The following is a 227,675-nucleotide window of genomic DNA, read 5'->3' as shown; positions in this document are numbered from 1 at the left end:
CGGGTACTCCAGACACGAGGGCGGCAGCACACAGCTGAGTGCTGTAGCAAGCGATAGCTGGCAAAGCGCTTGTCAGGGCAACACTGTGACTCCCTCGAGTGAGCTGGAATTCCCTCCAGCTATTTCTAAGCTTTAGACAATACATTGTTTGTTCCCCCAGAATACGCGCTAAACAGCCAGTGAAGAGCACGGAGACGTTGCCTTCAGTTTGTTGGGTTTTTTTTTTTTTCAAATAGGTGCATGCCTAAGCAGAGCAGCTGCTGGAGGAAGGTTTCTCTTGCACTGTCGTGACAGATCTGCATCTATGAGCCTTCAAGCCCCAGTCACCTAACATGCAAAAAGCAACAGCTCGTAGCACCTTTGTTTTCTCCCCAAGATCAAAATGGCGCAGCTACCTTCTCTTCATTGTCTCCGGTGGCCGTTTTGATAAGGGAAGGCATAAGTACAGTAAGTGTGATAGCTTAATTTATCCAAACAGCAAGTGGCTTTCACAGCTACAGAAAGCTGCTTGCTTTCTGGAAAGTTTTCAATTACTTTCCAGCACAGTGATTTTTTTCCACACCAACTGACGCTTAAAACCAGCCGTGGATTGTTTGTACAGCCGTATCTTTAAATCAAGATACTTTCAGTCACCCTGGCTGTTCAAAAAGGTTAGAAAACAATAAGCGTATGTAAAAGGTCTGATATTAACATCAATCTTGCATTTGGGTGATTGTTCAATTTGTCAGATTCAGGGGGGTTTTAGGTATCACAGGAAACACCCGACTGCCAGGCTCCTGGTAATTATGGCCTGTTTCCTCTGAACCAGGCAAACTCTCCCCCAAAGAAGGTCCATAAATAATCGCCGGGTGTGGGTTACAAGCAGGACGGGCACCGAGCGCTGAAGCCCTGTCCTAAAGACCCTGTGGCCGGGGAACAGAACAAGCTCCTCGATCCGGGACAGCCTGCTTTGGGAAGCGACAGCCTGACTGTTGAACCCGTCAGACTGGACGGTCGTTGTGCTTCCAGTGTTATTTATCTTTTATGTATCCGGTGTGTACTCAGCTGCTGGCCTGCCTTTAAATTACAGGTGTTGAAAGGGAACACGAGCGCAGAACAATCTCGGTGGCCCTGCGAGAGCTTGTGCTGTGGGGTGAGCCTGCACTGGAAGGGCGAGGAGCATCAGCACGCTGACGAGGCAGTAGGTTTCCATAATCCCCAGGCACCTTTCTGAACAGGATGATCCCTTTCCTGGGAAATTCCAGGCCTTGCAGTACACATCTTACTTGGCAGCTCTGGAGATTAGTTGTGCTGTATTTTTCCATATCTGATTAAACAGACCTGACAAAGTGCTGTTATAATCCAGAGTACTTGGGAACAGGGTTGTCTGCAAGCCAAGAAAGCAATAATTTGTTCCAAGTGGCCGTCCTAGGGCTCTGTAATATTTTTATGCCTCTCATTGCCATGACTGACAATACTAAGATTACTTTTCAGGACTCCTGCCTGCTGAACCTAGCTGGCTAGTACAAGCAGACCTCTCTGGAAGTACCAAAAGAAAGTGGGTTACTCCCCAGATTTATCAGAACTCATAAATTACCTTTCACAAGAATTTAGGATGAGTCTTACTGGTTATTTACCAGGAAAACAACAACAACAAAAGGCAGCTTTTATCATATGGAGTCCACAGAGTTTTGAGCTCGGAAGGCAGACACGCAAGAAAACGAAACACTGGATTACGAGTCCCCTGTGAGATCAGGTCCCAAGTAAAGAAGGACTAGCTACTTTTAACAGTCAGCAGGCTGGGAAGGAAAGCCTGAAAAAAAAAAAATAGAGACGTGAAGAACAAATACTTTAGAGGGCAGGGATTTCTGCTTCAGTGAAGAGATCTCTTTTATGGTGTTCTTGTACATTCTCGGTTGTATTTAGCAATAGTGAGGATGGGAAAGGGGCATTCAGTATGAGTCTCTGCTGCATGATGAAGAACACATCTGAAAGAGAGCATCAGCTTTGGACTGGCAGGAAGAAGCCATTGTAGCTGTCATTGGACACCAGGAGATTGACCTGAGCACCTCCCAAATCCTGGAAAAAAGCTCCGAGATCATACCAGATCTCCCACATTGGGAAACTTGAGTCATTGAGTGCATGTGAATTTATTATGGACCTGAAGTCCCAGGAAGGCAGATTTCCAGTAGGAGATTCTGGTGAATCTTGCACTCTCTGGCTCATCCCTGACAGGCTCAAAGGGAAGATAATTCAAATCTAGCACCATGTCAAAGTGCTCATGGATGAGGCAGCTGTAGTAACTCTCATTTTGTGATGTCAGCCCTGTTTCCTTTTAAATGTATGCTGGGGAACCAGGTGAGATTCAGCTAAAATTAGGCTTGACATTCTCTGTCTTGAAATAGGAAAAACCTGGAACCAAAAGCAATGGAGGAAACTGTCCTCCTGCCAGAGATCAGACAAATATTCAGAGACCTCACTGTTGCTGTTGAGTGACCTGTCACTACGGTGGGGTATGACTGAGAAAAAGTCTTACTGATCAGGCAGACAAAGGAAGTTACTGCCTTACTTCTCACAGAAACTGCTGCAGAACATCACTATGACTGGAGACAGGTACAAGCAATAAAAAAAAGTAATCAAGGTTTTGACAATAACACTGCACAGTGCAAAAACTCTGGGCAAGCCCTAAGGGCACTCATTAGAAAAGCAGACATCTCCCTCAGAAAGCTCAAGGTGGTCCCCAAGGGAAACCCTTCTACAACATAGATGGAAAAGTTGAGCCATAGGAACATAGAGGGTCCTCTCCAACAGAGAGCAAAGAACCCTAACAAGGGATTGGAACGCAGGCAGAGCATCCTTCAGCACTGGTCTCTGCCCAGGCTTGACTGGGAGCAGTTGCACAGCTGGAAAAGGTTGAAGTTCCATTAGCAGGGATGAACATTAATGGTAATTTGCAACTCTCCAGCTCAAATCCTGCCCCAGCATGATCTCCACCAGTGCAGGCTTTGCATCCCTGAGAAACAATCTCTGCTGTAGGTGAGAAGACCTGAACTGCAAACAGCCCTCCCAGGGACAGTGCCCTGCATAGAGGCAGGCAAAGGAGCACTTTGTTTCCGTGGCAGTGGAGCCCCAGCTGGTTTTGAACCTTTTCCTCCTAGTGCAGGAGCTTCCCTTGCAGTGCCAGAGTCACATCCTTGGGAGGACCCACATCAGACATCTCTCTGGGTGTTGTGGGAAGGGCCGACAGATGAAAGTGGGGAGCCTGGAGGTCACAAGAAAGTCACAGAGCAGAACCCATGACTGATGCCTGGGGTAACTAAAGCATGTGAAAAGCACATGGCCTTTACAGCCCTGGACTGTTTCACAGGGGCTGAAATCTCAGGCTTTTTCTTCCCTTCAGGCTTTCTGCAGCGCCTGTTGGAGTCTCTAGCAGACTGTGGTGGTCATCAGGTTTCATAGAAGCCTGCGAGAGCTGCACAGGGCTCCAGTGCAGACTCACAGGCAGCCGACAGCTCTCCCGAGCGGGATGGGAGCCGTCGGGCTTCCCGTGGAGCAGGCAGCACCCTTGCAGGGCTCAGGCTCTTACATTTTCCCTGACAGAAGCAGGTTAGGCATTTGTACACCCGTAACATGAACATGCAGATGATCAGGCATTCAGACAAGGAGTGTATTCACCCTTCCTTCAAGAAAGGGCTGGTTTCAGGACAGCCATTCTCCCCTTGAGCAGGGCAGTCCTCCAGCGGCGGCTCACTAGTGCAAGCCAGGAGGGCTGCAGTTTGATGTGACAATAAACGGGCAGAGAAACCTGCAAGGAGATTCATGCCTGACCCACAACACGTGTACAGGAGATACATACTGTAAAGGACTATTCCTTTCAAAATCAAACAGTGGTTTAATGACACTCAATGAATTCAGCCCCTACAGACACTTCAGTACAGTTGCACAACAGCATCCAGCAACAGTCGGTACTTTAATGAGGGAAGATGGACTGCTGATGGGTAACGGGTCAGTATCCACGCACAGACCCCAGGAGTCAGCTGTATTCCCTTCCTGCTCTCCTTAATTGCCTTTGTGTGTAATGACCTTACTGGCTAAAAAATGTGAGTGAGGCTCTGTAACACAGAAATCATTATTTTGCAGTAAAATGAAGGCAAATTATTTACCCAAAGAGAAAATTCCTGGCAATCCTAACAAAATGGGAAGCAGTTAAATTACTGCAAGAAAAATCAGTTTACCACCTAGTCTTACAGCTCAGTGAACGCTTCAAGCTGGCACCGCAGGGAGAGGAAGAAGCCTCCCTCCGCGCACCAGCACGGCATGTGCAGGACTGTGTGGTGAATCAGGCTGGGAGCAAACACTGCTGAAAAATACAGATCGTTTCAGCTGGATCAGCTCCTTGCTCCAGCTCACTGCACAAAGACGTGCGCTGGCACCAGAAAAGGGCAGTCTGGAGGTGATAACCTGTCCTTCAACAAGTGCCAGTTTAAAGAGGTGGCTGGACTCTGGCTGTGGTTAATCAATTCCAGCAGACAGAGCCTGGTTCAACAGCCAGCCCCAAGGTCTGCTCTGCATCCTGTGCCGCGGAGCTCTGCTCACCCCTATTTCCCCAACGGCTTCAGGTCAGCACTTCCATTGATCTGCAGGGGTTGAACAGGCAGTGCTATAAATAAAGAGCAGTCAATCAACTGTTCAAGTGCACTTTTTACTGAAAGAAAACCCGCACAAATGACATCATGATAGGGGAAAAAAAAAACCCGAACCAGTGAGCGAATACAAAGATGATCCAAGAGAGTGCTCAGGCTGAAGTGGCTCAGAGAACAGCTGCGCTGGCTGTTGAGTCACTCTCCAGAGCTCCTGCGCTGACTCACTCCCCTCCCAGCTGCTGGCACACGCTGCACAGTCCATTCAGTACCAACAGGAGTTACTTGTTCAGAGTTCAAGGGCATCTAATTCACCATGAGCCATCAAGCTTCTGCAGTCCTCAGAGCTGTCTCTCACTGCCATTCCCCGCTGGCTAACCTCCTCCCATTACCCCCGTGAAAGGGAAGGGTCAGAGAAGAGAGGCCACCCCCCTACACCTACACCCCCCCCCCCCCTCCCAAGTCCTTCTGGGCTTTCCTTCCTTTCTTCCCTCTGCTCCCAGCTGTGGGACAGAAACACAAGGTATCATTTAGGACCAGAGTAACACGCATTCACAATCAAGGCCACGAGGTCCTGCAGGCTACCTCTGTGCAGAAGCTTCCCTTCCACAGACCTGGCTTGGGCATGCACTAGCTCTTGCAAATGATGCTTTTCCAGAGGAAGATGCTAGGCTCTCCCAAGAGCCAGGAACCAGAAAGAACGAGGTGTCTGCTAAACACCCTCCAGGAACACAACACTGCAGCATCTCTTTCTGAGGCGCTTGCTCTTCACAGAGCCTTGCACAAAAGGACACCACACCCTGCAGACTTTGGAAGCCCCAAGATACTTGCCCTTCCAGTTGTCCCTCCCACAGTATCTGAACCTCTGTGCCTGTGGCACAGCACTGCTGTATCTCCGCCAGCTCTTGGAAACCTCCCAGGATGCAAGAGCTGGCAGATTAGGATCTGCTGAAAAGCCGCATCAGGCACATGGGATCCCACGTCAGGAAGGTCAGGAAGCAGACCTGTTGCATGACCAAAAGCAACCACAGCATCTGGGACTTAAGCCAGTGCAAAGCCTTAGCAAACACCTGCCCTGCAACCAGAAACCTACCCTGCCACGTGGCCTCATGTCCCTGTCCACATGCCAGGAGTCCTCCAACCCGAGACACACCAGACTGCTGCTCAGGAAGCCTTTCTCTAATACCCCGCTCCCAGATTTCCTGCGTGACCTTGGTCTGCACGGCTCTGTCTCGGAGCCTTAGGATGTTGTTTCACCCTAAATATCTGGTTTTGGCAGTAGAACTGGCTTAAGGTCCTTCCTTCCTCCCACCTCCCCAGGGTTAAAGCAAGAAAGCAGCAAACAGTGGCACAGGGCAAGAACAAAGAACTACTTTGAAAGCTGTCATTGCCATGGGGCTCAGAAGTTACACCCTCATTTTCTTCAGTTGTGAAAGAGGAATATTACCATCTACCTATGTTATGTGACGTAAGATACAAAGGGTGAGGACGAACATGAAAGACTGAGATGCTCAGAAGGTGAACCGTGCCACATCTTGGATTTGGTAACAACAAACTCCTCCATACCTCTCCTGTTTTACTTGAAGCTGCTCAAAATTAAAACATAAAATCTGTGGCTTGACTTAGGCTCCACTCACCAGTGAGTGGGTAAGAGCACACCATTGGACAGCGCATAGCCAAAGCGAGGAATTCTGTTATTGTCTGAACTTGAATTCTAGTATTTCAGAGTAGGCTCCCAGGAAGGAAAGCAAGTAACAACACATAACCAGACAACAGGCAGTTAACAAATGGCCAAAATCAAAGAACAGCTTTTATTGGCCAAAATAACAAAGAAACCATTTTCTTCCAATAAAAAAAACCAAACCCTAACTGAAACACTGGTAAATTTTGCTACACAAAAAAAAAAAAAAAAAAAAGAAAAGAAAAAAAAAAAGAAACACTAACAGACCCCACATAACCATGACTATCCGCGTTCATCCTCTGGAAATACTTGTCCTCCTAAAGAAGTCAGTTTTTCTCCTTAACCCTCCCACACCAGCAGAAGGAGAAGAATGGCAAAACTCAGTCATTTAGGACAAGAGACCACACAGACTGGGAGGTATGAGTCTGTCCATTTCCACAAACGAAAGGGGTGGTTGGTGTTTGCAGACATCTTACATGCAAAGTACCTGAAGGTAGTACTTTCCCATTTTCTGAAGATACAAACATTTTACAACATGAGCTATAGTTTTGGTGTGGGTTTTGGTTTTTTTTTTAACCCCAGAGCACAGATGCAGTATGGCTACTCAGGCTCTACCTGCAGTTTATCAGTTAGCACTTCTCTATTTGGAAACCGTGTAGTTAAAAAAAAAAAAACTGGTTACACTGAGTTCTCAAGGCAAATGACTATATTAAAACTCAGCATTTACTTATGTCAGTAAAACAAATACCAGCCAGTGAAAGCAGATGTTTGAGAAAAACTTGCTCCCCCTGGTAACAGAAACCTTGGAGGGAAGGAAAACAACAAGACAGAAAGAGAGAGAGAGATGTGCCCGGGTGCAATACACTAGTTCCAATGGAGACATTCTCAGGAATATTTTCACTAATTTCTCAGTAAAGGGGGGCATATGTTAACAGAAGCCATTTTAAGAAACAAAAAGGCAAAAAAATAACGATCAGTGTCTTAAAAAAATGTATACCTATTTACACACTGTGGTTTTTAAAACATCACATGTATCTGCAGTGAGCACACATCTTTAAAGGTGTGTGAGCAGAGACAGCTGAAGCACATTGCTGCCAGAGCAGTGAAGCAACGCTACAGAACTACAGAGAATTCCACCTCATGGGAGTCAGTGACTACTATTGCTGCTGCGCACTGAATGGCACCATGTGTTTTAACAGAGGAATTCCACTGGAAACAGAGAGCCTCCTCCCCTAATCTAGACATGATTTAACAAAACATTTTGAGATCTAACACCCGTACAACACCTTTTGTAAGAAAATAGAGAGCAGCTTTCAGCTGCAGTTCTTCTAAACTACTGTAGGAAGGTTTCACTAACACGCTTCCTAAATTGGCAACCATCTGAGGTAATCAATGATGCTGTTAAAATGAGCATCCTTCATTTCTCTCCACCCACAGCAACCGTTGCCTCCTTATTGAGTCCTCTGATGGACAAATCGTAAACCACTTCCTCAATTTTCTTGACATCGTATTTCAGGCCATCGTAACGTTTCCTCAGAGAGTCATTCTTCAGGTTGAGGAGACGGAAGCCAGAATCCAGCTCGTTGATAAAAGTGGAGATGCGGAGAGGGCGAGAATAGTCACCAGCTGTGACACTGTTCACTGCCAGTCTGGACTAAAAAGGGAAGAGCGGAAGCGAGAAGGAATGAGAGGAAGCACACAGGAGAGTATCAGCAGAGGAACCCACCCCAATCATGTCACTATTCTCATCAGTTACTTTACCAAATGAAGCCGTTTTGTTCCACGCAGTCAGGCTACTTATACTTAGATCTACCTTTTTGTTGACCATAATCCTGGATTTTTAACCAAGTGATAGTTAAATCTTAAAATATCAGCAAGGAACAACTCTGGCACACAGAGAGGCAGTTTGCTAGAAGTTCAGATTAAGGCATGTATCGTAACTTCCAGGAACAACTTGGGAAAGTCAGAAAACACTTTTTTTTCAGGTCAGTTTTAACCCAAATATATGCACTAATATCTTCCTTACCAGCTCACTGGCGAGTGTTAATACACCAGAAAGATAGTCTTCAATGTCCAGGTGAAAGCCCCGCTCTCGCTCAGCTTCAACTAAGATGAAAAACAGAGTGGTACTCAGGTGGTACTGCACATGAGCAAAATCCAGTGAGTTAAAATTGCATTTGTTTACTGGAGCTAATATGAAATATCAAATTTATGAAATATTATTACAAAATAAAAGTCAGCCTTTTCCTGTATGTGATGTGATTACTGCCTCTTCTCAGCATTTTGATTTAGCATCTTGTGCATCCTCAACTGGATGTGCAACAGGTTACAATTGATCCAACAGCATAACTGAATTTACATCAATATACAGGAGAAGGATTTGTAGTCATCTTTAGAAAAATATTTTCCTAATTTTTTTCAAATTCTTTGCTCTGTGAGGACACAATTCTCTTACAGCATGAGAATTTAATCTGTTTTCCACACTTCTTAAACACCAAAAACAAAAAGTGGGGAAAATAAGCTCTCATTTTTGTATTATTCTTTTGGTAGATTTACGCAATTTGAATGAATAATCTTCACTGATGAAAAACATTAATGAATAAGTACTTTTGTTCACATTAGATTTGCTGATTTCCACCTTCTAAAAGAATTTGTTGTTCATATAATGAAAACAAATACCAGATTTTGTAACCTATTTCTTGGTAAGAAATGAAGTTCTGCTGTTTCTCTATACCTCTGAAAGCTACAGTGTCTGAAACAGTCACATTTCTCTTCAGTTACAATATTAACTTACTCCCAAGTATTTCTGCAACAGCTTCTCGGGTCACTAACGTTTCTGACTCCAAGTAGACTACAAATGCTGCCAGAAACACCAACCGCTGAAGCACAAACCTCCAGTGCTCATGAAATCTGTTGAAGAACACACCAAGGCAAAGTGTAAGTAAGTAACATCTATTACTGGAGAGCCAGGCAACAAGCATACATTATGTATACATTACATTTTCCACCTTTATGCATTGCACTTCACAGTATTTTTTGCTTATCAAAACACCACCAGCTTCAAGTCACCTCTTCGGTACTCCATAACTTCACCCCCCAGGATACTACACTGGACATTAGTATTTGCTTGCACCTCTCACACACCTACTCAAGTTCATGGAGTTTTTCAGGTTGTCCCACCCACAAGACAATCAGGGCTTTCCCTCCCATCTTCCCTCAGCAGATTTGAGCTGACAAGATTCTTATTCTTTGGAATGTTGCTAGACATCGTCCCCTCCTGGCAACAACAAAACACAAAGGTGACAACTTCATTTAGTGTCTGCAATGCCAAACAGCCATTTCATGACAGATTTAGAGCTCTGTTTTCAGAAATGCCCCAAACCTAGCAACTTCACTGAAATTAATGGAGTAGCAAATGCTCTGCTCCCAGAAACAAGGGTGGCTCCAATAGAACGCTGATTTCTTAAACTTTGCTTTCTTTTTTTAAAAAGCTTATTGAAAAAGAATTTAATACTGGATATTTTTAGTGAAAAATTACGCTTTTGCTCAAACGCTCCATTTATTTTTTTTATCTATGCTGGTAAAAACCTCACACCTCTCTACCATGATTTACTTTTCAAACAGAAAGAGGCATTTGGCCCATAAGTCTTTAAATCATTCTTCCTCAGTAATGATGCCAAATATGCCCAGGCAGCTCCCATATCCATGTCTAGCTGTGTGTGATCCTGCACACCTGTAATACTGATCAGCAGGAAACTTGGTCTTCAGAGATTCCAGCTGCGTTCTCACTGTACTGAAGTGTTCACGAGCCTTCTGACATTTCTTTGGTACTGAAAAAGAAACAGTGCAACATTCAGTACTTGACAGAGAACAGGGGTTTATAAACAGTATTCTAGCGTAGACAGCGCTACTTACAACCTTTTCTTGTCCAAGATTGATCCCAAATGTCAGCAGACTATCTAAGAAACACTCATTGCTGCACCACAAGTCACACAGGTAGAGGAGAAATAGTCCCGAGGCCTGGGCTGTCTAATCTGCTCTCGTCCTTAGTTCCAAACTTGGGCCAAAACGCCCCAGTGTTATTTAAGAATCACTGCTAATCATGACTAATTACTGCTGCTGTAAAACTTATGTCATGGATGAAGAACCCATTCTGTAATGGACACTGACAGAAGAAAACACTAGGAACGGACTTGTACAGTCAAAGGAAAAGCAACTTTTCTTTCTCCATTTTAAAATCTTACGGTACTTTCTTCTTATTGATCAGTTAGGTTAGATGAGGCAAAACATCCCTTGAGGAGACTGCATTTCCTGCTTTCAAATGATGTATTTGAAGAAAAGGGATTGCAGCCGGTCCAATGTACGTTACCCTTCTGCGGAGAAACGGTCTCTTGTTTTGCACCACCCACTGCCACCTCCTGTTCACTAACGCGAGTTACAGCCACACTGCGCCCACAGCACCAGCGCCCACAGAACTCATCAAACCAGCATTTCTTAACTGCAGCCTTCTCAGAAATCCTGGTCGTGGCCCAAGGAAGGCAGAAGATCAACCCGACAGGCTCTCCTGCATCTTGAGTACAGAAGTTAGGATTACTTCAACAAGATGCATAGAAGCTAAATCTGAAAGCTGCAATGAATGCTTTTTATCAAAAAAGCCCTACTAGGAGTTACTTCAGTGTGTTACAAAAACTTCTTTCAATTAATAAGACATATTTTCTGTTAAAAAAAAAAAAAGAGGGAGGGTATTTAAAATTAAAAGCTTCAGGAAGCAGAAGGTGAAAGTGCTCCATGTGGCAGCTGGAATGAAAGAAATGTGTGAAGTTCACTGACAACTGCCCTTTGTTCACAACACCACCATCCTCAAACTATGGTGCCTGCCTCAGTTGTGTAATCTGTCGTGTGGCAGTTGGGGACAAAGTAAGGAATAATTTGTATTTTGGTTTCTGTCAAAAGAACCTGTGGCAAAAAAAAAATAAAAATCTTTACTGCAAAGTTTCAGACAACAGCGCCCAACAATACACATATAACCTCCCAACTTCAAACTATCCTTGTCCCTCCTCAGATACCACCAGTGATGTTTTGCTAAACTTGACACAATGTGTTTTGAGAGCAAAGACATACTCAGTTGACTTTCAGCCTCCAAAGACCCTACCTGTCACTCAGACTCACATCAGCTGACAGCAGGCTGCAGCACACACTGCCCTGAAGAGCTTCCCGAGCAGTTCTCAAACTCCACTTTGGACAGGGAGCAGAGGAAGCTGAAAGAGAGATCCTCCAACCCTCTTTGGGAGGCTGCTGGCCTAAGGCTTTGCTGGTTTTCCTTCCTTTCCCTAGAACTGAATAAAGGCTGGGGCTGAAAGTGCTTACCCCACAGCTAAACAGTCTCACGCTCAGCGCAGAGAGAGAACACAGAGGAGCTGGCACTGTGACACGGCTGTTGTCGGTTGTAGGTGGCTGCCCCACAGTAGGAGAGGTTAGATGAAAAACTCAACAGGTTTAACCAAGAGGTACTTTAAGTTCCCAGAGAACAAAGGAAAGACATTGTGCAAGATAAGATTTTAAATACCACTGACTGGCATTCAAGGACAGGAAACAGCCCTCCATCGAACTTCCAGCTGCCTGTAGTTCTAACAGAGCTCGTGGCGCCCCTCAGCCTTTTCTTTGGTAGAATGTATTGCTCAGTCTGGTGCAAATCCCTTCCCTGTTTTCACCAGCCCTCTGTTGTCTCCTCGAGTTTTCATCACTCTGCCTCAATTGATGATGCAAGAATAATTACAAAGGATCAGCCAGCAGGCTGTGGGAGAAAAAGTCATCTTCCACTTATACTGGCATGAGGGCCAGGCCACAAGAAGCAGTACAGCTTCTGGTGGCGGCAGCAGCAGCCTAAACCATCGACAGCAATACAGCTGCAGTCACTAAGTATCATTAATTACTATGTCACCTGTGACCTTGTAATAATTAATAGTATTTTTGCTTTTTTAATTAGTTACTAGTTTATATAGTTTATTTATAATGTAATGTTTTTATAGCTCAATATAGTCTATTAATAGTGTTAATAATTTTACTTACATCTTGGAACAAATAAATATAAGGCTGTCTAGCCAGAACTCTGTTGCAATGAATAATCCTCCCTTTCATAGTTACAAGAGGCATTGTTTATCCATCTACCAAGGAAGAAATATTCTAGTTTCTTAGAAAAAATGTGATACTGACTCAAAGAACAAGATGCGGTAGTAAGCCCAACAGCCATTTAAGCGCACTACACTGGCAGAACCACAACCGTTGCGAAACAAAAATGTAGTCTGAACACAGGACATCTGGTAAGTGCTATTTATCCCCCTAACAATCCTTCTGTTACCCGGCATTGTATTATTTTGCGGTAAACCTTTATTAATCTAAATGTTTATTGACTTTATTATGCTTGTAATCGATGACAAACTGACAGAACTACTATCATGAGTTAATTCCTAACCTATTATACATATATTCATTAGCATAGCAAGAATTATAAGCTGAGGTCTGGGGTTTTTTTTACTGGTGTGGGGGTGTGTGTGTTTTTTTGTTGTGGGTTTTGGGGTTTTTTTTCCCACTTTAACTATTACAAATCTTTTCTCAGACTCTGCAAGTTCCAGGATCAGCTCTCTCCAGGAATTAAAAATCAAGTGAAAATACACTGAGCTGCACAGTGGTCTCTACCATTAAATGCGGGAAAGCAGCCCCTGAAGTTGATATCCAGACAAAACAACTGTCACAACACCCACAGGTTTACTCAGCTTAGAAAAATGAGTGCATGCCGTGTAAATTAACCGATCAGTAGTTTTATTTTTTAGCACTGCCAGATTTCCTACGCAGATGGAAGCTGCACTTGTCCACAAAGGTCAAATCTCAGGTGTTGTACATTGCTTGACCCTCTCAGAGGCCAGAGAATTCCCAGGCCTCCAGCTCTAGCATGAATGTGCTGGCAAACAGCATCAGGCTGGTAACAACCAGTCAGCTCTACAGGTGAATAAAACAGCACCTGATGAAATTTAGTCTTCTATTCACCTTCAGAGGGTGGCCTGCAGATTTCTCCCTTACCCAAATTCCTCTCAAGACCCTTCAGGAAAGTCAGACTGGTTGCTTCTTCTCAGGAGATACTCATTGACTTGAAAAAAATAGCTTTCAAGTTGCACATTTAAGGGAAAAAGCTGTTTATTCCACTAGTTTCCCCAGTAAGTTGAAAAATGGGGACAAGGGATCAGAAGCTGCAGATTTGACATCTAGCTCTATAGTGCTGTTCTCATGGCCCAGAGGAAATTGTTTAGCCCAGACACATCATGTCTGACATCTTAAACAAATTTGGGCTGAAAGCAAGGAACCAGGCTAGCTACAACCCAAACCTCAAAAACAGCCGAACAATGCCAGCTGCTGCTCAAATGTATGAGGACAGGTTCTGCTTTATCAGCCTTTGCAAATTCCCTTTATATTTCGCCACACTAAACAGATTTTTATATATGCGTACATGCACACAGAGTCAGTCTCGTACAAACCAGACGAAAGCTTCCCCCCCTCAACCTGAACACCCCCCCTAAGGCACTGGGGATCACGTCTTTTTGGGAGACGGGGTGATGAGATGCGGAAAGGGCTACAAAGGCCCAGCAGGTAATGGTAAAATTAGCAGAATGTAAAGCTCTACATCGCGTCGCTTAGAGGAAAGCCTGCGGGCCAATTCGACGACCTAGGAAGCGAACACCTGTGGAAAGAACACCCCTGTGCCGGGACAGCGATGTGCCAGGCTGGGGAGGGGAGGGAGGGACCACGCAGCGCGCCCCGGGGATAGCAGCCCCTGCCACCGGCGGCCTGCGAGCGCCCCGGGGATAGCAGCCCCTGCCACCGGCGGCCTGCGAGCGCCCCGGGGATAGCAGCCCCTGCCACCGGCGGCCTGCGAGCGTCCCGCGCCGGGCACCGCGCCCGCCTCCCCCCCGACCCGCGGCAAAGGGGCGCCCGTGAGGGCGCTGAGGGGGGACCCGCCCGCCGCCACCGCCGCCCCCCCGGGAAGCGGAGCGCGGCGCCGCCGGCGGCTGGCGGGCAGCCGTGCGGGACTCACTGGCCTGGAAGCCGTCTCCCTGGTGCACGCCCTGCAGCAGCGTCAGGATCTCCCGGGCCGTCTGCTCCAGCGCCTGCACCACCTTCCGGATCTCCTGCGGGCACAGGCCGCCGTCAGGCGCGGCACTGCCCCGCCCCGCGCCCCCCCGGCCCGGCCCGGCCCCGCGCCCACCTCGCGGATGTCCTGGTCGGCGGTGAGGACGCCCTGCAGCGCGATGAACATGTCGCTCACCGACATGGTGCCACCGCCTCCCGCCCCCGGGGCCTTTCGCGCCCGCAGGTGGCCTTCGCCGCCGCCGGCGCGGGGCTGCCCGTGCCGCGCCTGACCGCGCCGCGCCGCAGCGGCCAGAGGAGCCGGGAGGTTGGCGGCGCCGGCGGGTGCCCGCGGGGAGCTGCTCGCCCCAGCGGGGGGCTCCGCGCCTCAGAGCCCGCCCCGGGGGGCCGCGCTGGCCCCGCTGACGTGGTGGCGGTGCCGGGCCCCGTGGCTGGGCGACCGCGCCCCGCGCCTGCGCGCCCTTACCGCCGCCTGCCGGGGCAGTGACGCGCTTCCGGCGGCGGCGAGCGCGGCATGGAGGGGGCAGCGGGGTCGGGTGCGCCTGCACCGGCATCGTTCCTGGCCTTGGAGCCGCAGCTGCAGCGCGAGTTACAGCAGAAGGTGCAGCGGGCCAGCAAGAACCGGGCAGCCAAGGTGAGCGGGGCCCGGGGCGGCGCGGCCTGGCCTGGCCCAGCCCGGCGCGGCCTGGTCTGATGCGGCTGCTTGTGCCCCGCAGGAGGAGCTGACGCCGGGCGTGGTGTACGTGGGGCACCTCCCGCGGTGGCTCTGCGAGCCGCAGCTCTACCAGTACTTCCAGCAGTTCGGCACCGTGACGCGGCTCCGGCTCTCGAGGAGTAAGAAGGTAAAACGCGCCCAGCCCCCGCGGCGCTCTGGGGGCCCGGACCGGGCCGCCCCCGAACGTGCCGGGCCGCCCCTCCGCTCGCTGGGGGCGCCCGAGGCACGGCGGTGCGCGCTGCGGGCCGCCTTAGGCTGGGCCGTACAGTCCCGTGGAGCCTCTGAGGCCTCCTCCGTGCCCGGGCTGCCGGGGCGGTGAGGTGCCCCCGGCAGCCCCCCGCGGCCTGCCCGCCCCCACCCCCCGCCTGGGCCACGTGGGGAGCTTGGGTGCGGTTTCACGAGTGAGCAGAGGGGCGCACCGTGCTTAACGCCCTGTCTTCAGAATAATGCTTCCAGAAGGAGCGTCGGGCTGCTGGCGTGAGTCCCGAAATTGCAAATAGGCAGTTTCAGCAGCAGTTAGTGTAGCACCTTTTTTTTTTCCACGACTAAATACACTTATGTGAGAAGTGTTGCCAGAATAGACTAATTAAAGGTGGAATGTGAAATGTCATGGAAAACGCTCCGCCCTAGGGTTCGTGTTGCTTTGTGCTCAATAAATTTAACAACTACCATTTCTGGATTTATAAACGCACTATAATGTTGCTATATAAGCTTGGTAACAACAGAACAGCAGTAATGCAGGGCAGCTTTTTTTTTTTTTTTTAAATAAGTATTGGTGCACAGTTTGTTTCATATGCAAATATATATTTATGAATATGCCATACCAATTTAGGACTAAATCTGATGCTTTTCGTGTTTTCACTAAACTTCAAGAAATTATTTGTGTTTAGCTGAGAAAGGGCTCTAACTTTGAAAGCGTAATGTAATTTTCCTGTAGTTCTTCAAGTATCAAAGCATTGTTTCAGATTTCTTTCTGTCGTTGCTCACAGACTGGAAATAGCAAAGGCTATGGATTTATAGAATTTGAGTCCGATGATGTGGCCAAAATTGTTGCAGACACAATGAACAATTACCTGTTTTCTGAAAGATTGCTAAAGTGTAAGTATAAGCTGAAGTGCAAGTCCTCTAGCTTGCAACAGAAATTCATAGTTATATGTGTTATTTTTTTGGACTGTCTGGAGAGTTTTTAATGAAGTCGTGTCCCAAAAGGGCTTTATGTGGGACTGAGCTTTCTATTCCTTTTCTTTATGTGTATGTTTCATGAGAAGGGTAGCTCTGCTATAACTTGGTGTCATGTGTTTGTGATACAGGTCAGTTCATATCTCCTGAAAGGGTCCATGAAAACCTCTTCAAAAACAGTAACAAAATATTTCGGAAGCCTTCTCTGCCAGCAGTCAGGCGGTACAATAAGATACGTTCACTGGTTCAGAAGGCACGGATGACAAAGCGGCTGCTACGGAAGGAGAAACTTTTACGGAAGAGGCTGGCTGAAAAGGGGCTCGATTATGACTTCCCAGGATTTGTAAGTTTGACATTGTTTCAACGAGTGTTTTGTCTAAACACTCGTTTTAGTGTTTAGAACTAAACATGTTCCTGAGATTGTGCTAAATATGTGAAAATCATGTGGGTTTTGTGCAGCTGGTAAAAGAACCTGGAGCACCAGGGAGGCCTACTTGCTTTAAGAACTGTATAGAAGCTCCTGGAAATTAGTGTAGGGCTGTTGCTGGTTTGCCCTGTATGTATATGCGGGTTTACTTTTGGAGCAAAGGGAAGACATTCTTTTTTTTCTGTTAGTATGAACAGTTGGATAGTCTGTGGTTTTAATATTTGACTCTAGGTCACTGAAGATAGAGTTTTTGCCCAAACCCTGTGGGAGGCTTTGGCAGGGTAGATCCCAAGACTAGACCGTCCATCCATAGATCCTGCCTATGCTAACAAAGGACATTGCTCATTTGCAGAGTGCTTGGGTGAAGTACCTGAATTTTAAGCAATGCTGATTAACATGGTATTTTTCTTAAATGCAGAGTAGCAGGTTTTCTTACATCACTTTGGGTGGTTTTGTTCAAACAAGATCACCTCTGTAGTGCTGTAAGTAATCTTACTAATGCAAAGCTTTTGTAGTTATGAGGCAAAGAAACCTCTAGATACAAACAGGGAAGTTTGTAGTGATCCACCTGATCTGTTTTGCTTCCTAGGCTGCACAGGATCTTTCCATAAAGAGAAAAAAAGTTAAAACATCCAAGCAATCAAAACCAAACGTTTCTTTGAGCAGCCAGGTAAGACCCAATGGTCCTAGTGGTGCCAAGCACCACGCTCCACCATTCACACTGGGGCAGATGTTTCAAGTCTGCAACTGGTATCTTTGTATTAATTTCAACACCTGAAAACGTTTATGTTGTTTGATTGAGAGATTTTTGTGCCAGAAGTAGCTTCTTTAAGATGGATTAACATTCTTGAATGGGGGAGGTTGGTTGTATCCTCTCAGTTCTTTCTCTTGCACAAAGTATTTAACAGCAAAGGCTTCCGCTCAGCGTGTTGTAACTAGCAGTGCTTGTCCGGAGGTGTGTCCAGGCAGTGGTGTGTCTGCTGACAGCTATTCAGGACTAACTAGAGGCTGGAGAAACACAGGGTACTGGGGGCAGTCACCTGTACACCACTTACACCTGTGCTTTAAACTGGCACGAGCTGACTTCCTTACTGGCATCCTTCTGTTGGTCTGTGCTACCGTATAATACCAGGCTGTTTTGAAGAAAGGAAGTTGAACCATTAATACAGTCTAGTGCTGTCTGTCCCCGTTTACATGCTATGCTGTCCCTCCTCCCTCGAGCCCTCCAGGCATGGTATTCCAGTATTTTGAAAACTAATGTTGGCTAAAAGTAGCAGTGGGATGAAAGGAAAGCTCAGGTCATCAGGACTGAGATCTGGGATACTGACAATCTGAAAAGTCTGTAAGGTGTTAACATTTCTGTTTTGTTTCATCGCTGATGTGAGTTTGGTTTTGGTTTTTTTAGTGTTGCTGCATTTGCTTGTGTAAACTGGGACAGGGCTGGTTGTGAGGAAGAGAGGATAAGTCATACGTTCAATCAACTGAGTTCTGAGAACTTAAGGAGATAATGAAGCTGGAACGTTTCAGCTCTGCTGTGGGTTGAGTGTGGCATTTCTGTACGCCAGTCTCAGATACACTGTCCCTGCCCCTGATTCTTTTCGTCTTGGCATTACTGGTGCTTTGAGTCAGGAAATACAAAGTTTAGAAAGCAAATTTGCATAATGATATGTTAGGAAACATGAATTAATTACATTTGCCTTTCACTTACACTTTTTTGAAGATGACTTTTTTTTGTCTGAAGAAGTAATGTCTACAAAAATAGCTAGTTATAAAAATAAAACTATTTTCCCTCATGTGTGGAAGTTCTGAAGGAGAGCCGGACTGAGGTGCCCTGTGGTACCACAGAGGCTGTGACAGCTTTCTCTGGCAGATGCTTTGCAATGAATTGTGTTTTTCTGATCTCTTCAGGATCCTACTCCGGTCTGTACTCCAACAGTGCTTGAGCGCCGGAAAGGTTCTCAGATGGATGATGATGCAGAGGACAATGAAGTAACTCTCAGACTGCCCCCTACCAGTGTAAAGAATGCTGTGCAGAGACCAAAGAAGCAGCCAAGAAAAAGATCAAACCTGAAAAAACAAAAATAGACTTAAAATGTTGGTGGCTGTAGCCATGTTTTTTCTCAACTCAAAAACTGTTGACGTGGAGCTTCTTCTAGAGGTTCTGCTGCCCTGGCTTGGTTCGTCTTGACTAGACTGTTTCAGTCTTTCCTAGGCACGGTATCGGTTCACAAATCGTCCCCCTCCTGTTTAGCCGTGAGGGGACCTACAGTCTTTTTTGCCTTTGAAGATTTTCTTGACTTTGTGCTCACAAGTGCCCATGCTATGACACACCTACAGTCATGCCAGAACCTTCAGTTAATTCTGTAACTTGTCTCTAGTCCTCGCTGTTTTGAAAGAAAATGGGAGAGGCTCTTCATTCAGAGCTTGCTGATGCGGGCTGTATCTTACATTTATAATTAATGATGGGTGATAAAAGAATTAACCATTTTTCAGCTGTGTTGGCTCTTGGTAGTGGTTCTTCTGTTTAACTGAATATCTGCGTTTCATGCAACTGCTCACGTATTTATACAAATAGAGGGCGTGGGATTTTTTTTCCCCAATGAGAATTTAATCTCCTGTTTGCGATCAGTCAAGGTCTGCCTCTACTGTCCAGGGCAGAGGCAGAATGCCATAGCTGGATAAAGCCAGTGTCTTTCAACCCTGCTTTCGGCAATACTTGGGAAACAGCCTTTCCCAGGATGTGGGCTTGGAAAGGCCTGGGATTGGGAAGGTGGTCAGAAGAGACAGGAAGATGGCTGAAGTCACTTGCATTCAAGATGCCCATTCCTTTCACTATGCAGGCAAAAGATTTGTCTTTGAGAGTGTACCCTACTGTGGAGAACATAGGGTGACTGTTCTGTTGGCTGGTGGCTTAGCCAGAGTCACTGCTATGCTCTTGTTCCTCACACACTTGTGTAAAAAGCGTTTCACTCTGCAGAGGTCCCAGGTGTGCACGTGCTGACACTGTTTTCTGCTCGGGCTGACCAGGCAAAGGTAACTTGCTAATTCTCTGGGGTTTTGTGTGCCATAAATGTGCTGTTGCCTGGTTCAGAAAATGTTCAAGGAACTGCAAAGTGCAGCTGCTTCTAGAGGGACTTCTTGCTTAACTGTGGAGATGAGCACATGGTGACAGCTAGCTTATGTACAGCTGTTCTCGGAGTGAGCAAGGCTCTTTGAGAAGATACATCAGTAATCAGAGCAGTCTTGGTTGTGTTGGGAATTCTGTTGTTCTTTGAGCCCTGCAGCAGCTGGCACCTGTATCTCAGTTTCACTGCCTCTGTGAAACAAGGGTATCTTCTGCTTCAGGGAGTGCTAAGCACATCGCAATATTGTAATAAGCCTCTGGGAGGGTGAACCAGGAATGGCAAGGCAGGTTTTTGTCACAAGTAGTACAAGTTCAGAGTATGAGTGTAGCTTTTTGTTGTGCATCAAGATTTATTCTTGTTCCTACATAGCCTGTCATAGCTGACTGCAGATAACCACTCCTGTTTGGAAATGCAGTTTGATTGTGCATTTAGAATTTGGATTTTATTGCAAATCTGAGACCTGCAGAAATTAGTACCTAGCCTTGATCTTTTATCATCTGAGATAAAATGCTTTCTGCTGCTGTTGGCTGTAGGTCAGGCTTGGCAGAAGATTTCAGAGGAAAGCCCAGGTGATAATAACCGGCTGCTCAGGTAGGTGGTTGGCACTAATTCCTTGGCTATTTTAAGACTTGGGCTCTTGGCAGAGAAGAAGAAATCTGAACCATTGGCCTGGCTAATTCTGTCCTGTTTGGCCTGATCACTTGAATAATCATGTGATCGTACTGACATTCTCTTGGTGACTCGGATTGCTCTCCTTTGTTACTCTAAATTGTCAGGGAAGCCACTTGGATGAGTGTGTCTTTATCAAATGCTTGTCATTTTGAGCACGCTAGGGAAATCTGTTGATCAGCCCATTGGTCACTGACAGTCCTTGCCTTCTGATACCAGTGTTGCTGCATACGTCTGCAGGCTTTATTCTCTGTGCATTGTTTGATGTGAAACAGGCAGTGTTTACACATCGAACCTGTGGAAAATACATCCTCAGCTAAGATCTGAGATGAATGTGATCAGAGTGGGTGGCAGAAATTGCCTGTCTGCTAGTAACTGACATGCAGCTCTGAAAAAAGTTTTCTACCTTGACCTCATACAGCAGACAAGGAGCAAAATGCATCTGCCCAGAATGGACAGTTTGCTTTAAAAATCTGTATTTCTGACTTTGTGTTGTGCAAGTGAAGTTGGCTGTTTGGTCAAGATGAACAAGAAATGTGGCTGCACCTTCTCGTGTGCAGAGCTGAATCTCTTGGGTACAGTCTGACACGGTGGGGCAGCATGCTTCAGTTAGGTGGACGCACGCCACCCTCCAATGAACGCAGTACAAGATTTCCTGGGAAATTACCTCCCAGATTTGTAAAGAAACCTGTCTAGTCTGGGTAGTTTGGAGTGGCTGGCTGCATTGGTGTGAGTAACGCATCTTTAACACAATTTAAGAATATGAGAGAAGCCTGGTGTGGATCTTAATCAAATATGCCCATCTCTTTGGTGCTGCCACAAATACTTCTTCTGAGGCTGTTGAGTTATCAAGCTGCTTTTAAGAAAACTTAAGTTTATCTAGAGCAAATTATCCAGTGCAGTTCACCAAAGCTGAGCAGCTGCCTTCCTGTGCTTCCCATTCCAACGCCTTGGCCTGCAATAGGAACCTGGAGTTGCTTTCTTCCTACTCTGCTTCTGCTGCTGTGCTCTTTGTGCCCAGTGTTCTGCCCCTGTCTGGAAGGCTGTGTCTGCTTGCTGCTTTCTTCTGTGTTAGATTCTGGTTTCTTTCCACGCTGCTTGCTGTGCCTGCATGAGTTTACAGGGACTTGGGCTTCTCCAGCTCTCTTGAAAAGGTGTGTGCCTTTAAGCTAGCACCCTGGTTGCTGCTCACACTCCATATTCATGTAGCAGTTTGAGCCTCGGGAAGAAGTTCCAGAAAGCTGCACTTACAATAATGTTTGCTTCCTGCTGTATTTTTCCTTTCCCTTCCTTTTGTGTATTGGTCTTCCTTCAATTGAGATCAACTTAGATGGGAAATCTGAAAAGCAAGGAAACAAAATTCTGTGCTGTTTGAGTAAAGCGCAATACCCAGGCTACAGCAAGGAACTCTCAGCAGAAGGGCAGCTTTTCTTGGTGATGGTTTCTGGTTTTAGGCTGCCTGTGTTATTAATATACTGCTGTCCTGGGAGATGTACATAAGCAGAAATACAGACACCTGATACTTGCCAAACATAGTTTCCGTAGCAAGTGGACAGACGTGCTGTGTCATGAGTTATGCCTCAGTCCTCGCACTGATTTTTATTTCTCATCTTTTCAGTCATTTTTCCATCTTGGACAAACACAAACCTCCTGGCCACTGATTTTAGAGCGGTCTGTGAGTTGGTTTTAGTGGATGCTAGAAGTGTTGGAGCTTTGGTTTCAAGACATGACTTGCAAGCTCTCTGCCTTTCTGTCATGAATGACTTCGTGGAGGTTTTTTACTGAACACCTATGTATGTAGTACAATTTTCAAGCTTCAGAAACGCGGAGATGCTAGCAAAGTCTGCTAACTTACACTTGATTATTCCAATTTCTCTGTTTTGCAGGAAGGAGACCTGGGCATAGGGAGTGCACAGCATTTCCCAGCACATGAAGCACTGGAAATAAAAGGAATGGGGTGGGAAGAAAAGCAGAAGTGGCTGTAAAAAAGAGGGGAGAAAGGAATAATGAGGCTAGTGCTCACCTCCAGAGAAAAATGCATTGGTGAATTTGGCAGGGTTACACTGCTTGAAATTAAAGATGCAATTCAATGTTTTTCCTATTTGTTTTGCCTGTTGGATGTGCTGTGGGATGCCCAGGCTGCACAGTGTGTCAGGAATGTGCTGCAAACCATGGTCCAAGTGCTAGTGTTCACTCAGGAGCCCTGAGTGGCGGAGGAGAGCACGCTGGGCAAGAGACACTTGCTCTTGCCAGTAACAAGCCTGTTTGCTTTCATACCTGGCTTCTAAAATGGCTGCAGCCCCGGGGAACAAAGCTAAAACCTGTCTGCAGGTAGTTCGTGGTGCAAGGGGGGGTTTGTGCACGGCTCTGAGGGGTGACATCCTCTCCAATTAAAGTGCCAGTGAGAGAGAGGGTAGTTCTAGCAAATTCCTCCTCTCCCAGATTTCTCTTTGGAATGTTGAGGTGTTTGGTTCTTGCTTTGTGTGTGTGATGCAGCTGGCCAGGGTAGGGCTGTGTTGTGTGAGGTGCTGCACGTGTCCCTGCCCTGGGCAGGGCATTGCAGGTGAAAGCCAGTCAAGCGGGTAACAGGAGTATGGTGGATGTGACCTCCATTAGGTGTTTTGCAGGAATACCCACAAGTCCTCCTCTTGGACCAGACTCCTTCCTTGTCCAAGATGCTCTTTAAATGCATCCTGTTTTCCAGAGTTCACAATCTAACCCACAGTGTCTTGAAATGTCCAACTCCAGGCAGCAATAATCTGCACCTTCTTGGCCAGAGATGTGGGGGGGACCACCTCAGGGTGCTGCTGGAATGGTGGCAACAGGGAGGGCCCTTCTGTGCGTCAGGCTGCTGCCTGCCACCGCTAATCCAGCCACATCCCTCTCTGCCCAAGGCCGGCAGCTGTTAGAGTAAGCCAAGGAGATGGTTAACTGCATGAGTGAGGATCACTAAAGCGAAACATTTTCTCCCATGCAGGGTGCAGCAAGGCCTGTCATTGCTTCTCCCACCTAGCACTAATTAAGCAGATGGCAGGGACTGAGATGCTGGCTGTCCTGGGAGGTTTGGACTGGTTACACACCTGAGTGTCTGTGGACGGTGAAAATGTTTGGTTATAATTGTCTTCAAATGTCGTGTTGAAGGGAGCAGGCAGGATTATAAGGACAAATGCTGCAGGACTTTGAGGCAGCAAGGTGGGTGTCTGCAGTGAGCCGCAGGCACTGGGGCCACCACTTTTCCATGGCTGCACATTTGACCCATCACGTGGACTCTAGGGCCTGGCTTGGATTTGAGACTTGTTTTAAAGAACAGGGAGGAGAAAACCAAAACAGTTTTTTAGGATAGTGATTCTGGAAAGCTTTGGTTTTTTCTATGCCTTTTTCTAGTGATGACGGAGAGGAGGGCTTGGTGAGCAGGTACAGACCTGGAAATCAAGCTGCTTGCTCGGTGGTGTGGCATTGCTGCCAGTTTCCTGCAAGTACTTGCACAAACCCCTAGCTTGCCTATGTTTTGGTTTCTTTAAAATGAACAGGGAAGCTGAGGTACTTCTGTGAGCGTGGCTTTGTATGGCTGGAAGTGTTGCACCATTCCGAGAGTAAAGGCAGTACCTTGCCTCTCTGTCTTCCTTGCTCGGTGTACTCGGAGTTACCATTTCTTGCCAGCACGCCTGCAGAAGGCAGTTGCATGGTTGGGAGTGAGCAGGGGGTCTGTGCCAGTTGTGCAGCAGCAGCAGCACAGCTGCTTTGTTGCCTGCAGCATTTTTATTTCTGTTGACATGCGAGCTAGAAGGCATTCAGGATGACTTTTGGGTGCTGGACTGCATTTGCAGGTCTGCCTGTTAGAAGAGCTCGGTTCATCTGCCTGGAAGCAACAGACAGAGGAAATGCAAGGCAAATCTATAAGGTTTTTCCCTCAGCTGTCCCACACAGAGACATGTTTGTGGTTTATTAGCTGGACAATTGTTAAAGTGCATGCTATTGAACTGTATCCTGAAAATCAGACTCTGGGTTTGGAGCTGCTTGGAGCTGCTGGAGCTTTGTGACTGGACTGGCAGGAGCTGTGCAAGTGCAAAGGACTAGTTTCAGAGGCAGTATGGATTCTCCTGAGGCAAACCTGTCCATTGGTGTAATGTCAGTGCAGCCACATCAGATGATTCACAGCCCAAGTTTTTATCCTGAGAACTACTAGCTCAGCCTTTTTTCCCCATGAGCTCGTAATTTTACAAGATGAAATCCTGGTGTGTTAATATGTAGTATAGATTCAGTCAGTCGGTGGTTAAGAATCATTTGGAGTTGGTGATTTGAACGATTGGTTTTGAGTGGGCTGCCGGTATATGTTTGCTGTGCTGCTGTTCAATGTCAGCCCTCCCGTTGCATTTTGTAAAAGCTTCCATTAATTTCACTAGAAATCTGCATTTGGGGTGAAGGGTGACCTAATCTTTAAAAAGGATCTTAATCCACTTAGCCTGTCTTGCAAAGCTCAGCATTTTTTCCTTGTCAGAGGCAGACTGCATTCCTAACCTTGATGTGTCACTTTCCAGTTGGTTTAATATTTGGGTGAGGATACAAAGGAAATGTTTTTCAAAGACTAAAAGAGTTCATGCTGCTAAGGTATGTGCAATGTGTGATGTGCAAGTACAGAAAAGGAGATATGAGCATAATTTTAAGTGGGTGGTGGAAAAAAGATAAAATAACACCAGCAGATGACTATAGAGAACAAGCACAGGAAGAGGTAAATCCAGTTGAAAGAGTGTAAATAGGGAGTTATGAGGGAAAAGGAAGTGGAACTGTAATGTTAATTAATGTAGTTTAAGTGTAATATAAAAATAGGGTTGCTCTTAGTTTGATCTGTAAATGTGCCTTCGCAGAGGCCTGAGGGCAGCCAGGAAAAATGTGGTCTCCATGCAAATACGAGGCCTAGTGCCTATGCCTTGCTAAAACTACAGATCTAGGCTACTGCGTTAAATCTAGCTCGGGTCGGAAAGGGTGGAAAGCTGTTGCCAGTAGCCTGTTCAGTTTTGGGGGGTTTCAGCTCAGACTCCAGTCACAAAACGAAGAATGCCACAATTAATGCTAATTGGTACCTTCCTTGATGTTTTGGCCAGGGAGAATGAGTTCCCTGCCTCCCTGGAGGCAGTCACTCCAGGTCAGAGGAAGAGGCCCATGGGGATATTGCATGGCTCAGGACATTCAGGCCAATGGGAAATCTCAAATCAAACCCAATTCACGCTGCATGAGGACTACCTGCTTTGTATGTGATGTTTCTCCCTGGGTGGCCAAATTTCTGCAAGGAGCGAACACACGCAGACGTGCCCATGTGCACACGATGAGCCTTGAAGCCATTTGCTCACTTGCCTTGAATCAAAACCTTCTGCTCTCGCGTTTTCTTTTCTGTTTGGTGATTGAAGCGAAGCTTCATGTGCCTTCACGTGGGAGTTAAGTGGGTCAGCGGGCTGCTTTGTTTGTGGCAGCTCTCACGTGGAAAAAGCCTGATGCAAAACGCTGAGGTTTGGCAGGAAAGTGCCAATTAAAGATAGCGGTGCAGGAGCATATTGTCTGAGCTGAAAGTGCTCGAATCTGGGGCTGTGACAACTGTCGTGTGCAGAGGAAAGAATGAGGAATTATTAAATTTAATGTTGATCTGAGGTACCTAGTGCCTTCCCTGTTGCAAGTGTTTGTTCTCACGCAGTGTAGACAAGGCATTTGTTCCCCGTTTCACAGGTAAGGTGAGGGGTAGAGGAGGTGAGTCACACAGGGAGCCTTTGCCAGGGCGGGATCAGGAACACTCAAGCTGGGTGCTTGGGCTTCACCTGGTGTCAGCCTGTGTTATTTATCTTTGTGTCAGCAGCAGTCCAGCCTTCTTATCACTGCACATGTCTGTTCAGGTGACGAGTACAGGAGATGTAAGTGCAGAGAGGTGGCAAAGTGAGAGATGCAGTGTTACATTGAGTCGAGTGAAGTTTTTCTCCCCCTCAGCCATGCAACGGTCAAGTTGGGACAGCATGTAAAGGAAATGTGGCTTTCTAAGTCTGCCTGGCAGCGTGCTCAGCTGCAGGGAAGCAACCCAGGGACCGCCAGGCTTTGATGCTGCTATCTTCTGCTGTCATGGGCAACTACATCATCATACTGTCATCCAGAAGTGAATATATTGCTCCTTGGAGCACTTGGCCCTTAGATTCCCAAGCAGACATTGTGCAAAAGGGCCCTGAAGGAGAAGAGAAGAGCAGATCACTCAGGTATAGGTATAGTCAGTGTTTCTGCTGAAATAGAGCCTCTCTTCCTCCCAGTCCATCCCTTTGCTTCCCACTGGTTCTGTTTTATTGATGTGTTTTTGTTTGAAAGAGCAGCATTGGTAAATGAAAGCTAGGATATCCATAGTTCCTTTATTTTAAATAAGCTTTCAGGCTTTATTTTTCCCTTACTTGGAGCTTTCTGTGCCCTCGCTGCAGATGTCCATTACCTGATCTCCTGTTTTATGTTGCAAATGGACTGTGCTTTATTTTGCACGTGTATAGGCACACACCTCCTACTTATGATGAACCAGACCTTTCTCAACAAGCAGGGAACAGTGTACTTTGCAGGTGGACTGATGACAGAGATAGTGCAGCTTCACTGGAACAGTATCCTGTCAGGAGGCAGATGTTCCTTCCTTTCTGCTGCACTAGTCTGTCTGTGTTGGGAGATCCACATGCAAGACAGGTAAGTTAAGTGCTGATCTTTCAGAAATGAGAGCATAGTGAGATGTACCTTTATTTAGGTATGTTATTTATAAGGGTAATGCCAAATGCCTGTTGTTAAACCACTGGAAGTGAAGTCCTGGTCAAGCAGTCACGTGTGATGGTGGCAGCTGCTCCAGTGGTTACTGTTGTTTCCATCATTTAGAGTTCTTTCTGCACCCCAGGGTGAATCCCTAAGGACTGGTTAAAACCAGCATGGTTGTTACCTAATAGTAACTTTGGAGAAGCTGAGGTATCTATGCAGATTGGATTCCATCCGGAAGGTTAAATCTGGTTGCCCTTGGGGTGTCCCAACATGCCTTCATTGGTGGGTTTCCATTGAGAACTGGCACAGGCAACAGACGCATCTGTTGTAGATGATGCTTGGATTAATGCTGATTGATGTTCCTTTGAAAGTTGATGGACTGCACAGTATAATCAAGAGCCGCTTCTGAGCAGAATTAAAGAAAATTGAGATGCTGTGAGACTCTAAAAGAAAGCAAAAAAAAAAATCTATGAAAGGACTGTTCTATTAGAGAAAGCAGGATGAAGTGTGCAATATAGTATGTGATATATTGCAATACTATATGCAGTAGCAATTACATTTTAAAAACCTAAAGGGCAAGAATCAGAACAGTGCCTTCACTGCCCACTTTTTAAAAGTTTTTAAAAGGTTACAACGTGTTTTAGATTTCTTTTCCTAATGAAAAGTAGGCTTATGTGATCTGTCTGTCTGCTTTCATTCAGCCATCAGGGTAGCCCACTCCTTTTTCCTTCTCAACATTTAGGGAGGAGGAAAGAATCTCGAGTTTCGCAAGAACTGGAGGAGAGAAATAATCGTTGCCAGCCTCAGGGAAAGGCAGGAGGGAGCTCGGGCATGGTGTGATTCCTTTGGCAGCACGTGTGTACAGCCCTGGACTAACCGCACCTCATGCTGCCTGTGTCTCCTCAGAGGGGAGTGCCATAGGACACACAAAGGAAGGTAGGGCTGCTGAGAGAGCAGGGCGGATTAGAGGGACAAAGAACACAGATCTGTAGGAAACCAGGCATCATTAGTGCTGCTGCTCATGGAACAATCCGGTTATTTTAAAAATATGGGCATAAACTGTTCTAAAAAGTCTCTCTGCAGGGAGCCAAGGAAATGGTCGTGTAGTAACAGAAAAAAGTCAAAACATTACAGCTGATTAAATGACAGAAATTTTATTTCTGTGCAGAGACTCCACCTGTTTTATAATGAAAATGTAAAGAAAACACATGGAAAACTGTGTTTACAGTCTACCTGTTAATTTCACAGTGGTGAAACTTCCAGGTTTTGTGCAGTTGTCACCTGAAGTCTTGCAACAAGAGAAAATAAAAATTGTAATTATTGTGCAATTTTTATCTGGGGAAGGGGGGAGTACTTAAAAACCAACCCAACTGCATGTCTCAGCATTTCTTTATGAGGCTTTAGATGGCCAGTGACCCTAACATCACGGGAAGTGAGAATCTGAGAAAAAGCGCAAACACCTAATTATGTCGGAATGCAGTATTAAGAGATTTCCAAGGTAAATGCCTCTTTATTGTAACACTGAAAAGAATGAATTCACAGCAAATACATGATATGCAATTACTGATTTCTTGCTAAAGCTAAATGAAATAGTGATTATCATAATTCAGGTAACTTAGAACTATTTGTTCAATTTTTATCTCATTTTCTTGCTCAGAATGGAATGTGATGGTATTTTAGGTAGTGGAGGGGGAACAGTCTAGAGTCAGAAAACCTTGCCTATAGTTCTAACAGGTTCAGCTGAAGTGGAACTATTGGTGCTTTGTTAATGTACTGATGATTCTACCGTGTCATCAGCTGCTGCTAGGAGGCTGCAAAATGAGAGAAGGGCAAACAGCGGGAGTCCTGGTTGCAGAACTGCCCAACTGGGGAAGGAGAACACTCAGCACAGGGACTGTCCCTCCTCTGAGCACACACAGATGGTAACATGGGGACTGGAAAGCCACAGCAGGTGAAGCAGAGCTGTTGTGTCTCTGCCATGGATAGTACTTAGCCAGTTAGGGCTCTCAGGAGATTAGCTACTGCCTGGGGTGTCAGAACCATGGTAATTTCTAAAACTGGTTTGTAATCACCTGCTTTCAGTTTACACAGAGCTGGCATCCTTTTAAGCACTAATATCCCCAGCTTTCTCTTGACATCTTTGCAGCCCATTCCACTTTTCATGTTGAACCTATGCTGATTCCTTCATGCAAAACAGCAGTTATGTATTGCAGTGATACCTGATGGTGGAAAAGAACAAACTAGCAAATTTAGTATTATTTGGAAGGGGCACGCCAAAAGCCATTGCTGTGCTGAAACCAGGAGCCATGAAGAAAAGCATTATTATTTCAGGAAGTTATGATGAAAAAGGTGCCATTTTTTCCACAGTTCTTCCATATGAGCTGTTTTGATGGCTCGGACTACGTACTTCTTGGAAACTGCCATGTTTCCATGCTGAAACGTGCTGATGGAGGTCAACTGCTTTCTGAAGGACAGAGGATGAAGACAGCTGGGGCTGTTCGAGGTGAAATGAAGGTTCCCTCAAGCAACACGAGCCAAGCAGTCATAAACCCAGGGAAGAAGATGGTCAGACATGGCTTGGTAAGGAGCCTATGCACAGGGAGTTTGCTTCCTACTTTCACCTCAGCCATACAGGAGCGTTGCAACTCATTCTATTTAGGGGGAAGATTTAGTTGCTTTTAAATGTAGATTTGTAACTAAGGCTCGTACAGACGGAACAGCTTCCCTCGGCAGGGAATCGTCAAAAGGAGGGGCTGTACGCTGACCTCAGCGGCAGGCTCCCTCCCCCTCGGCGGCCCCAAGCCCGGCAGTTCCTCCCCAGACACCTCAGCCTCGCACGGGCGGGGCGCACCAACCCAGCACCGCGCTCCCCGCAGCCGCCTGCGGGGGCCCATCAGCCGGGACCCGGTGATGAGCCTCGCGGTGACCCCGCTGCGCCGGGACGGACGCGTGTGCGCCGGGCCGGGCCGCCACCGGCTCCCGCCGCGCTGCGGGCGCCGTCGCCATGGCGACCGGGCCGGGCCGTACCGGTGGGGCGGTGCCGCGCATGCGCAGGGCGCGGTCTGACCTCACCGCCGCCGCGCTGGGCTGCCCCGCCTGCCGCGGGGAGCCGCGCCAGCCGCCCCTCCTCCGGCCCGCGCCGCACGCTCTGTGGTGCGCGCCCTTGCGCGCATGCGCGCTGCCGGCCCGCGAGCCTTCTAGAGGCGCGGGGCGGTGACGCGCCGGCGCGGAGGGGGTGTGGGTGGCGCGTGCGCGCTGGCTCCCATTCTTCCCGTGGCAGCGGGGCGGGCGCAGCCATGCAGGGGAGCGGGCGCCGCCGCCGGCACTGAGCGCCGTCCGGCCCCCGCCCCGCCACCGCCTCCCGCGCCGCGCCCCGCAGGTAACGCCTGCGCCGGCCCTGCGCCGGGCGGTGGGGCCGCTGCGCCGGGGAGGGGGCTGCGTGCGAGGGGAAGGAGGAGCGCGGCCGGGGGCTTTGTGTGGTGCCGCCGCGGGGAGGGGGGGGCGGGGAGGGGCGGCCGCCGCCGGGGCGGCCCCGGGCGGGAGCGCAGACCTGGGCCGCTCGGCGCTGCCGTTTGTGGAGGGGAGGGGCGGGCGGTCCGGCGGCGTGACGGCGGCAGTGGGAGCCGGGGGGTGCGGGGGCTGCCGGGGCCTAACGGCTGGCGCGGGGGCGCCCCTCGGCCTCCCCGCCCCGGGGCTGCGGGGGTCAGTGCGTCGCGGGGGCGGCCGGCCTCAGCTCCCTTTCCGCGGCGTGGTGCGGCGGCGCGGGGACGTGCGCCCGGCGGGAGCGGGCCGCCGAGCACCGGCCGCCCGGTGGGAGTGGCGGGGCAGCCTGCGGCGCCGGGGCCTCCTGCACGGGTCCCCGCTGGTCCCGGCGGTTGCTCGGCGAAGGGAGGCGAAGCGCCGCCGGGCCGCGTTCCCCTGGTCGTGTGGGATCGCGGCAGCGGCTGCCGGATTTTCAAACCGTCCTGTGGTCTGGGTGGGTTCGGCTCCGGCGTGGGGCCCTTTTGTGCACGTGTCGCGCTTTGCTTGGTTTGTTTCTGTCATCGCAATTTTTAATGCAAGTTGGGTGAGGGCTGGAAGTTCGCGCCTGTGCAGAGAGGTCGGTGATCGTTAGACGGATCCTGCAGAAACGTTTCAGAGCGATGCTGGGTCTGAGTAAACCAAATGTAGTTAGTTGTCTCTGTGTTCATGCAGGCCTGCGTCGGCTCCCCTGCGCGTGTTTTCAATGTATGTGTCTTCAGATATCTGTGAGGAAGGGAGAAGCTGCCTCTTTCCTCCCTAGCCTCTTGAGAAAGGACTGGGGAGCTGAGGCAGGGTGATGAGCACAGGGCTGCATGAGAAGCCTATAGTGGAGTAGAGCAGAGACTTCCCGGGTGTGAGGGTTGTTCTGACCAGTAGATCTCTGCATCTTGCAGGCTTATTTCATAAGTCAGTGTTTAGTAAAGGAGACTTGGGTTAAGAAAAGCAGCATGTGCTGAGCCGTTGTCGGCAGGGCAGAGATGTGCTCTCCACCCCACTGCTTGTGCTAGCGCCTTAGGCAGATGCATTGGAGTCCATTTTGCTGGTGAGTAGTGCAGACCTATTTTTCTGCATCTTTAGAGCAGTCTCATCTTCCTTGCACGGTCCTCTTGATGCCACCTGGGTGCCGTTGAGGACAAGCCATGTATTGTTGCTTAATACGTGACGACGCAAATACATAATTTAGATAAGTAGTTCTTAAATTAGAACTTGCAAAGCCATTAGAAGTGCAAGTGTTTGCTTCTCTGTGGGATTCTGAACTGGATTTAAAAGAGGTTTACAGCTGGATATGTTTGAGAACTTCCAGCAATGGTGAGCTTTTGCTAGAGCAAAGGGCTACACCAAGTACAGGATGGATGTGCAGTACTGTCATGTTCAGGGTCTTCCTTGCAATATGGCAGTATAGCTCGCTGTGTGGAACAAACCTTTGTGCTGCAGTCCTGGGCTTGGCAAAGTCCAGCTTCTGCTTGTTTTCTCTGTTGAACCCTATCAGCGGTACTGAAGTCTGGCAGTTGTGAGAGGGACAGAGTAATGACTAACTGTGGCACCATGGGCAATCCTCTCTGTATTTCATAGTCACACTTGTTTAATTTTTAAAAAAAGTTGCTGCAAGCATAAATGGATCTTTTTTTTTTTCCTTTTTCCACACTGGTGCCTGCAACATTCCTGTGAAGTCCTTGAAATCGATCACATAGCTTCAGAAGTTTCTGTTTCAAGAAGGAAGACACTATGAAGTTAAACACTTCGGCCTTGCTTCGCTTGGCCAATAACGTTCAGTGCTAAAAATGAGACAACAGCATGCTTGTGAGATGGAAATGTTTATCTAGTTCATGTGATGTTCTCTAGAGGGACAATTGCAGAGAGTGTCTATGATCAAATGAGCTCGTCCTTCAGTCATCTTTGAAGTTCTGTAGGAATCTTAAATCTGAGCTACCAATTAAGTGTTGCAAAACCCAGTACTTAAACAGCAAAACTCAAACTGAAATGATTTATCACTTTCTCCCATACGTTAGTCAATCCTTCCCTATCCATCAGGCAATTTGATGCAGGCTGTTAGCAAGTCTGGCCACTTTTGTAATGATTTGCAACATGAGGAGCTAGATCTTGCCCTCAACAAGCTTTCTGTTAGGGACAGGTCATGCCTAAGAAGTGCAAAAGAGGCTGGACATGAAATGTTGAGATGGCTAAAGTAATGACCTCCCCTGCGTGTACCTCTCCGCATTTCAACATACATGCAGATTTTTGTGAGAGTGATGTGGCTTTGAAGCTTGTGGACTGCCATTACGGATACCCTTCTAGCCTCAGATGACTTTGGATCAAGCTCATGTGTCACTCTGAGTCTCTCATTATCTTGGGCCTTGCCTAGGCTAGGGCTGGAAATCTTGTTGGCATGCCTCTGGATTGGGCTTGCTGCTGCTAATGCCTCCTTGGCTGGCAGTTGTCATTGAAGCTTCTTCCTGGATTCTGACAGTGCCAGCACACCTTTAAGCAGCACTTGCCAGTGTATTAAAAAGAATACTAGCAATTGTATAAAGCTTTCATCTGAGTGAAGAAAATAGACTGGTTTTGTCTGTTAATTTCTTCAGACTGACCAGTAAATTTAAAGCAGTCTGACTGTGAAGGAAGAGGTTCACTTCTTTCCTCAATGAAGGATTGATGTTTGTGGCAGTCTTGTGCAGAATAGCCTTAGCTTTTACCCTGCTGTTTAATGGTGTACACTTCATGCTGCTCTTTGCTCAGTTTCTTCGTTTTCACCAACCCATACAGTGCTGAAGTTTGTATTGTGTGTTTCTTTAGGGCTCACTCAGTGTTTTGGATATTGTGTATTGGACCAACCTGTTATCAGTCCTCAAAGCTGCCTGAAAGCCTGATGTGAGCTAGTTAAGAACTTTGCACAGCAGGATTCTGAAGAGCTAAACATGTGCAAGTTCCTTGGTATTCTGGACTGCACTAGTGTATGGCTGTCATAAAGAGATCATAAGAGATCACTTTCTCCTCTCTTTGGCAGCACTAGCACTCTTGCACACACACAAGAAAACCAAACCCCGAACGATCTGGATAGAGTTGTAACTGTTCAAGTTATAGGAGGGCAAGAAGTGGGTTTTGTGGTCTGAGAGACTGCAGGTGCTCTCTGAAAGATTTGATCTCAATTCATGGTTAGTGTTTGAGTTCGTCTGGTTTCCTGATCTGTCAATGAAATCTTGGCATGTTTGGCTTCACAAGGAGGGAGATGTCCATTCCACGTCTAGAAACAGTATGCCAAGTAGAAACACCAAAATTAATTGTTAGAATAGCATCATTATTGTTACTTTATTGGAAGTTACTAGGCAGATTTAAAAGTCTCCAATTTGTTTCCTCTGCCAGCAGAATTAGGCTAAACAGCCTAAGCAGGCCAGTCCCTGGTGCAGCGTTTCTGTCTTTTGGGTTTAAGCTGGGCCCGTCTTTACACTTTGCTTGTAGATGCTTTAGATTCCAAGATACTTCATAAAGCAAAATCGAACCAACAATGATTTACTGAGGCAAAGATCTGATCAAAATGGAGTCAGATTCTGACCTGTGTTTCAAAGTGATGCTGAGCAGAAGGGAGGAATCGCAGGTATGTGTCTGCCTGTTACATTGCAGGTGGTTCTTAGCCCAGCAGTCTCTTAACTGCTGCTAGAGTTCAGCCCAATTCATGGTATTGTCAAACAAAACCCTGTTCTGCTGTTCCTCCTCTGCTCCTTCCACCTACTGTTTTATGAATCTTGAGTGCAGTGGTGGCTTTCCATGATCCCTTGCTGCCTGTGTTGGGGGATATCTTTGGCCATCCGCTTATGTGTGATTGTAAATACCAGGCTGAACAGAATCTGATGCCTGAGTGTAGAGAGTAAGCCTCTTTCCCCTCACTGGAGCTGAACTGATCCTAGCTGCTGGTTTCTGCTGACCTCTGTCAGCAGTTGAAATACAGCTGCTGCCGAGAGTTCTCCTGTCCTTGGCTAACAGTTACCATGAGGGCTGGCAGCCCTGGAGAACAGGGGTAGGCAAAGAGCCCTATTCTGTCATGCAGACAAGTTTGTGTTTAGAGTCACGGAGGGAAGAGATGGACATAAGCTGGGAAGCCTGAAAAGAGATGAAGAAAATAAACTTTTTCCAAAACTATTAACTTGCAAAATGCTCCTGTTGATTCCCACAGCCAGGTAGGAGCCTATAACAGACTGAGGTCATGTCTTGTTCAATTTGGGGTGTCTGATTGGTTTTCATATCGGCAGCATCTTGGCATGACTTGTCACAAGTATGCATGTAAGAAATTTTCTTTGAATTGGAGGTGCTTTTGTTTGTGGCTGTAGTATCTACTTGCCTGTCTGAGGTTCTTCTGTGAGTGAACTTACTTGAGGTGTAGACTGCATGGAGTAGGATTTTTATCTTTTGTTACTCCCATATCACACACGTTTTGTTAATGTGGTCTAAAATAAACATGTATGTTTTGAGAATATGGTGTGAGATGCAGAGGGAAGAAATCAGACTGAAAGGTGCTTGTGTCTCTTGAGGGCCTGTACCCAAAGTATGATCTTGTGTATTATTTTTCCATTCCAATCTGTCATTTTACTGCTAGCACTTGTCTCTCAGTTACTTCCTTCCAGGGTAGTTCTGGCTTGGACATGTACACAAAACCTTACCTACTTCTTCTGTGTCACTAGGCAGTTATACATCAGTAAGGATAATGAGGTCCTGGAGCATTTGTTGAGTTATATCAAACCCACTGATCTCTTGAAAAACTAGATTATCCTGATCTTGTACCAGCATGTGGTGGTATAGGTTTTTTCTTTCCCCAAGGTGTTCTCATCCTCAGTTCCCATTGCCGCTGGAGACTTGCTTTGCAGTGGCTCTGGGAAAGGTACTGAATTTCTACCCTATTTCTGCCTGTAAAATAGGAGATTATTGTGTATTTTCCCAACATTTTTCCTCAGCTTTTGTACATTAAGAGATGCTTTCCATCTTCAGGACCGGCTAAATCAGTAATCTTAGCCTAAGAGACTTAATCTATTGCGATACAAATAGAGGTTACAAGATTCAGATGTGTGTTGTGAAGCCATTTGTCCTGCTAGCAACCTGGCAAGTGATGGGCCACTCTGCTCTATCAGTAGTGTTCTACTTCCAAACCTTGCGAAGTATTTTACCCACATGAAGCTACAGGTGAAGGTTTCTTCTTTTCCTTTTTTCCCCACGTTTTTCCAGATGATCCAGTATTGATGCTGGATTGTGGAGGAGAGTGTTAGGGCCCTTGTGACTCTGGAAAGTTTTGCCCTGCACTCATAGTTGCAGTAGGAAGGGGGCTGGATGCCACCTCTGTCCTTCTAGGATGCATCACTGCAGCCCCTTGAGGGACCTTGCACACCCTTGGCTCTGATACCTTGCAGAGCTGGAAGTCAGAGAGAACCAGTGCTGTGTGGTTTGTTGGCCAGGGTCCCACAGGTGTCAGAGGTGGAGTCTGCAGGCTGTGCTCTTAAGGTAAGGTTAGATCTCCAGAATGAGGGAGAGAAGGATGTTTTTGTACACAGAAACCCACAACTCAGGTACTATTCACAGTGGAAGGTGTTATGAGGATAGTTCCGCCTGCATGCCCACCCCCATGATCCAGTAGGCCCCTAATAAATTCCTTGCAGTGTATACCTTGGAACCATGAACTGGGATGTCATAACATAGGATTTTGATGTACATCTTGGTGCTCAAACTGTTAAAAAGGAAAGAGACCTTGAAAGTTCATTCTAGACTTGTCCTTGGTCTCAGACAAAGTTAAAACCAAACTAATTTCAGAGAGGGGCTGTGTTAGGAAAACAAAGGATGTTAAAGCTCATCTAATTTTCTGCCCTGCTCTTGAAGGGTTACTCCCACTCTGCAAAGTGGTTCCATTAGTGTAGGGTGTTGGGGTCACATTGAGGTGACCTGCAAGTTGTCTTGATTTGCTATAGCTTCATTACTGTGGAGATTTTTGGAAGATTGATGCCTTTCTGAAATTGGTATCTCTATGTGAGGTGTTCAGTTACCGAGGCAGTAATGCAAACCTTTAGCGGAGGCATAAGAATTCCTGTTATCTGAGGCTTATCTCTCATCTTACCCAGGGTAGGGTAATGCAACTTTTAACAGCTAGCATCTGTCCTAGAAGGATTGTGTGGGGGGGCTAGAAAACCTTAGTTAGCTTAAGCCCTGGAAATGTTTCAGCCGTCTTTGTTCTAGAAATCTGCCTTTTTTTTTTCTAGATTTCTAGAAATCTAGAAATCAGTTTTCCTCATGACATTGAAGTTGTGCTGTGGTGTGGGTTGGTTACAGTCTGTACTTTAAACACGAACCCCTTAAACACCAAGCAAGTTTGAAGAACAGCTGATACTTAGCAGAGTCCTAGCAAGCCTTCAGCCAGCCGTGGTTCTTCTGAGGGTGGCCTGCCCACAACAGCAGTGAGTTTTGCAAACACTTCCTTAGCGTGGCTGGTGCTGTGGCAGGAGGAACAAACCCTCTGTTGAGGTCCTCATAGCAGCATCCAGCAAGGGAGCTGCATCCACATGGGCAGCAGTTTGCTTATCAGCAAGGCTGTACTGGTGAGTACTAGTAGAGCAGTGGCTGTTCTGTCTGAAGACAGCTAAAGTTACTGTATAGGGGGTGTACGTGGAAGGAGTCTGCGTGAAGTGTGGTCAGTAGGCTGAGGCGAGCGTGGGGCAGTCCCCTCAGCTAATGTGGTGAGCATCAGTTGTCAGGCTGGAAATCTGAGATACCATCTTCGGACTGGGGGAGGCTCAACTACAAGGCGGAGGTAATTACTGACTTAAAACACTCACAGTGATTGTGCAATGTTTCCAGGCACTAAAAGACACATTGCCTACTTACTGAGACAGGTGAAGGAAAGTAAGACCCTCCTGTCAGTTGCTGGGTGGGTGTTTCTTGTGAACTGCCTTTGGTTCCAGAAAAAGGTTGCTGCTTTCTTCAAGTAGGGCATGGTGTTTTACTTGCCACCTCATACTCTCAGAGGGTTTGAACAACGGAGAACACTTAGAGCTTAGAGACTGTCAGTGCAGCTGCCTTGTGCACTGCTACTTCAGCATCGAGCAAAGAGTTGGTTTGACTGAGTGCTTAGTGAGTGCCATACTTTGTAAAGGCCTGACACCAAATCCCCTCCAGGCTGGGGATAGCTGGTACTGGCTGAAGCAAAAATAGAGTGGAGAGAGGGCTGCGAGTTTCCATCCTTTGTGCAGAGCTGCAGTTTGACACTGCCTTGCTGTCGAGATCTCCATTTTGTCTTTGCAGTATGCGATTTCTGGGTGCTATTCTGATTGCTCTGAACTTCTTGCCCAAGGGGCCTTGGCTGGCAAACCCAATAGCTATTTACCCTGCCCACCTTCCAGTACCAGTGAATTACTGCAGGTTGATGCCTGGTAGCTTTTCTACTTGAAAAGTTGCTGTGTTTGACTATGCTGGAAATCTGAAGGAGGAGTTGAGTTCTTTGTTACGGACAAGCAAGGTTCAAAGAAATGTCTGTCTGATGTACCTTGAACTAATTTTAAACTGGCATTTGTATGCAGCTAGGTCCTGAGACTTGTGAAGAAGGAGGCTTGTTGGTACAACTGTGTGCTGTGTTATTTCTACAACTGCTGGGCTACATCTAACCATGTAAAAAAAAAAAAAAAAAAAAAAAAAAAAAAGACCCCAAGAAAGGAATTGTTACGTTTACAAGTTAAGGTTACTGGCTGGAAGTAGGTACAGAGATACTTTCTGGAAGGTGACTGGAAAGGCCTGGTTATTGAGTGTACTGGCTCTTGTCTACAGTGATTGTGAGTGGCAGCAGTATTTTGTCTCTGTGCCAGCCTTGTGCCTTGAGTTAGCTGTGTTGGAGCAGTTGACTAGGGAGGTCGCGGACTGCACTGGTTTGTTAACAACATAAAAAAAGACGATAACCAGATGACTACAGGAGAAGAGTGGAGTGTAATTTTTAAAGTTGAATAGCTATGTTGGAAGAGCTCCCAAGTATAGACAAGCCCCCAGGAGAGTAATATTGCATTCTTTACGTGCTCCAGGTTTCCTTCCTCATTGCAAGAGTAAGATGTAAGATTTCCTGTACAGTTATCATAAGATAACTTGAGAATTGCAAATAATGCAGTTCAGCTTAGTCGGGGGTCAGTGGGGTTCTCCTAAGCACTGAAAAAAGTTCACTGGCTTGTGTACCCAGCTTAATATTGCCACAGCACCTTAGGCAACAAGTATTTCCTTTTTACTGTTTGGTTTGACTTATTCTACGTGCTGAGCCAGTTGCTTTGCTGTGAATTGTACCAGCTTCTATAATGCTACAGTGGTAGTATCTAGGCTGAGTAACTTCGGTCTGTTCAGTCTTTGTCATTTTTCTCCTTTAAATTCATCATTTTGAGCTCCAAGCTGGCACTAAATACAAACCTCTGGTGGCTTTCTGCTGGATAGCTTTTGATAGAAAATTTAGGCATTACTGGCAGAGGCTTTGACTAAGCACATAGTTTTGATGGCTTATTAGTGAAAGGGGGAGCTTTATTTTTGCAGTGACAGAGTTGGGATGGTGAGGAGAACGTTTTTTTTCTCTTGTTGATGTGTTGACGTTATGCCAGATGTAGCCTAGCCTGTCTCCCGTAGTGCAAACTGCAAGCCTAGTAGGAGGATTGGAGAAGAACCTTCTTTTGGAGCCTATATGCACAATCCTCAAAACCTGGAGGAGCTCTTCGTACAGGAACTGTGCCACTGAGATGTCTTGACTTCTGCCTGACTCTGCGCCTGTGGGAAGAGGTGGTACTCAAAATCCCAGTCCTAAATTGTTTGTAACATCGGCTACTGAAAACTATGGCATTTAAATTCTGCAGAAACAGAAGTGAACCGCTGGGGTGAAACTGTGGCTTTGTGATTACCAAAGCTTGTTATGTGGGGAGCATCTGTCCTGTTGATTTCAAACTTGGTGGGATGTAGAAGCCATATGCTTCATTGCCTGGGAGGTTCATTTTTTGTCAGCTTGGGTCTTGGTTTTCTCAGGTGGTGTTTTTTCCACTTCCTCTTGTGAGGAAGAGGGGGAGTCAACAGACTTCCTAACATGTGCAGAAAAGCTTTTTTTTTTCTTGGTTAAAAAAAGTGCAGCTTAAACACCTGTTGCCTGGTAGATGCAAGCCAGCTTGAGCCATTCCTCTTGGCTTTCTGTTACTGTTTTCCCCAGGTTTCAAAGGTATTTCTGGCTCTTCTCCCCTGGTGCCATAATGTATAGTGGATCTTCTTTAGACTACAGTCCTCAAGGTTATGGCATAAATCTGTTCTTCTATAGTGCACCATAATTTTTATCCTATGCCTTACTTTACATGTTTAAAAAATGAGGAAGTCTGAGAGAAATTTGTTTATATCAGTTTGCTTAAAAGATTGTTTCTGTGCCTGTAGGCAGAGGCTTACAAACTTTTAAATGAAAACCACATAGAAGAAAGACTTGAAACTTTGAATGTTCCTTTCTCGTGGCAGCATGGCCAGCTAATGGTTTCTTGGATGTGTTGGGACTTGTTTATGTGTGGAGTTAATAAAAAATGGCTATTCTGTGGTAATTTAAGTCATTCACACCCTCCTGTAATCTGAATTTTCAAGTTTAAGCAAGTTCCACATTTCCATTTTGAAAGCAATTAGGGGACTTCTTCACAGTGTTCTATCCAGTCCAACAGAAGTGTCTCCTTTTGAACATGTGTGCAGCTTCTGGAGTCCAGAAGCAAACCACCCAGCTAACTTGAAAGGTTTCAGCTAGAGCGTGGTAGCTGCTGAGTATCTCTTACCTGCCCCTTCTCCAGTAGTGCTCCACTGGAGAGGTATGCGGTGACGTGCTGCCTTGCTGTGTGAAAACCCTTCTGTTAGATGCTTAGAACCTCCTGTATGTAATACTGTCTCGCATAGCTGGAGTGCCTGCAGCAAGGAGCAAGACCAGCCCATGCTAGAGGGCAGGGCAGGGGCCAATATTCAAAGGTACAGACAGGAAGACTTGGAGGAAAACTTCTGCTGTGCTTTTATGATTGCTTGAAGCCACCCCCTTCTTTTGCCTGTGCTGCCATGGGTAGTTGGAGCCGTGTCATTAACCGTTTTGGTTGAGGATGCGAAAGCTCAGAGCACTGCTTTTGGAGTTGGTGCTAAGCTGAAATGAGTGAGAAACTAGCTTCAGCAATGAGAAAAGGCGTGGCTTTCTTCTAGTTTCAAACCAATGTCTCTTAGAAAGAAAAAAGGTGTTCTAAGAGTATCAGTTGGAGTATTGACAATTCTAGAATTTGAAGTCAAATCGCTCTTGAAGTGACTTGAAGCAAAATGGTGAGACTTTGGTATGTTCTTTAGGTGGTTCAGTTTGGGGTAATGGTCACAAGCAATAAGCTGTCATGGCATTAACTTAAAGCCTGAGGTGCCGTGTGGGCAGTTGCAGCTCATGCTTCCTTGCTGCTGTGGGGGTTAGGTTTTGCTGGTGAGGAGGGAGTTTAGTCTACAAACACAAACAATCCCTTCAGGCTGATGGTAAGATTTGCCAGGCAGTTGGCAGAGGTGAGTCCCTGGATGTACAGAACCAGTTTTGATTGCTGTCAGCCAGTGGGGATTTGAACTGGCTGCCTGGAACGGAGGGACCTGCTCTCCGTAGGTGACACATCCTGCCTGATGAATAAGCAGAGCAGCCTGTGTGGGCAGCTGGGGCATGTCTGCCAACACTTGTAGGGTTAGGGAATCTCGAGACCACAAGCCTCTGTGCTGCATCTCGATGCTGTGCTTGGTGGTGTTAAGATGTGGCAGTTTTTAAGTCTGTCCAAGGAGGATGGAGGTGAGATAATGAACTGAAGTAGTCTGTCGTGTGAGGTGTGCTTTTGTTTCCAGGTTAGGGTTCTTGTGTGCATCTCGTCTGCTGTCAGGTCCACTTTGTTTTATTAAGACTTCTGTGGAGGCCTTATTTGCTCTAACACAAGGTACATGGATTTGCTGCCACAGTGACTCCAATTAGTGAACTTGTGCCTCCAGCTTTCTCCCAGCTGTTTACTGAGCCAGGTGTCTGCTCCACAGCCTCTTCCCTTGCTCTGAGCTTGACCTGCTTTCCTCGTGCTGGCGGAAAAAGTAGGGCAGATTTCTAGCTTTGGGTATTATTAGACAGGAAACAACAAAAAAAACCCACTGTGGATTTTTATCACTGCCTCCTGAAACAGCTAACTGGTGATGAGGGAGTGCTTCAGGATGCAGAACGGGGGTGTTGGGAGCCCTGGTCTGTGGGAGGCTGGAGGGACAGGCCCAGGGTCTGTTCCCTGGTTGCTTGGAGGGATATGTTTAATGGCAGGTGGAGGGACCAGGAAAAAAAAAAAAAGCTGCAGCTAGGTTCCTAATGAAATCTTCAGACAGGAGAGTTTCTAGAGTTGAAGAATGTAACAAATCCCAGCCATATAGACGCTTTTTTACACATAAGCCAAAAACTTACTTCAGAGGTGACGCTGTTCCTCTGAATGGCAGGAAAGTTTGGTCCAGCCTTTCTTATGTATGGCCTTGGTTTTCAGGACACCATGGGCGCTCTTGGTTGAACTGCATCTAGACTGTGCCAGTGCTGTTTCCTGGACATGTGTAGTTGCGATGTAACAGAATTCAGCCTGGAAACAGCTTGAGCACCTAGTTTATGAAAATTGCTCATTTTACATTTCCTGGAGCCTAGTGTTGTGCTCTATCTTGCTGGCCAGCTGATGCCATTGATTGTTGAAGACCAACAGTCAAAACAGGATCCAGGCCTCTTCCTGCTTTCACTTCTTAAAGCAGATGCATTTCCTGGTGACCTGCTTAAGGATTTTGTCTCTACCTTTTTGGGTGGGTGGTGATGGTGGCAGTTGCAATAATATTGATTACTAATCAGCTATTCCTTAAGCGCCTAATTTACTGTCTGTCACTAAAACTTGTAGGGAACTGATGGGTAACGGCTGTTGTGAAGAATAACCAAAGATTTTTGTCCTGACCTACCTTGTCTGATTCCTTAAAATAGAACAATGCTGCTCATATCCAGCTTATCACAGCTTTGCAGCTGTATATGAATAACCTATTTTGTGACATGCTTTCAATCTTTTTTTGCTCCAGTCTTAATTTAACCTATAATACTGTTCTTTTTCATTTCTTTCAGAATGGACTGCTGAATTGGGAATTATTGCAGACTCAACAGTACAGCACTGCTTGTTGCTTCATCTATTACTAGTTATTTAAATTGGACTTTTAATATCCTGCCAGCTGCTGTTCACACACACATGGTGCATTGTTGCCATACTCAGAATTGCATCTTTGAAACCCAGACCCTCAGTAACCTTCATCGAACAAAGAGGCGACCTCCTGCGTACGTTTATAAAGGGATTTTTTGGACCTACTGCCCTCTAGCTTTCTTGCTGGTGCTGTATTTCTAAGACACTATGGAGCCCAGTATGGAGTACTGCCTAGCCCAGGTGTTGCAGAAGGATGTTGGAAAGAGACTTCAAGTTGGCCAGGAATTGATAGATTACTTCTCAGATAAACAGAAGTCAGCTGATCTTGAACATGATCAGACTATGCTGGATAAAATGGTTGATGGACTGGCCACTTCTTGGGTAAATTCCAGCAATTACAAGGTAAGACTTGTCAAATGGAATGTGATTACACTCCGAAGTTTCAGTGTCAAGTGCCACTTGATCTAAGTGAAAGTTGTATAGCAGACTTTCTAATATACTGTTCTGTAAGCTGATAATTATGCTGAATGAACCATTCTTGTCCCATTTCTTGGTAGTTGGTAGCCAACACGATATTGAGGACTCAAGGCAGTAAAAATTCAGTAAATGAGGTTTTGATAAATGGATTTAAGTTTGGTGTTACCCTGGTTTCTTTGTGTACATTGTTAGCTGGTGGCATGCTTTGATCATTCCAGTAGTTAGCAACGTTGATTTCCTGCTATATTAAAAAAGTGAAACTGCAAAAAGTATATATAACCAGCAGGATTTTTCACTGTCATTAAATCTTGCTAGATTTTTTTTTCCTATTTTCTGGGGGCAACTTAACTACAGTTGATCTACTGTACTTAGCTCACAAAAGGTCGTGTGTATGTGTGTGTATGCATGCATGTTCTGTTGAATTTGACAATGTTGCAGTGAGTTGGTAGGACATAGAGCTGCGCTGCCTTGTTACTCCCTTTATGTTGCTTCATCTTTCTACAGGTCTTAGTGAGGAAGTCCTACCACTCGCATGTGCTGTGGGAGTGGGGAGGGGTTCTCAGCTGTGGCTTGGAAAACTCCTCCTGGTTCCCTTCATGAGGCACTCTGACAAGTCTAATAGGGTACTTAAGCTGTTGTATGGGACCTAATAGGAAACTTTGTTCCTTTCTGCTAAGTCCAGAAAAGTCTGAGCGCTCAAGTTCCTATAGAGCTGAGCCTCCAGATAATTAACTGAGTGTCGTAATGGAATTCTTTCCTGTAGAAGTGGAGAGACTAGCAGTGTAGGTTGCAAGTGCTCTGAAGCTCAGCATCCTCGGATTAATTTAAACTATTTTTAACAGAAATTTTCGCTGAGAAATGGTTGTGAGATTGCAGTGTATTTGTCAATGTGTTCTGCACAGCTGCGTTTTTTCCTCTTAATTTTTGTCAGCAAGCAGCTGAGGTAGAAGTGATTTGGCAAGTAGGAACAAAAGAACACCCCCCACCCCCCACCCCCCCAAACCAACAAACCACCAAAGCCAGTATCATTTCAGTAAAAGGTCCATTCTGGTGAAGCTCGTGAAGTCTTAGTTTGTTGTCATGAACAAGCATTGTATGTATAATTTCCTGAGAGCATTGCATGATGTTACTCCCCCTTTTCTTGCTAACTGCCTTTTCCCTACAGACTTCTGTGATTCTCAGTGGAAAGGTAACCCAAGTACAGTAAACTTGAAACGTGCTGTTTGCATGGATTTTATGAAGTGATACGGATCGCAGATCTATGCAGTACTTACTGCATACTTGCAGTATGCAATTCCAGCATCACACTTAGCAGAATTCCTTTCAGGATAAATTGTTCTCTCTCTCTTCCACCCCTCTCCTTCCCAGCCTTTTGTCTGTTGAACTACACATTTTTATTCTGCAGTAACAAACTGGTGGCCCTTCTGTACTGCAGTGACTCTGTTCCAGAACTCATGCTGCTGAGCTGGCTGTTCATTAATGTGCGTGTTCTATAGATAGCATTTGCTGTGTTTAAGTTCTAGTAAGCATAACAGACATCTCAGATGTCTGGAGGGTGTTTTTTCAGTGAATAAGTATAATAGAGGACGTGAAACCTTGGAGTGGGGCAAGCTGGCTATCTGGGGGTTAGCAATGTGGTGGGGTCTGCTTCAGTATCCAGCCAAGGTTTAGTGTATCACTGTGTACCAATCTCTTGTTTTAGTGCCTTCCTCTGTGTTATAGTCACCTTCTGAACTGCTTGTGGGGTGGGGGTTCAGAAGCTCAGATCTGTCTGGCGTGAGGGAGAACAGGGTGGCTGTGTCATCTGACCCCGGTCATGGATTAGTGTAACAACCTTGAGAGTGAAAGGCCGAGCATGGCTGCCCTGGAACAGCCATCTGGACGGCTAAACTGCCCTTGTTCGGTCACCGTTGAAAAAGCCGTTAGCTTTGCACTCTGCTGCTCTGCTCACCTCACTCCCTTCATTTGGAAAAGTATTGGCTTAAAACAAAGATTGAGGTCATCTGCATGGTCTGAAATTTCCTGACACTTCAGTGATAACGTGTGTGCTCGCGGAATTAGACTGAGTGTGGGTAATGGGACACATTGTGTTGGGACAGCACTCAGTTGATTCATTGCTCCTGTCCGTCTAGGACTATTCTAATTCAACATTTGTGCTTACATATTATCACCGAGGAAACATCAGTGAGCCGAAGAGAAGTGACATCTCTGAGTCAATTCAGTTCAGTTTGGTTCAAAGGGAGCCTCAACTGATGATGAAATTCCTGTGCCTCTACAGGGAGGGCTCAAGCTGTCTCCCTCACTGGCTTACAAGTCTGAGCTATGGATGTTACAGCCATCCTTGACATTTTTAGGCTTGGGTGGTTTTCCTGTACATGGTTTCTATTTTAACCTGACACTACTTTGTGAAGTCCTTGACCTCAGTATGAGGACTGGAGACAATTCGATCTTCTTTTTCAAGTGATGCACCAAAAAAGCAATGATGGAGGGGGAAGAGGTGCTTCTCTTTCCTTGGTGCTGTCCAAGTCGTAAAAGCATCATGTGTGGAACAGTGAGACCTAACACTTCTGATAGCACTCAGCACTCTCAGTCTTCTGACAAATGGCCTTGTGACCTGGTCACTGATTCCTGCTGCATATTGGGCAGCTGCCTTAGGTGCAGGAGGCACTTGGATAGTTCAGGATGCTTTTCAAGTCAAGGCAACGTGTGGGTTGTTACCTGAAGCAAGGCTGTGAGATCCAGTGCAAGGCCATTGCGTATGCGTGCTTGCCGGGAGTGTGCTTGAACTGCACCCAACAGGCATTGCCTGGCCTGTGTTTTCCCAGCAGTGCCTTCAGGTGGGTGGAAGACCTGAGACTAGTGCCGTGGGAAAAATGGAGTCTTCTCGAGAGCTCTTACTCTTCTTTGGAGCTCAGTTACTTAGAGCAGGCAGCCTATGTTTGCATGGGCACTAGGAGCTGTGGGGTATGCTAGTGAGGCTGGGCTGGGGAATGTATTTGAGAACGCTGCAGACCAAAGAGGAATCCTGCCTCTGTTCCATTTCTTCACACGCTTTGTTTGCTTGGTCTGTGCCGTGTCAGGATGGTGGTTTGGCTTGAGTCCATTTCTTCCCCTGGCTAAGCAAAAAAGTCAGAGTTATTTTGCAGATCCTTGAATCCCTGAACAATAACTAAGGCCTGCACTGAGCTGTCTGTCTTGAGACATGCAGCAAAACATGCAGCAGCGTCAGGAGCTTCAGCATGTCCTCTCAGCTTCACAATCCTATGGCAAGGTGAGAGAGCTGAAATTGTTAGTAATTTCTTGGTGAACAATCTCACTTTGAGTTGCTCTGTGGCAGTGTTTAGTAGTGCTGCTGTTAAGTACACAGGATCTCCTGACTGGTCTGCGGCCGATGTACCTTTCTCAGTATGTAGACTATCATGTGCCATTGATGTTTCGTTTTGAGATGTAGTGTAAAGGAATATGTCCAGGATCTTAAAGTGGTATTCTACCAGCCTGATATTCCTAGAGGTGAACTGAGAGTGTTTGGCAGTGGCCTTCTCTTTCCTGCTTCTCCACAGCAGGTGAGTATTGTACCATCGCCTCCATCTAGCAATAGGGATGAGGTCTCCTGCACCTTTTTTCTTCCCTGTGACGTGTGCTCTGTGCTGTTGTAGTTGAGGTTTACACGGAAAGTAGCCCTTGCTATTGCTGGTTCATTTTTGACTAGCAGCACCCAAGAGTGAACTCAGCATAGAGATTTGGTGGTGATGGAACCTTTGAGCAGGTCAGGATCCGACAAATAGAGAAGAGGGTTTTACTCCATGTTTTCTTATATTGCAGAGTGGTGGGAGAAACCCCTTTGAAGTAAAACTGGGTGGGGGTGTGGGGGTTTGCAGTAAGGAACTGAATGAAACTGGGGTTTTTTCCTGACCTTTGGCAAGTAGTGATTTTTTTAATTATTATTTTTTCTGGTTGCTGCACTACTCTCACTGCACAGGCTATGTTTGCTAAAGAGAGTATCTTACCCTTGGATGGGATGATCCCTTTGTCCCAGTGCAGCTTGATCTGTGTGAGGCTCTGTGCCCAGCAGCCCACAGGACTGGGCTTTGCTTGTGAGAGGGGAGTTAGGATCTGACTTGTCCCCAGCCACCAGGGTCTGTAACCACTTCCACTTGTGGAGGCCTTCTGGCTGACCAAGCAAGGTTCTGTACTGGTGGACCCAGTCTGCCAGGGTGGGTGTTCTGCAGGGCTGTGTCGTGAGCTTTGTTTGTGTTCATGTGTGTAGGACTTCAGATTTGATTTGTTTAGTTCCTAGTTAATTTTGATACTTAGAGAGGCATCACACTCTTTAAAATAAAATGTGTGGTGGGATGTTACAGAGAATTTTTTTTAGATGGTGAAATATTGCAGGGAAACTTTTATTTCCCCTAACAAAACTCCTAACAGTGTTAGAGAAAGCAGCCTTCCATTTGGATCTGTTTCTGAATATCAAGTATTACAAGAATGTGCTTCACTGAGCTGAAGAGAAATAAAACTTACATAAATTAGCTGGCTTTCTTAAACTGTGTATTGAATTTTTTTTCTTTCTTTGCTAATTGAGGGGTAGAACAGATGGTGCAGGCTTAGTTTAAAGTGGCATCCATTAGAGTTACTTAAGCTGATGAATGGTAGTTCACTATAAGCATACATTTGTTCTCTATACCATGTTTATTTTGGTTGAAATTCAGTGGAAGAAATCCTGATTTAAGAAATAATTATCATGCATGCTTATGGGTTGATATGATAATTTGGTAAGCATGTTTTGTTGAGTATTTAGTGCACAGGGGAAAAAAAAAAAAAGACTTCACCATCTGGGGAAGGAAAAAAGGGACTTGTAAGGGGTTTCCAAGCAGCTGCTGTTAGCTGGTGAGTTTTGGGATGCTGGAAGGATGTGAGGATTAGGAATATATACATTCATTTAGCAATTTCATCCCTGAAAACCTATTTACATGAAGCTGTAATTGCTAATAAAAATGAATTAAATTAGTTGTGATTCCCAAAAGATATGGGAAGTGAACTATGGAGCAAGAGTGATCTTGGACCTGGAGTTGTGAGTAGAGCCTATTCCTTGCCCTATGCCCATGTTACAAAAGCTTTGTTGGCAAAACCTGCTTCTGACAATTCCTATTGTGGGGAGAAGAGCTATTTTCGAATGGGCTAAAGACTCATTGGACTTGAATTGCATTAGGCTCCTATGCTGGCATGCTCCTAATAGGCAGGAAAACCCACCTTAAATTTAAGAAAGACCAGAGTTTTGGCGGCAGGATATCTAGTTTCCTGTAGGCATTGAACATTAATGCTCAGTTCAGCTGATCAGTCCTCTTTTCTTTGGCTGTAGTAGCTGCGCCTGCCTTTCTAACACTTAACTCCTCTGTGTGGTGATTTGATCAGATTATGGAGCAGCTCTTACCTGCTTGCTATCAGCAGTATGGGGAGGTGCCATAGAGGGTGCAGTGCCGAATAGGAGGTTTGTAGCAGCTGGGCTAGATCAAATTTAATACTAGCTTCAGTCCTTCTTATTCAGGACAGGGAAAAAAAACCAAAAAACTAATGTAGCAAGTCGGCATTTAGAGTTTTCCTATGGCTTTTTCTTAACACTTCAAAGGTAATAATGACTGGCTGTAGCAGGAAGGGTTCTTTGGTGGCTGAGGTGGGAAGAACTGTAGTGGAGTAGTAATACTTTCCGGTGGTTTTATACACAGTGCAGATATGGTACTGGTTGCATAAAACAAAGTTTTTGAGCCAGAGTGTACCAGACAGCAGTATCTTTCAGTTGTTTACTGAGGTATTATGAAATCAAATATAAATAGTGAAAACCTGCAGAATCGCAAGGGAGTGTGAATAGTGGAGACTCAGTGTTGAAATAAATAGGACAGAAGTTTGTTTCCATAGTGGCACATGCAAGGTCTGTCTAACTTGGTATCCTGTCTCTGGGTGGCCAGTAGTGAATGGCGAGAGGTGAGTAGAAAAATGGGATACAAACTAAACGTTTCCCTTGCATATCCTTCTGGCTAATAGAGATTTGAGTCCCTGATTTTACTTTCTGGCCAATTTTATATTATGTTTCCACAGATTTTAGTGCTGGGACTGGCTCAGGGGAAGTGTTGTTTATGGGTGTGTGGTTTTTTTCAAATCTTTTAAGATTTTATTTTTTATTTAGAGCTGTTTTCTCTTGGGTGCTTGGTAGTGCAGCTGCCTTGGCTTTGGTAGGGCCAAACAGGCGCTGGTCTGGGACTGAGAGTCCGAACAACACACAAGACTGAACCATTGTGGTTACTAAATTGAGAGGATAAAGTTATTCCTTTAACGCTGGTGTAGTGTTTCAGTTGCAGCGCTTCAGTGCTCCTCACAAGGGGATATTCGGTGGTCTAGCACAGTTCTAGCACTCGGGAAACCTTGGGTGTATTGCTTGGCTGCATGCTGAGTGTCACAGCTGATGCATCGGTGGAAAAGGCAGATTATTGGGGATTTATTTCTGTGAGGATAAGGGCATACTAATGCTATTGTACAGTGCTTGTCGGGTCCTTCTGTGGCATGTGTTGTACAGTTCTAGTTGCCCGTCTGTAAGAAAGGAATTCAAGCTGGAACAGGTGCAGGGAAGGGCTAGCATGGTGTTTAGGGGACTGGAGAGCCTGCCTAACCAGAGACTAGAAGTTTAGCTTGTTTAGTTTACAGTATGAAGGCTGAGAGGGAACATGACTGCTGTCTATAAATACATCAGAGAGGCGAACATCAGGGAAGGGAAAGAACTATTAGATCTAAAGGGCAAGGTTAGCACAAGAACGAACGGGTATAAACTGGCTGTGAGTAAATTTAGGCTGGATGTGAGATGAAAGTTGCTTGCAGTGTGAACATTAGAAAACTCTTGGAGTGGGATAGATAAGGACATCTGCTTGGTTTTAGGATGGATCTTGTGATGGTTCTTGAGTGATGGTTTTGAATAGTTTATATATGATACAGGATTAGGCACAGTGATAGGGGAAGCTAATTTCGCTGCTTTGTCTGTATGGTAGAACAGGTATGATGCTGTGCCCGAAACTGCTCTAACACTTTGAATATACACAGATATTTTAAAAAGTGTACTGGTTTTGGTTCTCAAAAATCCCAAAGTGAATTACAGACACTGCTCATGCCATGCCTGAGGATCACGTGCCTGTTACCTCTCTCTGGATTAAAATTAGCAGTTGCTCATACGCATGTGCGATCCAGCTCTTATCATGTTTAGTAAGTAACGGGGTGAGTAGAGGAGAATCCTCATTTTCCCCTGACATGGTGATTCCTGACTTGGAATTGTTGCCTGAAGTGGAGGTTAGTTGCAGTGGTAGGTTTACAGGCATCTTGATTTGCTAGTTTCTAAATGGCTTAGTGGAGTTCTGTTGTCCCCTTGATGCTGAAAGAAATACTCATCAGCCCACATAGTTCCCTCACCAGCACCAGCCTGTTAGCTTCTTGGCTAAAAGTATGCACACTCTTCTGTGTCATCTTTGTGGGATGTTCCTTGAAGTTGTCTTAAAAGCTGTTCTTGTCTCAGCCTTTGAACTTCACCATGAAAAAACACTTACTGACAAATCCCGCTGGCAGTGGGGTCTAGTTGCCTCTGACGTTGTCTAGCTTTAATGAAGTGATTTTATAAGCAGATAAGTTTTATGAAGTCTTGTTTCTTTGGCTTTTTCTGTGCGGATTTGCTGGTGTCTAATGTTGTGGTTTTCCTTACACTGAAGTCTGTCTTTTAATGGAACCTCTTTTGCTTGGTTGTTATATTTGTAAGAGCATAATGTCTTTGGGATCTCTATTTTCTCTACCATGTTAGGTTGAAGTTTGCTAAAACTGGTTAAAGAATGCAGAAGTTATAGGGAGAGGGCAGAATATATGAATGATAGATGAACAATTTAATGATCTCTTCCTTAAAAGTAAGACTGAGAAATACCTGGTGCATAGTAGTAAAAAACACTTTTTTTTGTTTTGTTTTATTTCTTTAAATCTTCCAGACTGATCTTAGCTTTAAGTGCACCTATGTTAGTTTTTGGAGGAACAGCACACTAGATTAACAAGGCTGGTGCATGGATACTTTTTGTTTCAGATATGTGATTCTGGCTCTGGCAGCCCTTCTTTTGCAGCAGTTGCATTTTGGAACTGATTTCCTGTATTGTCATAGGATCAGCTCATAGGATCACAAAGTAATTCAGGTTGCAAGGGCCCTTGGGCTTGTCTAGTTCCATCCACCGTATCTTTGTTTACAGTCAAGGTCTTAAAACTTGTTTCTTACTTGTTTTCCAGTAAAATTTATTAGCATGTAAGTGGGAAGTGTCCCAGTGTCAGAAGTGCCTGTGTGTATCAGCTCCCATGTAAATGCCTTTGGGACGCTGGTGATGACAGCGTAGCGGTTGGGATTTGTCTTAGTATGTGAGCTGACTCTTACGATGAGCCACCCAAGCTCATCTTACTAGTGACAATCTAGCCGAGGCTCAGGACAGTTGGATTTGTTCTGCTGCTTGGTTCTCTCAGCTTCATGTTTCTGATGGCTGGACTGTGCTGTATGTGAGTTTGTATAAGCAACCTCGTGTATTTGTATCCCATGTGTTGTCTGCTCTGTGGCTGTATCATTACATGCAGGAGGGAAGGTGTGGAACACAGAGTGGAGACACGTAGTTTCTGATTTTTCTCCAAGTGACTGCTACCTCCCACAAATTTGTTCGTTACTTTCTTCCTAGATCCGATCTCTCCCTCTTTTTAAGTTTTATAATTTTTTAAAATTTATTTTAACTAGGCAAAACCTGCTACGTTCCTCATTTGGTATTGCTTTTGTGCCAAATATGAAACCTTAAAACAAAGCAACATTTGAGTATTCAAGAATTGGAGCAAAGAGTCCCAGTTATCAGAGCATGTAAAGCAAGATCATTTTTTTTTATAGTGTGGCTGGGAGTTTAGCCAGAGGAAAGATTGTGTAGGATTGGGCCCTGCATTAAGTGTGAGAAAGAAAACTTTCATGCCTAGTAATGCTTTTTCATCTCCAAAAATAGCTTTCCGGAGAGGTTTGTGGAAACAATGAAAGATTAGGTAGTAGAGCCCCATCCTGGCATACCCTTCTTAAGGCTGGCTTTGCTCATTACGGGGGCAGGACATGCACACAAGTGCAGAGGCTGAAGGGATCTCTTTTGGGATGTGAAATTTTCGGGAGGTTAACTGTGGTGTTACCAGCTCGCCAGGGTAGGAGTGTTTGTGCTGGTCAGCTGGTGGCTGAGAACCTGCTAATAGCAAATGGAAAACCTAAAGTTGCTTCTACCAGTGTACTTTGAAATTATGCTGTTTGAATAATATATAGTGAATCGTGTCTTAGAAATCAGCTCTTTCTGCTAATTGTCATAGTTCTTTGTGTGTCTGTTAGAACTATTTTCAAATACAGTGTTTTTGCCTTGTATTGCTATGACTCTCAATTAGACTAATATCAACTGGCACAGTCATGTTGGGTCTAATTGCAAATCTTCCTGCAAATGGAGGCATCGGTGCTTATGCAGTGATGTGGAGGTGTCTGCTTTTAACAGTTTAGAAGTTTAGAAATACTTTATGTCTCACTATCAGGAACTTAAATAAAGGGGATGCCGCTTGTTCATTGCTGTTTAAAGCTGAATGTTACAGGCTTTTACTGATGTACAGCCATCATCAAAGTTGTCTGATGGGGCCAGACCTTTTAAGAACCCAATTTCTCTAGTAGCTTTATAAATGTAGACAACTCTAGCTTTCACCATGGAGTAAAAAAGTGTACCTGAGTGTTGGAGGGAATCCTGTTTGCTCATAGCTGATGGAGTTGGTCTCGTTGCACCAAATTACTCAAACCAATACTCATCAATAGATGAAGTATCTGTGTGTGTTCTTATCTGTTTAGAGTGCTGTGGACAGAATGATCCTTGGGCAGATGCTGGGGTACACCCCTGGCTTTTTAAGACACTGGGGAAGATGGTTGTGTACCGTATTTAACCCAGAGACATTCAGAGGAGCACTGTGATGCTGGATGCCGAGGAACAAAGGGAGCCATTGATGTGCTGCTGTTACGTGCATGGCTGAACTGCTTGACCTCCAAAAGGAATTTCTCTTGTAATGGTTGGATGTTGTCTGAAAAGGTGAAACTGCGCACAGGTTTTAGAAGTACCTGCTCTTACAGATTGGAGTATTTGTTTGGGGTTTTTTTTGTCTCTTGGGCTAAGGTTCTGTTCCAGGCCTGCATAGGTGGCTTTCCTGGTAGTCTACTGTCTGCCTCTTCTACCTTCTGTCCCTTTGGGTTTTTGGAAAGTTGTTACCTGTAGAATGTTGCTGGGCTGTGAATAAGTAAGTGAGTAAGTCTGCTTGTGAAAGGCTCCAGTCCCCATCAAGATCTGAGCTTTCTTGTTGCCTTTAAAGAGCTCTGTTTCTTTGTGTTGCTTGGGTCCCATTCTCTCCATGCAGTTTCTTCCGTTTCCTTCTGGAATTTCCTGTTCTAGTAAGGTAGCTTACAATTAATGAGAAGCATTTCCCAAGCAGAAAGGCATTATGTGGAGAAAAGTGCAGTGGTTGTTGTTTGATAACTTGCACCTAGAGGTGGTGTGGTGGGAACTGGCACTGCAGACGAATGGGAGGGCAGGAGCTGACATCTCAGGCCAAGTGACAGTTACTGAGGTATCTGGGGCTGATTGCTGCCTTACAGGCATCTTTCAAAGAGTCTCTTGGTGACCATTCCAGGAGGAAGTAGTGTGTAGGAATTGTAGAAGAGTGTGCTCTAGCTGGACAAACACTTCAGAACAAGAATTGGTTATTTTTCTGGGTGTAGCTCTGTTGCAAAACTAACTCACATGAAAGGTGGTGTGAGGGTGGCTTGCTGACTTTTTCTTCTACGGAAAGCAAGTTTCTCGTGGTGTAGTAGTGAAGTCATGTGGGTCTTATGGGTTCCCCAGTCCTTTTAACTAACATAAAGAAGGGAAATGAGACAGAGAGAGGAGAGTCAGGATGAATTGCTGGAATATGTACTAGGTACTCTGTGTGGGTACTCCAGGCTTCCATGTGTTAAGTGTTTTCTGTTTTTAACTAGAATCTAAATTTATCACAATTGTTTTGCAGGAATGCATTTTATGATGATTCCAAGATCGTTGGTCCAACATCAGTGTAATTGTTGGACTAGACTTGAAGGGGTGGCTGGGATGGTCCTGCTGTTTTCATGCTCCCGGCCAAAGGGGCTTATTTGGTGCAGCTGCAGTCCTCAGACACTGCCGAGCAAATGCTAGGCTTTGGATGTATGGGATGTTCACTGAGAAAGCGTGGGGAGCTGCGTAAGTGGCCATGTCTCAAAGAACTAGTCGTGCCGATGGGGTAATGCTGGCAGTTCAAAAGGCCTGGGTGAAGCCCTGTGGGGAATCTGAGCAGGCGTGCATGAGACGGGGCCTTGGAGGAGGGAGCTGCTTGTCTGAGGAAAGGTGGAGCCGCAGGGAAGGACGCGAGTGGGGTAGACTCAGCTTTCCCTGTGGAGGGGTCCCCAGCAGTGACTGTCATGTGGTAGTCTGAGAGGAGCGGAGCAGGAGGGCAGGTTCTGATGTGCCTTTTTAAATCAGGGTGAGGTAAGCACAAAGAGAAGCAGCTGAGGGCAGGACTTTGATGAGATGGTATTCATCAGGATGTGAGGTGAGCCAGGAAAGGCTTCTGGGAGGTCAAGGAGATAACTTGACCCTGTTTATCTGTTTACTTCATGGCTATCAACAGTTGTAGGTGACTGGCATCTTCAAGCTGGGAGAATGGAAATGAAATGCATGATTTGGGTTGCTTTCCAGGGATCAGAAAGGCATTTGTGATAAGTGAAAGCAGCAGTTCTGATAAGTGAATGTATGTAGCCAAACTTGGCTGAGCAGCAACTAAAACAAAAATGCTCTAAAAGCTGGCTGCCTTTAATCAGGAAAGGTGTGGTGGGGTTGGGACAATGGGAAATCTGGTACTTAATTAACAGCCAGATCCTGCTGCCATTAAAGTCAGGCAAACTCAAACTGACCCCACTTGCTGCCGTGTGCTGCTTAAAGCATGCTCATGTGCAGGCTGTTTAGAGATGGAGCATAATGCTGGATGAACACCACAGCTAATGTGGAAAAGATCTGTCTTTATTTTTTTTTTTAGTTTTAGCTCTTGAAATGCCTTTAATTTCTATGCCTGTGTTACTTGTGTGCATGTTAATAAGGATTAATTTACATTTGAATTTTGTTTCTTAAGGGTATTTTTTTTTCTGAGAGACATTTCTTTGAGGCTGAAGTTTAATGTGACTGGGTGGTAACTAATCTTGTTTACTCTTTTGTGCAGAAGTCAGGGTGTGTGACTTAAATTTAAGAATTTCCCACTCCCCCTGTTCGAAGCTTTTGTGTCCGTATTTCCTTGTGATAGTTTTGGCGGTTTAAAAGCAAAACCCCATTGGTAGTCTTTTGTAATCAACTAAATGTGAATTTATATGAGAAATTTTGGCTTCCGTGTCAGTTACTGTGGCATTGTGTGAATGTGGCATCTTTGAAAGATGCTGTTTTGCATAAAGATTTTATGAAATGGAAGATGGAAAGAAAAAATACCTTGGGCTATTAACTGTTTTTTATAGTGCCATAGGAATTGATAGAAGAACAACCCAACCCTCTCTGGTTGTCTGCACTCTGGCTGGAGAGTACCAGCCTGTGACCTCTGGGCTGCATGGAACTCGACTTATTGTTTAGGGAGCTATAAAACACAACTTGAAGCAAGGTTGTTGCCTGTGGGCTTACATTTGCTCCCTAGAGATCCACGTCTTTATTAGAAAGTAGGTAGATCCCTGTACATTTCAGAAGCTTGAAAATTATTGCATGTGAATCTCGGGGTGGGAGGGTCCTTTTTTGACAGAGGAGAAAAAATGTTTATGTCTCTCTGCATATTACTGTAGTGTATGCAGTGTTTGTATCTAACAGAAAATAAATTGTTGGTCAGAATTCTTAGCTCTGATCATCTTTATTTGATTTGAAGATCTTAAATCAGACTAAGCCCTAACGCTGTTTCAGAAGAAATGCCTTATTCATAGGAAATAATTGGTTTCACTGCAGGAGGAAGTGGTTGGGATTTCATGAACTGTATTACACAGGATATCAAATTAACTGACCTAATGAGCCCCTTCTGCCTCTGAAAATTTGTTATTGGTGCAAATAATGTAGGGTAGAGAGATCATGGTCTCTGCTGGCTGTGTTCTTTAAAATAATGTAGCTTGATGATAGATAATGCTGTTTTCGATTAGTTTTTCTCTTCTCTTGTCCTTGCTGTTTCCTTTGCCCTTTCTAGATCAGTGGTGTGAGAAGGATGTTCCCTCTGCTTCCAGACAGTGCTCGTTTTGACATCCTGTATTCTGCTCTTGGTTATTCTGGAGGAAGTTTAGAATCTCATTTGACTTGAATCATTATTTGTATAAATGTCTCTGAGGAGAGCAGCTGACTAATCAACATTACAGGCTGGATTGTGATTTGTAATTAAGGCTTCAGTGATGAAGGGGTGTCCTTGGGCAGAACGTTGTTTGCTGGGGTCCATGCTGGGTGATAGTCAGGGGAGTCGTGTCGCCCTGTTTGAAGGGTTACTGTTCTGTAGCCAGTAGAAGAGCTGAGAATGAGTGGTCCAAAAGCCCATCAGCAGACACTTGGTTGTCCCAAGACCTGCAGTAGGGTCAGGTGCTTGCAAGAACTTGAGGTGCATCCTGTTCCTTTGAATTGAGGGTTGAAGTTTGGCAGGGAGGAAGGTAAGGATTGAACCCAAGTAGGCTGGGAGGGGTCCTTTGCCACAAGGTCATCTTCTCTTTCTTGGTGACAGATTCACTATTTGTGGATGACACACTTAAGCTGCGTATGGATATTGTTTTCATCTTTGTGCCTGTCTGTTTTAAATCTCTGCTGTTCAGTACTTATTTTGGGAACAGTTGCATACCTGTGACATGGATCTTGTTTTTTCCTTTTATCTGGCATCAAAAGATTAAAAGGAAACTTGAAAAGTAGCATACACTCTTCATTTGACTTGCATGGCTAATTTTCTCCTTAATGCAGTGAGCTCCCAACTTTCAGCTGAAAACACGTTTGTGCACATGCACCACCAATCTGAAAGGGAAGAGTTGGAGATAAATGTTCTGTTCCAGGGGAGCTGTAGATGGCCTATTTTTTTTTTTTTTTATGCTCTTCCATTAGTAACGAGCAATCAGTGATCTGTCTGTGCTACGGGCAGTTGAGCCTCACATGTTAGTAGCTTTCTAGGCCTGGTGGGTCTGGACTGTGGTGGCGGCCCATGCCCTGTGTAGTGTCTAGAGTATTTGGGTTGGAGCCTTTAATGGACTCCGTCAATGCAGATAATGCTATTTGATGCCTGATGTCCAAAGCCTTCCCTAGAACTAATCAGTGTATAAAACTTCCTGGAAGTGCTGCTTGTTAGGAGGAACCTCGTGCTTCTCCCCTGATCTTGCAAGATCTGACTTAGAAATATTTAATGCATGTTTTTCCATACATGTACCATAAACAGTTGGCTTGGACATTCACTACTCTTCTGATTGGCATAGTTAATGATACAAGTATCTTGAAAGTCTTTGATGCTAGATCAAAATAAAATAAAACTATTTTAGAAAGATGAGATTAATATAAATTTTTAAATTCTGTAGTGCTTTTCATCTAAAAAGATCTGGAATTACTTTTCAGACCAACAAAATGGCTACACCCATCATTGAAGCATGCTGCTTTAACCTGCTTGAACAATAACTTGGCACAAGTGTGTTGCTTTCTGTCAAGGGAATTGGATTGGTTTAAATATTTATGCTATATTCTTTAGTCACCAGGTGTTAAGGCGGAGGTTGTATTTAGCTCCTAGTTCATGGATAAAGTACCAAGGCAATCCTACAGGAAAAATTTGGCAATAGTCTAGTGAATTTTAGTATTCTGGCTACTGAACTAGTCATTGGGTTCCCAATGAAGTGTGGAGCAGGTCTGGAAGCTCAGCTCACAGCACATTGAACGGAGCTTCCAGAAGAGGAGTGGGAGAATGGCTTTCCTCCCTGACGGCTCTTACCGTGTGGCTGTGCTGAGGGTAGGTCCTGCTGAGCTATGTCCCTGTTTGTTGTGCTGGTCCTGATGGCCATGTGTCCCTGTGGCAGGCAAGTGCCCCAAACCCATGGGAGCTAGGCTCCTCCTGATGTCCTTTTTCCCTTTACAAGCAGGAGCCTGTTCTGATTCCTGCTGGTGTCTAGAACAGTCCTTTGCTCTCAGATACACCGTTCTTCAAACTGAGTTAGCAGAAGGTCTCTTAACTAAAAAAAACCAAAACAAAACAAAAAAAAAACCAACAAAAAAACCCCCAAACAAACAAAAAAAACAAAAGTGAAACAAATTCTGAGGCTAGACAGGAGGCAAGACTACCTTTCTCTCTTGCTTCCCATGACTTGCCTTTGTAAGTTTTCTTTTCCACTTGGTATTTCTGGAGCTACATAAATCAGACTTTGTAGGACTTGGATAGAAAGTGGTGCAGGGTGCTTGCAGTGTACCCTGCCTCCCTTCTGCCCTGTAAATGGAAAAGAAACTGCCCTGAAGATTTAAGAGTATTTGCCAAAGCTGAAGCAGAGAGGTTCTTTATCACTGTCTCTTGCTTCATCTGGAGAAGCTCTTTCTTCTTTCTTTTCCCTATTGGCTTCACCAGCAGTTGCATTAGGAAGCTTGGCTCCTGGGGCACACTGTTGCTCTGCCTGCAGTCTCTGCGCACCACAGCTCTGGTGGCCCAAACCTGTAGCTTACCAGACTGGTTTGGAGCTTCGTTGGCTTGCTGTGATGTGACTGAGCACAAGAGCCTGGTGTGCAGTATTGTCACCTCCATTTGGAGGGAGAGGTACAGAACCAGTGTTAGGAAAACACTTGTACCAGGCATGGTGGGAGGGAGCCCTCCTCTGTCTGCATGACTGAAGTAGGCTGTCAGGCAAGGTGACTCTGTAGTGGAGAGGAAGTCCCTGGTTATTTTTCACACTCTTCATTTTCTGCCTTATGTTTCTATGAAGCTGTAGGTCAATCCCAAGAGAACAGAGGCAGCTCCACAAATTCTGCTTGAGAAGGAATCCTTGCTGTGTGGAAGAGAGGCTGGGTGGGTTGCTTGCTAGCCTTGCCCCTTTAGATATATGAACACGATTAAACTATTGCATATGGGGTTTGTGTGTGTCTGAAGATTACAATTGCAAGTTAGAAACCATCTGTCTGGGATGCTGAACTGTGAGCAACTGAGTGGGAACTGGGTTTCTGCTGGTGTAAAGATTTGCTGGGAAAGCAGGTGCCCTTGCAGGGGTTAGCTCCAGGGGAAAAGGCGTTTTCTCTGTTGCTTGTATATGCAGGTGCTCTAGCTGATGCCACATGCAGATGCTTCTCGTTCCAGGTTAATGATGCCTTGTTCCCCCAGGTCTCCAGGAGGATGTTTAAGGAACGGAGAAGCCTATTGGCAGGATTCAGTTGCTAGGTCTGGTTTGTCCGCCCAGTTTCTAAAACCACCACAGTGAATTCATTCAGGAGCCCTGGGAAGGGCTTAGTCGCTGAGCTGGCGGCCTTAGCAGCAGTTAATTGCAATTATGCCTCCAGTATTTTGGGCTCTTGGGAAATGACTAGAGGGCAGAACTCTGTCGTTTTCCCCTTCCCGAACATATTGCATAGTCTTAAGTTTGAAAGAAGACAACTCCTGCAGATCCTTGTTAGCCAACTAGTACTGCTCCCAGTCTGGCCTATGAAGGAGCTGTGTGGATTTTTTTTCATGTGAGTAAGAGGAGAGTGATAACGAAGAGTGGTTAATACCGAAGAGCTTGCTGTCAACTCTTAGCTTGTGGCAGACCCTTCTCCCTCCTTTGGTTGTAGAGGCTGTAAAACAGAGGTGGTAATGACAAAATCCAGGTTTGCAAACCACAGGTCTGCACCGCAACCAAGCTTTTCTGTGTAGGTAGTCAGAATAGCAGTCCACCCTGTATTTGCAGGGTGGCTCGTGAGATGAAGTTTTAGATACGTTGCAGACACCAGCAGACTTTTTTTCAATTGCTTGTCCTGCTTGTGGTGTTTGCAGGCGACAAGGAGATGCAACCCCTGCCTGTAGGAGATTGTGCTCTGCGTTAAAGGATGCAAGAGGAGACAGTTCCAGCAGCAGTGCAGAATGTCACTCCTGGGAGTGTCTTGCCCATTTTGTTCATCTGTGTTCAAGGGAAAGCTCTGAAGAAAATCTGTTGGAGCATTCAGAGACTCTGCATATGACTTCTTAGGAAACCTTAACCATGAGCTAGACCTATTTTTTCCCATGTGGTTTTAAGATGAATAGACATTGCAATAGTGTGATATGGGTACTACGTCTTAATGTGTATGACTGGCCTGTGGTAACTAGTGTGTTTTGGTGGTTTCTGCCTTTGTAATATCCAGGCTTTCCACAGAAGAAAAATATCTCCTGAGAAAAGGTTTTAAAATCAAGTTTCTCTTTGCAGGTAACTTGGTCTGTTTAATGTCTTCATTTGTATGAGGAGGAGGGATTCTCTTCACAAGTCCTGGGAGCACAGGTTGTGAACCTCACAGCTTGAGTCAGTGGAGATACAAGGCTTGTGCTTCATGCAGGAACTGGGCTGGTAGAGACTCAGGTTCAGCTGGCAGCTCTGCCACTGACTGACGGTATACAGTGTCCAGAGGCATAGTGTCTTTCCCTCCTCCTGAGTCTCTTCTCTATTCTTCTGGGAAAATACTGCGCTTATTAAATTGAGGATACTGGTTGTGTAAGCCCATTGTAGTGGTTTGAAACTTGGGGCTGATGTCAAGACCTCTGTTAGCTGTGGGAAGATAACTCAAGGTCAGCTTGTTTCTTGCCTCCTCCAGAGCCAGCAGCTCAGGGTGATGTGTGAATGCTTCTTAGCATAGACCTCAGTTTGGGTTTTCATTCAGTGGTGGATCTTAACTATGTAGAGGGAAGACACTTTCCATTTTCTAAGGTTTGGGAAATTGTGCAAATTCCTTTTTTCACACACTTCCATACAATTTAGTTTAGGCTTGTAGTATTTTAGGTCATTAGGGACATGTTTAAAGTGAATTTTATATTGATTTGAGCGTCCTGGGGACTTTTTTACAAGGTTTAGCTCCCTTAGTGTTGCATAAGTAGTGTTGATTTAATTGGCAAAGGGCTGCTCTGTGTGTTATTCTGGCTTTAGTAGCAAGTATTGCTGCGGTAAAGCAGCACAGAGTCACACTGAGATGGAAAACCAGGGCAGAGCATGCTGAATATGCTAACACTGATTCCCTTTCATGCAGTGTCCAGCACATGTGGTCTCTGAAGTTAGGTGTATGGGTGATTAGAAAGCGGTTCTGAATAGCCAAAAGCTTATTAAGACCCATTGTTTGCTGTTGAAGAACAAATGGCACAAGTATGAGGAGTTTTAATGGATCTTGGAGCAGCTCAGTGTGATAAAATCCAAATGCCTCCTTGCATTTTGCTTGCAGCAAGGAGGAAGCTCGCTCTTTCATGTTCTCTGTGAGCAAGTGCTTCCCTGGTTTGTTCTTCCAAGAAATCTCATGATATGCATGTTTCATGCTTCTCAAAGCTAGGCCCAGAAGTTTGTTGAGATGACAATTATGTTTGTGTTTAATTTGGGGTTATTGGTGTAGAGTTCGTTACGGATCCTGCAGGGGAAGAAAAGATGGATATGGTTTGAGTTTTGGACATAGGAGAGGAAGTCTAAGGTTCGCTTCAGTCTTCATATATCCTTCATGATTGTACATTAATCTTGAGTAAACCAATATTGGAAAGTTTAGTTCACCGGAGTGTCAGCCTTACCCTGGGGAGTAACTAGTATCTGCCAGTATAATTTGTATCTACAGTGGATTGCTAACAAGCTTCTGTTGTCACTTTGTCTTGTCTTGTTCATAAAGGATGATTACCTACTAGTAACATAATTTATTTTGCTGGTACTGTATTTCTAATGACAGGGAGGAAATCTTAAGGCTTTGTGGGTATTGTAATATAAGGGACTTCAGGAAATAGTCAAATTCAATTTTTTGTTCACAGAAGACAACCAAATGTATCCGGATGTCTTCTGTCAGGTGTTTATTCAACCTATGCTTAAAATAAATCCTTTGAAAATCTCGCAGCCTCCTGAATTAGTCTGTTCCAGTGCCCCTATGCTCTTCATGCTTAATTTCCTTTCTAGCTGATCTAAGAGGATTTCTCTTTGTCCTTCTTCTGGAGCATATGAGGAAAGTTGATCAGCACCCTTGTTCAAGTCCATGCTAGCACGATCTCTTTAATGTAATTTCCACTACAACTGTTTTACCTGTTTGCTAGGTGAGGCTAGTAGTTTGTGCTTTGTTCTACAGTGTATTGGCAGAGCTTCGTCTGTGCTGAGGCATCTTCTGATTGCTAGAGCTGGTGTGATTCCGGGATAAGGGCACACTGCTCTTTTCATCCCGGAAAGGTGGTAAGTAATTGAAGGGTTGAGAACCACCTTACTGGCCTGTAGATGGATCTGCTGAAAGGCAGAGTCCTTGCACCTGCCTCCCTTTGACTGCGGGATCACGTGCCCTTGGAGGTGTGACATTTTCATTATTCAATGAAGTTCTCCTAAAGAAAACTTTAGCTATTTTCTGGTAGGTGGTCTGGTCTCCAGCTCCAGTACTGTAGCAGTGTCGTTAACAAAGAGGAGGTGAGGGGATGTGGGATGAAGCTTTAAAGGCATTGTCGTGGGCAGAGATGCTTTTTGTAATCTCTAGAAAGTCACAGCATGTGGCAGGGAAAAGAGCACACTGGCAGATGGGGTGAGTGCAGCTACAGTCATGCCAAGGAGACAGTGTTGTGAAGCTTTCGTGCTGTGGCAGACAAGTGGGTCACAATGTTGATTTGTCACCCTGGGTAGGAACTTCTGCTGTGATCAAGAATGTGATGATCTGAATTGAAGGCATTTCTGGGGAGGGGACCAGCAGAAGACGGTAGGTTTTGTCAGTGTGCACAGAGAATTTTGCCCATGGAGAGGGCTCAGGTCAGTCTCCTCCGAGTGACCTTCCTGGGTGTACAGCCTGGAAAGCAACAGTGGAGAAGATAAACTCTTTGAGGCTTGTTCTCTTGCCTGCAGCAGATGTGTACTGGACAAGTCAGCTGGCCTGTAGTTTCCCTTGGTAGTCATTGTGCTTCTAAGGTGTCTTACAGGCATCTGAATACATGGCAGTAGAGACTGGTGGTAACTGTGCTGTGGTTTGTGACTGTGTCTGTTTAGTGGTCATAGCCTTCCCTACCCGTTCCTCGGTGTGGCTACCTTTTTGGTGTTCCTGGTTAGCTTCGCAGCCTGAGGAAGAAGTGCACCTTGCATGTGCACTGAGGCTGAACCACAGCATGCTGCTGTATTGAGAGAGGCCAAATGAATACAGCGAGAGCCTGAAAGGAGTGATGTCTTTTAGGCCTGCTTCATAACAAGTTCCTGAACTCCAATTATGTGAGCAGAAAACTGGTTTGACTTGTGCTCTTCTGCTTTGTCCCGGTGGGGAAGGAGAGCTGCAGCATGTCTATCGGCTCCTTCCCGAGCAGGGGGCATGCTGCTGGGCTTGCCTGTTGCTCAGTGTGGTTGTGGGGTCAGCTGTGTCTGGGGAGCAGGGGCTGTGGAGGTTTGAAGTTCAAAATCCTCCAGCTGTGGTCTGTTAGCAAATTGCCGCCAGGCTCTTCTGTGGCACCTTTTATCACAGAAACCTGCCTTTCCTTAGGCTTAACCAAGACACAGAAAACTGAAGATATGGGAGGCACTGTCGTGATAGGATCTCGATGGAGGTGCGAGCGTTGGATCCACTTGAACTGACCTTCAGGCTTTTGGTGGGTGGACACAGTGGTGAAATCATTTACTCAAGGCTGTTTAGGCAGGACATAATTAGCAGGGAAAATGAGCTACTGGTTATATTGTAACAGTTTCTTTCTATCAGTTTTGTGTGGTCTAGGTCATGGGGTGCCCACCCTAGAGGGCTGAACTAGGGTCTCTTCTGATGTTGCTATTTGACCCTTCCCAGGCTTAGTGCAGTTGCTGTCTGCTGTTGACTCAAGTTGCAGGAGCTCTGGGTGGAGGTGGGTCAGACTCACATCTCCTGTGCCAGGGGATGAAGACCGGACCAAAGACTTTGGGAGCATAATCTTGGCTCTGCTGCAGGTCTGTTTTGTGGTGCTCAGAGTCAGCTGGGGGTGCACAGGTTCCTCTCTGTAAAGTCAGAAACAAAAATTCTTCAAGTCCTTGCAGAAACAGTGTAGGCTGAAAGGATGCTGTTTGCCTGCATGCTGCTTTACACAGGTGAAAGGAGCAATAAAACCAGTGCTGGTGTTTAGTGTTATATCCCCTTTCAAACCCTCCTAAGAAGGGATTTCAGACTAAGCTTGGAGGAGGAGGGAGTGATGTTGCTTTCCATGTGTATTTTGCCTGGGATCTTGTGTTTCTTGCTGGGGACAAGTGATATAAGGGAAGTGTTGATGCTGCCATATCCTGACTTTTAGCCCTGATTATCTAGTGACCAAGAAGAATTTTATGGAAAAATAATGCAACTGAATTCATGTGTTTTGCAGAATAAAGTTACCATTATCTTGAATTATTTAATGAGTCACTCAGAAACCATCAAAACATATGTAAGGTCCACACATAACTGGGCAACTCTTCAAAGAGCTCATGTGCTATCTAGTAGCCTGAAGTAGTTTAGTAGCTAAAAGTCTGTTTCTGGAATTGTTTTTCCCTTCCTAATAGAATTTAGGTGATCATTAAGGTCTGAATTGTGTCATCAAAAGCTAAGACATGTGCAGTGATGGCTGATTCCCCTGTTGTATTTCTGGGGAGAATGTGGATGCAAGCAGCTGGCTTCAGATTCTGGGTTTATGCTAGTGTGATGCATCAGAATCGGGCCCATAGCAGCACATCTGAATGCTTTACCTTTTGATTGATTAAAGAAGTCAAGGTACATTAAAAAACAGTGCAGGGTCTGCACATGGCTTGCAGTTCTTTTCTTTTCAAGAAAGGGTTAATGAAGAATCTTTGCTTTGCGTTCTGTTTGTGGTATCTTCTTTGATATATGAATTTGAAGACAAGGAACGGAATGTATATGTGTGCACTCAAAAAAATTGAATTCCTTTGAAGGAGGGAGGAGAAATCTCTTTAAATGGTGATATGAGTGTACTCGTAGCTCTGCATGGATTTTTTTTTTTTTTTTTTTATTCCCCCCTCGTGTATAGATCTTAGGCTGAACTTCATTTGTAACTGGACTGCATGCTGGCACAGTCCCAACACTGCAGGCAGATGTATATGAAGCAGCCAAATAATACTTCTTTCCAACATACGGACAGTACTACTAGACCTCAGTGTGACAAGTTTATGATAGTGGTAATGCTCTGTAGTTACAGATGACGATATGAAAACCCTTGAAAAGCACTAGTTTGTATTTCCTATCTTGCTAGGTTGCAGCAAAGTGCTATTAACTTCCAGGAGGCAAAAGATGAAGGGCAAGAAAAGACATAACCGTAGCTGGATCCCCTTTGTAATCAGTTGGTGGTGTTCATTTTGTGCAAGATTGAGCAACTGATTTGCTTGACTTTTCTTACAGTGTCTGCACTGAAAAAAAAGCAGCCACTTGATCTCTAACCTACACCACAAGTGGTATTATCTGGAAAGTATGTTAAGTTTCTTGGTCTTATCCTTGGGTATTGCCATATCTTAACTCCTTTTTCTCTAAATGATGTTCTCTAGTCTCACATAGTTACTATCTGTGAAACTCGATCTCCAGTTCTTCTGAAATGGTGTCTGTGCTGTAGACTGCAAGAGGCTTGCCAGCATCAATCCCTCCTCCTTCCTGAACAAAGTTGCTGTTGACACAGACTGGTAGAGGAGTAGTAACTGGAGCCTATCACTGTGTGTGGCTCTGAAATTTTTACTTTTATCAGATGATGTCAAGTTAAACAAAACCTCCTAGATAAATAAACCAAAAGCCCAGTGCCATTTCTTTGCTCAAAAGAACGTGCCATTTCCTGCTACGGCTGGCAGTATTTGAACTTGACATGTATGTGCTGATCTTGCTGCCCAATCCATGTTGCAGATGCCTTATACCTGCAGGAAACCTTGTTGGAGTCCAAGATTGTCATGGATCAGATCATGTAGCTGGAGTTTTGGGTGGCTACAAGTAGTTGCCTGGGCTATACTACTATACCTGGAGAAGGATTAAATAAATAAAACCAGTTTTGCTGTTTTACTGTCTGCCAACTAGGTCTTATTGGTGATGACACAGAAGCTTATTAAATCACTTAATGAATCAACAGGGCAGCTTCTAACTAGAACACATAAAACTGTTTCAAGTTTTAATGAACTTTTGAAGTAAATGACAACTGAAGGCCTATATGTTAAGAATCAAGTAAAACAAAGTGTTTTGTAGAAGTGAGACCAACCTGATCTAATTTTAAGCAGTGGGGTGGGGATAGCATTGAACTAGTTGGCCTTTGGATACCCGTTCTAACCTGATTTTATTGGTGAGCCCTGTTCTCGTGCTAGAGGTTAAAGAGCTATTGTGTTGTTTAACTGGGTATAGAATGTGCAGTAGGGCTGGGTGGGATGGGAGGAAACAATCTGTCATCCTTTTCGTGTCAGGTTAACAATGGCATGCGATCATCTCCAGCATTGTGTATGTCTGTCTTCAGAATTCACAAGATGGCAAGTTTTGGTTCTGGGAGTTCTCAGGATGATCATGCTCTCCCTTCTGTGTAAAAGATGCTGCTTTATTTAAGACAAAAGGTAATACTAATGGGGCACTTTAATTTGGAATAGGCGCTCCAAAGTCAAGGAACCACTTTTGAAATTACAGGAGCAGGAGGGCTTGTGCAACTTTGAACCTGTATAAATTAGGAGATGAGACTGCATATAATGAAGAGGTTTCTAAGATGTGAAGGGCACATTTTTAGAGGTATCTGTGCCTGTGGATGCTGCATATTTTAGTTTAAGTTGGCACCTAATTAGTGCTTTAGAAAACTGCACCGAGCCTCCCTTACAATCTTTCAGAACCAAAAATAAATAAATCCACATTTGAATGTGCCTATGATGACAGGGGACAGCTGAGTCTCTTCCTTTGCAAATTACAAATATTTCTGTTTCTTCAACAAAACCTGTTGATTTTAACCAGGAGGAACAATTTGGAAAAATTTGGAAAGTTGCTGTTGCCTTTCTCCTCTGAGGTGAAATGTAAGTTGAATTCAGCAGGCTGCATTTGTTCTTCTTCAAAGTTGCTTTTCAGTGTTGCTTCAAGTTTCTGCAGTGTTGTGTTGAAAAAAACCCTCTCTTCCACCTGAAGCATGACACAGGCTCTTTTACTAAGCTGTGTTCAGATTCGTAAGTTATTGCATTTTCATAAGGGTATGCTGTGCTATTAACTACTCACATAAATACATACTATATCCTGTTCAGCAGAGCGTTCTTGTTAACAAGTGTCCAGTGAGAACAGATCTCTTTAAGAAAATAACAGAATCATGAAACAAGGCATCTGATCTTCTAAAACCACAATCAAGATGGTTATTGAAACACTTGATTCAGCTTACCCTTTGTTATGTTGAATATAATGATGGGAGTTGTGAAGGAGAGAAAAAAACATAGTAAAAATATTGTGAAAGGTGAGTAGAGCCTGTCCAGGAGGTAGGTACCTCGTTTTCTGGGCTGTGCTTCTCCAGAGTGTCAGCTCTCTGTGTACCCTGCGCTGAGCTGAGTGGCTTCTTGTGTTACGTTTATAGCTTCTGTTCCTTTGACGTATTTCAGTTTAAGAGTTCCATTTAAGATACTTAATCCAAGAGCTAATGATTTAGTTGAACATGTAATTAATTCCTTTCTTGTATTAATCCACAAGAATTTGTGGAAGCCTGTAATGTGAGGGATGCTTGTTCGTATAGCTGTAGCACTAGAACATTGATAGGAGCTATTTGCCTGACTTGTTTAAATGTGTTTCTAGAGCTGGATGTAGATGCCAAAATGTATGTCATTTTGTCCCTGTAACTTTCAGATTGGTTTTCCACTTGTGCTGTCAGCTGCTCAGATGGCTTGTTCTTTTCCCTTAAGAAAATGCTGGCTCCTTCAAGCAACACAGGATGAAGAATTCCTGTGTCTTCCCTTGAGGTGCCTGTGTTGGTGTTTTGGTTTTGTGGTTTGTTTGAGGGTTTTTTTTTCTTCTGGACTCCACCCACCACCCAAGTGTCCCAGCAGTTTAACAGCTCTGGAGACTGGAGTGCTTCATCCGCAGGGTCAGGTACACGTAGGTTGGGCTGCGTACTACCCGTGTCAGCCCACCCTTGTGTCTCAAGTTGGATCTTGAACCAGCTGTGGCCAGGCTGCTCACCTGCACAGGTCTGCCTGTGGCTGGGCTTTCCAGGGGTGTCAATTACAGTATTTTTTTTGTAGCAGTGGGTTTCCAACAGGTTGACAATAGCCAGTATGACTTTTTCCAGGCAGATTTTATTGAGCTGCTGTCCTAGGGTGATGACAGTCACCCGTTTCAGACCTGGATCAGGTGAGTAAGATAATGTGGAGTGTAAAACGTATGGAATTGGGTTTTCCAGACAAGCCAGAACTATGCAGCTGAACCGCGGTGCAAGTGCATAGCGCTTGGTGCACGTGTTCTGCTCTGGAGCAGTCCTGCAGACATCTGCAGCCTCTAAGTGTTAAAAGCAAAAATCTACCCTTACTACCTGTGGGTGTCTCGGACCCTAGATACTTGTGGAGGGGTAGCTTGCCAGAGATCACAAAACTTCTTCGGGTTTCTGACCACATGCGTGCTCTGATGTGGCCCGAGGGTGTGCCCTAATTTAGATGCATTGTGCTTCACTATGCTGTCATATAATTGAGTATCTGTTGGAAACAACTAAAAAGGCGTCTGTTTTCAGTCTGAGGGAGGAAAACAGATGTTTTATTCTCTTGTGAGAGCTCAGTAGAGTGATGTTTCAGCTGTTGCTCTAGTTCTCAATAATGACAGCCAAAAAGGCAAAGGGACAGACGCATGGGTCACAAGGAGTTGAGGAAAGGAACATATTTAGGAAGGAGAAGAATGATTATTTCCTGTGTGTTAAACAGCATGTGGGGGTTAGTTCTGGAGTATGTGGAAATCATTAACCTCAAAGTTAGCATTAGCTTTTAAATGGGCAGCAAGAGAATCTTTTTTTATCATTGTGATTGCTGTTTCCTAGACCAGATAGATCAAATTCTTGGAAGATATATCTACTTGCCAGAAGTTAAAGATATTAAAAATGATGCCTGAATTGATCAATAACTGTGCTAAGAGCTGAGTGTAAGAGAGCAATAGTTGTGAGAGGCTTGCATGGGTTACAGACCGGTTGGGACTCTGAGCTGGTTGGAGCTGCTGAGCCAGAAGCTGTGTAGAGAGGTCTCCAGGGTGCAAGACCTGGGCCATTTGTGTCATTTCTCAGTCAAATATCCCTGGCCCCTTGCAGGATAACACAATGGCTCAAGCAGAGTGCACGGTGACGGCTGCCCAGCTTGCAGATGGGCACTGGTGCATATGTGCTGATGCAAGGTCTGGTTCTACCTGCATAGGCACACTCAGGTGAGCAGGTCAGGACTGGGACTGTCCCCTCCTGTGTTCTTGTGGCACTTGGTTTTCTGGGGTCCTGGTTTCAGCTGGAGTTACCGGTATAGCACTGATAGTAAACTTCTGGGAGCTTTTCCTTTTAAGTTGTTTGACATGCATTGAAAAACAGCATTTAACTCTACCTTGGGGGGCAGGACTAAAGGAATGGTAAAAGAAGAAACTGGTATAGTAACAGCTTAAACTAGTAGCTCTCAGTCTTCACTGACTTGTCTTGACAGTACTGAATAGTAAACTGTGGGGAGCATCACACTTGCTGCATGGGCTGTGCTACGTCTTGTGGCTGCTGTAGGTGCTGGGTTAGAACTAGCTCAGGTGCACCGTTCACTGGTGTAGGAAGGATTGAGAAGTATTTTAACCCATGCCTCTACGGATCATCCTCTGGGCTTTCCTGAATGGGTCAGAAAGGTGTTTGGAACGCACTGAATCCTCCCCAAGGCTCATCTGTGAAGGAAGACCTTGCGAAGGATTGCTGAAGACTTGCCTTGAGGGTAGTGCTTGCCAGTAATGCATGGGCCACTGCTGCCTCAGCACCTGGAGGGGATGGGAGCAGGAGGTGAAGGTCCAGCAGAGAAGGGCAGCATGTGTTGAGAGATCCTCTGTACTTAATAATGATGCATAGTCCAGAAGCTGGTTTCTTTGTGCTTCTTAGCACATTTGGCTCTTTACTTCATGTTTCAGGGCCTTGCTTGGTCATGAGATCACTTGAAACCCTGAATTTAGTTTTGTAACTCAAGGTTTTGGAATAATCTCCTCTTGTGATGCTGGGCACAGGAACTGCTGTCCTTGAATTAATGAACGGCACTTGTTGAGCCTGTCATGTGTAAAACTTGCTTGAATATCTGTAGGATGTACTGCAAGAGCATGTTTTGGGGGTTTTTTGGGGGGTGGGGTGTTGGGTGTTTTTTTGTTGTGGTTTTTTTTTTTTGGGGGGGGGGTGTTGTTTGTTGGTTTGGTTTTTAGGAAAGTTTTGCTTGGATTCTGTTGTTTCTGAGTTGTTGTATTTGCGTCTGGGACAGCCAGCTCTGTAGCCTCATGCTTTGGGTTGTGTCTGTCTGCATCGAGAGGTGATTTTCTTTGGCTGCACATTTAAATTGTCTTATGGTTGTAGGTGGGAAGAACGTAAGGTGCCTCTTTCTTTTGCTTTTTGTTGTTAGGTGTAGTCTGACTTTCACCTTTTCTTCCAACTGCACTCTCAGGCATAGTACTTTGTGCTGTTCTTCTAAATAGTTGAACCTTTTGGGCTCTTTGGGAGCTATAAAATCAGTGCATATTTGCTTGGCTATTGGAGTACTGCAGTACTAGTGATACTTTCCAGCAGTTCTTAGTAATGGAAAGTGAAGAAAAGAGTCTTCAGGCAGAAACTGAGGGGGAATTCCAGGTACGGATTTTGTAATTACTGAAGCTGGAATTTAGACAGGATGTAGAAGCCGTTGCCTTTGTGTGAAGCGATTGTTAATTCCCTTGTGGCTAGTTGGTCAGAGCTTCAGCTCTTACAGTCTCTTCTGGGTGAAAAGATTTCAGCGGGCTATAGAAGCAGCTTTGTAGGAATAGGACTCCTGCTGAAGTGATGCCTTCCTCCGTGGAGGAAGCATTCCCTCCTGCCATCTGTGGCCCCTTTCTCTACCTAGCATCCATCTCTTCACTAACTTGGGCTATTGTCTGGCTTCCAGCAGCTAACAAAGGCATCTTGAACCTTTCTTCTTTTCTCAGTGGAGTTCTTTGTTGTTGTACTACTAGCTGTTGTGGATTATGTCGGGAGGCCCTTCTCAAGGGTGTAGGAGCGTGTGGTAGATGCTGAGCAGGCAGGCTGACTGCACAGGGCTGAGAGCTGCTGTGGAAGTTTCAGGTCTTAGGGTGTTTCTAGAGTTTTGCAAAGGCTGTGGCTACTGAAAATGCTATTGCACCCTTAATTGCATGTATCCCTTTTCTTCCCAAACAAGGCAAAGAAAAAAACCTTTGCTAGCTGTGAACTAGCAAGAGATGTTAGCATCTGGTAACTATCCTCTACTTTAGTCAGGTCAGCTTCTGTTGACTTTTCATCACGGTGGCTTCTCAGCCTCCCCGAGAGATCCCCAGGTTTTTTTCACGTTACCAGCAGCTGGTGGGTCTTGGCTGAGTTTGCACCTATTTGGTGCCCTCCTCGTGAGGCTGTCCGTGCAGCCTGTCATCACTGTTTTGCAGGATCGCTGTTCCTCATAAAAGCTTATACTGTATGGTGTAATCTGGAAGTGCAGATGTTCAGAAGTGTGGGAACTAGCAGTCAAGGGGAGTAGCTGGATATTTAAGCATCTTCACAATTCTCACTACTCTTCTTGAGCCCCAAGGGAACAGAGAAGACTGATTATCTGCTAGGTTGTGTTTTTGCCTTGGTTTTTCCAGATGCTGTCTAAGCCCTCAGAAGCACTTCTGTTTCAATTTTGAAATGTGCTGAGCACTTTCTGTTCCTGTATGTGTTAGAGATGGAGTCAGGGTCAGTGCTTCTGTGCTAGGAGCTTTGAGATGCTCTAGCTAATGTGGTTCTGCCTAAAGGCAAATTACCAGTGTGATTTCTCGCTTTCTTTGTGCACTGTAGCAGGCTTTTGCCTCTAATGGAGGGGAAAACACTTCTATTAGGTAAACCAGCCTGGTCTCTTAATAAGGCACATCACTACACTAGCAATTTACTAGTTGCCATAATACAGGCTTTCAGTTTTCCCATGAAAAAGAAAGCAAGGCATTGCAATGGCTTTTTTCATTTCCCTAACGTTTTCTTGTTGCTTTTCTGTAAGGGAGATCCTAGCACTCATTGTATGATGCTTCATTTTGCCTTGAGCTCCTGAGATGCAACTTGTCAGCAAAACTACAAGCGCATTCAAGGATGTGGTGGGCCTGATCCCCAGCTGACGCCCACAGGCATGATCTCATCGGTGCTCACAGAGCTTACATCCATTTTTCCTTACTGGCTGAGGACCTGACTGTAAGTGTAAGTGCTCAGCTGGGAGCAGCAATGGAAATGTACAGAATAGTGGCAGTGTTTGTAACTAAGATATTTAACTGCTTTCTGGTGAGGAACCAAAGGCAATAGCAGTTGGTAGTACAGGTGTTTCATTTTTGATGTTTTCTGTGAAGACACTAAGCACTGAGTACTGCTATGCAGATATCCTACATGTAAGGTGCTGTGAAAACAGGACTGGCGTTCTGAAACAGTGTTTGCTGCTGCTGCTTTTTAGCAGTGTTTGGGGTAATTGAGACAGGAAAGTGTGATTTAAATTGGGACTCTGCCTTCAACTGCAGAGTCTCATAATACATTACCATGAGTACTGCTGCAGCACGGACTGTAGTTTTTGTCAGTAGTGATTTACCTGCTGTGCTTTCTGGAGCTTTGCTTGATCAGGCTATAAACGGCACCTGTGCTCCACAGCAGTGACTGCAACTTGCGATTCCCTTTGTGTCCTTTGGACAGAGCCTGGTGGTTACATGCTGCTCCTTCTCACCATGGTTGTGTGCAATCGCTCAAGGACCAGTGCAAAAGAGGATGAATTTGTTACTCTTTGGTATGTACCCCTTCAATTGCACTGAGCAGAGGCAGGACAGAGAGCAGTGTGGCTGGGGGCTGACTTGCTCCAGCTATTTCACCTAGGACATACTCGTCAGCTCTCCTGGAATCAGATATCCACATTTCAGAGTGATCGTGTTCTTCTAAGCATCCCTCTGTTTTTCTTTGTAGGATTTTCTGTAGTGCTGCCTTCTTGCTCTGTGGTGTTTCCTTGAACTGGTTTGAATTTCTTGTGTGTTCTGTGAAGTCTGTAACTCTTGCATTAGGAGGCAACTGGCTTTTCTGTTGGCTTTTTTTGCTGGATCCAGAACATAGGTCTTGGGGTTTTTTGCTTCTGCATGGGAAATGTGCCCTTGTGTCCTAACAGTAGTTGTCAGAAATGATCACTATGGGGATGTATTTTAACACTCATTCTTAATACCTCCCAACATTTAAATGACCTTAGTCTTTCTGGGATTTATTTCACTCTAGAGCTATGCATTATTTATCAAGTTGCTCCTCTGCTCCCAGGTCTGTAAATGAAGGAGAACCTTCAATAACCAGCTTTTTTCTCATTTTGCAAGGGCTGGAGGTTTCATTGGGTGTTTTGATTCAGCCATTTCCATCAGTCCAGTAGTGATTCCTGGCAGGGTTGTCTCTTGTCACGTGGGCTTTATTGTCCTTAATCACTGTTGCATAGTGCTGCACTATTGTAGGATAGGTGAGTTGCCATCAAATAAGCTGGTCTGCTGGATTCTGGGGTGGGCAGTGGTCCTTAATTCATAGAAGATGCTTGATTTTATTTTTTTTACAAGCAGTAGTTTAAAAGTGCTGAGACATGTGATCCGAGCTCTATGTTATGTGGGAGCAGTGAGGGGATTAAGAAGATGGGCTGATCGCGGCTCTCTCTGCTCTCCACTCCCAGACGACTTGTGGGAAGTTGTGTTGCCCCTTGTGTTGTACAAGTGAGGCATTTGCCAGAGGCTCAGGTGCTTGAGATTGTAGCGTGTGTGCTCTGCAGTAGTACTGGCTGTCATCACAGTGAGGAAAGCAGACTCAATTGACCTGCAAGGGTCAATACGGTCACAGGGGCGCCAGGCAGTGTTGGCATGGAGGTATGGGGAAGATAAACTTGCAGGGTGATGTAGAACAGAGCCAAGGACTGAGGGAGTACCACAAGCACTGAAGATTTGGGAACCTGCTTGGGTGGAGATGTACAGGGCGGTCAGTACCTCCTGGATTTTCCTTTGAGATGGTAACACAGGAGAGACAGCATGAGCAGCCTGGGCTTACAGTGGGCAAAGAAGAGCGAGGCATCTCTTGATGTACTGCCAGGAGAAGTGGAAAGGTCTTCCAGCATGAGGTAGGAGAGACTGGGAAAAGTGATACAGAGATGATGAAAGCTGTTGTGTCGTTTAAGTGTGGTGCTAGTCTGATTTGCTGAACAGTTGCATGCTGTGCTGTAAGGAGAGTTTCAGCGCTGATACTCTCCAGTGTACAGGATCTGGCCTCCCTGCTAGGGAAGGACACGAGTGTCAGGGAAGTTCCTGACCTACTGTGACTGTTCTCAGCCATAGGTACTGTCAGTGTTTGATCTGGTATTGCTTAGTGTAATTCCCTTTTCTGGGTAGAATAATTTCGATCAGCTGTATAGAAGGGCAGAAAAACCCTCTGAAAGTTTTCCGTAGCTCTTTTTCCCATTCTTCTAAATCCGGAACAGACGTCTGGCCTCTCATCAGTGTCTTAAAACAGAAGAAGAGTCACTATAAGGTTGCTCTGTTTGGAAATTTAAATTCCTACATTAATAAGTTAAATCTTCTCAGTCTCACAGATGTAGAAATACGTCTGTAGATGATGAGAAATAAAAGGGGCATTTTTCTTCCAGGAAGCTACTCCAACAGATTGTGGTCCATGTTCCAATGAAAAAGTTATATCCAAATGAAGCAGCTGCTCTCGAGGCATTGCTGTATTGAATGGCAAATCAATGGCCCAGTGTCCAAACTTGTGGATTTTGAAGGTGGTGTCTGTGACAGAATAGGTGGTATTTCATGGATCTAGAGAAAGAACCCAGAAATAACTGTTTGCAGTCTCCCTGCTGTTCAGCTCTGACCACAGGTTGTAGTCGTACCAGGAAAAGCACTTGTGCTACTGTTGCTGCCTTCTTGTTTGCTGCTGTTGGTTTTGCAAATTGCATTGTACAGAATAGCTCCTATAACCTGTGCTTGTACTAGGATTGTTGGGCTAGGGTGATGCACTCATGTTGCCAGTACAGATGTGAATCCTGCCTTGGAATGTGAAATGTTAATTCTAGAACAGTGAAAGGAGATGGATGTCCTGCAGGGTGTATTTGGTTATACTCCTGTGCAGATAGCATACAGCTGTTAGCGTTTCATAAGCTAACTTCATCTTTCTCTGTCTGCTGTTCCTCTGTCTGCCAGGAGTTTTGTTATTGCTGTGGTGACCCAAAATATGTACCTGACTTTAGCTGACATTTGTAAATTCAGTTTTAACTTTAGCTCTTGCTTGGTCTTGTGTGCCCAGTTCAGTTGTGGTGGATATTTCATGTCTTGAGGAATTAAAGTGCTCACTGACTGATTAGCACTAGTCGTCAGGCAGGTGGTGATGTGGGGCATTTGGTGCTTATCTCAGACTTAATGTGTAAGCTGAAGCGTTCTCATTTTTCACAAATACATTGTTTACTTAAGGTATGCAAGTGCTTCTGGATGTCTTTGTTTATGAATCCAAAGGATTATGTAAGCAAGTGTTCAAAAATACCTGGTTGAATTCGCTTGCAAAATTTTTTATGTTGAGATTTAGAAGTTTGTCTTCCACCTCTCTCCCTTCCTTCAAGAAAAACCTAACGGACTGCAATGTGAAATAGCCAAGCTCTGTCACCACAACGTTGGAGATGAAGAAATGAAGCATGAAGCTAGCTGGGATAGGAACTGTATCTCCAGTACTCCCATTTTGGTTCCACGCTGCCAGGTGTGGAAGGTCCAGCAGGGTGAAGCCAGCCTGTGGGGATGTGCTGCTCAGCCCATTGCTGATTCCCTGCAAGAGGCATGGGATAAAGGTTCGCGCGGCAGCCGCCACATCCCTGCCGCATGTGGCATGGTCCGGAGAGTGGAGGAAAGGGCTCGTCTCTTTCCTGCTGCAGTCTGGATCTGCCGTGTTAGGGCAGGCTCTGGTGGCAGCCCGAGGCTGTGATTCACTCTGGTCACTGGTGCTGGACAGTGCAGCTCCCTTTCTCGCCCTTTTCCGGAGGCGCGTTTAGGTGTGTCTTGTCTTAGGCTGTGTTGGATGCATTTATTTGTCTGTCACGCTTGGTGAGCATTTACTGTTAGAGCAGATGATGGTAGGCTGGCTGTTCTCTGATACGTGGAGCTGCCTGCAGGCCTTTCAGCATCACCCGGGTATTAATGGACAGTTACTATTCAGCTACCTGAAGTAAGTTTTTGGTGGTCTATTAAAAAAAAAAAAGGGAGGGGGGGGAGGGGAAGTATTTTCTCTGTTGGGAGAAGGCTTTGTTGCATCCAGGATCCCAGTAAAGAGCCTTCTTTACTGGGAATGTTGGTGCCTTGAGACCTGGCAGTTGGAGGGAGGCAGAAGGGCTTGCTGGCAGCCCTTAGCGCCTATGGAAGGTACTGGGATATAACAAAGCAGCAGCAGATGCCAATTGAGCTGAACACTGGATTGCTCAAATTGCTTTGTTGAGTGTCTTGGGGAGCCTTCAGGAGTCAAACAAGCAAAGTGGCAGAGTTGTAGACCTAGGGCTGTGTCACTGTGTGTTCCTGCAGTGGGTTTGGGAGACCTAGGATGACTCTTTCTGGGACCTGTATAAAGTAGGGGGCTAAGAGCAGTGGCTGCTGACCTGGTATTTTCTCATCTGAGGGCTGGGGGCTTGTGAGTTGAGTCCTGCTTTGCCTGGAGCACAAGCACGACCTGTGCTGATGCAAAGGCCTGGAATAGCTCCGTAGTTATCAGCACTGCAGTGTTATCTGGAATTTTGGATGGAGAGCTATGCTTCCTGTGCCACGGAGTGGAGTGGTGCCTGCCAGCTGGCATCCCCGGGGAGAGGGGTGGCTGCTGGTGGCCGGTCCCTGCTCCGGCCCTGCACTGACAGCCCCCCTGCTCCTGAGGTTCCCCCTGGGCGTTGGTGTGTTCATTCAGGCAGAGCTTGATAACCACTTCAGGGGTAAACAGAGGTGGGCTCTTCAGTGTGGTCAACCCAGTGTAACAAGGGCTGGAAATCAATTAATTCTTCATTCATTTGCCACACATACCTCAGGTTTTGTGTCCTCTCTCTCTCTCATGGACCTGTTGGATTTCTCAGTCTATATGCGGCTTCAACTTTCTACCTCAGACCATCCGAAGTTTGAGGTACGTTGGGCTTGAGAAATGAATCCAGTGTGGTAGGGGGTAACACCTTGTCCCCTCAGTGGTGGTTTGCTCAATAGCTGTGCAAGCCACCGGTGTAATCGTTGTGCTAATGAGCTCTCCGTTTCTGTAAGCGTAAGAGCAAAAAGTCTTGGGAGGCTTCGCTCACCCTCTTCCGCTCCTGGGGGCGAACTGCAGGGTGGCTGGCTGTGTTTGCACACTGCATCTGTTCCCTTTAAAGTCTGAGTGATGAGTTCCCCTCGCTCTTTCTGGCTTGCAGCAGTTTGAAGAAGAGATGGATCCCTTCCTCTCCTGGGATCAGATTTATCCCTGGGGCACACCTCCGTACCTAGGCAGCACACTTACTTCTCGGAGCAGGATGCTGCTGTGCTGGGGCTCGGATCGGCCAGCCGTGAGTGGTGCTGGCGTTCAGAGTCCCCTGATCTTCCTTTAAAAGCGTCTCTTGGCTGATGCGGGGCTCTGCTGCCGTGCCTCAGCCAGGAGGAGCCGAGTGGGCAGCGGTGGGTAGGGCTCAAGGCAGCTGGCTGAGCATTTCTCAAGGGTAGATTAAATCCAGCGCGCAAGATGAACGTGAAAATGAAACGCGGTGTACAAAAGCACGAGGAAGATTCTCCTTTGGCATACGGACAGGTTCTAGGCCTGCCGGCATGCTGCAAGCGGCGTCGAATGGGAGGAATGACGGGGAGCTCTGGGTGTGATGGAGAGCGCCGCGGGGCAGCGCTGTGCTGGGGGGAGCCGCGGGCCCCCGTACCCGGCGGCGTTGGCTGGCCGCGCTGCCGGCGGCCCCCTGGCTGCTGTAGGGCCGGGCTGGGGCGGCCCCGTGTGCCCCGCGGCGGGTCTCGGCCCGGCCGCCCGCTCCGCACGGAGCGCCGCGCGCGGGTGCCCGCCGGTACCGGGGCGGCCGGGGTTGGGGAACGCAGCGGGCGCGCGCGCCCCGATGCGAGGTTCCAAAAATTGCGCCGCGCGCGAGGCGGGCGCCGGTGTGTTGCGTGAGGCGTTAGCAGTGCCGCCCTCACCACGCGTTCATCGGGCGGCCGCGCAACCCCCAGATAAGGACGGTTAGCGGGCGCTGTGCCGCTCCCCCGCTAGGGGAGGGCTAACGGCCGCACCGGTGCGGGCGAGGGGCGGCGCGCACTCGGACCCGCTCCCCCCCGCCGCCCGGCTCGGCGGCGCGCCCCGCTTCGGGGGCGGCGCGGGGAGCGGCGTTTCCGTCTCTGTCTGAGCGCCGGTTTAAGCCTTTTCGTGGGCTGTGGCGGCCGTACCCAGAGTGCACTGCGCCAGCCGGGAGGCTATTTGCATAGGGGGCTGGCCAGGCGAGCCGGGCGGCGACGCAGCGCGCCCCCTGTCGACCGGCCGTGGCGCTGCCCGGCCCGCCTGCAGCCCCGGCCGTGCGTGCCGCGCGGTGTGTGTGTGTCCGTCCGTCCGTCCGGTGGCGACACCGCCTGAGGGGCCTGGCTGTCCGTCACACTTCTAGGGCTGCTAACCTCGGGGCTTTAGTAAAAACCTGCGGAGAGCTGTCCGACACCAGAGCTGGCCTCGTTTATAGGGTCTTGCTAAGTGCGTAGCATGCACACCACACAGTCCATGCGGTACAGTATGTATGGGTTTGTAGCTACTGCGTGGAGTCGGGCAGAGCGGGTTGTCTGATCTGCAGCCTGTCCCGGAGCTTCTCTCAAATCAGGTGCCTTTCCCTGGGTTTCAGTTATGTCTGAAAAGCGCTGGGTTTAATTTCTGCAAGTGAATAATTAAACAGCTGTTAGTGCACAGCATTTTCTAATTATAAGTGTCATAATTAGAATTAATTAGAAAAGCTAGTTACAACAAATACCAACGCTGTTATGCATGTGTATGTGTACACTGCACATACATATGTATGAATTCAGCATTGAGCATCAACAGCAGTTGCTGGCTTTCTCAAGCTCTTGGCACTGGATTTTGGCTTGTACGTGCCACAGGGAGCAATAATTTGGCAAATAGCCTTTTGTGTTTGCAAAGCACTCTGCTTGTCCGGCAGAAGCCACGCAGGGAAGAGCTGTGTGTGTGGGCACAACCCTGCGGCGGGAGGGAGGGAGCCTGTGCCCACGCTGCTGCCCAGGGCGTGTTGGCTGAGGGGGGACAGGGGCTGCAGCTAAAGCACCGTCTGTCCTCTGCTCTGCTCGCAGGTGGTTCTCCTGGGCATTGACATCCTTTCCGCGCTCGTGTCCCGCTTGCAGGATCGCTTCAAGGCCCAGATTGGCACAGGTAAGGTGTGTGTGGGGGGGGTGGGGTGGCTGCTGCACACGAAGCCCTGTTCTGCCCTGGAGGGCACAGGGAGGCTGGTGGTGGTGTCAGGCTCTGCTGAAGGGTGGGAGGGCTGGGCTGGGGGCAGAGCAGAGAGGCTGTGTCACTGAGATAGTTTTCTTTTGAGGGATGAGGGCTTTGGATGTTCCTGTTTTTCTTTCCTCAGTGCTGCCAAGTTTACTCGATAGGCTGGGAGACTCTAAGGATTCGGTGAGGGAGCAGGATCAGACCTTGCTGCTGAAAATCATGGATCAAGCTGCTAACCCTCAGGTATGCTCGACAGCCCTTTGCAGCCTGACTGACTGGCTGCTTAAAAAGGAGAACTTTTTTCTGTCAGAGGGTTTTCTTCTGTGGCTCTGACATGGCTTCAGCTCTTTAATCCCTTGTTATATTTGCTTCACCTGAGAATGCTGTTGCATGTCAGGATACACGTGGGAGTGGGAGTGTCAGCAGGCTTCCTAAGGATGGGATGAGTGAATGTCAGAGTAGTTGTTCTGGGTGGGTTTTGGAAGGTACTTGCTTTCTGTAAGTAAAAGTACTGTTTCAGCTAGTGGGGAGTTCCTGTGAAGCCAGTACAAAGAATTGTGTCTTTCTACTTCTTGTCCTGCTCTGCTTGAGTGGATGTAAAGCTTATATTTAAGCTCCAGTGATGTTACAGTGTATGCCTGTTGGAAGAAAGAATCTGTCTCTTTCCTCGCCTCCTTTTTTCCTGTCTCACCTCTTTTTTGTCTCCCACAGTACGTATGGGACAGGATGCTAGGAGGATTCAAACACAAGAATTTCCGGACAAGAGAAGGGATTTGCCTCTGCCTTATTGCAACACTCAATGCGTAAGTGAGAGAACCTCCTGCAAACCTGCGTTATGTGCACAAGCCTGCTCTGTGATTCACACCAGCGCTCTTCTCTTTGTTCCCAGATCTGGAGCTCAGAGTTTAACACTGAGTAAGATAGTGCCACATATATGTAACTTACTTGGAGATCCAAACAGCCAGGTAAGCTTTTGCCATGAGTCATGTCTAAAGGTTATGCCAGTTGCCTTGTTGGTAAGTGGGGTGCTGCGTTCTGGCTGGTAAATTAGCTAATTGTGCTGCTGGTGGTGAACTCTGAACAATGCTGTTCGTGAAGAGCCCTTGGCTGGTTTTGAAGAGGTATGATTTGAAGTATGCTTAAACCAGCATATCAATTACTCCAAGAATTAAACAGAACATGAAGCTGCAGATGAGATGAACAGAGCAGGAACCCTTTGTTGGGAAGGGAACTCTTGTGCCTTACAGCCTGAGTGCACGGGAGGTTGCAGGGGGGTACCCCTGGGCTCAGTGCAGCACCCGTCACCTTCAGAGAAGAACCAGTTTGGGCAGGGAGGGCAAATGGGACCGGTTGCACAGCTTGGCGATGTGTGCTGCTGGAAGTTGTATAGGGAGATCTTGAATAAGGGGTGGAGGGAAGGTACCTGAAATCAGTGGTAGAAACTAAATGAAAATATGTGCTGGAAAAAATCTGTCACTTGTACATGCATTTTGTCCTGCCCTGGACAGGACCCAACCTGAAATTAGATGCCAATATATGAGGTTAATGAGGAGAGGGAGGTGGGGAAGCAGGGTTCAGACCCATGTCATGTAACATGTGCTACCAGTTTTTGAATATTCTTGTTGCCCTCTGAGCACGGGTGACACGAATGTGACCAGGTCTGGAGCAGGTGTTTAGCTGGAAGGAAGTGTGGGGCAGCCAACTGGGGAACAGGTTTACGTGGGCTGACAGGAGTCTGCCAGATCCCACGGCTGTCAGGGCCTCCCCTTGCTGAAGAGGAGGATGAGTGTGAAGCAGCTTTCCCTCGCTGCTTGTTCCGGTGCAGGAGGATAAACCTGTTACCCCAAGAAGTTTCTGTGGAAGTTTAATGTTCAGGGTCCTTCGTGGTTCTGAGCTGTGACTGAGCAAGTTGTTACTCCTCATGGGGGTACTGGGTTTAGGACCTGGAACTGCTGCACAGACTGACCTTGCTCTTGCCATCGGTGAGCTGTTGAATGAATCGGAAAGTTGGTGAGTGCATTGAAACGGGTTTTCCCTCTGCACTGCCTCTTCCATGTGCCTGGCACAGCTTGTTATCCCGGTGCCCAGCTGCTGGGGGAAATGAAGCCGATCTCTTGTCCCTTCCCCTGGGTCTGGTTCCTCATCCCCAGAAAGCCCATGCCGTAGCCGGTCAGACACAGATTGCTGTCAAAGCAGCTCCTGGTTGAGCAGGGGCTGGTCCTGGGCTCCCCTGGGGCGGCTTCTCAGCTGCTGGTGCCGCCTCTCTGCTGCGGGTGCCTTCTGCCGAGCTCTGGAGGATGCCCGGTCAGTGCTGCCCCTCTCTTGGCGAGAGGCACTGGGAGAGCACAGAGCCGGGCCGAGGTCCCTGGTTTTGCCTTTTGCTGTGGACGTGGAAGCTCTTCCCGTTTCAGGAAGAGTGGTTTTGTTGTTTTCAGCTAACGCAGTTGTGTAACTCGGTGAGCACCCAGTATGCCAACAGTATTTAAACTAGGAGTACTTTCTCAAAAATCAAATTGAGCATTAAAACTTTGTTACTGTTGTGGTAGAGTAAACCAGGTATGATAGCAGGGGCTCCCAGCCTTACCCAGTATGGGTTTGCCCATCCTGCAGCCGTGTCTCTGATGAGCTTTACGTGCATAGGCAGTCCTTCCAGCTCACGCAGTCAGGACCTGTGGCCGGCCGTGCTGTGTGCTGCAGCTGCAGGGGGCATGGTGGCAGGCTGGAGGTACGGCACAGCTTCTCCGTGTGCCCCGGCTGCTGATGCCTGTGCCTGGGGCAGGCGGACTGGCTGCAGGCGAGCGTGAGATGCAGGTGCCACCTCTCCTCCCTGGCTGTCGGAGGCAGTGTGAGGCTGGGTTAGGGTCTGTGTCCCCAGAAACTGGGGACACTAGAGTCCCTCCTGAGTTGTGCCCAGAAGTCCTGCCTGGTGACACATAGGGCTGATGAGCAGAGAGAGGAGAGGCAAGACTGCAGAGTGAGGGCTGGCATGAGTGAAGATGGGAGTTTGGAAACAGGCAGCGACTTGCTGAATGGGAAGCTGTGCAGCAGGAGAAGGGAACAAGATGCACGCGAGTCAAGTGTTAGGATATTTTTTGGCTAAGGAACAGGGTATGTGTGCCAGCCCTTTGACTCTAGCCTCTTTGGTGAGTGGTCTAGACCGCAAGTCTTATGAGCAGCTTATCTTCTCCCGGATAACAAGTGACAGGACAAGAGGAAACAGCTTCAAGTTGTGCTTGGGGGGGTTTAGATTGGAGATTAGGAAAAATTTCTTCCCTGAAAGGATGGTCAAGCATTAGAACAGGCTGCCCAGGGAGGTGGTAGAATCACCGACCCTGGAAGTGTTCAAAAAGCATGTAGATGTGGTGCTTAGAGACGTGGTTTAGTGGTGGACTTGGCAGTCCTGAGTTAATGCCTGGACCTGATGATCTTAAAGGTCTTTTCCAATCTAGATGATTCTGTGATTCTATAGGTGAGTCTAGCTTGTGCCCACAAAAATCCTGTGTCTAGTTGTGATGCGTGTGGGTGCTTGGGTAGCTGCCAGGGCGTCCCATGAGAAGCAGAAGTGCACGGTTCCGTAGGTATTTCTGTAGACAGGGCAGACAGTTTACCTTCTCAGCCTGCTGTGACTGATGGAAGAAGGGGATTCAGTACAGAAAGATGACGCTTTAATCAGATTTGTGGCTTTTCTGTTGGGTAGAGGGAAGGATGTGCTCAGCCATTTCTTGCAAATCAGTTTGGAAAATATGCAAAATTCATGGTGACTTGGCTGATTGATTCCCTCCCTCCATACTTTGTTGTAAACACAGAAATGTGAGTTTGAAAGATGGTGTATTTGGTTTGTGTGGCAATGTTTTTTTTTGTTTGGTGTTTTTTGTTTTGGGTTGTTTTTTTTTTTTTTGGTGGGTGGGGCTCAGGGCCATCTTCAGTGAGAGGCTTCTAGAAGCTTCCCCCATGTCTGGTGGAGCTGATGCCAGCCAGCTCCAAGAAGGACCCACCACTGACAACACCACACTGTTAGTGATGGTGGGTAGCATAGTTAAGAAGGGGTGAGGGTTGGAATCTACACAGCAAATTGCAGTGGAAGAAAGGAGTGAGACTATGTGAGAGCAACAGCCCTGCAGAGACCTAGGTCAGGGCAGATGGAGGGCAGGAGGTGCTCCAGGCACAAGTGCAGGTTCCCCTGCAGCTCATGGTGAAGACCATGTGCCCTCAGCCCATGGAGGTCCGGAGTGGAGCAGGTATCTATTTGCAGCCTGGGAAGGACACCATGCTGGAGCAGGGGGATGCCCGAGGGAGGCTGTGACCTCCTGGAAGCTCACATTAAAACTGCTATTAAACCCCAGGTTTTTATACTAGCAATATAAAGTTTATTTGTGTGTGTCTCCTTGCTTTTTTTAATCCAGTAAATGTACCTGTTGCACACGATGGGTGGAATTTGGCAAAGGTAGCAGAGCTCCCTGCATCTGTCCCTATGTACAAAGCCTTTCATCTTATCTCTTGACTGCTTTTTCAATTAAATTAGACCTGCTGATACTGCTAATATCTGAAACGCAGGGATGGAAGCTCCTTCACGAACTCTGTAGTAATGCCTATAGTGGCAACTGTTGGTGAGAAATACTCAAATTTCTTTATCCAAGGTCAGGCAGGAGTTTATTTAAATTATAAAGGTGATTAATTTCTCTCGTATCTCACATTCAGGTTCGAGATGCAGCAATAAACAGCCTTGTGGAAATTTACAGACATGTTGGTGAACGTGTAAGGGCTGATCTCAGTAAAAAAGGATTACCCCAATCTCGGTAAGTTGAAAATGTCCTTATGTCTCCAATAGTTTTGGGCTGCTTTTTATTCCCTTCCTTCTTTTAGAAGGCTTCAGGAGCTGCATGACTGAACCTTTTCCTGGAATCAATGCTTGTTTTTTCTGGTTTTTTAGGGGGGTATTTTTTTGTTTTCATCCTACAAAAACTTACTCAGGTTTCATTTAATGTGGATCCTGTACCTTTGCCCAAGTATGCCATAGGATCTTTGGAAAACCGGTACAATTATTACAGATGTGTAGTTAATGGATTTAAGATTTACTGTGTTTTTCCTGTATGTTCTGCATGTGTAGAGGACACTTCGGAGTAGCCTGTGTTTATGCAACTTAGTAGGCTGTCATAAAGAAAAAAACCCCTACAGCCAGTATCATCAGTTCCAAGGCTTTATTAAAAGAACAAATAAAACAAATCAAATGAACAAAACAACCCCAAAGCCCTATCCCTCTGCTTCCGCCACTTCAGGAGTGGTAAGAAAGCTGCTCTGCATCTTGCCGCAGCCTCTGGCGCCAGGATGGAGTAGGTCAGACCTGAGGATGGAGTGGCTGGCAGCGTGTCAGTGCACAGAGGGAGGAGGGAAGGGGTTGTTTCAGGGGTGGGCTGCACGCAGTGGGAGGCAGTGCTGTTGCCTTCTCTTATTCTCCAGCAAAAGCATCTTCTGCCACAGTGTGGCTTAAAGTAATAAATTCTCTGGAAAGGAATAATGAGATGTGGTAAGGATCTTCTGCTCTACCAGGTCTGTGCCATGAATGGGAAAGAAGCATCAGGGCTGAAGACAAATTGTGAAGTTTTTTTAGTTGTGGGTTGTTTTTTTTATATTTCTGCAAATAGTATAGCCAGAGTGGTAATGAACTAGAAATGCATCCACAATTAGGCATGCCACATCTTCAGTCATGTAGTGTTTCCAACTGTATCTCTTACACTTCTGTAGTATCAGTTGTTTCTCTGTTTTTCTTATCAAATGTTGCATGTTGTGATTTTACTTCATTTGAAAATAATTTCCCTCCACACTGATGTTTTTTACAGTGCTCCCAATGACCTGAGTAAAGCAAAATTTGTGCTGTAACATCTTAAATTAGAAGATTCCTAAAAATTAAATTCAACTCTTCATTATGTATTTCTTTATCTTTCAAACAGGTTGAATGTAATTTTTACAAAATTTGATGAGGTCCAAAAATCTGGAAACATGATCCAGAGTTCAGGTGGTGAGTAGAAGCACTTGTTTTCTCTTTTTGGTGTTTTTAGCAATTTTCAGTGGGTGAGGCATTCAAATGGACACAGAGCAAGCATTCTGTTAGGGAAAACAAGTGTGGGTGATTGTTCAGAAATAGACACATAGCTTTTACAGCAAATAAAAATGATGTTTAGTTAATCTGCTGTGTCTCCCTAGTAGTATCAGCAGGAGAATGAAGCATAAGTTTCAAGAGTAGAAGGTGTTCTTAGGGCTGTCCTCCTTTTCCTCTTGAGCTTCATTAGGGAAATACATCTTTTGTTGTCAAGTCTGTGTGCATCTTTGTTTAAAATTGTTCATAAGGTAAATTAAATAGTAACTTGAGAGAAGAAGCCTTTTCAGTTTAATGCCCTAAATAGTACAGAAAGGGTACATATCAATGTGTTAGTGTTCCATTTAAAGCTGGTATTTTTTTAGGGATTGTATTTTGCAGTTCCTAAGTTTAGGTTCTTAATGTTTATGGTAGTCAAAAGATGCTTATCAGAGCCTTAATTCTGTCTTCATGTCTGAGACTAGTGTTTTGCTTACTCTAAAAACAAGTGTGTATTACTGCTTTTCCTATAGATAAACTTAGGAGCTAGAAAGTATTTTTAATAAGGAATTGAGAGTATTCATGGTCAGGGAATTCATCTTTCTGCCAAGAGCAGAGTAGAGCAGAGATGAAGAACGTAGGAACCTGCAGTACTGAACCCACTGAGCTCACACCCTCTGCAAGGCCAAGAGCAGGAGAGGTGATGTCCCCAGTCTTTCCCACCATGCTCTCAGAAGCCAAGAGAGCAGACGTCTCTGCTTTTTAAAATTGCAACAAATACCTTTTTCACTTCTCCAGGCACCATTCTTCTTACTTCAGGAAATAATAAAATGGACTTACTTGAGAATTCTGAAGTTAGATTTTGGATTGTTCAAAAATGTGATGTGATACTCCCTTGTGTGCTAGGGAACGATGAAGACCTAGCGCAGGTTCCTCTGATGGAATGGGCTAAAATGATACTTTTTGCATAATGTGGGAAAATACTGGCTGTATAGGTAGATGAGGCTTACAGTGGCAAAAAAGCGCAGTTGAGGAACAAATGTTCTTGTACTTCTTTAAAAGGGGGGAAGTAAGTATTTAATCCCTTAGCAAACATCTTAAGGATTGCAGCCTCCAGGTGTTTGTTCTGAAATCCTAAGTCAAACCGCAACAAGTTTACTGCTGATCCGGCTTCTCTGCTTTCCACTTGGCTAGGCTAAGGTTGATTTTTGTTTTGCTAGTAGTGGAATAGAATGGGCTTTCAAAAAAAAAAAAGAAAAAAGTTAATTTTGCATCACGTAGATTGCTGTTGTGTAGAGTTGCAGGAGGCAGGCTTATGCTCTGGTGAGACGTATTGCTGCATGGTGTTTTTAAACGAATGCTGTGGTGGGAAGATGCTGTGGGTGGGAGTTCCGTTGGGTTTATTCTCTAGAGGGGCAGGGAAAGATTTTGGAGATTAATGTGCCCCTGGCCAAATTTGAGCTAAGTTTACAGCAGGTTTTTCTAATCCACATGAAGGTGATGTTAGAAAAGCAGGTGTATCACACCTGCTTAGGAGGGTATTTAGTATGAAACAGGTGAGACACATGTGAGGTTCTTTGCCAGAACCTTTTCATTTTCTCTAACAATAAATAAGTCTGTAGTTGCTTGTGTTAAAGTAGTTCTAATTTGTGAAGCTAATAATGAGAACATTAGTTATGAATATATTATTATTTTCTTTTGGTGCGTGTGTTTGAGGGGAGGGTTCACTTTCCCATTGTGTTATAGGCTGGTTTGTTGCTTCTTCCTCGCCCTCTGAGCACAGCACAAATACAGCATACGTGCTCACCATATCTAATGTGTCAACAGCTCTCTGCAACTTTCAGTTTATCTTTCTGAGGTTGTCTAAGCCAGTGGAGGAGGCTTATCTTCACCCGTGGTCACAAGTTCATTACAGCCCAAGGACAAGCTAAGTTTGTCAGGTTTCTTGTGTCCCTGACGCCTCCTGCAGCTTTGAACAAAGGTGACAATTTCAGTGGTTGTCAGAGGCACTGGGGAAGGTGATGATAAATATTGCACATCCGAAATATTTGCCTTTCTCAGGAAGTAGCTGTCTCAGTCCCATTAATCCTTTGTGTCTGGCAGAGTGCAGTGTTGATCACGAGGGTCTCTATCTGTTACTGTTAATACCACTTCTTTTAGACTGTGACTCCGCCAGGTGAACACACCACTAATGCCTCAACCTTCACGTTACATGGCCTGGGTCAGATGATTTCGGACAATATGGTACAGTCGTATCTTGTCTTAAAAGCTTGTGTTCGTCCCTCTCGGTAGCTAACGTACTCCTCCTGGCTCTGTGCAGGCTGCCTTAGTGTTTTGGGAGGCAAATGTTTGTGCAGACCGCTGTCTGTAAGCCCTTGTCAGTGTAAAATGACACAGCAGGAGCAGCAGCAGTGCTCTTGTGCTGAGGTTTCTGCCCTGTGCTGCTACCCGTGTTGCCTGTGTACTGGTCGCAAAGGAACATGCTTGGCTCCTTGGAAAGGTCTTTAATGCATGCCTCTGAAAGGGAAGGGTTAACTGAAGCTGTATCAAGACTTCCCAGCTCACTAGCAAAGCTCAAGTCTTAACTAACTTTTTTTTAATGTGGTTTCCCATAGTCACCCATAGCTCTCTGGTGGGTGGCTCAGGTAGGTAACCAAGAGCAAGCTGTTTGCTGAAGTCCCTGTCGCTCACAGCTGAGCTCTGGCCCAGGAGCGCTGGAGGTGTGCTCATCGCAGCAAGACTTGAAAGTGCTTGTCAAACCTGACTTGCTGCAGAACATAGTGGTACTGGGCAGCGGGGGAAGCAACTGCGGCTTCTGAAATGGTGAAATAAGGCAAAAGAACTGGTCGAAGAAGAGCGATGACTAAAACTGGTCTCTTAGCTTTGAGACTGCTGTGTGGCATAACAGCTTCCTCTACCAGCTCACTGGAGATTCATGTAAAAGAAAGAATTGCAGCAGCATTATTTATGTATCAGGAGTAATTTGAGATTAGCGAGTATGCTGTAAGTTATTAAAGACTTCTCAACTAATGGTTCCCAAGGCACAAACAAACAGAAATGTTAGTCTGCTAGAAAAGATGCTTAAAATAATAGGGCATTTTGTGGTCCCATGAATAAATCTAATGAATCAACTCTATAATCAGAATGTGAATTTTAAGTCTATGAAAATAATTAATGTGTTTTATATTTACTTATCTTTTTATACTGTGGTCCATCAGTGCTGCTTTGAGTTGATCTTAAATTGCTTGATTTTGGGGGGGTGGGGGGTTAGGCTTTGTTTTTATCGTTTACTAATACAAGAATCAAATGCATAGTGAGATGGGGGAGGTTTGCATCGTAATCTGAGGTGTTTCATTAAGTCAGAGGGAGGCTTTGGCATGCTGAAGTATGCTGCTTGTTGCTAGGCTACAAGCAGCCCTTATAGCTAGAATATGAAGTTAAAAATCCACGTTGGATTTCTCGATGATTCTCAGTGCATCTCTGTTTTGTTATTTGGCATATAATTAGTCAGCCTCTTGAAGCAAAAATTATAGTTTTTTCCCCTTTTGGGCTTTCAGCAGGCTAATTATTTTTTGTGTAACTGCTTTTGCTAATTATGCAGAAGCCTTATTCCCCTGGAACAAATACATTTTCAGCATGAAAGAGCCGATAATTGCCAGCTAGTCAGCTGCTTTCTTCGTGTGCGTTGTGTGATGATCTTTAGTTGGATGTGATACAGAGAGAGGCTATTGGACAGAAACGGAGACTCCAAGAAATTAATGCTGCGTGGGTTTCCTTGGTATTATGTCTAGAAGACCTGAACATAAAGCATACAGTTATTCCATGGATTTGACTTGACTTTGGATCAGACCTGGACTCCTGAACACTTTATGATCAAGTTTTAGGACAGATTAAAAATTAAATAAGTGATCAGCTGAGAGATATAGGCTGATAGGAAATGGTGACCCAAACCAAAGCTATTCGTAACCAAAATGTTTTGGGATGTTTTTTATGCTCTTGATCATTGTGATACCGTAATATAACATTCTCTGATATAAACCTATCTTCTCTCCCACCCCCCCTGTACGCCTCCATAAGTCTCACAATTTTGGGGAGATGCTTCTACACTGGTGCATGCCAGGATACTGTGGTGGTGTGCCAGCATGGTTCCTGTGGGTAGGGAAGGGATTGAACTTTTTTGTTTACACTGAATTTTGACTTTGCTCAGGAGAGCAAGATTTAGGGATAGCGGAGGTGGCAGCAGTCTTGGGCTGCAAAGAAATCAAAGCAGATCTTAAAGCCAGAAGTCTGGAGCTGAGATCTCTCCCCCACAGGTACTTGCACAGAGTAAGGCGAGGGGAGGATGGGGTTTCGGTAGTTGCCGGTATGGGTTAGCATTCCAAGAGTAAGCAGTAATAATACTCAATTCCAAGAGTATTTTAGGTTAAAACAACACTAAAATAGCAGATGTGATAATTTCAGTTACTGAAAGCCTGAGCTGAAAGAAGGAGCAGTGTTACTCTTGAGTAGAACTACTTCTGTATTTGAGATCCTGTTTAAGGTAAATGTGCTATTTGGTGAATGAATCCTGTTTATGAAGTTGAGAACTTTGAGGCAATTAGATGGAAACTAGAACTATTCTAGATTTCTGTGTTTTGCTGGTAATAGAGCTGAGTCACTGAATGCTATTTTGAATTTTATTATAAGGAGGAAAAATCACCCACGTTTGCCAAGCATTGCCATGCATCTGGGGGTGGGATATTGTTTGTTTGTCAACACACATCCAAGCAGCAGAATTAGGGACTAGAAGGAGGGGCGACTGATAACACAGAGAGGTTCTGGATCAACAAACGCACTGCGCTTCTCTGCATTGATATCTCCTTGTGCAATTTAATTTCCATTGTGGCTTGTTCTCTATGAATGCTGTTTTCAAGCTGAAATAAAAAATTAATTTAATTGACTCTGCATTCCTGTGGCATGAAAAAAGCAAGGAAATATCCCTTCACCTGTATGGGGGCTGAGAGAACAGTAATCATAGAATCATTTAGGTTGGAAAGAACCTTTAAGATCATCAAGTCCAACTGTTTAAAATGTCTGAGTGATACTTGCATGAGTGCTATAAACTGATAGTACATCCTTGTGGAAGGTATAAATAGATGAGCTCTGCTCCCTTTCTATTGCACAACTCTGTAAATAAGCGTATTGCTGCCTCCTGGATTTTAAACTCTCACATTTAGAAGAGAGGGATGCGAGCAAGCAGGCATAGGAGGACACATGGTGCTCAGCTGAGTACTGGGCAGGCTTTTATTTTGGAGGAGAGGTGGCAATCCTCTGCTAGGTCACACAGAGAAGTCTGTTCTGAGGGTGGAGAGTTTGCTGGTGGCGAAGTTGCTGAGAGACAATGTAGCGTAGGGCTGCTCCCGGAGCACAGTGCTCTTCCCCAGCATCTCAGGCACTGCAGAAAATGACTACGGGGAAAGGTAGGTGCTAATGAATGTGCCACAAGGGACGGGTGGATTTGTTTGTTAGTGTCTGAGTATTTGCCTGTTAAGTTTCTTTTTAATGGTATGAAGAGACTGAAGCAGTCTTGCAGTAGCAGTGGAACTTTAAAAAATAGCCTGTAAGCATCTGTAGCCTGGTGCCATCAAGCTCAGTTTAAGCTTCTATAAAATACAATAAATGATCTGTTTGATGGGGTGAAGGAATAGGATGTGTGCATATGTAAGGGAACAGAACAGGTTGCAAGAGGTGAAGGACAGGTATTTTCAGATACCCTTCCTGGTCTGCGTTGTTTTTGAGCAATCACTGAGGCTTTCATTTCCTAACAGTTTCCTTTTGCAGTATCAGTTGGGAAGATTATTTACATTTGTTACAAGTATTAACATGGAAACACAGTTCCAAAAATGTGCCAAATAGAGACATCAATGGCTTTTCTGCATTTTTGTGTTTTACTGTTGTGTTTCTGTAACAAAAAGGTTATTTGTGGATGTCAGAGAGGCTGGAGTCGACTAGGTGAAAAGGAAAGGCAGAGGAGCTCTGTATCTTCTCACCTATGAAGAATTAATTTACAGCATGGAAGCATGTATTGCATTTATTTTTGGTACATCAGAAGCCTGTGCCTTTCATCTTAACTTTCAGAGGAAATTATTTCTGTTAGCCATCTTTGCAAAAGCTGCATCTTTTTTCTTTTTCTTCCCCCTCTTCTCTCCATTCAGCGTACGAAATCCTTATTATGCTGTGGATGTAGTAGACTAAATTTAGGAAGTCTGAGATTGTGGGTATCTGAGTTGTATAGACTTTGGGTTTGAATTGATATTTACTGTTTTAAGGTGCAAGTTAATTGGTAGCTCTTTTTGTAATGGATTGGAAGATGGAAATCACCTGGGCAAACTGAATGCTGTGGACGTGTCACCATCTACAGCTGAGACACCTTTTTACTGTGGCTCCTCCTGTCCAGGTCAAAAGAGGGGTTGAGAATAAGCTATTATTTTTTAAAAAGTTGGAATTGTGTTGAATAATTAATGTACTTAATGGCTTAAGGAAAACAAGCACATGTTTGTTATTGTTAATGAAATTGTCATGCTGGCAATTTCTCAGCTTTGAAAGATCAGCTGGTGGAATGAAGAGCCTGAGGCCACAGTCCAGCTGGTCTTATCTGATGGGAAATGTCTGACCTCCAGGTCACCATCGGTTGTCTGAACCGTGGTAGTTAGTAGCAAATGTCAGAAGAAAAACAGGTGTGTAAATTGTTAGTGCTATTGTGTCTTCTGGGTGGAATGCAAAGTACCTTGGCCCTAGGATTCCCTTGCAAAGAAGGAGCAGACCAGAGTTAGTTTGATTGTGTGTGTATCATCACTTCCCTAACCCCTGATGTATATAAACACAGGCTGCATTTGGTGGTATTTCCAACAGATGTGTATAAAATGTAGGCTAAAGGAGTGGGCAGCTAAATGACAAGATGATACTACTGTTCAGCACGGACCTCATGAACAGAACATTAACGTGCAGGATTCAGTTAACAGTGGTGGAGGTTGAATACATAAATATCCTGCACATTCTTCTTTATGCAGGGCCTATTCTTTTCTTCCCCTTTGGGGTAAAAGTACCATGTGGGTCTGAGGGACCTCAAAGGTTATCTTGGAGAACACCTGCAACATGGAACACATTGCAAGGATGAATCTACAGTCTAGTGTCCATAATGAGATTTAGAACGAATTTGAAAAGATCCTGCACCCTTCCCATGGAAACTGCAGCAATGTCTGGTAAAGCTGTGGAGGCGATCACATTTCAGCAATGCTTAGTAGTGTTGCTGTTTGCTGTGGTCTTTTCCTCCACTTTCTTTCATGTCTCTTGGTGTGAGGTTGGTCAAATCTGTAAAATAACGCCTCAGATCTGCAGTGGTCATTGTCTTTAAAATCTCTGGACCAGTTTGCTGGTATCTTCTGTGCTGTATTGCCCAGCTGTTTCTCTTTTGTAGGTATTTTGTCAGAAAGAGTTTAGGGGTCAAGGCTGGAGCAAATATTAACTCCAGTGACATATTCACATGAGAGGTCTAACTCTAAATCTCATGTTTTTGATCTGTTAGCTTTGTCATTTGTTGTACGCAGCATCTTCCAGGGGCAAATTTATTGATAGGATGGTTCGTACACATGTGTGTGCACACATTTGGATCTTTGTGAACGTAATAGTGATTTTAAGCCAGTCTTCTAAAATCTCAACAGTTCTCTGAGAGATGGGGGGGGGATAAATTACGCAAATATCCCAAATGAAGGCTGGCATGCTAAGGGCAGCCTGTGTAAGTAGTATCCCATAGTTGTATATTCTGCAGATTTGTGAAGCTTATTTGGGTCATGTATTTCACACACTCTGGCTCCAACACTTGTCGGAGAAGCGCACTGAAGTACTTCACTGAGCACAAGTGAAGGTATCACATGCTTTCTGTTGCTATGGAAAGAACTACAAAAGCGTTCTTGACATAGGAAACTTTGCCCGGGGCTCACAAATATTTGTCTCCACAAAAAGCGGTGGCGGGGTGGGGGTCTTCCTGCCCCCCTTTCTGTATGTTGGCTGGGTGCTGGCTCCTTGAGTGTAGTCTCCTGATACTACTTATAAACAAATGTTCTGGGCTGTTTTTATATAGACTTGCTGTCCCAGTTAGAATTAAATTGTTGTCCTTAATCAGCAGCCTCAGCAATAGCCAAAGAATGCTTGGGGGAGAGATGAAGTTTCTTGCAGCCCTTGTGGAACGCTTTGATGAATTCCTGTGCTGCTGCTCTCATTTATTTGGTGACATTTGTTTTCAGGTTGAGCGTGTAACAAGTGAACTGAGTTTAGCTGCTGTAACTAGCAGCCTCTGAGGACAGTAGCCACCCTAAGGTAATTGTGAACTACAGGGTAGGCTTTTAGGGGCGGTAAAAGTGCATGAGACGTGTGTGTTCCTCCTGCAGGGGACATAGCATCCCTGCCCTTGCAGAACAGTGCATGTAGAACATAACCATGGTAGCTGCAGCTTCCATAACCGTGAGGTTTTATTCAAGTGTCTAGACTGAAGAACGCTTGGTTGACTTCTACAGAACCTAAGAGCAAATGCTTGCAGGGTTGAAGGTCTTCTCGTATCTAGTCTCTTTTCATATTAAAATCATTGACCTTAGGCTGGATGAGATTAGACGGTATACCAAGTCCATTTTGGAGAAAGACATACTAATCCAGATGGTGTATCCAGATTTAAAATACAGTGGTAGAACAATAACTGCAGTTACAGCCATGTGAGTCGGGGGCATGAAGAGGACCTTTTTTCTAAACGCAGGAATGGACAAGTGCTGGTCTGTTGCTCCAGTGGGAAGTACAGTTAATGCATTGTCCGGACTTGGCCCTGGCCTGGCCTTACGTTGCCCTCCTTCATTATGTTTGGCTGAAGTATTTTGTTTGGAGCTTGGATATAGTGATGTGAAATAGAGCAAATCCAAGCTATAATAAGTAAAAGCGTTCTATTTTTGTAGTATTAAGACAGCAAATACTGTATAATGACTGGGTTTCTTCTGCCTGCTGGAGGAATTAATTCTGCCCTGTCGCTCTGTCAAAGGAATCCTTTTGTTGCGTTGTACAAAGCAGTTTGAGCCTCGCCTCTTGTTTGTTCCCCTGAAGCCCCAAACTGCAGACAGCCCTGAGTATTCCTGGCTTGGTTTACGCCCCACACACATCTGCAGGGAGCTCCCTGCAGCCGGACCTTCACGAGGAGAGCTGCCGGTGGCTGCGGCTGCTTCTTTGCAGTTGGCCTTCAGAGTCACCCCAGGTGGATTCCAGCACAAGCAGTGCGCTATAGGGCGAGAGGCAAACACTTGCATTCACTGTACAGTGTCACTCGAACTGCTTTTCTCAAGAATGGCAAAACCTACAGCAACCGCATTCCCAGACCTGCTCCTTTTCCTTGGCTCGCCTTCCTTCAGAGCTCCTCAGGGCACCTCGGAAGGTCTTTAGATGCTTGATATGGAAGTTTCTGGTATTAGATGCAGATGCTGATGTTCATTGAGTATGAAACATACCTGGACTTTGCTGGAGACCAGGACAGATAGTGGTTTGATAGAGTTTTGGATGCTTATATGCAGAGGTAGGAAAGATAAATTTACAGTATTTCTTTAGTCCAAATCTGCTCCCTTTGATGTTAATGACCTCTTTCTAATAATTCCAATGGGAAATGAACAGGGCCCTCTGTAAACTGCTGGTTGACTATGTTGTAATAGCCTTTTGTGGGTGTTTTAGGTATGATTGCTCTTAGCCTTTCAGAGGCAAAGGGGAAATGGAAGTTTTATGTATGAAACCATGTTGGCACTGCTTATCCCGGTATTTTCTCTGTGCAGGTGGCAATGGCTCTTGCAGTGCTGGCGCTGCCTCCACCCCCATGTAATGAGGCTGTTCCCTTTGGGTGAGGCGTGGGTAGAGGCAGGAGGTACATCTTTAAGAAAACGACGTATGTCTTCCACACACATCTCTCCTGAGTAATGGGACTCCTACCTAGCGGAGCTCTGGCTCATAATGAGACCTGACATTTCTAATTAAGTCTGCTTTATGAAGAGTGGGTCTAACTTTGCTCTCGAGCATTCATATTTGCCCCCCTGACCCCCCAGTTCCCCTTGTGAGCGGGGGGAGCAGGGGCAGCCCTGGAGCCAGCCGTGGAGCGGCAGGCTGGGCACGCTGCTTCCCCGCTGCAGCTCTGCCAGGGCACTTCAGCTCTGATTTATGCTCCTGCTGTTTGAGCTCTGTGCTGGACGGGAGCTGAATCTGCAGAGACTTCTAATCACATGGAGCTTCTGTGATGTGGAGAGACAATCACGCTCCTTTTCACTGGAGACCTAAATAAGATTTGATCCCAAGCTTCCACAGGCAAAATGTTTATGCACCAGCTCACTGAAACTTATTCTCTGTCCCCTCCCCCTTTAAGAAGCTCCATACTTGTCTCCAGTGCTTACCTCAGATTTTTGTTTATTTTTATTTGTGTGTGTGCATGATGTGCTGGATCTTGGCTCACTACAGCGGGCTTTCTCCAAGCATCTGAGTCTGGGCTGGCTCTTGCATTTGCGCATTGTGCTCTGTGCTTGCTGCTCCCCTCTGTGTTGCTCACTGAAGCCTGTTTATTATCATGGGCTCTAAAGCAGTCGTGACCCTGTTTTTGTGCACACTGTTTCTTGTTTACAGCAGTGTGGTGCAAGCGGCTCTGTGCACTCTGCCTGAGAGTATGGGAGATGCGGGAGGATACTGGGGACTTTTGTATGAGATGGACTGTGCAAGGTACTGTGGAGTAGTTGGAGATAAACGTGAAGCCTTTGCTTTAGCTAGTCAGCATTAAAAATAGGATTAAAACCTTAGTTTTTTGTTTGAAACCCATGATGGGGAAAGGTGATTCCTTGACAACTGTTGGGAGTAATATATTTTTGTATAAACCAGGCAGGGTGCTCCATCAGCTACAGTGGGATGTTCCCTTCTGGGCCTCCAGTGTGTGTGTAAGGAAACTGTTTGGTCCTTTCCACCAGCTTCTTCCTGGGTAGGCTGGGTCACAGAGCTGTCTAAACCAGCATGTTTTACATGCCCTAGAATATGCTTTATGCTACCAGTTTGCTACCTGAGCTATGTTTGATAGTGGTCTGCACCCTTGGCCGGTTTTTTTTGAAAGCAAGTGATCTCTGCTCCCTTACGGCATGGAAGTGATTTCTGCAAAACAATAAACGCTAAATGCCAATAAAAGACTGTGATGAGCAGCTCATCTTTTGATTTTGGGGCTGGAATCTTGACTTTTCTGTATCTATAATGCATACAGCACTAATTCCAGAAAACCTCCACACTGGAAATAAGACCTTTTCAGCTGGTTTTATGTAAGTTCCAGTAGTTCACGTACTACAGGGAATGAAGGGACAGCCCTGTGCTCATTTTTTCCATGAGCTGATAGTGTTTCCACTTTGCGGATGGTGAATGAAACACTGGAATAGGTTGCCCAGAGGATCTCCATTCATGGAGACTTTCAAAGCTTGGCTGGGTGAGGCCCTGAGCAATACAACTTGGTCAGCTCTGCTTTGGGATGAAGATTAGATCACTTGATGTCCAGAGTTCCCTTCCAACCTAAATTATTCTATGTTTTTATTTTCAATAGGATGCAGTAGTTATCCAAGATGTCCAAATTCATCAATTTTATTTTTTTTTTTTACTCAGTACTTTTATAGCTGTGTGCTGGTAAGCTCAAGACAGAGATTGCCAGTGTCATTTGCGATGGTGTGTTTGTTATGGAACACTTCAGTTCATCCAAAGTGCTAACAGGGCTAAAGGTGGAAGAAAATGTGACCTCAGCTAACAACACAACCTGATGCCAGCATGAAGCAGCTGCAAGCCACAACAGAGGCACCTCTATAAATGGCAGCATGTATCATGTAATGTATATTCTCTGCTGATTTGGTGTTATACTAGAATTGATGAGAGTACTTCATTCTAGTTTTATTGGTCTGTCATCAGGGTGACTGGCAGGTTGCACATGGGCATATTTAGTGAAAAATTAAGATGCAGATTACTGCTTGATTTTAATGTTAAGAACTTAAAGCTTGATGCTTAAATGTGGATATATTTTAATTGTCTGAGGAGCAGCTTGCTACAAATTAATAGGTGAGACTGGTTGTTGTTCCATTTAATCTTCATGGCATTCTTCAAAATACTCTTTTTAGAAGACTTCTGAACCTTTATTTGTAATGGTAAGCTTTATTTTGCTGGCTGAGCTCTGTGTTCCAGTTCCCCATGCAGAAAAACCAAATGGTTCTTTTAAGTCATGATGTTTGAATGCATTTTTTTAACCTCTGTGACAATAAATTTTTTGACCCTCTTCTGTCATAATATTTGCAAAAGGAAGCTGAAGAAGCCTTGTTTAAATGTAATCTAGGTGACTGAGAGCCACACCCCACCCCCTCCCCCAACCCACCCATGTTCCAGGCAGTAATTATCAGTGGTTCTTTGTGTCAGTGGGAGGGGGGGTTGAAGATGCTAGCAGGAATTACTAGGATACTGATTCTAATATTTAAAAGGTAAACACCAAACTACTGTAAGGGAAAAAAAAAAAAAAAGGAAAAAGAATGGAAGTTGTCGTGCCCATCTTCTCTGTCCTGCTTTTCAATGAAGGCTTCATCAATTCAGTCTCAAGGTTATAATGCGGAGGGAGTGCAGCAAGTAGGGACCCATTGGCATGGGAAAGAAGGCAAGGCAAGGAGTTCAAAAGGATGCTTATTGGAGCATTGACTTATTATGACATGCCAGTATGTAAAGGTAGCATTTAAATTAATGTTTCCTGGTTAAAACAGCTGATCTTACTTGCTTTCAATCTCTGGAGGGAAGCTGAAAGTGGATCTATAGTTTTCTGTCATGTGCTGTGCTTCACGTGTGCCAGTTCCTCTGTTTGCTAATTCTTCTTTAAGTGAAGGCAAGCACAGATGGCTGCTAAAGAGAACCAGATGATTTGCCAGCATGGTGGTGTGTTTGCAGGAGCGAGACTTGGACAGGCTTGAGGCTGCTTTGTTGTCATTTCTTTTAGTTCAAAATTTTAATGTAGGAAGTTGATATTTCTCAGTTTTATCCCCTTTTTTAGTTTATGGGGAGATTAATTTATGGTGTGGGTTTTTAAAAAATTTTTATTTTATTCTAGCAAGGCGCTTGTTGACCTTTCAGTCATTTATTGTTAAGGATCCATTCTCATTAGGTGTGGAGCATAAACAAGAATGGGACATGCATGGAGAAGTTCAAATGCAGGATATGATTTATGGGTTCCTCTCTCCATAGTGCCAGGAGGCAAAGGTCTGCTCATCCCTTCACAGACCCTTTCCTCCAAACTAAATAATGCCCAGAAGAGACCCTGACCAGAGGGGCAGTGTGAGTGGAGTTTCATCTTTTTAGCTCAATTGAGTTAGCTTTGCTGGGATGAAAGCCCCCTGGGTGCTGGTTAATATACAGGCTAATGGTGCAGACCTTGCTTCCCTGGCTGGTTTGTGGCTCCTAGGCACAAATTTGGGATTTGGCATCATCTAGGGAGCTAGTGGGCTGTGCACAATATCCAGTGAACCAGGATGCTGTTGGCTACTGATCACTTCAGGTTGCCGCAGCAGTACAAATAGTGAATAGCCATTGTACAACTGAGCCATTCAGTTCCAGTCTGCACAGAGTAATAATTATTGCTGCTTGGCAATAAACTAAGTGCTCTGTAATGGTGGTGGGTGATTCAGGGGGCTCGAGTGACCTAAGTGGTTGACTTGTTAGTCTCAGATGAACCAGGATGATCCTGCTTTCACGTTCTGGGAGGTCCCGAGACTTTTCTGTCTATATAGACTGATAGCTGGTAAAGCAGTTTGTCACATACGAAGAATAGGACTTAAGTGGACATGCATGTGAAAGGACAGAGCAGTCCAGCAGATTCCTCAGGCTGTAGGTGGTACTTGCCTTCTCCAGAAATGCTGAAGGTTTATCTATTTGGGCACAGAGTTTGGGTTTAAGGATTTGGTGAGAAATTATTTTCCCACAAAATTTATTCCTATACCTTCTGACATTAGGCTGCTTCTGGAGGCAGGATGCTGCGAACTGCTAGCTTGCCCCCTGTGTTTGGTTTTCAGTAACAGTTGTTGACAGCTGGCGGTGCCCTATGAGCACTCCCTGTTGTTTGTAGTTAAGGTACCAGCAGCCTATATCGCATGCTAAAAATTACTGGATGGGGTGGAGAAAGATTTAGGTGTTTGTTTTTCTTCTGCAACCCAGTCCAGTGACATTTTCTGATATGCTACTGATGATACATTTTTCTGTTTTCCTTCAGTTCACATTTTTATAGTCAATTTTTCATGCTAGTTTTTTTAATGTTAGTGCTTCATGCTGATTCTTCAGACAGTCTAAGCAATGCCTGGAAACAGCTGCTAATAATAAAAACTTGCTAATTCGGTACTCATATCTCCCTCCACTTTCACACCACCTCTGTGCTATTACCACTTCCATACCTGATAGTGTTTGAGTCATGGAGTTTGTGAGCATTTTTTTTAATGTGCCAACAGATAGTAATCCTGCCCGTCAAAGTAAGTGTTAACACTTTGTTACATGTAGAACAACACTGACATGGTCACTTCTGCTTCAGATTTGTGAAAATGTGAAGCAAATGCATAACAGTCTGGAATCTGACTGTTGCTCCTAAGCAGTATTATAATTTAGAAAGAAATTGCTTGTTTGTCAAGCTGATTTTACTCAGTGAATGAGCAAATGGAAATGGTGAGTCTCTCTGCTCTCAACCAGTTTTTACAACTGGTTGAAGTTGCGTGTGCTTTGGGACAAATATACTTGCAGGGTTGTGAGTCACAGTGAAAACCCAGATGAGTAGTAAGCCTGGAAGCTGAAGGTTCAGAATTGAAACTCTCAAGTTTGTAACTAGTTGTCATATAACTTGAAGATTGGCTTCAGTGTCTCTTTCAGCGAGTAGAAGGAAGGTCTTGGTGTCACCTAGATTCTTGATGTTGCTACACCAAGTAGTGCAAATAATAAATGCAAACCACCAAATATTACCTAATCGTATAATACAGGTGTATAGCTTTGCACATCCAACTGAGGCTATTGTGAAAGGAATGAGATACGAGACTGTTACTCTCATCGTTAGATTTTACTCTGTAAAACGTATTTAATTTTGAACAACTTCCATTTTTTTTAATTCTCCCCAACTCATGTATTCCTTTTTGATATGTATAAAAGAAGCAGTCATGTTTCAAAAGGTCTTTCATAGGAACTTTTAAATATTAATGCTAGAAAGCAGACCCAAGCCATCTTAGTCTTGGTGCATCTTTGTAACGTTTGTACTGCTGACTCAAGGCATGCTCCTGTATCTGAAATGAAATGTGTTTAAATTAAAATATTTTAATTCTTTGGCTGTTTTGTTCCTGCTCTGGAATGTACATCCTAGGTGCATCTGGACACCGTACAGCCGGTGAGACGCAAAGTGCCCTAAGCTTAAGCTTTTTTTGCCGTACAGTACACAGGTGTACTACAGAGCGTCGTGTGTGAGTGAGGACCTTCAGGGGCTTCACTGGATTAGCTCACCCTTTTGAAGAAAATAATCCATTTTACCTCTTGTGAAACAGAGACAATGCTGTTCTGCACCCCCTTGGCTCCGAGTCGTACCTCTTCTCCTGTATAAGAATGTGAAGTGAGGGGTAGAAGACAAAAAAATAATCTAAAAAGAAACAGTCAGTGAGAATGGGGCCATAGGAAATGATGCAAACCCAAGGAAGCAGTGTCCTCCTGTCTTTAATTTCAAAGATGCTTGAGAGAGAGCCTTCCTTCCTTCAGATCTTGCCTGTCCTCTCTGTGGCTTGATGGCTGCAAATACTTACCTTGGGGTGATTATCTTTGTGGTGAACTTGGAAAACCAGTCTCTTCTTCCCAGTCATTGCTTATGGTAGACGTGGGATCTGGGAAGGACTTAATCAGTTGGATTTATCAGTGCTGCTGCCCTGAAAAAGACCCGGTAAGTAGTTGAAGACCATTATCTCAACCTGGGGACCTGTTGTGGAGTTTCCAAGATAGAAGTGTCTCAGACTTCAGCCTTATTTATTTCAATCTGCAGAACAGCTTTGTTTTAGGATTAAAGCAATCTATTAGTTTCTGTTGTCACTCCTGATGAGGATTTAGGCTCAGATGTTGGGCTCATAGGTTTTGCAGTTGGTTGCTCATGTGCTCTCTTCTGTTCCTTACTGGTGGGACATTATGGCGTTATGAATCCATTTTATCTGGATTTCTCTGCCTGTTCTCCCATACCCCCGAAATACAAAGGTGTCTCAGTCTTGTAAGTCCCAGAGAGCAGATGGGCTTCATGTTTTGGAGGCCTGTCCAGAAGGTCTTCATGCATTACGGTATGTGCCATAATGTGTCTGAGCAGGAGGAGGCTTTAAACTGATCATACTTTGATTAATCCCAGAGAGTTGTCCTAGGATTGGTACCTGTGTCTAGCAATTTACAAAATACCAACCAAGAAGGCATTCTTAGTGGGATTATTAGACATTTGAATTACCTCTTGAGTATGATATTGTTTTAGCTATTTTTTACTTTTAACATCAAACTGTATGAAGTGGCTTTATAATAGTGGAGGATAAGGAGTCATGACTTCAGCCACTAGGAAGTATATAATTGATTTCCTGGACTGGAAGGGATGCCTGTCTCTTCCTTTTTAAGCATGATGTGAATTGATCTGACAAATAAGGAGTCGCATATGCACCAGTTCCCACGATGGCTCGCAAAGCTCACAACGTCCTGTTATATGTATTTTGCAATGACTTCTGTCTTACCTTCTCTACTTCTATTCCAGCTTCCTCATGTGTTGTAGAAACTTAATCTCTTTACCTCTTCTTGATACTTTCTAGAGCCTATTTCCATTTCCCCAAACTTTTAACTCGGGCAGTGTATATCAGGTATCATATTTAAGCTCTGTGCTGGTTACCTAGTTATGTGCATTGCTTGATGACAGCAAGGCCAAAAATAACTGCTGTGTTGGCAGTAAAAATCACTTAGTTGAGTGTCCTGCCTTTATCTGATCACTGTTTTCCCCCTTTCTGAAAAAAATACCCCACCCCACTCCAAATTAACCAGCAAAATTAGAATATGGGTGGATGGTGCCTGGTGGCAGCCAAATGGATAGAATAACCTCATAAGATTAATTTCTTGGTAGACTCCTCACAGTTGGCAGGATAAGTTGCCAGGGTGTGGGGTCTGCATAGGTGATGCTGGAACAAGTTGGCACTTGAAAGGTATCACTGTGTTGGGTAATCTCTGTGTTTCAGGCAAGTGGTAAAAATCCCTGTAAGTCTTAAGATTTAAGAGTTTAAGCTTTAGGGTGAATTTTATGTCCTAGAACTGAAATAGAAGTTCTAGGACTTTAGGAAAGGAACTGCTCATCTTAACATGGGTATTTATGATTTTCTGTACTATTTGACACAGTATTTAACAAAGCAGAAACACAGTGGTGTCATGGAGTCTGTGGTTTTCCTGGTGACTTCTGCTTACAGCACGAGCAGCCTGCTGAAAAGGGGCCAGCTTGTTTCGAAGAGCTGAGTCTTTGTATGGACTACCCTGTACGACTTGCCATTTAGGAATAAAGTGTAAATGTCGCTTGTGAAAGTAAGTCGCTTCCTACAGGGTGGACAAATCAGTGCAGGGGGGAAGCAGCTGCGCTCTAATTTGAATTATCAATGCAGTGGTCTTTCAGGGTCACAGATGTACAAAATGGCTGTGCTAGCCAGACATGCCTTAAGGAGAGGAGAGACCGCAAGCTCTTTAAAAAATGATTCCTTATATTAATGAATCGTCGTTTTCTTTCTGGTTTTGTTTTGTTGACTTGTTGACTCATCAAGTCTTGCATGAAGGCAAGGTGTGAAACCAGGAATCTGTACAGACAGAAATCAGCTGGTTAACCAGAGACTGGGCTGGAGGCTGTCTTTGCATCTGCATGGATTTGAGGTTCCTTATGGCTGTTCAGATCTGGGGTGTTTAGTTCCATAAATGCCAATGTTTGCTGTTGATGTTGCCTCACTTAATGATTTCAGTGTGTTTTCTGAATGAGGAACAACCGTAGGACTTAAACCAGCAGTGCTCACCACCTTGTCTGAATCTTGTTCTGCATCAGCTGCTCTCAAGCTGGCAGAACCACCTGTGAGAAGGTGTCACCGGTAAGGAAAGATGAGTGATTTTGATCCCCTCACCCCCAGCAGCAGTGAAAATGGCTAAGGCAGGTTTTCTCTGTTTTTCTGTGTTTCCAGCTCTTCCATGGGAAACTATTTGTATTTTACTCTCTCCAATTTCACGTAGGTCAGTATTTGTTTTGTGAGGTCTGTAATGGCTATGTCCAGAGTAAGAAAAACATTTAACTGGGCTGTGATTAATGTTTGTGTTCTTTGTGGGAAATGTGAATGATTCTGCTTGGGTTAACTTTCTTTAGGGCTAAGTTAAATTATATTACCTTGCATTTGCTGTAGCTTAAGAGCAACGCAAGGGCTGTTACTGTGGCTCAGCTGTCTTATAACTTGTTAAGCAGCAATAATTTCATAGTGAGTCTTGAGTCCTGAGGCAAATTCATGCTTTGTTTTTGTTTCACAGAGTTTGTCTTTGATTGAGAGAAGATATTTTGCCTGCTTGTAAACGTTTATTCATAGCTTCCACCACCTCTTACCAAGTTCTGAACTTTAATTTAAACCAAGGGACTAAGATCAAAATTAGCCCACCCTTAGTCCTTCTTGCGGGTAGCGTGGTCTTGGGGTTAGAGTCAAGTGATACAAGAGACACAGTAGAGGAACTGGTAGAATTAAGGTCAGATGAATCAGGGTTTTACTGGTCTGTCATACCACATTTTTCCAATTCTGATTTCCTAATTGATCCTGACTGATCTCTGTATTTGATGCAGTAAGTAGCTTTATGTGGGGAAACTGATTTCTTTCACCATTCTTTCACGGATGTAACCTGTGGAAGTCTTCTACTGTGCACACAATATGTGTAAGGAAAACAGAATGGTTACTAAAGAACTCAAATGACCAGCTGTGGCATCAAAGTCAATTATTGATTCTCATTTGGAACCAGCTTTCAGTCATGGTGGAAAATTTTGGATGGCTGAGCGACAGGCTTAAGTTTTACCTAGGTGCAGGGACCTGAGGATGGTTGAAAAAGGATGCTGCTGAGCCATGGGGACAAAGTGAATAGCACCATTGATTGAAGCCAAATAAGAATGGGTTTGGCAGGATTTTGCTGAACAGACTGATAAGCAAACAAATACTTGCATTTCTTTAACTGCCCCTTTAAAAGGAAGAGAGGAGGATCTTTGTGCTTATTTTTCATATATATAGTCTGAATAGCAGCAATTATTTTTCACTGTGCTCTGACTGCATAATTTAGATTGTAAGCTCTTTGGGAACGATGCTTTTTTCTTTGTAGCATGTTAGTCCCCTGCTTGCTCAAGGTTTCACGTTGCCTCTGAAATATGAATATTGTATTTAGTAGTCTAAAGACATTAATGACAAAAGGAGTGAAAGTTTTAGCAATGTCTTGACTCTCCCTTTGTATTTTCTTTTTTTTTCTGCCCTGAATATGACTGCTTTATTTGCTGTACCTAATGATGTTTGTTTATGGGGAAGGAATGTGGATGAAGGAGCTTAGATCTATCTTTTGTTTTAAAGGAGTTGGGGGATGGGGGAAACAAGCTTTGGGAAAACAGAACCCATGCTGACTGTTAATATTTTATAAGCTATGACACATTTTTGGCTTTGGAGACTTTGCTCTGACTTTTTTTCCTTTAGGCAATAGTTTGCTTAAAATGCAGCTTTGAAGGGTGGGTAAAGGAAGGCCCAAGAAACTGATGTGTCTCAGGAATTAGAGCTTTCCATTTGTAGATCAGGAATTCAGACTGTGCTTATATTTGAAGCCATATTAAATATGAATTTGGTTCTTTTAGATTCTATTATCCAACCACATGGAAACCATATATTGTACTGTAGTGTCTGTCAAATAGGCTACCAAGTGTACTAAAACCTCTTCATGTTTATTTGACATTGCATAGAAGGAAATCTGAGATACTAACATCTAAAAAATAATCAGGTCAAACTCTGCACATTCTTGCTTTCACCTCCATCCTCGGTGTATAGAGCTGGAAGCAGAATTTAGCCTAGTGTGGTGGTTGATTAGCTGATACGTCTTCGGGCATTTGCTGTGATTCTGACTTTTCTGCATGACTTGGAGTCAGCCTCCTTGTGTATTTTGCCTCTGTTTCCACTGTGTCAAAAAAATGGAACTAATCCTATCTAGCTCATAGACAGAACTGTGCAGAGTATTATTAGAAGTAATCATTACTGAAAATCCATTCTAAAAGTTACTGAATAAGCATTTTTTTTTTACTAAAATAAAACATGTTTTAGTGCTTTGAGGTTGGGTGTTTTTTTCAAACCAGTCATTGTAGAGTCCAAAATGTCTTCATAATCTGTTATCTACTAGTTTCTGCTTTTGCTTCAAAAAACCCCAAAACATTTTTGAAGTTTTCCCATTGAAGTCGCTGATCTTGCGTATCGTTTCACTGCTTTTTCTGCATTGATGCTGGGAAATGCAAAATGGTAGTTATTCAGTTATTGGGTTTTTATCCCTAGTGTCACAAAAGAGAATAAGCATAGTGGGCTTGACTTTGGCAAACCATTTCTTTTCTCTGCCAGTATCTACCAAAAGTGTGGTGTCGGTAGGGAATAGATATTTCTTGCTGGCTCTTAATGGGTTGCTGATCTAAGCTCTAGCTGTTGGATATGTTTACGTAGACATTACGAGAGGTGGCATGGGCTGCAAACTTTGGCACAGGTGTAATGGTGCTGAAGTATGGTTTGTAAATCCTGTGTGCATGCTGCTAGTCAAAGCTAGGCTCTGCTTGCTCTCAGAGAGTTGCATTGAGATGGTGGTGGGGCAAGAATCCCCCTCAGAGTGCTTGTTTTATTTAGGAGTAGGCAGAAACTTCTGCATTCTAGTGCACCAGGAGAATGCTGATGCAGCCAGTCAGTACGACTAAATACTCCAGAGCAAGTGTCAGCATCAAATCGGGTTCCCTATCAGTTTCCCTCGCTAACAGCTACAGCAGGTGCTCTGAAGAACATGCACCCAACTCCTTAACCTAGTAGCAATTGTCCCAGGAGCTCCCAAAGCCATTGCCAGACACATTTTCTGTCAGAAGTATCTCAAACCACTGTTTGGTAACCCTTTGTGGATAGAGAACATAGCCTTGTTCATAAAATCCAACTCTGAATTAATTTTAAATAAACAAAACTTGTCTGTACGTTTTTGCTTGTATATATGCCTTCACAATCGGTAGTAATATGTATCTTTATGTATCGATGAAGTATTTCTTTATGGTCAAAATTTGTGGTCATTATGCTGGTCATACATGTTGTGGTAGTTGATAATCTTTCTCAAGATGCACTTAGGCTGTGAAGGTGCTGCACCTTGCTCCCTAGTTTTCTGTTCATGATTGTTCTTTTGTCTCGGCCACCTGCAGTTTTAGACATTCTTACGTCATGGTTATTGCCCCACTGAGCATTTTACAGTATTTTAAATGGTTATCTAATTAAAGCATATTAATTATGCATCAGGCCAGGCATTCTGCGTGGGAGTCGATGTGTAATGTGCATAACACCATACAGTTCTTGCATATGTAGTACCTATGTTCTTGCATTGGCCTGTACCCAGACAGATGAACACCTTGGGACAGAAGCCCTGGCTCCTGTTTTCTGTGGTTGTATAGATGCAGGCTGACAGCCTTGTTTTTTCTTTCATTGTTCAGGAATAACTGTACACGTTGTGTTTCTTGGCTCGGAGGGAGCTGCTTGGAAAGTTTAGGGTGCCCCACCATGTCAGAGGAGGGTTATCCCTTAGCAAATGCAAAGTGCTGGGCAACATGTTGCCCCTGTTACTGATTGTAAATACACAGAAACAAAGGTCTCAGACAGGGCGGGTGCTACAGCTTCCTAAGGTCTCTCCAGCCCATCTTATTGGCTTAACTTCACCAACCCAGCTACCCTCAGAGACCTGTCCGGGAAGGAAACAAGGCCACAGTTTGACATTTTTATCTCCTTGAGGTATTTCTAGAAACCTTTCTGCTGCAAGACTAGTGTGAGGTAGCAGGCCTCGCACTGGGGAGAATGTTCTGTGGAGGTGGGAGCTCCAGCAGCATTTCTGCTTCCCCTCCACACGCTCTGCGTAACTTGAGGCAGTAAGGTGCTTTTAGCCTTTTTTTGTAGAATCATTTAGGTGGTAAAAGACCTTTAAGATCAAGCCGAACCATTAACTCAGGATTGCCAAGTCCATTGCTAAACCATGTCCCTAAGCACTGCGTCTCTGCTCTTTTTGAACACTTCCAGGGACGGCGATGCCACCACCTCCCTGGGCAGCCTGTTCCAATGCTTGACCTCCCTTTTGGTGAAGAAATTTTTCCTGATCTCCAATCTGAACCTCTCCCGGCACAACTTAAGGCTGTTTCCTCTTGTCCTGTTGCTTGGGAGAAGAGACCGACCCCCACCTGCCTACAACCCCCTTTCAGGCAGCTGTAGAGAGCAATAAGGTCCCCCCTGAGCTTCCTCTTCTCCAGGCTAAACCGCCCCAGTTCCCTCAGCTGCTCCTCACAAGACTTGTGCTCCAGACCCTTCCCCAGCTCTGTTGCCCATCTCTGGACACGCTCCAGCACCTCCATGTCCCTGTTGTAGCCAGGGGCCCAAAACTGAACCCAGGATTCGAGGTGGGGCCTCAGCAGTGCCCAGGACAGGGGGACAGTCACTGCCCTGGTCCTGCTGGCCACACTGTTTCAGATACAAGCCAGGATGCTGTTGGCCACCTTGGCCACCTGGGCACACTGCTGGCTCACGTCCAGCCGGCTGTCGACCAGCACCCCCAGGCCCTTTTCCTCCAGGCACTTCCCAGCCCCCTGCCCCCAGCCCGTAGCGCTGCGGGGGGTTGCTGTGACCCATGGGCAGGACCCGGCACTGAGCCCTGTTGAACCTCATACAACTGACCTGGGCCCATCGGTCCAGCCTGTCCCGATCCTCTGCAGAGCCTCCTGCCCTCTGCACATCAACACCCCCCCAGCTTGGCGTCGCCTGCGTTTTTGTGGCATTGCTTTGTCCTAAAAATGTCAGGATGCACTTTCCTTCCTCATACAGCTCTGTGTGCCGGCTGTCAGTGCTTTACACCTCGGTGTGCTGCACGTATATAAAATGAGCAGCCCTTCAGGAAGCAGTAAGTGACAGCAATATCAAATGCAGTTTCCCTTTGACAGCAATGTGTGCTAGGGCAGTCAGCATCTCGGGGAGCGACATGTGCCGTGGTTACCTGGGTGGGCAGAGGGAGCTGTTCAGGTGGTGCCAGGTGGGGACCAGGCTGGAGAGATGCCTCTTCCCGTGATGTCATGGCAACAGATGGTGCTAATAGCTGGGAACCTGACCTTGGGCTGCAGGGCTGGTGGCACCTGATGGCTCTGTGCACCATGCTCCTGCCCTTCGCAGGTGGACAGCATCTGCCCATTTAAAGGCTTTGGATTCCTGATGTGCCCCTTAATTCACTTGATTTATACAGGGTATAGGCACTTCAGGTAAGACAAAACTTCCCCTATTCATGCCCCAGGTACCTTTTTCATACGGGTTTTGGCAAATAAACCCCAAGCTGTTGCCAGCAGCTGTCTCCCTGGGAGCTCACTTTAGCAGCATCTTCAGTGGCTGTTTTCAAGTAGCATTGCTGGGTACCGACCCTGTGAAATACAGAGAACTCAATTTCAAGTGTAGCTAAGCTTCAAGCAACCTGTCAAGAACAACTAAATTGAAATATTTTTTTCTAATGCCATGTGATGTGATATCTGGTTTTTCTATGTCATTTGCAAATGTCTGTTTTTTAATATACATAAACCAGTTTTGAAGATAATACTGAGAAAACAAGAAATATTTGAAACACTGCTCAGACCTTTAGTAGGAGGTGGGGGGAAGCGATTTAGAAAAAACATATGTTTAGGAATGGAGCTTAATCCAAATTCTGGCAATGCTCTGAAGTTTTTATGCCCTTGAGAATGTCCCTCAACAGCTCTGTTTCAGTTTAATCACACGTTAAAATAATAACAAATACTTGTCACTGCTGTTGAACGGCTGTGCCTTTTAATCACGTTTATATCATTTTTAGAGCAAGTACTGTGCAAGGCTGACCATAGGCTCTGGCAAAGGAAGCTTTTGCCTGGGGTAGTGGGTATAGCGTGGGTGACCATAGCTGGATGATGCCTCTGCCCATTTTGCCTGCTGCCTGAATTTCTGACAGAGCAGAGGCTTACTGCAAGCATGTGGAGTCCAGGCTGTTGCCCTGAGTTTTCCGTCAAGTGCAGAGAGCTGTGGAGGTGAGGGCCAGGAGGGGAAAGGTTCAGTGCTTGCACTTCAGTCTGAAGCATCCCTGCCACATCTGCATATGAAGGTGGTGCCTGAAGGGGCTCCTGTGCTTCTGCAGAATTGAATGTTGCTGTCCTGTGAACGAAGGCAGAAGAAATCACTTTCTTTTCTACTATTATTTGCCTAAATATTAGAATTTCAGTAAGGCTGAGGAGAAACATTAACACTGGCGGCACTGTGCAGCACGCAGGATTAATACTACAATGGAAAACAGTGTGCTTTATCTGCTGTTCAGGAACGAAGGAATGCTTTTCCTGCTGTTATACCAGTATTGCAATAAGGCCACTGATTCCTGTAGTTCTGGAAAAAGATACTTGCTGACTCTTGAAGATCCCTCTGGTCCATCCTGTATAAATAGCCTTTCTCGTTGCTTGGTGGTATCTCTAGGGCTCAGGGTATACGATGTACTTTGTATTTTTCTCTGTGAAGATTATGCTAAGGAGAGCACTGTATGGAGGGAGTAACGCCTGTGCTTGGGGCTGCTGCTGGCCTGTTTCTAACCCGTGCAATTTAACAGGTATTTTCAAGAAGTCCAGAACAAAAAAGGTACTGCACCCCCAAGTGCAGTCAGCAGGGAGAGCTGCAGCAGTGAAACAGAGGTAACGCCCTGTTGTGGAGTTTCATAGACTTTGAAATAGTTGGTGTGTTTGTGGAAGGCTGCGTTCTGAGAGCGCCGTGTCTCGGTACAGCCAGCCTGGCTGGGAGCAGGGGCAGGCACCCTGCAGGGCCGCACGATGGACCTCGGGGGGACAGGAGGGGTAAGGGTAGGCTAGGGAAAAAGCTGGTTTTGCTCTTTAAATTGAAATTTTATGTACACGTGTTGGTGGGTGTGTTTTTCCAAGGTGTATGTTGTGGATTTCCTGGTGCTCTTGAGGTCTGGGGGAAAGCTGTGTGGCTTGCTGCAAAGGGCACTTTGGGAATATTGTATTTCCATGGATGACTTTGAGGAAAACAGATGCTTATCTTTCTCCTCACTTTTTTTTTTCCCTTTGTGTGCCTGTGTCTGTGTGCTGGTTTGTTTTTTTTGTCATTATGGGGCAAGGGCTGTGTCTGTACAGCAGCACATGGGTGTTTGATTCTTGTTAAGGTGTCTGTATGAACTGTATTAAAGTAGTTAGTGAAACTAAAATCCTAGCTATTTTTATGGCTTTATCTTGGCTTTTGGTGCTTGTTTGAATTCTTTTGGCTGTTTGAGCTCTTGCTCCTTCACTCAGTGTCACAGCTGTTTTGTTGTCTCCTGTTGCTGCTTAATTTTACAAAGCTTGTAGGAATGTGTAACCTTTGTACTGGCTCTTTTCTAAGTCTACTTAAAGCTAATGGAAAATTTCATATTGCTGAAAACTGCATGAATGACAGTTTCACTAAATTCTAAAAATTCCCATTTGCAGGTGTTAGTTTCATGAACAGAAGCTTCTGAAAAGCACTTTGTCTGCTGTGTTCCTAGCTCATGTGCTACTGGAGTGCTTGCTGTGGCTTCTTAACATGATGACATTAATATTGTCAACCTTATGGTTTTAAAAATCATGTTTTGAAGCAAACAGGCTCACAAATATTGAATCGTTTTTATTTGTCCCTTGTTTTTAAGTCTTTAAGGCTCTTGTTCTCAAGCTTCACCACAGCCATCATGGAAAGAACTTAAACTGGAGCCATCTGATTTCAGGATTGAAAATTATAATATCCCTCAGAAAAATAACTTGGATCAGTCATGAGTTCTGTAATTTCAGATTAGTCTTTTGCAGGAAGATTTTGTCTGACTTACCAGGCCAGTCCTTGAGAGCAGATTTTGAACGTGGCCAGGGCTATTGCTTATTTTCTCAGAAGCTGGAATTTACTTTTCATGTGTGGGTTGTGTCTGCCTAGTTTGGTGTTGGATGTGGTTGGGTCAGGATGTATACATCAATTCCTCAGTTAACTTTATGATAACTGAAATGGATTTAATAATTGTTGGATTCTTCACTGACAGAAATGTGCTTTGTTTATTATTGCTACTGCTGCCAGATTGTTTTTCTGCTTACAGAGGGATGGCAGACATCAGTACTCTGAAACTGCCATAGCAGTGTGCTTGGGACTGAGCAGGACGTGTACCAGAACAACTGCCTGTGTAAATACAATGTATTTGCAGCAGAAAATTCCAAGTGTTACTTCTTTTGGGAATCTTCTTTCCCTTTGTGGTAGCAGTTGAAGACCTGTTAAGTTGTGAGTAGTCTCATTAGCTCGTTGTTAGACAGAATGAGGTAGCAGCCAAGATGATGAGTGCTCCCTTCCCTAGCTAATGAAGGAAAACTGAAACCTTTTGGATTAAAGAAGAGCATGTGGGTTTTGGAAGGATTATTGAAATAAAAAGCATTTGTCCACTTACCTGGCATGACATTGTTGGCTTGGGTCTTTAAGTAACACCTTGCCTGTGGCTAATGGCAGTTGTATCACTGATTGTATTTATTATGGTCATAAATATATTGTCTAGATTTAGACTAGAAACCTTATTCAGAAGATTAACTCCCACCCACAATTATACATATTCTGGTTTAAATAGGGCAATGTATGGGAGATCAGAGAAAGAAGCCAAGATACTGGTGTTGTGCATATCCTTGCACACGCGATCTTTGCTGTGGCTGGCTCAGTCCCGGTGAGCCCTTGCTGAGATCAGGTCAGGTTTTTGGGAATCCCCCTTAAAGCCAGTTGTGAAGGACGATGAGGTGATTCACTGAGTAGTGCCAGGAGGCAGCAGGGGTGGGCTGGCACTGGAGCTGGTGGCTGGGTCAGCCTGGGAGAACTGGTGCCGAGGGAAGAGGGGTGGCAGGTGGCCCCAGGGAGGCTGACCGGGGTCACTGAGCCCACACAGGGGCGTTCTCAAGGCTCAGAACACTGTGCCTGGTGTGGAGGGTGGGGGGGAGGCTGGGCCCAGGAGAGAGCAGCTGGGAAGCTGTGGGAGATGGCCAAGCGAGCAGCCCTAATGTGCCTGCCTGCTTCTGCTTGTGGCTGTGACTCCTTTGTTTTTAAACACTTAATCCTTCTGAGGAGCATACATATGTCCCTTTAGTGGGTTTGTAAACTCATTTTGCTGGAGAAACCTCTACAATGCCTGTGTTGGAGGTGGGAGGCAGGCTTGCAGTGAAGCCATGTGTGGGCTTGGTGTGTGCTAGTGGGAGGAAGCATTTAAGCTTGGCTGAAGCTGGCTTGCGTGGAGGCTGGTGGGACACCCGCAGAGAGGAGGGGACCGTGCCTTGTGAGCTACAGGAGTCACGGCTGGAGTTGGGGGTACCGGCCGCTGGCCTTGGGGCAGGGCATGAGTCGAGGTGTCCAAGCGTCTGTCACAAAACCAATGACCAATGCACGTGGGGTTAAGTCTGGCCAAAAAGGAGTGAGGAGGAACATAGCCTGTTTTCTGTGGCGTTGGTGGGTTTGCCCACCAGCACACAGTATGTGTGCTTGGCTTTTACAGGGGGCTCTCAGATCCTCAGGGAGTTGGGCTTTGCCGGTCTAGTAGGGGTTGAGCACGGGGTTTCGATGTGCTGAAATGTGTGTCAGCTTCTTTTTTTTGTGTGTGTGTCTGCTGCTGCTGCAGGAGGCCATGTGGTGGGTGGGAGGACAGGTTTCTCTGGTGCCATCCACCTTCATCTGCACCTGGAAGGGAGATTTTTGTGGGAGAGATGCAGATCACACTTGCAAGTGATACCCTTCTTGCATGTTTCAGCTGCACTGATGCTTGGAGATGGGACATGGATAAACGGGCAGAGCGGGGCCAGAGCAAGTCCAGCACCTTGCAGAGTCAGATGGTGGCTGGGCATCTCTTTAGGAACAGGCGTGATTGTAAGCTTTTTTCCCCCCAATCTGTAATTGCTACAGAGTAGCTATCTTTCCTAAAGCTTACAGTCAAATAACTTAAAAGATTTGAATCTGATACCTTAAAGTTTTTTTAAAAGCCAGAAAGAATCTCCTTTCATTGGAAAGGAAATTTGAGGCTTCATTTATTTTGCTTTGAACGGTCCCAGGCAGGTGGTTCAGTCAGGGGAAACGCTGGCCCTTGTTTACTGTGGTTCCTGAACAGCTAGTACAGTCTCTTCTCCCCATTTACACCTTGCCCAGAGCTGAAGGGGTTACATTTTAAAATGAATAATGACTAAATTTATTCGTCATGGACAAATGATGACAGCTGTTGAGATGCTCCTGTTAGCGCTTCCCAGGGGATAAAGTCAGGCTGGTTCCTAGTGCAAGCCAGCCCAGCCAGGCAGACTCAGCTTGTCTTCATCCCAGATTATTTGTCCCGGGTTCCCCTTGCTAGCAGGGAATTGCCTCCCTAGAAGTGAACTGAAGTTTCCTGGGCTGAAATGGGTGTTGATGGGAATCTCACAGAGCTGCAGCCAGAGAGAGGTCTGAAGCCATAGCTGTTTAAAGCCACGTGTGAAGACAGCATGCTTAATGAATACGAGGGGCAATGATTGATTATGTGCTGGACTGAAAGCCGCGGCGCTCTGTGAAGCACTCTTACATCTGGGCACGCTATGGAATATATGAAGGAATGTTAAGGAAGCTTATTTGCAGAAGGATATGTACTTGTAAGCAATTTTTTTTCTCTTCTTAAATAATGTAAAGGGATTGAAAAATGTAAAGCAAATAGTGTTCTCTGTTTCTTTGAGACAGCAGAGTGGTGAGCAGACAAAGGCCTCTTTTATAAGGGCATGTCTTTGATGGAGAGTACTGTATGGCCCTTATAACTGAGCACTGGGGGATGTGTGTATGTCTTGGGATGGGAGAACATCAGCAGTTATTTAATATTAGAACCTAGTACCGATTCCGCTTCAGTGCACCTCTGCTGGAGTCATGAGAGTTACACCCATCCTGAATTTACCACCTTGTGATTTGCAGATAGGCTGCAAAAAAATATGATCCTAGTTCAGATGATTAATGTGAACAGGACTCAACAAATAGGAGGGGAAAATAAAAAAAGGCTTTTTAATGATAGTGTTTAGTAGCTTGTTTTTCTTTTCTGTCCTCCCATGTTCAGGTTTCTTTCTGTTCTTTGTTTCTCTTTCTGTCCTGCACACGTGCTGCTGGAAGACTTGATGTGCAGTTCTGAATGTGGCGCTGTCATTCTTGCTGTTCAGATGAGAAAATGCTCTTGGGTTGTTGAAGGGATATTCTGATTTGATAAATATGTAGTGCTTAGTTTGTAGACTTAATGAACACAAAGATGTGATTGTAATCCAAATTCCATGTAGTTCAAAACTGTGGGTTGAATAGTTGGTTTTGGAGTGTTGTGGTTTTTTGCTAATGCTCAGAAAAGCTTGTTTTAAATGAAAATGAGTTTATTTAATTCCTACAATGCTACAAAAGTGTGATCCTTTTAATACATGTTTTTTCTGAATTTTTATTTATTATATGAAATGGAAAACCACACCCTTTTCTCCTTTCACAGGGGTGAGGCTTTAAAAATGCAGATACAAGGGAAAGTTAACTAGAGACTGCATCTACATAGCCTGAAATGCAGCTGATGGAGAATTTTATTATCAGATGAGTGTGGTTTTGAAGTAATCGCGTGTCTTTTGTTTTGAGCGATTTTTCTCTTAGCTGGTAATATGAGGTAAATGATCATTTGCTTAATATCTATATAGGAGCTTTTGAAATAAATGCAATTGGGACAGATTTTGCTCAGAAGTTTTTGTGCCAATCTTTCTGCATCACTTAAACCCCTTCCTAGAGACTTCAGAGATTATATGTTTTAAAGTCAATTTTGATCGGCTGTGACCTTCTGTGCAAGTCTCGCCAGATAATGTTTTTGAAATAATTCCTGTTTGAACTAGACTATCTTCCAGGGAAAAAAAATTTCAATCTTGCTTTTTTAGAACTGCCTGTGGTAGAATTTTCTGGGTGACACACCTCTTAACCTCACAGAGAGTCAGCCCTGTGATTGCAAAAAAATGGAGGGGGGGAGGGGAACGGAGGAAAAAAGGCAATTCAGAATTTAATTTGTTTTTAACCTTGTTGTATATTTTTCTATTAGGTGAAAAACAATATTAATTAATCACAGTTAAAAACTGCATTAACAAATCTTGAGTTGCTGCATTAACACAGAATATAATCAAGCAACTTGTTAAGAATCTGGCCAGGTTAAACAGTCTTCTGCAGTGAATTTTCATTTAATTGAATTAAAAACATATTTTCCAATCCTTTAATAATTTTCATGATTCTTCCCTGAGCTTTTTTCAAATTATTTTTGAATTACATATGTCAGAACAAGACCAGTGTCAGCAGGGAGGTAGCACGGTCTCCATGGCTGCCTTAGGGCACTCTATCAGAGACCCCACATCTGAAGTTTGGCTTATGTTCTTCTCCTTAGCTGTGTGACCTTACACTTCTTGATGTTACAGTTTGTATGTTCACTTTTTTCATGTTCGCTTTTGCCTGAACAACAATCCAAGTACCTGTTGTTCTGTTACCCCTTCCCTTTAGATGGTACTTTTTTTTTCCTAGCCCTTTCACCTATTCCAAGACATCTTGAACATCAAAATTAAGGGGAGAGATGTCCTTGGCCACCTTTCTGAACTTGGTGGATGCTGGTGTCTACCTGCTCTCTCAGTGTTGTGCTGTGATGGGAGTGTGGCATTGCGTGCATGGGTGCATATCGGAAATGTCAGTTTTTAGGGTTTTAGGTGATCTGTGATTGTTCTTATGGGTCCAACTGCGAATAAGTCATTACCACTTCGGATAGGGAAAGCTCTTTAAGGCCGTTAGGCTGAGGACAATACAGGCTTTTCTTTCTATTATTTTGCCTCCCCTAGAATATGTCTATACTGTTATCAGTTTATTTTCTTACCCTCAGGAGGCTCAACCCGTATTGAATTTCACTCGTTAGTGTTTAACTGGGAGCCTGTGTTTGTCACCAGATGTTCCCAGGTGCTTTCCTGAATAGGGATGGGTCAAAGCACCTGCTTGAGTTTTTGCCAAGTGAAATTTGCAAAGGAAAAGATCCTGAACCATTGGAGGGTGGGTGTGTACCTTGGGCTGGTGGAGAGGAATAGACATGAAGCAGATCTCAAATCTTGAATGAAGGGTTAGCGTGGAGAAGCCAAGTGAACGGGCGCTGAGGTGGCTTCCTGGCCTCCATAAATACTATGTCATCTGGCCAAACACTTCGTCACCTTTCAACCTAAGGCCAGTTTTTAAAGTGGATTACTTAATCCGTGTAAAACTGCAATATAAGCATTCCTTTGGAACTGGAATGACCTTCACTGAGAATCAAAATGACTGTAATTTATTTTAAGTTAATTAATGTTCATGTGTGGAGGTAGAGGCTGCAGTTCCCTTTGGATGTACACAGAAGGTTCAGTAAGTTTTAATACATCTTATATTTATGGGGTTTTATGAATTTGAGGTAACTTTTTCTATTTCCTTGCAAGGAATCTCTGGTGATCATTTAAAAAGTTGAAGTGGACTTGTAGCTCTGGATAGGTCTGTGATTAATGGTCTGTGGCTTTATCAAATGCATGGGTCTTGGCATGCAGCCTTTCTTGGGGTACCCTGTTTGTTCTCGGTCTGGTGTAGGCACTTGGTGGGGTGTGACAGGGCAGCCTGTGCTGCCTGATCCTCTCTGCACTTGGATCCTGGATTTGCTTATGGTCTTAGTTTCACTACAGCCCATGGCAAAATAGCTCTTGGAGACATAAGCATCAGAGATACAGACTGTAGAGCCTCCAAGTATTATCTGTGGCTTGCGTCTTTCTGTTGTAAATTTTAAGTTTATTCTTTTTAGCTGAATGCATCCATTGAAAGGGTTTATAACATAGTGGCTGCAATAGCAAAGGATCGGGTTCAGTGGCCTTGTGGTCATTGCGAATAACCAGATTTCTAGCATGAAGGCACTGCTGAGATGAGAGCTGGCTGAGCAGACCTGAACATGCATCATCTTTTGCCACCACGTTGGCATATTCCTTGGGGCATGCTTTTGCTTCATCAGACTTACAGCTGACTGTGGTTTTTTTGGCAGATAAAATTTTTGATGATGAAGACTCAGTGGATGGAAACAGACCTTCCTCAGCTAGCTCCTCTACATCTTCAAAGGCCCCTGCAAACTCGCGCAGAGTTGGGATGGGGAGTACCCGCAGACTTGGGTCTGCAGCTCTGGGCTCCAAGTCTTCAAGTAAGCAGACAGCATATATAATTAACCTTTATGTGACGTATTTATAGTGTTTATGCTTGAGCTTATTGCAAGGACTTCCAGACTGGCCCCCAGATCCAGTAACAGATTTTTTCCCTGTGAAGTCATTATGTGTAAATTGTCTGCATGCTGCAACCGAAATTCAGTAGGATGAATCTCCAAGCAGTCCCCATGTCCCTATAATGTGTTTTGCATTTGTCAGAGGTTGGATCTGTGCAGTTGTGCACTGAGGGCTGTGAGTAAATCATGTCAGTGTTACAGTCTGTACATTTTTGCCTTTATAGCTGCAGCTCTTTGGCTGGACTGAAACAGGATGCTTATAGCTACATGATAAACTCCAGCCCATGCAATCTAAAACTGATGTGTTGGCTTTCTTCTAAGAGCTTTGGCCATTGCTGTTAATGAAGGTGCAGAAAGAAAACTGAGCATTAATTCTGAATGTGAGCAGTAATTCTATATGTGACCTAGAGAAATGGAGAAAGTTCCCTCTATAAGACACTCCAATCTGTATTCCAGAGACTAGTTATCTTCGTTATCATTTGTCTGTTTGTGCACCTGTCAGATCTGCACCTTCATCTATTATAGATAGGATTAAATCCTTTAAAATAAAATCTCTCATATAATTAAATATTCCCTTTCATTTTTCAGACTGTGTCCCCTAACTGTTGAGTGACTACTGTAATGACTTCCCTAATGTGCCCTCTGTGCCTAGGAGTTGAAGGATGCTGTGAATGTCTAGTCTGTGCCTGGCATTGAATTTCCCTGTCTCTGCCTTCATTAAATCTGCAGCACTGAGGCTGCATGGATAGTGAACTTTCTCCTGATTAAGTGCCTTGATAGCTGGTGGTTTCTTAATTGATTCTCTTGCTGATAAGAAGACTGAAAGATTGAAAAGGCTTTTTCATTTGTATGTCAGCAGCCAAAGAGGGAGCAGGTGCTGTGGATGAGGAAGACTTCATTAAGGCATTTGAAGATGTCCCAACAGTTCAGGTAAGTAGAATTACATGTTAAAGCACACAGTACTAAAAAGCAGAAGACGGATATAGGATCATCTGGTTCTATTCACTGGCAAATTGTGCTTTGTTGTGGTGCTGACAAATATTTCTTAGTGGGAAGGCGAGTTAGAGGGAGGCTAGTTTTAAATGTGGTATCTGCCAGCAGTTTGTGTGAATCCCTCAGAGGTGGAGGGAATAGGGGTGGGAGGGTTGTGATGGAACTATCACAGGAACGGACATGGAACTGGAACTGGATGTGCATGCTGCACAGTGTGGTCTGGTTGAAGAAAAACTTAAGTCAGCAGAAGCCTCTCTGCATTTCATCTGTACCATCTGGAAACTGAAAGAGATAAAGGTGACTTTTGTGTTCCAGGACTGCTGCTGTTGTGAGTGTGACAACTGGACAGTGCATGTTTGCTGATAGATATGGCTGGATAGCTGAGTTGTCACATATCCCCTGTCCTTCACCAGAGCTTTATTTTTGGGACAGCTGAACAGCACGTGTATCCACTCATGATCTTCTGTAGGTCTTGGACTAATAAAGCCACTAGTAGCTGCAGGAATGCTGCTTAAAATTGTGAAAATATAGTAAAATAAATAAAGATGATCCTTTAATCATCTTGTGGTCATTTAGTAATTTTTGATTGCAGGAAGTGGGTGTAAATTCTTTGCATTGTGCAGATCTAGCCGTGTTGAAGGCTAGCACGTGATACTTAAGCATTGAGGAGCAAAGGGCATAATGTAGTTAGGAAGTGATCTGATTTTTTTGGAGTAAATCTTGCGTTATGGTGCTACTCTGTATTTAAATTTGCAGATTTATTCCAGCCGGGATCTTGAGGAATCCATAAACAAAATAAGAGAGATACTATCAGATGATAAGCATGACTGGGAACAGAGAGTTTCTGCGGTAAGTGGTGAACTTAGAAAAACCTCGTATTAGAGTTCATATCTGCATTGAGCTTAATCCCATGAAGAGGGTACTGGGAGAACCTCAGAGTAAGGCTAGAATGTAGTTCAAGTGGTGAGCATCTGTTATGTTCCCCCAGGCTTGAGGGAAACACTTTCTTACGAGACTGAATTTAAACCACATCTATGAAAGAAAATGCTGTTTGATATACAAGAATCTGTTGACAGCATCAGGTTGAACTGTGAAAGTCATGCAGCAAAACCAGATGTAAAGCTAGAAATTTGCTAGCAGATGCTGAAATTTAAATGTCAGAGGTGGTATTCAGAATACCTTAAAACTTCCTTATGAGGCAGAAAGTCACTTTGCTTATAGAGAACTTACACTTTTGCAAAAGGAGGTGTAAAATAATTCACAAAGGATTTACAGATTTAGGTTTTGGATAAACAAATGCGACTGTGGGAAATGTGGAAGTAGAAAATCAGAGAAGTTATATGCATGCAAAGACTGAGTTTTATTTACTGAGGTGAGCTGTGTTTTTACGATATAAATAGATACATGATCTTGTCTACGCAGTAGACTTTCATCACTGGTGTAGCAACTTTGACATGTCTGTCAAATCCTGTGTTACAGATCTGAGTGGCAAACTGTGCTGATTCAGCTTACTTCAGGATTTTTTGTTTGCTGTACTGAGTAACAGTGAGCTTAAATCAAGGCACTGTACAGATGCATCAATATACATGAGGGCCTGTGAAAGCGTCCAAAAGAACGTCTATAGGATGAAACAGTGGTCCCTGTAATTAATATTAATAGAAAATTTCTCATTTTATTGGAGTTAGGGTTCCACTTTTAGTAGAGCCAGATAATTATTTTATTGAATTCAATGGACATATTCTAGATATGTCAGTATTACTCAGATTTGAGCCATGCCCTTTAAGCCTAGGAATCTTTTTTTTTTTTTAATGGAGTAGTCAGTTGTGAGAGGACCTAAGCTTTAAAAGCTGTTGTAAATAGGTGGTTTCTAACAGGAATAGAGGAGAACTTTTAAGGTATCTTTTGGTTTAAAAAGTAATGTTTGGGTTATTAACAATATAGTCTAAGTAGTCGTATGCAATGCTTTTGGGTTTCTAAAACAGTTACCTAGTCTGTTTATTGTCATACTTAGTATGTTAACCTGTGAGTTGAATATAAGACCTGAAATAATAAAATTGTTTGGACGTGAACACAGTTCCTTAACGCATGTTGAGGAACAATTGTACAAGGACCCTGGAAACCTTGTATCAGTGCTGAACATAATTGTCCTTGTATCTGTTGCTCATTAACAGTCACTGCTTTCTCTTCTGGTGCTAACAGTTGAAAAAGATCCGCTCCTTGCTTTTGGCTGGAGCTGCAGAATATGATAACTTCTTCCAACACTTAAGACTTTTGGATGGAGCATTTAAATTATCTGCTAAAGACCTGCGGTCTCAAGTAGTACGAGAGGCTTGTATCACATTGGGGTAAGTTTACTTTCTAAATATGTTTGAGATGTGCTGTAGAAAAAAGGAACAGACACTGGGTAAAACACATTTAGGGTGTAACGTGCTGCTAGTAAGTATTACATAGTTATAGGTAGAACATGATTTTGCTACAGCTGTTTAAACCACATTCATGTAGACCAATAATTGTAGTTCTGCCGAAGTGTGTTCCTGAGTTTAAAACAATGCTGGTTTGAGATATGCTGAATGAATGAGCAAGCCATGCGTTCATGCACTGAGTGGGGAAGGATTAAACAATAAAGCTGAAAATGTATTTTTTGTTCTGGTTTGGATTGAGCTAGTTCTTATTTTTGGTGGTTATCCTCTATGAAACGCTTCAAGAAAAAGGGTGCTGCTAACAGTTTTTTGAAATTTATGCATATTAAGGCAAAGTAGACGGTTTCAGAGAAACTGTAATACAAACTAACAACTTCAGAAAAACACGTTCTTTGAGCGTGATCCCATTTGATAATAAATTTTTAGCTGTGCTAGTTACTTCATTTTGTGCTGAACTTACTGTTTCTCAGACTTCAGATGAATATAGAACACAAGTTTGAGATGAAAGCAAAGGAACTGGTTTTTTTGAAACATGGTGCTCTCTGTCCTTTGGAGTTGGAGAGGAGGTGACAGTTGTGAAGATGGAGATGTCAGATGTGCTTATGTCAGATGTTCTGAAGAAGTCTGACATACTTAATCCTCAGCACAATTACCAGCATGACTTCATTCTTTTTTTCAGACATTTGTCATCAGTTCTGGGAAACAAGTTTGACCACGGGGCAGAAGCCATCATGCCAACAATTTTTAATCTAATTCCAAATAGTGCCAAAGTCATGGCCACTTCTGGTGTTGTAGCAGTTAGATTAATAATTCGAGTAAGTATACATCAATAAAGAAGTATGTTACAATTTCCAAATACTGTGGTATTTCTGAGGAAGTATGAATGTTGCTGCAATGATAACCAGTTTTAGTGCCTGATCTACTTTTCTGCTTTGTGTTGGGCTGGGCTGTTTCAGATGTCACTCAACCTTGTGCAGAACATAATAGTTAAGCCCAGCCAAAACAGAAGGAAAAAAGTTTCTTTGCAGAGTAAGATATTTCCATCTCTTAAAGAGCTGAGCAAACTTTTTTCTTTGAATGGGTTTTAAAACTGCCTTGCAGGACAGACTCATCCTCTTAATTATGCTCTAAATTGCCTCACAGACAGTGCACGTTTCCTAAATCCATTAGGTCACAGAAATGTCTTCTGTCCAGTGATTCAGTGGGGAAGCTGTAGATAGCCTGATATCTCTGAAATTGTCACCAGTGACAGTTTAGATCCTCTTGCAGTGACTTCAGCTCCTTGACCCACTGGAGCCTGCTATTATAGAAGAAAATGAAATATCTGTTGAAGATAATTTAACAGATAAAATACAAAATATTTTTAATAATAAAAATATCTGTCCGTATCTGCTAGTGTTCCTTTATTTAGCAGTTCTGTTTTTAAGAATTGAACAAAAATAAGTATCTGCATACTGGGCTTAGGTGGCTGAAAGAGATGGCCTTTCACTCCATGGCACCATGGTGTAAAGATTTCTTCCTGTTTTTGTTGTTTGTTTTCTTCTAGCATACGCACATCCCTCGATTAATACCCATCATAACCAGTAATTGTACATCCAAGTCTGTTGCAGTTAGAAGGTGAGCATCTAGTTTGAATTTACTCTCTTTTACCACTAAGCAGGGTCATGTGTACTTTCTGATAACATTCATGTATTTGTTTTTATTCACGGAGAGGGTTGATGTAACACACTTGCTAAATAGTGCATCTCCCCCATGAGTTGGGATCAAATTCCAAGTCAGCTATCTTGTATAAGCTGCAGCACTGCAGAGAAGAAAAGGCACTTTTCCACGGAGAGAAATGTTTCTTAAACTTATCTTTGTGCTTACATGCCGTTTATATCATATGATTTTGGCTTCTTTACAGACACGTTCTGATTCCCCTCTACTACCTGTTGTAGTGACATGCTTTCTTTGAGCCAGTCAGCAGAAGTAGTGTTCTGTGGTAGTATCACCTGGAAGTTAGACTGGGTGTGCGAATGGTCCTCTCTGCACTTCAAATCTAGTCGTACTTCAGTCCAGTACCTCACTGGGAGGTTCTTGCTTGGTCCATGCAGATCAGCTAGTTCTAGTTAGACAAAAAGAAGGGCTTTGTGGTTGCTGATTTTGCTGACAAGCCTTGAACAAATAACAGCACACTTGTGCTGTAGTTTCTTGAAATGAGGAGGGGAGGTTAAAGTTGAAAAGGTCTCCACATGAAGCTGAATGTGAGGTTTCCATGTGAACCCTGAACTTACAGGTACAAAATATCCTTAGCATGGATCTTCTGGGCTGTATCCTGTTTAATGGAAAAGGGGTCTCCCTGGGTGGTTTTATGTCAGACCCTCTCTTCAGACTTCTCTGTAGTGAGCTGCCTCCAGTTACTACTTCAGGCTGTTTGAGGGTGTTTGTAGAGATGCTGGTGGTTTTATTATTCTGTCATTACTGAATTGAATGTCCCAAAAACCTTTGTAATAAAAGATGGCTGTTGTTTAGAGGCAGGCATGTCAAAGTCACTGTGCCTCTGTTAACTCTGAGAACTCAGAGTTTCTTCTCTTCCTTCTCTCAGGCGCTGTTTTGAATTTTTAGACTTGCTGTTGCAGGAGTGGCAAACACACTCCCTAGAAAGGTAAGTTCTGAAAACAAGTCGCTTATTTCTCTCCTGCTTAAGTCTGGGGAGGTTAATTCTGGAGAAAGGATAATCTAGGAGGTGAGATTATATCAGTTAACTCTAGTAGAGGTATTTCTGCCACAAAAAAAGCCATGTACGTATGTGTGCACACACCATTAGTCTCAGTAGTGTGGCCAGTCAGAGCTCAGTGGGACTGTCCTCCATGCCAGCCTTGGGAAACCTGGCTGAGTGAATTGCTGAGCTCAGTAGTTTCTGGGTTTTTTTTGTTGTTTTTTGTTTGGGGTTTTTTGTGTGTGTCTTTTCTCTTGTTTATTTTTTTCCTTTTGCACCCTCAAGTGCGATGATGAGTTGAAGGCTACTACACATCTGTCGGGAGCTTCTGACGCTTCAGTACTTCAAACTAGTGAACAGCGAAAGTAATTGTGGGAGAAGAGACTGGGACACCATTTCCTTAGCCCTAGACTGTGCAAGACTATTTAAGGGTTAAGAGAGTGTTTTTGCACCCAGGCAGTTTCAATAGCTAACTAAAGACTGACCTACAAAGAATGCTGCTTGTCTTTTCCTAGTCAGCCATGTGTGGGTGAAATAAAACTGACTTGTAAGACTAAATAAATAAAGGCTCCAAAGGATCTTACATGGCAATGGGAGGGTGTAATGAAGTATTTGTTCTTAAGAGACCAAGGCAAAATCAAATTAGTCATTTGTTTATAAGTGTGACGCATCTTTCTGCACTGCTGGATAATGTTTTTGTTCTTATTTCAGACACATATCAGTGTTAGCTGAAACGATAAAGAAGGGAATTCATGATGCAGACTCTGAAGCCAGGATAGAGGCGAGAAAGTAAGTAGAAGCTGTTGTTGGTGTCTTTTCTTCCTCCCCTTCTTTGCCCCTGTTGTGTTGCAAGTCAATGGTATTAGTGTTGGAGACTGAAGTCCAGACAAGTTACATTCTCCTGGTAGCTGATGCCAGCTTTCCCTTGGCTTCAGTCAGAATGTGTACTTCAGCAGGAGATGTCAGATGAGGTGATCACATGGGGCTGACTTATATATGTATCACATCTTCTAATGGTGCTTATTTCACTTTGTTCTTGTAATATTTTATGATCTTTTTGTCTGAGGAGGTAAAATGCTTACCTGAGTTGTTCAAGAGTCTACAGCTGAGAACTAGTTACCTTGTTTGTCTTTTTGATGTTTGAATTGCTTGCAGTTAACTGATGTTTCTTCTGTTCAGTACAAAAATACTGTTATTTTCTACTAAGTTTATCTTTTCTTTTTGGCCTGTACGCAAGACCTAGGATGGAGACTTGCCAGGCACAAGTATAAACTGGGAGAGGAGTGGCTGGAGAGCAGCCTTGCAGAAAGGGGCCTGGGGGTGACGGCTGGCAGGGGGGCAGTCTGAGCTGTCACCGTGCCCCGGCAACCGGCGGCGCATCAAATGCGGCACAGGCAGCTGCTTGCCAGAGGTGGTTACCCCGCTCCTCCCCTGGGTGCTGTATGCGGTGCTGGGCCCCACCGTGTAAGAGGATGTGAAGGTCCCTAAATGCATCGAGACAAGGGCAGCCAAGCCGGTGCCAGGGCTAGAAGACATGTCCTGTGAGGAGCGGCTGAGGGCTCCGGGTCTGTCTCGTTTGGAGAAAAGGCGGCCGAGGGGCGGCCTCACGGCTCTCTGCAGCTCCCTGCGGAGGGGAGGTGGGGAGGGAGACGCTGATCTCTCCTGCCTGGGATCCAGGGACAGGTCACGGGGAAATGGTTCAAAGCTGAGCCAGGGGAGGGTTCATCTGGGCATTAGGAAGGGTGGTCAGACACAGGCACAGGCTTCCCAGAGGGGTGGTCGATGCCCCAAGCTTGTCGGTGTTCGAGGACAATGCCCTGAAAGACAAACTTTAACTGTTGGTTGGGCCTGAAGTGGTCAGGCAGTTGACTAGGGGATAGTTGTAGGTCCCTTTCAACCTACAATAGAAATAATTTATTCTGTTGTTATTGATGACTCTTGAAATAAAAGTTCTCATGCTAGTACGCTGCTAAATGGTGTCCTAAATTAAGAAAATATTTTATGGCACATGAATAATATCTTTGTGTATATCTATAGGAAAATTAAAGGAAAAATATTTGCAATTGATTTTCTTCTGTTGAGCATCTCTTGCATTTCCATTAATGTGATTCTACTTATGGTAGTACACTATTAGGATCATGCTGTTATGAATAGAGCGCTACAGGAACATTTTTCTTCAGAAAAAGGATGTTGTAAAACATGAAATCAATCAACAATAAATTTTATTAATCTAAATGCTGTGTTATAAGCAGAGGTGTTTCACAGTAGGACTGTTTTGAAAGGGAACGTGCCCATCACTGAAATATACGGTAGGCACTGAGGCTTCACGGCAGGTGACTGCTTAAGCTGAAACAGACAGCAAGGAGAATGGCCATGAGACTTAAGAGAGCATGCTTAATTCTGTCTTCCCATGTTTCTTAATTAGCAGCGTGGCTGATTGAGACAGAAAGTTGTTTACCTCTAATGATGTGAGAATGCATGTGACTTCTGAGGCTCTGAGAACTGGCTGTCACATACAAACAATTCCTGATTCATTTGAGCTAACAGTCTTACTCTTAAACTACCCATTAGTTGCCCGCTGAAAAGTGCTGAGAGTCTTCATCGTCTTTGTGATGAGAGTGAATGGTGTTAGCCATCAGCCAGGAGATTTGGGCCAGGGAGGAATTCTTCCGTCATTTTAAAATGCTCTTTTGTTTTCAGTATGGCACCGATCGGAAGTCTAGAGGAGCATCCCTTTCCTTTTCCTTGTTACTTCTTCCCCAAAACAGTCAACAGTCTCAGCTCAGTACGGATTTGTCTCTGCAGCATTGTAGGAGAGCTGTTTGTTAACCTTAAGGAAGAAAACAGCACCACCCGATGCTTTCCTGAATCGGGCCCATGCATGTGTTTTCTGCTTTTGGTATGGTTTTGAAGTAGCTGTTGAGCACCTGGTCTCAAACTAGTGTCAGCTTAGTGGGTCTGCTGTCTCCCGTGTGTGGTAGACAGCCAGAGGGATGAGGGTTTCTTCTGAAATAAAGCTTTGTAAGCTACTTGAGTTTTTACAGCACGCCAAATGGTGCGTTCCTCTCTTATTTTTGGTTTGTCTTTTTTGCGGTTGTTTGAGTAATACAGTGGGTTGAAGAAAGTGATGTACCTTACGTCAGTCATAGGGGCAGTAGATGACTGAAGTGACTGGGCCAACGAGCCCACTAATGCCAGTAGTGAAATGGGCTCTGACTGTACCTGTGCTCTGTTGCCTGCTAAAAAATGACAAGGAAACGTTGACAGTGTTGTGCCTTGTTTCCAGGTGTTACTGGGGTTTCCACAGTCACTTCAGCCGAGAGGCAGAGCATTTGTACCACACCTTAGAGTCTTCTTACCAGAAGGCCCTGCAGTCGCATTTGAAGAACTCTGACAGCATCGTGTCCTTGCCACAGTCGGATCGCTCCTCCTCCAGCTCCCAGGAGAGTCTCAAGTAAGTTCCTCCTGTGTCACTACCTCTCGATTCAAACAACTGCAGGTAGCTCCATTGAACTGGAGGGAGCCATCACACCGTTTTGTCTCATCAGTCGTCGTTTGGCTTAAGTACTTGGTTACTCCAAAATTATTTTTTTGTATTTAGCTAACATTGTATTAAAATAAAAGGGCAGCAAAACCCATTACGGGCTTTTAAAATAATAATAATTATCTTGACTCCATAAATAATTTCCTAGGGAGCTTTTTGCGCTTAGTAGATACTACTAGTCATTCCTTCTAGGTGTGCTTAAAACAATGCTTGGATTGAAATTCTGTGTTTAGCATTAATCTTAGAGGTGTAAGTCTGCCTCTTTCCATACAAGAGGGGAAAAAAAACCCATAAAAACCTAAATTTGAGTTGTAACTGCAAAATCAATATGTAACTCTTCTGTTGAATGTATTTATTTTAGCTTCTCTTAGGGATATAGTCAACTTAAATAACAGAGATTTGAAGCCTAAGTGTAAGATGTATATGAAAAATATCCATAACTTATTGGTGTTACTTTCTAAATCTACAGAAAGCATTCTTAAAAATATCTTCTTACTCAAGTAATGTGCATACCAGTATTTTTTTTTAGTGCTTTTGTAAGTACTTTGATGGCTGTGCTGTATTTATTCTTAAATAATAAGCTTTGTTTGTCTGTTTCTGTATGTAAATAACTTCCTTTTAACTCACATGTATACTGAAGGAATGGAGTAGCACTGTTACTGATGACTATGAAATACTAGTTTTGTTTAATAAATACTTACTTTGATTTCTAGCCGTCCATTGTCTGCCAAAAGAAGTCCTACTGGAAGCACTACATCTAGAGGTGAGAATAGTAGCTGAAAAATGTGCTCAGGTGTTGCTGAGGAAGTGTGATGTATTAGAATTTCAGACACTATGATATCAAAGAACTTTGATCGCTGTTTACTGCTCCTTAACATGGCAACTTTGTAAAATTTTTAATTAGTTTTGAGCTGTATACTACATCCTGTGCATCAACTGCTGATACAACGATGCTTTTGAAAGTTAGTAAATCTGTTACTGCTTGCACCAGAAGGGAAGGCTAAAAAGCCTCAGAAATTGTGGCCAAGGTATGTTAAGCTGTGCAACAGATGGAACAAGCTACTGCTGATGCTAAGGTGTACAGCTACATAGTCTAATGGTGCATTCCGCTTTAAAGTTTTCTGTCATTTATTCTCTGTGGTTTGTCTGCACACAAGTCCTACAGTGCTACATTCCATCTCATTGCTAATGTTTTTACTGTCAGATGGAATATTAAGGTGCAGCTTTCCTGTCCTAAGTAAATGCATACAATAATAATATATTTTAATACAAAATGTAATAGGCAAAACTTTGTTGGTAGAAGATGTGCTGCCTTCTACACCTGACCAAGATCGGATTCTGGCTGGTTTGTGTATACAGTACACCCTACTGAGACCTTGGATTCAAGGAGATATTGTTGTGTAACCTACTTGATTGTGCACACAAATGCATGTTTGCTTGCAGCTGAATAATCAAGCTTCATGCTTAAGAGGGTAAGCATCAACAAGTGATGGGAACAGCAGGCCTCATGAGAAGATGAGGTGTTGGGAAGGAAGTTAGTAGAACCTGGACTGAAGGACCTGCAGGTCTGTTTTGGCCAACGACTCACAAGCTGGTGATGGCTACTGTGGCTGAACTTTCCCATCTAGGTTCTGTTAGAAATTTCTTTATTACTGGCCTGGCAGCCTTTTTGCTTTCAGCATTTAGTCTCTCATAAAGTTCTCGGAGGTAGCATCAGGTCAGCATTGAAATATCTTTGCAGGCAGTGTGGGGAAGCCCACATTGCCCTGATAAAGCATTCTTAGTTGAGGTAATTCAGTGCCAGCAGGGAGCATTAAAAATAGTACATTAAACTGCTTGTCAGGCTCTTTGAAGCACACAGCTCAAAAAATTAATCTTCTTTATTCTGGATCTCCCACTCCCATCTGCAGCATCTACAGTAAGTACAAAATCTGTGTCAACACCAGGATCTCTGCAGCGATCCCGCAGTGACGTCGATGTGAATGCAGCAGCTAGTGCCAAGTCAAAAGTGACGTCTTCTGGAGCATCCACTCCCTTCAGTTCTGCTGCAGCCTTGCCCCCAGGCTCATACGCATCACTAGGTAAATCTACATGTTCTTCTACTCTTGCAGTTAGCTTTCTTTACTAGCAGAAAGTGCCTCGTAGTTTTATTTGGATGTTAAACTCTTAACTAGAAGAACATATCTCCGAGGTAGTTACCAGCTCTCCAGGATCAGTGTGTGATCCTTGCCCTTTGGGATTAAGGAAAAAGTTTGCAACAGAACTTGACTTGAAGCTTCTTAGTTTCTGAATTGTATAATAGTCTGCGTCTCACTCTTCTTTCTGGGGAAAAGCAGATCTTACTGTGATTCTGGGACGTTTTTGAGGAAAATACTGCTCAATTACTTTTGACATGTCCCGCTCTCTCTTTTCCTTCTCTTCCTTCCCTCCTTTCCTGAAACCGGTTTTCCATTAATTGTTTTATACTCTGAATAGTACATCTTAGTTGAGTATGATCACTTTCTGGTTTACAAAAGCGAAAGATGTAGAAGCAAAGAGGAGAAATCGGCAGTCCTGTTTCACCGCAGAGGATATAAGTATCTGTTCCTCATGCTGACTCTTTTTAGATTTTAACTACATATCACATTGTTCTCTCAAAGCGTCTTAACATCAATTTCATGTGTCTCAGGGTTTCTTACAACAAAGTTTGCATTTGATCTTTCTCTCATGGAGATGCTGTTGAAGGAGGCATGGAGGAGGACATGCAAGGCGGTGACTGACACCGTATTTGCAGAGCTTCAAAACACCTCTACTGTTACGAGTAGAGCTGGTCATCTGAGATAGTTTTTCATTCTGGTGGTTTCATACTAATCTGATTCCAGACTTTTCATTGACTTACCTTTAAAAGAGGGAGAAAAATCAGAAATTGGTGATCTTGATTTAAGCTGTGAGAATTGTCTTAGCACTAAGTCACATAAGAAGTTGCTTCTCATTAATGTAGGGCATTTGGTCTTTAATCTGATGAAATATGCTTCGTGAATTAGATAGGGATGGTTTCTATGGATTCCTTTTGTAGGCAGGTTCCTCTCGTACCTGGAACACTTTACCTTGGCTTAAATTTGTTGGTTGTATTTGGTTCAGGAGTCGAATTCTTACTCTGATTTCAATTGTTCATGCTTGGGTTCAAGATTTGGGTACATTGCAGTGAAAATGTAATGCAGAATGTGAAGTTGATCACATAGTAGTGTGCTTCTGAGCTTACAGCTGCAACATTTTTTTTTAGTCGTGCTGTGTGCTGGCTTCAGTTGCAAAACTGCATTTAAACAATCTTGTGTCGTGAGGAAGAACAGAAGAGTGGGGGAAGCATCTACCAAAGCAGGCTTTGTCCTTGAAGTCAGGGAACTGAATACAGTATTACTCTTGCCCTTAAAATGAACTGTAGGAGAGAAGGAGCTAATGCACTCTAAGTGATGCAAACGTGGCTGCTCCTGAAGGAGTATGCGTCCTTCTGAGCTAGTAGGGACATTTGTCGCCGGCACATTCCTGTGAGAGAAATGGTGAGGCAAACAGCAAAAAAGGAGTTTGGCAAAGGTTGGTTATTGCAGGAGGGAAAACCTGCAAGTGTGTTCTTCAGATGTATCGAGCTTTGATTTGCTGCTCAAACTTTTCTTTAATTTCTTTAATTGTGTTAATTTTCTTCACATATTTCTGTAGCTAATATATAGTGCCCACTTCTGTTCATGTTACTGATTTTCCCTATTAACCCTTTCCTTATTTTTTTTTTTAATTCGCCTAAAGATGGTACTACCACTAAAACTGAGGGTAAGCAGTCTCTCTGTGTAACTGAGGTGTGTCCACAGTCGTACTACCCTACCTGGTCTCTGTTCTCAAAGTGTTATCTGGCTCTCATCCATGTTCACTGGTGACCTGCATGAAGTGTTGCATGGTTGTCCTGCTCATTTTGATGCCATGGGGTATTCTTCACTTTCTCTTCAAGATCCTCCCTGCTAATAGGCACTAGTCTGCTTTTATGACTTGACTTCTGATCACAAAGTTATATGTGGATTTCTGTATTTAAAGCACTGCTTTTGGTTGAAAGTGACCTGCACACAGATTAAAAAAACCAAAACCAACCCCCCCCCCCCCCAAACAAACAAACAAAACCAAACCAAACAAAAAAAAACCAACACAGGGCTTGTGTTTTCTTGCTCCATGGTGTGTAAAGGTTTGCTGTGTTTTTCCATCCAAAGCTCAGGTCGCAACTGCCAAATGCTTTCGGGAAGAGACTGGGCAGCAAGAGAATTGAATTGAGATGATCACATGGCAGAAAAATGAGGACAGTAAACAATGATCTCTAGGGAAGGAATATTTAGTCAAGCTCTTTAAACCTGAGCACTCTCTTTTTGTTGTTAACTGTCTGAGTGAGATGGCTTACATCTAAGACAGCTGGAGGAAAGGCTTTTTTTTTCAAGAACACCGAGCCTGCTAGTTTGGGGGGGCCCCCAGTCTGTTCCTCTGGCTTGTTGTCAAATCTTGTTCTTTATTTCTTATTTCTCAAGCAAAACAGATCCCTGGGAAATCACTTTTTCTGAGGTAGACAGGAGTTGAAAACAAGAATGTCTTCTACACAAATGAGGACACCACACACCCCCAACAAACCCATTTTTTCCTGATGCAAGTCTCTTTTCAAGGGATCTATTACTGTCTTGTGGGCCCGTGCTTGTATCCTTGATGGCTGCTTGTATTTGGGTATGGTGGTCTGAGAAGTGGCACTGTGCTCTTGTGCTGTGTGTGGTTTTTCCTTACTATTGTTGATGGATTGATCTATTATTTAGAGGGAAAGGTCTCTACTGTTTTTGGGGTTAGTACTTAATTAGTGTTGAGGGGTGACCTGGCTTTGCATCGTGGGCAAGTGTTTGTGCTTTGTGATCTGTCAGTGATAAGCAATATGAAGTTGGTCTGAACACCTGTATTTCTAATTCAATAATGAATTAGGTGAAAGTTCTAAATTGTTCTAATGCTGATACTTTTTTTATTCATTTTTTCTTTTTTTCCTCTTTTTTTCTTTCTTCTTTTTTCTCCCTTTCTTCCCAGTTCTCAAACCTTTCCATTTTTGGCCTAGCTTTGAAATGTTGAATGCTTATTGTTAATTTATGAAATACCCAATGCAGCTCTCAATCCTCTCGTAGACTGTAATAATATTTGTGGAGGCTTGTTACAACAGCTGTCCTCTGGAATACCTTTATTTTTGGTTTATTCAGTACTTTATTGTCATAACGCAAAAGGGTGAGGGTTTTTATGTGGTTAGGTTTTTTCAATTCAGCTACATTGGAAGCAGATTAGATTTGGTAAAAATCTGTAGTAGAAGCCAGCAAGTTGCTTGAGGGGAAAGATGGTGAGATGAACTTTCAGAAATGGTTTGTCATCCCCTTAGTGTTAAATACCAGATCTCTGTTTTGCTGTAGGATTCTCTTTTTGCGGGGGGAGAGTGAGGATCAGGGAGAATTACAATAACACGACACACTATAGCCAGCGCACTTGAAGGACAAGTTTAATCACTGTTTGAAACTCTTCATTTCCCTTGGAGACAGCTGAGGGAGAACCAGCCTTTGTTCAGGATTGAGTGTGTCCTACAGATGGGGGTTGAGAATGGCAACATCAGAGAGTTGGCAGAAGACCTAAGTTGTCAGGAACTATGGGGAATGCGAAACTTTATATTCTTGACAAAACTGTAAAAATTAAGGGGGCGGGGGCAGAGGAAGACAAAAAATATCCCCTTGCTCTGAAAATACCTGTGTGTGCAAGAGACACTCTTGGAACATAAAGCAGAAATTCCATCCACGCTTGTGCCCGTTTTTTTGTTTGTGTTTTTTTTTCCAGGTCACCAGTAAGTAATTTAAGAGCAAATCACTGTGGTTTTTTTGTGGTTCGGCTTGATGCTAAATCTGCAGTCTGGTTCCCATCAAGGCTTTCTGTAGCTACAGTGTGGAAGTTCTACACCTTCCCCTCAGCTGGGAGCCAGCATTGTGCAAACTTGGCAGTTCCCTTCTGCTTTGCCCTCAGTTCTCCTCAGTGTTTTGTTTTTGAGCCAGATATCTCAAAAGAGGAGCAGGATAGAGCAGGTTATGCCAGTGGCAAGAATACAAGTTAAGAGCCGAGCATCAGTCCTTTGGTTTTAAGTAGCATCATCCCAATTGACAGACGCTGTGGAAATGCACTTCCTTATGGAAAGGTAGGGTGAGTCTATATAGCGTTTAAATCTGTGCAGGTCTTCTGCTGCCTCTGTGCTGCGAGGACATGTCTTCATGCAGTGCACAGTTATGTCTTGATTGCCCAGACCCTTCGTGTAGCTTTGCAGGCAGAAAGTTTGTAAGATCTAAGCTTTATAGTCTTGGTTGGGACTGTACAGCTAGTGCTATACAGGTAGCAGTTGTGCCACGTTTGTTATGCCTGATTAAAAGAAAACGTTAGAAATTTTTCGGCTTGTTTTATCATGAAACAGCTTTTCAAGGAATATTTTAAAAAGGTGCATAATGCTGACTTTCAGTACAGAATAATGGGTCAGAGTGTTTCTGTTAGCTATCTGCCTTTTTTTGAAGTGAGCATAAAGACAAGCCCTTCAGACAAGCCTTTCCCAAAAGGGGAAAGTATAAATGCTGCTCTGCCCTGAAACTGGCAAGTTTAAAACAAAATCGGCAGTTTCCAGAGTCAGTGGCACAATTAAAAAAAAATATTTATTATTCACCAGAAAGGAAATAAAATCTGGTTTGTTGTAGTTTTCAGATAACTTGGGCTCAAAAGGAGTGATCTGCTCAGTTGGACATCTTCAGCGCCTTACCCAAAGGCTTTGGGAGTAACACAAGTTTTAAGAAATCACCCTTCTTGTTTTCTTGTCTGCCTTAAAGCTCTCTCTTGCCTTGAATGGCAAGGTTTGAGTCAAAGGTATGACTGAACATGGTATCTTAAATGGAAATGCTCAGGTAGCAGGTTTCTTTGTTCTCTTGGTCCATCCCTTTGCAAGCGCTGACTTGATTTGCCTGTACTTGTCGGTGCAGGGCAAAGTGGTGCCACTATTGTTCCCTCAGCCCTCTGCTTTGGAGGGAGTTCTTGTGCAAAACCCAGAGGCAGTATATGCTGACGGTTTCCAGTAAGGGTCAAGTGCTTCTCAAGGGAAAGTATGGTGCACAGTTGAGTTGTATACTAGTATAACGTTGGACATGTGCTAAATGTTCATGGAAGCCATTCCACTGGTTGCTGTAAAAAGTTGTTTACAGATTTATGTGTAAAGCATTTTTTAAATTGACGTGTGCATGTCTCTCAGATGTCCACATGTCATTTAGCAGTGACAGAGCTAGAGGGGTCCTAGAGGCTCTTTCAGGAATGTTTTTTCCAGGTAGGGGAAGAATCCAGTGCTGAGTAACCTAAATGCATTAGCCTGGTCTGTGGAGAGACTATTACTGTCCCAGTGCTTCCATATATAACTTATGTGGTTGTAGGTATCATTACTCACAGTATGGAATGTTTAAAACAGAGTTGTGGAACTGTTATATACCATTTCTAGACTCTCTGAAAACTGCTTTCTTCAGTGTAATGTACAGGCTGAGTCTCACAAAACCTATGTCTGTTCGGAGCACTGGGATGGAGATGCTGCAGTATCCACCCAGAGGAGCTCAGAACAACGCTGCTGGATGAAACTTCTTGTAGTGCAAAAGCGTTACCATACAATCTTCCTTCATTTGAACCTTTTTAAAAACAAAACAACCCTCCTAGGTTTAGACATGTGTTAGAGATCTCAGGGTTGATTCTGATCCATTGATTGTTGTAAAAATTACAGTAACTTTAAAAAATAAACCCCAAACCTCCTAAAAACTCCACAAATGGTTTCTTAACACAAAGCATTTATATGGAGTCTTTCAAAATACTTTCTGTACCAACAACGAAGTGTCACATGTCAAATTTAGATCAAGGGTATTTTTTATGGAAATACTTTTATGGGTTTTGGAAACTAGTTGAGGCAGTATTTTTCTGTTCCTTTGTGCTGCTGTTAGGATGCAGTAATTCTTTTAAAAGCAGCAGAAAAATAATGGTTATGAAATATGAGTTGCTACATCTGCAGTTTGAGCTAGGTGTGGAAACAAACCAACCTGAAAGCAAAGACGTTTTGGGAGGGGAGGTGTTTGAGCTTAACAACAAAAGAAAGTCTGAATAACTTATTTGATATGTTATTTCCTGTCCAGCTTGATATTAGTTTTTCTGTCTGGTGTAGAACAACAAGAGATAAAGCCATGTGAATAGTCGTATGTGCAAATAAACTCTTGAATGTGAATGCAGACTCTTGTTTGCACAGGAAATTCTTAAGGGAATGTTTTAGAGACATTTGTATTGTATAGATGAACTTCTGTATATACATGCTGTACTTGGTATAATATATATTAAAAAATATTCCTATCTTCAAGCCAGACAAATATTAATTCATGTTACACTACTATAAAACAAGTAGGTTTTGGATATCAGAAGACTAATTGTTGTACATGTTGTACCTGTATGTGAAGATAGGAAACATGTCACATCTCTTCCCAGGGTTTCTATCTCGTACAGATTTGCCTGAAGCAATTTGGAGTTCCAAGTGGTCATTTTTTGTTTTACAGCTAAAAGCTGTACTTGGCTAGGAAAAACTTCATCTTAACTTTTTTTTTCTTGAAGAGGTGCTTTGAGACACTTATTTTGAGTCATTTGTATGCTGTAAGTAAGATTAATTATCTGTATGATAAAATAAATACATAGTTTTTAAAGTTCAGAAAGTAAAACTTTGGATAGTAATTACAGTAACAATTATGCTTCAGGGAATACGTATAACTGGTATCAGATGGCACCTTGTCCTTGTAACTGTGTGAAGAATTCGGGCTTGAATTTGAGAGGCATTTTTCCCCCCTCATGTTTTACTTTATCCCATGGACTTCAAGAATACAGTACTCCTAGGGTGAGCTGTTACTGTGCTATCACAGTATTTGTACCATTACATCATTTTTGCATCACGAATTTCTAGTTTCTGCTTCTCCTGTTATCATTTGCACAATGCAAGCCCAGTGCAGTGCTAGTTCACACACTTGTCAGCCTCTTTAGAAGGCTGAGAAAACCAGTATCAGTGTTGGGACTGTGTTCCTCCAGTGCAAGAGCAGCTCTCTGTCTCACATCGTTCTCTGATGCCCATTAGGCCAAAATCAGTGTGCAGATCTCCCAGTCCAAAAGGAAGCAGAAATTTTGTTCCTGGGCATTCATTCAGAAACTGCTGAAGTTGGTAGGGGTCTGTCCACTGACTCTGAGGGGTTTCAAAATAGGGCTGAGGTCTGTGTTTCTAATCCTGCTGATAAATGTGTTAATTAAGTTTGACCATTTGGTTCAGTTCTCTTTCTTAAAGCCCCCAGAACTGGTATCAGAAGCTAATCTTGGTTTCTCCTAAGGTGAAAAAGTCACTTATACTGTCCGGCTGTTCTTCTTAGTCACCTGCTGATAAGGTGTGTGTGTGTGAGGAACTTCTAGATGCAGAAAGAACAGAAGATTTTGAGGATCTTGGGTGGCCTGGACATACAAGCACTAAACGTGTTTTCCAATAGTGTTTGTTACCGTAATGCTAGATTTCAGCTAGTTACCCCCCCGGGCTTTCTGCAGTGCCGAGGCCTTCTGTTGGCATTCTGCAAGGACACAATTCCATTACTCGTTCCTAAGACTGGTCAGGTTTAACTTCTTGTATCACTGTTTGGTGCTCCTGCTGCCACCAGTGATGCCCTCCTGATGTGAAAGACGGAAGGAAGCCGTGAGGCTTCTGACAAGAGCGTGAGGTCCTTCTGCCCCCCTCCCCACACACGCCTGCTCTGAAGCCTGCCGTGGGGCCTGAGGGACCTGCCTGGTAGCAAGTTGCAGAGTGACTCTGCCCATCTTTGTTGCTGTGCAGGTGCCAAACCTGCGAGGGATGGGAGAGGGCCAGCAGGAGCTCTCAGCTGCCTTGGGCTGTGTGTCAGGCTGACCATTTGTAAGGGGCAGGTCATGTCCTAGAGCAGAGGGTACCGACAGCTGTGCTGGTGGGAGAAGACTTTGCAGCCGGTTTCATGACTGTTGGACCCATGTGGATGTGCTCCGAGCTTTTTAGTTAAGGCGGTTAAAAAATGGTTTGTTCCTGTTTTCCTGGTTTTATGCTAATGATTTCTTCTGTGTCTCGTCTACAAACAGTTGCCTGAATATAGATACAGGTATCTTGCCTACTGAGCTATTTTAAAACTAGATGCTGGTGGAGAGGTTTGAAGTACAGCTATCTTGTAGGCTTTCCCCTGCAAACAAGTCTAGGCTTTCTTCTCAGAGTTCAGCATCTTGTCGCTTTGTGTCTATCAGAAACTTGCAGACCATGTTGTGAATCTTTTGAGAGCTCAGGGAAGAGCAGAGCTCCCAATCCGTTCAGCCTGGGCTGCTTGCCATTGTCTTGTCCTGCATGTGTACCTTCTGTGGCTTCTTTTTTTTTTGGGGGGGGGGGTGTGGGGTGGGTGGGTAGGTGGGGGAATCAGAGTGTGAAGTGTATATTTCCCTGTTCATATTTCTTTATATGCTTATGGTGGAGACAAAGGGCAGGAGATTAATATCTATAACCAGTGGGTGCAGTTGTCTAGACTCTTCTCTTACCTGTTGTGGTTTTTTTCCTTTTATTATTGTGCCTGAAACTTGAAGTCATCCTCTGAATGCAGTGTAGCACTGGCACGAGTCCTGAGAAAGAGCTTCAAGTTTGGCTGAGAACTGAGTTGTTGAGAAGTACTGATGGAGGCTTTCTTTGTGTTGCTCTTAATTATCATTTCTTTCCCATTAACTAGAGACAGATAATTGAAGCTTAGCACTGGAAAGAACATTCTGTAGGAAACAGTCCTGCCCCAGGAAGGGGATGAACTGATGACCCTGTAAGCTTTTCTAGCTCAGATTTCTGTGGCTTTTTCATGAGGAGAGGACAGAAAAAGGACCAAGAACACTTTGAGACTTTATACCCGTTCTCTGCTTAAATAAAGAGCAGACACGCAGAATCATTTTTCCACAACACTGACTGCATTAAAAGGGACTTTTCATTACAAGTAAAGTTACACTGATCCTGGGATAAATATGAGGGATCTGTAAACAGCAGGGAAAATTCAATGAGCCTGAACTAAAAGCATAGTCGGGCTGCATTGGCGGACTCTTGCAGGAGTGCATGCCAGCTTGCGCACATAGAGCAGGATATAAAGCACCAAACTGCTAATTGGAAATCCCAGCGATGGAATTTGTGGGGGCATCTGTCACACCTGTCTCTGAAAGGGTGATCGCCTTGTCAGCAAGTAATGATTTGATGCAGGAAGCAGCATTTAGGAGACTGAAATTTTTGTTGTTGATCCTTTGTAAAGAAGCTACTATAGAACAGAAACAAAGGCTACAGAGAGGTAATATTTTTTTAATTAAACTGGCTGATAGCATTATAGAAAGCAAAGTAGTTTTCGGACTCGTGGACCGTGACTGTTTCCACTCCCTTCCCTGTGTCTCAGCCAGTCTAGTAAAAGATGTTGCCTCCTTTTGTAAAACTCTTCTGTACCCTGGTTAATTGTGTGTATAGCAACCTTGCAAGCATAGAACAGCATGTTAGACACTGCTGCTGCTTTTGGAAGAAACCTATTGACAGTCTGATTGTCTTTGCATTCCTCCAGGTCGGATTCGTACAAGGAGACAGAGCTCTGGCAGTGCCACAAGCGTCACCTCAACACCTGCTGATACCCGAGGCCGCAGCCGGGCTAAAGTTGTTTCCCAGTCCCAGCGTAAGAAGTGTTTTATCTCTGGGGGAGCAGAACAAATAGTTATTAATGAGTTTCTCTTGACTTGTAGTAGCATCAGCTGAGGATTGGGCTCAGTTCTGCTAATAATGTTTGGACACGTAACAAAGTGAATCCCCCCCAGGCAGTGCCTGCTCTTCCTGACAAATAGGGCCCTGAATCTGAGTGCCTAGTTGCTGCCTTTTTTTTTTTTACCAATACTGCAGCAGATTTTCATGTTTCTGTGATGTACAGGACTAAACTTGCACTGAGTCCCACTGAGACACCCTCTGTGTCTGTAGCTGACTGCTGTCCTGGGTTCTTGCCCTGCCAAGCTTCTCCTGCTTGTGTGACTGTACTTCTGTATGTGTAACACGTGAGCTGTCTAAAGTTAATGGGATTTGGCATCAATTTTAAATAGGACATTACCTATTTTGTGTGGATACGGGGGAGATGGTTCTGCTCGCTGATTCTCATGACACATCTGTGCTCTCTGGCTTCCTGGCAAGGCATGGTTTTCCCTTAGGAGCCATATATACGGTGTTGCTGCATGTGTCATGTGTGTCTGAGGAGAGTTTTATCACTCAGATTTCAAAAAGGAACTAGGGGGAGGGAGAAAGCCACTCATGTTTGAAGGACCTTCAAGCTTGTGGGTAACAGGAGATGGGGTTTGTGGAAAGACCTGTTTGTTTTGAGGACTTGTCTTGCTTTGTACCCTGATTTAAAAGCCCTTCTCTGTTCATTCTCTCATTGCTTTGCTCTGTCATGCTGGAGGGATGGAGAAGCAGTTTATAGCATTGTGTTTGGCTGGGAAAGCTGAAGAAGCAAGTACTGTATTCAGGATGGGGCCAAATGGAAATCTTTATGTTAAGATCATGAAGGAATCTGGGCTTTAGTATGCTGATGTAAACTGATTTTAGGCTTTGGTATTGCTGATCTAAATTTATTTCTTCAGTTTTGAACCTAAAACTGATCCAAAGCCAGAAATGACCTTTTTTCTTAAAACTTAGTTTGCTGAAAAATGGTCAGACGAGATGAGACAAGTCTCAGAAGTATTTAAAGAATAGTTGAATATCCAAAGTTTTCAAAGATTATGGGCTTAGGTTTTTTAATAGAGTGTCTTACGAAGCTTTAGGATGGTCACATCTGAACCTGCTGCCTTGGTCTGGTTTGCTGAATCCTATTTCCAGCTTAGCCCAACCAGATGTGATCTTTATCCTTAAGCCAAACGTTGCATGAAAGAACTTATGAACTCAAATATAATACAGTCACAGGACCAAATCCTCCACACCCACACAGTGGATAACTCTGTTGCAATTTTGCATACTGGGCTGAGGTGTAATTTAGAGCAGAACTTTGGGTCTCGGTGTGTCGGTTGATGTTTAGCTGAGAAGCTGATCAACCTTGTGAAATTGTTGGTCACGTCTGCACATTAACTCACTGCATTCTGCAGAGGCTTTAGGAGTGACATGTTTGTAAATAAATCTGTCTGTATTGTGTATAGCATAAACCGCATGCTGAACGCTGTATTGTCTTGCTGTCTTTTAATCCACTTTTTGCCTGTCCTTTGGTCTGCCCTCATAATCAAGGATCCAGATCAGCTAATCCTGCTGGTGGTAAGAAACGTTTTCCCTTTCTTGCTTTCTCATGTTATTTCCTTCACATTTTTTAACTGCTAAACTTTTAGCTTCCCTCACTTTCTCCTAACTATGAGACTTAAAAAGCATTTTCCTAGGGTCATAAATCCAAATGTGTATGGCAAGTGATTTTTGCTTTCTCATAGTACTGAAGCATGGTGAGCGTACACTCTGCATATTGAAGCTGGCTCATTGCTGCAGCTTAAACCCCAGGTGCTAAATTCTTCCAGTTAGTTCAGTACAGCCCCGCTGACATCAGTGAGATTGCAGCAGCATAACTGAGAGAAGCCTTTGCTTTTAGGCTGTAGGTGCTGTGTGTGACTGGCATCTGTCACGAGTATTCTCACTTGGGGCAGAGCAGGGCCAGCACCACATACAGTAGCAGAGTATATGATTTGATTGATTCAGAATGACTTTGACCAAGAAATTGGATAGGGCAAGAAAGTTAAAATAATGTATGTATTATGATATTGTCCATGAGATCAATAAAATTGCATATCTTCTTAAGGCAGAAGAACAATCATTAACTCTTTCTACTTATAGTATCTGGAACTGAAATTTATGAGATGTGTAGATAATTTACAAGAAGAAACAAACATGGATATTGGTTCAGAATTTGAGCTTTCCCAGTATGTTCTTGCAGCCTTTTCAAATATACTTTCCTGGCTATTTTAGCAAACAGATTGAATGTCAGGAATGGTAATATCAGCAGGAAATTTTCAGTGACTTATGTATCTGAAGAAGCAAAAAAGAGTCTTGAATCTATTACTCGTACAGTTCTTTATGATTACCTTTAAGCTAGCATTAACTTAATTTTTGAACAATTTACCAAATCAAGATCCGCAGGACAAAAAAAATTAAGAAGTTACTCAGTTCATAGAGTTAGTTAGCAAGGCTGTTTCAGATAGAATTACCTACTGCAGCTGGAAAGTAAATATGTAAATAAATCTCGGTTAGTAGACTGTCTTGCTGAGAAGAAATGTAAACCTGCCATGGGCTATTTAAACAGACAAGGAAAAATAGGCTAACTACTAGACTTGCTAAAATTTTTCTCCAGTAGAAAAATAACTAAATAGCTTAGATTTAACCAATCAGATCTAAGCCAGTCAGCATCTCTACAAATGTGGCAGGTCCCCTTGATTTACCCTTTGTCATGCTGATCTGCTGCTGTTGGGATGTTTGATGTAATTTTCCTTGGCTGCATTACTGCAGGAAAGCATTGCCACCACTGCAGCGTGGCATGAAGGTGCCCAAGCTACTTTGCAGCAGGTTACCTGTGCCAGAAGCCAGCATGCTGCAGCATAGCTCTGCACACAGGCTAATTTGTGTTGCCTCATGAGGAGGAGAAGCAGCCTGTGAATTCCATGCTGCTGCAGTAAGGCTGCTCCTGGCACCTCTGTAAGTTTGTATAAAGCCATATTATTCATACGCTGCACTGTCTGCTTTGGTCTTGGATCCCAGCTGGGCAGTCTAGTTCATATAGGCAGAGTTGTTGATATCAGTGTTTGTTGTCCGTGGGCTTTCCTCAGTCTTCCTCAAAAACCCATGGGGAGCACTCCCGTTAGTTTTCTGAGTGATTTGAATCAAATCCTTAGACAGAGCTGATTGTCTTCCAGTTTTACTGTCAGATTATGTAAAATCTTGGGGGGTTTTTAATTGTTTCTTTCCTTATTTCTGGTTCTCTTCTAGCTGGTAGCCGGTCTAGTTCTCCGGGTAAGCTGTTAGGAAGTGCTTATGGTAGCCTGAGCAGTGGAACATCCAGAGTCCAGCCGGTGCCATCATCTTCAGAGAAGCGCAGCAAGATCCCTCGGAGCCAGGGATGCAGTCGAGAGACGAGTCCCAGCAGAATAGGACTAGGTAAGAATAGTCGCTGCAGTGACACCCTGACCAGCATGCTCGAAGGAGGGACTTTCCTGCTGACTAGGAAACTTTATGTGTTAGTGTTACTCTTCTGAGTTTTTTCAGCTGGTAAACTAATGTGATTGTGGTTTGTAGGAGTGTAACTCTAGTTTTCCAGGTTGTGAGCTATAGTTTCAAAGTAGGCCTGAAGATGTCATGAGATGTCTTCTGTTTGAAATTCAACTTGAGTGATGTTATTAGATCAGGCAGCAAAACCAGAATAATCATCACAGCAAAAATACCTCATTTGGCATCAACGGCTTAGTCCTAAAATGAGTTGAGCAGTCTTTACAGTCAGTTGGAATCAAAGGCAAAAAGCACCTCCTTGGATTATTTTTAGAAATTTTGCAGCTTAAATGGTTTGCTTTGTTCATCTTAATACCTTGGAGCCACTTTCTTAGATGGCGTTTTAGACTTATGCTTTAATTATGCTACTTCCATATTCTTGTCTCAGTGACTGTTATGTAAATATTCTATAATAGTTTTTTTCAAATTTATCAGCAGACTCATGTTTTTTAAGTCAGGTGAGTAAGCATCGTTATATATGAACTTTTGTGTATCTGAATTGAGGTGAAAAGGCGTTCAGTGTGTTGTCTGAACAAGTAAATACTGTTTTCATTTTTTAAATGGATTTTTTTTCATAAGTTTGAAGCTTATATAGGGGAAAAACACTTTAATACTGTTACTAAATTATTTTATATCTCCAAAGAATTTACTAGTAGGCTGAAATTGAAATTATAGCCCTTCTGTTGTCAATTAAATTTTTAACTATTGCCTTAGCAATTGTATTTTACATTTAAGCTGCCTTTCTATTTAGAGTATGTTGTTAATAGGGAAGTATCTTATTCATTCTTCAAGTGTATTGAAATTAATTTAAAGCACCTGAGTGCATATACTGTTACAATTCATAAAAAATATTGCATGTTCATTGTGGTTATGTTTTCAAATTCAGTGTTTTTCTCATGTCAGATCTATTTTATGGCCTCAGTATGAATACATTGTGCTTTTCTGTTTGTTGCTTCTAAAATGTAAAGTGCCTCCCAACTATCGGAGGTAATTGTTCTGCTATCACTCTGCAGAACAACACTTTTTTAGAAAGAAACAAAGAATGATGGATAGTACCATCACAAATGCTTAAGCTGATCATCACATTATGTGGTTTGATTTGAAACAGTCTCAAGCATCTGAAAGGAAATTGCCATGTGTAAAATCCTCACTCTTGGGTTGCCTGCTTTCTGGTATATTATGTAAGCCTTGAATTCTTTTGAAAGTGAAATTTGTATCTCCTTGCTCTGATGTGCTCCCTGTGAACACAGTCAGTGGTTGTTCTTTGAGAGTGGGAGAGAGCTGTCAGATCTATTGGATGCATGGCTTCCACCTGCCCTGCTGGGTTGGTGGCCACAGCCTGTTCTTTTGGGCCGTTATGGGAACGGGAGAGTCTGACACTTCTATTTATTGCCTTTACTACTCAGTTGCAGAAATTCTGTCTCTCTATTGGATCTTGAAAATTGTAATATTGCCTTGGATGGAGATAGCTTTTGAGCTGTCATCTTTATACCATTATTCCACTGTATTTATTACTTTATACATAGTAGCTAACAGTATTTTATGCTTTCTTATTGTGTTGCTTCAGTCCCTATGTTTCCTTGACATTTTTTCACTTGTTCATTTCATTAGACTCCCACTCACCTTGGTCCTAAATATGTTGATAGACTTTTCAGAATCTGACTCAAGAAGGTCCTTGAGCACATATTGCATCTACATTTGATGTCATATACTTGAGGCTTTCTGGGATTATGTATTTGATACACATGTGCTTATCCCATGGGCTGCAACAGCTCCTAAGCCTGTGGTCACATTGCAGCGCAGTGGATGTTGGACCATTGCGGAGATTGGGCTGTCAGAAATGGGTAGTTCCTGGATCCTGTTCATAACTCATCCATTGATGTGTAGTTTTTGCAGGGGTGACTGGGACCTGCAGCTGGACCAGTGCTGTGTGCACAGGATTAAGCACACAAGCGCATGGGTCCCTGTGTGCAGTTGGCTTTATATGGGAGTCACCACTGGACTTTCTCAGGCCCTTCTGGGACAGTAACAAGCTAATAGAGCTCTGCATGTGGATACCTGTTAGCATCAGTACTTTGCTGCTAGCTTAGATCTCCATGATGGCTGCAGGTATCTGTGAAGTTAGTTCTTTCTGTATGCTGGAAACCTTGAAGTAGTATGATATTTTCCAAGAGGCAGCACAACAAAACACATTTGGCATGCTGAGGTCCTCTGGCCACCTATATGGCCCTGCTCAGTGATGCTTTTCAGCTTGCCTTTGCTGTCTGCTCAGTGGAGATTTAGTAGTGGTGATACCCTGTCAGGGAAGGAAGAGTACAGTCCACTTAATCTGGAGCTTTTCTTTGGGCCTCTTGGAGGAGATCTCAAAAAAGGTGATGTCCACTTTCCATGGACTGAAAGTTTATCCTCTTGGAGTTAATTCTGTTGGATGCTCAGCAGATTGGGTGGCACAGTGGGATCTGAAAGGAGTGAGAGATTTGAGGCTGTCATTCTCCAAAAAGTGGAGCAGGCACAGCTAACTAGCAATTTCATGCAGCAGCACTCTTTCTGTTGGCCTTTTGCTGTGTGCGCTTCTTGGAAAGCTGAAGGCAGTTCTTGACTTGCCTCTACTGGCTGTACCCCACTGCAGAGCTTTCCTTTGGCTGTTTTGCAGCATTTACAGGCTCTTTAAAATGCTTGTATTGATGTAAAGGAAGTGTCTGCTGGTGTTCAGTCTTTACTTAAGAATCGGTAAAAATCACACCCTAATGAAACACACGTCTTTTTTCCAACTGGTAGTTTGGTAAATAGGAGGCACTACTGAGTTCTGCTGGTGGTGTTTGTATCTGTTGGGTTCCACTGGTTTAAGACAGCCTATTAGTATGTTTTAATAATGGCGTGAACTGTATCCAGCTGCTCTGACTTTACAGATGAATTTGGTGAAACTGAGATGTACCTAGAAAGTTGGGATTTTACTGAAAGCGACCCACCCTTGTCCTGTGCTAAGCTCTCAGTCCAGAGCTGGCTGTGGGCACACTGTCTGCTTTCATCCTATTTACTCCTTTTAATCAGTTTTTCTACTCATTTACTTAATTTCTGTTCAACTCTTGGGGGCTAGGAATTCTGAAATTGAGACTCATGTCTGTCCTCTCTGCCTTTGCTGCCTGCACTGCGAAGACAGGCTGTAACAGTATGAGAGAGTTCTCTAAATGACAACACTGCTGGCTCTCGCTGTTGGCAGTGTCCAAAGAAAATATTCTGAGCAGCGGATACCCAATGCTCCTTACACAACACAGCAGTAAAAATGTAAGGCAGGTGCCTGGGAGTCCACAACAGACTGATCATTCAGTTCTTTTTAATCCATTCTTTTTTTTCCTTGCTTTTGTATTTGTACCCAGTAACATGTAAATCTTCGTTTGACCATTACTCATGAAGTACGCAGTGTTTGGTTTTGGGTGCTGTGTTTGTGGAGTCAGTATTGTGCTTCATCTGTGGCATCGCCCTGCTAGTCTGTTCTCATGCAGTTAAAGTGCATTTTCTTCATATTTCATGTTGCTGCTGTTAGCTGTTATGGAAGGAGAGTGTACTGTGTGCATCCATTAATTTTTTTAGTCATTCACATCTCTCCCTCTCTAAAGAGCCTTTGCTGGTTTTAATAGGGTTGTGTTATAGAAAAGACTGACAGATCTTCTCTACTTAAGAGAAATGACTGCTTGTGCAAGCCTGATGTGAGACTGCCATTATTTACATATAAGCATGAGACCCAAGAATGAGGTTTGCTTCTAGAGAGTCCTCAATTTCGAGCAAGTATTTGTGTGGAAGATTTTAGAGTGTTACTTTCACCTGTCAGTTTTTTTCTTTGTACGTCTGAGATAGGATTATTGTACTCATGGACCATAATTTCATCCAGTTCATGTAATTTAGTCTGTCTTACTTAAGACAATACTAACTCCCTCAGAAGTTTTAGACATTATGGTGATCTAATCAACTTGGTCAATATGTCATCTTGCATTGTCTGACATCAAAGGTCAACAGTCAGAACCATTAATTCATCTGAGAGATATGAGCTGGGTTTTGCAAAACTGGGAGGGATTTGACAAACCAAGAATTGGGCAATAGTCTGTATTTGAATTTTAAAGCCTAAATGTGAAGGTTTCTATTTTGTTCTGTACTGTTTTGCTTGAAAGGGTACTAATATACCCAGTGTATATGAGCCCACAAAAGCGCAGTAGGGGAAGTTCATTAGCTCGAGTCTAGGCATTTAAGTTCTGTGTACAAACCAATAGAAATTTATAAGAATACGTATATTTTGAAGTGTGCAAATGGCACTGTTTTTATAAATACAAGGTTACTGTTAAAGTATTAGCATAAAGCAGGTTCATGTTATGCGTGTGCCTCTGCTACGTTGTCATCAAAGCTGGTAGGTTACATTTTAGTCTACGCATGAGAAAATTCCTTAAAGGCTTTTCTTTAACAGTCAAAATACGCTACTGCCTTTTCAAAACAGCAAAGGAAATCCCCCTTTGGTTATTAAATCCTTCAAGGTAAACTCATGATAATTAACTGCTATTGCTTTAGTTAAGAACACATATCCCCTCTACCGGGCATAAAGCTTATTAAATAACTTTCTGCAAATGTCTTTCATCAAAATGGCACAGAATTTTCAGAGAAATAACCTGGTTCTAAATACCTACAATTTTTTTATAAAATCCTAAAAATCAATTCCTTGATGTTAAGCAATCTTCTAAGGGCCTAGCTCTGTCTTTCCTACTTGGACAGAACTTCAGCTAAAGTCAGGTTGCTTTTTACCATGAAAGCAGCTTAATCTTCTGTCTTCTGCTTTGTATTTGGCCAAATGAAGAATGTGCATATGATGCATTCCTGTGATGCAGCTGATAGGCAGGAGCCTTATTAGGTTGTGGGAAGTTGAACACTTGATAGCTGCCAGACTAAAGATAAGTCCTGTTGATGTAAGATTTTGTTGAAGAATATAGTTTAAAGCTTCCCTTAAGTGCATATAAGTTTCAGCCTGTGTGCATATAAAACCATAAATACAAGGTTTTAGAAACGTTTGAGGAGCAGAAATGAGATAACTTCTGTTAAAGATCTGAAGCTGCTTCTGTCTTAAAATTCAAACCACTGTTTAACCTGTCTTTCAGGTATTCAGGTTCTAAATGCTTTTTCCCAGTATCTTCCATTGGAGAAAAATATCTCTACAAGTCTGTACAATACACCTTTTTTTCCTTAGGATATTTGTTCATGGCAGAACTAGCCTTATGAAAGGCAAATTGATGTAAAAATAGTATATTGGTATTATGAGTACTTTAAAATTTTTTGACCTGCTGTTTTGTTCCCAAAGGGTGTTTATCTTAACGATTAAGGAAAATATATTCCAGAAGGGTTTCTTTCAGCCTCATCTGTTTTGCATGTTTTATAACAGTAGAGCTCCCCTAAATGATTGAAGATTCCTGCTCTACCTGAATAACAGAACTTGGATTGCTTAAGGAAAAAAAAAAAGACTGTCAACCAGACATTTAATGCTGCTGAAATTTCACATCACAAACGCAGTTCAGCATGTAAGGTAGTTGGTTTGTAAAGAGCCTGAGCAGGCTGCTGCAAATTATAATTACTAATGTAATAATTACCGTAACTAACAGAAATGTAACTTGACTTTGAGCTTTCTGTCCTCATTAAACTTGTTCACCTTCTCTGAAACTCTCCATGCTGCATGCTAGCACGGAGCAGTCGTATCCCCCGACCCAGCATGAGTCAGGGGTGCAGTCGTGATACCAGCCGTGAGAGCAGTCGAGATACAAGCCCTGCTCGGGGCTTTCCTCCACTTGGTGAGTACATGTAGGCATTGGAGCTTTAAGGGTCAATATTTTTTTTTCCTTTTCCCCTTGTTGTGATTGCCCTTTCAAGACACTGCCAGGTGGAATGAGCTGTTTCCTGTCCTCTGTTGGATTCCTGACACACTCCCCATTTCCAACCCTGTTTCCCTTCTGTTTTCTTCTGCATGCTTCAATTCTGGTTCTCAGCATTTCACTGTTAGAGGAAAATAGTTTAGTTAAAACTCTTGTAATTTGTAGTTTTGTTAAATCAGCTTGTATGGGGCTGCTGTGCTTCAGTTTACAGCACTGATGGAAATCTGTGGGAGAGCAAGCCTCCGTTTTCTAGGTCACAGTGAAGTAGTCAGTAGCATCGTAGCTTGTGGTTGAGTGACTAACTATTCATTGTCTGATTTTCTTACAGCCAGGTACTGTAACAGTATATAATTTCTATACTAAATCCTCCAATACTTAGCTCTTTTTTAGAGTTTTTACATGACAGCGTCAATCATCAACTAACAAGTTGCACATGCCATTTTGTAGGAAAAAATTTCAAGCAACCTAAAATCGTGGAAAGGCTGAGGCTTTAAAGGAGCATCATTAATGTGCAGCTTAAGTGTACAGTACAAATAGAAAATCTCATTACGCTTACCACATGCAGAAGATTTTCTGCACAATGCTGCAAATAGCAGGATACTTAATGTTTCTGATCAAATACCATATCATATGTTCAACCCAAATACGTTACTTGTTGTATGAAAGACTTGTCATCTCGGACATGAAATATAGGTACTCTCCAGGCCCTCTTTGTAGTAATTTCATAGCTGTGCATGTGGTATTAAAAGTGAGAAAAAAGCTCTTACAGATTTCATCAAGGCTGAAGAATGGTATTACAGGATCTATTTTGCACATCGTGACGAAATACAGGTATATGATTGTGTAAGTGGAACATAGCATTTTGGGCTTAATACTACAACTTTAATCCAATATTGAGAAAAGGTTATGAAAAATAAAAACAAATGGGCAAAATTTCCTGTTTGCTTTTCATACTTGATTAATATACTGTACTTTAATCTTTTAAATTTAATAAATGTTGTCATTATTGATTTGGCTATCAGTGCAGAGGCTGGTTGTCTTTATATGAAATCTTTGGCAAAAATCCCATTGATTTCGATGATGCAGAGTGGAATCTTCAAGTTAATATTAGAGAGGTTTGGGGGTTCAAAACTTCATTATTTTGAGCTATAAAATAATTTTTTTGCATTATCTGTAGTATCTCAATTTTTTGTGAAAAATGGGAGGAGTTCAGCTTAGCATTCAGAACTTGGTTCATAGCTCTTTAAGATAAATACACGAACTTCATATTGATTAAGTGAAGCTGATTTGATACCAGCAGAGCCATAAAGGGAATGCAGATACACAACTGTAGCTTGTTTTTTATAGTTACCTGCCTAGCTTCAGTTTTCAATGAAGCTTTTTTTTCTCCAGCCAAAGTATATAAGCAGGCTGGATTTCAGGGTTAACTTGTCAGTGTTCTCTGTCACTGTGCTGTGTTTTGTTTATTTTATTGAAAATACTTTAATTGAAATACTGACTTGAGCCCTTGTTGTGAGAAATTAACACAGTGTACCAGAGTCAGAGTTAGTGTGACTTTTATACACCACCACCACTACTGAGTCTGACTCGTACACTGACTATAAAATCTGTTACAGATGCGTATTACACTGTTTGTAACAAACTTTCTTGTGGGGAGAGGATCATTTCATTTTAGCTCATGACATGTAATTACCTGAAGATTAATGCATTTCTAGAAATACATTGTTATTAAGTCATTAAGGTAATGTGGGGAGGAAGTATCAATGTAATAGTAACCCAGTATAGTTGTTAACCTGTTGTCTTTTTTTCTTGTATTTTCATTGAAATGCTTTAAGCTCAAACATGTTCATGAACTTGCTAATTATGTAGTGTGTAATTCATCTGAAAGAAATTCATATATGTCAGTTTAAGCCAATACAATATGATTCTGTTACAGTATTTCTAGAATCCAGTTAATCTAACATTAATGCTAAGATAATATAATCCTACTGTGCATGGTCCATTTTTGCTCATAAAGACTTACTTGTATATTAGTGAATTATAATTAAACTAGCTGTATGTAAATGACAGGATTCTTGCATTTAATGGTATTACGGTCCATGTCAACACTGACATCCTGACCTTGCAAATAGCTCTGCTTTCTTTCAGGGCTGCTGTGCAGGTATGCATGTCTGTGCACCAAACATCTTGCTTTCTAAGTTAGGAAACACCAGTGAAGAGTCACTCTATGCTCAGCCTCCTTGCAGAGATGTGATTTTTGTTTGTTTGGGTTTTTTTGTTTTGTTATTCCTCTCTCTTCATGGGCCTTGAATCTTGCAGTGATGTCCACAGGGGCACAGCGGATGGCTTGGGAGAAAGCAATTGTGAGCTCAGAATCTTAATTGTGAGGTTCAGTCCATAATCCTGCACTGACCTTGCAAATCTTTCATGAGTTAACTTGTGGTGTCAGTGGAATTGTTCTCTAGAATAAATGCATGTGTTCTCCATAGTTAGACCACTTTGCATATTCTGTAAAACTTTTAATCAAGCTCTCACGGCTGGGAAATTACTCAAATGTAATTTTTTCTCACTTTGTTCATTTCTGTTTTATAAGAGTATTTGTGTTTATGAATATTTTGTCTTAAATGGAAGACTTACAGTTTTTCTACTGCATGCATATATGCATAATTGGCAAAGCGTATTTGTATTAGGAGGTGATTCTGCTTTAGTTTTTCAGTTTCTTGACAGTATTAATAATGACGTTAAAGCAACAAGGCCTTCAGTGAGTCTCTGGTGATGAACTGCTCAAAGGATTAATTGGTTTCTTTCTTGGGACAGTTGCTTTGAACTAGGTGAGCGTGTCATTGCTAGACACTGGGAAAACCTCTTTAGAAAAACTAAATTTTTGTAATTTGGAAATGACTCAACCAGCTTTCTATTTGCTTTCATAAAGAACTCACCTTTTTATGCTGAATCCAAGAACTGAAAACCTATCCAAAGGCATTTTGTGATTGATGTGCTGCTGACAACTGGGAATTGAAGTGGGAGCTATATTTGGCTTCAGGTCTTCTGCTACTGTGCGTGCTCCGTTGCTATTAACAATTTGTATACATGTGGTGTAATTCCAGATAGGGGTATGATGTGCATATTCGGATTATCTGTACATGTACATAGATTCAAGAAAACGTGTATGCAAAATTTGTTAAAAGCAACAGACTTTTGGTAGTAGCAACAGCTATGATATGTGTGTACGCGTGTTTACTTGGAAAAGAAACCCAACCTGGGGACCTACATGCAGTGGTTGGCTGACCTCCCTGTATGACTCTTTCTGCTTACGTCATTACTCATTCTCTTTGTTAATGTTGGGTGTTTTTTTATGCATAGGCTAGAATGTTGTGGAAAAATACTTGCAAGCACAATTCCTATCCATTCATCATGGCTTCACTTCGGGGTTTAGATCAGACACATCTAAATCCTGCTCTGTAGTTCTGTGCTCCACGTTCTCATGATGGCTGTCTTCCAGATCTGTGGGTCTGGAACGTGACTGATGTGCACTGGGGTGTGTTTGGTTTTATTTTTATTTTTTTTTCTGAACTGCACTGGATTTGGGACTGTTACAAATGAGTTTTGTCACGCATCGTGTTTACGGACATGGGGGAAAGCGGGGAAAGCTACAGATGGACATGTCACTGTGGGGCTTGCACTGTATCCGTGTGCATTCATATACAGCATCATTTCCCTGTCACTATGAAACACCTTTACTGGTAGCAGTCACATGCATCCCCTTTGGATTGTGGCATTTTCTGTCTCGGGTTAAATGTGTGTTAATCCTGTGGGTGTTGCCATTCCTTCTACTTGCAGCTTCTCGACGTCATTCCAGGTCCACTAGTGCTCTCTCCACTGCTGATTCTGTTGGGCAGTCAGGTGAACAAGCGCTAACTGCATGAATCCGCTTCTTATACGTGGTCTTGTTTTACGCCATCTTAACATTTGCCATCACGTGCATCAGTCAGCACTTGGCATGTGCTTCTCACCGCTGTGGGGCTTTCTGTTCTGTTTTTGTTCAACGTGGATTTTTGTTTTGAATTTCATTTATTGGATGTTTTTTAATTTTACGTGTTTTTAGGAACGTTGTGAACAGTGTTTAAACAAAGGGTGATCCAGGGCTTTCTCAGTTCTCCAGTAAATTGGATCAGTTGTGCAGCATGGGCTAAATCTTGATGGATGCAGATCACTTGCAACTTCTGTTTATATTTCCTCTTTAGCTGTGGTAGCAGTTCCCAGTGCCTAGGACCGGATCCCAGTCAGTGGGTTTCATCCCATTTATTACTAAATATTCTGGACTCCTCCTGTCTCTGTTAATAAAAGTTCTTTGTGGGATCCCTTCCAAAATAGACAAGATCAGCAAGGATAAAGCACCTGATGAGCTTTCAAAATGGAAAATAACATATTTGGAGCATAACACATGCTGATGCATCCTCCATATAATTCTGAAGGCCTTGTCCAAAGTACATGGAAGTTGTTGAAAGAATGATTCTCTTAATTTCACTGGGCTTTGCATCAGGAGACTAGTGGTTACATATAATGAAAAAAATCCACAGGTTCCAGTTGCTTCTTCGATTCTCAGTTGTGGAGAACCTGTAACTCCCTCTGAAATCAGGATATTTCACTGGGAGTCTTAAAAGTAAATGAGTGAGGGCTGCTAGCTTTGGGACAACAGAGACTTAGTTGTGGGGACAAAGATGATGTAGAAGATGAGCGCCTCAGTGTTTTCTTGGAGGCTAAAGTTGTGTGAGGAATTAGTGATACTGAAAGTTATTTAATATAACCCCTCTCAGGTAGGGAGTGAAAAATAGTGTGTTTCTCATAAACATAAATTTCTAGTTAAACAGTTGTCACTTAACTAAAACGCTCAAATAGTTTCCTGTGTCAGGTTACTCAGCAGAAACAATGCAAGCTGATTTGACTGGCATTTTTCAAAGTAAAAGTTTGAATCTGTATAAACAAAAATCGTTGAAAAGATGTAAAACACCTTGATTGTAAGGTGGATTTAGTCTTTGTTTGCATTCAGCTGCCTGTGATAGTCACTTCACGTTTGGCTCCTGTGGTTTGGTACAAAGCATGTCCGAATCGTATACAGTTACACTGAGTCCTAAAGAAGGCCAAAATCTCCCTAAAAATGACAAAAATCAGGCCAAAAATGGTGATTGCAAATTTTCACTGAGTTTGTGACAAGTAAAACTAATCTAGCCAGGGAGACATGGGAATAAGGCCAGAGCATACTCTGTTTATTTCTTGCCCAGTAACATTGGGCTTGCCTGTACTGGTTATTCCTAGAGCCAAATCCCAGTCCCATGTCAGAGACATGCTGAGGTCTCCCCTGAGGTCTCGCTCCTGTACTCGGGTATGGCAACAGTGTCATGGGGAGAAGCCCGGAGTGACTTGGGTGTTACGAATTTAAAGATCACTGAATGAAATACTTAAGAAAATTCCTGATAGCCTTGGAGGCAGATAAAAGCCAGCATGCCACAGTGTACTTAGTTTAAAAAAAAAAAAGCTCAATTTTGTTTCTTAATGCTGGGTATTTAAACTGGCCTACAACTGAATTACTTTGTCATTCTGTTCTTCATTTTTTTAAAAAAACCCAACAACTATCTTCCCTTTTCTAATGTAATACTAAATTTACGTGAAAATGAATGACAGTGGTATTTTTTTGATGCTATGATATCTCAAAAGTTAAAGCCAAATTCTGATCTCAGTAACACTTGAGTAATACATTGAGTTGGGTTTAAATATAAAAGTCTAGAACTTGCCTCAACATTTGCAGCCTTTGTACTGTACCAGATAACATTTGCACTTAGAAAAATACTTGTTTTCTGTACATCTTTGTGGTGTATATCTCTGTAGTAGTGACTTCAGTTTCAATCAGACCTAATGTATTCTCATTTTCCGTGCTTCTATTAAGAATGTACAGATCTTTCCATTTTAGGGATGAAGTACTGTTTCACCTAAATATTTGAAATTATTCTTCAACCCAAATGCATTAAAAAAGGGGATAGTAATAACACATACAATTTTTATTTTTCTGTGAAATGTCATGATTTGATTACTTTTTGGCAGTAGTTCTAAGAAGTTTGTTTATTTTTTTTTTCCCTTGTAATGTGTTTTGTAGAAAACGTGCTTTTGTTGTAAATCAGAAATGTCTTGTCTGGGTACATAACTCTGAGAAACAGTAAACTTTGATAGGTAACACTTCTATTTGAAATAAATACAGGGGTTTTTTAGTCTCAAAATACTTCAGATTTTAAAAAACCTTCCCTATTTCCCCTCAGTAGGTTGATCTCCAACATGCTCAGGTAAAGCTTTGGAATTAGTACAGTAGACGGGCAAATTTCAGTCTCTGATTTAAGTTATGCATGTCAGTGTGAGTTAACTCCTTAAAAGGTATTTCAGTGCATTAGTTTTTTTAAAGAAAAAAGCAATGAAGTTTTATGGTAAGTGCAGTGTTTTTCACAAAAAACACAGTAAGCTGCTGAACATCATGTTTGACCTCAGTTTTGTGGAAATCCACAATATAGTTACGTGTTTAAATAAATAGTATATTTCCTTTGTTAAATTAAATATAGATTAAGTAACACAATACTTGTTTGACTTGATCCCTCTCTCTTGCTGCTTGTTGAGTGCCTCCAAGGTAGATCAGCTGAAGGTCTGTTAAATGGGTTCCTGCAGCTTGATTCGTGCACCACCAAATTTGTTGCCAAAGCTCCTACTGGTGCGTGTGGGCACAGGGAAAAGAGGTGTAAGGTGTGTCCTAGGAGGGATATTCCCAGTCTTTATTGAGCAAATGCAATCCCACACAGAAACAAAAACTTGGAATGCCAAAACCAGTATCTTTCTGCTTGTAGACCAGAGCCAGGATCCCAGTAATACGGTATCTGATCTACCCATATCTAGAAGGACTATGCTGCCAGAGTCCTGTGGTGCTCAAGTCACTGATTCTGTCATATCCCTGCTAACACGCCATTCTGAATTTGGCCTTTGCCCAGAGAAACTAATTTCAGTAGCTTTTCTGGTAGACTGAGCAAGTAATAAAATAAACTAAGTAGTATTAGGAGTCTTAAATGGTATTTTAAACTTAATCCTGCTGCTTTGGATACCATTGAGAACTTTGTCCCTTTGAATTTGATGGCAGAGATGATATTGTTTGATCAAAAAAATGTATTTTGATATATCTTGGAGCTTTCAAGTGACAAACTGTTTCTCAAGAACAGTAATAAAAAATTGGAGTCACTTCACAAGCAAACAATAAACCTTATTTTTATACTGTGGGTGTAGGGGGATATTCTAATGGTTAATCAAGCCTTGAGGCAAAAATAGGCTAATCTAGTCTTGCATCCTTGCCTGAGAAGAAGCTGCAGGATGGATGAGTGCTCGGGTATTAACATGTTCTGACACTGGGCACGGTTTTGTCTCTGAAGTTAATGAGAAGCTTTCTCTTTATTTCTGAGAGTGCCAGATTGGGACTGGCCTGTCTGCCTCTGACACTAAAATAAAACTTTGAAGCAGCAACTGTCTAAAAAGAAACACAAAGTAGATACCCTGCTTCCCAGCTTAAAAATAATTAAAAAAAAGAAGTTGCCCTGAGGATCCAAAATTGTCTCTGGGGCCCAATAAATGATAGTTTATTTCTTACTCTAATGGCAAACTCTCTAGATCTGTGGATGAAAGAGTGTTTAATGGAAAAGCACTGTGAGTTCCCAGAGCCTGTGGGGAGAGCTGCTTAGGCACCTGATTAGGATTCAAAGTGAATGTGAATTCATTTAACAATCCCTTTCAATGTTATCTTTTGTGCAGACCGGTTTGGACTCGGACAGCCAGGCAGGATGCCTGCTTCTGTGAATGCCATGCGAGTCCTGAGCACAAGCACAGATCTGGAGGCTGCTGTGGCCGATGCACTGGTAAGAGGAAAAATGCAAAATGCTTCCGACACCGGAAAGTGGCTTAAAGTTACCTGTACGTACATTCTCCTCTTTCTAAATAGCTTTGTTCTGATTGTGTCAGTGTCTGATGCTGTAGAGTTAGTTACCTTTTGCTGTGTTGTCTTTGGGTATATTGGCAGCAATATTTGTTTCCTTATTCTGTGTTAGTTCCCCACAGTTGTTATCAAATAGACCGCTGTGGCTCGGTGCTAGAGCTGCAGGATGGGTTGAATCAGCCGTTTGTCTTTCATGGGCTGTCAGAGGATGCATATGGCACTGGGGGTGTGCTCAGCACCCATGGGGTCAGGGATATCCATCAATCCCGTTACCTGCATGAAGACTTTGCAGAAAAACAGTGTGTTCTCTGTTAGTGTTGACTTCTGACCAGCTTGCAACAAGAACTGAGAATTTCACAAGCTGCTGTCCTGTGTTATTTCACCTGGCTAAAAACTCGGATCAGTTTATAACCTGGCTTGCGGTAATCAGTACCATCCCATGCATTTCAGTCAGAGTGTATTTGTCTGTTAGTACTTTCAAATATTTCGTGCATTTCCAAGTATTGTAATTAAAAAAAAAAATAAAATTGTACTGTACTATAATGTATATCTTGGCTAGAGCCCAGAAAGTGTTTTCTGGTCTTCAGAAGACAAGTGTTAAAATAAGCCTTTGGATTTACCTTGAATATTTGGGGGAGAGAGGATATGTAGAGGCAGAAGCAGTTACTGTACAGCATTACCTGGGTACCAGTATACCATGGGTCTTCTCCAGCTCTAGACCTGACCTGAGGGGAGAATTTCCTGATGCATCTCAAGACAGTCATCTCAGAGCACTCTTTATGGAGAATGAACCATGTCCCCAGAGTTTGTGATGGTTGTCCTTTCTCCGTTTCCTAGTTCACTTTCGCTGAGTATGGCTAACATTTTCCTTTTTATTTTTGATGATCACCCAGCTCATGTCACCTCCATTTCTAGATGATTATTAGAGTATTCCTAGAGAAATGTCAATTTTTACAAAAATCTACTTTCTGTTTTTTTAAAAAAAACATATTAATTGTGAATAATAGAAGGTAGGACAGCATAGGACGGTATACAATAGACAGCACTGTTACATTTGGTGGGCTGAATCCTCAATGGGCATTTTCATTACCAAATACAGCAGCTTGTCAGCCAATTTCTGTTCTCAGCACCTCAAATTTGCCACCAGAGCAGTTCAGGGCATAATTATAGGTGATGGTTTGCCTCTGTAAAGGAAATCAGGCTGTATCCCTGGATGTGAGCAGTTGCTGAACACAGGTTTCTTGAGGCGGGGAGAGCGTTAAGTGTTCCAGTTCACTGCCGATCACTGAGATCTCTTTAGGTGTGACTTAATCTTCAGCTAGACTTACAGAGTTCCTTTTTAAATCTTCCGCTGTTTTACACTAAATAACATTATACTGGAATGTTAAAATCTGAAAGGGTTGAACACTTAAGAGGGAAGTCCTTAAGTTTAGCTGGAAAGCAAGCAGTGCTGCTACCTTGATTGATCAATCTGAATTTGTATGACTTTAGGGATACAATGTGATCTTGTTGTCCCCTTCTTTCCCACCACCCCAGTTTTCTCTTTCTTGGTTGTCTTCTCACAAGAAGCAATTTACAAACTGTGTTCAGGCTCCTTTTGAGAGAGTAATGCAATGCCAGCTTTTATCCAGCAGCCTTGTTTTCAGCAGAGTATTCTTTTTCCCTGTAGTACGAAATGAAAAGAACTTTTCCAAAGATAGCTTCAGCCAAATACTCAGTTTAAACAAAACACAGTGGGTCATTTTGTGACCTCTGCTCCCTGTGTACAATTCCTGTTGGGTCCACTGCTTCTGTTTGAGAGCTGGACTTGGCTTAAACCCACAGCGTCTAATACTGGGAATCAGTGCTCAGATCTGTCAGAAGAGCTCAAAGGGTGATGGAAACTCTGCCACTAAGTAAGGCCTTTAAGCCAGGGGTGTCAGCCAGGGAGTCTTGAAAGAAGCTAAGCTTCAAAAAAGTGTGGTGTAAGAACTGCAGGTTGAAAGAGAACTTGGTTAAGTGAAGTTGATTAAATGTGCTGTACTGTAGATAGTGGTTTCCTGACATCAGAATTTCTTTCCAACACTCTAAAATCAAATGGTACTAATAGCATGTGGGGAAATGAATCATTACTAAAACCTCTGGTATCTTCCAGAGCAGCGTTTCTGAAAAGTAAGCCACGAAGTGCTGTGTATAAACCTGTCATTTAAAAAACTTACTGATAGATAATCTCACTTCCAAGCTTCCTAATGGAAATTGTAGGCTGTACAAGTAGTACAACAGCTAGGAGATAAGGTCAGGCGTTATTATACCCACTTTTATTTTGCGTAAATTGTGGATTTTTGTTTTTTTTTAATTTGCTAAGACACATTTGCTATACGTTTTTGTTGCAAAGACAAACCCTACATAAGCTTCTGACATAATTCTCTATGCTTTTTCCCACCCTTCAATATTTTCCTGCCTACAGCTGTTAGGAGACTCCAGGAGCAAGGTACTAGTGCTTTCTTGACTTTTTATTTCTACTTTCCAACTTCCCCACCTTGTTGCTAACACCCATGATACTGCACTTGAGTTAATTTCTACGCTTCAATACTGCAGTCATAGTAGAAGCAAAATTCTGCTGGCTTTATAAGTCTGAGAACTGCAGGACTGGACACTGCAAGGAATTCTATAGCAAACACTTTAGTATATAGATTGTCGTCTTCAGATACATTGTCTTATCAATCCTGTTCTGCTAAGGTTCATTCAAGAGTTTGTTTTGTAGTATAGCATACAATTTATTTTGCTACAATAATTATTTGAATATCCCTTCTGTAAGGATTGAGGTTGTCAAAGATGTACCTAAGGGAATCAGGTCCTCTAATGCCATTCTATGGAAATGAATGGGGTTTGAGTACTCGACTCCCATAGCAGCCTCTGGAAAAATCCTAGCCCAAACTAACAAAGAAATTGTCATCGCCTATATCCCAGTGCATTTCTAGAGTCACTTCGTTGTCAATATCAAAGTGACTGTGCCATGTCAGCACAGATTCCTTCAGCTCTTTATCTTTTTTTTTTTCCTTGAAGTAAAGGTTTTATCATCATAGAGTCTGTAACAATGGAAGTGACCGTTATTGACAGTAAAGCAACATATGATTTCATTACCAGTAGCTAATTCCACTGGGCATAAGTATCTCTCATGCTGGGGAAGGCAGGCCCTGTTCCCCTTAGTCACTCAGATAGTCTCATTGAAATCAATGGGAACTGTCTTGCTCTAATGTGAGAGGTAAGCAGGCAGTGCTTGGTGACATCTTTAAAACACAGAATTCTGTCACTGTAACAATAACATTAGTCTTAGTGATTACGGATAGAATGTTTTTGGTTTGGCATTGATGTAACTATGTATAACTTGCTAAGTCTGAGTTTTCCCTTTTCCAGAAAAAGCCAGTGAGAAGGAGATATGAGCCCTATGGGATGTACTCTGATGACGATGCTAACAGCGATGCATCAAGTGCTTGCTCGGAGCGCTCCTATGGTTCCAGGAATGGGGGCATTCCACACTACCTGCGGCAGACTGAAGATGTAGCCGAGGTCCTCAACCACTGTGCCAGCTCCAACTGGTCTGAAAGGAAAGAGGGGCTCATAGGTCTTCAGAACTTACTGAAAAGCCAGCGGACACTGAGGTGACCTTGATAGTTTTACAGTGTCAGTCATTCATGAGAGATAGCTATAGGTGAAAATCAGTACCTGCCTTATGGAGACAGACTGTATCTTTCACAGTTGTGAAGGCTTAGTCTCCGCAGTGTAGGACTCAGCAGAAATTTTTCCAAAAGTAATGTCATCAGTATAATTGGCGTGAAATTTGTAGCAGTAAGGTAGAAAGAACTCAGGATAGCATGCTGCCTTCTGATAGCATGCCTCTGTCTCATGAAGACCTCCAATGGTAGGTGTTTGTTGCAGCACAGTGAGATTTCCCACAATGTCAGTACTGTAAATGCACCCAAAGGGTGGTACCATTTTTACATTAGTCTGAACACTCAATTTTTTTTTCCCAGCAACTTAGTTGGTGTAGCAAACATTCACTGCACTTCCTCTAAAATGACTCAGAGTGCGTGTGTTTCGAAGGTGAGATCAGATGATGCTGTCAGTGTGTTGGCTATACTTTGACTCTTTATGAAAGCTGTGTTAGTTGTAATTGTAGGTATTATTTGTAACTTGAAAAGAGCTTGTATCAGAAACTTGAGTATCCTATAAATGGTGTGGTTTATAACGTAGAGGGAAGTTTCTTACAGCAATGAAGTAGGTGTAACAACTCTCAAACTTTGCTTATGGTAGGAGAGGCAGACGTTTTTCCCTTGTTGAAAGCCACATAAACCCTTCAAACACCTTCGGTATGTCACACATTAAAACAGATCTTAGCATTACTCAACAGTCACATGGAAACTTCATATGGCCACAGGTCATCTTAACTAAAGTCCACTGGCTCTCAGGCCGTAGGCTTTTCACCCTTAGTTTATGGTGACAGTATTTGAAAACAGGCTGTTTCTCTCTTGGCTCTTTTGAAGATAACATTCATGAATATCTGTGAAGGTTTTATTTTCCTGTTAAGAATACTATGTACTTCAGTTATGACCAAGTTTAAAGTGATGGTTGTATGGTTTATAGCCTGCCTACTTGGATTTGCACAATTGTTTCCATTTTTAAAACGCCTTCACGTTGGCTGAAAATATTTGATTGTTCATGTTAACAAGCTGAATGAAAACGTACTGAGAGCAGACCTGGAAAGGTTATTCTTTTGCCATCGTAAAAATATTCTAGCACTTCACACGATGTGATACAGCCCTTAAGTGGGAAGTGCTACAGGTTTTTAATATGGGTCCTTCAGAGTCTCTAGTTCAGCGATGCTCTTTGATGTGGTCTATTTACAAGTCTTTTAAAAGATACTTCCCATATCTATGCTGTCTTTTTTTCTTTTTCTTTATTTTAACAAACTGTCTGGGGAGAACTGTGACACCTTATATACTTGTATGAAAATGTTGGGTGAGACTCGTTTTGCCACACAGGTGTGTTAGGATTATAACCAAGGTTTTGAGGCCTATTGGGGATAGTTCCAGGGGAGGAAATGTTGAGAAGGGTGGGCGATGGGCTATCGATCCAGATCAGTAACTCTTAGCACAAATGCCAGTAGAATTAAACGATTGTTTTCAACCCTGTCGGATTCGGTGTTTGAACTGTGCTGCTTGTCCCTCAAGCTAGCACGTTTTCTTAGCTTTGATCCTGACTAATTTAGAAACCTGTCCCAGAAACTACACCCCTGCAGAGTTATTTTTTTAATTGGCTACTGGTTTTAGTGTTCTAGTTTATATTTCATTTTGGTTTGCTTTTGGTCTGCTTCCTCCTTGGTTCAGGATTGTTCTGGTGCCTGTTCTAATGATTAGATTTTATCATCCTGTTTGTTCCCACAGCATCTTGCTGAACATCATCAAGGTCATTAGTACAAGGGGCAAGTCTGTATGTCTTCTAATTAAACCTGTTATCTTCTGTTGTGGTATAACAAGTTTAATAAAAGGCAGTGATGTGGCTAGGTTTTCTTTAGTACTCTGAGCTGAAAGGTGGCTGATCCTATATGAGCTGGGATTTACATATTCAGAAAGATGTGCGTGCAAAGTGGTATGGTGCTTACCTGTTCTCTTTGTTTCGTACAGCTTCATGTGGCCTGGTTCTCTAAGGGCTCCCTGTAAGGTCTCCTAAATAAAACAAGGCCAACGAGCCCCTTAAGGAAATGTTCTCCAACTGACTGTTTCAGTTTAGTACTTTCACTGCTACCCCAAGTCCATGATCTTGTAGAAAGAGACATGGTTATACTTGCTGTCTTCATGTAACCTTTGCCCAGAAAGAAAACTCATTAGAGTAATAAATAAGGGTTCATTTGGAGAGCTGCAATCTGCATGAATTCAGGAGAGCATTGTAGAGTAGTTGTTTTGAGACAGTGCAGTCTTGTGCTGAACGCTGACAGCTTGCTGTGGCGTCGTTACAAAGACTTTTTCCTCTACATGAGATTCTCAAGACCATTGAGTTTGTGCGCTTTTAAAATTTGATCAGTCTTTCATACATAGGTTTATTGGAAAAAAACCCTCCTGTGTTACTTATAAACAAGCTAATATAAAATAGTTGTAGTCTGGCCTGTTCTTTGAAGCTTATTTTGAGAGAGATGTTGGTGGACTGTGTACAACTGATGTCTTTCTGGAAAGAGGGTACCTGTAGTCAAGACCTGAATGGCTGTTCTCGGAGCAGTCCATGTGCATTTCACTAGTTGCTCTGGTTTCATAATAATTGTGAAAAATATCTAATTGCATCCATAGTATGCAGGAAATGTTACCTAGCTATCTTGCTCTGTTTTTGTTTGCACAGTAAACAAGCAAAACTTTTTCATTCTTTGGCAGTTTGCCTTGCAGGAGAACAAAGACTTGTATTTTCAAAACATTGGTGCCAAAGGTCTCATTTGCAAAAGGTTCTGCATTTGACTCGAACTCAGTGTCTTATGAAAGGGACCCATACATTACTTCCCCCCCCCCCCCCCCCCCCCCCCTCAATCTTACTGAGCACCTAATAGTCTCTTACTATATAGGAACTTAGATTGTGCCTTCTGACTTACTAGGTTGCCCGCTTGTTAATCTGTCTTCCATTTCTATATATTTGTCTCCTCAATGTGCCTGCTCTCAGACTTTGGAATCAGTGTGATATTGTTAATACTGTGTGATTCTAGACTGATTTTACTGAAGCAACTGAGAATTTAGACCAAAATATTTATGATCAGTGTGTACCAAAACAGCATGAAAGTTCTAATTTTACTTGGAAAATTTGAATTCCCTGGCACAAAGGAGACTTGAGAAATCTATTCCTAGGCTGTAAAAGACCCCATGGTTTAGTGAGTCAGCAACCTTGGTGCAGGCAGAAAGTAAATGCCTCCCAAATGTGCCTATTTCAAGTAGTCTTCTGCAGTCTAGAATATAGAAAAGAATAGAAGCAGCAGAAAATAAAGTGTCTAGCTTAAGATAAAAAAAAAAAAACAACATTAGATTTCTTAATGTAAGACTGGTGATCCCAGCAGTTAAACTCAGATGCCAGTTCAGGCTTTGCCTAGATAGATAGTTTTCAGAAGTGTGACTTAAGTAACATTGAAATAAGGAAGGTTAGATCTTTCAGCTATTAATATATAGTAGCTTTTTTGCTGCAACTAAAGCTTTAGCATTAATATCGTTTTATTTATGTGTTTTAGCCGAGTCGAGTTAAAAAGGCTATGTGAAATATTTACTCGCATGTTTGCTGACCCCCACAGCAAGGTAAGATCACAAAGACTTGGCTCACACTCTTACACTACTGTGTGTGCACATTTGACACTGTTTCAAGATCAATGTTTTTGTATTTCTGCCCATGCCATCTGCTGGGACACACCAGCATTTATAAATCTCCTTGATTTTTATCTGTTTTACAACGAAGAGATGTGTCTCAGCCTTTTACTTTGCTAGGAACTGGTTACCCCCTGCTTCCTAAGGAGCAGCCTAATGCCTTTCAGATGTCAGCTTCTGGAGCGAGGAGTTTGGTTTTATCTGTGCCTCTGTAGGAAGTGTCTTGGTGACACACAGTGGAGCGAGGGCTGTGAAGGGTAGCGAGCCATAGTTCAGCATTACGGTCACTGGGGTTTGTGCACTCTGTGCACCTGGGAGCAGTCTGGGGTCCCACCAAGGCACTGTTCTGGATGTCCTAAGTGGAGCCTTCAGTATGGTTGCTGTGCCTTCTTAGTAACGCTGACCTTTGATGTTAAAGGCTGTGGCATGAATTTACAGGCTTCTCTTAAAAAGAAGCAGACGAGGGAGAGGGGAGGTTGAGCCTGGAGGTGTGCTCAGGCCCAGCGGTCTGTCTTTGACAGGCGAGCGGGAGCAGGGGGAGGGGAAAAGGGAGTTCTGTGCCCTTTCCTCAGGGGGTTTGCTGGTGGAGGGCAACCAGTAATGGCTGGGTAAAAACGTCTGCTGTTGGGTTGTTGAGAAAGACTAAGTTATATAAATATTTGTACTTTAGACCACTTGGTAAACCAGTTTTAATGTCAGGTGGAAACCCCCTGAGTAGGCAGAGTTGCCTGTCACAGGTATTGCCTGAAGTGTGCCATAACTACAGTCTGGACCAGCTGTCCACGAGCCTCACAGAGTGTGGCAGTGTCTACCTGTAAGGTCCTAATGTTTTGGTTCTCAAAGGTTTGGTATGTGTTGTGGAAAGGGTGGAGGTGTAGCTATTTGTTTACAAAATATTTCCAGTTTCTGAGGAAGGTGAGGGTTTATTGCACACTGGACTAGAGCATGTCCTCTGTGGCAGTGGTGATCTGACATCTGCACTGCTGCTACAGAATTACTGCTATGAGGTCATTAGTTGTGGTGTTAAAACATATGTGAGCTTTGTTACACATAAACATATATAAACATACGTTACTTTCATGACTGAGGAGACCAGATCTGATCCAAGATATACTTTAAGTAACTCCACTGAGAAGAGATTGTGTTTTAAGAAAACGTAAACTTTCAGTGAATGCATCTTTTTATCTGTTGACAAACTGCATCTGAACAGCCAGCCTTGATCACTATGTGTGCTAACGAGTGGTTTGTTTTGTTGCATGGCCTGCTTTGCGGTGGAATTCACAACAGAGAGTAAGTGTATTCTACCCCTTTACTTCATCTGTTTTGTGTAGTATTTTAATATGACACATTTTAGATGTGTCTTGTCTGATGTATTTTTTTTCCAGAACAATGTAGTCACTAAATTCATTCCTTTATGAAACTGTCTATAACAAAATCATCCTGAAACTCAGATTGTAAACCCCTCCCCTTTGATTATTTTTTATTTAAAGTGCTGTATTCCTTTTTCCTTTTTGTGACACTTCTTTTGTTTATAGGTTTTCAGCATGTTTCTGGAAACCCTGGTTGATTTCATCATCATTCATAAAGATGACTTGCAGGATTGGCTTTTTGTTCTCCTGACCCAGTTGCTAAAGAAAATGGGAGCAGATTTACTGGGGTCTGTGCAGGCAAAAGTTCAAAAAGCTCTGGATGTCACCAGGTAGAGTATTCGGATGGCAAATGTTACGGAGGTTTTTGCAGAACTACAAATTGCAAAAAGGCATTATGATGAACATAGAAAAGCCAGCAGTGCTGTATATTTTGAGGGCTCAACCTTGATGAATACCAGAATAAAGGAGAACACAGTTATGTCAGAATATTTCAAGTGCTGAATTAAAAAGGAGTATCTGTTTTCTAAATAAATAACTTTAAAGCGTAACATTTAAAATGTGTAGTTTATGAACTTTTTAAAATGGGTGTTGGGGGTTTTTTTGTGTGCATGTGCTTATATACCAATTTTCATTGATTGGGAAAAAGTATTTTCAGCATTCAGAATATGAATGGTGCTTTATCAAAATGTTCAGAGTATCTTTCATATTGTTCAAACAGCAAATACTGGTAATGTCGGGATAAGACCTTGAATGGTACTGCAGCGTGCACACCGATTTTGCAACGCATGTCCTTTCCAAGGATGTTCAGCACAGGACACTGTGACAATGAAGTTCAGCTCATCCTGGAAATAGGATCATTTTTTAAAAGGCAGTAGTAATGCAGGATAAAATAGGATAGAGTAGGGAAAAAAAGGAGTGAAATCAAAACCAGGTATGAACTCTGAGGACAAGATAAACCAGGCTGCTACTAGAGGTAAGGGAACAGAGCACAGCCTGAAATGAAGAAGGAATGGACAGGTGTGCCAAAAGCTGGATAAGTGTACAGAGAGCAGATAGAGTAACAGTGTATAAAGGTATTGATTTAGCAGTTTTCTCTAGTATCAAGTCAATAATCAGCTGATCCTTAGACTTGGCGTTTCCCTGGTTGATGGTAAAGTTAAGAACAAGAAAAGCATGACAGGTGATGAAATCTGTTGTGTTAGCTTGAATGTATTGAGTTGATTTAATCCTGAAAATTCATGTTAACATTACAGTTTTACCTTTGTTTTCTTTGGACAGGGATTCTTTTCCATTTGATCAACAATTTAACATTTTGATGAGGTTTATTGTAGATCAGACCCAAACACCAAACCTGAAGGTCAGTATCAAAAGCCTTTTCATTAAAGCATCAGCATGGTTGTCTTAGCTTGCCATGTCAGTCATACCATAAAGCACAGAACTCATGATAAAATAAGTAAGTACCTGCATGATACAGAAATGATATTGGCAACTTTGATTAACTCTTGTTCTCCATTTTAATAAATCTAAATATCGTCACATTGGGGCCCTGTAACTCATCACAGGTCAGTAAGAGCTTTAGACACACTGGAACATATTAAAGTTTAGACATGGACAATTCCACTTCACTTGGTCTTGGTGGAAAGAAAACCTGGCTGTGCAGGACAGAAGCAGTGTGAATAGCTGGGAAGTTGGGACCCTAGGCACAGCTTAACAAGTGCTTGTTGCACAGGTCGGACAAGGCACATGTAGGCTTTGGAGACAAAACCATCAGAGCGTTTTGTTAGTGAATCCTCCCAAATGGATACTGTTGTGCAGGCTGTTTTTCAGGAGGTTGCTGTTTCAAGGCTATAGGAACATTGTAAATTCTGGAAGTCATACAAAATTTATTTCCAGAGACAGGAGTATACAGGATACCAAATCACTCAAGTATTTTTTCTTCAATCTCCCAAACTTTGGATCTTTCAAGACTCCAGCATCAGGCATTTGGTTTGGGGACAGTATGGTTTGACATCTAGAACAGTAACTGCTGGTGGAAACAGCATGGTGAAGTACTGATTTGCTTACGCGAGTGTACAAGCACACGTATGTATTTCAAACCAGTTCTGGTGTACTATTTCAGACTCTTACTGTACAAAATTTATCCCGAGTAGAAAGTTCCTTTTGATTTTTGAAACGTGACATTGGGATGTGTCACAGGGATTTTTTTTCCCTCCATGTCTTGTAAGTCTTGTCAGTCTGTAGTGGTACCTGTTTATTATGAGATAAACTCATCTTTGCCAGCTTATGGGCTTAATAGATCCCTTTTTGCTTCTCAGGTGAAAGTTGCTATCCTGAAGTATATTGAGTCCTTGGCAAGACAGATGGATCCATCAGACTTCGTGAATTCCAGTGAGACAAGACTTGCTGTATCTAGAATTATAACTTGGACAACAGAACCAAAGAGCTCAGATGTGAGAAAGGTAAGCCAGCATGATGTGGTATTCCCAGTAATTATTCTTAAAAAACATCACCCAAACACCCCACAAAATAACCCAAATACCACCCCCCTCCCCAACAAACAGTCATAGAGGTAATGAAAAATTCTGTGATTAGATTCTAATTTTGAAAAGTGGATTTTATGTACTTTACTGTCCAAACCAAACTGCCAATTCACTAATGACAGTTTTCTGAAGTTTGTCTTCATGTATTTTTTTAAGGTACTTAGCTGTGTGACTTCAACTACTATTACTATGCAAAAAGAGATCATAGTTTGAAAATGTGCTTTTTCTTTAGCAGTCTGGGGATATCTGTAGGTTTTCGTTTATCTAGGTGGAGGCTCTGTGCTTTGTAGACTCAAATGAAATCTAGCACAACTTCTGTGTTACAATATTGTTAAAAGAAAGTAAACAAATCAGTAAGCTGTCAGGGGCGCCCAACTCTTTTCTTTTAAGAGCTGTGTGTTTATCTCAACCTGGAAAAAACTGACACATTTAGGTCAGACCTGGGTAATAAAGTTACCTTGTTCTTTATCTTGCTCTAGATGCAAGTGTCAGGCAAGCTGAAATGGGGCAGATACTGATACTCATCTCTCCCAAGAGAAAAGTGAGACTTAGTTTTATGTATCTGGCATCTGTAACACGATTTAAAATTACCTTCTCTTCCCAGCCCAGATGTAGAAGTAGATTCCAGTAGGAGTTAAAGGCTTTTGAGATGTACTTGGATTTAAAAACCAACAAACTAACTTTAAACATTTCAGAATGTAAAAATTGTGTGAGATTTTTACATTCTACATGCACTTAAAATGTTGAATTAATACTAGAATAACATATTATTTTATAACTTTGGAAATAATTCTTATTTTTGTTCGTAGTGATTATTTGATTCTCATGAGTAGATCACTGGGTTTCAAAGGTGCTACAACTGCAGCATTATCTGATAGCTGACACAAGGCTTCAAAGAAGCTTTTTGGGTACATGCTGTTTGCTTCCTTGCATACAGCTGACTGGTTCTACAGAAAAATGTCTCATCCTCTTTTCTGAAGAATTTCTGCAGGTGTTACACCAGTGGGACTGAAATTTGTTTCTGCAAGATAGCCTGCCTCAGAAAAAAAGGGTGACTTGAAATCCTGGACTTAGATCTGGAATATGCGTTTCCATCTGGAATACGTGTTTCCATTTTAATGCTTCCATGTACAAAGTCAGAAAGAATTAAACAGGCAAAGAAGCTGCTTCTCTGTTACAGTTCAAGTAAACCTCAAGCAGTTTACTCCACTGGTGGTCTGTGAGAGGGAGTTGTAATTAAAGTAGGAATATACATTGAAGAGCAAAATCTCTGCATATTGCTCAGCAGAAGAAATATTCCACCATTAGGGGTCATCATTGCTGCATGCAAAATTGAGTGAAGAGTACCTGCAAGAGCTGAAAAACAGGCTGTTCTCTGAAGGTATGGGAGCAGGTATTCGGTGTGGTGTCCATCCTTCTATCTTTCAAAGACTTGCAAAGCCCTGGCAAAACTTCCAGCAAACTACCTGGGCAAGTGCCATGGGGCTAAGAGATTACTGAATCTAAATTATTTTTATTAAACCTGCATGTGACTTGTATTTGCCTCTGCCTGTATCTTTGAAATAATTCCATAGTTAAGCTAACTTAGGCTACTAAAAATGAATGCCTAGGTGATCTTTATTTCATCATACTATTGCTGTACTGTGCTTTTTATTAAGAACATAGTGCAAACCATGGACTTCAGAAGAAACACTTGAACAAAGGATTTAGAAACAATCATTGGCCATTATCCCTGTCAGGACTGTAGTTAACAGACTAATAAATTCATTTTGTAGTAACAAACTGGATTATCAAGGGCCAACCCAGACAAGTGAAGTATTCTGAAGAACACAATTAAAAAGTTGCCCTTCCTTTTTGGAGACTGTACCTTGGGGAATAAAACCCTTTTTTTAATATCAAGATGATTCATGTAAACATCAGAAGATTCTGCCCTCATGGAAGGCGTTACGGTGGCCTTCAGGATCAGAGGTTTTCTAAGTGCAAAGCAAACCATGCGTTGTAAACGTTACAACCTAAAAGTGGAGACAGCAGTTGAGATTATGGGGAGAGAGGGGGAAGAAGAACCAGTTCAGTCTTCAAATGATCAAAGTATTACAAGAGGCCTGTAAAAAGTGTAGAATAAGGTCATTTTTCAGTGGAATCTGGATCCGAGACTATCAATGCAATCAACTCAGCTCCTGCAAGAGCACACTTTATTTTTGGTACTGAGGAGTCTTGGCTGGTGTAGTCCAGCCCACGTACACCGCAGTGGCTGGCTTGGTGGAATAGCAGTGCCAGCGTGCAACTGCTCGCAGAAGCAGGGGCTCTTTTCCCCAGGAACGTAGTCCCACAGCCAGTGTGGCTCTCACCCGGATTTGAGTTACTGAATGCTACCTTACTGCAAGTAGCATCTGTGTGTATGCTGGCCCTGCTGTTCTGTCTGGATTTTGCCTTCGAGCAGCTGCAGGTAAAACAAGCTTGCTCGTGCTGCGGTGAAGGATATAAATGACCTCTGTCAGTGGGGAAGGCATGTGGCTGCTCTGTGCTCATGGCAATTAGTCATGCAGGTCTGATCCTGTGCTAGCGCTCAAGGGATCTGTTCGAGAAATGGATTGTATTTTCAGTCAATAGTGAGATTATCCTTTTAGCAGTCATCATCAGTCCATTGCTGCTGTTCACTATGTGTGATGATCATGGAGGTCCCAGCCCTGTAGCATTAAGGCACTGGAGAAAAATAAAAAAAGTGGCAGCATTTAGGTCCAAAAACCTTTTTCAAACTGAATGATACAGCTTTATTAATGAACCTTGCGTATTCTTGTGATGATTACTAGAGCACACTTAACCTGTCTGACACCAGACTTGAACTACAGATCATGTTTTATAACTAGTGAAATCAGAAAGAAACAGAGTCAAAGAAAATGCTGTTGTACATAAAACCGTTTATGTTCTTTTATGGAATGATACCTGTAGCTAAGCAGAAGCTGTTATCACAAGAAAAACACGATGGACTTTGAGGAACATACGGTTGAAATAAGTGTCATCAACAAAATGTCATGATTCCCTCTCAGGGCAGAAACCATTTAAGCTGCTGACAGTAGCCATGAACTATGTACGGTCAAAATTATTGTCAAGCTTTATGTAGAAAATACAGTGATCTGCAGTGTGTTACGGGTAAATATTTGTCTTGTTGTAAAGACTGTTAATACTTATGGGTGTTTACCCTGTGTTCAAGTTAAGATTTACTTCCTGCAAGCAGTGCTAGAAGAAAGGTGAAAGGCATTTGTCCTCCGTACCAAACAGAAGCCATTGGGTAGGAGCAGGTCACGCAGCACTGCGTGGAGACGTGGATGGGATGTGGTTCCAGTGCAAGGAGAGCACCTGTTGGTAATTTCCACACATACAGCAAGCAGGCTTGCTGCTTTTTCCCCAAGCAGAACATATCAATGGGCAGGGCACAGATAAGGATTTCAGATAACTGAGCTCTAATTTTGATTGCAGTAGCGTCTAACCTTGTGTGATGTACTTGACTTTCCTCTGCCTTGGTTTATTCCTCTCTGTAACAGGGCATTAATTCTGATTTTTCTCTGGAAAATATTTAAGATTTGATGAAGTCATTTTACAAAAGCCAGTTAATTACCACACCGAAAAATAACACAATGACAATGCAAATACTGTGGTGACTGGTCTGAGGACATTAAGTCAGTAACTTCACCATGTTATCGCTAATATTGCCAGCAATGTTATTGTGCAATCTTTACGTAGGTAAAGTGCTTATTGAATTTGGATGACAGGCTCGGGCTTTGTGTGGGAAAACGCTTTGATCTTGGAAAAGAGCCATCAGTTTGGGAATGGAGATAGAATGAGGCTTCTGATTTGACTTTGGCCACGGTCTAAAGAAGCCTCCTGTCCAAGGCTGGGATGAATAGAAACTTTTATTAAACATGAGTGTTCAGCATTTGAGAGGATGGAATTGTCTGTGAGGGCACACAGGATCTTAGCATTTAGGAGAAGCTTGTACAGGCTGAAGGGGAACAAGGTCTGCAGAGGTGAAGGGCCAGTGATATTGCCTACCATCTTATTAATACAGGTCTTGTTATTAAAGACTAGCCGAGCTCTGGTTGTAATGATAAATAACAAGATCTGTATTGCCTGATTGTCATTTGGACTACTGATCTCGGGGAAGATGAAATTTTTCCTGTGTGCCAGATATCCTGACTGGCTTCTCTGTTGATAAAGCATTCCTACAGTAGTTTTTTTACAAGCCTGAATGTTGTTTTACATGTTATGAGCAGCTTCATGCCATGTGTGCATCATGTTCTGCCTTCCACTTACGTAATGGGGAAAACTCTCTATTTCAACTGTCTTGTTACTACTGAGCTTGGCCGAGCTGCCCTTGAGTACAGACAGTGTATGGGACTTGATAAGAAACTAGAACCACTGCAGTGATTCAAAAAGCCCAGGACAGTGCTTGTGTTACTAGGATTTGCATGAAGATGAAGTCCCCCTCCAGACTACCTAGGGGAAGGGCCCTCCTTGGGTTGGCACCACCAGTTTGCAACTGAAGTCTAGAGATGTCCAAAGAAAATGTGTTTGGGATCAGATTTTCTTCCTAAAACTGATTGAGAAACTGCTTCTGAATTACACGGGAAAATGAGGAAGATTTCAGAGAGAAAGCTGCAGGTCAACAAATTAATGTGCTCAAACAGCCAATGAAGTTCTATTACTTCTTTAACTAGTAGTCCTAGCTGTCATTTCTTGACAAATTAGTGTCACTTGGATAAGGAAATTGTATCTTATCAATAAAGCCCAGTGCAAGTTTGAATAAAATACTGCTGTGATATGCGTAGGAGGACCAGTGATAGGAAAGCAAACACTTCTAAGGAAGCGAAGTTGAGTTCCTTTGCGATGTACTGCCATGAGACTACTAAAATCTCTTCTGGAGCTTTAATTTTCCATCTAACATCAGGCTGATTTGAGCAATTCTGGGACAGAAGCTCTTCTTTAAAGGCACACCTGAAGACTCTTGGTGAGCTGAAATGGTGGTGTTAATCTTTGCTGGTGCTGGGCAATAAACACTGTTGGTCATAGCCTGTTAGAGCAGCGGTGACAAGGAGGATGTTTGCAGAAATGGATTTGAATGGCAGATTGTTTTAATGTTCCTCAGTCGCAGACTTGCCTTTCTGAGTCAGAGGTTTGTCTAGCAGTCCTGCAACATTCCTGCGCCAGATTTGTGTGTCTCATGGACTCCACGAAGAGCCAAGTTACCAGAGAACCAGGTCTTAGGATTTAATTTCAGGCTTATGGAGTCTTGAATAGGACTATGGCCATACTGCTGAGGTCAGCCCTTTAGCCAAAGGATATTCCTAAAGAAGTCAAACTCGGCCTAAGTGCACAGAATTCCTTTCAAGCATTTAAACATAGTGTTAAGGAAAATAGTGTAATACATCAAAAGTGGTAGCTGGTGGCCTTCAGTGTTTGCTTGATTTAATGCTGTTACAACAAAAAGGATCTCTGTGTCCTAGCTGTGTTTCCAAAATAGTAGCCATCATTTTCTGTTTGTTTTGAGTTTGACGCTAGAGAGCTATGAGGGCCAGAATGTTTTTAGTGCACGCAGTGTCAGGAAAATGGCTTTTACCCAACATTGGTGGCCAGAAAATCATTACGTGCTTGTTGGAAATGTGGTGCTGGGGTAGATTTCCTTAAAATTTAATCTCTTCACTTTATACAGCCTTCTAGTGTCCTTTGAGCTGAAAGCAGTTTGTAATATAAGCACATTTTCTCAGTTTGCTTGAAACATTATCATGCATTAGCTCTTACTATGAGATCAGAAGAATTTGCCTCACAGAATGTGTGTATACTCATGCTTATGTTATTTGTCTGTTCATAATATGCTTGTGTGTACATGCCATTTATATAAATACACACGTACCTACGTAGGTATAGATGATGTATCTGTTTTGAAAGCCAAGATTAGAGGTGATATTTAAATGATGTGTTGTAGAGCCAATCCAGTAAAGAGACCATGGGCTGTGTTTTCTGCACTGTGATGGGTAAGACTGCCATACTTATTCTAGCATTTTGAAACTCTGTGCAGGTTAAAGTGGGTGTTTTAATTACAAACTATCTTACTTCAGTAGACTTTCTTTCTTGGCTTGTATCTTCCCTTCAGAATTCAAACTTGTGTCATGCCAGGTTTACAATAAAAGTTTCTCAGTTGTCAATGAAATGTAGCTTTTGTTTCTAGTCCTGAAACCTGTTTTTGCAACAAATGCCATTTTGTAAGGAACAAAGTTTACTCAGAATAATCTTCATCAGCTTGACTTCTGAGGTAACATCTAACTCTCCAGAAATAATTAATATTTTTGCCGTGGTCTTTGCAGTGCCCAGGTCACAAAACAACAGCATGCATAAGGAGTCATAGCTCATTATAGAATAGTAATCCGATTTTTTTTTGCTGGCACTTGTTTGAGAGGCTTTTGAAACATGTAATGCAACCATCCATGACTTGTAAAAGCCTTTCATGATACTGTGTGCTGTATAAAACAATAGCAGTGTGGATTTAATCTGTATATGAATTCTGTATTTAAATCTGTTAAACAAGTTCTTCCTTTTCAGGATGTGGATGTAAACAGCATATTCTGATAGAAGTCCTTTGGGAAAACTGTGTGTTTAAAAACCTGTGCTCAAGCTAGCATGCTTGGTTTATGTGTGAGCTGATGAAGCCATTGTGCTTCATATTACCCTGTCAGTAATGTGGACATCCATGCTCATCTGATTCTAGACCTGAAAAAGGAACAAGCAGGAGGTTTGGTTTGGTAGATAGTTTGTTAACTTAGTGCCAGCTAACAGCTAGTGGTCTGCTGGAAAGTACACTTAAATAACGCTTGTTTAGAGCCTGCAAACACTCTCAGCAGATGTGAATTAACTCACTTAACATCAGCTGCGCTCACTGGAGAATCGAAGCGTTGCCCTATGCCAGTGTGTGCTAATACAAGCTGCCTAATGTGCCACTGCTGCCTCTCTATCTCAGTGGATCTATATTTGATCTGCAGTTTAGTGTAATTCAAAGTGACACAAGGGAGAGAGCTGCTCTGTTCCAGCATGCCTTAAGTTATTAAAACCACATTTGCCTTAGACTAGATGGTGACGTGAATGATGCATACAGAGTATGATTATGTTTATCAAAAGTGAGTAGATGTTAGTGCAGACCTTCCCCAGACTGATCACGTGGTAAAAGGCATTTGCAGATGCTGTTGGTCTATCAGACTGATGCCTGGACCAGAGGCAGGAGTTTGCAAGTTCTTCACTGCTTCTTCCTCTGAACTTAGAGACGTCTGCGAGGATAGGTGCGGGCAGATGCAAGCACCTGTTCCCCTACTCCTGGCTGGCCAGATGCAAGTGCCATCTCAGTGCAGCACTGCCTTGGCTCTGCGCCTCAGCAGAAGTTTTCAGGTGGTTATGGAGGCCATCAGGAGGTGGCCAAAGCCAAGCCTAGCAGAACTAAGGGATGATCTGTAAGCCTGAGAGTTGTGGCCGATTTAGTTTCGAGCCAGTGCCACCCTTTGCTGAAGGGAATGCTCTTCTGGTTAAAGCAAGTATTAATGTTTTTTGTTACTTGAAATTAAGCAAGCAACTGATTAAAACTGTTCTGCAAAAACATGGCATGTGTACTGCTTAGATGATTCAGTTTAAATCTATGCTTTCTCTAAATAATATCAACTTTCCTGTTTGTCAAACCCAGACCATGCATAGTTGGGTGGGTGAGGATTTGCCAGCTAGGACCACTACAGCTTCCTCAGGGCCCGGTGAAGGAAACTTGGAAGAGAAATGTAAACAGGTAGACTAAAAGCTGTGTGCACTAATCACACTAATCGTGTTTGCAGTCTCAACTCAACTGTCTAGCTGTGTAAAGAGACCTTGACTCGGAGCCTGAAAAGAGTGTGTGTGTCTGTGAAGTGTTTTTTGGCTTTGGTGTGCTTTTCTGTTAACTCTTTTGTTGTATTCCCTCGTAAGCAATCAGGGTATGAGGTCCTCTGCTTTTATGGGGCCCCTGGTGTTGTGAGCCCATCGCCAACAGAAGTTTGAGAAACGTGAAAACTGCTTTCATACAGCTTAGGCAACTAGCCGCTTATTCTGCTTGGTCTATTGGACCAGCGACAGCAGCAATCATAAGGCACTTGCATTAAGCTTAGGTCACTGACCACATTTCCTTTCTAAAACCAATGGATTTTTCCAGTTAGCCTTGATCTTTTTGCTTAATGAGCCCAAACAATTTCAAAGAGACTTTATTATAATTCAACCAATTTGCAGAGGTTACAGTTTTTGATAAATATGGCCAACACCCACTGCTAGGTGAAAACAAAAAAACAGAAGTTGCTAAAGCATTTGTGTCCCTTTAGCAGCTGATGCTGTTTGGACAGCATGAATTGCATTGACCTAAATGTGAAACTTTGGGAGCTGCTACCAGCTTGTGGAACCTGATCCTTTGCTGCATTGTTATAAGTAGAATAATGAAGTTATATAAATGATCCTTTGCAAATGATTCAAGAACCTGATGTGGAGCCAGACCCCCTCACTAGCATAGTTAGGCTCTGAAGTCACTGGAGTTTCTCCAGCTCAAGCCAGCAGAGAACTGCTTCATTAGGATTAGATAATCTGTAGGGTCTACGTTATATGTCACTGAATGGAGATGGATTAGTGTTCCACACTAATGGTACAGGGACACAAAGGCAAGGGAAAATTCAGATATTACTCTTTCTTCAAACTATGTATCATCAAGCACGAGTGTTGCATGGAGAATGTTTGTACATTGTGTACAGAAATAAGTTTTCTATGGCTTGTTTTAAATTTATCTACTCTTCGTAATCTGATGTAACGTAGTAATTTAATGAAACTACGTTAGTAGTTTCCACAAGATTTTCCACAGTTTTAAAACTGAGAAGAATTATCTGTAAAAGATTGCCTTTGACTAGATAAATGTATACTAGATAAATGAAACTTAGAGGGTTATCAGGTGTGTCCAGCTCTAACTATTAAGGCAGGTGTAGAAATGCTAGAAATGCTGCTCCTGATGCCCTTCATTACTGAAATAAAATTAGCTGTATGAGAACTGGAAAGTATTGCAAAAGTGAAACTTGGAGCACATTATAAATGTGATTTCAAGCTAGTGTGGACCTTCCAGCTTTTGAGGACAGTAGTGACAGTCCCTGGTCGCAGAGACCGTCTTTTTAGGTGGTGTTAGCCAGTGTTAAATCTCAAGTAGGAAATTATGGCTGAACTTTCAAATAATAGCTTCTGCCTGAAATAAACCTAAAAGTGCTAGAAGTGGGGTGGCTGAGGACTATTTAAAAAGAACACAGCCAGGGTTAACCCTCATAATTCCAGGGTGGCTTTTGAGAGCTTTACTGGAGCACCACTCCTAGGCTGTAGTAGTACTTGGCTTTATTTCAAAAAGCATTGACTGTAGGTCGTCTTTCAGTCCATGTAAGATTGTAAACATTGTGAGCAGCTGTTCGGCACTTTGCTCAAAGCCCAGTGGCCTGTTTACAGGCAACAACAAAATTGCTGAAGATCACCCAGGTACACAGAACACTGGCAAGACAGCTCCTAAAGACAAGCTAAGCTGTTATTTCGTGCAAAGGGGAAGGGTGGACACAGTCCTGTTTTTTCACTAAAGCCAAAACAAAAAGCTGGAACAAAATTGAAGTGACCTCTGGGAGCTCAAACTTCCCTCAGATGCTCTTGTGGCACATCTGTGCTGTTAGTGTTTGTGTGTAGGGTTAAACCATACCAATTAGGTAACCCTCTGCTTCAGAGTGAAGCCACAGGATCCTAAAGTCCCTGGTGGAGATTTGGTGAACACTTTGCTTAGATATGTGAGATGCATTTTAGACCTCTGGCACACAGGAAAGGTACCTCCAGAGTGTCACATCGTAGGGTGCCTCTGCTGTTGTGCCTGCTTTGCTCTATTTGCTTAGGAGGCCTCCAAGGATGACTTTATTTCTAAGCCATCAGTGGGAGATATGTGGGACAAAGGTATCTGAAATCCTTTCCCATCTCACTGTGCCTTGGGCAACTCCTGACTTACCAGTTGTTATTTCCAGATACTCTAGTCTCTGAGCAGTCTCAGCTTGGGGACCATGTTGATCACTTTTCCCTTTTTTTTCTTTTTTTTTTTAAATGTTTGGGGTTTTTTCTTATTTCAATGAATGCGAGATCTGCTTGTTCTGGCACAGATCATCTGCATGTCCACTCCCTAACCAGCTGGGATATGCATGCCGTTCACAAATGGGAATGTACTTTGGCATGACTTGTCACTTTGCATTCAGTTCAACATGGTGGTTGTTGTTCTGAGATCTCTTGTTTGCAGTAATATTTTTATTACAGAAAATACTATGCTGGTGAAAACTTAAAAGTTCTCGGATGAAAATGGACAGAAATACACGTCCTTGTTGGATACCAGGCAGGCTTCATGGCAGAATTGCCCAAAACTTCAGGTCAGAGGAGGGTAGAGTATAGAGTTAAGCAAGCCATGGGGAAAATTATCTCCCCGTTTCTTTCATTCCTAGATCTTCAATGTGAAGCGAATAATGACACACTGTGTTTCTGTTCAAGTTAGCAAGAGTTTTGGCAGGAGGCAGCATGGTCCATCTGGAATGAAGAGTCTTGAAGACCTGTTGTTTGCTGTAGTCCTTGGAAGCCCGTTGAGTGTGGTGTGCCTCGGTTTCTTGGTTGGCCGTGTGAAGAGGATGATACTTACCAGACTTCTGTGGATGGAATTTTTTTTATATACAAAGCTGTGTTACTGCAAATTGGGGCTGATAGCAGAAGGGATAGCATAGCTTGAATTGCAGTTTGCACACTGAAACAATGAGATACTTCGATTCCGCTCCACTATGAAAGGGGTTTTGTGTACCCAAGTTCATCATCTGCTCAAGGATTCCACTTCACAGGGAACTGTAGATACACTTTTAATTATTGCAACTTTGCAAACACATTACTTACTAAAAACTCCTTCTTTGAATTGATAAGAACAATGAATGTACAGTTAGCGCCACAACTGTGAATTATATTTTTACCTTCTTTAAAGTTCTTTTTCATTTCTAGGTAGTTTTAGAAAGTTGATCCTCAAAAGGGTGAGGCGCAAGTGTCTGCTGTTCTTAAGCCTGTATGTATGCTGTTCCAAACTAAGAGCATGTGTAGATTTGCTTTTCTGTGAGCCTAAGCCAATGCTTTGTATCCAGATATGTATTTTAGGGGTGGCTGTGTCAATGGCTACACCCCCATTGGAGAAGGTGATGCTGCAGGCCATCAGAAGTCCTTCTTCATTGCTTCATTTTTATTGTTCTTTTAATGAATTTTTAAATATATATGTTTTTAAAAATATTTTCAAGGCAAAGGCGGGGGAAAATACTGGAATTGGTGCAATCCACATGGGTTGTATGCTGCTAGGGAAGTCTGGTTAGGAACATGTGATGTTAATTACTCTTGCAGATCTGCGCTCTGTGATTTATTCTGTTTCCATGCCCATTAGGTTCCATTGTCTTAGTTCAGGATACGCAGAGCTGTATGTTTGCTAATAGAGTTAGTGGAGATCCTGTTCTGGCAGCTATTCTTCCAGGCAGATAGGGCAAACCCCGTCCAGTGAAATTAATGGTAAAGTTCTTAGTTGTTTCAGTGGTACCCTGGCTTCACTTACTACGTTTAGGGAATCTAGTGGGGTTTAGCCTGTCCATGGATGAGAGAAAGGTGGTTCTTACCATCCCAGTAGATCTTCCACTTGAGATGGAGTCTTCTGTTGCTGAAACAGCCTCAGTGGTGAGACTCGCAAGGAGAGGTGGGAAAACAGAAGTAAGGATTGTCTGATGAAACAAACTTGTCAGACCCTTAAGAAGTTGGGTGGGAAGAGAACACGCACGCTTAAAATAGAAAGTGTGGGAATGAGAAATTGCACTCCTAGATTCTTCATACTTATCTGAGCTTCTGGTTTTATTTGTTCCCTGTACATTTTTTGCAGTAACTTGTTCAATTGAAATACTTGCTGGACAGGATGATGGTAAGATTTTCTCTCTGAGTGTGAATAGCTGTATACCTCACATCTGAGGAGTTAACGATACAAATGCAAAAATATATTGTAAGCTCTAAGAACTAAAAAGTTAACTATAGTAGTTAGCAATCCCTTAAGACACGTCACAAGGTACACATGAAAAATTTGTCTAGTATGGGAGTCGTCTTTATGAACGAAATGCACATCGTTTACCCTAAGGTTTGTTACCAACAGAATGCCTATTTTTTCAAAGAATGAAAACTGATGGTCTTTTCTTTTTTTTTTTTTCTTTTCAGGCAGCACAGATAGTCCTGATTTCTCTCTTTGAATTGAACACTCCTGAGTTTACCATGTTACTTGGTGCCTTGCCAAAAACATTCCAGGATGGTGCTACCAAGCTCCTGCACAACCACCTCAAGAACTCCAGTAACACCAGTGTGGTGAGAGGCCCTTGTTCTTGCAAACGCCAGAGCCTCAAAGACTCAAAACCACCAGCAGCTCATTGATAAGCTGTTGCAGATACTCAGTAGCATGAATTATCTGTAACTGTTGTCTTGAAGCAATATGGCAACAGAGGCTTCTGTTTGATGTTGCTTTTATAGGGATCATTAAAACCAAAAACTCATTTATTTTTAAATTTAATATAGTCATAACCAGTAAAAATAATAATAATAATAAAAACCCAACAAACTGAGAAGCGCATGAAAGTTGGGTGTGTGCTTTTGAAAATTCTGCCAGTTAACAATCTTTTGGCCAAAACAGAGATCCTGATACCACAGATTTTCTGGGCTTACCACTACTATTGAAATCAGTTTAATAACAGACATACTGCCTACTAAGACGCTTGCAGGATCTTTCGTTGACCTACAAGGTCTCCTCAGTCTATACCTATTACCTTATGTTTTGGTTTTACGTGAAACTCTTACGTATTTTTATTTCTGTGAAGGAATATGTTAGCAGAGGATTTAAGTGTGCTTGTAAACTTCCCCACAGAGCAGCAAGGGTTAGGGTATTTTTTGCCTTTTTATGTGGAAATCTTGTGAAACTTGCTGGAATTTGAACCCTCCTGTCTTTGCACTTCCATGGGGCAAGCAGCCCTTTGTGTAAGCTACAACTGTAGCAACTTCCAGGCGAGTGGATTGGATTCCCTAGTACTTTCGACTTTCTGTGAAGACAGTCAGAATTGGGAGCAATTTCTACTCATTTTGCTGTGGTATAAATGATGGTGCAGGCCAGTGGAAAAAATAAGTTAGATTGCTTACTTATGTTCGTAACAAGCACAATCAAGAATGCTTTAGACAATGTGGAGAAATAGCTGCATAATTAAATTGCTAAATTGCCAGCGTAATGGTCTGCATACTTTGGAGCCTGGCAAATCTTGTCTGAGAAGCTGGGTATCCTGACAGATTGATAAACCGTTTCTCTGGCAATATTTGCAGGTTGTACATGTTGCAGGTGCTGTGGGTTGTAGAAAAGTACACGTCTGCTTTCTTTATCGTCAGAGCAGAACCTTCGAGACCATATTAATGACTACGTGAACCATGGCTGCAGATTTTTAGGTCCAGAGCCAGAACCAAAACTGCACTAAGCTTGTCTAGTGCAAACAAAGGCAATATTTGGACCTGTTGTTGTGTACTCCTGCCTATGCATTGCAACACGTTGCTAATCCCTGTCTTCCTGCTTCTGTGCCAGGGTTCCCCCAGCAATACCCTTGGTCGGACTCCTTCCCGACACTCCAGCAGCAGAACCAGCCCCTTAACTTCACCTACCAACTGTTCCCATGGTGGACTGTCTCCAAGGTAATGCAGCAGGCTAATTAAACCACTTGCAAAATATTAAAGGATTTCAACACTGAGTGTGCATTTGCAGAATGTGACTCACTTTGAAAGCAAAAACAGGACCAAAAGTTTACAGTAGATTGCTCCAAAGAAACAGGGTGTGAGCATGATTATACATGATTGGTGATTGATTTCAGTGTTCCAGTCCTCATGTTATCTGTGTAATATGAATGTCTTCTCTTATAATACTGACTTTCTTTCATAAGTAGGCCTTCTCCAGAATTAGATTTGTGGGTTCAATAAAGGTAATACTGAATGGCAGCATTAGAAATGAGGTCTTGTTAAGGTTGCAAATATCGCAAAGTGTATGATGACTTTCAGGTCAAGGGTTTCAGCTTGTGTCTATTTTTTAGGTGTGCCCTGTTGATCAGTAATTCATCTGACTGTAGTACAGTGCTTGTGCTGCTGGGAGAAGTGCTGAATCTCCTGTTCCCCTCTTACACTTTGTGAGGGTGCAGAACAGGCAAAGGTGGCAGCTGTGTTTCAGTGCTGAATGCCTCTCAAATCACGCTCCTGGCTGCTCACCAGCAGAACACTGGTCTGATCCTTTGGGCAGCAGGTCTTGTCGCAACCAGGCGTTTCACTGAAGGTGCAGATGCTACTCTAGAATATATTGGTCGACGCCAAAACATTTTATTGGGCAAACATGGATTCTTGGATATTGGAATTGTATATATTTTGCACCATAAAAACTTAGAGCAGAGGAGATGGGAATTTAGATGGTATGCTCTGGGACCATAGAAAAATTGGAGGAAAGTATTAGGCTTTTACCTGGACAAGCTTTGATTCATGCTGGGAAAGCTTAAAAGCTCTTGCTTTTGTCTGCCTGCCCTCTCCATGGGAGGTCGCTTTCCTTTGTCATGGAAGAGACTTAGAAGGAAACATTTTGGATGAGAAGTGCAGTTTGTAGTCCATTGTAGTAATTTACACTGAAATCTGTTGATCACCCCTGTCATGACATGCGAAACACTGTCTGGAGGGTTACTTAGAGATGTGAGTTCCCACGTGCCACGAAAAATACAGGCTTTTAGCCTTTAGTGAGTATGTGTACTAATCCAGCAGCATATGAGGAGCACATGGAGATTCCTGAGAAAATTTTGGGTATCTAAATACATCTTTGTGACCTCTAAATCTTCTGTAATCCAAAACTAGAGTGGGAGGTTGCAAGCCAAGGTTGAGATGTCTTATTATGAGTTTTTCAACAAAGATTTTGTTAAGGAATTAAGTTGTAAAATTTCAGGGGAATGGTTCCAACTCTTGCTTCCTTTTTGATTAGTTTGAGCATTGTTGCCCTGATGATGTCTGTCATGGGAGATTATAAACTTAGATAGCTCTCTGTGGTTATGTTGTGGCTTTGCTGGCCATGTTTACATGTGGCACTTACTTTATAAATCCATGAGCTTTTTACCATGCTTTTTAGCTTTGCCACTGGGTTACAACTGTGTTTTGCCACTTCACTCTCTGCTTTTCAATTTGTCTTTGCATTCTCCTTACCTCTTGATGTCAGAATGCACGTATCAAAATATTGATTAAAGCATTCAGTGTATACTTAAAACAAAACTTGCATTTTGTTGTTGCTGTTGTTCTCGAGCATTTTGGGTTTAGTGGTTTTTTTGCCCTGTATGATATGTTCTCAAGGAATAGTTAGAGGGGGCATGTAATTGCAGAGCATTCTGCCATTAAGTTGTCAAGACCAAAAATGCTACTGATGCAATGGGCCAGGAACTTCCTTTAGAAAACAGTCATTCCTTCAGTTTTCTATGGAGTTCTTGGAGATGTTGATCCAAAAATTTAGGTGTCTTTTCAACAAGTATGTCCTGTTCCCTTGCTGGATTTAGTTATTCAAGAGTGATGTGTAAAAGTCATTCTTCTATGATAGGTGAAGGTGGAAGCTGTTGTAAAAGCCCTTTAAAATATTCAGGGGACAAGTTCTACTTTTTTTGGTGAGTGACCTCTAAGCAGTAACAGTAGCTGCAGATTTCTGCCATTTGTAGAAAAGGTGGTGGCAAGTACTGCACATCAGTGGCAGTAGCTTCTGATGCTCTGCTGGACCGCATCCTTCTTGAAAATGTCTTGTGTTTGAACCTGGTCCGGACTTGCAGAACAAAAGAGAATATAGCTCTGTTTCTGAAGAGTTCGTGTGGTCGACCTTCTTTCAGAAAAAAAGGCTTTGAAAGACGTGCTGACAGTTACAGGAAGAAGGGTACACTGTAGTATTGCAGTTGTTGGTATAGATGCTTGTGTCATGTTTCCATTACAAATGCTTGTCCTTTGCTGTTCATCGGTGGTGTAAAATGTTGCTTTTCTCTCTACAAACGTGGAAAATAAGCACACCTGAGTCATTCTGATAGCAGTGTAAAAGGCTAAAGATTTCCCCAGTTTCTCTGTGTAGCTCTCCTCCAAAACTACGCTTGGCTTTATGTTTTTATGGAACCCGTTGCTAAGGGGCTGTACCAAGGTTGTGTATGCCCGTTGCTTCCTGGGGTGCTGCATGTGCAGACCTTGCCTCGTACAGGCAGCCTGAGTGCAGTCAGTTGAAGGATTATGTCCAATTCTTAATGCCAACTTTGGTTTTGAGGATTATAATTTCCTTTGAATTTGTTCTTGATGGACAGATTGGAGGAGTAGTCATACCTAAAGACATATACCTTTGGGGCTGGGATATGTGTAGAAAGGATAGGTTGGGTCCTGTAGGAATATAAAAATGCTGCTAAGCGTAGCTGCTCTCCCATATTACTATTTGTGGACTATATCCTCAATATTAATCAGCAAGGCTTTCTATAGTATATATGTATGCCATGCCCTTAGGTCACATTACTTCTCCCATATTATTGCCATCACAACCGAATTCCAGATGACTAATTTTTTCCTTTTTTGTGTGTGTGTATTTGTGCGTACGTGTATTTGAGCTCTCTGGATAGATTTTCAATGTTTTGGCTCAACTGGACATTGCTGATTCAAACAGTTGACTTACCTATCCACATGATAACAAGTGTCCCCTGATGTTAGTGTCTTCAGAAGGGCAATGTGCTTTCAGGGCTTTGGGCAGAGTCCTTCCTTCCGCTTTCATTTGCTCCATCCAGTTCCCCTTCATGACCACTAGAACATATCCACTGCATCTGTGAGTTCTCCATTTGTACTTCCTTTTTTTGTCGTGACAGTCTTAGTTTTTTGGGATTGGAGCTGTGGGAGAAAGAGGTGTTTTCTGAAGAAGAAAAGCAGGGGAGGGCACTTGGGAAGACTGAAAATAATAGGGAAAACCCCAGACATCTGACTGAGAGGAAAGAGTGTTTCCTGGGCAATGCTCAGATGAATGGCTTGAGTTTGCGTTGCACAGAGGAAATCTGAGATTTAGTAAATGATGTAGTATGACAAAAAGGAAAATACTAAGTTGTGAAGTGCTCCAGCGTAAGAATACTGTTCTGAATAGCAAACGGACTTACGTAAACTCACAGTGTTACTTTCAGGCTCTAAATTTTCACCTAGAATTCTGTAGGAATATTTGAGGGAATATCAAATGAATAGGTTTGCCCTACTGCTTCTGCCTTCATAGCAGTAGTCCAGAAACCTGTGCATAGTTCCAGTTATTAAAAAAGATAGTGTAGTCTTTCAAAGATCTCTGGAGGAAATGCATCAAAATAAAAGGCTAACAATTTTATTTGGTTGTATAAGTTTACTTGCTTGTTTTTTCACTGACAATAGAAAATACAACTAAAAAATGGAATTTGACTCTCAGTATTAAGTTGAGCAAGGCAAGGCATAGAAAAAGAATTAAAATAAGCCACCCACCTTACACAGTAAAGGACAAGCCTGCAGTTTGGTGGCCCATTTGCAGTTGGGTGAGACTAGCTGTGAGGCTTCTGATCAGCAATCTGGGTGTCCGGTGTATTTCCGTAATAGCTACATGTAATGGCTATGTGTTTGATTGCTGGTTAACAAGTGAATTTCTTGACACCACTCTTAATAAGAGTTTTCAACTGGATTTGCTGTTTGCACTGGAAAAATTGTTGACTTGTTTGCCGCTTCTGATCTTGCAATATCTTTCACTTGCATATATACAAATGTGACTTTCTGAGACAGTGTGCTTAAACTTAATAGAAACAAAGCAGTGTCCAGAATACTCTCCCAGCTCAAGCATCTATATTCTTATTTAGAAGATGACTGTAAGAATCTGTGTATCATAAAGGGAACAGGACAAAAACAAACTTTAGATGAATTGGCACATGGATGGATGCCTCGACCCAAAGGTGCAGGATCAAACCAGACCCAAAGGGGCTTGTGGAAGTCTGATGAGAAATCTGAATCGACTTAGATGCTCGTGTCATCCAGTCTTTTCAGGTGTGTCTGCTGGGACCTGGACCAAGTCCCCAATTTACATGACGTTTACACTGTAGGCTGACTTTGACTCATGCATTTTTGGAGTCAGTTTGAAACCTGGTGAAGCAGGATAAGATCTTAAGCCCTGCAGAGGTTTGATGATTGTGTAGGGCCTTGTGCAGGCTCTTCTAGAGGCACCAGGAGCCAAATGTGACGTGCTACCTTTGAGTGTCTGAGAAAAAAATCAATTCCAATTTTCCTTTCTTCCAGGGAGATCCTGTTGCTTGCAAGTACCTGCTTAGAGTTTGAATAGTGATGTGTGGTCAGGGATTGTTTACTTGGAGCATTGTAAGAGTTTCAGAGGCTATATCCATCTGTAAAATTCACTGGTTAGTACAGGCAGGGACTACTTTTGTGTGAACCATATCATTGCGTTAGGAATAAAAGTGGAAATTAATAATGAAGGCAAAACCAATGACTTGTGAGGCTCAATGGAGTATTCTTGTTTAATTTTGTTTCTATTAATTTTTTTTCTCTCTCTCCAAGGCAGCATGACAGCACTAAGCCACTCAGATTATAGTTTCTTTTTTTTTTCTCCCTCCCTCTCCTTTCTCTGTTTCTTCTCTCTTTCGTTTCTCCTCTGATCACGGCAGTCGGTTCTGGGGTTGGAGTGCAGATGGGCTGTCGAAGCACCCCCCTCCCCTTTCTCAGCCTAACTCCATCCCCACTGCTCCTTCCCACAAGACTTTCAGACGCTCTTACTCTCCCAGGTAACAAGCTACCTGTTAAACCAACTTGTCTGAGATGTCACAGTATTATTTACCTTTCACACTGTGAAATTTGTTCCAATGTGGGAAATGATCTGCGGAAGCTTTGGTTGGAAAAGGCAAAGAGATGATGATAGCTTTCAGAGAGCAGAGATGGCAGGCAGCCACTTGCTGCTTGGGGAAGATGCGGCATGCAAGTGGGGGGGGGGGGGAGGGGGAAGGAAAAAAAAAAGGGATTTTTCCAGACCCTTCCTCCCTGCCTGGTTCCTGAATGGGTGTATGTTTCACAGTTGGTTTCCAATGCAGAACACAGTTGCTGAGCACTTTTGGCAGGCACTGGTTGTGTTATGACAGCACAGGGAAGGTTGGCAAGTGGCACATGAGCACTTTCCAACAGGCAAGTGCAGCTCAGTAGTGATTTCGCATCTGCAGTTGTGAATATCCATAAGATGATGAGGATGAAGCTTGCATATATGATTTTACCAGCTTCTTGCACAGTGTGATTGTGGAACATCTTGGAAAATTGTGGTATTTAAATTAAAATTGACCTTACCACAAGACCTGGGGGTTATTGATTGCTAATTTTGACATCTGTTCCTCCTCTGCCCTCGCATTTTGTTCTGGTCTGCGTACAGATCCTTAATCTGTATGCTGGACTAAAGCTGTGTATTGACTTTAATAAAAAACCCCTTCTGAATATAAATCTAATTTGTCAGACTGCTATGTTAAATTTATTTGAATTTTTAAGTTTATACCCTGACAACGTGTAGGTGTGATTTCTTGCTTGTTACCTGAGGAAGGACTTGTATATAGACTTGTCTTGAAGCAAGACATTCCTAATGAAAAACTATTGAAAGAAAAGCAAACAGATTGTTCTCTGAGGGCTCAAAATCTGAGAATCTGTGATGTCTGAGAGAGAAAGTAGAATCCCATAGTCTGTACCTCTGTGAATACCTGCAGAATTAAAATGTGAAATCAATGTTCTGACTCTTCTAGGACACTAAGACATCTGTGGAAGAGACCCATGTTGATTTTTGGAGTCAAACTAGTAGGGAGTTTTTTTTCCTCCTTTCATTACCTGACCCAAGGTTTGGAGTAATTTGACATACATATTCCAGCCCAGAGCCTGAAAGTGCAACGGGGCGAGTTACTGTGTACTGCTTGAGGATGCTAAACTGCTGATTACTTACACGTACTTTGGATTGGAAACTGAGTTATAGTTTATGGAAGTAAAATGTATTTCATGTCAGACTGGAAAACTGCCAAATTGTATCCTGATAAACTTGCAGAGAGTTGCATTGTTTTAGTGCAGCAGAAGATGGAAAATAATGTTGTGACATCCCTAAACACTACTCATCTCTACTCACTTCTTATTCATCCTGTGACTTTCCTCTAGTTTTCTGCATGGGTCGTAATTTTTTTCCCTTTTGTGCCTTTTTTTTTTTTTTCCTGAAAGGTGGGTGTAGTTCCATTTTATTTTTTATTCCCCCCATCATGTTGTCTGTGAAGTATTCCAGTGCACATGCTGTCAGTAGACATGTGTGTCCACATGTAGATTTTCTGTTCATGTAGAGCACAGCCATACTGTGATCTCCTACACAGGCTTACACTTGACATACAAAATCAATTAGACTCTTTAGGTTTTTATTAAAATGTGGTATGTGCATTGATAAATGCATCGGCTCATTGTCTCTGAGAAACTGCCTTAGTCCTTTGGCATTGCAGAGTCTGTACTTTGATCTATTCTTTGATAGCAGTGTAGGGCAAAATTCATCCTTGAGGAAAGCAGCAATGATTTTTAGCAGAAGATTTAGTTTCGATATACCTGTGATTATTTCTCAGTTTTGCCGTGGATGTGGTTGTGTGACCTTTGGTAAGTCATGTCATCTCTTGATGTGGGTGTGTGGGTACGGTCACATGTATACCTTCTTGAATGTTGGTTTCATTGTTCATTTAAATATTGTATGAAGAACCCCTTAAGATCTACAGATTAAATGTGCTTGAGCTCAAAAAAAATTTTTTTGAAGATCCTATGAAACAAAGGTATTTCTACCCTGCCTGATGCTTATAAAGAATCTAAAAACTGCCTTCACTTTTGTCTGGAAGGCCGTCGCAGTACGTTAGTGTCATTCAGTTGTCTGAAAAGTCCTAAACACTTTGACTTCTGTAGGTTTATAAACAGTTTTCGTTTCCTGATCTTGGTCTTTAAGTGGTTTCTCTTTCTTTCTGGCCTGACAGGCACTGCTTAAACTTGAGGTGGTGTTCTTTGATTTCTTTGCCAGGATACATGGCACTGGTGCTTGTGTGAGTGTGGTGTGAGTGTGTTGCTTGGGAACCAGGGGTTGTGGTTATTTTCAGTATGTTAATCCCAAAGGAATCGGGCAGCACCAATCTTATCCTCTGTCTGAAGTTCCTGAGCTTCTTCCAGAAAAAAACCCCGGTGGTTCTAGATATTTAACATCCTACTTAGAGTTCTATTAAAAATAATAGTTGTGTACCCAGGGTTCAGAAGGAGTTTTCTGTACTTTATGATTTTTTTCCCACCAACCTCACAGGGAATCTTTCTTTTGTGGAAAAGGAGCACAACTCTTTGTTCAGCCATCCTCCTCCAAGCCCATCCTGTCATCCTTCCCAACTGTTAAGAAATAGTAATTCAGCCCTGTAGGGAGCCATTTCTTACCATTTATTGACAAACAACTTGATGTAAATGTCTCAAATTCTTTTGGTTTCTTTGCTTCTGGCTCTACTAAGATCCAAGACTCCACCAGAGAAATTGTTCTCAGTTACTGGGTCTCTTCATTAAATCTCTCTTGGAAAACTGATTGTCATGCGAACTCAGCTTCTCCTGGATAGAGCAAAGCCCTGCCAGTAGTGCCTTTTCATTTTCTCCAACCTTGTAGAAGCTTCTCTTCTTAACCACATTTTTTCATCTCATCTGCTCTTGCATGCCAGGCATTTTTTCATGGAACTTAATTTTTGATAACTCCTAAAGGAATCCTAAAATTTGCGTGGCTTTATGCTGCTGAGCAATTTGAGGAACAGACAAGACTGCAAGAAAGCATCAAGTTTGAGTGAGAGAATTCCCAAACTTAGGCTCAATATTGAAATGCATCTGTTATCAAGGCATCACGCAAGTGGTTTTGGTTTTACTACTCTATAAATGAAAGTGGGACATGTTAGACTAAGGTTTATGTCAAGATACATTTTCCTTTCCATTTAATTCTGTCACGTTTGAATCCATTGATAGAATATATTTGATATATTATGAAACTTAAATTTCACTGATTTCATTTTCACCAGCTGTCACAACACTTTGAGTTCTCATAGTGATTGATTTTCTTCGTTTTCCTTTTTAAATAACACCATTACCATGCTGGGGACAGGTTTTCTTTGCTTTACAGAAGCTGTGGAATGTAACAAACAGTGGACCTGTTTTCCCCTCACAGCAATGTAACATCACTGATTTCAGTGGAGCTTCTCCTAGATTTAGCCCCGTTTGACGGGAGACTCAGACCCAAAGTCTGCTTTGGTCCCATCGATGTTTTGTTACAAGTCACTGTTAGAAGGAGCATGCCAAACCATCTGTCTCCAACTTGGCATTGTTTTTGTTGACAATCAAAAGCGGATTCCAATTTCATATGTAACATTTCATATACGTTTGGTCTTTAGTATGCTGGATTATGACACGGAGAACCTAAACTCTGATGAAATCTACAGCTCTCTTCGTGGAGTCACAGAAGCGATTGAAAAATTCAGTTTCCGTAGTCAAGAGGACCTGAATGAGCCGATTAAACGTGATGGAAAGAAAGACTGTGACATTGTAAGTATTTGATTGATTAATGTCCCCAGATAGGTGGAACTTCAAAACATTGTGTTCAGACCTGGCTCTGGATTGTTAGTGTACAAAATCCAGTCATTCCTGCTGTATTCTTAGAAGTGTCTTCAGCTTATTGGTTGCTAACTTCTTATACCTAAATTATGGGGTCCCGCTAACGCTCCCTTCGAAGTCTAGCCTCCTATGAAATGTGCTCACTGGGCTTCTGTGGGTGTCCTATGTATGAAGGAACAGAACTAGCGTTCCTCAGGCTCAGTGGTGGCTTTTTCATGGGGTGTTGTAGTCAGGTCTGTAACGGGAAGTGTTAGCTCTTAAAATGCATGGGTGGTTTCCCTCACAGGCTTATTACTTCATATGTAGGAAGGACCAGTAATCACTCTGACCACACAACTCGTTTGGTACCTTATGCTGTGTGAACAGTTACAGAATTCTGCCACGTGAGATGCCATCTGTTTTAATTAAATACATGGACTTTAGAATTTACAGGAATCTTAAGCGATGGTCTGTATGGGTCCCTTCCAACTTGAGATGTTCTATGACAGTTTTGCATCCTATCTGGATGAACAAGTTAGCAGATTAAGTTAGCTTTCAAAACTAAAAATTCTTGGTCCAAGATTTTCCTTCAGGAACCTTTTATTGTTCATTTCATCGTTGAGTCTCCTCTGTCAGTGGGTTGCGAAGTTCCCCAAGGAGCGTGTTGCTTTTGCTTCCTTTCCTTTTCTTAGCAAATTGGTACTGCTCCAGAGCTTATGATCTTTGCCAGCTTGTGCAGTTTTAGCAATGTTAACTTTACATTTAGGAATGCTAGCATAGCTTTTTGCCCTATGATCATGAGATCTTTTTGGAATAGTTGAAGTTATATATGGGAAAGAGGTGGTAATCTTAAGTTTTACTCAAGTATTATGTACGTGTAAACAATTCTGTGCCTCTTCATGTTGGTTGATGAACTCCAGAAAAGCTACATTCATCCACAGAATTTGAGTGGTCTTTTCTTTCTCTCTGTTTGATCCCCCAGGTGTCTCGAGATGGTGGCCTTGCTGTGCCTACCGGTGATGTCCGTGGAAGCAGTGACATTGTGGAAGGTGGACGGATGGCTCTGGATAACAAAACCTCCCTACTTAACACCCAGCCTCCCCGCACCTTTTCGGGGCCACGTGCTCGAGAATATAACCCCTATCCTTATGCTGACACAATTAACACTTACGACAAAACTGCCCTGAAGGAAGCAGTGTTTGATGATGACATGGATCAGCTTCGGGACGGTTTGTATCAGCGTATCTTGTAATTCTGCAGGCAGCTTTCTCTGTTTCTGATATATTTGTGTATGGGTAGTGCTCTCAGATACATGCCTGCCCATGCATATGTTGTGTATTAATTTGCATCTGAGTTGAGTATGAAATGCTCTTTGTTCCCATGTACCAGCAGAACCTGATCTGTGGCTATTGAGAAAATGTTATACTGCAATTTTAATTTTTGTTTGCCTAGAGTTTCCCTCAGACTTGTCCCTTAAGCATCTAAATGCATCCATAGGGACGCTATTTTGGGGACCTCCTACTCTTTATGACTGAAACATCTCAATAGCTTGTTGTTACTGAACATTTAGCTTCACTTCAGTGATGCTACACCTTAGCTTTGTTATTCTGCAGTACGCTGATGAGTGACTGTACTTTGATCTGAAGGTCATTGTTTTGGGGGTGTGTGTCTGGGAAAAACTGCGGTAATTCTTATCTGGTAGAAGTAGTTACTGGAACTGGATGAAATTCAGTCGTCGTCCCTTCCTGGTTTGTTAGAAACGCTGTGCAGATTCATGAGCTGTGTTCTGAACTCAGGTGAAATTGTGGGCTAGTCAGATTCTCTTGGCTGCTTGGCTGAGACCACCTGGAATTTGGTGCTTTTTTGGGAGGTCCCTTGTTAAATGCACTTTGTTCTGTAGAGGGTTAGTAATCTCGGCAGCTTTGATCTTTCTCCCTGTTTCCCCAAATGATTTGCTGCCATTTGTCCTAGAAGTACCCATTGACCATTCAGATTTGGTGGCTGATCTTCTGAAGGAGCTCTCCAACCACAACGAGCGGGTGGAGGAGCGGAAAGGAGCTCTCTTGGAACTGCTCAAGATCACAAGGGAAGATAACCTTGGAGTTTGGGAGGAGCATTTCAAAACCATTCTGCTCTTGCTGCTGGAAACACTTGGAGACAAAGATGTGAGATGTAGAATTTTGTCTTAACTCTTCTGCACATTGCTTCATCTAGGGTTGTAGTTCCTAAACGCTAGTTTAAATGAAACCCGCTGCATTTGTACAGCATCTTGTCAGGGATGCTGCACTGCTCATTTTTTTTCCTTTTGAAGGTTGACAACTCTGCTTTTGTTTTCAGTGTGCTCAATGATGAAGTGTCCCAGTTTTCCTCCCTCTCTCTGGAGTGTTAGTGACAAATAACTAGGAAATTCAACTAGAATCAGAAAAGAATTTATCTTCTAATCTGGTGCAAAAACTATCAAGATTTCAAAAGCTGTTCCCTCCTGAGTTAGGATGAAGTTACCAGCTCTTAACTGTATCATACCCATTCCCACAAAAAAGAGAATGAAGGTACCCTAGAATAATTTAGGGGTTTTTTTCTCTGTGGTTTAAAGATCAAGGCTATTAGATCTCATGGGATGGGTCTCTCAATGTCATCAAGAACAAACTGCTTTTATAGGGGATCTTGTTTTGAAGTATTAAAAATAAGCTGTGGTATTAGCACATCTTTGTATGTGATAGTTGATCAGAGTGGTAATTTACAGGCTGGACTTTTACTTTTTCCACTTGGGGCTACTTGTTCAGCTATTTGGGTGAAGGCTCAGCACCCTGCTGCACCTTCACATCAGAGCCATGCTCCACCTGAATGTTACAATATTTAGGCTTCAGAGCACTCAGTTCTTTTTTTTTTTTTTTGTTTCATCTGATTCAAAATTCATTGTATTTCTTATATTCCTTGTAAAGTATGTGGCGCACACTCGGAAATACTAATTCTGAAGCAGTGTAGGTGGCTGACACTTTCTCAGTTGTTGTTTGTAGTATGAGCATGAGCTGCTCTAGTTGCACATGTGAATTGTGCTACTGCATGAATTTTGCAGATGAACAGTGAAGGACATGCTTTAAAGGCTGAGTATAGAGTAAAGTAAGTGTTCCTCTGCTGAAATGATAGAATCTATTTGGAGTGGCCACAGGCCAAAAGCTTAATATAACAGTTGTGAAACTGAAGCAGGTGTTACAAATCCATTCTGGTAATGATCTTTTGATAGAAAGGATTAACACATAGGCCAGCGTTGACTACAATGACTTAACCGTTCTTGAAAATAATTTCCATAGGAGTTACAGGAAAAGAGTTGATATTTTTTTACTGCATTAGTACCTGAGAAACAGCTGTTCTGGATGGTTGTAGCTCAGTTTCCACAAAGCTAAGCAAAAGAGTAAGGGCAAAACAAATGTGATCTGAGCTTCTTTGTAGATTCATGTAATGCAAATGTCCTGCTTTGGGTACAAATTCGTATTTCATTGCCAAAAGAGGATAGAATTTTAACAAAGTCATGTCATTCTGATTCTTCCTTATATCTGTGAGAACAGTCATTTTCTGTGAAATTTTGTACAAAAGCAGGCAAGGAGACTTGATTCTGAATGTTAGTTATGGTGATAACACTGCTCACTCCACTGGAGCTGATAGAGCAATAGAAGATTTCATGTGGACATTTAGGGAGTCATGAGAATTTACTTCAAGCTGCAGTTTTGAGAACAGACTTTTTCTAATGTGGATTTCTCTTTTGACACAGCATTCAATAAGAGCCCTGGCGCTGAGAGTCCTGAGAGAGATCTTGCGGAACCAGCCTGCAAGGTTTAAGAACTATGCGGAGTTGACTATCATGAAAACACTGGAAGCACATAAGGATTCCCACAAGGAGGTGAGTCTTTCCGTGTTGCTACTGGGAAAGCAATATGGACCTGCTGAAGAAAAATAGGACCTGTGAGACTTAACGAGCAAACACATTGACCCATCTTGACAGCAGAATAAATTGGTATTAAGTCTCCCAAATATGAAGAGACAGGATTTTTACATGCTGAGCCAGGGAGGAAAAAAATTGAGACTGGCAGAGCTGTGTAAGTGGACTTGGAGCTATCTGGAATTGTAAGCCACTGTTCACCAGCTTCCCAGGATTTCTGTGCTCATTCTGGGAGAGGCTGAGACCCTGCAGTGGAAAAAGTGCATGTTTAATAATTTTGTGGAGCGCAGTGTGCTCCCTCTGTCTGTACAGGTGAGGGTAGGAAATGTACTGGAAAACACAAAGCCCATTCAAGCAGAATTTTGTTTGAAAACTGCTGAAATTGGGCCACACTGGAGAACTGGGAACTGGTGAGTAACAGGAGGAAATGGACAGAGGCCATGAAGCTGAAAAGAAGCTGGGTCAGAGGAAGAAGCAGAGGGAAGGGTGAATTGCATTCTCGTTTTGTGGGAGAAGTCATGTGTAAAGCTGAAAGTACTCTTTTGGAGTAAAACAAAAATAAAGGGATGTGATGATAACATTTGAAGTAGATCGATTCAAATTACATTGAAAGTCAGTCTTTGTAGATTGACTTCCAACCTGCATCTTTTAATCTACCTTCTGTATGTTGCGAGAAAGTGCTGTGTGAATTTCTCTGTACGTCTGTGATGGCTTTATTATCAAAGTCCTTGCTTTGAAATCTAATACGCTTACTCTTCTCTGTAACAAGTTTGTCCTAAATTAGCAGTTTTAGGTATCTCCATCTGGAGAGCTTTGGCCATAAAAAAGATCATTGTATAGATCAGACAGCTCCAGAGTATTGTGTAACTGGCTCAAGGTTATGTTAGCTGTGTGTAGCAGAAACTTTACTGTTTAAAAACCAAAACAACAAAACAAAAGTAGGGAAAGAAACAAGCAAGATGGATTTCTCTAAAATTCAAAAGTAGAAAATGTTTAATCCTTTAGTGAATGAGGATTGCCATATTCTGCCTACCTTACTCTTCCTGATGTAGAGCCTTTGCACTCCTGTCATTTTCAGTTCAGAGTAATAAGAAGCAGTTGTAAATTGATTTCCCGATAAAGCAGTCGGACAAAACATTATGTTCTGAAGGAGTGCCTTTTATTGGCAGGTTTTCCTGGTTGCATACTTCTCAGCTCACCTTGACTCCGTGCCCTTTGTAGTTTTTGTCTGAGTGTCCTCCAAAGCTGCCATTTCTAGCAGGACCTTTCCAGATTGTCTCTGGCATTATTTTGAATGCCCCTCAGAATTCACTGTCCTCGTGGGACTGGTGGGTTTTATAGAAATCAAGAACAATGTTGAAGACGTGACACTTTATACCTCTGTATTCCCTACACTATGTTCTTCATGCTTGTGGTGTGGTATGGTTCTTCAGAATTTGCATGAGGTGCCTCCTGAGGAAAAGTGGAGAAGAGTAAGTCTGCTGTAGAGAAAGCAAAGCTCAAGCTAGGAATGAAGACATGTGAGTTCTGGCACTTCTTTGTAGAAAAATAATTGAGCTGTGTTGCTATTAGCAGGTAGCTGCTGTGCTGTGCCTAGCACGGCTTTGATTTACAGTGGTTTTCTGTAACATCTTCATAATTTAAAGATACCATATTTGCAACTGCTGCACCTTGTCCCTAATCTGAATGAAGTAGATCCTGATGTTGTCTATTCATCTGTTCCATATGAGAAAGGCTTTGCTTTTTTAGCTTGAATGACTTCTTGGAGGACCAGATGTCTTCACTGGCTTCTTGAAAGTTTATGTTCAGCAGTTTGCCTTTGGGTGGCAGCTATCATAGGATGCTGCAGGTATATTTCTATTTTGCCGTCTGCTGCTAAAACAGTTGTGTGTGCACAGCTGTATTAAGTGGTGGCACTGGTGCTGGATTTTTTAATTTGCTGTATATGTTTTTCTGGTCCTTGTGATCCCTGTGTGGATGGGACTCGGAATCATGATGCAGCCCATGAAAGGCATCAGCTGTCTGTCAGTAGTTTGAAAATATCAGCATTCATGAAGGTAGGAAAGGTTTCCCAACCAGCACTCGGGTATCTGCATGAGCTAGGCTAAAGATATACCTGGGAATATGCTTTAAGGTATTTTTACCTGTTGCTGGGGCTTGCTAATTCAGTTAAGTCTGTGAAAAATTAACTGAGAGTCCATTTGGGCATGGCTCAATTGGTCAAACTCATAGCCCCGGACCAGCAGGTCACAAATTCCCATGCCGTGGTGGCCCTCCAGCTCGCTCTCACCACTGACTTAGCAGCACTGCTCTCTCCATGAGGGGTGGAGGAGCTGCCCTTTGACTTGATCCCACTGAGCAGGAGGTAAAGTGGAAAATTGCCAATTTGTGATTGAAGGGCACTTTCAAAGAATAGCTGAAGAAGGGAAGGGAAGGTCTGAGTGGTCTGTTTTCTTTTTCACTAAGTCAGAGCAATATTAAGGCAGTGGTGCACTGCCCTTAGACTGCATAAGATAAAATCATCTTCTGGAGTGTAAAAACTATTTCGAGGAAAGCTGCTATATAATTTGGTTGGGAAAGTGTTGATCCTTGCGCCAGTGATGCCCTGATAAAAATGTCACTCCAGGGTTTGTTGTGTTTCTGGGCTGCTTCTGCCTTGTAGAAGACAGGAGTGACCCTGGTTTATGGTTTGAGATCCTTTGGCATGCAACAGGCTGCCTAAATTAACAGAGAACAACTGTTTGACCGAGCTGTATCTGTTTGTCTGTCTTACCTGAGTTTTGTCTTCAGCACAGGGACTGCTAATTGCCCCAAGTTATCGCTCACGTTTTGTGTTACATATGTCCCAAGAGACTCGATCTAAAGTGACTGAGCAAAGCAAGTTTGAAGAGGAGCATGGTACAGAACTGTTAATCTTGGGTACTGTCTCTAAGAAATCATCATACTAAGAGGCAGTTCTTTGGAAATCAGGAAGGTTCATTTGTGTACCCAAATTCCAATATTGCTGCTCAGTTCAGTATGACCAGGAGGGACCAAACAACAGGTTATAACCGACACGTTCACCAACCAGCAGAGATCATCCCCTCCTCCAATTGAGTGCTGATATCTAGTTGAAGATTGTTTGAAACAAACAGGGTCTGTGCTTTTATTCCAGATTATATAATTGGAAGCAGTGTTAGGTTAGTGAGATATTTTGGGATGCCTGGATAACTGGCTGTTTTTCCAAGTCCGAGCAGAAGTTTTTAGACAGTTGGATCTTTGCCATGGCTTGAACTCTTCTGCCTACTGTTGCTGAAGGCGAGGTCTAGGATCAGCAGGGCAGGACAGCTGAGAGCACCACTTCTCTTCCTATGACACAGGGAAGGAAGACGGTACGTGCCGAGTCGCGCCTTGTTTTGAGTGCAGATGCAGGAGATTGGCAAAGCACAGACTTCAACGGGGCTTCTAAATTAACGTAACCCTAGGCTACAGACTAGAAGGCTCTGGGTTGAGATCTGTGTCTAGTTAGCATTTTTTAACTTCAGCCTGTTTTTATACTGTTTGTAGTATAACAGTCTATTCAATGCCGTTGATTTAATGGGGTTATGTGAAGAGTCAAGCCTGCTTCAGTCATAACTGTAAATATTTATGGGGGTTGACATGTAAATGCCTTTCACTTACTTTTGGAGCATTAGAACATAATTGAAATTGTGGATGGTATTAAATCTTGTTGATTTTTATCACTCTTTGTTTGGAGTTATTTGGAAGAGAACCATCTTTCTGTTGCCAATTAGTTAATATTAACTCATTTGTTCCAGTGTAGTTACTCACCCGTAACTAAGGAGAGATGCTGCCTGCTGACCCAATACCATTGATATGACATTGCTTCAGTTCACACCAGCAAAATGAGTATAAGTTCTTATTATTGAATATAGTAAAACAGAAATAGTTCATTAGCTTGGGAAATGCTTACAACATGAAAATCATAGGAAGTTAATTCCCTGCTTCGCTCTCTGCCACACAGTTTTTCTCTGCAGTTAGGTCTATAGAGATAGCTGATGTGTATTTGCTTTGCGTAGGGAAAGGATACCTACTTTTGGTCTTTTATTATCCAGAAGATCCATAAGCATAATCGGGGTGTAACATTCTTTGTTGTAACTCTCTAAAAGAGGGTGAAAAAGAAGAAATCACAACTATCGGTTAACTGTAGATGTTAACCACTGTCTCGCTGGGATGGTTTTAGACTGGTCTCTGACATTGACAAGGTGGTTTGTGACTGTCCACTGATGGTGGTATGATCTATGTAGTCTGCAAAATGTAGCTTACTAAAGAAGAAAAGCACTAAATGATCACAGTCTTTAAGGTTAATTGATACATAGTCCATGGTGGAAGCTGCCAAGTGCTGCAGCTTGGCAGTTGTTGGTGTTTTGTTGTATATGTTTATGTGCTTTTTTCTTATTCCCAACATGTTTCAAATACTTACTGCACAGGAGAAGCAGTCTAATCTACTTCATCTCCTCAGAGTCCCTTATAAAAATCACATTGTTTTTTCATCGCTTAGCACTCCCCATTGCTGAGTCCACTTCCTGCTTTGAGTCCAAGTTCTTAATTGTTTGTTCCTGTCTGGATCAGACTGAAAAGCCTTCAGGGATGGGAGTTTGCCCAGTTAGGTATTGGTAAACCTCCATCCCCTCCAGTGCAGATTATGCAGGCTTTAAGTAACCACCTCTAGATGGCAAAAATTGGGTCAGAAACATCGCCGCATGCCTTGTAAGCCCGAAAGCAAAACGTTATTCTCCTGCTTAGTAAACTTCTCTGGCACTCTACGGGCTTCATAATAGTGTACAAAGCCTCGTGAGTTTTCACTGGGGTTTACCTACACTGCCTCATCCTCTACGACTTTCTGCAGAGGTGGTGCAACTAGCAATTGTGGCAAAGTACTCCATCTTACAGTCCTACGCACAGCTCTCATGTAGGTATGCAGGTGCTGCTCTGCTGATATCCCAGCGTGTTACACCGATGCCCTATGCAGCCTATGAACCTGGCATGTTCTGCCTTAGGTGAGTCAGGACATGTAATTTTCTTAACTTATTTGCCCATAGTTTATGTCACTTCAAAGCAAAAATGAAACCTTCAAAACCCTTTAGAAAGCTGCTGCATACTGACCAAGAGCAGATTACCACAGACAAGCTGCTTCCTGCAGCCATCGGACAGCAAGCAACATCTGTAATGTGCTGAGAGTAATAGCTGAGCAGAAGAAATTATGCAGAAGAAATGGGGTCTTGGTTCTGGCTGTCTTAAGCGATCAAGGTCCCGTGGCTGCAGTGCACTGTGAACCAAGTAAACAGTGGGACTTGTCATCCAAAGTTTGTCTAGCAAATTCTGTAGAACACTGATGCTGCCAGTGAGCTTTTCTGTGAAAAGGAAGGGATCTGTGGCAGGTGGCTGTTTGGATCACGCTGTTCTAATGCTGCACATCAGCATATCCCCTCCCATTGAAATCGGAAAGCATTTCTTGTGCATGTTTGTGGGACCCCTAACCTGTTACTTTGAAGCTTACTCCTTTATAACATTAAGGAAGACATCGTTAGAGGTGAACAGCCTTACCTGTGCTTTGTGCTCGTGAAATGGCTCCTTCCCTAAAGCAAACTGGGTGGAAATACAACAACTTTTCTCTTTCGGGAGGCTCACTGAAAAGGTCTTTAATGCACTGCAGATATCTTTCAAGGAACCCACCAGCAAACACAGCTGATATTATGCCAGCAGAAGTCAGGCTGAATCTAGTCTCTAGCATGTAGAGAATAAGGTAAGCCTTTGGAAAGGAGAAAAACCTGCTTCTTTTAAGGCAAAGTGCTATCTTTTTGATCTGCATTCTTAGGCTACCTGCCCTGTGTTGAATAATGTCGAGCTATCCAGTTCAAGTCGTGGTTTGCTCTAAGCTTTTACTGGGAGGTATGTTTGTGACATACTTTATACAGAGCTTAGTGTCTGTGTTCTTAAAACACTGCAGGCGTGCTCTAGTCTTGCACATCTTGCTTCATAGCCACCCTTTTGAACTTGCTGCTTCCAATTGCCGTCATCATCTGATGGCTTTGCTAGTTTTCTTTCATATTTCTAAGATCACTGAGAATAATTATATTAGGTCAGACAAAAAGTTTGCTTCACTTGATACTCTACCTAACTGACTAGCAAGAAGCAACCATGCAATGATGCTTCCCTGTGGGTATCCTCCCTCCTTCCAGCTGTCTGAAGCTTACAGCCTTCCCAAGATAATGGTACTGTCTGCACCTCCATGTGTTTTGCCCTTTGTTTTTTCTTCAGTAAATTTGTCTAATTTTTAATCCTCTGGCACCAATGAGTTCTCCAGTCTGAGCATGTAGTAAACAGCACCCTTTCTTTTAATCAATTTTAAAGGATGCATTTCATGGCCACTACTTTTTTTTGGTGTCTGCTGTTAGTATGAGCCATTCCTGTCACTTCCCATCATGTACCTGTTGATCTTGCCTCCGAAGACGGAAGATGTTGCTTGATGCTTGTTTCTCCCACTCCTTTTAAGGTTGTCTCACTCTGCTGGTCAGGTTAAAGCCCCGGTTAAAAAAGATACTTGATTTTTTGATATTGTATGGTATGTGTAATTTGCAAGACAGAAGTGTTATGCCTCATGGCAAAATATCTTTGCTAAACTCTGCTATAATTGTATGTTCTTGTTGCCAAATGACCTGGCAGTTTGTATCTTTTGATAATTCATTTTCCTCTGTGTGGGAATGCTGCTGCTTTCTCTGGCATTACCAGGCGAGCAGGACTCTAAGCTGCTGTGTAAGCATTCAGAGCCATGCTTTCCCTTGTGGGATGCAGAGTCAGTCTGGGTGGCTGAATGTTTTGTTCTGCCAGAGCCGAAGGAAAGACCTTTTGGTATGGTCTGGTATTTGCATTGCAGAACGGTGGCATTCAGCTTTCTGTGCCGGCGGGGATGAGCTTGTCTTTTTGGCTCACTCTCAGCTGGTATTGCCCTACCCCCTCCTACACCCTGTCCCCTGCCTGTCCTTTCCAAGGGAGCCAGGGCCTGGAGCTAGTTACCTGCAGAGGCTCTGATTCAAGCAAACGTGTAAGCACATGCTTGAATTTCATTGTCAATGAGACTTCAGCTGTTATTAAAGGTAAACATAAGCTTAGGGGTTTTGCTGTAGTGTGGCTTAGATGCAGATGTTGTCTGCCAGATGTGCTCTTGGAAGACTTGGAATTCTCCAGTCTCCCTGGTGTTGTCACATTTACAAGCTAATATCAGCAGGAAGCATACTGGACACATGTAATACAGCCCTCTGTATTCAGAGGGAGGACAATTCAGGGAGAAATGATGTGAAATACTCAACTGCTGTGTAAATGTAGCCAGATCCTTGCTAGAAATGGGCAGCTTTGCTGAAAAGAGGATTTGCAGGGACATAAATAAATCCTGCACCTTCACAACTTTTCTTGCTGACCATATGATGTGCAATATATGTATGACCGTTGTTGCTATTTGAACCCTCGCTTGTTTTGTGAAAAATTACGACTGTCTTAACTCCTTGTGCTTGCAATTGGTTAATAGACTTTTAAAAAACGGTTTTCTCTCATGCACTTGCCTCGTACCTGCAACTTGATGGGCATGGTAACCTGTATGCAAATAGGATGAATTTTTACCTACGCTACTGTTTGGAGTTTACAGTAGTATATTTGAGATCAGAGTTTGTCCATAGATGCATACTGTACATACTGTAATAGTGTTGCTTTCTTATCAAGTAGGATGCCAAGGGGTTTTAAGGTCTTAAAAAAAAATTAAACTTTTTTTTTGTTTTAGTGAGTCGTGATACATGTGCAAGCTTTTCTTTCAGAGGGTGTGTGAAAACATTTATTAACAGTATCTGGGATTTTGCTTTGCAACATCTCCAAGCAGCCTGTGTCCAAATAGTTAGAGTTGGGTTTTTTTTTAGCTAGTGACTTGCTTGTGAATGTTGTTAAACTCATTACAAGATATCTGGACTCTCTGTAAGCCTACTGCATTGTTTGTGGAAAGCTTGATGGTAGCAGTGTTTCAGCACTGGGAAAGCAAATGTCAAAAGCTGTGGTGCCAAGAAGGAATTCCTTTAAAGGAGACCTCCTGGGAGCTCCTGACTTCATCCATGCCAGCAATTCAACACCGTGGTACCAAAGCATGGCATTAGGTTTCCTTTAACTAGGGTGTTCCTCTCCTTTCCCAACAAAATCACGTGGTACTAGCTTAGAAGCAAGCACTAGCTTATGTGGAAAAAAATAAACTTTCCTGCTTCTCATGTGAAATTGAAGAGGAATTAGGAAAGAAATAGCTGGAAGAGGGAAAATTTGCTAGAAGTGGGAAAACAAGCATTCTGTTCTGCTTGGTTACTCATTCACAGATCTTTCAGGATGAAATTCTTTGAATATTGACCACATTGTGGATTACCATTCTTCTTGGAATATGTTTTAGTATTGTAATTAAATGCTGAGAAAGGTCTGAAGTAGATGGAGCAGTTTGACAGCTTTTCTTCTGTAAATACGGCACTGATACAGAAGCAGTCAAGGTCTCAGGTCTGCTTCACCATCCTGCCTGTACCTTGCCTGCATGCAATACTCGTACTACATGTAGTATCTGAGAACACATTCACTGTTGGGTTTTCTTTAGAGAATGCCAGGTGGTGGAGTTTTACTGTTATTTCCTGGGGATATAGGTATCTTGTGGTCATTCCTGTTTCAGGGGCGTAGCTGTCAGCATGAGTGGAAGATTAATGATAACCGTGTGGCTGTGATGCTAAGACTGTGGGTGAAGCAGGCTTTGTAGATGGAGGTGATCTCTTCTGGTCACTATTCATTGCTGCGATCTTAAAAATCAGTTAAAACTTTCTGGAAAATGTTTTGTAGTCCAGGTAGGGAGACATTCTTGTCCTAGTAAGGACTGAGATAAACTTCCAGATACTCCTGGCTCATGCATTATCCACAGTAGTTACTTAAAAATAATGAAAGCTCACTTTCAGTCTTTTCTAGAACTACATCTCTCCATGGGTTGCCTTAGTCAAATAGAAATCCTTGAGTCTGATACCATGACAGTGTGTGGAAGAGGGGAACAAGGAGAATCCAGCAGCTATGGCTTCAGTCAAAGTGATGGGAGACCTGTGGTTTGATTTATTTGCTTTTTTGTGGATTGCCTTGCACAGATTTCCTAGTGCTGGTTTCAAAGCATTGACCTCAGACAACCTGAGGTAGTTGAGCTTTGGGATGAGTTGGAGAACTGGGGCTAGGCATCTGAGCTTCCTGCGCAGTCACGAAAGAGGGGGTGCCTTGAAAGGCTGTATGAACGCTCCTGGGCTCAGTTAGGGGCTAGCTGGGAGATCCTAAGCATGAGGATTTGTGAATGCTTCTTTCTTCTTAGAGTTGAGGTGTCGGATTTAAGTCTCTGTCCACTCAGGATTTTACCCTGCTTTAAAAGTAAGCCCTGAGAAGAGGGGAGTGAGAAAAAATGAGCGAAAGCATCCTCCATCTTTTGTGCTGAAAGAGGAACATGGGAAGCAAAGAGTGTGTGATTTGTGGCCAGTAAGCGTGCAACCAAGGGGAAGCTTCATTTTGTTGCCTGGCAATTAGCACAGACACTTGAAAAAAGAAAACCTGCCTTCCCAGCCTGTTTTTTTATCCAATTACTGCAGAATGCAAAATGAATAAACTCTCATGGGAGGAGAGACCAGAATCGGGTCTTTCCTCTTTCAGCTAGCTGTCCTACCTGCTGGGGAAGAGTGTGAAAGTTGTGAATTCGCCTTCCCTTAGAGAAAGAGTGGTATTGAATTTAGATTCTCCCTGGTTTTGCGTGACTGCTTTACAGCGTAGGCTAGCTGCAAAAGGTGCATGCTATCAGTGTTTCCACTTGTTCTTTCTCCCATGTTTTATAGTGACCCCAGTGCTGCCTTAATGGGTTAGATGTGCTCAGAGCACAGCTGCCTGGTCAGGGAAACCCTAAAGCCTGTTCTGTGTCTGTAGCCTGGTTTGATTACAGCATAGTTCACCTGGGCAATGACAGGACACATCTGTGTAGGTATGGGTGTCTCAGCTTGGGCACCCACGCGCTTGGGTGAGATGCTTACTGAGAGGTGCAATGGTGTCATTCATTATAATGTTTAAGGAGAGAATTTTTGTATGAAGTCTAAGCTGGTGGAATTGGGTTCTTTGGCAGTGGCTGGAGAGATGTCATCTTCCTGCCTCTCCTAGGATGGGAGTACCTATCTATCTTGGTTGACAGATGATTCTTTTAAACTAACCACAGCTTTGACACAGTTACATTAGGTAGGATGGACTTCTTACTACTGGCTGGAACAAAGATGTCACTGGAGGCAAAGGATGTGAATTCTCAGTCAGTCGTGTCTTGACAGAGCCTCCTGCAGATTTGTTAATGAATATCCCCAAGCATTTCCTGGCAGTCGTTCCTAGTACACACCAGTGGTGTTGGCTGTGAATTGTGACCTCGTTAACATAAAGGTTTGCTCTGCTTTCATTCCAGGTTGTCAGAGCTGCTGAAGAAGCTGCTTCCACCTTGGCAAGTTCCATCCACCCTGAGCAATGCATCAAGGTGCTTTGCCCCATCATTCAGACTGCAGATTATCCAATTAATTTAGCTGCCATCAAAATGCAGACGAAAGTCATTGAGAGGATTTCCAAGGAATCGTTGCATCAGCTCCTTCCTGATATCATTCCTGGATTGTTACAGGTACAGAATCACATGTCACAAATGCTCCTGAGCACAAACCACCACTGAGTAATTTGTGAGATCTGTGACCTAAGAGAGAATGGTGGACCCTCTGGGGCCACATTTTGGTAAATCCCTCTAGGATTTTCTGTTTGGGCTTTTGATGATTTTATTGTTAAAGGCAAAGAAAACTCAGATTTTTATGTGTATGTTCCACAATTAGACACCTTGGCCTGACTCCTAGATAAGCTGGTAGCAGCTGTGTAATAAATTTTAGTAGGAATTAGCCACATCTTCTGCTCTCTTAGTACATCCTAAACAATATATCTTGCAGCCTCCTTTAATTTGGCTGAGCTGTTCTTTGCTTTGATTGTACTTGGCACTTGGCACTTGAATTTGAATCCTAGCAGGCAGGCTGGTTCTTTCCTCTCTGAAATCAGGACCAAACTACTTGCTGACTTCATTCAGCCTTTCATAACCCTCTCAGGCTGGGTGGGGAGCTGTGTTTTTCCCAGTGCTAAGGCTTGCTCTTGCATTGTGAATTTAGCTTTCAGCACTGGCTGTAGCAGTGTTGTCTTCTGTTTCTCTGCACAAGCAGCTGGTAGTGCCAGCGGCTGGGATGAGGCTGCAAGCAAGAAGGAAACGAGGGGAAATAGCAGCAATGAAGGAGGAGGAACATGTGTGTGTTCACTGGGGAGAGATTGTGACAGGAACAAATCAGTCAATGTGAAAGGGAGGACATGTTTGGGTGGGTAAGACTTCGGTGGAGAACTGGGATAAAGAAGCCTCCTCATTGTGAGCATTAAAAGTTGCACAAGAGCAAAGTCAGAAATTTCCCTTGTGCATCCTAGCGTTCATCCCAGCTTTGTAGTGTCAGCTCTGGAAATTCTTTTCTTAAATCAGCTTCTGGGAATCGGACAATTCTGTATTGATCCCAACTTGTAAAAAGCTTTTAGCCATGATTGTTGGAGACAACAATCTGAACAGTGGAGCTTCAATGCACTGGAAGAGTTTGGAAGCAGCATGCCTTTAAAAACGCAGTTATACTTGTTTTATTAGTTGCTTCCGTGTCTTAAAATGGATCTTGTTTCAGAGCCTAGTTTGCCAGTGATATTTCTTCACCTTAGAAACTCATAGTGATCACAAGAATCTACTCCTCACGTTTGGGATGTATTTGGGGATCCTTCTGGCTGAAGGAATGTGTGCAGAGGGAGTCACCCGTGTGCTTGTTTACCGTGCCGAGGGCACTGGCAGAGTGGTGAAGAGGAGGCGAGGAGCGTTGGGCAAGAGCAGCGTGAGCACAAGCGTGCAGCTTGACAGCCAGGGGCAGGATCCCCGTGGACAGATGAGGATCTCCATGCAAAAACAGGGTTTTGGCTGGGGAGAGTCACGGTGCTTGCTCTGGTCCCGGTGTGGAGCCCTGGCTCCCATGGAGCTGGGGGGATAAAGCTGGGCCGTGAGACACTCTCCCATGCTCTGCATCTCAGTACTCTCAGGCCGAAGGGAACTTTGAGCCCATACCCTCTCCTGATCAAGTGCTCTGACTGTTGGGCTCTGTTATTAAATGCCTGGAGAAGAAGCAGCTGCTGCCTTGCAAGCAAGTTGGCAGAGGGAGAGGTGGGGTGATGGTCCCACTGGTGTGTACAAGGCACCAGCCCAGTGCCTGCCAGGACACAGCCCTCTGCACCGCATGGACCTGCCTGCCCCCACAGGAGCGATTTGGGATGCACACGAGCGAAATGCCAAGCCCATAGGGAAACCTGAGGTCAAGCAGAGGCGTCTGATGAGTTCAGGGTCCTTTGGGCTGGGACCCGCAGAGACACCCCTGTGTCCCAGCTGTCCTCCCAGCAGTGGGTTGTGTCTCTGTGGGTGGGTGTTCCCCTGCTGTGGGCCTGGGCTCAGCCTTTTTTCCACCTCACTCCTCAAATAGCTTGGTGTTTCTCAGAGCTCACCTAGGTCTGCTTTTCAAGATCAGTACTCTTTAGGATTCAGACTGTCATTTTAGACTGTACTTTGTCTCCGCAACTGCATCCCTGCTCCCAGCTTTCCCGGCAGAGGTCACCCTGCATCCGGAGGAGCCAGGATCCAGCAGGCTGAAGTGATGTCTGCATTCCTCATGAGATGGCTGCTTAGTGATGAATCACTGCCTGAGTACAGGACTGATGTCACCAGTTGCTGAGTGACCTGGTGGCTAGCTCGAGCTCCCCTGAAGCTGCCAGAGATCCAGCACACCTACAGGGATCTTTCAACACTTTCTTTTCTGTGGTATTTCCTACCTGATAAATAATCAAGAAGCTCCAGGTTACAGAGGCAGTTCGGTGTGTAGCGCCATGTTTAAGACTTTTCTGAAGGCAAGCTGGGAGCACGAGGACTCCTCTCCAAGAAGTCCTGACCATCCAGGAGAGCATATGGCCATCTGAACTGGACACAGGAGTGTGTATATTTGATAAGAGTCCTAAGCTCGTGTTGAGAAACTATGTGTTCTTGCTTAATGCTATAAACAAGTTATTAAATAACTTGTAACGTGATATTAATAACCAATAATATAAGGAACAAAGAGGATGTAGGTGGGTGAATAGTATTCTCTCGCTCTGAGTATTCAGGCTGCAAACTGTTGCGTCAAGCAGGGCCTTTCGGTTGATCTGTCAGGTCAGCCAAATTTGTAAAATGTTCATCAGCTTTCTAGTATATTGCTCTAGAAAGATGTTGCCAAGTGCTGTTTGACTTCTGACCTTTTTTTCTTGTTTCCTAGGGTTATGATAATACAGAGAGCAGTGTCCGTAAAGCTAGTGTATTTTGCCTAGTGGCAATTTATTCAGTAATTGGAGAAGAACTGAAACCTCATCTTGCACAGCTCACGGGAAGCAAGGTACAAGAGTGATGTGTCTCTGGGGTTTTGATAATAGCCAGCTGAACGGTTTGCACTACTAGCAGCAAGACCAGTGGCTTCACGGTAGTTCTGTGTCAAGTTCTCTGTACACTGTTAAATCCTATCTCACCCTGCCAAACACCAGTAGGACAGCACAGCACTTGCTCAGCGGTATGAGCATTTGAAATCCCACTAAGAAAATTTTGATGGGGTTCAGAGATTGGTTTCCTGATGTATTTGATCCTGTGTAACTGCGAGCTGCCTCTGCCTGGGTCCTTCCTGCTACAGCCATGTTTACCTTGCCCCTTCAGCATTGCATCCAGGAAGGTGACCGTGCAGGCAGTTGGATCAGCTAGATGCTCTGGCTGAAAACCAGATCTGCGATACAAATTAATTAGTTTTCAGTCCTCTCTGCGACTGCACAGGCAATCTGGTGCAAAGAGTGGTGGGAATGCATGGCTGGCATGTGTGGGAGAGCGGGTTCTCTCAGCAGCAGGTTGTGATAGAAATGCAGGTAAACCTTCACTTTTAATAGCACGGCAGGTGTGTCACTTTCCTTCTGGGACACCAGCAAGCACAAGTGACCCTTCAAAGGTCTTTGTGCCCTGGAGTCAGGTTAGCAGCAAAACTCAAATTCTGACCTGATACTACAAGGGAAGCCAAGTCCTTAATTCAGCTCTGTCCTTCAGACAAGAGCTGGCAGTTTGTCTTGAAGCAGGCAGTGTTTGTTTGATTGATTGCTTTTCAGAGCTGCCTAGGCAATTGTCACAAAATTTCTTCTCCTGAGGTCATCGTACCCAAGATTTCTAGGCAATTTTACGATGAATTCTGCATTTTTGTTTCTGAAATAGATCTCTGCATGTGAATAGTTACTTAGTTCAGAAGGCTTTGTTCTGTTGTTTTGAGGCAGTAATTTCTTTCCTGGGTAGGAAGTGTGGTGTAGGCCAAAACAACCTGAGAGTGAAGTTGGATTTTGTTTCTGAATTGGGTTGCCTTGTCCTTTAACAAATTACTTGTGCCTTCAAATTGCTCTGGAAAGAGACAGCTATGGGTGCTGAGGTTTACCTCATTATATTTGGGCAGTTAGGAAATCCCCCTATAAAAAGTTGCAGAAACTTTATTATGCCAGTATCCTAGGTGCCACGGACTTACTGTACCACATAGCTAACTATAAACATGTGAGTAATTCTGGGTTTACGCAGACTGCCTGCATGTTTAAAGTTAAATGTGTGCATGAGTCATTGCAGGATCTGGAGCTAAGGTGGTAAGGCAAAAAAAACCCCAAACCCATGTAAAGGAAGCGTATGCAGTCTAATAGCTGCATTTTCACTAGACGTACCAAGTTAGTGAAGATATTTAAGTGTCATTGAAAATGAATGTTTTGTAAAGCATGGAGAGTTCAGGCTGTTTCCTAGGAGGGACTGTGGCTCTTGGACTGCCGGTGTGCCTGCAGCCCTACTGACCTCTGTGGGAATCTTGCTTGCCCAGAGCAGGCTGCAGGACTGAGATCTGTGAACTGATGGCTGCTGAAGTGAAATACAAGAGGTTTTCCTAAATCACTTAAATCTGTCTGTAACTTCAGTGGAACTAGGCATACCCTCCTGCATCTGTCCATTCCGACATACGCTGAGCTTTGCTTCTGCTTTTCCTCCAGAGAGCCCAGCATCAGCTCGCTCAAAACTTAAGTTCACCACAGAATGCAAGTTTTAAGATTTGCAGATGACTTTTGTCTGCCTGTTTTTCCCAGCATCTTGTTCTGATGTTTGTTTGTTCCTTTCAGATGAAGCTACTAAACTTGTACATAAAGAGGGCCCAGACCACGAACAGCAACAGCAGTTCCTCTTCAGATGTTTCAACGCACAGTTAATGGAGATATGTGGACATATGTGTAGACTTAGAAGCAATCAACGGTGCCTCTCAGAGACCTTTCTGCTACTCTTCACTGGCACGCTCCATCAGCTCAAGGAGGCCATGCAGATATTTATTGCAATCAGTATTTTAGTCCCTTAAAAGCTTTTATGTAGAATCTTACTGGTATTGAATGTAAAGGAAACAAGGTCTGTGTTGCAGTCTTCATTAAAAGTGAACAACAGAAAGCCATACTTAAACATATTCGTATAGCCTGCTGAAATCTCAGAAATATGTTTAGGTTAGTGTTCTAAAACTGAGTCCAAGAACCCGGACACATGTAAAGGTCAAACAAATCGTTTTTCTTTAGTTCATACCCGGTTTTGGTTTCTGTGTGCTAGTTACCTGCTCTCTCCCTGCAGCTGCAGCCATGCTGGCTAGGTTCTCTTCTTATTACAAGTCCTGTGGTCCTGTTTGTACTCCCTGTTGCAGCTTGTCTAACGTGCAGGGCTCTCTGTGGGGAGGTCTTTGTGGATGTGGCTGTGATTCCAGCCTCGGATGCTTTAATACTGAGAGGTATCAAAGTGAGTAATGAAAAAGTAGTTTCTTCTTAAACATCTGAGGTTTTGTACATAGTTCTTCTGACAGACCTCCGATGGGCTGACTTCTCTGTAACTGCTCTCCATCCAGCTGGGCTTTTGCTCCTTTCATTGACCGTGTAAATATTTCTCCCCTCCTAACACATTCAGTTCTTTCATATACTCGAGACTCTCCAGGTTACTTGTTACTCCCTAAAGGGAACCTGGGACCCAATTCTGGGATTGATGCCTGCGAATGGGACACTGGGTGGGTGCTGGAGTGGCCGCTGAGTGTGTCCACAGGTGGGCAGTGGCAGCTGGCAGGGCTGTGTCTCAGTGCTGCCTTGAAAGGCTAGCTGCATTTTTCTTGAGAAGTCTGTAGCTGATCTGCTGCTCTGACCTGGCCCACTGGTGGCTTTGTCCCCAGAACTCCTTTGGGCTTTGGGTAAAATTTTCATCCCAGAGGGCAGAAACGGTGTCTGAAAGAGAACAGAAAGACCCCATGGAAGCACCTGCTGAGCCAGCTGGGACAGTGCTGGTTGCCTGCCACAGCTCCTCCTGTGCCTGAAGAGCCTGCAGTGCTGTTACCTGCCTTTAGAAACCTCCTCCTTCCTGGCCAGCCTCACCGCAGCCCTGCGTGGTGCCCTGCGTTTCGGAGGGGTGCGGAAGGCCCTTGCTGGGCTCCGCTCTCAGCAGGGTACTCTGGGTGAGGGTGCAGCAGGGCAAATCCTTTGGTGGCCTGATGACACAGACCAAGTCAGAGCCAAACCAGCTGCAGTCAAACACCCCACAGCACCTTCTCCCACAGGGCGACCATTCTGTTTGCAAAGGGTGAGCTTCCCCTGCCTCTGCCTGTAGGGGGGGGAAGCAGGAGGATGCTAGAGCTGTGTTTGGCCCCGGGTTGGATCCTAGCTGGTGGGCATGTCCACCCCGAACCTGCAGTGGATCACAGCTGGGGTTTTGCTCCCAGTGCCAGTGATACAAGAGTATGGTGGACCCTGCAGCTTAGAGCTTAGCGGTGGTGATGGATGTGTGCTCTCTGGCTGCTCTCGGTGCCTCGGTCTCTCTCCAGCTCTGTCCTTTTCCCCTTTGGGGAGCTGAAGGGACACCCTGGTAGCATACCAAGAACATGAGTGTTACCATTAGTGCAGCAGGAGAGCACCATGGGGAGGGTGAAGCCCTGTTGTCTTCCCTTTCCACCAGTTCACTCCTGTGTCTCTCTGCCCCAGCCCCGAGCAGCTGTGCTGGGAGGTGATGCTTGGTGCCAGCTCCCATGCCATTCCCTAGCTCAGGAGGGATTGGGGCTGGTGGGGACTGTGCAGGATTGGGTTGCAAAGCTTGTTGGTCCCTTTCCCTGCTCACATGAGAGCAGAGGGGGTGCCCTGCTCCTGAGTTCATCAGGATGTGTCCAGGCTTTTGCTGGCTGCAGGGCTAGTTCCTTCATCTTTTCCAATGAGTAATGCCATGGCATGAGAAACCATGCGATCCTGGTGGGTGGGATTTCCCCGGGGTCTTTCCACAGGCTCAGAAAAGCCATCCTCACTGGAGGGAGGATTGGCTGCTGCATGGCTGGTGTCTCTGTTCCTGTGGACCATTTCTCTTCAACATCTTTCAGTATGCTTGTTAGGATATTCTTTTTTAATTTTTGAATGATTCAAATTATTTTAGTTTAACACATTTATTTTCCCTTTTGAGGAAATACGCAGCCGACTTGTTGGCAGCAGTTAGCTGTCTTGTTTTAATTTTTAGTAGTGGGTTTGGGTTTTTGTTGGTGGCTTTTTTTTTATATATATAATTTGTACTCTTAACTGCTTAGTATTTATGCCTCTCTTTCTCCCCATCTCAGTTCAGCATCTTGTGTTTCAGTTCTGGGGTTGAGAAGGTCAGCATAGCTGACCAGATGGTGATTAGTCCCTCCCAGCTGTGATGGAGCTTGGTCCATCACAGTTTGCTGTTTGTTTTGGTTTTGGGGATTTTTTTTTTTTTTTTCCGAATGGCACACTGTAGCAGATCTCCAGGAATTGAATTCCTTCTCAAATGATTTTATATATTTTATAAAATGCTGTTAGTATGCACTGAGAGTGAACGCACTGTAACGTCCCTGAACTGACCCTGGCGCGCGCGCTGACGCTACAGTAGGAGTTAACAGCTCAGCCTTGGGAAGACATGTGGACCTGCCGTGGCTCCAGCAGCAAGCCTGTGTTTTCCGATGCTATTGGCACACTTGGGGCTGCAAATGGTAGAACCAGGCCTTACTTTCTGAATCAGATTCAGTTCTGTTTGTCAACAGATGCTCATTAATGTGCTACTTAATTTCATTATGTGAGTCAGTCGAGGACTGTTCATCCTTTGAGTACTCTAGAAGTGTTATACCTGTATACAGTAGAAAGCATTCTGCTTAGGTATTTATAAATCATTGCGTATAATGTACATAGTAAGGTTGTTTAGTATGTTGAACATGACCCAGTTTTTTAATTTTTTTTTCCTTTGAAGTACTCAAAGGGCTAGCTCTGAATGTCACCTCTCTGATCTCCAGTGTTCTGACTTCAACAAGCTGTACAATCATTCACTTTTTTCTTTCAGGAAGCATAAAGGTCTCTCTGGCTACAAATCACAGTGTCCACGCATGCTTGCAGAGAAAGATCTGCATGCTGGCAGTGCCTCACCATGCCGGTGAAGCTTGTGTTCACATTCTCCTGGCAGTAGCCACCTACTGCAGCTGCCTTTTTTTTTTGTTTCTTTCTTGCTGCCCGTTATGCAGGGCTTCAATTTTTCCTACCTTTAAAAAAAGAAAAAGAAAAAAAAAAGTGTATTTTCTTTGCCCACCATGCTTTAGAAGTCTGAATGGGAGAAAACTCTCAGCAGACAGCGGCTCCTGGCTGCAAGGTTGCCGAAATCTCAGATTATGGATGTTTTTTCTGCCGTTGGCTGCACCAGTGCTCCGTGGGCATGGGCAAATACTGGATCCATCCGCCCCACAGGTCTACGTACTGTAGTTCTCATGTAGTGCAGAAATATCGAGGCATGTGGCTTTCTTAAGGTACACTATGTGTGCTTGCCTGGATTACAATACAATATGAGACTGTCTTTTTTTATTGCTTATTACTAGCTTACCAATAACCTGTATAAGTAATGTAACTCGCATCTTTGTCATCAAAACCTTTTCTCCCCACCCCTTTATTTATCAAGCATAATATTACATATTAAGGGACAGAAAAATAGACCTTTGTAGTATACTGCAGGACGTTGCTAACAATGTTTTAAATGGGAAGTAAAAATCGCTCTGAAAAATGCCAGCCATGATTACTTGTGTTGGCACCGTGTTCATGCGCATGTATTTTTTTTTCTATTTTTTCCGCTTTTGTCATGTTACATCCATATCTGTATTTATATCTTATTTGTTTCACTTTTGAGTGTATCATGGCAATTGTACAGATGTTTTTTGTTAACATTTATGTGATAGAATTTGCTAAAAAAAAAAAAATAAAACCTTTTGAGTTTGCCCTAGAATAAGTGGAAGTTTGGTTTCTTTTGGGGGGAGAAATATTAAAGTAGGTTCCATACCTAACACAGTCCTTGCTTCAGCAGCCTTTGCTTGTAAAGGATTTGCTCTTATTCCTGCCCTGGCTGCTGTGTTTTCATGTATTAATTGGAGGGTGTGTGGTGGGCTCCCTGTTTCCTACAGGTGCCAGTCTGTGCGGGTCCAGCAGGCAGCTGGTCTTTTGGGGTGATGGTCTTTGGTTGTTGGCTTTTAAAAGCTTTTGGGAAGTCGTGATTTTTGGGGATTCTTGTGATGTTGCAAACTGGAGAGCCATATGCTGTTTTGAAAGCTGATGGTCTCATGCAAAGCCACGGAGTGAGGGCTACAAAAGATGCCTGTGTTAGGAGGCTTGTTAAGAGAACTGCAGAGGTTTTAGAATACGTGGCAGCAGAAATTTGGGTGAAGTGTTTGGGCAGGTGAAAGAGGTGCTGGGAACTGCACGGGTCTCTGTGTACCAAAAGGCAAAAGAAATCGAATTTGAAGTGGTGAGGGAGCCTGAGCACTCAAGTGCTTGTGTGTTATCCTGGGGGAGTAATAGCTCATCACAACTTAAAAACCTGCAGTGAAGCTGTGCTCTACAGTAGGGAAATGGATCCCCTAAGGTATGACTGTTACCTTGATGCTGTTCCTTTAGCATCAAGGTAAAAGGCCCTCACATACCTTGTGGTGGGTGCAAGGGAGTCAGGAGAGCTTCCTATGGGAAGCTATTGGCATGAATATTCCTAGACAGAGTACGTGGAGAGTGTCACGGCGTGTGAGCACCAGCATTCAGGACACAGCGGTTCTGGCCATGCTGGATAAGGCACTGCTAGTTAAGCTGACTTTCCTCTCTTCTCCTGCAAGATTATTTTATCTGTCCTTTTTACTCTCCAGCTAGTTACTGAGCCAGAACAAGTTTGCAAAGTTGTTTGGGAAGTTTCAGACAAGGGGTAGTTTTTTTAGCTGCAGACCATTCACAGCATCAGAACCTCTCGCTGGTGCCTCCTTTGTCTTGGCGCTCCTGGCTGCCACCCAGCGCTGCCCGTGCCAGCCCAGGGACCCCTCTGCATTGAGGGTCAGGGGCCCAGCTGGGAGTGAAGAGCAGTGATTGCCCTCCCTGCTGCAGATGGACCATCTCACCCCTGTGGTGGCAGGGTCTTTTTTGACTGCCGTGTGTCAAAGCAGTACGAGGGCAGGTCCACCCTTGCCCAGTGACCCTGGCTTCTTCCCAGAGCACTTCCCATGTGTTTTTTTCTCTAGCAGTGCTGGGTACCTGTGGTTATAAGAAAGGGAAGAGAGAACGAATAGAGCATTATCTCATCTGTGCCTTGTCAAACTCCAGATGCTGGCCTAAATTAGCCTTACAGCCCTCAGGGACTGAGAAAAGCTCTGAAGTCTGAGGCATTGCACATGCGGTATTGGACAACCTGATCTAGGGAGCTGGGTTTCACTGACGTGCTTAAAATGGTCAGTCCTTGCAAAACTTTGTGGGGGCTGAGGAGAAGGACATCCCACAGACACAGAAATAGGTTGTTCTGGAAGTTTGTGCAAGACCAATGCAGAGAGCTGCTGGCGTGGCTGGAGGTCTCCTTTCCTTCTGGAGCACCAGGCAGCAAGGGTTGGGCTTGAAGAGGCTGGGTGTTCACCTGCTCCATCTCCAAGAGAGCACCTCTCCATACCCTGCAGCTGGGTTCTACCGAACCCTTGCACTGTTGCTCAGGTTTTAAGGAAGAAGGCCAAGATGGAGCTGCAGCTTCTGGCTCGTCACCAGCCATTGCCAGATGCACAGAGCTCCTCTTGGAGAAGTTGTCTTCTCCCAGCAATGGCTCGTTCCTCCTGCCCAGGTCTGACCTTCTGTTGATCTCCTTGGAAAATACAGGGATGCAGGCCTTGGTGCTGAGATTCATGCATTTGGGGATGCCAGCACAGGCCACCCTTCTCTGCTGCAGGAGCAGCATGGCAGCAGGCAACAGTTCTGTGGGATGCAGCTGCAGCAAGTGAAAAATTCAACAGGAGCATCTTGGGGTGTTTACTTCAAATGAAATACAGGAACAGAAGAAAATAATCCTCTCACTCAGCCTCCTGGCTCCATCCATGCTGAAGGACTTGTGGGTGATGTGATGGCTGGAGGCTGCCTTGGACACGGTGATCACGGAATGAGAGAGGTTTTGATTCTTGGAGAAGCGAGGAGGGGGGTCATCAGAACCGCTGTGTGGGCTTCCAGAGGGCTGACTTTGGCCTGTTCAGGGGCCTGGCTGACAGATCCCCTGGGAGGCAGCCCTGGGGGGCTGAGGGCTCCGGGAAGGCTGGACATTGGTCAGGAAGGCAGTTCTAAAGGTGCAGGAGCCGGCCAGCCCCATGTGCCAAGAGACGAGCCAGCCGGGGGGCAGAGCGGCCTGGCGGAGCAGAGCTGTGGCTGGGACTCAGGGAGACATGGAGCTCACCGCCTTTGGAAGAAGGGGCAGGCACCTCTGGAGGGCTACAAGGATGAGCCTGGAGAAGAGGAGGCTCAGGGGGGACCTTATTGCTCTCTACAGCTGCCTGAAAGGGGGTTGTAGGCAGGTGGGGGTCGGTCTCTTCTCCCAAGTAACAAGCAACAGGACAAGAGGAAACAGCTTCAAGTTGTGCCGGGAGAGGTTTAGGCCAGAGATTAGGAAAATTTTCTTCACTGAAAGGGTGTCAAGTATTGGAACAGGCTGCCCAGGGAGGTGGCTGAGTCACCGTACCTGGAGGTTTTCAAAAGATGTGTAGATGTGGTGCTTCGGGACATGGTATAGTGGTGGACTTGGCAGTGCTATGTTGACGGTTGGACTTGATGATCTTAAAAGTCTTTTCCAGCCTAAATGATTCTATGATTCTATGGATTTTGGCATGTCCTTTAAGGCTGAGACTGCATCGTATTGACAAGGGGTTGTTTGTTTATTGAACCACCTCAAAGTATCTGTCCCTTGTGGCTCCTTTGTCATGAAGTCCCCTGTTGTCCTAAGCCACATGATTGCTTCGCAGATGGAGAATGAGGAATGGCTGTAATTGCTGGCCTCGATGGTTTTGCTGGGCTCTTCCCTATGGTGGACAACCAGAGTTGCTGCCAGCAATTAAAGGTAGTTAGCAGATTCCTGGCAAGCGTGAAGGCTTGCTCTAAGCGCTTGCAGCCCATTCTCAATTAATTTCTCTGTTCTGGAGGGTCTGAACTGCTGCTGATTTCTTTGCAACCCAGCTCTTTGCATACCCCCTCAAATTATTTTGTGACCCCTTCCCTCCCACTGAGGGATATGCTGAGGACCGGCTCAGTGCATGTCAGCAGAGTTGCACTCCTGGACCAGGTGCCTTATCTTAATTTGCCTCAGTTAAAGAATAAGATGTTTTGGCTTAAAACCCCTGAGAAAGTGCAGCTCAGCTGATCAGTGGTAACTTGTTAAGTTAAATAATTCTACTGCTTCTGATTGTGCAACCCAAATTGCTTGCTTGTGCAACCCTCGTTTACCCTCCCCGAGCAAATATCACACCCCCCTCTCTTCCCTTTACCAGCCCAATTATTTTTCCTGCTTTGCCTTTTCATACACATCCTTGAAGTATGGAAAGGGCCCTCCCCGGTGAGCAGGAGCCTGCTGGGAGAAGGTTCAGTGCAGAAATTCATGTAATACTGACCTCAGGGAGGAGAGTACAGAAGATAAATCTCCATCCCCTGCTGTGATGAGGAAAAAAGTCCTGCAAGAGTTTTGGGAAGCTGCTGGGGCGACACAGTCATGGAAGTCAGCCAACATCAGGCTGGGGTAGAGGGTGTCTCTTGCTAGTTTAGGTCCAGAGAAAGACCATCCTTGTTGTGACCCCCAGGCATGGATCCATTAATGGGTACCATGGGGTTATAGCTAATATGTGCCTGTGAAATGGGCTGGAGGAGGTTGTTGCAGTAGCAGGGTCAGTATCTGAATGCCTGCACTGTGCACGGCTCCCCCTGCCAGGGCAGCGCTCATGCGTGGGTGGGAGGACCATTACACCGTTGCAGCCGCTGTGCTCCCCCGGACCGCTGCAGCTGTAGCACACGAGATCCTTACTTGCTTCAGGTTCTCCCTGGTGATCTGACTGCAGCCAAAGGCTCGGGAAATACCAGCCTGTTAAACCCCAGGCCCTTACGCAACATCACTCCGCTCTCCATCCTGCTTTGTCATAACTTGGCAGGCACCAAAACAGGCCAAGCAAAGCCATTGCTTTCCAAAAAAGGACTAGTTATATCCAAACACGAGTGCCAGCTCATTAACCAGGAGCCAGCAACTCTCCTTGCTGCCCGGCGCTGGGGCCAGCGGGAATGGGCGCTTGTCCCTTGGGGTAGGCAGGGTGCATGGGGACAGTGCTCGTGGGGCTTCAGCCTGCTGAGGGACCTGGGGCCAGAGGGCTCCGCGGCCAGCAGCCGCTCAGGTGTGATGGAGAGCCAAGAGCTGTTTGGGAACAGAGGAGACGGGGAGCAGCTGAGTGGGCAGCAGAGGGGAAAGCAAAGGCGGCACAAACCAGACGGAGCTAACGCGGGGCTGGGGGGATTACAGGGTGCCGGGGAAGCTGCTCGCAAACGCACTGGGGACAAAGCAGTCCTCCAGAGCTGAGGGGTAATGAGTAATTAATAAGGAGAGGGATGAAATTCATAATGACTCAAAAATGGCTGAGATAATGAACTGCTTCTCTTTAAATCCACCTTTAACAAGAAAGCTAAGGGAAAGGATTTAGGTCAATTAAGAAGTAAAGAAAAGCAATCTTGTAAAAATAGCTATTGACACAAGTGCTAGAACAGCTGGAAACTCTCTCTGTGGCAGAGGCAGCAAATGGTTGAGGCCTATAGCTGAGGGGGGAAGATCGGTTCTTAAATGATGGAGAATCGCCATGACACCTCCCCGGACCCAGCCTCACATTTGTGCCGCTGTCCCTGTGCAGGGAGCAGGGGTGATCCTGGACCAGCTGGCCTTGAGGAGCCACTCAGACTTTGGAGCTAGAGGAGATGAAATGGAGTGAAAACATGCTCCCCTCTCTGCGTGCTGGTGCTGGTGCAGGAGCTGCGTTGCTAGTGATGTGGGACAGCCGGTGTGTGTCCACACACCTCTCTCGGTGATCTCCATCACAGGCAGTGGTTGCTGGACAGGTACCAAACCCCAACTCTCAACTAAGCAGCTATGGCATCTTTTTTTTTTACAGAATCACAGAATGATTTGGGCTGGAAGGGGCACCTACAGATTGTCTAGCCCATCCCTCCCTGCCATGGGCAGTGACATCTTCCACTAGACCAGGTTGCTCGAAGCCCCATCCAGCCTGGCCTTGAACACTTCCAGGGATGGGACATCCACAGCTCCTCTGGGAAACCTGTTCCAGTGTCTCCTCACTCTCACCATAAAAAAAATTTCTTTCTTACGTCCAATGTTGCAGCCCTTTCTCTTCTCCTGCAGATAAAACTGGGTTATACTGAAGTCTGACAGTGTGGCAGAGCTAAGCACCTCTTTTATTCTGTTTAGCATACCCCAAGGGCTAACATCGAGGGTAGGTTTTTTCATAATGAAGCTCACCCTCCCCAGATGTATCTCTGCTTGACATCATTTGTGGTGAAATCCAGACCTGGGAAAACAGGAGACTGAGAAAACTGGCAATACCCAATTTCTGTATTTAATGACTGCGTATGGCATAAAGGCACCCGTAAGTGACAGCAGATAGAGTAGCAGTCAAAGGGGAGCCTCAAGAGTATGACACAAGTGTGCTCCTGGACCTGGGGATGTGCTGACTGCCCTTGCCAGGACCCACCATACACTTTGCCCGTCTCCTGGTCCCAGCCATCGGATGTACAGGGCACTTGCAATGTGAACTCTACTGTTTTTGGTGTTTGCATGACCTCTTCCTGGAAACACTCATAGATTTAACAAATCCCCATGAATTTGGCCGGGAGCTGGTGATTATGTCTGGCTGTCCTCTTGCCGATGAGCTCTGGGGTGACCGTGGTGGGGAGCAGCGGAGGGTAGGGGCCACAGTCCACACATGTGGAATGGAGCAGCCCTCTGTGAGCATCAGCAGCCACTCGTGGGCAACAGCTACACAGTGGCCCTCAAAGTGACGGCTCCCATTACCTTCAGCTGTGCCAAAGCTCAGGGGTCACAAAAGAGGCTGGAAACATTGGAGTTGCCCCTAAAACCTGTTCATTACCTTCCCATTAGAGGAAATATCTTTGGTTCACTCTTACTGCTGTGCAGCAGGGCACTGGGATATTCTCTTCCTCGTCCTGGTAACCCAACCTTATACCGTAACCCCATCCTTGCTGACGAATAGCCCCTGTAAGGTCCATTGTGCCCGGATCTGCCTGCTGCCCCCTCTGTGGGTGCCCCAGCGTGGGGTCTCTCCTGCTTCCCCTGTGCTAAAATGCTCCCTCACAGCACAGGCAGGGGCTGGCTCAGCACCTCTGGGTGGGTGGGTGCTCGGGGCTGGAAGGGTTAAATGGATGGCCCTGTCACAGGGGCAGTTTCTTGACTGCTGGTCTATAAATAGGAGCTGGATTTCTAATCTGCTTGCCACTTGTTTCCACTCCCTGCCAGTTTTTTCCTGCTTTTTCCTGCAAGGAGTTACCTGCAGCCACAATGGTCTGCAGCCCCGTAGACACTGCTGGGAGAGGGAGGCAGCAGCTGAGTTCCACCCAGCAAGACTCGCAGTCTGTCAGTCCTCCTGTAACTTAGCCTGATTAAAAATATATATAAAAAAAAAAAGGAGGGGGGGGGTGGGGGGTGGAAAGGAAGAGGGGAGAGAAACAAAGCCCTCCTCTGGCAGGTGCTCCATGACCCTGTCTGTGCTGCAAGTCCCCGTCCTAGTTTACTCCCTGCCTTGTCCCTCCAGGGCAGCATCAGAGCCATCCCCTGTTTTGGGACAGGTGAAACCCCAGTCCACGTGCTGCAAACTGATGTTGAAAACCCGGCTTTGCTCCCTGTGTACAAACTCCCCGCCCAGCGGCTGGAGAGGGAGCAGGGAGTGGGGGCTGGCAGCATTTCTGGGCTCCCGGCAAATCTCCTATCTGCTGGCTCCCACCATGCCCACACCTCCTGCCCTTCTCCTGCACCCCTCCAACAGCGCTGACAACTCCATTTCCACCGAGTAACATCTGGGTTGTAAATCCTGTGAAGGGCGTGAGGACCTGCCGGGAGAAGGCACTAGGGATTTGCAGAGAAGGGCTGCGAAGAACGGCTGGCTTTGCACTGGCACAGGGAAGATGTGGGCAGGTTGGAGGGAGGCCAGAGATCAGCAAGGATGTGATGACTCCCAGCAAGCTCAACCTGCGTTGGATAATGGGTGACAGAAGTGACCCAGGGAGACATGAAAGCAGCCCTCAAATATGCAAGAGGTGAATGCAGAGAGGGGTGATAATCTCTTCTCTGCAGATGGGGCAAGAAATCTTGAACTTGGCAAGAAAAATTTATATGAGGAATACTTAACAGTCAGACTAATGAAATAGACTTATTTCCAGACCTAATTTTGACAAACCGATGATTTGACCAAGCACGCAAAGGGGAAAGTAACTCTTAAAGAGTGAATGAGCCAGTGGGTGAATCCTTCTATTGTGTTGACCCAATGCATGGTGGTCTACTTAACCTGAAAACTCAGCTTTGATGACCTCTTCTGTTGACGGGGAAGGAATAGACTGGAGGGGAACTGGACAAGAAGTGGGGTGGTTTGTTGGCATGGCTCTTCCTAAGCAGTGTCCACGCAGCCAGGCCAGGTGTGTGTCCCAGGGGCCTTTCCCCATACACACGCCTCGAGCTTCACTGCTGTCAACAGGCACTTTCCAAGGCTGCTGACTCACCAAAATGGAAATGTTCTGCCAAAAAACATTGTTTGATAAAACTGCTAATGGGATCCTGCTGGCTTCCCTGACAGCTTGGCTCCGTGCCATGCATTTGGAGTAGCTGCTGGGAGGGAGGTTGGTCTTCCCAGCTGAAGGAATGTGATGCTCAGGGCTCCCAGGGTGATGGCTCTGCTGAGGCTCTGGATAGGCTGTGCCAAGCCAGGGCACGCTGGTGGCATCTGCAGCCCCACATCCTCTGGCACCCCACCTTGCAGCTGCCCTTAGTGCTTGTTGTGCCATGGATTAGCTTCCAGGGAACATGTCTTGTTTCAGACACCAAACTAACCTTTTACCTCAGAATCTTGACTTTTCATTTTATTTTATTTTATTTTATTTTTAGGAGTGAAAATTCAGCCTCCTGGCCAGCTTCAGCGTTGCCTTGCAGCACTGGCCTGAGCTAAGGATGCTGTGCTGGAGACTGTTAAATAGGATGCTCTTATCTATACCCCAGCTCCTCTTGCCCCGGGAAGACAGGGAGCACCTACCCAGAGTGACAGTGGCAGCAATTTAGTCCCCGTCTTGCAACAGGCCAGCTCTTCTTGCCAACGATGAGAAATAAATGGAGGTAGTTATTTGCTTTGCAGAGTTAACCCAGGTAAGCAGAAATGCCCAGTGGCTTTCACATCCCGTTGACGCTGGAGAAGCAGCACCAGCCCAGTGCAGCTTGGCTCCCATCAGGCTCAGCCTGCGCTGTCCTTAGCTGAGCCCTCACAGGTGCCTCAGAGCCGGGGCTGAAGGTTTGGCCACCCTCTGCCTCACAGCTGTGCCCTCTCAGCATGCTCATGGGTGTTCCTGTGACCATAAAAGGCTCCTGGTGCCTCTTTGTATGTCCCTAGTCAGCCTTTACTCAGCCCCAGTAAAAAACCCAACAAACCGATTAAGCATCTAATTCCCCAGCCCTGCCTCCAACATCCCCATGAAAACCTCAAACCAGGCACCTGGGCTCTTCAGCACAGTGCTTGGTGCCCTCTAACCAGCTGGGCCAGGCATCTTGTTGCAGCACAGAAGACCCACAAACCCAGATTCTTTATCTGTGCTCACCTGAGCTGTTGTTCCCTCAGCTTCCTGGTGCGGAGCAGCTCCTCTGCGAGGCAACAGCAACACGTGCCCTGAAACCCCCAGCCCTGCAAGCACTTGCCCTTTGCACCCTAAACCTCTTCTGAAAGCAGCAATTCCTCCTTTCTCTGGAATCATTTTATTTGTGTTAATAAGTGAAAAAAATATTCTCATTTATTACGGAATGTGAACAACATGGAGCAACCTCTCCCCAAAACGCTACGTGTGAATGACAGGCTGCCCTGCTTGGAGGACATGGTCTTCCTAGTGTATAACTGCGAGGATACCTGGTTCTCCCCTTCACACACAGTTTAGCCTCTCAGCTGCGTGTTCCCATTGAAATACAAACTGCAAAAGCTGTGTCCCTGCTTCCCTTGCATGTCCAGCTGATTTCCCACAGCCAGCGAGCATCTGTCTGCTCCTGCGGGCTTGGGGGGAAGCACCACCCCACAGCCAGGGTGGCAGGAGCTGCAGTGAATGGTTGTCTGAAGCTTCAGGGTGTCCTTGCCTGGGACATTGTGCACAAAGCAGGCTGTTCAGTCATGGCTGGACCCAGGGCAATGCTGGGCTCCACCGCTGCTGAGATTTTTACATTCCCCAAAACTCCTTCCAACATCTTCAGCATCTGCTGCAATGGGTCCTCTTCACTCTGGGAGCACCTCTCCACTCGGGTGGGTACTGGGGCTGCTGCTGTGAAAAGCTCAGGCTGTCAGACTCTGCTCCCAGCTTTAGCTGCAGGAAGAACATCTCCTCCTGGGATTTTGGTAGATGCTCCTGCCAACTTGTACTGACATGCCTCCCTGGCCATCACCATGTGGCCTGGGTGAATATTGGTTTCACATTTAGGGATGTTTGCAAGACTTTTGCTGTGGTTCATTAGTTCCCACCACTTCTTGTTGCAGCTCCCTGATTTATACCTGTCTGCAGATGGTCTCCACTAAAGGACCATGGTGGGATCTGTCTCTGAAGGTTGAATGCAGCTTGAGAAGTCCCTGGAGGTTTTCCTTTCCAGTGAGCTTCTTCACTCTGCTGGAGAGTCAAAGCTGTTCCCATCAGCCAGGGCCTGAGAGCCAGGAGGTGGTATCCTTCCCCCCCTGCTGCTGGGAGGAGCCTGGGTCCTACTGCTGGCTAATTCTGGGTCTTCAGCAATAGGTGATGGATCCAGGGTTTCCTCTGGGACAAATCCATGCTAGTGGGAGGCGGGCACAGGACAGCCCTTTTCCTTCTGAGTCAGAGGCTTAAAATCTTTCCCCTGCCCAGGAGTAAGCCAACACTCAGAGCAAGCAGGACCACTGGAAAGGGATCCCTGGAAGGCATCTCAGCTCAGTCCTTGATAGCTCTGCAACCAGGGGAGCGTGCTTTGGCTCTCCAGGCAGTCCTCTGAGCGCAGTTAGGCTCACTGCAGTGAAGGGATGGAAACTTCACAGCTATATGTTTAGAAAAGCAAAATCCCTGTGAGTCGCTTGGCTCTCAGCATGCAGCGTGGCAGCAGATTCCCCTCTTGCTTGCTCTGGGACGTTGCTGCAGATTGGCGCATTCCCTTGAGAGCAGCGCTGCTGGGATTTGGGGATGTCCTCGCAGTATAATTTTGCCCTGCAATCACTGCTGGCACGTGGCTTCTCACGCCATTTCCTTTGGCATTTGTCAACCTCCGTGTTTTGGGCAAGTGCTAAACTTGTACTTAATTACTTAGTGGTATGTTTGGAGCCCAGTGCACAGGAGGAGACACACTCAGCCCCCTTCCCCTACCCCTGTCAAAGGTTTAGGAATGCCAAAAGAAGAGAGTTTCATTGAGTGTGCACCAGCGTTCACTGAACACACACCTGTGCTTGGCTGAAGGCATATCCAGGTGCCCACCAAGTGTTCTTTTCATCCACCAAAAGCCTTTGATTTCCTTGATTAACATAACTAGGAGGACCTTGCTGATTTGAAAGCAGAGTAAAAAACCTTCTCAGCAGAAATCAAAGCCCTGGAGGGGACCGGTATGTACAGGAATGGCATTAACAACTAATCCCCTCTAATCCAAGATGACATCCTTATCACATGAGGGCATAAAACGTAATTAGACTTATATAGTGCTATCTCCAGAGTACTAAGGAAATATTAACCAATCCATCTCGCCAGTGCTGCTGTGGGAACAGCCCAGTTATCCTGGCTGTGCAGGTGGGGAAATCGAGGCACAGGATGGTGCTCTAGCAGGGTCCCTTTTCTGGAGAAGGCCACACAAGCCTTGCATTCAAAACCCCTAAATTAGCAAAGCATTTATGACCACTAGGAGGTCTTCTGGGGACACGGAACATGTCTTCCTTCAAGGCCCCTGTTATCAAGGGAATGGTGAGTCACTGCTGTTTCCCTGCACTTCCAGGATCCCTCCACAGCTATTATATATCTGTAGGGAGATGAAACACATTTTTAAACATGGGCTTCCTCTGTTGTTAAAACGTGGTTAAATGACATCCAACCATCTCTTCAGCTCTCTTTGTATTAGGGCTTGTTTTCTAATCTTGCTTATGCCCCAGATTGTCCCCATCTCACAGATGCTGCAGAAGGTACCTTTTGCCAGGGGGAGCTTTGCTGTCCTCCCCTTGGCTCTCCGAGGTTAATTGGCCCCAAGATGGGTGGTGCAACTGATGGTCCTTCCCTGCATGGAGTGATGCCATTGCCCTTGGGACTAAAGCCAGCATGTAGGCTTTACAGTCCAAACTAAGGTCTCCATCATCCCTCAGTGCTGAGGGTACCTGGGGACGGGCAAGCAGCTCTGCCTTAGACACCGTCTGTGCGATGCCTTTCACCAGGCAGTGGTGGGTTTTTATTTAACAAAATATAGGGCCTGATCCACTTTGAGCAGCAGTAGGACCATTTACGGCAGCCCCCTGTGGTCCTCTTACCAGTGTTGGTTAGTGTCGGTGCCCGTGGCCAAGAGCTGCTTTTGATGGAGGAAGACACAAAACAGCCACCAAAGTTTTCAAGGCCTTGGGATAAGATTATATGTCTTGGGCTGGCAATGCCCTTTGTTTTAAAAAAACAGTTGGATGTATTTGAGTGTGAAGTATAAATACCTGGGCTCTATCAGTCTCTAAAATCAAAGACACGCGGCAAAAGGCTACTGGCATTTGGGGGACAGAAAGTTTAA

General features: G+C 43.9%; 3 protein-coding genes, 1 long non-coding RNA gene and 1 other non-coding gene across 6 annotated transcripts; 2 read left to right on the top strand and 3 right to left on the bottom strand.

The window, feature by feature from the left end:
* Window positions 1-6,411: 6,411 nt before the first annotated feature.
* TSN (translin) lies at window positions 6,412-14,993 on the bottom strand. 2 transcript variants are annotated; one of them, XM_056348668.1, is made up of 6 exons: window positions 14,558-14,757; window positions 14,387-14,480; window positions 10,034-10,130; window positions 9,095-9,210; window positions 8,327-8,406; window positions 6,412-7,954 (listed from the first exon to the last, which is right to left on the bottom strand). In XM_056348668.1, the coding sequence occupies exons 1-6, from the start codon at window positions 14,621-14,623 to the stop codon at window positions 7,718-7,720; spliced, it is 690 nt and encodes a 229-aa protein (XP_056204643.1). In that variant the 5' UTR covers window positions 14,624-14,757; the 3' UTR covers window positions 6,412-7,717. The 2 variants fall into 2 exon arrangements, with proteins under 2 accessions (XP_056204643.1, XP_056204642.1); XM_056348667.1 differs by lacking the exon at window positions 14,387-14,480 and having other exon boundaries at window positions 14,558-14,993.
* Window positions 14,947-19,247, top strand: NIFK (nucleolar protein interacting with the FHA domain of MKI67). The gene is given in 7 exon segments (XM_056348669.1): window positions 14,947-15,073; window positions 15,156-15,281; window positions 16,144-16,252; window positions 16,465-16,676; window positions 17,350-17,430; window positions 18,669-18,819; window positions 18,822-19,247. Coding segments are annotated over 7 exon segments (846 nt in total). The 5' UTR covers window positions 14,947-14,953; the 3' UTR covers window positions 18,869-19,247.
* Window positions 19,248-26,796: 7,549 nt separating this feature from the next.
* On the bottom strand, window positions 26,797-30,335 carry LOC130153604 (uncharacterized). Its single transcript, XR_008823463.1, has 2 exons — window positions 30,079-30,335; window positions 26,797-27,756 (listed from the first exon to the last, which is right to left on the bottom strand). It is a non-coding gene; the product is annotated as an uncharacterized LOC130153604 (long non-coding RNA).
* Window positions 30,336-30,558: 223 nt separating this feature from the next.
* Window positions 30,559-211,790, top strand: CLASP1 (cytoplasmic linker associated protein 1). Its single transcript, XM_056348183.1, has 39 exons — window positions 30,559-30,692; window positions 42,966-43,440; window positions 80,232-80,310; window positions 80,516-80,619; window positions 81,088-81,179; window positions 81,266-81,341; window positions 85,075-85,172; window positions 86,325-86,392; window positions 118,889-119,041; window positions 119,979-120,049; window positions 120,869-120,961; window positions 122,312-122,457; window positions 123,212-123,347; window positions 124,079-124,149; window positions 125,117-125,176; window positions 125,942-126,019; window positions 128,517-128,684; window positions 129,488-129,537; window positions 130,685-130,855; window positions 140,465-140,572; window positions 143,893-144,060; window positions 149,883-149,990; window positions 157,905-158,008; window positions 160,532-160,555; window positions 161,482-161,726; window positions 165,323-165,386; window positions 166,740-166,742; window positions 166,988-167,151; window positions 168,101-168,179; window positions 169,138-169,281; window positions 181,684-181,827; window positions 183,080-183,186; window positions 191,979-192,129; window positions 193,160-193,406; window positions 194,149-194,342; window positions 195,947-196,075; window positions 206,628-206,834; window positions 209,566-209,682; window positions 211,463-211,790. Exons 2-39 carry the CDS (start codon window positions 43,246-43,248, stop codon window positions 211,547-211,549), a joined length of 4,503 nt encoding a protein of 1,500 aa, XP_056204158.1. The 5' UTR covers window positions 30,559-30,692; window positions 42,966-43,245; the 3' UTR covers window positions 211,550-211,790.
* LOC130154510 (U4atac minor spliceosomal RNA) lies at window positions 79,013-79,129 on the bottom strand. Its single transcript, XR_008823773.1, has one exon. It is a non-coding gene; the product is annotated as a U4atac minor spliceosomal RNA (small nuclear RNA).
* Window positions 211,791-227,675: the final 15,885 nt, after the last annotated feature.

This window comes from Falco biarmicus, chromosome 8 (assembly GCF_023638135.1).
Source record: "Falco biarmicus isolate bFalBia1 chromosome 8, bFalBia1.pri, whole genome shotgun sequence".
In the NCBI taxonomy this organism is placed as follows: Eukaryota; Metazoa; Chordata; class Aves; order Falconiformes; family Falconidae; genus Falco; species Falco biarmicus.
This window is presented reverse-complemented; position numbering and strand designations above follow the sequence as displayed.

What these genes read in the sequence shown, in the direction of transcription:
- TSN (XM_056348667.1), bottom strand. Translation starts at nt 14,993, where the DNA reads ATGCCGGTGCAGGCGCACCCGACCCCGCTGCCCCCTCCATGCCGCGCT. An exon ending in CCGACCAGGACATCCGCGAG is followed by an intron (nt 10,131 to 14,557) that starts GTGGGCGCGGGG and finishes TTTCTTTTTCAG; the next exon opens with TACCAAAGAAATGTCAGAAG. An exon ending in TAACACTCGCCAGTGAGCTG is followed by an intron (nt 7,955 to 8,326) that starts GTAAGGAAGATA and finishes TTCCCTTTTTAG; the next exon opens with TCCAGACTGGCAGTGAACAG.
- CLASP1 (XM_056348183.1), top strand. Translation starts at nt 43,246, where the DNA reads ATGGAGCCCAGTATGGAGTACTGCCTAGCCCAGGTGTTGCAGAAGGAT. An exon ending in AGTTGTTTCCCAGTCCCAGC is followed by an intron (nt 140,573 to 143,892) that starts GTAAGAAGTGTT and finishes GTTCTCTTCTAG; the next exon opens with CTGGTAGCCGGTCTAGTTCT. An exon ending in AAACACTTGGAGACAAAGAT is followed by an intron (nt 194,343 to 195,946) that starts GTGAGATGTAGA and finishes CTTTTGACACAG; the next exon opens with CATTCAATAAGAGCCCTGGC.